This window comes from Barbus barbus (assembly GCF_936440315.1).
Source record: "Barbus barbus genome assembly, chromosome: 7".
Classification (NCBI taxonomy): Eukaryota; Metazoa; Chordata; class Actinopteri; order Cypriniformes; family Cyprinidae; genus Barbus; species Barbus barbus.
In genome coordinates, this window is record NC_136735.1 from 33,274,671 (window position 1) to 33,563,028 (window position 288,358).

The 288,358-nt window shown below is 36.3% G+C and overlaps 1 protein-coding gene across 1 annotated transcript; it reads right to left on the minus strand.

Annotated features, from left to right (window-relative positions):
- Positions 1 to 24,155: 24,155 nt before the first annotated feature.
- LOC306872319 (receptor tyrosine-protein kinase erbB-4-like) lies at positions 24,156 to 174,552 on the minus strand (the record flags this gene model as incomplete). The annotated part of the gene is made up of 27 exons (XM_079420820.1): positions 24,156 to 24,985; positions 25,748 to 26,054; positions 27,204 to 27,374; positions 27,457 to 27,554; positions 28,186 to 28,332; positions 29,058 to 29,133; positions 29,285 to 29,440; positions 43,639 to 43,824; positions 45,140 to 45,238; positions 45,344 to 45,466; positions 46,969 to 47,101; positions 47,632 to 47,676; positions 49,764 to 49,918; positions 50,671 to 50,764; positions 56,398 to 56,530; positions 60,322 to 60,521; positions 60,776 to 60,866; positions 61,397 to 61,470; positions 61,891 to 62,017; positions 62,135 to 62,248; positions 62,459 to 62,600; positions 63,681 to 63,799; positions 64,857 to 64,918; positions 65,739 to 65,877; positions 77,838 to 78,024; positions 93,570 to 93,721; positions 174,474 to 174,552. The coding sequence occupies 27 exons, from the start codon at positions 174,550 to 174,552 to the stop codon at positions 24,156 to 24,158; spliced, it is 4,239 nt and encodes a 1,412-aa protein (XP_079276946.1).
- Positions 174,553 to 288,358: the final 113,806 nt, after the last annotated feature.

The following is a 288,358-nucleotide window of genomic DNA, read 5'->3' on the forward strand; positions in this document are numbered from 1 at the left end:
TAAAAGCTGACAGTGGTTATTTCTCATCATGGCCTGGCAGTTTCATGTGTCACAAGCGCTCAATATGGACATGGTATACAGAAGTATAGAAGACTATTATGAATCCTACTTTATGAAAGCTAAGCACTTCTCTATCTGGGGACCTGCCAATACTGTCATGTTTTATACTCGTCTGGATGGCTCTGGAGTTTATCTGACAGAACATTGATAGATCCGGGTGCATTGTGTTTCTATTCATAGCCAATTTCAATTGTAACTAAAGTTACTTTGATTGTAAATTAAAATGAATATCACAATTAATGAAATAAAACATCAGTTGTCAGTTCACCTTACAGTTTATACCTTTAGATTATAAAGTAACATGAGACACAGTTCTGTGCAATGGTTCGTGTATCAGGAAGCCCAATACGCTTAAAAATGTATCGGTTAAATTTGTACGGAATGTACTCACCCCAAGGAAAACTTTACTGCTCAGAACTCACTCTTTCATCTTGACAAATCTGAGCTCTGTTTGTGACATTTAAAATCTCTTCTGAAACTCTAGAGGAGACAAATGTGAGATTAGGCTCTTTTCCCCAGGAGAAAGTCTAAAGCTAGATCTATTCCTTAAAATGAGATCTACGTATGCTTACATTTCTTGTAGTCATTATATGGAACTCATGCATATGCATTCATAAGGCAAATATGGAGCACGCATTACTTAATACCGCAATGAACCCAAGATGAGTGAGGTTTGCTTTATCCCGGGGGAAGAAGTGACTCTTGAACTAGTCCAACTTTACCCTTGTTCTAAAAAAAGTCAGCCTAGTTCAAACACTGAATTGTTGGCATCAGCTCTGAACGGTGTTTTGATGTGTTACATCACAGCCTGCATACTAAAGCTTTAAAATCTCTCTTATGCGTGTAAAATCAGTCATCGCCTGTCTTCAAGGGGAAACACTTCACATAGATATCTGAATCTCTGCAGTAATTGAAAACTATCAGCATGACAGGTATGACAAATGGTTTAAAAAATGGTTTTAGAATTGTGTTTGTGTTTATGTGTATAATATTCCTATGTAATCAGCATAATCCAAATAAACTAAGGCATGACACATTGTTTTGCTGCTATATATTAGCTTAATATCTTTACATGACAAATACGTAATCAGAATATGATCATATTTCAAATAATAGAGGAAGAATCTTGCATTAGTATTCTTGGACTGTTGTCGAAGTTTTGAAAGAGACGTTTGAAATCGTTTAAAGTCTTGCTGTCTTGGACTGACTTTATTCTCCATACAAGTTAAACACCCAAGACACATGACATGAATATAACTGTAGCATTATTTCCTTGTGAAACCAAGCAGATTTAACTGAAACGCGAGGCTGAGAGGATCTAACGCACAATGTGAAAGATAACTGTTGCTTCTTTTATTGGCTGCAGGTACTTCACACACTGCTTTAAATTCCTATTAGGCGCCTCTCTGTGTTTCCAGCAACAGTGCTTGATTAATAGCAATATAGCACTAGTGGTCGCTTTAAAAACTGATCATTTAACACTGCTTATGCTGGGCTGAACAGGCCCTGGTGCATTGCTCAGGCTGTTTATCTGTCTATAGTTGAAAACTTTTTTGAATTTTAAGCCACTCGAAATCTCTCAGTGGGATTTTTCTAGTTTCATCATGGCACATACAACTTGATTATTCTTATTTAGACATCATGGATCCTATATGTTTCTGTGTTGATACCCCTGTACACAGCATGACATGGTTAAAAGACTCAAGTGTAGAAAGGTAAGCACACAATGTTTAACGATACATCACACGTGCTCCATTCAATCCATTCTGGTAAAGGCTGCAATGCACTGCCAGTTATTATTCAACCTTATTTTGCCTTTCGGTAACACTTTATTTTACGGTATCTATTAGTTGCTTATTAGCATGCATATTACTAGAATATTAGCCATGTATTAGTGCTAATTAAGCACATATTAATGCCTTATTCTACATGACCTTGTTCTACATCCCTAATCTTACCCAATACCTAAACTTAACAACGACCTTACTAAATTAATAAGCAGCAAGATAAGAATTTATTGAGGGAAAAGTCGTAGTTAATAGTTAACAAGTGTTACCTATTCTAAAATGTGACCTGCCTTGCTCACATAACCGAACTTGAAAGAATGAAAGCAATCTATCCCCTTTTTAATAAAACCAGTGCTTTTTCACTGTTGAAGAACCTGCTTTAAGTGGGTGGTGTGCAGGTTTCATACTCTGGGCAATCTGCTGCCTGGGAGATAATTTTTTTTATTAATGGACGACGTTAACAAAGGTGCGTTTCAGAGCTTCCATCTGAGTCTCAGAGAGTGTCAACATAAGAGCAAACCCTGAACTCTAACACTTAATCAGTTCGGGTGAGATCTTGTATTTTATTCTGTAAAACAAATATTGCCTTTAGCTGCTGCTTTTCATTTGTCTTTTAAGGTCAAGAATGCATGTTTAAAAGCCAAGTGAATGTTTAACATTCAGGAAGAGAGAGAAATACTTCTCAAGTCTGAAATTATATTTTAGATGTAATTATCAGAGCTTGCAATGTTAATGGCTTATTGTGTATTTCCAAGCTAGTTAACATTGTTGTGTAATACCCCCCCCCCCCCCCCACCCCACCGCTATTATTATGTGGAAAAGTTGAGGCATGATTCAATAGATTTACAAAAAGTTTGGGGTCAGTAAGATTTTTTTTTCTTTCTTTTTGTAAAAAAAGTAATAATTTTATTCAGAAAGGATAAAATAAATGCTATATAAAAAAATCAATAATAAAGCTTTGGAATAAATAAATAAATTTTAGATAAATAGATAATATTTCGATAATATTTCACAATATTACTGATTTTACAGTATTTTTTCTGATTGGTGAGCATACAGCCTTGGTAAGCATACAATACTTTTATTTTTTAACATAAAAAAAAAAAAATCTTACCAACCCCCAAACATTTGAAAAACATTGCATAAGCTGCCTACCCACTTTATGTAAATCTGTAATTATTATTTTAACATACTTTCAATATCTAATATTCCTGGCTTTCATTATTGATCGTACTTAACTAATTGGCAGCCGTCGCTATGGTAAAAACTGGTCTTTGGTTCTGTCGTCAGCTTGATTTTGATTGACTGGACGTTCTATATTGAAGTGTCTGCTAATAATCAGTAAAACAGCAGGTGGAGAGCTGATGATGGCCGAAAAGCCCGACACTCTTGATTATGAATCTCAGCTCACAGCAAGAGTCGAACTTCACACAGAACACCCCGGGACCCAACGCCTCTGCTGTAGTTCTTTCTGTTAAACCAAGTCCACAAGAACTCGCTGACATAAAGGGAACTCTACTGATTGGTCAGATGGTAACAAGCAGGCACTGGCTCTCAGTTATGTTTAGTTCCTTAATCTCTGTCCCACTCTTCAGTTTACTTCAGCCTTGTAGCTCTTGTTGAAGCCGCCCCTGTGGATGCTGTTGTTATGGACAGAAGCGGCGGTGACTCAGAGTCGAGGTCTCAGCAGTGCTCCTCACTCTCCTGCTGGTCTTCCGTGCCCAGTCAAGGGGTCCCGTCATGATGAGCATTATGGTGACGGAACACAACAGGAGGTGAGATGAAGAGAAGCGAGACGTAAACCAGCATGGCTGTCTAGCTTCTAAGTGCCCCAGCCATGGCTCAAAATCAACTTCTCCTTTTTTCTTCTTCCTTTGATCTCAGCTCTGGGTTCAGGAAATTGAGTTAGACGTATTTAAATGTGCACATTAAGGAAGTTTTAAAGCCAAATATTACTTTAAAATAATGCACACTCACATGAGATTAAGGCTCCAGTCATATCTGAGGTGTTGCCGAACCATTCTGACCTTAAATATTTACTTGAAATAGAATATTTAATTGTGAATTTAAGTTAATAGTTCTATATTTATTTAAAAACACATTTGCATGTTTACAATTCTCTCTTTTTAGTGTTTTATTTTAGAAGTATTTTTGTTCATAATTTTATGAACACTTATTCGTTTTCCGTCACTTCACAAACCCCCCAAACTTTGTCTTGGTAAATTCCTGAACACATTTGATTGTCAATAATGGTGAATTGTCAATAATGTAATTTGCATTTGAACATTGTACTTTTACCAAAACAATTTAGAACTAATTGCATTTCCATTACCCTTCAAAATGAGCAAATTGAAATTGCAAAATTGAAAATACGCCTAATGGAAACAAATTTCACAAAAACTCAAATTTATCGCCAAAAAAAAAAAAACTTGCATAAAGTGGTTTTTCAGCTAATTTGAAAAGGGAATATATTGCAAAACTGCGATGGAAACAGTTTTTCACATTTACACGTCACCTGGCATACATACAGGTCACCTGATCATTCTATAATTTACAATAACATCCACAAAACAACTAATGTGTGGCTGGTCTCAAGTATAAGGGGCTTTCCTTACCATTAATGCTTGCATGGATAACCGCTTATGCATGTAGGAGAACTAGACAGTTTTATTTGATCTTTTAGGCATTCGTTTGGAATTACTGCACTCATAACAACAAGCCATGGGTATTCATTTTGCTTGATTTGTTCCTTTTTTTTACTTTCAAAGTGACAGTAACAAGGACGATGGTTTCAGCTAAAAATCTTCTTTACTCTTCTACTGAAGAAAAAAAAATCACCTGTTGGATGGCCTGACGGTGAGTAAATTCACAGCACATTTTCATTTTAGAGTGAAATATCCATTTAATGCAAACCTTTCAAATTGTAGATTTTAAATAAAAACTGAAAGAGTGGTCAGAAGCTTAATGGTGGTGACGCTGAAATCATGCAGCCGTGTAGTTCAATTATAGCCTAATTGTAGCTCATTTACTTCTAGCAATTCTATTATAGCAATTCAATAAGCTTTAATTCATTATTCATTAATGTTGCGTTTAGTTGCTTAGATTATCTTGATAAACAGGTCACAGAGTTTATACTCTACAATAATCCAAAAGCAAATGGAAAAATCTTTTTTGAAGGAGCCAAGGTGATGTAAACTTTCAAGATGACCTACAAAAATAATCTATCCTGCAGCACTTATTTGGCCTGGCCAATGTCCCTATGCTGGTTAGGATTCTTAGATGAAAAATGATAATTTTGATATAGTATAATGTGTGTAGGACAGCTGGGAGAAGGTATTTTAATATACATACCATTCCTTCTATTAATTTGTTTAGGAGATTACATTGGGTTTCACTTTAATCTTTGTCCATCCTATTTCTTATGGGATTTATCTTGAATTATTTGTTAAATATTTACACACTTAAATAATAAAAGACTAAGTAAAATCATAATACAATAACACATTATGACTCATGTTCTCACCAGTGAAGGAAGGTATAATTTTCACTTTCAAACTTTGGGTTTGTCTGTGTAGGCGACTAATGAACAATTCTCATGCAGACCCTTCCTGAACTACATCTCAGAGCCAATCTGTATAAGTGCTGCAGAATGTGTTGAACAGCCAAGGGGGCTTTGGCCCATTCTGACGTGAGTGTTAGCTTCCCCTCCACCTGTGAGGGGATGTTGACCATGAGCATGCCCGAGGGACACCTCTGAGGGCCTGGCAGATGAGGCGGCCGTCCACCGCTTGCATACTAATAGGCAGCCATTCTTCCCAATAGATGTTTTCAACAGATTTAGCCTGAATACCAACACACAGACTGCTTTACCCTCTCTAAAACAACTGCTGGTAACCTTTACGCAAGCTTTTGAAATGATAAGATTCTGCACTTATCATTTATTAACTGAGCAGTTATGTGAATTGTTCTGTATGGCACAACCCACATGAAAAAAATACTATAGTAAATACTATAGTGTTTTTGAACCATACTATAGTAAAGTGTATTAAAATTGATATTTTATTACAAGATTATATATTATGTTACAAGACATGCAGGTAAACAATTAAAATATTTTTTTCCGTTCATTTTTTTTGTTTTTTTATATAGCAATTAGTTTGATTTGACATTTTTATGATCTATCTATCTATCTATCTATCTATCTATCTATCTATCTATCTATCTATCTATCTATCTATCTATCTATCTATCTATCTATCTATCTATCTATCTATCTATCTATCTATCTATCTATCTATCTATCTATCTGTGTGTGTTGGATATATAAAAAGTTTGACTTTTTCCAAAGAGAACTTGCAAGAACATTCTGTCACAATGCATGTGTTTGTCAAATTCATTTCGTTTCACATCCAGCTCATCTTCTGGGGAAGCACATCTATCCTTATCCACAACTGCAAACGCTACACTACTTGTCTTACAGGTCGGACATGGTAGGATGCCACCACCGTATGTCTACATGACATGCCTTTACCAGCGGCGTTCAACTCTGCTGACCTGACTAAGACTGTAATTGAATGCTTGCCTGTGCGGTTTGGGGTGACTGCTATATATAAGGTGGTTGTCAGCTGGCTCAGGATAGTGGCTGAGTTGCTTCATTGGCTTGTAATAGGAACGCTGCCTGTGCATCTCCAGTGATCTAGCTCTCGGGAATGGCTCATCTACTGCAATATCTCCCTCATAATATGCTGAGCGGGGAGGTATTGATCAGCAACAGCGGCGTACTGATGGCAGTTCTCATGCTGTATGATTAAATGTTTTAATGGATTAGCGATGCAATTAATATGACAAGGGATGCCCTAAAGGCCTGTTTTCAGTTCAAAATCTCTCATTAAACACCCACATTGGCCAATATTTTGACTGTCCTCTCAACCTCTATTCAATAGGGTTAGGTTTTGGCATGGGCCAGTTAGTCCCTGCTGGTAGATAAATACACCGTTCTCCATCGGTATTTCTCTGTGGATTCTCTATTTGATTTACATTAAAAAGTAGTACTGTTATCTGAATGAATGAATAAATGAATAAATAAAGTTATGGAGTACATTTTACAAGAAAATACTATTTCAGCATTTCTATGTTGGTTTTTGTGGTTTATGGGGACTCTCCATAGGCGTAATGGTTTTTATACTGAACAAACTGTGCGTGCTATTGCCCTACACCAACCCTACACCTAAACTTAGCCCTCACAGGAGACTTGCATTTTTAGATTTTCAAAAAAACACCATTTAGTATGTTTTTTAAGCCTTTTGAATTACGGGGACATAGGCAGAGTCCTCATAAACCACCTTCATATTGTAATACCTCTGTCATACCCATGTCATTATACAAATTTGTGTCCTCATAAACCACATAAACATGCACACACACACACACACACACACACATTTATGCATGCAAAACATAAATGTAAATTGCATTTCTTCATATAACAATATAGTCAAGCAACTGCCATGGAAATGAATGGGAATGCCAACCTGAACTTTTCACCAGACCTACTTGCATTCAAAAAGCTAAAAACATAATGTATGCACCAAATGACTCAAGAGACAGATTTACTTACAATTTCACAGAGGTCTGCACCATTTTAATAATCTTCTGAAAGCTCACACTGAAGTCATACCGTTGCTAGATGACACACGGTGGTTTTTGCCCTCAAATCTATTGAAGCAGCATTTTTCAAGCTTGGTGTTTCATGTATAATTTGTGAGACCAATACTGGCATCGAAGAAAGACTCCTTTTAATTATTTCATAGCGGTGTAATTTCCTTGCTGGAGGCTGTGAACGGCTTGCTGAGACTGCATTAACATAATCAACATCCAGTACCAACAAACCTGTGAGTCAAGGCTCTCTGATAGTGGCCCAAACACATCGCCTGAAATGGATTATATTTTATGCTGTGCTGTTTTGTACTTTTGAGCATTTTCCAGCTTAACTTTTAGAGCATCTCACTTCAGCAGCAATGAATGCCAAGGTCAAGGGTTTGAGCCCTGAACTCTTGCAGATAAAATGGATTGCTTGAATGCACTGTTGCTTTGGATTAAAGCAGCTGTCAAATGAATAGTAATTATGTCTCATGCCTTACAATATATATATATTTTTGTTCATTTAAACTGGAAAGTTTAAACAATGTTTAAGCCAAGTAAAATGAATAAGTAAATAAATAAACTTCATCATCATCTGAAAATAAAATTTACAACAATGTTAATATTTTTATTTATAAAACTGAAATATGATAAATAAAAAAATATAAAATATGTTAATGTTTATAAAATGATATAATTACCTAAAATAAAAATAATTATGTATGTATACACAAATAATTCTTAAATAACATCTAAATAATTCTGGATTCTAATATCAAACTATGGTGAGTGGTATTTCTTTTAAATAAAACAAAATGCTTCCCAATTAAAAAAAAATAAGTTTCTTTAAAATGACTCTTAAATTAAAATTTCTCTAAATGACAAAACAGGTATATACATAGAGATAGATAGACAGACAGACAGACAGACAAACTTCAGGAAACTCAAACAAACAGTTTCTATTTAACTGATGCACTCATTTCCTAGACTATTGCTAAACATATTTCCTATTGAATAATCTAAAAGTATTTCATTTTTAAATACAAAACCTCTCTGTAACCCTCAAAAACCTCTCCAGAATAGGAAGTAGATGTTAGTCTGTATTTACAAGCTTGATTTCACAGGTCCTTCTGGCCTGTTTCCTAGGCTGTTCACGCTCCCTGGCCTCTGGCACACTCCGTGTATTCATTAATCCAAACAGACCCAGGGTTGTCACGCTATTAAAGCAAATTACCCTGGCTTCTGTGTGACAGTGACCGTGCTTCTACATGGTTGACGGCTAATCGGAGTGGAACTGATGCAGGATTTCCTTCCAGGGCTTCCCTGTAATCCCTAAGAGTATAGAAACGGAGTAGAATTTCATCCAGCCTACAAGCTGAGCTAACAAACATGGATATCTACAGTTTGTAGTTTTGCATGTTTGTTTAAATGATAAGTTGACTTAAGTAAAAGAAAAATGAGGAGACCCATTGCCTTAAAATTATCAAGTAATAATAATAATAATAAAAAAAAAGTTAAGTGAACTTGACAATTCACTTAACGTATTTTTTTAAAATGATTATTTACTTAAAAATTTACTTAAAAATTTCCTCAATTTTTCAGTCAACTTATCACTTTTTACAGTGAATTTAGTAAAAAATATATCTGCTTTCTTTCATTTCATTTAGCTGACTTTACTGTTGCTCATATTTCAAATAACGTAAAGAAAAAACTTACTTAGAGGGATAGTCACTCATGTCGTTCGAAAGATTTATGACTTACTTTCTTCTGCAGAACTTCAAAATATATCTATTTATTAAAAAAATAAATGTATTTAAGTACTTATTTAGTTAGGTATTTTTTATTATGATCAATTTTTTGTTAACGTGGAAATCAATGGCAACCGAAACTGTTCAGCTAACAATCTTCAAAAAAAAAAAAAAAAAAATAAAATAAATAAATAAATAAATATATATGTGTGTGTGTTTGTTCATATTTTATCCTGACCCCTCAAGTCATGCAGCTTATTGAGGACATGAGTTCTATTACTTTTTCACTTTATCAAAATTCTTTTGGATAATCAATTTGTATGTATACATTATTTTTATTTTGTATAATGATTATTGTAAATTATTTAGTTATATTTATTTTCATTTCTACATGCTTGTTTTCATATTTGAAGCTCATCAATACTTAATCCAACAACTAAATATGATTTAAAATTCATTTAAAAATTTGTTTGCAATTATTATTATTATTATTGTGGAATTTACTAGCAATTTCTGGGTCAAAATTGTTTCAAAATAAATCCTACACCATTTTTTTTATTCAGTGTACTGGCCTAGGCTGCTTGCATGAATTATGTAATACGATGATTAATCAGCAACAAAGGACTGACAAAAAGTGCTTGAAATGCAGTGGAATGATTTAATAGACCCCCTGAGGTCAGCAAAAATGAATCAGAGCCGCTTATCTGATGAGCAAATCATCTGTACAGGTTGGCAGTGCGTCTTTACAGAGACCAGACCTGAGGGGTAAGTGGGATCACTGTCACTTTAATAATGATTCTTTTAGCCTATGGTGCATTCTCAGTGTTTCACTGATGGCAAGAGGTGCGATTCTGATTGCAACAGTTTAATCTGTCATGATACTGTGAACATAATTAATTGTGCCCTTGACGATCTTCTGTGTATTCACGAAGACCCATTTGAACAGCAGGCGTTGATGTTAGACCTCAGCAGAGCTCCTGCAAAACATGGAAAATTGCTATTTTCCATTTTATCATTCACAAATGAAAGCAAAAAGACACATCTGAGCTCTGTTCTAAGTTAGTTTTTGTATTTGAGTTATTCTGTACCATTTGCTCAAAGTGTGTTTGATCAGAGAACATATTATTTTGATAAAAAAAAAAAGAAAAGAGAACGGGAGGAAAACAGGCAATAAACCTAAATGTTACATTACTAAGTTTATAAAACATGAAAAGAAGACTTGCTATGCTAGAGGCACCATAGCTTTTAATTATACATTTATTTGATTTAACTATACATTTATTATTCTGACTTAAAGAAATAAATACTTATATTACTCTTTCCCATAGTTTTCTTTCATGCACTTCTGTTCTGTTTGTTACAGTACATCAAGGTTATTATACAATTAACTAAACTTAAAACCTGAAAGAAAATGAACATTAACGTAAATACAATAAAATATAAACAACACATATTTTGTTACAACTTGTAACAAAAGCTTCACTTCAAGCTTCACTTGATTTAGTAAAACAAGTAAAACTTAAATAATAATAATAAAATAAACTGCATGGACATATCTGTGAAAAACAAAAACTAATAAAACTGACAAAAACCAAACAACAAATTACTAAAACTTAAACTAAATTTAAAATGATATAAGATAAGAAATAGAGCAATAATAAAATATAAGATATAAAATAGAAAAATGAATTCAAAATATTAATAAAAACTAGTTCAGATTATTAGTAAAGATTACCAGTACTGGACTTTTTTTTTATTTTTATAAATAAATCAGTTCCCATATACCAGGCACAGAGAGCTATATTAAATGTTGCATGATAAATACCCACAGCCACGAAGGCCTCTTCAGCAGCATGTCAGACTGTCATACTACAAAGGCAGCATCTGAAAACAGACTGCAAAGCATATTTCTGGGCAGAGCACTTTTGCAAAGAAGTGGTTCAAAAACATGCTTTTAGTGCTCAAAGTGCATACTTTTGGTTTTCACCCTTGACTGATTTACAAAAATGGAAGACAAACATTGTGTTCTTTATAAAATGTGTGCTTCCTTTGCTTTACACTCTTATAAGGGCCATTTTTTGGGTGTATTAGTATGAGACACTGAACTGGCCTACACCAATCCTAATTAATTCAGGGCAACTGTGAGAAGCCAAACAGAGAAAAAGCTTTGAAATTTGGTTAGTGCAATGCACCAAGGTTTTTCTCATTATTACCTTTGCCTTTTCCAAACCAACTCTAAATGAAACAACGTTTTGAGCAGGAAACCTCTGACATTCTTGTGTTTCACGAACAGAATGACATATTGAATTGAATCATGCCCCTGCAACCTGTTAAGAAACAAACACGAGTTGCTTTAAAGTATGAAAAATGCCATTTCTGCCATCAATCTCGGTGTTAAAGAAAGAGACATACAGTACATGGGAACTCAGCATATTTTAAAGATTAAATGTCACCTAAGTAAAAAACTTGCTGCAAGTTTCTATTTCAGCTTGCATTTCTCTGATCAATCAAGAAGGGAGATGTTCTTATGAGAATTCTCATTATAATAAAATCAAATCTTTTGAGTACAAGTGGTGCTTGCAGTGTCTCAGAGAGCAGAACCATCAAACATGCTAATGAATCTCTCCGATAATGAAATGATATCTGAACATGAACTGATAAAACACTCGCACAAGTAGAGGATTAATCAAACAATTTGTTAAACTTTTCTTTTTTAATTCACATCCTAGGTGGGCTTATATTTAAAGGGTAATTGGATATAAAGGACATTCACATTTACCTGTGGTGTGACATGCTAAAATTGCTTACTTTAAACAACATTCTGCTATTTTATCATTATTTTTCATGCTGTTTTATGACCATTTATATAAAAAGGAAGAATATTTCAAATAAATGCAAAGGGGGGTGATTAAAACAGTTGAAAACTTTATTAAATGGTGGCCATTCACAGCCTATTAAAATAGACACTTTTCCTTATACATATATATATATATATAGATATATATATATTAAAAAATCATAACAGAAGTATAATTTAAGCATAAAATGTTTTTACGATCATGAAAAACACCATATTTCTATAACTGCACTTAAATTCTTTACTTCTCGATGAAAATACATTTTATGTGGCAGTACATTGTATCATGAGTGTTATTTGTTTCTAAGCTTCTGATCTTGTACTATTTATCAAATTTCGAAGGACATCTCTCCATTTCAGACTACAGACATAAAGAGCAAGGATTACGTACAAGAATTCCATTATGAAATAGTGTTTTACAAGATTGCAACGACAGAATCAATGAAAACTATTTATGACCCCATTTCTCACATCTGAGCTTGAATTTTATAGGAAAGTGTCAGCATATTTCTCTTTAAGGTTACACAAAACTTTCTCAGGCACGGTCAAAGTTTTAATTTTTCTACTTTTAGGCTTTTACTCTTGACTGAAACTGATTCAGTAAATAGTACATAAATAAAGAGTCTGTGAAAAATGATTGAAAATTATTTGACTTTCACCAATCACTCCACTTAACTGCACCTGAAGATGTATTTTACTCCTGCACAATGCAAAGCTTGCAAAACATGCCAAAACAGGAGGACAATAAAACAAGGATGCACTGTGTTAATGTTTGTGCTGCAGAATTTTGTGTGGTTTACAAGTAAACGTTGGCTGGGAGGATCTGGAATCTAAGGGTGCAAAAAAAATGTAAAGCCTTTAAAGTTGTCCATATTAAGTCCTTAGCAAAGCATATTGCTAATCAAAAATGAAGTTTTGATATATTTACGGTAGGAATTTACAAAATATCTTCATGGAACATGATCTTTACTTAATATCCTAATGATTTTTGGCATAAAAGAAAAATTGATCATTTTGACCCATACAATGTTTGGCTATTGCTACAAATATACTCGTGCTACTAAAGACTGCTTTTGTGCTTCAGGGTCACATACATACTGTATATACAATCATTTTCCAAAAAATGCGATCTCTGCATCCCAGAATATTATATAGCAAAACACATCTCCATAAGCTGTAGTTTGGACAGCAATAGTTTATCAGAGCTGTCAGCTTGACTTTTCTCTGTGCATTCTTGACACCAAACATGTTTTTACATGTAAAAGAACATTACTCACCTGCTCTGGACAGAATCTAGCCTAGAACATATAAGTGAAACTGTTTGTTTGTAGGATATATAAAATGTCTTTTATTAAAAAATGCAGCACTCGAAATGGAAAATCAAGACAGGAAGATCAACTGTCAAATGAGTGACAGTTCACTCTGGATAACAGACGACATCATATTCCATTCACTGTGCATGGTGTCATGGTGTCAAAACAAGGGTAAAGGGCTCTTCAATGGCGCACACACAATGTGCTCTCCGAGGTATATGGGAGGTCATGCTTACATGACAGCGCTCTGACAAAGGCGAAGAAGAGAAAGAAAATTGACATGTGTTTGGGGAAAACCCATTCCTCATTGATGTCTCAAACAGGGCCGACACGGCAGCAACCAATAAGATCCGCTAAGGGAAAAGGTTGAGCCGGGGCGCAAAATGATTGATATTCCTATTTTCCTTCTGACAAGGTGGGGCACGGCCTGTATAATGAATTGTGACACTTTAATTAGCTTGTCCAAGATAAACAAAATCAGATCGGCCTTGTTGTTCTCCTCACTAGCCATTTAACCTATCATGGGCTGGGTGCACTTCGGGAAACGCATGTTTAATTGTACATTTGTGATTGGAAAGGAAACAAGACATTTTGTAGACAGAATCATCCATGCAGAATATAGCAGCTTGGTGTGATGATGTGGTGAATAGTATATTGCATGACTGATACTTGTAGCGCGTTACTGGTCATGTCAGAATTGACCGTCAACATATCATTTGTAATATTGATGGTTCATTCTTACATAGACAAGAATGCATGGATGGATACATGGATGAATCTGTCAAGAATGTCATATTTCACCCCAAAATCAAAAATGATATATATTTTAGAAACATATTAATCTACAAATCTACATCATATACCTCATGGTAATTAAACATTTTGAGGAAAAATGTAAAATTGTTATGAACATAATGAAATAAACAATAACCTATATAAATTATTTTTTTTTCTTCATTCTAAATATAATATAATATAATATAATATAATATAATATAATATAATATAATATAATATAATCCGAATTCCGGAAATGTTATGACATTTTTTTAAATTTGAATAAACTGAAAACTGATTTTCAAATCACATGAGCCAATATTTTATTCACAATAGAACATAAATAATATAACAAATGTTTAAACTGAGAAAATTTACAATTTTATGCACAAAATGAGCTCATTTCAAATTTGATGCCTGCTACAGGTTTTTTTTTTTTTCTTCATGCAAAATATTTAGTTTATATATATAAACCCGGCTTTTGAAATGTGTGCATATATATATATGTGTGTGTGTGTGTGTGTGTGTGTGTGTGTGTGTGTGCGTGTGTGTGTACACTATTTTAGAGTGAATTAATTCTACAGTTTAAATTAATTCTACAGAGCCATGTATATTTTATCTGACAAGATATACACCAACATTTGATACAATTCCCACCATGCAAACTTTATCTCCATTTAAATATATAACTCCACAGTCAAAGCAGATTGCATGGTACTTAGTAGTACTTTTGGAACCTGTTGCACACTTTCTGGAGTTCACATGCTTGTTTTGGTTTGTGTATAATGCGTGCCCATCAAAGTTTTGAACAGTACAGGTATGTGTGTGTTTGGATGCCCCTGCTCTCGTCAGGATGTTAAATGACTAATGCTCATCCCAGTGGAGCTCATTAAAATCCCCCCAAGCGGAGGGTGTCACAACCACCCTAGACAAACAGCTCCGCCACGCTGCATAGTGATGCTTCCTATCTGTCTGTCTGCAGCTGAGAGATAGAGCCGAGGACCCATAGTGACAGCCACAAAGAGTCTTGCGCTCACCCCGTGCAACCCCTGCTCATTCCACCATTATTAGAAATAACGGTGCCTAGAGCTGAAAACCAGGGCCAGGGGTTCACAGATAAGTATTCATTAATTTATAGCCCTTTGAATTTTAAATGGTTGGGGATGCCTGCATGGCATACATATATAGTGTGTTATCAGAATCATGGACAGCACTATGGCAAAAAACAAAGGTGGTAGCACCACGGACAGCTCCATCAGTAACCTATGTGAGGTGAGGCTTGCTGTGGGTGTCAAATGAATGCAACGCAGAAAAAGTAGGTTCATGAAAAAGACATTATAGTGACTTTTTGGGATCCAAGGGTTCGGATGGTGCACGGGTGAATGGAAATGTGGTGTCCCCCGTGTGGATAATGCCTGCATGGTCTGGAGTGTCATGGTATTAATGGGATCTCACACTGAGATACTGAGGAATCAGAGACATGTGGTGAACCAGGGAACTTATTAACTGCTATTCCCTGCAAGTGAAACTGTGTGAACACACACACATTTACCTCATTTAATGGTCATCCAATCTCAAACTATAATCACTACACTGTGGAAACATTATGCCCTGCAGGATGAGGGACTACATTTAATGTTTAATTAATGAGCTAATTAATTAATGCATAAAAGTATTAAAGAGATCACATCACATTTTACTTATCACCCCTTCTGTAGCATTGGCAGACTTTATACAGGAAAAAATATGCAAATGAGTTCATAGGTTCATATAGATGAATATCTTCAGCAGATTTGAACTCATACATACCTCTAAAATGTATTTAATATGTACATAAGTGGTTTTGTTACAGGACCCAGATTTTACATTGGACACTGTTCCTTGTACTAGTAACCAAAACCTTACAATCAAACACAAATTGATCAAATGTTGGTTTCTAAAAATCGTTAAAAAATTCAGATGGTTTCATGCAGCTTGCAGCCAAAAATTGAAGCATTTTTGTTTAACTATACACAGTTTTATAGTATATAATTTTCATTGATATTTATAGTTTATTTATTTTTTTGATCATATTTTGAACATGTATTATGTAATTTATATATACACTTACACACACACACACACACACACACACACACACACACACACACACACACATGCACTCATATTTATTGTTTGGCAGTAAATTGCTTTCTGCTCAGTGAAAAGAAATATGTTTGGTGTGCATCTATATGGGAACAGCTTTACAAAACAGGAAATGGAGAATGCTGTGTCATAACTTGGTGGGATTGTTGTGGAAATTACAACTCTCCATCTCTGTCTCTTATCTAGTGTGACGTCTGAGAGAAAAACTAAAGCCCAAACATGCAACCAGGGGAAAATACTTGAGAATAGCCATGAAGCTTGAGAGCAGGTATTCTACATACTGATTGGGTACTGGCAATATAAAAATAGCATGCATTCAAACTCTAATTTCTGTGTGATGGACTATGACGGTAATACGAGAGCAAACCAAGACTATTTTGTGAAGTATACTTGTATTTCAAATGAGCCAACAGTACAAAGCAACTCTTTGATATCTACACCTTCTGCTGACGGAAAAAAAAGAGAAATACGTGTCATTTGAAAGAGTTGAGAAGGAAATAGATTCCATTAATCCTTGAAGCTGTTGATTTTTTAAAGTACTCTTGGACTCTTAAAAAGCAGAAAAAAAAAATCAAGCAAACTTTCCTTGCTATTTTAAAAGGAACCAGACATAGCAGAATGTGAGTCAAAATGCACACCGGAAATATTAAACATGCATATATATTCTTTTGGGGGAATTTTAATGTAATCGACAGACTTGCAAAAAATATGGGAGCTTTTAGGGAGAATAAGGCGAGTACAACTTTAAAGTGAGTTTTCTTAGTTTTGAGAATAAATTTACTTGAAATGTCTTTTGGGAATTGTTGCGAACGCTTCACCTGAGACATTATTGGCCTACAGATACAGCTCAGACTGAAAGCTTGTCTGTAACAAATGAGACTAGGTGGGATGAACTGATTAGAGCAATATATTGTGTTACTTAAGGCTTTTATTCCTGCAAAAAAGTAACACTGCAAAAAGAATGCATGAGAAACTCAAATACAAGAGTGGAAAAATGGGACAGGTTGGTATGAAAAGATGTCAAGGGATAATTAAGATTTGACAAGCACGTCTTATACAGCTTTAATGACACAGCTACCTGACAGTTAAAGAAGTAACATGCCTGTCAGTGTGACAACACCAATTAAATAGCAATTGTTGTCCAAAAATGCTGTCATCAGAGCAGTTGATACAGACTGATTTTGTATAATTGCATGCCCAGTAGATCTAACGTGGGCCTGTCTCAGTGAGCTGACACTTCTTTCTACAAGATGTTGTTTTACATGTAAAATAAACTATTTTTCTTCCCTATTTTCTATGCACTCACTGTTCCATTTCAACCATAATTTACGAAGCTACGCGAATACTTTTTGTGCGCAAAGAAAACAATCATTTGCAATAATTTAACAATAATTTATTCAACAATGGTTGAATTTTGCCATTTTGGAGAGTTGAGATGCTGATTACGTTGATTACGTTCTGGTGTACTCTCCAAAATGGCAGAAGATGGTAACTCGGGGAGAAGAAATGCTGAATAAATTATGTTATTATTGTTTTCTTTGCGCACAAAAAGTATTCTCGCAGCTTCGAAAAATTACGGTTGAAGCCCTGATGTCACATGGACTATTTTACCGATGTCCTTGCTACGTTTCTGTGCCTTGATATGGTAATATCCTTGTTGTCTATGGAGGGTCAGAGAGCTCTCGGATTTCATCAAAAATATCTTAATTTGTGTTCCGAAGATGAATGAAGGACTTACGGGTTTGGAACAACATGAGGGTGAGTAATTAATGACAGAATCTTCATTTTTGGGTGAACTAACCCTTTAAAGACAGACCTGTTGTGAGCTCCGAGGTTGTTGATCGATTTTCTATGAATTTGTTGAACCTATTTGTATGCATTATTTTAACTTATTTTTAAAATTACCGTGAAAAACTACATTACCCATGATGCTGAACAGAACATTCCACCAATTAGGTATTTAGCGAGCAAAGCTAATTCACTAATGATTGTTAACCTGGGGTTTAGAAATGTGTGGTTTGAAATGGCGTTTTATGAATATCCAGGATTAATTGTTAACTATGGGTAAACTATGTACAGTTTGAAATGTTACACAAGATATCCAAGGATTTCGATAATCCCCCCCCCCCCCCCCAAAAAAGATGGGTTTTACTGCTGGGTTTTACTGCATAAACACATTGAACACACAGCATGCAGTTAGCTGATTAGTATTAATATCAGAAACTTCAGAGAAACATCCCAGCATTGGACAGCTGTGTTTTATTTATGACTCGAGTGAAAGTCTCTGAGTTCAGCAAATGATTTCTGTTGAATAGAAGATAACTTTGTGGATACTCGTACACATGAATTCTTTAAAACTTTGTTGTGGTGGAATCCATGATGTGTACGATCAAAAACATTGATTAAAAGCATCAGCAACAACCTACTTTCAATGCTGCAAAACGGAATATTGCACTGTCAGATATAAATTTTGATGCCTGTTTGATGTGCGTCAGTTTTTGCCCTTTTGATAAAACAAATATGATTTATTTATAGTATATAAAAAATATATTTACAGCTGATTTTTCAGGACTTCATTAGCATTTAACAAACATGCTGCATGCATTATTACGGTAGTAAACCACACACTTTCTTCTTCAAATTCATTTGATCTTTATTCATATTAAATTGAAAATATACTTTGTAACAGGATCATGTAACAAATATGAAGTATTTGTGTTCAGTTGGCATTCAGTTTGGTGGAGGATGGTCACTACCAATTAAAATGGAAACAGAAAGGGGAATGATCTGAACCACTGACCATAATGAGTTTTGTCTCGGGTTATATCATGATATAATATAAAATAAAATAAAATAATCTACTCAACTGACAAAGCTCTAAAACACAGTGGCCCAAAGATAATTTGGCCACACTTACGTCTGAATATCACTGTGTTAAATAACAAAATATCAAACCAAATGGCATTCAAACTAAATATTTCACAAAAATAAGTCTGTTAGGTTTTAAACTATGAAGCAATACACTGCTCAAAATATTAAAATGCATTTTGGGAACTGACAGGAACTGACTTCATACATTTACTTTCAAAAAAAAAAAAACACACAAGCTGGATAAAGTCAATGCAAAAACGTTGATTCTGAGAAAGTTCTAACATGATTGCAAAAGCCACTTGGTTTAATATTTTGTTATAAAATACACCGAAAATAAGTGTGACTTAAAGGGATAGTTCACCCAAAAATGGAAATTCTGTCATTAATTATTCACCCTCATGTTGTTGAACGAAGGTCTTCTGCGTTTGGAAAGACATGAGGGTGAGTAATTAATGACAGAATTTCCATTTTTGGGTGAACTATCCCTTTAATTGTCTGAATACTTTTTTAGGCTACTGTAAATTATTTGACATATTTCTAATTAGCTTTGCACATACCACCATCAGTAATAATGCACTGGCCACCCAGTGATTTTACCACAAGTGCTTCAGTGGAGCAGTTCTCTCATAACTCACCATGTACATATGATCATATCTAACAAAAAGCAATCAAACCAAATGCAGACATACAAAAAATAACATATAATAAATAAAGATAGTTCAATCTAGATTCACTCAGTATTTTGTTTTAAAATTAGGTCGACAGGAGTAGATAATTAATGTTGTGTATTAAACAGTAATATTTACATCTAACAAAAGTAAAGAAATAGAGAAAACGGGCACTTATGGAAAGAAGGAAAGGGCCACAGCTAACCATAAAAGCAGCAAGAGAAGAAATCCACAGAACAGAGCATGACACACAAAGAAAGAAGCCCGAGGAAAACAGAAAATCACTTGAGATCAAATCAAACGTCACAAATACAAAGTTACTGACACAATGTCAGACCATTACTACAGATGGTACATGTTAAACAGAAGTGAACGTTTCATGGCAAAGAAATGACTAAAGTCTTGATGCAACAGTCTCTATATATTTACACTCCCCATAAATCTTTCAACACTCTACAAAAATACTTTTCACTTTTCTTTATAGGAACACACTTGTTACAGAGCAGTCACTCCAAATGCCTGTACTTCATGGCTCAGAAATACAGTACATTTTACTGCACACAAAATGTTGTATGTTTGTAAGTGTGTACAAAATTCTGTACTTCTCACTACATGGCATGCCATATATGTACATATACAGTTTGGTAGATAGTGAATACTGAGTTACTGTAAATTGTGTGAATCTGATACTCTGATTCTCGGCAGTCCACAAAAATGCTAAATTTGTGTAAAAATATGCTTCCCTGCAGTGGTTCCACATGCATCAAGTTAATGATTCAAGTAAAATGATGAAATATGATTAAACTATTTTAAATATGGTTCATTTAAAGAATTTCAGCCAGTTTAACATGATCTCATTAGTATTCATATATGCATTGTTTAGCATGTAAAGTGTGGTTCACTTATCAATGCATTGAGAGAAAATAAACCACAAACCCTTTTACATTACCGTTCAAAAGTTTGGGGTGCATTTCTTTCTTTTTTCCTAGTATTTTTTTTACTTTTATTCAGCAAAGACACATTGTATTGATCAAAAGTGATAGTAAAGACATCTGAATAGTTACAGAAGATTTCTATTTCAAATAATTGTTGTTCTTTTGAACATAATATTCATCAAAAATCCATGCGGTTTCCACAAAATATTAAGCGGCACAATTGTTTTCAAAAATGATAAGAAAACATATTTCTTGAGCAGCAAGTCAGCATATTAGAATGATTTCTGAAAGATCATGTGACACTGAAGACTGGGGTAATGATGCTGAAAATTCAGCTTTTCCATCACAGGAATAAATTACATTTTAAAACATAAATAAATAGAAAACAGTTATTATAAATGGTAATATTATTTCACAGTATTTATTATTATTATTAAAACTATTTTTACAGTATTTTTGATCAAATAAATGAAGTCATGGTGAGCATAAAGCATAAAAAATACCCCAAACTTTTAAATGGTAGTGTACACATACATTTTAGAGAATTTAAAAATTCATAAAATATCAGATATTATTGTATTAATTACAAAAATATTTAAATTCATTCATTCATGAGGGTCTTTCTCACTTTTCACTGATTCTGACCAGACTATGGGATTCGTCTCTAAAGTTACACATGTAAAAGGGTTTACACTTTATAACGTTCTTAACTTGAATCTAAATGTACAAATATGTACACATGCAAACATGTATGAATACCTCCATCTAACACTGAGATCAGATCACACTGGCCAACAATGCAGTACTAACAGCTTAATTCTTACCAAAAATGCCATTTGTAAATCAAAAGTTCATAATGATGCCTCAACATTAGGCTTTGTGATATTTGGCAGTTAAAGACAGTTTAAATGTTCACGCATCTGTTTCAACACAATATCCCTTATTTAATTAATTGTAACAGTAATGTTTATATGCCACAAATTGGACAAAACGTCACCAAAATGATTATTTTTGACCTACAAATTAGTCTTCTGACAATACATCAGTAAAAGCTACACAGAAACATGAAACTACAAGTGACGATAGTTTGGAAACTACAGGGCAACACTTACTGTGTGTGAGCTACACTTTCTATTAGATGTGACAACAGACAGACAACACTGATAGTGAAACAGACTAACGTTCGTTTTCTGAATTATGTTAGCGCTGAAGATTGGCATATTAAAGTCTTTTCGTGTTTGCAATTTTACAAAATACAGCTCAGTCATGTGAAATTGTGATATTTAACCTCCTTAATTCAAGTAAACCTGCTGTTTTAACTAGAAAATTTGTTATGAAATACAATGAAATGCCCCAAATAAAAATGTATAGCAGCCATTGTGAATAAATAGTAATGATTACAAAATAAATGTTGTGCCCAAATTCCGTTTTCCAATTACAGATCTGACAAAGGCTCAGTACTGACACTCTGAATTGCACTCAAAATTACTAGTGATTATGTAAAGCAGCACATTAAAACTAAATGCATTTATTTGATTTGCTAACTTCAGCTGCAATCAGAACGCTGTCTAGACGCAAAAACAAATACTGAAGCAAAATATCATCTACAAAACACTGAAAATGTATGATTGAAAATGAACATAAAACAGCTTTCAGAACCCAATTTACTTTTAACTGTGACTTCTGACAAGGATTTTTGACTGGGACGTGGAGACTGAAGGTCAAGTTCAGTTGGGAAATACGTACTTGTTCAAATTGATCATTATTTTACTTTTATTGCCATAACACCATTATGTTACCATTAGCTAAATTATTGCATTAACAATTAACAATGACAAGAATTTAGAAAGGCTGTAATATCTGCAACAGTAGCTTCAACAATGCCGCAGTAGCTTGTTGTCTACTGGTTAAATCATTTTGATGTCAGCCAAAAAGGAAAGCCATTTCAATGGAACGAGTTACACATTATGATGTACGATTATAAAACATGGGTGCTAAAAAAAAAATGGAATACCAGGAACATTAACAAAGTAAAAAAGGGGTTGATTTCAGGTTGACTAACTAACTTCAACTTTTGATAGCATATTGACTAACTCAGGTTAGGTCTTTTAACCAAGAACTGAAAAGTAACAGTTTTAAATTCTGACAAAGGAGAATCAAAGTTCCCAGACTTTGTCAGGCCTTACTCAATTCAGGTACTGATAAAGTAAGTTAATGTAAACACCCTGTAAATCATTCAGTGCCATTCTTGCTGATATTAATTCTTCATATCGCTCAACAGGTGAGTTCACCGCTCATCAAATGGTAATAACCCCTTTGACTTAATGTATTGTATTCCCAATACGAACAAATGCCTCTCAGTGCCTTTATCAGCCTCCTATTCAACTCATTGTGCTGAAGAACTCGACTGTCCATAATTTCACAATCCTCTCGGGTCTAACAGTAGTCGTCCCAGTAGGGCAGCAGTTTTAGCAGTTTGAAGGATGTGCTAAAAAAGTGCAAGTGTTCCAGTCAGGAAAATATAAAATTCAAGTGCATATTCACACTTATAATCTTTTAAATACACTTCTCTGTCCATTCGGAATCAAATTTTTTATTTGAAACATCCATGTTCTGTTTCAAACTCAAGTGGAACCACCCAGCTGGAACCACATACTGTACACTCTTAAAAATAAACAATAACATAATTACCTCATTGGCATTTATGGATCCATGAAGAACCTTTAACATCCATGGAATCTTTCTATCGCACAAAAGGTGTTATAGTGGAAAAATGTTCTTCACACTAAGGAAAAATGGTACTTTTAAGAACTGTTCACTGAAAGGTTCCATAGTGGGGGCATCCAAACTGTTCCTGGAGGGCCACTGTTCTACAGGATTTTAGTTCCAACCCTAATTAAACTCACCTGAACCACAGTAATCAAGGTCTTCAGACTCACTAGAAATGTGTTGGAGCTAATCTCTGCAAGGTATTGGCCCTCAAGGAGCAGAACTGGACACCCAAGTTCAATGGCATTGCTGCGAAACTTTGGAATTTCTATTTTTAAGAGTGTACTCAATATGTAATTTCACTAAATGAATGATGTTAGTACATCTGATTATGTGCCATCCCATATGAGAGACTTGTATACCTGTAGAGGAGAAAAAAAAAGTTCCTGGACAATTGGCGAGGTCTTTGTGTATGTATGGGTTGCGTTGACCTTTCCCCAATGGTTTTTATGTCATATTTTATGTGACATAATGACAGTTCAGTTCAATGATTCTCGTCCCATTTTTGACCACCAGAGGATCAAGGAAAAACATTTAAGGTGCTGGTAGAAGAACCAGGCTCTACAGCGCATGGAGACCTGGACGTTAGACCACAGTGTTCCTCTGCCGGTACGGAGGAGGAGGCAGGACTGTTCCTGGCTTCATACCAGACAGATATTCAGGGTTTTCAGCAACAGCAGGCTGTATGCGGCCATTCTGCTTGTAAAGGAACTTGTTATTGCAGATCACCGAAGAGTCTTGGGAGTTTTGAGGGGTAACCTTGGGCGGAAGGCTTTGCTGCCAATACTCAGGATTGTCAAAGCTATTCTTGTACATCTTGTCCACTAATGTGGTCCCAATCTGGGTGCCCTGTTGCACCGGATGACCCGGTAGGCCCATTGTGCCACCTTTACCGGACTTTGCCAAGTGAAACTGTTGGGGCGAACGATTAGATTTGCTTGGGTGCCCTGGTTGGACTTGATGGCTCACTAGACAGATCTGGCCTAATGGTGCTGGCGGCCCAGATTTGCTGCCGTGATCATGAACCGACTGAACTGAATGGGTATGATGATCATTTGGGCTCATGGGTCCAGGGTGTATCGGCTGAACTGGCGGTATGGCAAAATGAACGTGCGGTCCGTGGCTGGGATGATGGGGTTTTCCCATTTGTGTGATGTGGGGAACATGGGTGCCTTGAGTGTGGGCTGCTGTGGTCACCTGCAATGGGATGGAGACTCCATTTTTTCTTAACATCTCCTGATTCATGCCGCTGGTGTTGTTGAATGTGTTGAGGTAAAGGGGCTCGTTGATATACTCGTCTTCACACTTGGGCTTCCCATCAGGGGTGCTGTGGTAACCCAGGTTGTCCAGTGCGTGAACGTCTTTATTTTTACGCCTTGTTACAAAAGGATTCTCCTCAACGGGGTTCAGATGATCTGCAAAGATGATAGACAATGACACGGATAAAACATTGTAGACAGTATACTTTACTCATCCTCATATTATGAATTTTCAATGGAGTTTCTTTCTTCTCTGAAACATAAGGCAGCAAATGTGTAATGATGTCTTGGCTACTTTTCTTAAATATAATGAAAGTGATTGAGGACCTGGGCTATCCAGCTCCAAAAAGCAAAAAAAGCACTCTGAAACCCATAAAAATCATACAAATAAATTGGAATAATACACTTGGTTCATACAACTTAAGCGCTGTATTCCACAATTTCTGAATGGATTTGTTCTTTGATACAATTAAATTAGTAGGAAGGAACTTTGTAGTAAGCCCAGCAAACAAAAAAAAAATATAAAGCATAAAGCATTATATGTATATGCATATATATATATATATATATATACAGTATATATATATATATATATATATATATATATATATATATATATATATATATATATATACACACACACACACACACACACACACACACACACACACACAATTTACAGCATGTTTCAAGTAAATATTAATATTAACAGACAATCAAATTAATACTAAAAGCTTCCCCATTCACCATTCATCATATATGCATTAAAAATTACTAGTACATTCTTCAAAATATCTCATTCTAAGTTTCACAGATAAAAGAAAGTCATACAGGTTTGGAACGACACAAGGGTGAGTAAACAATCTTATAATAACGGTCTTATTCATAAATTCTATAATACATGATTTGAGAACATACTTGTGGAAACCTTGTCCTTCATAGGGGACATATAACCATCCTCATCTGTATCTTCCCTCTGTTCTTTCTCTCCCAGTAGGACAGTTGGATCTGCGCTGTAACGCTGTCCGCTGCTGTCCTCTACTGTATGAGCCGTGGACTGTTTCTTTAAGCTTCCATTACAGTGTAGATCATCTACTGGGTCCAGACCTGATCGTTGTATACCTGCCGGGACAGAGGGGCCACTTCCTGTAGCAACTGCCTCATGAAGTCGGGATCCCATCACTTCTTCAGGGCACAAACTTCCATCATGATATGCAAACTGGTTCTGATCACAGAAGTAAAAAAAAAAAGAATAAGTTAAGGTAAAATAAGTTAAAATATGCTTTAGAGATGTCCACAGGAAAAACATTCAGAACAAACACAATATATATATATACATATACAGAGGGGTCCAAAAGTGTGAGACCACTAGTGAAAACATCCTAATGTTTTTTTTTTGCTTTTCATAATTCTCGATGTGGTCTTTTGGACACCATTGTATTGATCATACTGTATATATGAGATTTTTCACACTTGTTTTACACGCTAAATCGATATATCAACGCTATATCAAAGCTCAATTTTAAAGTGGTATTGTATGAGGCAGGAAGTGAATGTCATTTTGCCTGTTCTTATGAAAGGCTGTGACCAACTTGGCAATGGAGAGAGTCTATTCAAACAGTAATAATAAAAGCAAAGTGCAGCGGTGCTCCATATAGTGTTCAGTGACAATTTGACCTCGGTATTTCCAATTGAACTTTTATTATCCTGGAAAGAAATTAATACTTTTATTCAGCATTAAATTGATCAAAAATAAAAGCAAAATCTGAAAGATATTGTTACAAAAACAATATATTGTTACAAAATATTTCAATTTCAAATAAATGCTGTTTGTTTGAACCATCAAAGAATCCTAAAAAAAAAACTTATAATGATTTCTGAATGATAATGTTACACTGAAAACTGGAGTAATGATGCAGAAAATTTGACTTTGCATAATAGGATTAAATTACATTTTAAAATATATTAAAATAGACTTCTTCCAAAACTTTAAAACCACAAATCTTTCTGACCTCAAATTTTTGAATGGGAGTATAAATGTAAAGCATTCATCATAATATAGGTGAATGGATGAACAAACAAACTATATATATATATATATATATAAAAAAAACAGTAGATCAAAAGGTTTGAAACCATGCTGATAAACAATATCTAGGACTACTGTAAATCCTGGAAACAATGGTTATGTTAAAGAAGAATTACAATTTTTATGTAATTATATCCATAAATGTACTAGGAATAAATGTATTAAGTAAAAGGCAGAAAACTTGCAAAATAAAATAAAACAATGAAATAAAATTAAAAACATTTTATTGCTTGTATTTTGATTCCTGCTGTGAAGTGACATAAAAAGTGATACCATGGTGCTTACTTGATTTGAATCTACACGTGGGTGGGGAATATGGGAAGTAGGAAGAGCATTTAAGGAATGAGGAACCAAGTACTCCTCAGCATCCATCAGGTCATCCAGCTCCTCCTCATCTAGAAGACTCTGGAAGAACTTACTGTGGTTGGGGCTGGGCAGCTTCATGCGATCGTCCCCCTGAGATGACATATAGCATTATCCACTGAACTTCAGGAACATTTAAAAATTCCAAGCAGAGAGAAGTTAAGCAATCCCCCACCTGTATGACGAGGTATCTCTGAGGGTCTCGTGCCATGCGGCTGAACTCTGCCGCGAGTTCTTTAAACCGAGGCCGACTATCAGCATCAATCATCCAACCTGGAGGTGAAGACAGGCCAACAGTGTGTCAGAAATTCAACTTTTCAGGTAAAATATACCCGAAGGTATGTCAGTGTAGTTTCATTGTGTTTACATTTACATAAATAAATTCTCTATATAATGCATTTTATATATTTGCATATATTGAGTTTGGCATTTGCTTTATGCTAATTTCTGAATTCCATTTAATTTTCCCTCCGATCTGACACATAGTAAAGCGCTAAAAGTGGATTTCATGCAAGAATATTACACTCTCTGAGATGTTATAATTGTTATGTTGAATCAAATCATAAACGGCGGCTTCCAGTCAAATCTGATTATGACGAACAGATCTAATATTCATCTCTTTTCACTTCTTAGTGGAACTGACTGTGCCAAAAAATATAGAGTGCGAGTGCATAAAAAGAGCTGGATATAAAAGTGACAGCAAATACAAGACGAATGTACCAGATTTGGCTATCGCTTTTTACATTTTACCTCATTAGCAAAATGGCAAAGCATAATTGTATTTCTGTGCCTTCAAATGGAGGTGAAAAATATTAACAGGTTTCTGAAACATTTCCTCTACCGTTGGTCAATAAAAAGGAAAGCATACAATCTGAACTTTAGAAAGTTTCAGAATATGACTTACATTTGACCATCACCATGTAGACGTCTATGGTGCAGATGGGCGGCTGGGGCAAACGCTCACCCTTCTCCAAGATGTCTGGAATCTCACGTGTGGGAATCCCATCATAGGGCTTTCCTCCAAACGTCATCAGCTCCCAGATAGTCACTCCTGAATGAATGTGAAACATAGTCCATCTCCAAAGCTCACTGCTAGCTAGCATGATGGAAATGAAACTACAGGAGTGGATGGGAAACTTATAGAGAATGTGCTGTCTTCACCTACATTTAACTTTCATTACCTTGTAGAAAACAGTATCCCAATTTTGTGTTTTTTAGCAGCTCTTTGCAGTTTTACACTCCCAACTATGCTAATTTGAGTTTAATCCTTAATTTTGCTTATAGAATTCTTTGAGACTTGAGCGCAGCTGCACTTCTGGTGTCCTGAGTTCGAGTCCCAGGTTGCAGACCTTTCCCGACCCCCCCCCCCCCCCCCTCTCTCCCACTTCACTTCCTGTCTAACTACGGTCCTATCCAAATAAATGCATAAAACGCCAAAAATAGATATTAATAAATAAATAAATAAATACAAATAAAAAATTAAATAATATAAAAATTAAATAATTAATATAAAATAAATGTACAAATATTTCTCAATATTAATTATATATAATTATACATTATTATTACTACATACATATATATATATATATATATATATATATATATATATATATATATATATGCATACAAATAAATAAAAAATATATAAATTATAGATTTAACTACTATTAAATAGAATAAAATAAAATATATAAAAATAGTGTAACATTTTATAGAATACTAGTATTTTTATGAATTTGATCAGAAAAAAATTTGCTTCACTGTGTGTCTCACCATAGCTCCATACATCACTCTGATGTGTGAACTTCCTGTAGTGAATGCACTCAAGGGCCATCCACTTAATGGGCATCTAGAGTAAGAAAAACAGGTAATACAAAGAGCATTTCCATATCAATGCAGCATGCATTAACAATTTAGATTTTTATTTGCTTTTACCTTGTAGTGCATTCTGATGCAAAGCATTTCATTAGACAAATATGGATCATGTTTCAAACACTGACCTTGCCTCCATCTGCACTGTACACTTTTTCATCGGTTTCCAGCAGTCGAGCAAGTCCAAAATCAGTGATCTTAATGTGGTTTGGAGATTTCACCAGGACGTTACGGGCCGCGAGGTCCCTGTGCACCAGCCGCCTCTCCTCCAGGTACATCATACCCTGCCAAAGAGGAAACAAAGAGGGCACAGTCCTGGTTCATATCACACAGCAACAAGTAAAACAAATAATACTGTAACAGATTACAGCAAAGCTACTTCACCCTACCTCTCACATAGACCACCACTATACAAATACATCAGGGATTTAAATATGGGCCTGTCAAATTAGATTCCCTTCCTAAAGATAGAGAGTAAAATTGAATAGCATCTCCTTATTTCTCTTTATCCATGTTCACTTCCATTTTGCTGCTTTGGGTCACTGTGCATTAATACTGATCTTAGCGCCTCTACAGAAGTTTGCCTATGATTTATGGCTTTATGTTAATCTTCAATTAAAATGCAACTTCCTGGCCTTTGGGAGGAGAGGGGAGCTGTGCTGGAGGAGCTGCTGAATGCTTGAAGAAAATCACTGATAGCGAGGTTCAAGGAAATGGACCTGTGGGCTTGTTCTGGGAAATGCTAGAGAGCCATGATAGAAATGACTATGGCCGCATGACGGCTCTTTGAAGGACAACAACACAAGAATTGAGCATTCAAGATGAAGTTGAAATGAAACTGCAAGAATACTGGCCACTGGAAACACACTGTACAAATAGTCATTAAAAAGTGTTTGTTTGAGTTCTGCTGTGTAATTGCCAATTTTCAGCACAATTACACAATGACAAAATGGATATCCTGCCAACAAGTCAATGAATGAAAAAAAAGAGAAATGTTGGGCTGCCAGAAACACAAAAAGACTAAATTAAATGCGCGCAAGGAAGAATGATTTTTATTTATTTTCATTTATATGCACCAATGTAACAATGCAACAGCAATATGTACAACACTTTTTAAAAGTGTGAGGCCAGCAAATGATTTATTTTTTTCAGCAAGCATCTATATAAAGCATCTAGATAAATTAGTTAAATTAAAAACAGTTACATAAATGCAGACTTACGATTGTATTGATCTTAAACTTTTGAAAGTAGTGTTTTTTTACTGTTATGTATACACACACACAGACACATATAATATACTATAATATACATAATAAATGCCACACAGAGACTTCTGTGAACATTTTGAGTGATGATGCAAATTATTCATGCAAATAAATCATTGAATCAGAGTTATTAATGGGAACATTTTTGAACTAAAATATATTAATTTAACATATACATTTGCCACATTGAGGTAAAAAAGTCTGTGAAATCTAATAATAAAATAAACAGCATATTAAAATATATGCAATTATAATATGAATATATTATTCAGCACATTATGCAGATGCATTGATGTCCTGACATGCTTATGTTGACTGCAATTCATTCTTTTAAAAGCTCTCTAAAAATCGTCACAAGCAAAACATCTTTTTTTTTTTTGATTAGTAAAAAAAAGTCCTACCAATGAAAAATGATGCTCATAATGGTGCATTTCAAGCCAGCTAAACCCAGACAACCCCCTTGACTAATTCACGGATCTCTGTGAGATGTCATTTGGCGACTTTTTCTTCCAGAGGCAACAGTTATCACTGCTCAGAGCTACTTATGCAGCTGTCTGAGAATTTATGTGAAAATGCATGAGTCAGACAAGAACCGAGTCAGAAACATTGTGTTAAAATACATTTTCTCTGTGATATGGATAGAGACACTGACCCATCCATCACGCAACGGCACTACAGACACTGCTTTGAGAGCCGCACTGCACAATTTCTACACACAGTCTCTCACATTTACTCTTTCCCTCTCTCAAACACAGTCATGCAGAGTGCACACATAAGAAGACACACATTATATAATAGAATATCTTTCCTAAGATATCCATGTATAACATAACATCTGCTTCAAAACCTATTGTGCTGCTTTTTCCTCAATTTAATAACTGCCCTGGTAGCATCTTCAATGAGAGTCTCATGTCAAGATGAGGCTAAATTCATTCTAATACAGTTTGACAGTTTGATGTTTTGTTTGTTGCTTGAATGTACTCCACCATTTTTTCACGAGTTCACACTTACATATAGTTAGCCGGAGTATAGTAATGCATATCTGGTGAGTATAGTAATGCGTAGTTGGCCATCAATGGATAAAGGTAAGTCAGCTGTATTTATACCTATGCGTTGATTAACTTGAGTGAATTCCTCTAGTGTTAATTAAGTATCTGACGTGCTCCTCCCGAACTTTGATAATAAAACATAATAAAGTTTGAGGTCAGTAAGATTTATTTAAGAAATCAACTCATTTATTTAGCAAGGATGCATTAAACTAGGGATGCACGATATTATCGGAATCGGCCGACAATGGCTTTAAATGTAAATATCGGCATCGGCCCGATATGAAAAATTATGCCGATATGTCTTGCCAATAAGAGGAATACATTAACTCGCATGTGCTCAGGGTGTGCTAGTGATTAGATCACGTCAGCAGTGTGGTCATTCTTAAAGCAAAGTTTTGTCTGAATGATGATTAGATTCACTCTTTTGGATCGCTGCATTTAATCTGTGAAAGCACAATTGATTTCTGTGTGATAGAGTAAACAGTAATAGAAGGTGCAGCGGCAGCAGTGACAACCTCCCCCAGTTCCTAATGCTCGTTCGGTATGGAGTTTTGATCTGTTGGCCTACTTCTAATTCAATTAAAAGTAAAATAACCTACACAAGTAACATTTAGACTGTGTTTCTGATTAAATAAAGTAGTAATTGATGTCTTAAAATGAGTGTTTGATTTAAAAATATTTTGCTTATCATTTTTGCACAGGAGAGACTTGGTGTTGTTTCCAAACAAAAAAGGAAATATATTGGTATCGGTATCGGCCAAAATGATTGGAAAAATATCGGCATATCGGATATAGGCAAAAATCTAAAATTGTGCATCCATACATTAAAGTGATCAAAAGTGACTATAAAGATATTTTTAATGTCACAAAAATTTCAGTTCTGTGTACTTTTAAACTTTCTATTCATCAAAGAATCCCGAAAAAAAAAAAAAGACATTCTACAAAAATATTATGCAGCACAACTGCTTTCTGCCTTGGTGATAGGAAATGTTTCTTGAACAGCAAATCAGTATATTAAAAATATTTCTGAAAGATCATGTAACACACACTTTGCATCCCAGGAATAATTATATTTTACAACATATTTAAATAGAATCCAATTATTTTAATATTTATATTAATATTTTTAATAATATTAATGTTTTACTATATTTTTATAAAATATATTCAGCAATATTAAAAAAATTTAATGTTGAAAGATTAAAGTACTGCAGAGTATCAAAAATACAATGCATGCACATATTGAGTGATTTTTTATTTATTTAATTGTATTTTTATCAAAAATGGTCAGTTTTTCAATAAATTTGTATTGTTGATTTCAAGATTTTACAATCTTAGAATCTCACAGTTAATGTAAATGCAGAAATTTAACATGGCAACAGTTCGAAATCAAAGGAACCATTAGCAAGTTAATTAAAAAAAAATATTGTACTCTCTTGTAAAATACCCATTTTTGCCGATTTATTCAAGATACAGAACATACAAGAAATGAAGGATCTATGAAAAGCCTTTTTAGAGCTGTTGAATTAGCATTCCTAAAAATATCGAAATACTTTTGTCAGTAGAAACACTACAGGAGGTGGACGTTCTCATGAACGGTATCCAACTCTGCAATCTCGAATCTTCCAATATGATCTTCATTCTGGGATCAAGGAAGCTGGATCTAGTGGAATTAGCATTCAAATGACGAGCTTTACTGCTGCCGGCCTCTAATGTTTCTTTCCATACAGAAGCTCTCTATTCCACCAAAGAGATGGGCTAGGCAATGAGAAGCAGCTCTTTGTGTGTTCAGTTTGACTGAAGTCAGATTAAAGCAAGAGCAAACCCCATCAAAAGCTACCGGCATTTAGTATTACAGGCTTCTTGCAGGCTAGTGTGAGGAGCAGGTCCAAGCGTTGGCGTGACATGCATGTAAGCAGGGCAGAGCATTCGAGTAGCTAACCTCTGTTCTCTTGTTTTTACATCTGCGCAACTAGAGGTTAAAGTTTCTCTAAACAAAAGAGAAGAGGCTCCCGCAGTACCCTATTACAACACTTTCTAACCCCTGGCATGGGAAATAGCAAATATTAGACGTGCATGACCATTGGGGCTTAATTAAAATCAGAGAGAGAAAGCTGCTTCTAAAAAGACGAGGGCGGGAGAGTGTTTGAATGAAAGAACACAGCGAAAAACATACACTGAAAGATGCATTATGGGTCAGAGGGCAAGGCTGTTGGTAACATAACAATAATGGTAACACTTTTTTTATAAGGTTTAATTTATTAAAGACCCCCTGTGGTGAAAATTAATTTTTTTAACATTGTTTGCATGTCTGTCTGTTCTTTAAAATATGCATTCAAACAATGCATTCAAAATCTGTATACTATTTTCACATTCCAGAAAGGGAAACAAAATCAATAATTAAAGGTGCCATAGAATGCATTAATACAATATTTTAAATTGTTCTCTGATATCTAAGGCATGTGGCTTAGGTAAGGGCAAAAAATGTCCAGAAACGGATTCACATGTCCATTTACAACCCTAGGATTTGTCCCTAGAATGAAATGGTCTGTTATTACCTTATTTGGAAGAGTCATAAATAATAATGTATAGCTCTGCTCTGATTGGCTGTTTCACAGTGCGGCTCATTTCAGTAGCTCACACAGCAGGAAGGAAACACAGGGAGGAATATATATATTTCAATACTTTCTCTCGCAGTTATATCGTTGGGTAATTATGCTGTATATAAAATGTGGGCATCAGGGAGCTGCTATTTATATGCGGGGCATTGAGACTGCTTTCAAATGCACGATCGCTTTTTATTTTCACTTTTGAGATTTGCGATCGCACGTACTCTGTGTAAGCGGCAGTACTCACCACACATTTTACAAGATCAGATGCTTGTCAGTGGTGCTCAGGATCTGTAAATCATTGGCCATCATCCTCATCTCTCCTTACTCTGTTTATGTGGTAAGTGAAATCTTATGTAGCTACTAAAATGTAACAGGCTACCACTAGCAAAGAGCTAACCATGTTCCTTTAGTGGCTCGCGTTATTTTATTAGAACGCGTTATTTGCCAACCCATTCCTGCACTTCACATCCCCTGCACAGCCTGGAACATAACCTTTATTTCCATGATCGGCCATTTTCGCTGTTGTCCTTGCTTGTATCTTCACAATACCTGCAGAACTTCTGATGATTTGGCTGTGCAGGTCCGGCTGGCCTAGAACATGGGCAAGTATATGCAAATGTTGGGGGCGAACATATTAGTGATCCCGACTGTAACGTCACAGTCGGTGTTATGTTCTGATTCGCCAATTTTCAGTGGTCTATTGCATGCACGAGATTTACATAAGAAAGAGGAAACAATGGTGTTTGAGGCTCACGGTATGTCATTTCCATGTACAGAACTGTTATTGTTCAACTATGCCAAGGTAAATACAGTTCTCTGCTCTTCAAACACACAAAAACATTAGCCTTTACAGACACAGTGTTTGAGTAAAGAAAATGCTCTACTATTCAAACATCAGCTTTTTTATTTACCCTTGCATTGCGAAAAAGTGGAGAACTGTCTCCAGGCTGTGCGCAGCCTGTCAATCTGAGGCGGGCTGAAGTTACGAGGTTTCGCTGAGTATGGAAGCATATGTGTAGCTAAATTCAATTTGCAATGCAATATGCAAAATGTCAATGCAATATGTAAAATGGCAATGCATTTTTTTATTTAAATTTACATTTTCCCATTCATATGGGATTTAGAGCAAAATGAAAATGAAAATTCAATTATATCATTTAAATTTGCCATTTTCTACACTAGTTTTAATATGCAAATTAAAAACATATTTTAAAGCTTTATAAGTTGCAAACTTAAAATGAAAATGTATTACCCAAATTGATTAGATTTTACTAGGTTTTTCCTAAATGCATTTAGACTTAGGGGATTGCATTTTCATCGTGAGACCGCGGGATAATTGTAGTAAAATGCAATGAGAGTTTCAAAATGCATTCTGAGCCAAAGGTGCAGCAAAAGGGTAGCAACAAGGCGATTTAAATGTCTTTTATTTTTCTTAAATAAATTGACACTTACATATATGACGTTTCAATTGCCTTTTCATGAAATACCCCGCAATGAATATAGTTTAAGTCATTGTGGATTTGAAAATGCATTCCGAGCCAAGCACGCCCCTTAGCTGTCAATCATTACATCAAGGCGGGGCTCGGGAACAGGATGCACAATAGGTCAATATTCACCATTAACCAAACGCTTTTCACCTGCCTGAACATCTCTCACCATTTACACTCGGATTGATGCACATAAGCAAACACACAGTGCTATTCTGCACTTATTTACTACCTTAACTTATATTTTATTTCTCTTTTATTTTTAATCCATAAAATAGCGCATGTTCCATGGCACCTGACGGGACATGCAGAGAGTTCTTCAGGGGCAGGGACTCTTGGGGGTTCGAGCCCCTGCCCTTTTTTCAAAATTATTCAAAATTCCCCTTTCAGACAAATATCAAGGATATTGTGGTCAGTAAAATGCATTCAAAATGCATTTGAATTCTAATTAACATGACAATGTGTACAAAACGGTAACTAATCGCTCAAGAGTTGGAAAATTCCTGTTTGTATTTACATATCTGCCAAATCTGAGGCGTTGCGTGCGTTTTGCTGACTGATATTCCACAGTCTGTTCAGAAACCATAGCCTCTCAAGCCATTTGGTTCTTTCAGTGAGTGGGTCGACTGAAGGAAAAAAATAAACCAAACAATATTTTAAACTTTTTTTCATCAGTAATCAAAGCTAGTGTGTCGATTTAATAAAAAAATCCATATTTTATATCATTTAGAATATTAGGCTACATAATTCATCAATGCCCCCCAGCAACATAGTTTTGGCCCAGATCCGGCCCACATCTGGCCCATGTGAAATCCATGCGGGCCAGATCTGGGCCGACACTGTTTGTTGTCTGGGGTTTGTCATGTATAATACACCAACCAATCATGATCTGGCTCAAGTTCAAATTTCAGTGTACAATAATGTGAAGCGGAGCAGTCATTTTCCATTATTATTTAGAAATCGGTAGAAAATGACATGGGACAGACAAGCTTATTTGTGGAGCGATCTGGATCTGCGGTTTGTATCATTTTATAAATCAAATTAGCCTACATCGCCGAGAAAATAGATGCTGAATGACTACAAAAGCACCGCACAAAAAAAAGTCGCAATAATGGTAATCAGTAGGCTCTTCAAATCACTTAAATTTATGTATGATATCCTACACCGTTTACTGTTCATGAAACTCTCATAGTTAATGAAGCCCAAGTGCCACCTACAGGCCTATTATGTGAAGTGTAGACTGTTGAAATGGTCACATGAAACGACTTTATTATATTACCATTTTTGATAATTATGCGGCATTATGAAAGTGTCTTATGCTCATCAAGCCTGCATTTATTTGATCAAAAATACAGAAAAACTGTAATATTGTGAAATTTAAAAGAATGTTCAAACCATCAAGTTTCTATCAATTTAACAAATCCTTGCTGAATAAAAACGTACTGACCGGAAGCTTTTGAACGGTAGTGTATATTGTTACAATAGTTATATTTTAAATAAATGCTGTTGTTATTTAACTTTTTATTCAAAGAATCCTGAAAAAAGTATGACTTGTTTCCAACATTGCTAATAAATAAGCATTGCATAAAATGTATTTTAAAGTAGGCCTATATTAAAATTTTGTAACTTATTGCAAAAATATTAAATATTAATGTATCCAAACTTTTGACCTATATATATATATATATATATTTCTATTTTCACATTGCCCCTCCTTTTTTTTTTTTTTACATTTGAGCCCCTGCCCCTGAATAACTCTCTGCGCGTCCCGTCAGGTGCCACGGAACACGCGCTATTTTACGGATTAAAAATAAAAGAGTAATAAATCATAAGGTAAGGTAGCAAAGAAGTGTAGAATAGCACTGTGTGTTTGCTTATGTGCATCAATCCGAGTGTAAACGGTGAGAGATAAATAAACAATGTATTTCTTATAGCATTTATTAATCTTCATTAATGTTAGTTAATTGCATTAATTAATTTTAACAGATACAATTTCTGACTTGAAAAATGTATTAGTAAATGCTGAAATTTCTATAAACTGAGAATAACAAATGCTGTAGAAATACTGTCAATTGTAACTTCATGTTAAAAATAAAGTCTATAGTGAGATAATAATATTGCAGATGTAGTAGTGAAATACTGGATCAATAACAACTTGCACTTTAAATATAGCAAGACATCTGTAAGTAACTACTTCAGCAACAGGAACAATTTCTGTTTGTCAATCAATTTTAGCTTCTCTACCTCAACATCCCAATCCGTCTTCTTTCTGCTTGTAGTACAGTATGGTTTATATCTCAGAGCTGCAATGCTAGCACAGGCATATTTCACTAATACATCTCCATTGTGATCAGAGCAGTCAGTGTTACATGTCTATACTATACAGTAAACCGTAACAGTTTACAATAAGGTTCCATTAGTTAACATGAACTAACAATGAACAATATCTCATCATTAAAAAAAAAAAAAAAGATTAATAAATGCTATAAAATATATATTGCCCATTGTTGGTTCATATTAGCTAATGCAATAAATAATTTTATAATACCTTATTTTGTTACTGGAGGAAGCACAATTATGGATTATAGACTTGAACCGTTGAATTTAGGTTTAATGAAGTATTTGTTTCTTACACACATGCAGCTTTTTGCTTCACAAGACATTAGTAGTTGTGTGGATTATTGTGATTTTTTATCAGCTGTTTGAACTCTCATTCTGACGGCACCCATTTGCTCCAGAGGGTCCAATGGCGAGTAAGTGATGTAATGCTAAATTTCTCCAAATCTATTCCAATGAAAAAAACAAACTTATCTAAATCTTGGATGGCTTGAGGGTGAGTAAATATTCAGCAAAATTATTTTTTGGCTGAACTATTCTTTTAATGCATGACTATGTGATCAGACCTCTTACATCTGGATGCAATCTAGTTTATTCACTGTACTTGCATTACAAGAGGGATTCACACTTACAAACTCTCTTCAGCCCTGCATTGCAAATCTACAAGCACAACAATGTTGTCAGTTTCCTTGATGTGTTATGGAGGAGGAGGATAACATGACTACATACTGTCTGAAAAGCTGTAGTGCGTAGGCAGCACAGGAGGTTCATCAGACAACATGGTATAATTTGTGATAAATACACAGGAGCGGTGTCCATCACACACTGCTGGAACAAAGACAATGATGACTAACTGCGTCACGCTGCACAAAGAAAAATTAAATAAAAATCCTTTTCTGCTAAGCCTCAAACCGATGAAAGTTTGCAGCTAGCTGGCCAAAGAAGATGCGTAAACATAATTAGTTATTTATGAAAACTCAAGACTGAACTTGATGCTGTTTGCTTCGTACACGATCAATCCAGTTTTCAAGCATCAACACAAAATCAACTTCAACCTTCATTCAACATCAACTTTCACGCCATGTCTGCATGCATGTTTTAAGTTTTAATAGTACTTTACCAACATGATTGATGTTTATGCATCTTATAAAAATGCAACCATGGCGATGTAAGAGATGTCTCGCAAAAACAGAAAAAAATAAATAATTTAAAAATTAAATTAATCTTAATTATTCTAAACTTTTGGCAAGCAATATATTCTTTTGTATTGTTATATTCTGTGATGAAAGGCTGAGAGGGTCCTCAGAAGCCTCAGAATGAACCAGAATTATTGCAATAGCAGCAAGTTTCCGCAAAACTAATTTTACATAATTTAAAGCAGAAACCACTGCATGATGTATTCAGATACATGCTTCCATTTGTCGCATCTGTACTGATTTTTCAAATGACAAATTCTGTTATATTTTACACAACCCTTTTTCCTTTAAACTGGAACATGAAAGACAAATTTAATGTAAATGTAATGTATTATCATAAACTGAATGACAGTACATGCAATATATTACAATCAGATTTCAATTTTAGACTGAAAACATGCCCTGCTTTGAACCACATCTGTGAAAAATGTGAAAATGGACAAATTTCAAAGTCAAAGTGTTATGAAAGACAGACAGAAAGAAAGATGTCCACATAAAACTATTTATAGCTGGCTAAAGCACAGTTGGTTAAAGCCCAGGCAATCCTATGAGACAGATGAGTGAATGGAAAAACATCCGCATAAAAATATTAGAATTATTTCAGTACTGGATCAAGATTTCTTCCTTTGCCCACATCTTCAAAAGCAAACATTACTAAATCATTCATGAGCGCAAAGTTCCATCAGCTGCAGGCGGCTTGAATTAGCCCAGTTCACCCTAATCTGTGATGACACCTCAGCTCTTTTCATAGTCAACCATCTTGAAATGAATGATCCAATCAGACTTTCAATCCCCCAAATCCAAACTCCACACATCTATTAGTGAGGCAGATACCTTGTGGTAATTGGAGGGTTTTTGCAGGCTGAATGAAAGCGCTTATTCAGCTTGGATTAGGGATTGTTTGAGAGTTGATGGAAAGAGATGAATGCCAGCTTTTAACAGCATAAACATAAAAAGGTGACTTAAAAGAAATAAATAAATATGCAAACAGAAAGGCTTATTAACAAACAATATCTCTAAATTGAATTGAGGACAGAAAAAGCTGAAAAAAGGGTTGGGAGGCCTGCTGCACCACTAGTGAGAAAACAACATATGCATTAGTGCATGTCTTAAAGGAATAGTTGACCAAAAAAATTACATTTGCTGAAAATGTACTCTCAAAGGCATCTTTTTTTTTTTTTTTCAGCAGAACAGATTTGGATAAATTTATCATCACATCACTGGGATGTATTTTTTATGACATATATGCAGCTTTTCACTTCACAAGACATCAGTTGATTGACTGGAGATGTGTGGATTACTTGTGGATTATTGTGATGTTTTTATCAGCTGTTTGGACTGATTCTGACGGCACCCATTCACCGCAGAGTACACTACATTGGTTAGCAAGTGATGTAATGCTACATTTCTTCAAATCTGTTCTGATGAAGAAACAAACTCATCTGCATCTTCGATAGCCTGAATGTGAGAACATTTTCAGTAATTTTTTATCTTTAGATAAACTGTTCTTTATGATATGAAAGAGACAACTTTGTAATGTCAATCCTACATGAAAGTAAATTACTTCATGAAAGAAAACACTACGCCTCTTAGCGTTGCAATAAACAATACCAAAACTGAAAATCTTCAATGACGGGGCTGGACAAGATATAAGAACTGAACTTGATTAGCTAATAGCCTAAATGGATGCAATGATGATAACTTGCTCTTTTCCAATATATCTCTAATTTTGGCATTGTTTTTTTCCTGGCAGAGAAGTGCTAGATGCTGGGAATTATTCAAATGACACCCATCATCTGATAGAGGGTATCACTTTGGATGCCAACTTAGCTTTGAAATATGCAAATGGATCTACCACAGCCACACACTTTATCCATAGAGAGACAGACGATGTTAGAAACCATATTACAACACTCTTTTATTCATCCTGCAATGCTAAATCAAATTCATAACTGTGATGATTTTTAAATTAGCCAAGATATATGCAAAACGATTATATAATCATTCCAAATATGTTTCCTTTTCAGATTGATCTATTTAAAAAAATAAAGTATTTTGATAAATAAAGCATAGAATAAGAAGAACTAAAGAAATATTAAAGTCAAAATTCCATTTTTTTTCTCTTACCAAAACAGCACTTTTAGAGTTCATCCCACTCATTGATGTGAGCATAAGTATTGGGACAGCTGAACATAAGGCAGATATAAAAGATTAAAAGCTATTATTTAGTTGCAGATCCCTTGCGCACAATCCCAGCAGTGAGTCTGTGACCCATAGACATCACCAGACTCTTGGTCTCATCTTTTGAAATGCTTTTCCCAGCCTTTAATGCAACCAATTCCAATTGTTGCTTGTTTTGGGGAGTTTCTGCCTTTACTCTCCTCTTCAGCTGGTGAAATTCATGTTCAATCAGATTTAAATCTGGAGATTGACTTGGGCAATCCAAGACTTTCTATTTCTTTGCCCTTATAAATTCCTTGACTGAACTGGCAGGGTGTTTTGGGTCATTGTCCTGATGCAATATGAAGCACTTCCCAATGAATCTGGTGGCATTTTCTTGAATATTGGTAGGCAAGATGGTTTTGTACCCTTCCAAATTCATTCTGCTACTGTCATCATACATTAAGTCATCAGTAAAGTTGAGAGGGCCTGTTCTAGAGACAGTCATGCATGCCCATGCCATGACACCACCTCCACCATGCTTTACAGATGAGGCCGTATGCTTGGGATCTTTTGCAGTTCCCTTTTTTTTCTCGACATTTTTGCTTTCCCATCACTTAGATAAAGATTCATCTTTGTCTGATCGGTCCATAAACACAGTTCCAAAACTCTTCTGGCTCACCTTTGTGCTTTTTTTGCAATCTCTAATCTGGTGTCACTGGTGGTTTCCAAACTCTTGATTTCTCCATGCCCTTTGTTTTTGCTATAGCTCTAATTGACTTCCTCTTTTCTTTTAGCATCCAAATTGTTTGCTTTTCTCTCAAAGCCAGCTCCCTCATCCTGGTTTGTGTGTGTCATCATCAAATGCAAGATTCAGAATACAGAAGTAATGGATATAACTGATACGACACATTCCCTGCTTTTAATGTCTGAAGAATTAATGCAACAGGACACAGCTGATCACTTAGAAAGACCTGTGAGGCAACTGTTCCAATACTTATGCTCAAATCAGACAAAAGATGCTAAGTAAATAAGCAATGCTATAAAAGATGACATTTTAGTATAGATGAAAAAGGAATCGGTCTGAAGTAAGTGAGAATCGGAAACAAAAAATACTGTTATCCAACTATTTTCAAATATCAATATCTATCAAATATCTTGCAACGCAGCAGGTGCCAAAATCTAACTCTGTCTTCACCTTAGCTGTCATGTTCTCCAGGTCTAGGCGTGAGAAAGCAACAGGTCTGGAAATTCACTCACAATAAAATAAGTCTCTAGTTTTTCCAAGAACACAGCAGGAGGAGGAGCCCATGCCCTTGCACTACATGCAGGTTCTGTACAACAGAAGAACACAACGCCAAGATCTAAATGGAGTAGGCAGGAATCACAGGTCACTGGGTGAACACAGCAGGGTTTTCTAATGGACGATTGAAGGGATTAATATCCTGAGGACAGCAGCAGGTGAGAAATCAAACACAGATTCAACCTTAAACTCGCTATAGCTACTCTGAGAGATGACATGCTGGTAAACAATCTCAAACTGCTCGGTGATCGTGATTCTTGAATGAGGGCAAGTGGATTGTGTCTGTCTAACACAAAGGGCAATCTATCTATCTATCCATCCATCCATCCATCCATAAGTTTGAGGTCAGTAAGATTTTGCATAAAAAAAACCTTTTGTAACATTATAAATGTCTGTCACTGGTCAATTTTACGCATTCTTGCTTAAAAAAAAGAACCCCCCCACCCCAAAAAAAAATTAAAATTTGAACGGTAGTGTACATGTGGATGAAAACAGGACTTATTCTAGAAAGACAGGGAATGAGTACAGAAGTAAGAAACTGGATTGGAAAATTACACCAACTGAACTTCAACTTCAACACTGACTATCTGAGCACCACAGCTCAACAGGTAGAATAAAATACCGAATCATGCAATGCTGAGTATGAAAATGGCAAGCCTATTGGTAAACAGAAAATATTTTTCCTGAACCCTTTCATAGACCAGTACATTACATAATGTTTCAATCACAGAGCTGAAGAAAGAAGATTTTCTCTTTAAACACAGTTGGGGGCAGTTGCACTCATTTGATGCATGAAACACCAGAGCTTCTTCCTTGGAAATACTTCGAAGAGCATCCTTCTATTTGATGTGGTACCCACTGAGCTAAAGCAACTTAGTGTTTAGTGGTTTAGCAGCCTGCAGATGTGTGCGTTCAGTATAAAAACTCACAAAGAATCAAATATACTGCATTTACTATGAACTCTGAAATATCCCAAAAACAAACATTGTAAAGGGTATAGAGAGATTCATTATTTGAGACAATGTTTTTCAAAGTACATGCTCAAAAAAACACTTGTTCATGGGAACTCCTACCTTTGCGATCTGCACGCACCAGTTGAGCAGCAGCTGGGAACCAATGTTCTCCTGGTGTTCATGTACGTAGTCCAGCAGGCAGCCGTGGGGCATGAGCTGAGTTACCAGCTGAATAGTGGGACTCAAGCAGACCCCCAGAAGACGCACTAGATGAGGATGCTCCATGCTGGCCATGATCAGCGCCTCCTAGAAGACAAAAACAAAAAAGACTGTAAATATGCTGTTTTCATCAAAACTGTAGGGTTGGAGCCAAACTAGGGTTTATCGTCAAGTATCTCAAAACACAACACAATACATATTGGGAAACAAAATTGAAACCATAATTTAAAACCTCTCCAAAACCACAAGAGAGGCCCAGAAATTTTCCAATAAGGCTGTTCTTTTGAAATGTCTATTTATCAAAAAAATCCAGAAAGAGACTTCTTTCAAAATTTTACCAACACTTTTAATAAAGGTGCTTCACGATGCCATAGAAGAACAGTTTTGTCTAAATGGTTCCATAAAGAACCTTTAACATCTGAAGAACCTTTCTGTCTCACAAAAGGTTCTTTGTGGTAAAAGAAGGTTCTTCAGATTATAAAAAGGTAAGGAAGAGATGGTTCTTTAAAGAACCTTTGACTGAATGGTTCTTTTTGGAACCAAAAATGGTTCTTCTATAGCATCGCTTGAAGAACCTTTAGAAGCACCTTTATTTTTAAGAGTGAACCTCACACTTTTTACTTTTACTGTATTGTACGGTGGCCGAGAGAGCTCAATGCGCTGCAACGTCAGAAAACACATGCAAATAGACAAAGCACAAGCAAATCAAGAAAACATCTTCATTGGTTTGACAGCAGGTGGTGCAAATACTCACAACACAAACAAATAAAGAAACGCACTGCAAATGCTCACAACACAACCAAATACATTTTATTTGCAGTGCGTTTCTTTTTTTTGATTGTGTTGCGAGCATTTGCAGTGCGTGTGTTGTCAAATTGACGAAAGTTGTTTTCTTAATTTGCAGGCGTTTTTTTCTATTTGCAGTGCAATTCTTTGTTTGGTTGTGAGCATTTGCAGCATGTGCATTGTAAAATTTATGAAAGTTGTTTTCTTAATTTGCAGGCGTTTTATCTATTTGCAGCGAGTTGAGCTCTCTCAGCCACCATAGTATTGTACTTTATGCAATAATGCAATTGCAGAAAGCAATTTCAAAATAAGCCTGAAAATAAGTGTAACAATTTGTCATTCATGTGAACAGCTCAAATTGTGTTCAGTACAAACGGCTAACTTTAACATTAGCATGATGTTAAGCTATCAACAGCATAGCAGCATAAGCTGGTTAGTTATATTCATCTACCTTTAAACATATACAATAATGCATGTAATTTCCAGAAATGATTGTGTCGGTCATTTGATTTGCACTGTTGGTGAAAAGGACATTTTCAGTAAATCCATTCCCTTGCATTCTTATTTTTCAAATGATGGTAAAAAGTAAAGTAAGGATTAATTGTAAATAACTCACATCCATAAACTCTACATTGGCTTTTGGTCCTGTGCTTTCATTGAGTATCTTTATGGCCACTGGAATCTTCACAGTTTCTCCTTCTGGAACCCAGATTCCCTTATAAAGAAGATGGCAGCGGAAGTCAATTACATGTTAAATTGTAAAAAGTTTATTGTTGAGGAAACACATAAAACACACAAATCATAAACGTTAATGTAGTACCTTGTAAACAGTGCCAAAGGCTCCTGTTCCCAAGATCTTGACCCTCTTAAGCTCTGTCTCTTTCAGTATACGCAACTGTGCCTGGTTGGGCGCAGTTCCGCTTGGCGTTAAAGGCTCCACCAACTGCTCAACAGACATAATCAAGACCAAAATCACTCAACATAATCACAAATTAATACATAACTACAACAGGTTAGCCCTACAATGGACTCATGCTCTGTCTGATTTCAGTATTGTCATAATGTATGAATGTATCTTCTTTGCTTCACGAGTTAGGCCTGTGTTTATACAGAGATTCTTTCAGTGAAATTATTTAATTTGACTCGCCATTTCTTGGCTGATCTTTAGATTCATCAAGAGGTTATTGGAATTGCTTATAATCCTAAACCAATTTCCATGTTCATATGCCTCCAACAGAGATTTCAGGGCCTCAAACTAGATATCAGTATTGAAACGATTCAAAACCACAATGCCTTTTGACATTAGGTTCGACAACTTTCTCACTTTTAAAGACCACTGAAAAATATAAAACATTTATTTTGCTTTATTTACTTTATTTGCAGTTACATTCGTTTTCTGTTTTCATTTGCCTTGCCACAAAACACTTCCAAATTACAATACGTTTAAAAAAAACATGCACAATTTAGCTGATAGAGTTTTCGCAATTACAAAGCGCTATTCATATCACCCCTCAGTGGTTGCCCATCTCATCATGTATTCAGTTCAAAATACTCCTTTAACCTTCAAGGCTTTTCTTAGTCTTGAACCCCATTATCTATGTGAGCTACTGCATCCAAATATTCCCACACGTACGCTGTGGACCTCTGAGTTCAGATCGCTACTTTTCCCTTAATTTCAACCCTTTTATATGGGTGACAGATCTTTACTTGTTAAGGCAATTCACTTCCATTGACACTTTCCAGAATCTTTCCATTTTCACCTTTAAACTTCAACTAAAAACTTTCATAATAGTAACCCTTCAACTCCTAATTTCTCATTCGTTTCTGATGGCTCTAATGAGTTTTTCTCCTCTACTGATTGCAAATACACGTTGAGCTCTAGAAAACCACCATAAAGACCCAATTTCTATATAGCTTATTATTAATCCTGATCTTATTGAGTATATATTTTCTTGACTTCCAAAAGAAAAAAAACAAAAACAAATCAACCTGAAACAATGGATTTATCTGCAAGAAGTAGATACTGAAACAGTAGATCAATTTGGTGCTCTAAACTCTTTAACACCTAACACAACTGCAGATTCCATAATATTGACTTAAACTTTATATCAAATGCACACACTCACACATACTGGCTGCAGAACATTTCAAAGTACTTTCATAAGTTTCCATTTAAGGATCTGAAAATGATCTCCATTATTCCATTTGAGGTTTCCCGCCATTGAAGTGAAAGAGGCACTTTCAAATGGAAAATTGAGACTGGCCATAGACCCCACAGACCAATCCTTGCACCACCACACCAATTTCACTGGCAGGTTTTCTGACTGATTTTCTTTTTTTCTCTCTCTCTTTGCGTCTCATGAGACCAAATGTTTTTCAGATTAATTCACTGCAACCAAATTATTCAAAATCATTTGAAATATTTCGCCGATTTTTAGCTCTCACCTCTGTTTCCAGGAAACGGCGTAAAGCTCTTTTCTTCTTGATGCTCTTCCGTCGGAAAAAGATAGCAAATCCGAGGGCCACGATTACGACCACAAACATCCCCCCAATCACCCCAGCTGCAATCAGAGGAGTCCTGGAAGAAAATGCAAGGATTTTAAACATATACCATAACATACAGTTAGAACAATTCAGAGTATATAAAATACTGTATTGTTTTTAAGGAAAATGTCATTATTGATGCAATCACAACCACAGCTCTACTCACTGTCATATTATTTTTTTCTGTTAATGTTAAAAAAGTTAGAAAAAAAGTGTTAACTCTTAGTAAAAACCTGAACTTTTAAGAAGGCCCACTGCTTTTCCAGAAATAGTGAAATGTTCTTTCAAATCATAACACCTAATTATCACACATTCAAACTAACTTAATACATTAAATGGGCAACAAGGGTATGAAAAGTTTCTAGTTGGGAAAAAAAAAAAAAAAACTACTTGGAAGACTTCTGTAATGTTTTGCCTGTATTTAACTGATTATTAATTTCCTGAAGTGAAGTGTCAGAAATTTAGTTATGAAATACTTTTGACATTCATATAGTATATTATTTATATAAACTTAAAATCAGTGCCTCTAACGGTATGAAAGCAGGGAAAACATCAGGTGTCTACCTGTCCAGCATCCCAATACAATCTTGGATCCGGGGTCCAGTACACCTATGACACAAACAAGATAGAATGTAATAATTAAAATAGCACTACTTTAATAGATTGCTACTAATGATGTTGGTGGTTTATTAGCTCGCATACACTACTTTTCATAAGTTTGGTGTCAGTAAGATTTTTTTTTTAAAGAAAATAAAAATAAAAAAACACTTTTAATTACAAAATAAATGCTGTTCTTTTTTCAAGGCTTCCAGAACAATATTATGCAGCACATCTGTTTTCAACATTATATTAATAATAAATGTTTCTTGAGCAGCGAATCAGCACATTAGAATGATTTCTGAACTGAAGACTGGAGCAACTGGAGCTATATTTTAAAATATATTAAAATAAAAAACAGTCATTTTAAATTGTAATAATATTTCACAGCTTTACTGTAATATTGGTCAATTAATGCAGTATCAAAAACATTTTTCAAAACAATTTAAAATAATCCCAAACTAGTGTATATCACTTACTTATGCTAATAAATGTTCACCATGTTAACTGTTGATCTGTAGCATTATCCACTTTCATGAGCTTAAGTGTAGGCTTAAATGATCTGCAGAGCTCTACATTCAGGAATAAGGCATGTTGGAGTGCTGTGACAGTGGTGACTGGGTTCAATAAACACAGAGAACAGTGCTGAAGAGCGCATGCCTGACAGTAACCAGCGGCAATGACTGTCACCCACGAGATGAAGGGCTCGCGAGCGCTTTGCTACGGTGTCCTAGAGCATTGCAAGAGCTTTGATTTGAGAGCCAAGACAGACCAGAACGAAGCAGAGGTTCATACTGGGTGGATGTCTCTAGTGTGTTCATGTGCTGTATGATCTGCCTCAGATCTACAGGATGTGACACCGAAGGCCTGTGGAACTGTACCCAAATTCACCAACCCACTGGGCAGTTAAAGTTTAGTGACATATTTGAATGAATGCAGAGATTTATGGGACTTATGGATGAGAAATAACTGCCTAGAGCAGGGCTAGTGAACTTTGGAAAGCTCAGGGGTCACAAAGAAGGATCTTTCAGCCTCGAAGGCTGCACTTATATTTTATTTAGCAATTCTTTTATATAAAAGTCAGAAGTATACTGTATGTGTGGCATGTGTTATGATCAAATCATATTATGTGTATTTTTTGATTATTTGTACAGGTATATCAATCAATTATTTTCTTATTTGTAAAGCAAATTATTCAGAACAAATGAATGATAAAAAAAAGCTTCACATTGTTGTAATATCGCATGTAACACTTGAGTTAATAGTTTTAATAGGTAGACAAATTTGAAAAACATATGATCTTATTTTTTTTTACTGTTTTTTGTATCAACATTTTTATGTTTCTTGTATCTTTGCTTTAAAAGGTGATAAGTAAATAAAGCTTCACTCACACTGCTGTTCAAAAATTTGAGGTCATAAGAAATTAAATAAAAAAATAAGGTAACACTTTATTTTACGGTATCTATTAGTTGCTTATTAGCATGCATATTACTAGAATATTAGCCATGTATTAGTGCTAATTAAGCACATATTAATGCCTTATTCTACATCCCTAATCTTACCCAATACCTAAACTTAACAACTACCTTACTAACTATTAATAAGCAGCAAATTAGGAATTTATTGAGGGAAAAGTCGTAGTTAATAGTTAACAAGTGTTACCTATTCTAAAGTGTGACCAAAAATAATATTTTTTTTCAGCAAGTTCACAATAAATTGATCAGATGTGACAGTAAGTATATTGTGAAATAATATTTCACAATATTAATATATATATTTTGACAAATAAATGCAGCTTTGGTGAGCATCAGAGATTACTTTCAAGAACAGTAAAAAATCGACTTCAGTTTTTGAACAGTAGTGTACATTATAAATAGAATTTGGATAATCTATGTTTTATGCTGAGGTAAACACCATCAAACGCATTTACTGCTTTATCCTGCTCCTAATTAACAAGGCAAGAATCTTGGTAAGATGTCTGTAATGTAATTACTGCAGTTGCCATGACAATGATAAAATCACACTGACCTCAATAGGCTCTGTGTGTTGAGTAGCGCTGGCCTGGAGGAAAAGACAAACGCACACATGCAGAAACCTACCCCTGGGTGCAGTTGGGGTGGCAGGGATGGCACTCGTTGTTGGTCTCAGCATATTTGAAGATGAAGCTGTTTGCTCCCTGCAGACCATCAGGGCATTTCTCCACACAGTTGGGTCCATCTTTAAGATGCAAGCACTTCACACAGTGATCTGGACCCTAAACCATACAGACAAAATGCTTGATGATGACCTATAAAATTAAATTTGTCTAGAAGTCGTACTTGAGTATGGATAAATAAAGGAAAACAAACTACTTACAATATTTTATTGATGCTTATTCCAATTATTGTATGCACATGGCACTTTTTGGTACTTTCTTATGAGTTTGAGTAAGTTTCATTAAACTTTTACTTAAACCACATAGCGGTACTGACAACATAAACAAATTCATACATATTTGATCTAAGTAACTGCCCATTTTGAGACGGGTGTCACACGGTTGGACGAGTTCTTACATTCTTTGACAGCTCTGATGTTGCTAATTATGCAACTTGGGAATTGAGATGGACAGGCAGGTTATCATAAGAAGATGACAGCTTTGTTCTTCTGCACTGAAAGTCTAAAACTTCGGCACTTGCATGTTTACATTTTACAGACAAAATAGAAGATTTCTAACTTAATTTACTGAAAAATATCATAATGACATTCCGGATGGGTTGGGCTGGATTAGCAGAGCAGATTTTAATAACTGTCAACATGAAATGGTAGCCTATTCGTATCGCATTTTACTCAATTTGTAAATTATGTAATTTACGCAATTTGATAGGGAAAAGTCAAGGCAAGTTTTATGAAGGAGGGCAAAAAAACTCTTTGGAATAAAGTGCACAAACGAATCACGGACAACCAGGAAAGCTAATCTGATCAATTCTGATGATGTTGACTTTAGATAGCACTGCTTGGTTTACTTACAGGGCCATGACAGGTAAAAGTTGTATCTTCGGCCTTTTCACACTGGCTGTCACACTCCACACACACTGATCCATTGGCAAACTCGCGAACATCTCTAAAATATGCACATGAATAAAAAAAACAAAAAAAAACAAGGTTAATTAAACATTATACTTTAATAAAATAATTACATTAGCAAAATTTTAATAATAATAAAAAAATAATAATAATGGAATATTAGTTAGTTTTATTTACCGTTTTCCAACAACCTATTTTGGCCATATGTGCATGAATAAATATTCATTTCAAAGTAGGTGATGTATTCTTTCAACAACAACACATACAGCAGGTTTTGTTTTGTCTCCGACTCATCCTCCATGTCTTCTTGAACCACAGCCAATTGAACCACAGACACTATATTCACACACTGACGAGGACTTGGCTAATACACCAGTCGGCTGAGTAAGATCCATGAAAAAATAATGGCATTTTAATTAGAAAAATCTTTCTCGGCACTGGTCTGAGAGGAAAGAACAAACAGTCCTCTTTAAATTTTATCTAAGCAGATGGCAGCTCAGATTGCAGGAGATACGGCAGAGGGCCTGCCTAGCAGAGCCATCAATACCCTTTCCTTTGTTCATTCCCATCAGCCCATGTTTCAGAGAGAAATTCTGAGAGCTGGTTCCAAAACAGGGAAAGATAGTGCCTTGTCAATAACAGAGTGGGGATCAAAGAAACCTCCCGGATCTTAAAACATCGGAAATTGAGAGTACGAACACTCACAGTTTGAAGTTTCTCACACTGGAAAAATTTACAGTCAAATTGGGTGCTAAAGTGATGCCCTAAACCAACTAAACTTCCAACTACAAACTACCAAGACATCTACCTACCTGTCTACAACTCTGAATGGGTGTTACTTTAAAGGTGACATATCATGAAAATCTGCGGACACCTGAGATTTATATTTCATATTGTAAAAAGGGGCATAATAGGTCTCCTTTAACATAATTTACTTGATATTTTAAAAGTAAATTCAGCATTATTACATTTTTTATTTTTTTTTTATTTTTTATATTTACTATCTACCCATCTACCTACCCACCTACATACTGTTAATAGCTGTTGTTTTTTTTGTTTTTTTTTTATGACTTTTGTTTTATGACTTTATTTAATGACTTTATTTAATTTTATTTTATGATTTTTTAAATGTTATTTTATGATTTTCATTGCATTATTTTGTATTATTTTTTTTTTCTTTTATGACTTTATTTTATTATTATTTTATTTAAAAATTAAATTAACCAAACACAATTTAAATTGATTCACCAAATAATCAGAATCAGAACTACTAAGGCTTATACTTACCCATTTACCTAAGACTCTTAATGTTTTTAAATTTAATTCAATTTTTATTTATTATTCTATTTTATGACTTAATTTCATTTTATTTTTTGACTTTATTTTATTTCTTTTTAATTTAAAAATTAAATTAACCAACTAATAAGAATCAGAACTACTAAGGCTTCTAATTACCCATCTACATACCTACATCTGTTTGGTTCATCTCATACCGACCTACAGGCAAAAACTCAAATCTTCGAAGCCTGTATTAAGAACCGTTAAGAGATGGACTAATGAAGCAGAGCAAGATTTAAAAGCTTGTTTTGACCTCACTGATTGGACTGTTTTTGAAGCCGCTGCCACCGATCTGGATGAACTCACAGAGACTGTAACATCATATATCAGTTTCTGTGAGGATATATGCATCCCCACCAGGACATTCTTATCATTCAATAATGATAAACCGTGGTTTACTGGGAAACTCAAACAGCTTCGTCAGGCCAAAGAGGACGCTTACAGAAGTGGGGATAAAATCTTGTATAACCAGGCCAGGAACAGACTAACAAAGGAGATCAGAGTGGCTAAAAAGAACTACTCTGAGAAGTTGAAAAAAGAACTTTCAGCCAACGATCCGGCGTCGGTATGGACTGGTCTGAGGAACATCACCATGTACAAGACACCACCCCCACAGTCTGTGGAGAATCAACAACTGGCTGACGATCTCAATGTGTTTTACTGCCGATTTGAAAAGGCCAGATTGACACCCAGCACCCGCTCTGATCTGCACTTCACACATTCACCTTCCCCCCCTGCAACCCCCCTTACTCCCTCCCCCACCATTCTACCTGCGTTTAAAGTCTGTGTAGAGGATGTGAACCGGGTCTTCAGAAAACAGAAATCTAGGAAAGCTTCAGGACCAGACGGTATTTCACCTGCCTGTCTAAAAGTCTGTGCTGACCAACTGGCCCCCATCTTTACACAAATCTTCAACAGATCTCTGGAGCTGTGTGAAGTTCCCCGCTGCTTCAAACGCTCCACCATCATTCCCGTCCCCAAAAAGCCCAAAATCACTGGACTTAATGACTACAGACCTGTCGCACTCACGTCTGTGGTCATGAAGTCACTTGAGAGACTGGTCCTGGCCTACCTGAAGGACATCACTAGACCCTTGCTGGATCCTCTTCAGTTTGCCTATAGAGCAAACAGGTCTGTGGATGACGCTGTCAATATGGGACTGCATTACATCCTGCAACACCTCGACAAACCTGGGAATTATGCAAGGATCTTATTTGTGGACTTCAGCTCGGCCTTCAATACCATCATACCTGACCTTCTCTCAGACAAACTGAGACAGCTCTCTGTGCCCTCCTCCATCTGTCAGTGGATCACCAGCTTCCTGACAGACAGGCAGCAGCTAGTGAGGCTGGGCAAACTCACATCCAGGACTCTCACCATCAGCACTGGCGCCCCTCAGGGTTGCGTTCTCTCCCCACTGCTCTTCTCCCTCTACACGAATGACTGCACATCAAAGGACCCCTCTGTCAAGCTCCTGAAGTTTGCGGACGACACTACAGTCATAGGCCTCATCAAGGATGGTGACGAGTCTGCTTACAGACAGGAAGTTGAGCAGCTGGCTGTCTGGTGCAGCCTTAACAACCTGGAGCTGAACACGCTCAAAACTGTGGAGATGATAGTGGACTTCAGGAGAAACCCCCCTGCTCTCCCCACACTCACCATCATGAACAGCACTGTGACTTCAGTAGAGTCATTCAGATTCCTGGGCACCACCATCTCCCAGGACCTGAAGTGGGACAATCACATTGACTCTATTGCGAAAAAGGCCCAGCAGAGGCTGTATTTCCTCCGCCAGCTAAGGAAGTTCAACCTGCCTCAGGAGCTACTGAAACAGTTCTACTCTGCAATCATCGAGTCTGTCCTATGTTCTTCTATAACTGTTTGGTTTGGTTCAGCTACCAAAACAGACATCAGAAGACTACAACGGACAGTTAGGACTGCTGAGAGAATTATCGGTGCCCCTCTGCCCAGCCTCCAAGAACTTTACACCTCCAGAGTGAGGAAAAGGGCTAAGAAAGTCACTCTGGACCCCTCACACCCAGCTCACTCTCTCTTTGTACTGTTGCCCTCTGGCCGGCGCTACAGATCACTGAGCACCAGAACAGCCAGACACAAGAACAGTTTTTTCCCCCAGGCCGTATCCCACCTGAACAACACATAACACACCCCGGTACTGTACATCTGCAAATAACCCATCAAACCTTCATCTGCACATAGGACACATGCACATTCACAGTTCTGTCTATGGCCAAGTCTCTTTTCTGTATATTTTTATTTTTATTACTATTGTTATTCTTAATTATTGTATATTCTCTTCATTAGTGTTCTTTATCACCTTAATTATATGTTGTCTGCACTATGTTTGTACTTTCTGTACTGGAAGCTTATAACACCAAGACAAATTCCTTGTGTGTGCAAACACACTTGGCAATAAAGCTCTTTCTGATTCTGATTCTGATTCTGATCTCTTAATTGTTTATTTATTTTTTTATTTATTTTATTTAAATTAATTTAATTTTATTTTATTTTCACCAAGTAATCAGAACCTCCTGGAAAAACACATAACGCTGCTCTCAGGTCTGCACTCTTGGTTGAGTGACTGGAGATGTTTGGCACATCCCCATTCATAGACTGGGGCTGCTGATTTAAAGCACAATTAATTGAGTCTAATGAGACCCCCGTTCATTCTCCAAAATATGACACTCCCCCACAGCTGATCATTGTTAGGAACTAAATTACATTTTTCTGCCACGGGACATCCTATTCAGATGTTGGTCAGAGTTGCCATTGTTTAATGACTACAGCAGAAAAGCAGCGCCAACCAAAGAGCTCTTCTCTGACGCTCCCGGTGGACCAGAATGTAAATGTGTTGTCAGATGAGTGTTTCCTCTTTGACATTCACAGATGGCAGTGTGTTCTGAGCCCGCTCGGGACAGGCCGAGGAACAATTAGCTGGATTTTGGTCTGTGTCATAGCACTGGTCAGATGCAGTCCTGCTGCCATCTGCATTCAGACTATAACTTTTAGATGAAATCCATCCCTCTCTCTGATTCTTTTCTCACACATCCCCAAGGCAGAAGTTTGTACACAATTGTGTTTACAAAGTGACTGGGGGCAAACGGCAATCTAAATGATAGATAGTCTTCATAAAATAAACCAAAAAAAAAAACTGCAGTAACCATGGCTGTACCAAATAGTCTAGTGTCAGAACTTGTGGAGTTTCAAACTCTGCCCACACAATGATTTGATTCACGAAACAATAACCGAATTAAATTGTGCAATTGGTATGTAAAATATATAAACTGTCAACTTGACTGCTGTTAGGGGTTTGGTGTGTATACAACAAAGCGCACGACTAAAGAGTCAAAATCAAAGAGTTTCTTTTAATTATCCACTGACTGAGAAGGGCACAACCAAACGTAAATCCAAAATAATAGCAGACAAAGGAACGTGGGAGAACACAGGCTTTAAATACTAAACATAATCAGGGCGGAACAGAAAACAGGTGTGTAACTAACTAATCAAAAACCATGGAAACAAACGAGGCAGGAAGACCAGACATAGAAACTAAACTAAAACAGATCATACATGTAACAACTACTGACAACTGGATTTTTGAATTTATGTTTATTATGGTCTTAATGATATACTGGTCAAAAGACTTATAGCTTACAGCTTCAATTTAGTGATATTAGTGAAATATGTTATGTATTATATGAATTTATAAAAAAAAAAATATATATATATTTAAAAAAAAAAGAAAAAATATATGTTTTCACCAATAATGACATAATGATATTAAAGTATATAAACAATAATATAAAAATTATATTAATTAACAAAGTTAATTTTATGGTCATAATTCAATTTTTCATAATCAACAATTTACTATATTTTAAACCATCCTTTTAAACAATTTAAACAATTTTATGAATATTATTATTTTTTTATTTTTTTATTTTCCTGGCCGTTGATAGTATGTTCTAATTTATGGAGTGATATCCAAAACCTTTAACTCAAATATGTCGGTAAAAAGAAACAAGAATTTGAGCCTGGCTTCAACTAATGTTCACATTTTTGTATGGGGAAATGTATGAATATTCATGCTTATTTAATTAGATATTGTCTCATTTGCATATTTAAATATAATATTTCAGAAAAAAATATATAAAAAACAATGTCTTAAAATCTGTCTGTCTGTCTATCTATCTATCTACATATAATTATAATAATAAATAAGTACCACTTTTCAGCACAAACCTAGATATAGCAGATCATATTTTTCTTGCTCCTTCATTTCTGAAGTCTGGGTGCAAACTGTCTTTTACTCACCCATCATAGAGATTACAGGCTTTCACACATGTCTTTCCCCGGCTGAAGTATTTACAAGACAGACACTGATCTGGACCGGGACCCCAGCATCCTGCCACTGAACACAGTGGATCACACACCATCCTTTTCTGAGCTGCGGAAGACATCCACAGAAATGACTTTACACACATACATTATGGGCATTAGTTTTGTGGCTTTTAGCCCATATCTACACTCTAAAAAATGCTGGGTTAAATACAGTACAACCCAGTGCTGGGTAAATATTGGACAGAACATATGCTGGGTTAAATGTTTAACCCAACCTTCTGGGCAGTAACCCAGCCGCTGGGTTGTATTTAACCCAGCATTTTTTAGAGTGTACAGGCTTTGAGATCAAGCATGTGCTAGTGTACGGCTAAACATCTATACTGTATGTTCCTCTCAAATATCTTTTTTAAAAAGGACATATGTCTACATCACTTTTTAAAAGTTGTTAAAGGGGTGGTTGACTGTTTTGTTTCTAGGCTTGCTTGTGTTTATGGGGTGCGGTCTAACTTGTGTTAATGCTTCGTTTTTTTTTTATGCATTATTTTTCACGTAATTTACCTTTATTCTACACCGCTCTGTCCCTTCTCCTATAAACGAGCTGTTCATTTTCTTCTTTTATGAAGCCCGTCCCTCAGAAATACGCAATGAGCTCATATTGGTTAGGTGATTGGCTAAACCGCCTCTAGCATTCGTCTAAACGTCCCGCCCCTTGCCTCAGCGGCATGTGCTCCGGTTGTATTGTAAACAATTGCGTTGTCTATATTGCTTATCAATTTGAGCCCGATTGAGACCCAGAGGATATTAGTGAAGAGGATTGTGCAGAAACTGTGCAAGCATGGCTCTTAATGCTATGTTTTCTTTTTGTTTGCTGTTGTCTCACACTTTTATATATGCTGTTATTTGTAAATGCTACTGCTTCTGTTAGATTTCAATATACGGTTTTAACTGCATGCTCGTCCATGTATAACGCTTCTCATAGCTATGTGAAAATAAGTATATAAATGGAACAGTTCATTGTTGGAGCTGAGCTGATGATCTGAATGAGAGAGAAAGAGAGAGATGCAGAGCGTGTGCAGAGCAGGGTGACACAAGGAACAGGATCGAGAACCGCTGCTTTAGAACACTGATTTTGAAACTTGTGAATACATTAGAATCGTTAGAAGACAGAATCGTGATTCATATATGAATAGATTTTTACGTGCGCCCCTAGTTTTCTTCCTCTTCTCTAAAGCAGCACAGCATGGCCTCGCCCCCTTTGTTGAGTGTTCCCGGGGGCGGGGTCTGTCTGGGTTTGTGATGTCACGAATCTGGGAAGTAACTCATTGTAGTCCCTACGAGCTGTTTTTGTAGGCATTAAACTGCCAGAATTTTAACAGATATCTCCGTTTGCACTGAACTTTCAGCACCGCCACTTTGCAAATATTGTTTATGCAGCAATATTACACACTAACTAACAATAAAAAAAGTGAAATCGAAATCAACCACCCCGTTAAACTGATATTGCTGAGGTGGTCAGATTTTGCTTCATCAGTTAATTGAAGCATATTCAGATATTTATATACAAATATTATTACTGAATCAATGAATCACAAATAAAAACTCTGTATTGACTGAACCAAAGTCCTGCATATTGTCAACTGGGACCGTTGTGAATGCAAAGCACTGGATGCACTTCATGGCTGTCGGGGGTGTTGGACAATCCAGGGATATCAGTCGACTGTGATTGGCAGCGTGGAAAAGAGGCCAGTTGAATGAGCTGGCTAACAGATCCCACACACCACAGACTTATTATCTCACTAATTACATCAAGCACAGCTTGGCAGTGAGGCACTGTGGGAAGTGTTCTGCAACTGTCAACATCTCCATTATGGATAAGTCTGTGCTTCTCTATTTCATCAGTTCATGGACTTTTTATCGTACATAAGATACTGGCCTGTAAAATGATTGTCTTCTTTATGTCCTATGTGTATCCCAAAGGTGCAGTGTATTGAAATTCAAGAACCGGCAGACCTAACAGACTAGCCTATTATTAATGCTCAAGTACTCTATTATGGTAACTGGGTTGACAATTTTACAGGTCATTTAGCCTATAACTGTGCAAATCTCTCAAAACCTCATAGTTAGCCTAAAATTTAATAGATAAGAAAGTAATTATGTTTTACACCAAAAAAGGCCTACCTTTAAGACTATTTCTAGTTGACATTATTCTCATGACAATTATGCAAATTTACAGTATGCCAAACATAATAACCCATTAATCATAATATTACATATACAATTTCATAAAAAGAAATTGTATAAAATTAAATAATTACTGTATATTGATTATATGAATAATACATAATATAAAATTATATATATATATACAGTACTGTGCAAAAGTCTTAGGCCACAATTATTTTCACCAACAAAAAATGGTTTGAAATCAGTTATTTCTATCTTTTTCTATAGTGTCAGTAGGAAATATCAGTTTACATTTCCAAACATAATTTTTGCCATTAATTGTAATAATCCAGTGAGATTTTTGTTTGCACAAGGAGTGTGAAAACAGCCAGTGCTTCACACAGAGATCTGATCTCACCATTATCCAGTCTGTCTGGAATGATACGAAGAAACAGAACAAACTGAGACAAACTAAATCCAGAAGAACTGTAGCAATGTCTCCAAGATGCTTCAAGAAACCTACCTGCAAAGCTACAGTACTGTGAAAAGTTTTAGGCACTTGGGTAAAAATGCTGTAAAGTGAGGATGCTTTCAGAAATAATGCCATAAATAGATTTTATTTATCAATTAACTTCTATTAACTAAATTAAATCAACATTTGGTATGAGCATACTATGCATTTAAAACAGCTTTTGCCCCATGTACACTTGTGCATAGTTTTTCAGTTAGCTTTACATGTAGGTCTCTTGAAGCATCTTGGAGATGTTACCACGGTTCTTCTGGATTTAGTCTGTCTCAGTTTGTTCTGTTTCTTCATGTCATTCCAGACAGACGGGATGATGGTGAGATCAGATCTCTGTGTGGAGCACTGGCTGTTGTCAGACTCCTTCTTACTACAATCTTGCTGGATTATTAAAATTAATGGCAAAAATAATGTTTGTAAATGTAAACTGTTATTTCCTACTGACACACTACAGCAAAAGACAGAAATAACTGACTTAAAACCATTTGTTTTTTGGTGAAAATATTAGTGGCCTAAGACTTTTGCACAGTAGTTTATTGTTGACCTTGGATTTTAGTAATGAGAATAATAGGTGAAATGTGCCTAATTTTATATGGAAATAGTGACATAATATTAAAAATATAAAAAGTAATTTAGAAATAATATAACAAAATATATTACATTTTACAGTGTATTTTATTTATTTTTAATCTCAAATTTTTTTTTTATAATGAAGTGTTTACTACAATTGAAACAATATTTTAAAACGTTTACATTTTAATTTCACTTAAAAAAATTTTTTTTATATATATATATAAAATAAAATCTGGCTGATGAGAGTATTTTCTGATGGATCAAGTGGAAAACTCAAAAAAATTTATCAAGATTTTTGAAACTGGCTTAATCCAATGTTCAGATTTTTATTCTAGAAATGTATGGAAATTAGTTCATATTTAATTAGATAAACCCTCATTTGAATATTTAAACATAACATTTTAGAAAAAAAATTAATACAAACCAATTTTCTTAATATACTGTGTTTAATCGGCTGGGGAAAATATGGTGATATTTGCTAGTTAAGATTTTAACCCTATATACCCTGTAGTGCTTTGCCTTACAATAGTGACAAATTTGACCATTTTAAATAGTCACAAAGTATAAGTTTATAAAAAAGGAGAAGCACCTGTTGAAATAGAGAACTAATTTAATCTTTTTTGTTTGATAGTACTCACTACACTCTCTGGGGTCCCTGTTGTTCTTGATCAGAGATCTCTGGGTGCTGGTGCGGAACAGACTGGTCCAGTTCACTGTGTTGTAGAAGCAGAGCTGGCTGTTATTGGTCATGTAGACGTTCCCGGCGCTGATCTCTTTCAGAGACTGAAACTTCAGCGAAGAGATCCAGCGCTGCTTCAGGATCAGCAGAGAAATACCACTGAGAAAACAAAGACACACAGAAATTATGATGTTTAAGAAGTCAATAAAAGTGTCCAAACCCATCACTCTTTCATATGATCGAATTATATATATATATATATATATATATATATATATATATACTGCATGCTAGTCATGTAGCATGTAGTTTTACATTGATCCACTGTGATTTTGCAGTGAGTGTTTTTATTGAGCTGAATGATTCCAAATCAGTTCCACGGACAAAATGTGCCTGACAGAAAATAATCTTACCTATAAAGTGTTCTTCCTCCTATGGTGACAAGGTTGGAAAAGACACTAAGGTCAGTCATGTTCTCTGGCCAAGACTGGATGTTCAAGTAGCCTTTGGATGCAGTTAACAAACAAGCAACAAACCTATTATTCAACAGTGGTCTTGATGTGACAGTAAAAAACCATAGCAAAAATAAATCAAATGTAGTCTTGCAAAAGTAATGATGAAATATGGAAATGTAATATCGCACCACAATTTTTCAGTACTATTGGGTGTGATTCCCACGGTTGCACATGTTCTTATGATCAATATTTTGGTGCATCAAGAATCAGAGGTGTGTTTATATGGTGGCGATGGGAACTGCGTTCATGACAACAGCCATAGGTCTTTCTTATTGTGCAGAGTTTCATTACGTTTCACTCCATTAACTGCAATATAATATCTGACTGTGCCACACGCCAGATTTTAATTAAATTAACATGACTAACTGTTCAGTTCTTCTAACATATTACACTCAACAAATAAATACTGGATCCATGAATGCTGAGAGAAATGAACTTGCTCAACATCATGTGTTTTTATTTTATTTTTATATAGCTTTACCAAATCATCTTAAGACTGATAAGAACGCTCTTCTCTACCTGTGATCTCTCTGACGGTCTGGAACACATTCAGTCGCTCAGGATCCAGAGCACCGATACCATGATACATGTCTCTGTTTAACATAGCAAAGCACTTCATGAGTGTAAGGAATAAAAAAAAAACATGCATTTTTATGAGCACTGTAATATAAGTCAAATATTACCATGCAAAAAAAAAAATGAAACCCCTGTTCCTGAAGATATTTTGCTCAATAAACATTTTTTGATAGTGTAATAATGTCCTGGGAACAACAAGGTCAATCTCATTAGGATTTAAACTGACTTTGCATCAAGGTAGTAGCTCGCATGACTACATATTTTTCTTCTGTCAACATGCAGAGTAAGAGTCAGCGTTCTGTACATCAAAACCACCTCGTTGCATAGAAGCTGACATGCACTTATAGTAGCTTTTGGGGGCACATAGCTGTTCAAAGAGAAACACAGATGTAATTTGGGAATATCTGACACTGCTAAAAGACTTCAATGTTCCTCACCCTTTAATGCCTGTGATGAGGAAGATAAGGTTGCCATTGATCTTGGTGCAATTGACAAACATCTCAATGTTGCTGGAATCTACAGTTTGAGCCATTTGAAGCTTGCCTGTACCTATACCATCACACACTGAACACCACAAACAAACATGAGCATACTGTATTGTAAGTAATGTATTCTAATGTAGTGTTGAGGTTATTTGATAAACATAAACATGGTAAATATGGTCAATTTGTTATTCTTTACTTTTCGGACAGATGTCAGTGCATGGGATGCACATCTTGATGTGATTTTCCTCCACCTCCATCTTGTTGCTCGGACAGGCTTTGACACAAGAGCTGTGATCCACCACAAAGTTATCTATGTCAAAGAACAACAGAGCTTCCTTGTGAAAGATGCATCTTAGTTCAAACATATGTTTTAGAGGGACTGTTAAGACAAAAAATAAAATTCAAAAAAGTTTAAAAAGATAAAATTAATATATCTTTAAATGACAAAACATTATGATGCTGTTCTCTTATTTTTTTAATTATTCATTTTAAATTTAATAAATTAATCAGTATAACTTACGTGGGCATTTTTTGACACAGAAAGCTCCATAAGTGTATTTGGCATTGGGATTGTGCTCGAGCTGGAATGTTGTTGGATTGTAGACAAATGGCTGAGGACATTGTGTCACACAGGCCCCGCTGTCATTAAAGTTGGTACAAGCCTGAGAACAAAAAACAGTCATGTAAGTAAGTGGTCAATAAAGAAAACATGACTATAATGAAGAGACGCCTCTGCAGAGCTTTCAGTGTTTTCAACACACCTTAAAGGGGTAGTTCATGTATAAAAAATGAAAATTACCCCGTGATTTACTCACCCTTAAGCCATTCTAGGTGAATATAACTTTCTTTTTTCAGATGAATACAATCAGAGTTATATAAAAAAAACAAATATCCTGGCTCTTCCAAGCTTTATAAAGGCAGTAAATGGGTGTTGATATTCAATAGTCCAATAGACGTCCAATAAAGTGCATCCATCCATCATGAAAAGTGCTCCACATGGCTCCGTGGGGTTATTAAATGCCTCCTGAAGTGAATTGATACGTTTTTGTAAGACAAATAATCCATATTTACAAGTTTATGAACCATAGTCTATAGCTTCCACTAACTGTCACGAAAGAGTGGCATTACAGAGGATGACGTAGGACGTAGGTATAGCTTAATCTCCGGTGAGAAGTGACAAACACTGACGCGTAGAGGAGAGAGCAAAACAAAATACCAGTCATGAATTAGAAGTACAGATCAAGAATTTGTAAAGAAAAATCTGAGGATTTCGATATAAGCCAAGAGGAGACTGGTTTTCCTTTGCTGTAAACAAAACTCGGTTCTCGCGAGACTAGCATATTCTCACCAGAGCTTACGCGACGCCTACGTCCTACGTTATCTGCTCGGACTCCACTCTCTTCTGTGGCACTTTTTATGATGGATGGATGCACTTTATTGGTCTTGTATTGGACTATTGAATGTCAACACCCATTCACTGTCATTATAATGCTTGGAAGAGCCAGGACATTTTTTTTATTTAACTCCGATTGTATTCATCTGAAAGAAAAAACATTATATACACCTAGGATGGCTTGAGAGTGAGTGAATCATGGGGTAATTTTCATTTTTGGGTGAACTATCCCTTTAAAGCGCAACATGAACCTACTTTCAAATTGACCTGAGCAGGCATTTGTCAATACCTCTATTACACTTTAAAATCATGCAGAATGAGGTATAAATACAGGAAGATGTTGACATACGAAGCAGTCTGTGTCTTTGGGTCCGAAACAGCCTCCTGCACATTCACGGTGGCAGCAGTTACTGACGTACGGACCAAAACAGCGTCCATCACACTGCTCTGCACACACCGTCTTTGTCACTGTAACCGCGAGGACAAAAGTGAAGCTCTCTCCACATTGGTGGACTTTTTATGAGTTTACTTTTCTGTAAATATGTCAAAAGTCACCAGGACAAAGCAAAGACCTTAAATCTATTATTTGCCAGACAAACTATGTAACCCCCCCTCCCCCATCAGTGGTGACACTCTACAGAGCAGGCTTGTCTTTAATTATACCTAATTATGTATTGAAAACTGAACCTGCCATCCCCTACTGTCCTTCTCTTTGCATCTGCCACCCACTCATGATTGCATCACCACAGATTGAGCCACGAGCACCAGAAAAGAGCACAGAGTTCCCAAGAGCTTTCACTCGAGGTGCTTCAGAATGTTTTTACGTTACAGAACACATTTAATTTAAATTACTGAAACTCTGTTTTCATTTCTGAAACTTTGATATACAGTAATATTTCTGTCTGCAACATCAGGCAAAAAGTTCACTTTTAACATAATTAACAACATACTGATTGTTCAGCTGACGAAATGTCCTTTTGAAAGAAACTTTCGGTAGTAAATGATTTCTGTTTTGCTCACACTTGCGAAACGTTTTTGCTTTTGACAACCATTTATAAGATGAAGTAGTCTTGTATTATCCCTTAATCATAAGTAAAACTGCCACAAAAATATGACTCCTGTTTTCCTGTGAGCCAGGTTACAACTTTTACAACAATTATTCCAACTATGCTGAAGTAATGTACAGTGTGAGAAAAAAAAATGATGTGCTTTTTAAACTTTAAAGCATATAAATATATTCCAGTAGACCCTACAAATGATGAACTTTTAAATGAGTATAACATGGGCATTTTAATATAAATTTCAAGCTTAATAAGAAAGAACTTCTGGTAATAATGTCATTATATCTAGCAACAAAAATAAGGCATATTCTAACTGAACTATATATATATATACATTCATTTATGAGGTGTATTGATTTTATTCCATTTGAATGCATTATAATGGCAGTAATTCATGATAGAATAAATTGACATGCTACGACAAAATCAATAATATTATAAATCTGAAAATACTAAATACTCACAGCTTTGGCACTGATCCTCCTGAGGGCCCCAACAGCGGCCGTTACAGGAGCGATGACACCTTCTGCCTGTGGAATACATCTTACCGTTAATCCTAAACAACAGCACACTTCAGTGTAATATGGGATTTGTCTCAATGTTCCCACTTAGTTTTCCCACTCATTTTCACCGCTTAGATTTAATTGACTGTTTCGTAATTACTGAATGAGTGTGATTGAGAGGAACTCAACAATATCATTTCAGTTAAGAGTGATTACACTGAAAAAATCCTGCAATTTTCTAGGGGTTGCAAAAAGACCCCAAAACCTTGAAAACTATTTGCAAAAGCATATGGTAAACTTTGTTAGGGTGAACACTGAAATCAATGAAACAATGAATTTGGCAATTTGCCTGTGTTTGCAAGAATATGATTATAAATCATTTAACATATTAATTATGTATATTAAATATGTATATAAATATTATATTACAATATATATTAATAAAGATCTATCTATCTATCTATCTATCTATCTATCTATCTATCTATCTATCTATCTATCTATCTATACAGTATATATATATATATATATATATATATATATATATATATATATATATACAGACAATATTATAATATTACTGTTTTAATGTACTTGAAAGATTTCAAAAACCAACCTGAAGTTTCTGAATAGTAGAATCAAGTTGACTAATATTAACATTATCAGTTTTATCAGTATTGCTGTAAATATTTGACAACATTTTACATAGTTATTGTTTGTTAAAGTTTGAAATTATAGCATGCACATGATTTTTTTTAGAAAGGACACAAAACAATTTCATTCTAATTATGAAAAGCATCAATTATTATAGCCCGGTTTGAATCATTAAACTCATCTAAACACTCACATGTGTTGCCACTGTTGTTTGAGGGCACGACCAGAAGTTCAGAACGTGGGTTCTTGATGATGTCCTGCCAGTGGATGGTGTCAGCGTGACACAGGAACTTATTCTGATCCACATACACACCTCCATTTAGGATTTCTACAACAGTGAGAATTTAAAAAAGAGGGTGAATTAGATATCATGAGCGTTTCTGAATAATTGACAACATTTGAGCCATTTAGCCTATTTCACAGTATAAATCATGTTGAATAAACAATTCATGCGCATATAAAAATTCATTCTGAGGTCATCTTAAGGATATAACTCTGACTGTTCTATGAAACCAGTTTAAACGATTTATAAAAGAAGTGTAATGAAAATAATCTCTCTTTTTAGAACAGGATTTAAGAATGAAATCACCCCAATTCCTAAGTTAAGGAGCTTATAAAAGATCAAGCAAGATTATGAGCATATCAATGTGTCTGTAGAGATTGGGAACATACGCTTTATGTGGAGGTAGTGTACAGTATTTTAGCTGATAGACTCGCTCGAATCCCTCCCTCCTGTTAACCTGTAACAAATATTACTAGCCTAGAAACCTAGAGTTCCAATGAACATTGTATTGAAAATTAAAAAAATTCTAAGACATCACAAACGCCTGGTTCATAGCCTCAAACAGCCATCTGATGAATGAGGCCGTGGCTTGTTATTTAAAATGAGTTAGTATACTTTCTTGAAAGAAAACAAATGTGAAGTTAACGAAGCAATATTATAATTCAGACACTGGCTGCCGCTTCATAATCAACTAATGTAACTTTAGAAGTTACATAGCTGGACAGTTCTGCTAGAATATCTCATATCTGCACAGGCTTCATATACTGAACCTACACAACTGATTATATCTCACCATTAAACCATTCATCTTCAGTAAACATCATCTAGTGCCCATTTGCATTTGTGTGTGTGTGTGTGTGTGTTTTCAATGCTAAACCCACACAGAATGGATGATAAAATGTATTAAAATGAACCTGGACTGCAAAAAAAAGTTTTTCTTAGATTTCAGTCAACATATTTAAGGATTTTCTAGACAAGTAAAAATGTTCTTATTTCAAACAGAAAACAATATTATTTTGCTTACCCCATTGGCAGATTATTTAGCTTGTTTCAAGCAAAAACTCAATTAATTTTGATATGATTTTTCTGAAAACAAGACAATAATGTTTACTTGTCTCGAAAATACTTCTTGATTTAAGAATTTAAAAAAATCTAAGTAAGAAAAGCATTTATTTTTTTGCAGTGTGAGTACTACAATTATTTTGCTAATGGGGAAAAAACAAGATTTTTATTTGATAATGTATTTACAGTATATGCCACAGTTTAAAGTTTTTTTTTTAGAAAGTAATAAACTGATTAAATACGATTTCAAATAAATACTGTACTTTTCACACTTTCTATTTATTAAAAAAAAATCCTGAAGAAAATACCATGTGGTTTACACAAAAATGTTACGCAGCACAACTTTTTCAACATTAATTAATAATAAGAAATGTTTCTTGATCAGCAAATCAGCATATGACACTGAAGACTGGAGTTATTGATGCTGAAAATTCAGCTTTGACGACAGAAATGAATTGCGTTTTAAAATATATTCAAATAAAGTTATTTTAAAAAGTAACAATATTTCACAACATTACAGTGTTTTACTGTATAGCCAGGGAGAGCATTCGATTAACTGTAAGTATTATGCATGTTTTAGGAGTACATATAATGTGCTGATCCATTGACATGGTAAAGGTACATTTTTTGCATTTTTCTGACACTGTATTTTTCAATATCTCAAAAACCCTGACTGACCAGCATTATGAGATTAGCAAGTTCCAGATCCCTCATCCCTGCATTCAAAATGAAGCCAGCCGTGATCAAGGGTTTTTAAACATGACAATTTCACTTCCTTTGAGTGAAAGTTAACTATTTACATTTTCTTTCAGCACTTCCATGATGATGGAAGTGGAGTGTGCGGGGGGAAAGGTTGAGACTGTGAATGGAACAACAGACCATATGAATACATTTTTAAAGAGTTACTTTTGACATTCACAGCTGGAAACCCAGCCTGCATGAGAAACACTTAACGTCATTAACATCTCTTTGATGAATTCATCTGCACACAATTCCTTCGCTAAGAAGGCGGAGAAAAAGCAGGAATCCCTTTAAAAACAAATGTAATAAATCTATATTTAAATGAGAATGCTATAAATTTGAGAGAATAAGAATGATAAAGTGCCTTTGAAGGAAAATTAACAGTGGAAAGAAGTTGAGCTAATCAAAATGTCTAAAAAAAATATATTATGAAGTCATCTGAAGGGCAAGCACTCATCGCACGTACTGCGGCCCTTATCAGCCGGAGAAATTGAGTGACATTATGGCACCGCTCTTAATATTAACTGTCTGCCTCCATCTGTAAACATAACTCAATCAATTCAATGGCACAAATACAATTTGGGTCAAAGCTGAGCACAGTGCACCATTTCTATATCAACTGTAAATCCCAGAAATAATAATAATATAATATAATATTTTACCAGGCATTTAACACAATCAGAAATTAAGAAAAATAAAAATAATAAATTGCATCTACATTTAAATGAATGTTCAGCTGTGCCATAACCATCTAATATTAATAAGACAGAAGACAAGCAAAAATTGTGTTCATTAACTCAGTGCAAATTGAGGAACCCTCATTGACAGACTATTAAGATGCCTTGTTATATGATACAATATGCACCTCATATTGATTTTATTATTTATCTGTTTAGATCTGACACAAAATGCAATCATTTTGCGCACGAGAAGCAGAATTCAATATTAAAGTCAAATTAAAACCACGTCAAAACCACTAACATTTGAGAAATAATCCTCATTTCATTCTGTCTGTGTCCATTTTTACACGGATAAATAGTCTCCAAATGGCAGATTATAATCAGTGAGATGCAAATGAGACTGGAAAATCTGAAGGCTGGGTCACCAGAAAAAAAAAAAACAGGCAATCAATTGAAATTATGCATTAATTTAAAGTATTCACAACACTCCAAGACCTCCTTTTTTAATGTTATGTCAAAAAAAAAAAAAACAGTTATTCATGTTAAAATACCCAGATTTTTTATGTCATATATTTATGATATAGGTTTGTGATATAAACATTAATATTTAGAAATTTTTGAAAACAAACAAATTTAAAAAATGTATATTGTTTTTCTGAAACTTTTAGTTTTACTGAAAGTTTTAGTTGTAATTTCATATTTTTTAAAATATTACTACTAAATGTACTACTTATTGCAGAATATACAGAAAACATTCAAAAATATCATTCCCATAATGTTTGCAAAATTATAAAATTGAATGTCCCCTTAACGGTCACATAACCGGGAAAAATGATTTAAAAACACTGAAGCCAGTTTTATCGATTTAATATAAAAATACGATTCTGCCATTCTACTTTGACAATTAATCAGGTTTTATCCATTTAGAAATTAACATGCAGGAAAAGCGTTTGGATTTGAACCACAATGAATCAAAATCACGTAGAATGATGACATTTTCTGACACCATCTTCCATGAACCATGTTTTATGTGGACAAAGACAAATCAGTGGAATCTCTCACAGAACCATTAACTTCTCCAGCCCAAACTTGACTACCGGATCTTACAGGAGACAAATGATGCACCAATAAAAAACAATAAACTTTCTCAACTTTGTTACTATGTGCCCATATTGCAATGACAAGTCATGATGAAAATGACAGACTTCTGTTCACTTTGTCGCTGTCAGTGAACAGCCCTTAATATCCTTCACTGAGGCTTCAGATCATGATCCACGACCCTCTGCCATTTGGCCACCCGTCCACATTCACGATGCGTCTCATTATTCAGCCACACAGGGAGCAGAGTTTGGCTGGTGGAGATAGCAGAGCGTCCCAGAAATCACAGCCAGCAGCAGGGTCTCGGGAGGCTAAGCTGGGAGGGTTGGTGGAGCCACGATACAACCTCACAGAGGGGAAGAGCACCATTTCAAATGTGAACTTGACATAGCAATTTTCATTTTATAGCATAAAATGGTGTGGCAAGTCTTCATGGAACCTGAAGAAATGGCTAAAACCTGTTGCCTCAAACTTCCCATTAGGAAAAAGAAAAGAGAAAAAGTTAAACAGTAGAGCATAGAGTTAGAAGTGCCAAAGTCATGGGTTCATCTCCCAGGGAATTTTACATAAAAGTGTCTGACAGATGCATATACAAATGTAATGTAATTGTATTGTATTTTTGTATCGTTTTCTACAACAAATATTTATTCTTACATCAATACACTTTTAATTGAGAAGGAAAATGACAAGATATTAAGTCATGTTTTCTGAAAAAAAGTATTAAAAATAAGTGAGTTCATGCCTAAAACAACTAGAAATATATTGTAAATATATTAGTTTTAAGCAAAAAATCACTACATTTTAAGCGAGACTTAATAACTTATGTCATTTTGCATGTTCATCTTGATTTAAGAATGTTCATATATTTGTACTGGAAAACAAGATAAAAGTAGTAAGAAATTTATTCAAATTTCATTCAAAATTCCCATGGAAATGAATCCATGACATTGGCTTTTCCTATATGCTTAGTATTTCTTGTTTTCCAGAAAAATAATTAAATGTCCTAAAAAAAAATAAGTTCATGTGAGAAACTAAATTGTAATTTTAATTTATATTTGTATTCCTTTTGAACATTATTTTACCTGTTTTGAGCATATACCTCATTAAATGTGTTATTTTTATTTTCTAGCAGCCTGTTTTGCAGTGTAGGCAATAAAAAAATTACATTATTTAGGGCACATTCTTGATTTCCTCCTTTTTTTTGTATCCATCCTATTAAATTGCTGATTTTGCACATGCAGTTTTTTTTTTTTGTACCATGAAAAAAAAATGCAAAGTAGGCTGCTACATTAGAAACATCCACATTATACATAAATGTCACATCATGGCACATTATGGAGTTTTTTAATACACTTATTCAATGAAGCTGCTGTATGCAAAACAACATTGAAGATATGCCTTTTATATTTATTTTATTATTTGTAAATATTTACTTTAAGTAAATAAATGACCACCTCCCTCAAACATTCACCGGTTATCTGCTTCGAGATTTGCTGACATGAGCTGAGTTTCATGGGGGAATGGTTTTAAAAAGTAAAGCTGTGTTTGAAGCTGTGAGATTCTGTGTAGTTTAAACATTTTGCTGCATAATGATGATACTGGATTCATTATTAATGGAGCTGTTCCCCTCTCAACCTTCTGAGCAACAGACCGGTGAGATGGCATTAGCTCTGCTTTCTTCACTTCATTTCAGCCTTTTCACACAAAAGTTATAAATTCCCGGAATAACATGGTCAGCATGAGTTTTTATTGTGGCATTATAATGTTGTATGATATATTAAAGCATAATTACTCAAATATATTACATAATTGCAATTGCATGTAAAGGTACCACATATAAGGTACTACAAATTCTCATATGTTATAATAATGAAGCTAAAATTCCTTTAAAATATTACAAAAATTGCTTTATGCTGTTAAATCAAGATGTCAATTAGCTTTCTGACGGTCTCTTTATTTCTTCATATTTATTTTCATAACATGAAATGAGACTTCAAATGATGACAATATGCCAAACCTCAATTTTTGTGGTGCTATTTTACCATCCTTTATATACTATTTTAAGTAATATAGTATTTACTATTTTAAGTAATTTTTTTTTAAATGAGATTTTATGCTTTCTGTTTTCAGTTTAATTTTGTAATTTTTGTTGAGTTTTGTCATTTATTTATTTGACCAAATATATTTGTATAGTTTTTATTATTTTATTAATTATTTATTTCGTTTTAGTTGTTTTAGTAATAACTAAAATGATAAATGCTTTTTTATATACGTTTTATTATTTTATTTTATTTTAATTTATTTTTAGCACCATTAAATATATCAAGCTAAATATGTTCTATCTAGATAAACATATTTTGTTTGTATAGCAATGCACTAAAGAGGTCCCAAACCAAATCAAACAAAAGAGAAATATCAAAAACAAGATCATCAACAGGACACTTTGTTATGCCATCATGATAATCTAATTTTATACTTAACATGAATGCCGAAAATGTAGTAATCTCTAAATATCAGCCTTTTTCCGCGTTACATTTTAAGATTTACTCTTTAAGATCTAACCAATATCTGACTTTCTGAAGCAATGGAGATGTATCTATTTTGTGGTCAATTCAGCCATTGGCATAAATCTCGTCCGGATAACAATAGCTGAATCCGTCCAAAGACGAGTTTAGTGAAATGTTCCCCAGTGCCAAAAAACTGTCCAGATTTCTAATACCACACGTCACGTCCTTATTGATCCAGGAGCTGCCAGGAACTTCACAGACTGAGAGTATATTAAAATATTGAATATTTGCTGCAACCCCTGCCAACCTCTCGTACATGTCAAGATGTTAGATGACAAACTGCCAAGATGTTACCAGGCTTGCCTTGGCTGACTTGCAAATTGTAAAATTCAGATCAGAGTTTTAAAATTAATGTCTACCTGTTCTGGGTGCCCGGACACAGTCTGAAGGGCCTTGAAAGTGAGATGTTTCTACTTCATATGTATATAAACCTTTAGGAACATCCCAGCTGCCAGTATGCTGTCTATAGAATCTGGGCTTGTGCCAATGATCTGCTATCAGGAATGACACCACTGAGACAATATTAAACTATATTCTCTGTGACGACAGACACAGATATATGTGCACTTGTCAGCATCACCTTGGCTAAATGAACACATGGCCATTTAGGTAAAGTAAAGGCAAAAAGTAAATAACATATCAGTAAAAAGGCAAAATTAAATATCAGTGTTGGTTTTAACTGATATGCAAGTGGAGAGGGACAGCTAAATAATATCTGAATCAGTCTGGTTAAACCTTTCTTTAAATTGTTATATTATTATTCTTTCAAAAAGTGAGATTTAAACCAGTATTTTTGTAGAAACTATAAAAACTTTAAAAACAGACAAAATGCATGACAAAATAAGCTTCATTAAATGTATAATAATACATTTAAATAACATATAAATAAAATAAAAGTGCAGGTCAAATAATAATAATAATAATAATGTTTTTTTCTTGATTTTGTGCAAGTCATTTTTTTATAACTTCACTGTGCATTATGTTATAACTATAACTTAATTATATGTTAAAATTAATTGGACAAAATAAGCATAATTAAATGATACTTAAATAGATTTGAACAACACATAAAAATAAATAAAATAAAATGTATTTTTATTTTCTTAATTTTGTGTAATTATTATTGTTTGTTTTAATTAACTGTTAATTCAGATGTATTAAATAATATATAATGAAAAACAAAACAAAACAAAACACAATTAAATTAAATTAAATTAAATTAAATTAAATTAAATTAAATTAAATTAAATTAAATTAAATTAAATTAAATTAAATTAAATTAAATTAAATTAAATTAAATTATCATTAAGTATCATTGTATTTGCACGGCAAATACAACACAATCCAGACCAAAACACTAAAATGACTGTAATAAAAATAGGACCAGAATGACCTCCACCTTGAACTGAGGGGTTTGTACCCATGAACAGCCAGCGTTACCTGGTAGAAATATGAAACCTGAAAACATAAGCCTCTCTGATGTTTAGAAGTGTGTGGGGGGAATTTACATAAAGACCGCTCATTTAATCAGACATATGTGAACACGGATGTAGATGAGGATTCAAACTGAGAGATGAGACTTGTAAACCATCAAGAATCTGTAATGGCTTACAGTAGCGTTAAGAATAAAAAGGGCTTAACAATCACGGAGGCAGTAAAGATGTGTCTAGGCACACTGTCTTGTAAACAAACACATTCACTATTACGTACGCAGGCTTTCATTTAAATGAATGTTGACTGCTGCTACTACAAACAGCAATAAATACATGAAAATAAATATTCACCTGTTGGATGATGAAGATCGCATAGATCTACAATAAAGAAGGAACCAGAGCCTTTCTAAAATGTCTAGTTTTGAAGACTGAAATACAGTTGTTCTCAACCACCGGCCTCAGGGTGACTTATTCAAATATATTTAAAATACATTAACTGTAACCAACAATTAATATTATTAATACCAGTGTCATAAAAAAAAAAACAATCGTTTTTGAGGTGGAAAATTAAAAAGAGTTTTATTTTATTTATAATTTTAAGAAATTATTAGTAATACATTTAATGAATTCTCTTAATATTTATTACTATTAGTGTTTTTGTGTGTTAACAGAGCTGAAATGAAAATGCAATTCAATCATATGTCATAAATTGTTGCATTTGAGAAGAGATTTAATGTGACGAGGTCTTTTTTTGTATCCCTGCAAAACTTTAGCTTTGGTAAACATGCAAATTGTACTTTACACAACTTTCTCTATGAAAATGTTTCTATGTCTATTGTTTCACGATAATCAGATACTAGTGAGGCTCAGACTACATCCATTTCAAATTCAGCTTGTGATATTCTTTAATTATAAAATACAGGAGAAAGGCAATTGCTCTATAAGTTCTGCTGTTTTGCTCAAATATGGGGATTTTATCACCGTTATTCAGGCTGGATCAGCTGATCTGATATGGACTCTAATCTGTATGCATTAACAGTTCTGGCCTAATTGCTTTTCATGGTACATACTGAGACCTACTGGCATGAGAGTTGTGTGTGGTCAGACCTCTCTATTCATCAGATGGTCTGCAAATACTGGCATGGAGGAATAGAATGTATCCTCTTTATTTATTGTTTTCTAGCATAAATGTCATAAATTATTACACAGACCTCTAGAATACTTAATACTTGACTTTATTCCAGGGTCAAATATTTCTGAATCGTGAACACAAACCTTGAAAACGCCATAAATATGATCACAACATACACTATATTGCCAAAAGTATTGGGTCACCCCCTTCTAATGAACACGTTTGACTACTTTAGTAAGTTCTATGAGTACAAATCTTGCATTCTAAATAATAGCTTTTAATCTTTTATATCTGCCTTATGCTCAACTGTCCCAATACTTATGCTCACATCAATGAGTGGGATGAACTCTAAAAGTGCTGTTCTATTTATTTGGTAAAACATGCGTTGAAACGGCTAATAATAAAATGTGACATTCGGTAGTTTTGTCTCATATTCATCTTTTAATCATATTTGCAAATGTCTTGACTCCACAGCCAACAGAGCAAGTATTGGAGTCTTTACTGTTCCAATACTTATGGAGGGCAATGTATATGAAAGCTACTTGCCAACAGTGAAGGAGAGTAAGAACATGGGAGAGACGTACATGACAACAACTGCATTTTATATTAAAGGATCCATTAAGCATCAGGGTGCTCTGTCTTAGAAAGCAAGATGCACACTTTCATCTCTACCTGGAACACTGGAATAATGGAATAATTCCAAGCACATTCATATTAGAAGGTTATAGCTAATCATGTAATCATAAGAAGTACACAGGGAATTACAGATGTTATTGTTGTCAGATCATTAAAAATGGACTCTCAGCCCAATAATAAATCCAATTTTAACAAAGTAAGTAAACCTCAAATGTATAGAGTATATAAAAAATTCATCATGGCTGGGCAGCAGTCGTTTCTGGTGGGCATACTGATGGCTGTCTGTCTCTATTTCTCTCTCATCCTTAACCCCTTTGGGTCAACAAAAGGGCCTTGGGCATGGGAAAACATACTTAGAAGTACTCTCTTTCTCTGTGTGTGTGTATGTGTGTGTGCACAAGGGGAGGGAGTTTAAAAAAATCAGTTTGCCTACAGCATTATTCTCACACACAGCACCTATTAGTGAGTTTAACCATCAAATAAAGCTTGTCCTTTATGAAGGGGTCAAAGGGTTATGTAGCCTCCCCTCCATAATATGTTTCTGCTGACTCTCAAGAAACCTTGAAGTTCCACTCTAAAATATGACAAACAACCTTATTTGGAAATTAATGTAGATTTAATTCCAGAGATAATTACAACTCGTGGTTAAATTTGCATTATTCAGTGACGTGCCAGGGTGAAGTGGAGGAGACAAATTGTTGAATAAAGTTGTTATTTTTGTTTTCTTTGTGCACAAAAAGTATTCTTGTAGCTTCTTAAAATTATGATTGAATACTGATAACACTATTTTACCGATGTCCTTACTATGTTTCTAGACCTTGATCGTGTAAGCATCCTTGCTGTCTATGGGAGGGTCAGAGAGATCTTGGAATTCATCAAAAATAATAATCTTTGTTCCGAAGATGAACTAAGGTCTTACAGATTTGGAACGACATGAGGGTGAGTAATTAATGACAGAATTTTAATTTTTGGGTGAACTATCCCTTTAAGAGGTTCCAGAAAAATATGGCATTTACCATTTAGGAGTTACAGCCATTTTAAGTAAAGTATATCCATTTTCAGAGGCTCAATATTATTTGGACAAAGTGACATAATTGTAAATATGAGCACAATTTTAATGCTTGGATGAAAATCCTTTGCAGTCAATGACTGCCTGTAGTCTGGAGTTTCCTCCCTCGAGATGCTTTGCCAGGTCTTCACTGCAGCCATCATGCGCTTCTGCTTGTTTGTGGGTCTTTCTGCCTTCAGTATTGACTTCAGTAACGGAAAAGCAAGCTTTATTGGATTGAGATCAGGCGACTGACTTTCTTTGCCTTCAAAAATTCTTGAGTTGCTTTCGCAGTATGTTTAGGGTCATTTTCCATCTGTACTGTGAAGCTGTGTCCTAACAGTTTTGTGGCATTTGGCTGAATGTGAGCAGAAAGTATAGCCTTAAAGACCTCAGAATTCATCCTGCTACTTCTGTCAGCAATTACATCATCAATAAACAGCAGTGAGCCCATTCCATTGGCAGCCATTGACATGACCATGCCATAACACTGCCCCCACCATGTTTGACACTTGTTGTGGTGTGATTTGGATCGTGAGCTGTTCCTTACTTTCGACATACTTTTCTCTTCTCATCAGTTTGGTACAAGTTAATCTTGGTTTCATCAGTCCAAAGAATCTTATTCCAGAACATGGGAGGCTTTTTTTAGATATTTTCTGGGAAAGTCTAATCTTGCTTTCCTGTTCTTGAATGTTACCAGTGGTTTGCACCTTGTTGTAAACCCTCTGTATTTACATTCATGAAGGTGTCTCTTGATTGTAGATTTTGACAATGGAGTGCCTACCTCCTCCAGAGTATTCTTGATTTCTGTTGATGCTATGAAGGGGTTTTTCTTCGCCAAGGAAAGGTTGTCTTCCGTGGTCTTCCAGGCCTTGTTTGTTGAGCTCAGCGGTGCTTTCTTTCTTCTGAAGAATTGTAGCCATTCATCTGACCACACCTAAGGTTTTTGCTATCTCTCTTATAGATTTTTGTTGTTTTTCAGCTTAATGATGGCCTCCTTCACTTTCATCGAGATCTCCTTGGACTGACTTCATATTGGTAGCACAAGTCAAACAGCTTTCAAATGCCAATTTAATACCTCATATCAACTCCAGATCTGCTTAATTTGTCTTGAAGTAACTAGAGAATGGACAGCTCAATTAACCTCTTCTTAATCAACTGTCCCAATGCTATTGAGCCCCTGAAAATGGAAGTATTTTGCTTAAAATGGCTGTAACTCCTAAATGGTAAATGTCATACAGTATGTTTTTGGAACCTCTTAAAATTAAGCTAAAAGTCTGCACTTTTTTATTAAAGATAGTATAACAGTTATAGTAATAACAATTATTTTACTGAATTGAGAAAAAACAAACAAAAAAAAACATTATTTTTAAAATGCCCAATGCACATATATTTATGTATAACATATAATTACTTTACATATAATTAGCTGATAAATATGTTTTATTAAAAAAATGCTTCTACCTGATCCATCCTTTCTGCTGATAATATCTGCTGTGAGCCCACATGCTCTTTCCTGTGTATTTCTATAGACATATACTACGCAAAACCAAGTGTGATGGGAATTTGTTTGGTGAGAAACAGAGGCACACATACAGACAGAGATACCTGTCAGGTTCTTGAGGCCGAGTTGTCTAAGGCCGAAGTAGCCATCTCGTCTGTAGTTGAGAAAGATGGCCAGGGCGTATCGTCCTTCATACAGTTTAGTGCCTCGGATGATCCGCAGGTTCTCCAGAGGAAGATAGTCGAACTGATTCAGAGCCACCAACACGTAACCCGTCACCTCACGGATGGACTGTGGGGATACATATTTTCTGTTAGACACGATTCACAATTTAAACAAAGTACACAGAATTTAATTTGTCCTTTTCGTGAAATGTAGCCAAAACTCTGAATTTATTATACAGAATTTATTCTCAAAGAAATCACTTTAAAGCTCTTTCGGCAGAGATTTGTCCTCTGCTTTTGGACTCGATGCCCTCGGTCATCACGGCAATTGAGCAGCACCAAAAGAACGACTAACGAGACAGCAATGATATAATTTGAAGACATAATGGCCCAAGAGAGAGCTGGACCCTCCCTCTCCACAGCCACATCAATCATGTTGACATCCAATCACGGTTTCATACTGTGTATCATTAGCAGGCACAGGGTCTATTTCATGCAGAAGAAGTGAATGTGATCAGTTGTACTGATCAGACACACACACACTGGAACTATAGTCACGGCAATCCATCTGAAGAGCTGACCAAGCACTTGCCGACAGCTGTCACCTGCCAGTCAGGATCACTATTAGTCCACACAGGGACGCCTGCTAGATATCATTATTATACTGCACTCTTGGACACTGGATTCTGATTGATCAATATTAAAGTAACTGCTAAATATTTACAATTAAAAAGATAGTCAGCCCAAAATCATTTACTCACTCTCATGTCTTGTATGACTTTCTTTCTTCAGTGGAACATAAAATAAGATATTTTGAAGAATGTTGGTAACCACACTTCCATATATGACCCTGGAGCACAAAACCAATCTTAAGTCGCTGGGGTATATTTGTAGCAATAGCCAAAAATACATTGTATGGATCAAAATTATTGATTTTTCTTTTATTCCAAAAATCATAAGGACATGAAGTACAGATCATGTTCCATGAAGATATTTTGTAAATTTCTTACTTTAAAGGTATCAAAACTTAATTTTTGATTAGTAAAATGCATTGCTAAGAACTTAATTTGGACAAATTTAAAAGCGATTTTCTCAATATTTTGTTTTTTTGCACCCTCAGATTCCAGATTTTCAAACAGTTGTATATCGGCCAAATATTGTCCGATCATAACAAACCTTACATCAATGGAAAGTTTGTTTATTCAGCTTTCATGTGATGTATAAATCTCAATTTCGAAAAATGGACCCTTATGACTGGTTTTGTGGTCCAGGGTCACATATGGACAAGAAACACAATGGAAGTCAATGGGAACTGAACCGTCACAAATATAAAATACAATAAAATATCTTCTTGTACTATATGTTCTATGGATGGATGGACGGACGTGTGGAAGGAAGGCAGGAAGGAAGGAAGGAAGGAAGGAAGGAAGGAAGGAAGGAAGGAAGGAAGGAAGACTATCTCTTTAATTCTATAGTAGAAATATTTTTTGGACATAGAGCATGGTATTACCTTTGTAAACAAGCAGTACTGTGGGATTTCTCAAAGTAAAGTAATTTCCATCTGATACAATCATTGTACTAAAATAATACTGTAGTAGTTTCTGTCTTTTTGTGAGTCAGTCAAGTCTTAGGATAATATTATGGAGGAGTCCATTCAATACAATCCATCTGTGTTTCAAGTAGTTGTTAGTAGATAGAGTAGTCTTAAATCCAGCATATCCCATAGTGTGGGCAGAAACGTCTCAGGTTACGTATGTAACCCTGGTTCCCTGAAGGGAACGAGATGCTGCGTCGAAAACGCTAGGGGAACGCCTTCAGTGTGACCGTGCTCTGAACTAGAGTGTAATCTGTCCAATGGAAGAGCGAGACGTCATAGTCGGGTGACGTCACCGACCTGGAAGCATAAAAGCACGTGCGGCGGAGCTGGCGTTTGCTTCTTGGAATGAAGCAACCGCTCGCAGGGATGCCGGAAGTATAACCTCGAGACGCAGTGTCTCGTTCCCTTCAGGGAACCAGGATTACATACGTAACCTGAGACGTTCCCTTCCAAGAACTCGAGCTGCGTCGAAAACGCTAGGGGAACGAGATGCCCACGCCACCAGACTTCCAAGTCCCTGCCCTGTGTGTATCCCTCAGGAGCACGACGAGGGCGAGAGAATGGAAGAGTCTGGAGTGGCCCGCAAATCAAGGCCATAGAAACGGATGAAAGTTAGGGGCGTGGACCAACCCGCAGCATTGCAGATGTCCTGCATAGGAACACCTGCCAGGAAGGCCTTGGAGGCCACCATACCTCGGGTGGAGTGAGCCTTGATCCCCATAGGCGAGGGGAGACCAGAGGACTCATAAGCAAGAGAAATATCATCCACGATCCACCGACTAAGGGTCTGCTTAGAGGCAGGCAGACCCCACTTAGGAGGACCAAAGCACACCAGAAGTTGGTCCGTCCTTCTCCACAGGGCAGCTCTGTGGACGTATGCATCCAGTGCTTGCACTGAACACATACAGTTAAGCTTCCGCTGGTCGGGCTCCCGCCTATGACGTCTCGCCCTTCCATTGGACAGATTACACTCTAGTTCAGAGCGCGGTCACGCTGAAGACGTTCCCCTAGTGTTTTCGACGCAGCTTGAGTTCCTGGAAGGGAACTACAATTCCCATTGTCCTCACATGACATGAGAGACAATAAAAAAAGGAAGAAGTCTGTAGCTTGATTATACCTTTCAAATGGGCTGACTGATGAGCAACAAATAATAAATCAAAGTGGCACACTATGGAAAAACTAATTCAATGACTCGAGTAGAGAAAAGAAAAATATTATAATTGGTGTGCCAGATGTTTTGCTCTAATATTTATCTTATATTCTATTTGACTGTTTCAAAATATACTACTGTTAAAAAAAACTGAGATTAATAAGAAATTATTACTTTAATTCAGCCAGGATGCATTCAAAATGCATTCATTGATCAAAATAACAGTAAAATATTGTTACAAAAGATTTATGTTTCAAATAAGTGCTCTTTTGAACTTTGTATTTTTTTAAAGAATCCTAAAAAATGCATCATGGCTAAATGGCTAAAATATTAAGCTGCACAACTCTTTTCAAAATTGATAAGAAATATTTCTTGAGAACAACTCAGCATATTAGAATGATCTCTGAAGGATCATGTGACACTGAAGCCTGGAGTAATGACGCTGAACATTCAGCTTTACCATCAATGAAAAAAAAAATATTTGAAATATTAAAATGGAATACAATTATTTTACATTTTAATAATATTTCCACAATTTTACATTATTTTTAAATCAAATAAATGGAGCCTTTGAGAGACTTATTTAAAAAAAAAACTAAAAAAAAACAGACTTACAGAACTAAAACCTAGAACAGTAGATATATAAAGTGCATATTTAGAACTCATTTAGAGCATATTTTTATATTACTTTCAAAATATCACTGATGGTCACTTTTTCACTTAGAAATATACTATTAAAACCCTGGGGTTTTATAACACTGCTTCAACATACTTTAAAGTACAAACACCTCTCGGCCTAAGCTGCTGTCACACGGCAAAGACACAGTAGGTCACCATCTCACCTCACACAGAGAAAAACTGCCTCCCTCTGAATACTTTTAGCTCAAATTGCAGTAATATACCAAATGGACTCACAGAACCAAACACACCCACGTCCCAAAATGCTCGCTCACATTATACACCTGTATTCTTCCTGCAGGCATCATTAGAATTTTAGAATTTGTTTTTAAATTTTTCAGTGGGTATTCATGAGGTTGGGAAACAAACCACGTCATGGAGTCCAGTTTTATATATTCATCCTCACACTAATCACTCTGACGTTCATGTGTTGCCTGAAAAAAATACAAATAAAATAATGCCAGCATGACTCAGTCTCTCTCCGCCTGGACTTGTCTGTACATCAGGCAGTGGGAAACAAGTTGAACAAACCAAGCAATGTTTTTAAAGTCAAGTTCAAATGGGCAGACGATTTTGCCACTTTAACGGTGCCGTATTCTGCACTTTCGTAGCATTTTATGCTCTTTTCTTTTTTCCCCTGCAGTCCACTTCTAAATGTTAGCCAAGGTTTCGTACACCAAAAACATTCAAGATGAAGCAAAAAAGTTTCTTATGATCACCAAGGCTGTAATTATTTGATCAATATTCCATTAATATTGTGAAATATTATTAAAATTCTAAATATCTGTTTTCTATTTTATTATATTTTAAAATGTAATTTATTTCTGTCATGGGAAGCTGAATTTTCAGCATCATTCTTTACTCCAGTCTTCAGTGGCACATGATCCATCAGAAATCATTCTGTTATACAAAAGATAAAATGGCACACACACACACACACACACACTTACTGGAGAGGAGCTAGCAATGCTGACTTGTTACTATCACCACTGAGCGAATGTGGTAATGATAAAGCTGAGAGGGCAGCAATCACCCGTTTTGCAATCCAGCCCAAGAGCAAAAGATATAAATGTCAATGTTACATGCAATCTATTTGTTCCACTTTAGCAGCAGGTGACATAACAACACATGTGCTTGATCAAAACCAGCCGTGACAGGGTACATATTAAAAATGCATGGCGTGAAGCAATTCAGTGCAACAGCTGAATACTTATATCAGGAACACAGGAGGTTTCACCAAACTCTCATTATAGGACTTTGTCAGAGGATTTGTGAGTGTCAGTCATTATGCTGATTTTGGATCATCTTTCTTTTAGAGATTCTCCCTCAAAAGGAGGAGCTTAAATCGTTTATTCAAGCTATGGATGGATTAACAGAAACTATATTAAATTAATGGGGTCGGAACATCCTTTGCGAGGCGTGTTTTACATTCAATTTACAGACATACTTCAAATCCTTTTTTCAGTCTTTTAATGGGATTAAAATCAGGAAAATTGGTATTCATTTAAAGTCAGCACAAAATAGAAATTCACCCTATCTACTTTCTAAATGCATTTTAAAGAATAGTGAGCTCAAAAATTTAATTCTGTCGTCATATACTCATTCTCATGTCGTTCTAAACCTGTACTGTATGTAAGGTATTTTGAAAAATGTTGGTAACCAAACAGTTTTGGGTCCTTCTCCAATCACTCTTGGGTACTTCTCCAATCAGTTAGTCTGTGTAAACCCCACCCATTTTGTACATTCCACTTGCATTCAAATCTGCCTCCATCCAATCAAAAACAGAGGAATTAGCTCCGCCCACACTTGTTTTCTCTTCCAATGTGGATGTAGATCACAGTACAGATTTTTAATTTTATATATATATATATACATATTTTTTTTTTGCTACTTCCATTACATTACAACTTTAAAGCCTTCAAGATCCTATGTCTCCTTTAAGATGGAAGAAAAAAAAATAACTGGATTCAGTAATATACTTAGTGTTTGTGGACATGCGCAAAGAAGTCTGAAGCTGCTTCAAACAATTATGAACGTACACTAAATTGATAGCTTAAATGGTCAGCATTTCCCCTTGTGATGCAGGGTAAGATCGAGCCTTATTCTTATAAATGGTGATCGTTCAATTATAATTCGCTTTTATAGTCATACCTTTTAATATAATAGCAATTATGGGAATTCCTGGTGCCTGTAATTGCTCTCAGGAAATTATTTCACCTCTGAGACCTTGCCACAGTGCTGTGTCGGATCTAATAAGAAACTGTGAGGCTAGAATGGGAAACAACAGTGGCTTTCTAAAAAAGGGCAGAAGTTATTACTAACGTCTCGGTTACGTACGTAACCCTTGTTCCCGGATGGAGGGAACAGAGACGTTATGTCGTGACAACATTAGGGGATTTACCTGGGAGCCCCGATCACCTCTGATAAGAGAAAACGCCAATGAAATTGGCTAGTGAATTTTGCATACCTGAGCCACTCCCCGTGCATACGGGTATAAAAGGGCGACAGGTGCATCCGTCTGCCAAAGAGGCGCCGTGCGCCAACGCATAGGACAAGGCAACACTCCGTGTGGCTCGCCTTGGGATTGGTACGCCAAGGCAATGGTATCCACTATCCAGTGGGCCAACCTCTGCTTGGAGACGGCCTTCCCTTTTTGCTGACCTCCATGGCAGACAAAAGCTGCTCAGAGCTTCTGAAGCTCTGGGTGTGGTCCACGTATATGAGCAGCGCTCTAACGGGACACAGCAACGCCAAGGCTGGGCCTGCCTCCTCCGAGGGCAGTGCTTGCAGGTTCACCACCTGATCACGGAAGGGTGGGAACCTTAGGCACGTATCCAGGCCGGGGTCTCAGGACAACGTGAGAGTAGGCCGGCCCGAACACAAGGCACTCTTCGTTTACTGAAAATGCTTGGAGGTCCCCGACTCTCTTGATGGAAGTGAACGCGGTCAGGAGCGCTGTCTTCACTTGTTCTAAGGGCACCCCGGCCCGTAGAAATGCAAAGTCCGTCCAGGGGCTGAAAGAACGGCGACATGATTGCATGATGGTCACACGATGTGTACCGCGGCGCCATGCCCATCTCGGGACTCGTGAGTGTAACCAGTGCTGAAGTGGTTTCATATGAAGCAACCCGAGCGGCGTGACTGCGGCTACGGATGCCATAAGCCCCAGGAGCCTCTGAAACTGTTTCAGCGGGAAACCCCTGTCCTGCCTCTGAAGGAATTCAGGCAGTTCAGCACTGATTGGACGCGCTCGTCCGTGAGACATGCCGTCATACTCACAGAGTCTAACTCCACATCGAGAAAAGAGATTCTCTGCACAGAGGAGAGCTTGCTCTTTTCCCAGTTGACCCGAAGACCCAACTGGCTGAGGTGCCGGAGCACCAGGTCCCTGTGACCACACAACTGTTCTCGCGACCGGGCCAGGATGAGCCAGTCATCGAGATAGTTGAGGATCCTGACTCCTACTCCCCGTAACGGGGCAAGGGCACCCTCCGCAACCTTCATGAAGACATGGGGGGACAAGGAAAGCCCGAAGGGGAAGACCCTGTACTGCCATGCCCGCCCCTCGAACGCGAACCGTAGGAACGGTCTGTGTTGAGGAAGGATCGAGACATGAAAGTAAGCGTCCTTCAGGTCGATCGCTGCAAACCAATCCCGGGACTGGATGCACTTGATAATGCGCTTCTACGTCAACATCTTGAATGGGAGCTTGTGCAGGGCCGATTCAAGACTCGCAGATCGGTCGAAGGCCACCGCCTTTCTTGGGCACGATGAAGTAAGGGCTGTAAAACCCCTGCCTCATCTCGGCTGGAGGGACCGGCTCGATTGCATCCTTTGCCAGGAGGACAGCAATCTCCTCGCGCAAGACAGGTGCATCTCGGACTGCCACCGAAGTCTTGAGAATGCCACTGAACTTGGGAGGTCGCCTGGCGTTCAGCATGGGGCGGAGCAGCTGTGGAGGACGCAGGAGGGCGCCTATGGCGACGAGCAGACTGAGGCCTGGCCCTCGGGCCAGCGGTGGCAGCTGGAGCATCCCACCGGGGCAGGATGTGCTGGATTGCCTCGGTGTGCTTTTGCACTGCCGAGAACTGCTGGGCAAAGCCCTCAACAGTGTCCATGAACAGCCCAGCCTGGGAAATGGGAGCGTCGAGAAAGCGTACTTGGTCGACGTCCTTCATCTCTGCCAGGTTGAGCCAGAGATGGCTCTCTTGGGCCACGAGAGTGGACATCGCCTTCCCGAGGGACCGCGCCGTGACTTTCATCACCCGGAGGTCGGTACTACCCTCGTACATTTGTTTCAGGGCCTTGGCTTGGTGTACCTGCAGGATAGCCATGGCATGCAAGGCAGAGGCGGCCTGGCCCGCAGCACTGTAAGCCTTGGCCGCAAGAGCGGCCGTCAACTTACAGGCTTTAGACGGGAAACGCGGACGATTCATCCAAGTGGCGGCGTTTTGCGGGCACAGGTGCACCGCAACCGCTCTCTCCACCTGGGGAATGTCCACGTACCCCCTAGCCGCCCCGCCATCGAGGGTAGTGAGGACGGAGGAGGGAGACGAGCGTCTTCTGGCTATGAAAGGGGCCGTCCACGACTTCATCAGCTTCTCATGCACCTCCGGGAAGAAAGGCACCTGGGCAGAGCGCGGTTGTGAGCCGTGTCCTGCCCCGATAAACCAATCATTCAGCCACGAGGGCTCGGGACTGGGCGGGCTTTTGACCTCCAGCCCAATACTTGCGGCTGCCCGGGCAAGCATGGCCGTCAACTTCGGGTCCTGCCTGAGGTGGGCCGTCCCGCCGAACCTTCATCCTCGGAGGACGAAAGCCCATCCCCCGATGCTGCGATCAACATCTGATCCTCGGGTGGCGCACCGAATGAAATGCTGGCAGCCCTGTGGGACGAACCAGCGAGATCACTCGGGAATCGGACGGGACGATCGCTGCGTGAGGAGTAAGAGGTCCCTGGGTACGTGCCCGGCGGAGAAGCTCTTACTGTCACCCTCAGATCTCCCAGAGCGCCAGCTGGCGGTCCTCTGCTCAAGCCAGAGAGACCGGGACGGGTGGCGGTAGAGGGTGCCAATCTTTTCAGAAAAGAAAGGCGAGATCTGAGCGTCGTCATGTTCATACGCCCACAACAGGCGCATGAATCATCCACGAACGCATCTTCAGCGTGTTGGATGCCCAGACACTAAAGACAACGATCGTGTCCGTCATCCGCGGACAGGTAAGGACCGCAACCAAGAGAACAAGGACGGAACGAAAAAAAGACGCGAACTGTCCGCGATTTGCTCTTTTAGAATTTGCTCTTTTAGTTGAAGTGCCCAGGGGAATCGCTGCTGGCGGGACACCGCTGACTGCACCATAACGCCAACCGGGAACAAATATAGGTAGAAAAGGCTTCGTGGAGATCAGCAAACTTCTCATCCACTCGGCTCCGAAGCAAAAATCTGATGAGTGGATGCACCTGTCACCCTTTTATACCCGTATGTACGGGGAGTGGCTCAGGTATGCACAATCCACTAGCCAATTTCATTGGCGTTTTCTCTTATCAGAGGTAATTGGGGCTCCCAGGTAAATCCCCTAATGTTGTCACGACATAACTCGTAGTGACCGGCATAGTTTTGCCCTTTACTTTCAGAAGGGTTGGGATTAAGTGCAATCAGGTCAGAGACTGGCACTATAACATCCCTCAGAGCCAGGATAAAATTAAGGCCTATGTTTTATTTCCATATTAGCTAATGCATGTTATCAGGACTACACATGGGTTGTGTTCAAAACTGCCTCACTGTCTACTATCTAGGCAGTTACGGACAACACAGTTCAAAAGATTTTGGAAAAAGTCTCTTAACAAGGCTACAATTATTTATTTATTAAAAAATATTATTACAATTTCAATTAACTGTTTTCTATTTTAATACATTTTAAAATGTTTATATATTCCTGTGATGCAAAGCTGAATTTTCAGCAATATTACTTGAGTCTTCAGTGTCACATGGTCCTTCAGAAATCTTTCTAATAAGCTCCAAAAAAAAAAATAGTTATGTTATAGTTATGTAAAAACTGTGATAAATTTTTTTCCAGGATTCTTTGATAAATAGAAAATTCAAAAGAACGTTTTTACTGTCACTTTGAGCTCTTCACTGCATCCTTGCTGATTAAATGTATTAATTTCCTTTAAAAAAAAATTGCTTTTTAAAGCAAAAATTATTACAAAGATTCGCGTGCTAAGACTCAACACTCACAGTTAATTAAATAATTTAAAAAAGATTGTAATTTTAATGGTAAAACACTGTAAAAATACTACGGTAAAAACCTGTTATGTTAATAGTAAGTTTCTTTAACAGTACAGTAAATGTAACAGTAAGTCTACCTTACATTTAATGTAATTTTACAGTATAATACTGTTATATTTACAGAATTTGGAAGACTTTGAAAGACACTTTACAGCGAATATTTTTTCGTTCAGTTTCTTTTCTTTTTTTTCTTATCATTTATATACAATCAGAGTTGTATGTTACATCTTTATGTTATTAAATTAATGTTTATTGCATGATTTTAGCATCTAACTGGATAAAAATATTGCTGCACGTTCTCGGATGGCGTAATATGTGAAGAATATACTGTATGCAATGCTGCTTAATAGTGACATTATCTTACCGTTTAGAGCAGCACACAATATTAGAAAAACACTTGTGATGTCTAAAAATGCTTACTAGGTAGGTAGCTTACTAGAGTTTATAACCAAGCCAATGTACAGTATGGCTGTGCCGCCACGCATGAACTCTAATAGGACAGGACAAGCTGTTGGGCTGCAGTTTCCAGCAGCATCTCAAACATCAGCTCACCTTAGCCATCCTCCCATCTGTTTACCCACTAATAAGGACACAACTCCACACCGCTGCAGGGCATTGGACACAGAACTATCCATCATACAGTCGGGTTCATCCTGACCCTATATATATGGCCTGTGCATTATCACAAACTGAAGAGTTTAACAAGCCCTGGCCTGTGCTCGAATATTTTCTGTAAGAAACACATCCTCGAAATGATACAAATATTACCCAGTCTTGCATCTATCATAATATTTCCCATTTTAGAAGTGCTGTAGATAAAAAAGCAGGAAAGTAATAATGATCTACTAGGAAATTCCAGGCTAGATAGCAATAATGGTCCACCCAATGGCCTGTTTTTTTTTGTCTGAACATAACTTTTAAAGAATGGAATTGTTCGAGAAACAGCTTTTTACTGCCTGTTCAACTGTGAAATATTAGCTCTGTTCCAATAGTTAGTGAGCTGCCTAGTTAGACAACACAGGCACACTGCCTGCTCCAAATTTTTTATTTTATTTTTTTTGGCAAAGGCAGCAGCATCCTATGCATCCACACACATTCTTTGCATACAAGGAAATCCCATAATGCACTGTGATGAGCTGGGTTAAAAAAAAAAAAAAAAGTACAACAAAGGAATCAAGATTACATAGTACATATACACTGCTGATAAGATGTTTTGAAAAACTTCTCTAATGTTCATGGAGGCTGCATTCACTTGATCGAAAATACAGTAAAAACTGTAAAATATTATTATAATTCAAAATATCTATCTTCTATTTCAATATATTTCTAAATGTAATTTATTCCTTTGATGTAAAGAAAAAAAAAAACAGGAACAAGAAAAAAAGACTGTACTGACCTAAAAACCTTTTGGACAGTAGTATACCTAACAGAAATAAATATATAATAATAATATTTATGATAATAACAAAAACAACAATAATACTAATAAACATTTAAATGTATAAATACAGAAAACTAAATGAAAACATAATAAAATAAAATAATTTAAAATAAAGTAATATGAAATATCTTTTGAGTGTGCAATAAAGTTAGGATAATTGTTTACTTAGCAATATGTCAAAATCTGTCAAAAACCATCAATTAACATCTTGTGAAGTATGGTCACTAAATTTTCAACAATTTTCATTTTTGGGTGAACTATTATTTTAAAAAGTCCTATCAAGCATGGAAGTAACAAATGCTAAACATTTGTCACAATGCAACATTCTTTTTCTAACATTAACTGCCTGTGAATCATTAAGCATTTAAATCAGCAAACGACAAACAAACATACAAAATCTTGCATGCATATTCAAGAAGTTACTATATAATTATCAAAACAAATACATATCAGACACGCTTAAATGGCTAATGCTGTAGCTATGAGTTAGCGAAGTGCACGCCTTAACAAATGACTCACTTAAAGCTCGAAGTAACACTCGGCTCTGTACTGAAACTTCCTGAACCTCTCACAGTGACAGCGTGATAATGAGGCAGAGCTGTTAACACATCACAGTGATTGATACTTCCTCCAACAGTCCTACTCTTACTCTGGACATTATATCACTGAAAACCGTTCTTCTACATTATATTTCTGTGTGAAAATGCAGGATGTCTAAAACCGAAGAGCAGAAATCCAGGAGTCAAGTGGCTTTTCGTCTCACTCACCAGCTAAATTACAGGCCCCGTTTAAATTCACTTGTAAGTGTGCAAGTGGCCCTTACTGAGTCACACAGAAAGCTATAGATAGGAAGGGTAAATACATGTTTTGATAATTAAATGCAAAAAACAGAGACCACATGAAAATACATTCCTGCATGGAGCATCAACTATTATATACATTTACATTTATTTAAATATAATCAAATTTACTTCAAATTAAAGTACATTAAACTGAATCGACATGGACTTGACTTTAACAATTGAATCAAAATTAGTTGATTTATTTTAATGAGTTAAAGTAATGGAAAATATATATGTTGCCAAGACATGGTTCATATCATGATTTACAGTGTGATGCATGAATGACATGAATGTGTACATTGAACGCAATGCAAGCAGCATCAAATTAAATCATCTGTCAAAGGCATAAATCACTTGGCATCTAGCACTGTTTTCCTTCCTTGTTATATGTATTTCCTGTTGATGCAGGAAGTTCAGGCGGAAAACATTTTTCTATAAAATAGCAAATAGATTTGCATCACAGTCATGAACCATATTTTCTTCTCGCTTTTGTTGGTCAGGGGCAGAAAGGGCATTCTCATTCTAGAGTGCATTTGACTGGGCAAAAACTTTTCTTTTCCAGGTAGAGAAAGACTGTAAATTTAAAATGTGCATACAAGTTATCTCGGCTCTCAAAGGCACATGGACTAGAAGCAATAATACTTTGCTATATGATTCTATGAGGCCCTTAAAAGCATAATTTGGTCATTTGAGTTCAAATGATACAATAATAGAAAAGAATCAGAATCAGCAGCATAAATAAAATAACTCTCAGGAAGCTGAATTTGACTCTCAAATAGAAATGTGAACATCCCTGAGCAAACCAGTGAACAGAACAATCAGCTCTCATATGGGTGAGTTTGATTAATGGCCAATCACAGTCCTGCCTACGTTCTGTACAGGAAGGCAATTTTATTCGAAAGGATTTTAATTTCTGTAAAACTGTTAAATCTTAAAGAGAATGGAGATAAAAATGCAGTAAAGTCAACATTTAATGATGTTTCCAACCCATTTGTAATGGGTTCAAAAGTCAAAAGTGATTTTGGATGTCAAATTAATGTCCTTTTTGTGAAAAATATTTATTGAAATAAATAAATAAAATATTACACAGATGAAATAACACCAATAATAAGTATTAATAAAGTAAATAGGTCAATTTGTATTTCATGTTGACTTTAAATATGTTTAATATAAGCAAGCTAACATAATATTAATGCAGACAGAAAAAACAAAACAAAAAAACAAAACAAAGATGGTATATGTTTCGACTTAACCTTTAAAATTACATCTCTCATCATGATTATCTTCACAGAAGCTTCATTTCCAGAAAGATTATGATGTTTCTGTTGATGTGACAACAGGAAAAAATCTATAAAAAGAAAATGATATCCTACAGATCACTTCAATCAATATTCTAAGCACATATACACAAAAACACTCCTAATTTCACTGTGCACTGAAATTCTCAGCAAATCTAATTCAATTTCATGTTTCAACAGTTTTTGGGCAGTGATTCTACAAATCGAGGAGACAATCTGTGAAAGTATAATCAAATTATTTCTTATTCTCAAGTCACTCATAAACAGATCCCCAAAAAAGTACCCTTTCACTGCTAGGGCAAAGCTGAAAGAAAAAAAATTTGAATATTTCAAGATGACAACAAGTTTCAATTAAAAACAGACCGAAAATAATCAAAGGGCTGGATATTGATTACTTGATGAATTTCGTTTAGGTTTCCACTAATAACATAACATGTGAAACAAATGTATAAATCTCTCTAAACCCTCCTAGCCCATTCTTCTGAGACTGTGGAGCAGTAGATTGTTGTATGCGTGTAATACCAATATTCAAGACAATTTCAACTTCCTCACTACTGCCCGAAACCACTTCACTCTTCACAACGACCGTAGAGACTGGAGTGAATGACCCGTGTAACAGAACAAGAGCCAGACAGAACAACTGAAGCATTATTACACCGGAGTAAAGCCCCATTGTGCTGCAAATCCTGCTTGGTCTGCAAAAAATGACACGACTGAATAACATCAACCCACAAGGTTTACATTTTTCAAATATTTCAGTTGCAGACAAAGTGTCCGCGCTTACAGGCACATTGAGTTTGATTTTTCCACTCAGCTGGCATGTAACAATCAGGTGGCTTGATGAGACTTTAATGAGCTGTCAATCAAAGTCTCCAGCATTCTAACCTACCACAGGATGCCATGATTCTATTTCAACATTTCTTATTATCATATAATAAGAAGAAATGATTATTGAGGAGCAAATCAGCATATTAGAATGATTTCTGGAGGATCATGTGACTCTGAAGACTGGAGTAATGATGCTGAAAAGTCAGCTTTAACACATCAGGAATAAATTATATTTTAAAATTTTGTAAAATAGTAATAATAACCTTTTGAACAGTAATCTATGTACGTCTTTACACCACTGTAAAGCAAGACACATCTCAACAGCACCATCCATGTATTTGAGACAAACGGACAAGGCAATACCAGAAAAAGTGCATTAATATTATATATTATGTACATTTTTGATCAAGGTTGTGTGTCATCTAAATATATTGCACTTTTCTCAAAACAGCTTCTCGGAAACAACAAAATTACCCAACTTTATTTTCTTAAAACTTAAAACTTGTTTTTTTTTCATCCTCTTTTCACTGATTATGAATTTATTAAGAAAGATACAGAAATTTGAGAGGGGTTTGATTAATTTCCCCCATCCCCAATCACTACACTACAGTACTTTTGAGATAATCAAAGGAAATGAGCCCCTACTCTGTGCAGGACCCAAAATTACCCTGATATGTAAGAGCAACATGAAAAGAGAAGAAAGATTGTAATGTCCCCCAAAAATCTAGACCAAATGATATTTAAACATATTAATAATAATTTAATAATTCAAGTACATTTAAAGGAATATTTCACCCATGTTTTTTTTTTTTATAATGTTTTCACCCTCATGTTGCTCCAAATGAGTGTGAATATGGGTTTCTTTCTTCTGTTGAGCACAAACGAATATATTTTTAAGAATGCTGGTAACCAAACAGTTGATGGTAGCCATTGGCTTCCATGGTGTGTAAAAAATACAATGGAAGTCAATGGCTATGACCAACTGTCTGGTTACCAACATTCATCAAAATGTCTTCTTTATCAACAGTAGAAAGTAACTTATTGGCTCTCAGGTTAGAAACAACTTGAGAGTAAGTAAATGATGACAGAATTTTCATTTTTGGGTGAACTATCACTTTAAGTCATCCTGTGGCTCGCTTGAAACCACTGGCTTACCATCTTACGGACCGGTAAGTAAATAAACAAACAAATAAATAAGCTTTTTTTCCAGCAGAGACAACCTTATTTTATAGCAAAAGAGCTTCTTTTATAGAATCCTTTGTGAAATTTTGTATTCAGTGGACAAAACATAAAAAAAATGGTTTTAAAATTTTCTATGGAGAAAAAATATGTTGTGAAATGACACATGACTGAAAGATTTTGCAACATAGTGAGCAGACTGCACCACTAATCCTACAACCTCATTTTCATATGCATCAAATTAAATATGCCATTTACTCTGACAAAAATCTATAATTTGCCCATTGGAGAAGCCCTTCATCAAGCCCTTCCTTGATTGTACCTATAATGACATCCATAAAAGGCTGTTAAAAACTGCAATGATAATCTCACCTTGAGGAAAGACAGGTTGCGGTTTCTTTCAATACTGGTAATCTCCAGATTACCCATGACCACCTCGCAGTTCTCGTAGAACTTGCGAAGAGTTTTGTACTGCTGGTCCAAATCCGACAGCGTGCTGAGCTTGTTATCAGTGCCAGGACACACTATAGAGGAGAAAAAGAGAGAGAAAACAGGTAAGGATCATAAAAATAAAAGATGGATCAAAGCAAATAATTCCTTAATAATTTATAGTCTTGCATAAATAGTAGCATTTAATAACTGCAGCCATGCAAGCCAAAAAAAATTAGGCAGATGGGTGAGAAGTACAGAATAAAAATAAAAAAGGTAAGTCACTGGAAACCTTCCAAAGCAACATTAGCTTCTCTAAACAATGTGTGCAGTGTCCTTAGGCCACAATCATAAATCTTTTTCTCCATATGGACGCTCCAGCATCGCACATATTGTGTTGAAAAGACACAGGTCATTACTTCAAGAAAGTAATTAGCCAAATTACTGAGTGAAGGTTCATGTGCGTTACACTTCTACTGACCTGCTTTTGCAACACTAAACACCTGCCATCCACAACAACCAGATAAAAGAGGCATTTTACGCTTTTTCAATTAAAAAAGTCTGTGTGCCTGGCAACAGTGTTAACATCGGTGTCTCTTTATTTTCGCCCAGCTGAGCACTGAGGGCTGTACGGCAGGTTTTAATGAAGTATTTGATGAGTGATTGTTCCACTGATCCTGGAGAATAATCCTGGCTTGGAATCTCAGTGACGCCAGGCTTCATTCGGGCATCTCAACTAAGGTTGAAGTGACCCAGTAAGATTCACTCTTAATGAAGGATATTGCATGAGGTTTCATGTGCCTTTATGAAAGGTAAAGAACAGTGTAAAACTGCAAGATACAACATGCTTTGAATGATGCAAAAACAGTTTACAACCAACATGTTCTCTGAAGCTATGCAATGTATTTATTATATAATTTCATGCCCAAAGGCAACATGAAATGGTAAATCATGTAACTTCCATATTCCCAAGTAAAGCAGAATATTCTTACAGTAACTGTGGAAATTTCTCACATTTAATAAAACATTAAAAAGCAGTAACACTCATTATTTGTGCAGAGTAGGAACAAGGGGATTTGTTTGTTTATTTATTTAGTTAATTTATGATTCAATATTTTCCCCATTGAATTATTTTCAAAACGGTCTTGGAGTGTAAGAAAATACCCCAATAATTACCTGCAGATCTGTTGGGCAGCAGTCATAAATTGAATAATAAAATGCAATAACAAGAAAAAAAAAAAAAAAAAAAAATATATATACATATATATATATATATATATATATATATATATATATATATATATATATATATATATATATATATATAAATTAAATAAAAACAATTGGAGAAATGTGAGAAAACCTGACTGGAAAGTTTGAAATAGTTTTAAAGGCTTGGCATTTGAAGGTTTTTCAGCTTGAAATAGATTGAAGTATTAAAAGTTTGCAGCGTGAAGGTTTTGAATGTTGAATTGGTCAGACAACAAACAAACAAACAAACAAACAAACAAACAAACAGACAGACAGACAGACAGACAGACATATAGATGAGGTATAACAGTACACAGAAGTCACAGTTCAATACACACCTAAGTTTTGGGGGTTTTCATTTATTTTGAATATACAGCAGGGCTACTTTGAATTAGATTGTATAATTCAAGATTTAAAGCAAAAACAGAATGGGCTGACTTAAGATTTGTGAAATTATGCTACATAACACACAAATTAAAAAATAAAAAAAAGAAAGAAAAGCAGACTGACTGAATGAAAATTTAAATTTAGTCTCTGACAGCAGATGGCGTTAATGGAACAGCAGCGATATAGCGTGTACACAAAGTAGCTCCGCTTTTAAATACTATATTAATATGCATTATATGAAGGTAAGAGGAAAAGAACATGTCTTAAAAAAAAACATTTCTGAAGAAGTCAGTTCCTCTCAAAAATATTTTTTGTATAAAGCCCCACATATTTGTCTTCGAACAGTGAGCTTAATATGCCTGGTTGGTTTTCTCCTCTTTACAGACTTCATAAAAATTCCACACAAATTACATTTTGGAAAATTATTGAAAATAAAAATGAAACTAAAAGCCGGGTCTGATTTAAAGCCAGTGGACCGGTGCATTTCTAGAACCCCAAACTTTCCCAAACTGCTGATTTAAACCAAGCAGGCAGTTCTTCGAGCTCTTGAGTGCATCTGAACTCACCGTTCTTGTTTTAGGTTGGTGTGTACTAGATCATCTCTTCTTCTGCCCTCTCCTGTTGCATTACAATGCGAGCCTGCTTTTGGATTGATTACCTATGACTGACTGTATTCGTCTGACTGCATGAATCGAACCATGACGGTTCCAGACGAACACGTATACCGTTACACCCCTAATAGATTGATAGATTGAACTATTATGGATGCACAAAATCTGTCATTTGGTAAAAGGTAACTCGAAATAAAATTTTTTCCTACTTGTTAATTGTGTGTTAATTGCATGTTAATTGTGATGTTTTGAGATGTCCAGTGTACATTTTCAGGCTCTGTGTAGAACCAGTGGAGATCTATTGTTTTCATGTGCGTGTGTGTGTGTGCTATTAGCGATGCTTTCCAGGGACAGTGATGCGTCTTGGCTGAAGGAGCTGTGAGGGCTGACAGGCACAGGAACAGACAGGCCGCTTTAACCCCGGCAGAGGTGTCAGACTTGACATGCAATTAAATACACCTATTTCCACCCATCAAACACCTTCCTGAGTCCAGCCTGAACCATCTGCTACATCAGCTGGCCCATGCCTGCCGAGCACCACAAAGCCGATTATTGAGTGTGTGAGTAGAAAGTACATGTCCAATGATTCATGTGAGAATGCTTAGTGCCTGTGTGAAACACATGGCCATTAGTTTCCTTTGGCAGGAAATACTCACTATGTCACTTCTGCATCAGTATTCATGATTCTCATGAATCAGTATTCAAGTCTCTCTTAACCACTTTTACATTTCATGTTTTTGAGGTTGATGACCACAGTATAAGAATATACATACACTGTATATAATATAAAATATTAATTGTAATTTTAGCATTATTTTTTATTTTATAATAAATGATTTAATAAAATAATTTAATAATTTATATATGATTAATATTAATTGATATAGCAATTAATTTTATATAAGCAATATAAGCAATTTTATAAAATAAACACATTTTTAATTAAAACAATACTAAAAAAATATGAAATTATGTTGACAGCAATAATGAAAATCAATTTAATGAAAGTCAGCTAGTGTACTGCTTATATTTATAAAATTCAATGTAATTGTGTCATAATTATATTATTATTGTTCTTGATGTTGTTGTTATTCATGCTATTATTTATATAACAATATATGTAAAAAAATATTATAGTATAGTAAATAATATATTACTAATCATTAATAAAATACCAAAACATATATAATATTTAAAAATACAGTAATATTTAAATTAAAAAGTGATTCAAAAAAACATACAAAATTATGTTGATAGGAATAATGAAGATGAACTGATGTGTACTGAGGCAAACCAAGAAAAACTTGCTCAAGTAGTGGGAAGAAATATGAAAAAAATGTGATTCTGTAAGTCAAGGCAATAGAAATAAGGAAAAATTTAACCCTGGAGGGAAACTTCAGAAGAAAATCTGGTAAATAAACAGAACACTCCTAATATGAATCATGCTATTTTAAGACAGTCCACAATTTTCAAAGAGAGTCATTCACAGCATTAAACTACAATAGCATTTAGATAATAAACAAGCAAACAAAAAAGGAACAAACAGATAATAAATCCATTCATGATAGTTATCATTAATTTGAACATGTACTGTATCCCTCTCATAACTTATAATGTTACACAAATGCCTCTAAATGTATGAATATGCAGAGATGTGTGTATGCATAGATACCTACATACAAAACTGCCATTTGTGATAAAACACACACACACACACACACACACACACACACACACAGTCATCCCCTGCTGTGTGCAAGTATTTTGCCTATTGTATTTAATGTTGTGGGCATGTCTGTCTCATTGACTCCTGGAATTTCTGCATGCAGTTGCTGCCAAGAGGAACAATATTAATACAGCCTACTGCTGTGCTGCTCACGGAGGTCTCAACTAATTTATTTCACAGAAAGCAGAATGACGGGCAAATGAGGACACATTTTCTTTCATTTATTGTCATTTCAGTAATGACAATGTTAGACCGTGTAGATCAGGACCACAGGGGGGTAGAGGTTTTGCCTCATATTTTTGGTGAATCCATATGCTCAGTGTGAGATAGAAAAACTCAAGATGTAGACAATTCAAGTTGACAATTGTCTTTAAAAAAAGAAGAAACATTTGTCTTACTCATCTTATTGTGGGCATGTACCTATGAATGTACACTTTTAAGAGCTGTTTTGTTTCTTTACTCTGAACTATGTTCAGAAATAAGCCCTAAAAGTTTTGGTTTGTTTGTTACGAAAGTAGTCATGTTGATGTAGCTGTCTAAAACTGGAATGTAAAAACTTGTTCTCTTTCTTATTTATCTTTTTAACCCTGCAACCCATCAGAAATGAAAGTGACATTCAGAATCCCTGATGTCTGAGAGATGCGTGAGTAAGGATGTGCATGACATTATTAAAAAGCTAACTGAGCACCACACCAGGATTGATGGGCTGACAGATGAAAACATTACTGCTGATTTCATTATAATGCCCCTCATCATCTATAGCTCAAACCTGATGGTACAACAAATCTTCTCTTATTTTCACACCAATGGCAAGCCTTTACTGAGCACCACACAAATGTCTGTGTCACCTTTGCAGTCGGCACAAGTATTAACCATTACGCGCTTTCACTGTGTGATCGGAAAGCATATGCACATATTTAGTGACTTGATATGAATCCCATTTAACATAACAAAAAAGGTCTATAATTGCTATACTGCGGGTATCAGAACAAAGCCTCCGTGCGAGAGAACATGCACTCCTAGTCGTGCTTAGCTTCTGCTAATATAACTTGCATACGTCAAAATACGTCATTCTCTTCCACGTCTTCACTGACCGTTTTGGTCAGTGAAGACGAAGAAGAGAATGACGTATTTTCCTGGTGCCCCTTTATACTGTGGCCACGCAGGTACGTCATAGGCTGTCACCGGCCAATGTTATTGTCGTGATTAGATATATGCTACACCGATATAGACACCGGTCACGCTGAGGCGTTCCCCATAGCGACCCCTAGAGGACGCAGTGTCTCGTTCCCTACTCTCAGGGAACCATGGTTACATTAGTAACCTGAGACATTACACTGTAAAAATTATTTTTTGACATTGTAGATAATTGGAGAATGTTTTACAAGAAACTACTATTTCTTCTTCACAATTTCACTTGACATTTCTTTGTAATTATTTGTGAAATTAAATAGTATCAGAGTAGCCACTATACAATATTTAAAGGAATGTGGTTTAATTAAAGGAATTAAAGGAGTAGCTCACTGAAAGCTGAAAATTGGATGAACTATCAGGCCATCCAAGATGTAGATGAGTTTGTTTCTTCATCTGAATGTCTTTCGGATGAGACGTTAAATCGAGGTCCTGACTCTCTGTGGTCATTAAAAATCCCAGGCATCCTGGCCAAATTTGCCCATTGGCCTCTGACCATCATGGCCTCCTAATCATCCCCATACACTGATTGGCTGCATCACTCTGTCTCCTCTCCACCAGTAAACTGGTGTGTGGTGGGCGTTCTGGCGCAATATGGCTGCCGTCGCATCATCCAGGTGGATGCTGCACATTGGTGGTGGATGAGGAGATTCCCCCCCTTCCATGTAAAGCACTTTGAGTACCCAGAAAAGCGCTATATAAATGTAACAGATGATGATGATGAATAGATTTGGAGAAATTTAGCTTTACATCACTTGCTCAGCAATGGATCCTCTGCAGTGAGTGAGAGAAATATGAAGAGAACGATTATTACAAACACGCAGCACTTCACAAGATTGATGGACTGGAGTGGTGTGGATTTTTGTGATGCTTTTATCAGCTGTTTGGACTCTCGTTCTGATGGCACCCATTCACTGCAGAGGATCCATTGATGAGCAAGTCATGTAATGATTTCTCTGAATTGATGAAGAAACAAACTCATCTACAATTTGGATGGCTTCAGTTGCTTTCCATTTCCTTTCTATACCAAATTGTAAAAACGAAACACTTAGTGTGAAAATGTGTCAAACTTTCAAAACAGTAAAATATTTTTTAACATTTATTTGATTCAAATGAGGCTGCATGCTTGCAATATTGTCGTTTAGAGATATTTCACCACACAATTAAATTAAACTGCACAATTAATTAGGTATGTCATAAAAAACCCTTCTGCAGGAGTGCTATTTAGAGGAGCATTATTGTAAGTGAAGATATTCCGATTCTTGATAAACACTCAGCTTCTGTGTGGTTTTGATGAATTTTGAGTGTTATAGCATTTAATGAACAGTGTCTCGGAGCCTTTGCATTGACTGTGTTCTGAAATCAGACACAGATGTTCACAGAACTCACACTGTGATGCCTCGCAGTCATTGAAATTATCATTCATTCCATGCCGATCATCTTCGTAAAGGAATAATATGTGCTTAGATTTTCAATGCATCCCTCATACATGGTATTCATTGTTTTGGAAGACTAAATATAGCCAACCACATATGAAACTGGTAGATAATGAAATTCCGCTTTAAGAAAAAAAAAAAAAAAAAATATCACAACAACATTTCAATACCAACTTTATTGTCTTCTACGTTATAAGAGCTGAGCTGAACAACAGTGAGTGCATGACAAACTTACTTTTAATTAGTCTTTATTTAATCTAAAATGCCTTAAAATAATATATTTACTTAATAACCTACTATAACTTACTGGCCCGGCTTCACAAACGGGGCTTAGCTTAAACCAGGACTAGGCCTTAATTAAATTAAGATATTCAAGCAATTTATACAAAAATGCCTTGGAAGAAAAAACTTGTTACAGAGGAGGCTCCCGTACCGCCTCCTCCAGTCCACCAGAGGAAACCTTCACCTGAGTATTAGTCAGCTGCTATTCAGACTCCAATTCCCATCATCCCTCATACCTGGGACTGAACGCGCCACACACCTGCTTCTCATTTACACACACCTGCACCTCATTAACACACACACATATAAGCCACACGTTCACTCAGAATCTTTGCGACGTCTTGATTTGCCCCGGCCATCATTTCTGCGCGTTCTACCCATGTTTGTTTTCTTGGTTTTGATCTTGGACTGTTCTGCCGTTATTCTGATTGTTTGCCACCTGCCCCTACCCGGATTGTTTATACTGGACTGTAATTGTTTGCCGCCTGCCATGATTCCCCGCCTGTTATTCGACCCTGTCTCTGTTTTGACTCTACTGTTCGATCTGCTGGTGTTTGACCCTGTACTGCCTGATTACTCTTAATAAAAGCTGCAAATGGATCCAAACCTCTCTGTCGTTTTGCAACACACTACAGGTGTGCATCTTGACAGAGAATAATAACACTGACATATTTTAAGATATGTCAGAGCAAGATATTTTCAGTTGAGAGAGCTCAAACATGCATTTTAGTCTGGGACCTAGCTTAAGCCTCGTCTGTGAAACCGGGGGACTATGTTTACTTAAAGGGATAGTTCACCCAAAAATGAAAATTCTGTCATTTACTCACCCTCAAGTAGTTCCAAACCTGTACGAATGTCTTTGAACACAAAGGAAGAAAGTTTGTAACCAGGCTGTTTTGGGGCACCATTGACTTCCATAGTAGGGGAAAAAAAATACTATGGAAGTCAATGGTGCCCCAGAACTGCTCTGTTTCTCACATTCTCCAGAATATCTTCATAAGACAAGGTTTGGAACTACTTGAGGGTGAGTAAATGATGGCAGAATTTTCATTTTTGGGTGAACTATCCCTTTAACTCTGCATACAATATTAAGACTTGTTTTGTATTTTGAATTGTCTCTTGAAGATTTTTATCAGTTTTTAATTTTTCAGTAAGACAAAAATACGCTTGTACTAAAGATTTATTCTCTGAAAGTCTTATTAACTTCGATATTAACTTCAATTCAGTGTCAATGTTGATTGTTAATTAATCATGAATAACTCAATTAAACTATAAAACAGCTCTACAGAAGACAATTGTGTCTTGTATGGTTTTCTTCATTATGAAATAATGCTATTGTTTACTGAAATACTTCTGAGAGCTGGTTTCCTATGTTTCCTCTCACTGAGAACAGATGAGCTACCTAAACATCCAATTACTGTGAGGTGATATAAAGCACTTTTAGATAATCCTTTGAACATCAGTCTCCTGCTTTGATTTCCAAATCCATTATGTCATTTACTAGAAGATTAAGGCCATTGAGAACACAAGATGAAAACAAAGCAGCAAACATAATGCTTTACTTACATGGCTGCTGCCTTCTAAAAGATGTAATTTATCTGCAAATCACACATTATAGGTTTTAAGGGGGAAAACAGTTTACTACAAAATATTCCATAACTATCATCAGGGGATACATCAGCATAACATAACTGCACAATGTGATGCCATTAAAGAGTGGATTATATTAGGAAAATGAACCGAAATAAACCTACGGTAATACAGCCCGGTGAAAAGAGCTACAAAGCATCCTGCACTTACAGTTCAGTGTATTCTGAGTCTTTCATATCTTGTGGATCCTATAGAAAATGCCCTAAGAGTCAGTCAGCTGCTGCTCTTTGCCTCTGATCTCTGAAAGCCGTCCTGAAAAAAGCAGCACAACAAAAAGCATGATGCTGACTCCTGCTTTGCAGAGCAGATTCTGCAAGCCATTTGTTTTGTATTATACTGGCCATATTAAACAGTCCACTAATCTCGTCTCCAGTCTGAGAGTGTGACTCAAAAGGGGCATATCATCACCAGGCTGTCCTCCAACAGTATTACAATATACAGAACAACAAATGTAGGCCAAATTCAGACAAACAATGGAGACTGTTCAAAATGGCTTATCCAACTTTTAGGAGACCCTCAAACAGCAGGCTCAGGCAATGCGACCCAAACTATCTAACCTGCCTCAAAGTTCATCGCCAGGTTTTGCAACAGAGACTGCCATTCACAAATTGGACTTTTGAGTCACAGCCGATACTGTACTGCTGATCTTTATCCGGTGTGATCCATGGTCTTTGAGACTGATGGATACCTACATGGGCCAAATCCCAAGTCAGAACCGTAAATGACCCGTGAGCTGAAATAACGTTCTGAGGGTAATCCCTATACCACAGAAACCTTAAAGCAAAGTTTGTTATTCTGTATACTTTTATGTCTCAAATTTCACATTATACAACTAAATAGACTTGTATATACATGCAAAAGGCAAGTAAAGAAAATTAAAGCAAATAAATTAAACTAAAAATTATCCAACAGTGGCAGAAACTGCTTATTATAATTTCTGTTCTGTTAAAACTTATATACTTATTTGCAACCCAGTAAGGATATATATATGTACTTCTTTGATATTGCATTATGAAGTGCTACAAAGGAAAACCGTTGAAGGTTTTCTGATCAGCAATTATCCCTTAACATGGTTTTAGATTTGGGATGACACCAGCATCATTGAATAAATTGATTTTCTCCTGCATGCGCAAGGTTTCATACTAATAAAACATTATGAGCTTTATGACTTGACCTGGACGTCTGACCTTACACCATGAATCAATAAATACAGAACGGGAGCGAATGAGTGGCGGAGCTCCAAACTACAGAGTCTCTGATATATGGTTATTACAGCGAGAGGCAATAATGAACTCAATGGACTGAGAGTAATGACTCTTTTTACTATCACTCATTGACTGACATTAAAACTTTGACACTGCCTTCACTTCTATTACCACAAGTTCAGCACGTTACAGAGAGAGAGGGTAAAATAATCAAAAGTTTGTCACAGGAGGCAATGTGAACACCTAGATTCGAAATCAATCCGTAGCTTAACCGATAAAGCTTTAAAATTTGTTAATTGGATCGCACAGTCAGAAGTATGACATCATAATCATGTTCCTAAAAGTAGATTAATACATCACTGAAAATAAATGTTATTTGGTCCAGAAAAATGTAGTTTGGAATATTTCTTAGACAAATACTCTATGAAGTCCACTTTGCAGGATGCTCTTAGTCGACTGGAATGTATCCTGTCAGTTCAGAACAGCAGGAAGTTCAATAACAAGAAGACCTTCTCAGCAAATCAGAACCTGAGACTGCTGTGACTTAAGATTACTAATCAGCACACCTGGGTTAGAGGACAACTCCAACTACTTGTTCTAATCAAGTTTTCCTACAAGGAAAACGTTGTAAATGTGCAGTTGTCAGGCAGTTTGTATTGATTAAAAATCAATCAGTAGGAGCACCACAGATTTAACCAGGTTTGACACTGCTATATACTCTGTATGAAACAGGATGATGGATAAAATACACACATAGCAATTGAATATATTAAACTCTCGGTCCAGCCAAAATCTACAATAGAATGAAATATCCTCATTTTTGCCCTATAGGTGAAGCTGTTGCAGAGAACTAATGAGATGCCACCTACAGAAATAATGTATTCAAATCATAAATGTGAGAGGCTGATAGATTCTCAACATCCATATGTTGCAGTGACCTCTACTAGATTGAAAGGCAATTTCATTGAGACGGTTTGCAAATGTAGCTCAGTCTCCTGCCTACTAATGACTGCAAAAACAGTACATTCACAAAGAAGATGTGTATTCACATACATTTAGATGGGAAAAATAAAAATGCTCTTTGGAATTTGAAAAAAAAAGAGGCTATGATGAAGTCAAGAGATAAAAAAAAAAAAATGCTTAAGAAAGAGTTGACCAAATTGAGATATTATATCAATTTGCTCATGTTAAAAGAAAAAAGGATATTATCTAGATTTTTCCTCCTCCACAAGATAGTACAATCACAACTGGGATCTAAACTGTTTCTCCACGAAGCAGACTTTTGCTCCAGTCTCTCATGAGAAAAAGCCTGTCAAGTTTTAGGGGAGATCTCAACAAACTATGCTCACATTTGCTAAAATCAGAAATTCTGTATAAACTCAAACATGCCTCATCAAATTCTCCCAAGGCAAAATGGTCTGAGCTATGCTATCCACATTTAAATTACAACTCTACATTTGGTGCACTTTTATCCACCACAAGACCTCAAATGTGTGTGTGTGTTTTACAATTTGTCTTATGAAAAAAGCAAACATTTCTTTTTCTTAAACTTTTTCGTGAATCTGGCCACAAATTTGATTGATCACTCTTGGAGTAAACAGGGAAAAAATCTGTTAAAAACATATGTGCAGGAGTGAAACATCTACTATAATGACTTGAGCTATTTATATGTTGTCTGTAAAAACTTATTCCCGCTTCGTTTGATTGCCATAAATCAAAAACCATCCTTTCTGCCCTACGCTATTATAGTGTAGTTACAGGGACTTGTCCTGCTGAAACTACCCAGTAGGTAATGGCATCTGGTTACCATCTGGTAACGACAATCAGACAAAGTCTAAAAAAAACAGTTTCACAACCAGATATCTGACAGAACACCTTACAACTCTTAGCTATTAACAAATAAGCACTAAGTCTTTAGCTATGTATATTACTCATAGATTTTGAGCTTGCTCTAAGCACAGTCGAGTGTGACTGTGTACTATTCTCCCAAACAGTTAATATTCTATGTGATGTCTTTGGAGTTTGTCGTGTCCATGGTTCAGCGAGCTGCTTATGCCTCTCATTAGGGGAGCGCAGAAGACAGGTAGATTAAAATTCATTGGTGTATGTTGTGGCAATCTCCACACATTCACAAAACCTGGAGAAAGTGGGAGGCTGCTGTCAAAACACATACAGACCAACACTGAGCCTGTGCCATTTATCAGCCTGCTACTACAGCCTAATCGGCTGAACCCAAGGGGCCTGACTCTGACTAGCGAACAGCAAGTCAAAAGCTGGGTTAGTCAGTGAGCAGTGTGAACTGTGAAACATACAAGAAATTATGGAAGTGAATGGATGACATTTAAGGCTGTAATTAATAATCTTTTTTTAACTTTAGCTAAGACTTTCAAGAGTCTTAACAGTTCTTCTTTTTATATGAGCTGATTCCAACTTCTTTGGCCTACAACCATAGTCGTTGTCTTTGTAAAATGAGCCTATTTCCAAAAAAAGTGGAGTGTTCCTTTAAGTTAGTTTTTTATTCAGACCAGGGGCCTGTTTAATAAAACAAGTTTACCAAATAAGCCAGGTTTATTTCAGTTAGTCGAATTTAGTCAGAATAACTGAAATAAGCCTGGCTTGTTTGGTAAACTTGTTTTATGAAACAGCCCCAAGGACTCACATCCAACCATTACAAACATAAAGATAACGTGCTAGCCGGTAAATCAATCTAAATGTTAAGGGTAAACCAATTTTAAATATCTGTCTGAAACCAGCAAGCCAATAATAAGTTTTCATGTTATTTTCATTAAAAGATTAATGGTCAATACTAAATTGATTAAATTAGTGTTTTTAAAGATTAACATTTGAGTGTTAGAAAATAGGAAATCTTAATGAAATATGTCCAATGGAATATCCAATATCAATAACGATTACATAACAAATAACAAAAAAAAATAAAATAAATAAATAAATATATATATATATATATATATATATATATATATATATATATATATATATATATATATATATATATATATATATATATATATATATATATATACATACACACACACAGTGGTGTGAAAAAGTGTTGGCCCCCTTCCTGATTTTTTTTTTTTTTGCATGTTGGTCACACTTTAATGTTTCAGATCATCAAACAAATTTAAATATTAATCAAAGATAACACAAGTAAAAAGAAACATGCAGTTTTTGAATGAAGTTTTTTATTATGAAGGGAAAACAAAATCCAAACCCACATGGCCCTGTATGAAAAAGTGCTTGCCCCCTAAACCTAATAACTGGTTGGGCCACCCTAGCAGCAACAACTGCAATCAAGCGTTTGCGATAACATGCAATGAGTCTGTTGCAGCGCTGTGGAGGAATTTTGGCCCACTCATCTTGGCAGAATTGTTGTAATTCAGCCACATTGAAGGGTTTTCGAGCATGAACCGCCTTTTTAAGGTCATGCCACAACATCTCAATAGGATTCAGGTCAGGACTTTGACTAGGCCACTCCAAAGTCTTCATTTTGTTTTTCTTCAGCCATTCAGAGGTGGATTTGCTGGTGTGTTTTGGATCATTGTCCTGCTGCAGAACCCAAGTTCGCTTCAGCTTGAGGTCACGAACAGATGGCCGGACATTGTCCTTCAGGATTTTTTGGTAGACAGCTGAATTCATGGTTCCATTTATCACAGCAAGTCTTTCAGGTCCTGAAGCAGCAAAACAGCCCCAGACCATCACACTACCACCACCATATTTTACTGCTGGTATGATGTTCTTTTTCTGAAATGCTGTGTTACTTTTACGCCAGATGTAATGGGACACACACCTTCCAAAAAGTTCAACTTTTGTCTCGTCAGTCCACAGAGTATTTTCTCAATAGTCTTGGGGATCATCAAGATGTTTTCTGGCAAAACTGAGACGAGCCTTTATGTTCTTTTTTCTCAGCAGCGGTTTTCGTCTTGGAACTCTGCCATGCAGGCCATTTTTGCCCAGTCTCTTTCTTATGGTGGAGTCATGAACACTGACCTTAACTGAGGCAAGTGAGGCCTGCAGTTCTTTAGATGTTGTTGTGGGGTCTTTTGTGACCTCTTGGATGAGTCGTCGCTGCACTCTTGGGGTAATTTTGGTCAGCCACTCCAGGGAAGGTTCACCACTGTTCCATGTTTTCGCCATTTGTGGATAATGGCTCTCACTGTGGTTCGCTAGAGTCCCAAAGCTTTAGAAATGGCTTTATCACCTTGTCCAGACTGATAGATCTCAATTACTTTCTTTCTCATTTGTTACTGAATTTCTTTGGATCTCAACACGGTGTGTAGCTTTTGAGAATCTTCTGTCTATCTTCACTTTGTCAGGCATGTCCTATTTAAATTATTTCTTGATTGCGAACAGGTGTGGGCCATGTGGGTTTGGATTTTGTTTTCCCTTCATTTAAAAACTGCATGTTGTGTTTACTTGTGTTATCTTTGATTAATATTTAAATTTGTTTGATGATCTGAAACATTAAAGTGTGACAAACATGCAATAAAATAAAAAATCAGGAAGGGGCCAACACTTTTTCACACCACTGTATATATATATATATATATATATATATATATATATATATATATATATATATATATATATATATATATATATATATATATATATATATATATATATATATATATATATATATATAGTGTTAGTTGGCTGTATTTTTTAGTTGTTGTTTTTTTTTTTTTTTTTATAAATATCCCAACTGCAGTTTGTTTGAGATTAATTGGAGTGCACAATGAAAAAAAACAACATAAGCTCATTGGAAATACGTACCTTTACCTTCATTTCTGCAAAACTCAAAAAACGTACTACATACGAATCGCTGCAGTTTCCAGTTGAAATGAACACTAGAGGCAGTAAAACTCCCACAACTTTTATACCTTTTTGTTTTTTCGTTGATTTGCAGGTCCACAGTTTTAATTAATAAAGCCTAACTTTTGCATAATTACTTGAGGAATATTATGTTATGAATTCAAATCAATTTTAACATGCTGCGAGATTTGAATTTTGATGCATTTGAAGGTTAGCATCACATATCCAGCTTCATGCGCATGAGTTTTCTAACTCAGTAGGTTTAACCAGTAGCTCACGCAATACGGCATTGCACTTAGGTGACGAAGAGCTTTGGTATAAACCCCCGTGAAACTACGGTTCAACAAAACAGCTTAAATCCTCATAAGGAAGTTAAAATAGCACAGCTGCATCAAGAAATGTATTTTAATATCACTTTTGCATTTGTTAACACTATCGGGTAGGTTTAGGTTTGGGTTTGGTGTAGTGTTTAATTCCAACACAATACAGCATTACATTTTAGTGACTCTTCTCGGATATTTGAATTATGAACCACCATAATACGTACCTGAAGCAACTGACACGTTTTACAATAAATTCAAATTGAAAACACCCATTTTAAATTTAAATAATATTTACATCACACTTTTTACTGTATTTTTGATCAAATGAATGCAGCCTTGGTGAGAATATGAAACTTCTTTCAAAAACATAAATTCTTTCTGACCCCAAACTAGTGTGTGCTGTCAACAACCATTTCATTTCTTTTAGATGAATCATAAAAACAAAACAAAAAAAAAACAAAGTTCAAACTCTTCTCTCCTTAGCTATGAAAGCATAACTCTGGAGCAATTACAGTTTCCTCTGTAACCTGTCTTCGCAAGTGGGTCTGGTTTTGAGAGAAAGAACAGAACTGCAAGCATTATTCAATATTTCACTCATGGATTCATCTGAAACCATCTGAAAACCCGGAGAGGCTATAAAACAGTGGAGAGTCCTTATGACCATATTAGACTCTATATCAAAGAGCAGTTTAAAAGTTTAAAAGCAGTACAAAAAGAATGAAAGAAAGAAAAACTAAATAAAAAGGTTAAAAAGTCAAGTACGGACATTTCGTACATCAGTTTGTGTAGATAAATAAGACAATTTTCACTGCATTGCTCCGTACCTTGAGAAAATAACTGAAATATTTATGGGATGGCCATGGATGAATTTACCTTTTATGCCAATCGCCAAGGTTGATGTTGGCTGATGAACAGTTTTCATAGCCACTCAATAACAAGTAAATCCCAACCTTCAACCAAAGTTCCCTAAGACATCTGAATTTACTACTCTCTTAATCACAATTTTGGTGACCTTTTTGTTGTAGGATGGTTACGTCACTCATCACATGCTGTGTTTGTTAGTACATAACCTCATGAAAATATGCAATAAAAATGCCTCTGTGTTTTTTTTCTTTTTTCTAATTTAATCCAATCCAACTGACCCCAAACCAAATAAATGCAGTTATCTTATTACACATACAGTAAACTCCCATACGTTTTACCTTGATAACAAGGACTTCTCACAAGACACAAGAATAATTGTATTGGGAGTTTGGAGTCCAATAAATGTATTGTGCTCTATGCCCCATGTTTGGCTGGGGTGCTTTCATGTTTGTGCGCTTTGACAGATGATTAAATCCCAGACAGCTGTCTATAGCCAGTGTTTTGTGAGAAAATCGCAGGATATCGCTGATCCACATTAACCTTGGTCACTGACTTCCCCATTGTAAACCTGTCCAGATTTGGAGCACTTAGTGCTTTAGGGCGTTAGTGTGTTGAAGAGAGATGTTGGAAGGAGGTCATGGTCCTACTTCACACATTCGTAAGACAACAACAGCATCGATTTCTTCAAAGTTTCATTTTTGAAGATGTACAACAAATGAGAGCTTTCATATTTTCTGTGGAATAGAATATATATCTTATAAAACAGTCTATTGTATTTTCTGGTTTATTTTCTGCATTTTACTGGTCGTCTTTTGACAGTGTTCTATGCATAATGCATGAAGATTGAAGGATGTCGCATGGATTGCGTCACCTTTGTCGCCATTCGCTCTTTGATAATCCTGTGGTTAAAGCAGTGCCGTTGTACAAAACTAAATGAGTTAGCGTTCAAGGGCATAAGACGAAAAGCAAGATCACATCAGCGGACTGTCTGAATGAACGGTTTTAAATCTTTTAAAGCTTGGCTGATTTAGGAGCAGGGTTATAGTTTTTAAGCATACATTCAAAATTAATTAAAGAGCATCTTGTAAAAGCCTACATCATGTTCTGATCCCCCAGAGGACAAGAGAATTAATGGAGCTCACGGTTATGTTTCATTGACCAGCTTTGTCTCAGGTATTCTCCAAATGTTTGGGAAATAAAGATAGGATATACATGAGAGAACTATGTACAGATCGAATACAATAAATGTGGACAACATAGCTCAGATAAACTGATCTTGAGAGAATTTGATGCAAATATGAGTTAATATTGAAACTTTTGATTAACATCTTGGCAATCTGAGCAATATTGATATCTCTTGACATCTCAGCTTCAGAAGTCACAGCCATGGACCATTGGCTGAATGGCTGATGCATATGGCACAGAAAATTGGAAACACTTTAGGAGTTTTGAAATCATCTGATTTCAGAAGATGTGTGTCATGTTATTTTTAATGGTCAAAACCCCCACAAAACACCAAACCCCCTCATTGGAAGAAGAAGCCATCACATTTATACGACAATAAGCACTAATCAGTATCAACTAAATGCTGGATTTTCAAAATATTAAGTATTTGAGTTATCAGACTTCACATTTTCACACTCTTAAACATAATATAGAACCAAATGAATTTTGATTGGTTACTTTATGTGTCAGTCAGAAAAATCTAAGATGGGTATGTGGGTGGATAGATAGATAGATAGATAGATAGATAGATAGATAGATAGATAGATAGATAGATAGATAGATAGATAGATAGATAGATAGATAGATAGATAGATAGATAGATAGATAGATAGATAGATAGATAGATAGATAGATAGATAGATAGATAGATAGATAGATAGATAGATAGATAGATAGATAGATAGATAGATAGATAGATAGATAGATTACCTTTAAACAGTCTTTGAATTCCACCTAAAATTATTGCATGAAAAGCTAAAAATAATGTGAAAGCGATATTAATAATTTAGAAGTCTGCGTTTAGATAATCAAGTGAGACCTAGAAAAAAAGAAGCATTTAAAAGAAAAGTTCTGCACAAGTTAGAAAGGAAAATCACTGCCCCAAATACAGTTCAGCTCTGTCCACTTGAATACTTCTCAATTAGCTCATAGCTCACAGAAAGACCAGAAAGTAATGTTTCCCAAAGTCAAGCAGGGACACTCTTTCCTTAGTTTTAATATCAGAAGCACTGAAAGGAACTTTGTCTCGGGCGATGGCACCTGCCCCATATGTGATGCTGACAGATGTGTGTAGTAATTAAGCTGCCAGAGGTGTCTTCTCATTATTCTGCTGCTTTCCCAGGAGACCTGGGAGTGTTGTATGTGCATGATGTGTGTGTGGCTCTCGGTGCCACATGTGCATTATAATAATTATTTGGCAGTACTCAACTATTAACTGTAAAAGCAAAGTCAAGAAGATTTATTATAAATCAAGTAAGATAAATTCATCCTAAGCTTCATGAAGCATCACTGTTTACAATTGCAAACAGAGAAAAACATGCTGCAACCGCAAGGTGGTTTACATGCTATTTGAAAGTCAGATGTGTCGACACAGATTTAGAAAAGGTATGACCAGCAAACCTTTTATCAAAGCAATATCACACAAGCAAGAGTGACAATCATCAATCATTCAAAAATGTACTGTTAAAACTAAGTAAGACATGTCTTATGCTATTGGTCCAACAACTGGAAGTACTATATGTTGGATATTGCTTTTATACAATAGCTCAGGAAGTTAATATTAAGTGTTCGAGACAAAATGTTGCCAGCTTTTGCATAAAACTGTTATTTGCAGAAAGGGTAACTAATCAAGAATAAAGCATGCTTATATATACATACATACATACATATATATATATATATATATATATATATATATATATATATATATATATATATATATATATATATATATATATATATACAGTACATACGGTCTTGGTTTGATTTAAAAAATGTAACAAGGATTTAGCAGACGCTTTTATTAAAACCACTTACAAGTGAAGAGGTGCTACAGCATAAGTGATAAAAAAGTAATCTTATTGTCCACTCTCACTCTTGCGTAGGTGTATTACCTCAATTACTGCAGTGCAGGACAGAGGACTCTAATTATGGACTCTAGTCCTGCTGATGCATTAGTTCTGCAGGTCGACTGTTGCTAATCAATTAAAAGAACAGGATTCAATTCATTACACCTAACCCAACTGTGTGGCTCAGGAAAGAAAATAATAATAATACTTTCAATCTTTCTAAGGCTGCCAAAAAAAAAAAAAAAATCACAGTTTCCACAAAAATATTAAGCAGCACAGCCATTTTCAACATTGATAATAATAAGAAATGTTTTGTGAACAAAGTAAAAATTAAGTAAAATTCTCCATATGCTCTCCATTTAACGTATATATATATATATATATATATATATATATATATATATATATATATATATATAAAAATGTCTATGATTTCTATGATTGAGACATACTCACTTATATCAGCATGGGTGTATTCTGGTGTGTCATTAAGTGCTTTTGTTTGTCTGAATCATATAGTTTGCTTCAAGCATTTGTGGTTATGAATACAATATCATGCAGTATGAAAGAAAATAAACACATGCGTAGTTGTGTAGCTGTGTATTTATAGGCCTTCCCCAAAAATCCGTTCTTGGATTCTGAACATAATGTAGGCCTGTTTACTACCATTCAAAAGTCTGAATAACTGAATAAGTTTGATTTAAGATTTGAAAGACTCTCAGACCTACCAAGACTGCATTTATTTGATAAAACAAAACACAGCAAAAACAATACCTTTGTGAAATATTATGATGATAATATTATAATAACTGTTTCCCATTTAATGTTTTTAAAATTTAAAATGTATTTTATTCCTGCGATGCAAAGCTGAATTTTCAGCATCATTACTCCAGTCTTCAGTAAATCCACATTCTTCAGAAATCATGCTGATCTGATGCTCCAGAAATATTTATGATTATTATTTTTTATGTTGAAAACTATTTTGTTGCTTAATAATAGTTAGTTCTGGCAGGTCACGTTAGTCAAGCTTGCGTCAGCTGACTCTCAGCCTATCCCCATCTACCTATAGGAATACGATAGCTATCTAAGCATCCATATATAAGGTTGTCAGTTTTATCATCAGTTTTCGCATTGCTCAATAGCAAATTACCCTCCTCCATCCCCAACTCCTCCTTTGTCAGTCAGGATCCTGCCTTCTGATTCTCTTTTGAATCAGACAAATTCAAAAATGTGTACATACAATTACTGAACATTTGAACAAATCTGCAATACTTTTGTTGGTTCTGTTCTGTTTACCCTGGGGGGGTTATCACTGCTCTCCCTGCTCTAATCCATGCTAGGCTGCATGGATGCGCAGGCAGTTCTTGCCCAGAACAGAACCATTTCGCCAATCCAAACTATATGATAATTGTCAATCACAATTTTCATACAACCTGTGATAGTTTTTGATACTATATATAGTAAATTCAGGGTTCTTTGGTGAATAAGAAATTAAACAGACTATTCTTTTATAACGTTATAAAAGTCTTTACTGCCTGTTTTCATTAAATTAATGAATACTTATTGTATAAAAGTATTAAAAAAAAAAAAAAAAAAAAAAAAATCTCACTCCAAACCTACATATTATACTTTAAAATATTAATGAATGTAAAATGCTAAATTAAGACGTGCCCACTTTTTGTTCTGTGCATAATGACAAATTAAAACAGTAAATCAAAAAGTAATTTTAATACCATATAAGCTATTTAAGAAGCTATTCAAAACTTAAAAAAATACAAAGTTTGCCAACAAACAACTTGTGTTTCAACCTTTCGTTCTGCAGTGAGGTCTTTTACAACGTGAGGTACCTGCTGTTTTCAAAAGTAGAAATCCAGTCATGTAAAAAGATCCTTTGTGACACTAAACACTCAAGAAAAAAAAGTGGCAGTACAGATGCGAGAAAGGTAAATCAGTTCTCCAGGGCTGAAAGTAGTGAAAAGAATCATCTAACCTTCCCGTTCGCCCACTCAAACCTGTCAAGCAAGTGTCCTGTTCAAAAGGGGCAGCCATTCTTGCTCACCTCATGTCTGTTTTTCTCCGTATCCCTCCCCTTTTCAAGGATGAAGAAGAACATGGGGGTGGCTTTCAAAAGAAACACTCACTTCACACCTCAAAGATATGTAACAGCTCACTTAAAGACTTTCTTTTCCCTTTTGCTCTCTCCCTCCAACGCTTTTGCTTGTGCATATTTGATGCTATTCCCTGCAGAAAAGTCAAGGATGCAAAACATTTGGCTGCAGGTGACGGTGAGTAGATTCATCTCATTTCACCTCTGTATTTTTCCTAGAAAATGAAACGGCAACAGCCTAAATCGGAATAAACCCCAAAATGCTAAAGATTGCACACATATGGAACCGAAATAGGTGCCGGACTGGGAACGCAGCAAACGGCGTGGTGAGGTAAACGATGGGAGGGGGAGTTTAAAGAGCAGAGAGATATGCGTTGATAGACACAGATGAGCACTGATAGAGAAGGCCTTGATGTGGCGGTGATGAAGGCGAGGCTGAGTACACTGAGCGCAGCTCCATTCATCTTGCCCCCATAGCAGACAGGCTGCAGTAATGACTCCCCAGAGAACACGGCTCTGCCTCTGACCTTGGAATTCTCCGCACAGCTTGGGGGCTGTTGACAGTAACCCCGGAGAATGCCCGAGGGGTTTTTAAAACATGATATTTCTTAATAGGAAAGAACCCAACCGCCCCTCTGCTACAGCAACCTTAACAACAACAATACCAGCACACGTTCACTCAAAGCGATGAGGTCCTCTGTTTTGGAAAAAGCATTTCCCTGCTGAAATGATTTTGCCAAACAGGACATACTCCTGGACCAGCAGGCCAAAAAAAACCCCTCAAAAAAAAAACAAAAAAAAAACACTTACAATGATGATGTCTTCTGTTTTGGACATCTATGTTTAAATTAAAGCATTTTCCTGCTGAAAAGACCTATATGTATTGCATGACAGTAATTTTGCCAAATATGTTCCTGGATCAAGAGGTACTATAACAATTATTTAAGATGTAAAAAAATCTAATTCAAATAATGAAATTTATAATAAATCAAATAATGATGTCCAGCACTGAAGAATAAATAAATAATCCTGTAATTATGATCAAATTTATTTTGATTCAGTGACATTAAATAATATTTTTTGATTAAAATCAATTGATTCAGGTTAATGTTTTGTTTCTTGTTAAGCTAGTTTTTAATTACTAACTAATGGAATTTTAACCTGCCTTTAGTGTATTCTTATAAACAACTTTATTTGACATTTACTAAGAAGTGAATTTGAGTCTGGGTTTTTTTAATACACATTTTACATGCACAATTATTAATAATTTAATAATTAATTTATTTAATAATTTAATATGTACCTCAATAGTTATCACCCAAACCTCAATAATAAATATTAATAATGATAATAATAATAATAATAAAATTAAAAAAATCTTAAAATAAAAACAATCTAAAAAAAAAAATATATATATACACACACTCATTATATATATATATGTATAAAATATATTTTTTTATTCAAAGTCAAGGGCATGATTAAATGTGTTAATATTTTTTTGATACTATTATTTTCTTTATAATGAATTGCACCAAATGAATGCATTAAATTGACATTGAAATGTGTGGATGTGTAATGGATGCTTGAATGCAAACAGACTCATAGAGACATGCACTCACAGGCCTTTTCAGGCCAAGAATTCAAGCTTATAAAGAAGATAATACTTATTTTGATGGGTGCTTCAAAAGGCATTATAGCTCATTTAAAAGCTAAAAATGAGAGAAATATGCTGGATAATTTACTAGCAGCTAGAGGCTGATGTTGAAGCACAACCCCTGCCAACCAAACCTCATCCTCATACTATCAATCCTCATCTCTGACAGCATACTAAACAAACAAGATTGAGGCTTGATACTGAGCAGCTATCTAGCACATCCTGTGCCTGCTTACAAGAGCAACAAACATCTGTCCTCTAACATATAACCTGTACACACATGAAGTTGTGTGCTATCTGCTGTTAAAGCCTTATAGGAAACAGCATATATAGTTTATCATATTAAACATGTAACTGATGGATACGAATGTGACATTTACTCAGTGCAAACAAATGGGAAGATATTAATAAAACAGTCATTAGACACAATAAAAACAAAAGAAATGGGGGAAAAAAGTTTGCTAAATATGTTTGTTAAAAATGTCTCAAACCCGGATTTCAATGACTTTGCATAAATACGTCATTTTGAAATGCTCATTCTAAATATAGTTTAAAACCTTACAAAGTGTCTTTAACCCTATAAAGCCTATCATATTTGACACACTGCATTTAGTTTTATTTTCTTAATGGTATATATTAGTGGTTCAATAAACAGCTCCAATGAACGAATGAATGAATGAAAGAAATCAATATTATTTTATCTGAAATGTTTTTATGGTACCGTTGATTTACTATTATATGTTTTGTTAAAGGGGTCATCGGATGCAAAATTCACTTTACAAGTTGTTTGAACATAAATGTGTGTTGGAAGTGTGTGTACACACACATCCTACAATGATAAAAATCCATCCAGTGTTTTAAAAATTCCCATTTTAAAATTCCCTTTCTCAAATCAGGCTGTTCTGAGATTCCTGTCAGAGTGACTTAGTTCTGCACAGACCGCTCCCACAAAAGTTGATTGACAAGGCCGTCTTACCTTAGACTTGCCCTGAGTGAGCTGAGAGCTGTCCGCCATTGTGTCGACTCCGGTGCAGGGGAAGACCGATTAATGTCTCCGATCAAGCGATTGAGGTGTTCTGTTGTTGGATGTAATAATGAATATAGCAGTCGTCATTTACTCTCGACATCTGAGCCACTGAAGACGCAGAGGATTAACGTTACTTTCGCTTTGAAATGAATGCTGCCTAAATGAGTCTATGTTCGTGCCAATCATTTGTGATCCAGTCTCACCTACAGATGAAGTGAGTATAAGGGTTTTTTATGAATCTTTGCAAATCACCTTTCCTAATATTGTGCTAGTTAGCCAGTTTCGCGGCTGAAGTTTACAGTCTCCTCCTCACCCCACGGAAGAGCGGGGCGGGGAGAGCAGACCTCATTAGCATTTTAAAGCAACATGGACTAAAAAACAGCTTGCTGAAAACAGAGCTGATTTTGACAAGGTAAAAAGGTGTTTTTTACACTACCATTGAGAAATTAGTAAAAAGGTATGTTAAAGACTTTTCATTAAGTCCCTAAAGAATTATATCAACTTGTGGAAAATGGGCATCTGATGACCCCTTTACAATTTTAATACAATTTTTTATATTTTCTGTTTTCACTTTAATTTTACTTGTTTTAGTGATTTGTTGTTTTTTGGCATTTTACTAATTGTATTTTTATATATCTATATACTGTATAGCTTTCATTAGTTTTAGTACTTGAAAAGTACTACAATTAAATGAATATAAGAAATGTTGCAACTAGCTGAAATAAAATACCCCCCCCCCAATATTTTGTTAAACAATAACAATAGTAACCCATTATTTCAGGCATTACAGTATTGCTTTTTCTCTTTCTTTCTTTCTTTCTTTCTTTCTTTCTTTCTTTCTTTCTTTCTTTCTTTCTTTCTTTCATTCATTTCGAAAGTTGAGAAATGCTCCATTTTGAGCTTCCGTCTCAAACTCTTACACATCCCATTTATATATAAAAATTGAAATGTTTTATGGACCATTATCAAACAAGAGTTTACGAAGTTTGAGATCAACCTCTAGTTACTTATAAGCATGCCCCTCTCCTGTTGAATCAATCAGATTGATCTAGTAATTATTGACAGCAGCTGTTGGTGTGGAGGGAAGATATACAATTCAGTGTTCTATAGAAGTTGCTTCTATGCAGGCATCAAGTTGGTAGCTGAATTTGATTTCTTATGAGCTTTAGCTTTGAGTATTTTGGGGTATGGTGTATTGCAAATTTGACAAGAGCATCAGTGTGACCTTGAGCTGCTTCCTTTTGCACCTAAAAAGCCCACCCTTTCTTTATTATTGTAGACTATTTTATGTATACTGTCTTTTGGCTTGTGGTTTGAGGCATACAATGTCTTTATGACGGCAATCAACCAAATTCCTCCCAATGTAATTACAACATTAATGTAACAACCGAAACCTCTGCAATCCCCTCAAGAGAATGGCATTGTGAATGAGAAGCTAAGCACAGTGATTATCCTAATGGAAAAAGAAGAGCTAATACTATTATTGCGCAAGTACACAAGAGAAACCCAGAGGCAATCAAAGTGAAACGTTCTTGAACATCCTTCGCAGTCATGTTAACTATGTATGTGCAAAAGCAGCCAGCGTTACACCAAAAGGGACAAAGCGGTCAAAGAGTCTTTATCCCTGCATCAGCAGTCTGATGATGTTTAGCTTCTAATTACATCATTAAAAGTCCATAGTGTATATGGGCACTTCAGTAAAAAAAAATAAAAAATAATTTCAGTTATCAGGAGGGCCTGATATATTATATACTGTATTATATACAGTATATAACTTATAATATTTTAACAAAGGTTTGCTTATTTATTTTGATTAAACTATCCCGTAAAATTAAATTTTAATTCTATATAATACAGGCAATATACAGCTTATAATAGTTTAACACTGGCTAATACAATTACTTTACCACTATGTTGTGATGGTGAAGCACAAACCTGGAAGTAAACTGGAAGAAGAGAAGTACCATCAACGGTGGTCTTTAGATGCAGAGAGACATACAGCATTTTCAGCAAGCAACGTTTAAAGATGTATTCAATATTTTAACAAAACTAGTTATCCAAACTCTGCTTTTCATGTATGTCAGTGGGACGATGCTGCTGGAGTAACTCTGGGAGAGTCGCTTTATCGCCTTGTTTTCCTTTCAGGCTTCTTTTGTTCTGTAAAATTTTAAATTCTTCTCCACAAGTTGCATAGCACTATGCATGCACAAATCTCTGATTAGCACAGAGCTTAAGGCAGGAAGATACCAGGACTACATTTTGCTAGCCAATCACCACAGGTCATGATTAGCACATCACTGATAGAAACCGCATTGCTAATGCTAACTTCAGCCCTGAATGTGCTACAGACTTTCAGTTGCCCAAGAAGAAAGGTTGGACATGCACTACATGGGGCTTTTCATCTAGACTTTTTTATATAAAGAAATCATGGGTTCCAGTTGCATGCTTTTTGTTTTTTACAATAAATAAAAATGATAAAAAACTAGACAGAAAAGAGAAAATAAATAGAGCTAGTGTTAGAGGGTCAAGTGTAGATGGAAGAGATGTGTCTTTAGACATTTCTTGAAGATGGCTAAAGACTCAGCTGGTCAGATCGAGTTGGGCAGTTCATTTCACCTGCAGGGAAATTTTAAGGTAAAAATCTGTACGCAAACATCAATGCCTTGAATTTTATGCAAGTGGCAATTGGTATCCAGTGCAAATTGATGAACAGAGGGTGTGACGTGCTTTTTTTGGGTTTCTGGATTATCTGCAGAGGTTTTATAGATCTGGCTGGAAGACCTGCCAAGACAGAATTGCAATAGTCCAGCCTGGACAGAACAAGAGCTTGAACAAGGAGTTGTGTAGCATGCTCTGATCAAAAGACCCTGATCTTCCTAATGTTGTATAAAGCAAATCTGCAGCACCTGGCAGGTTACTGCTGTGCACTGCTGTTTGAGCTGGCATGAAGTCTTCTACTTTAAGAAAATTGAACCTTCTGGTAAATATCCCCATGTTGACAGTGAGACAAATTTATCATAACAAATGTGAGTTTGCAACATAGTCATAGTTTTAGAAGATCTGTACAAATTTTGTTAAAACTTTTCTGTTTGGGTCCCAATAGTTTCCACGTAATTTGCCAAAAATAAACACTTAAGGGAAAAAGCCTTTAAAGTATGAAGTAAATTATATTGAATATGAAATTTAAGACTCAAAGTTTACTAAATTTTTTTCTGATTTTTACAAGAATGTTCCATGTTTTCATAGTGTCGTTTTTTTTGCAAATTGCACGCAACCAATGAGACCTAAACTTAAAAGTTATAACAAAAGATTGTACAGACCTTCTATGTCAAATCTCTGCATGCATTGCCCTCAATTTAAAAAAAACAAACAAACAAAAAAACATTATTTCAAGAAGAAATTGTATTTTACCAGTAACAAAAACATTTTTTTATAATAAAAGGAGAATAAAAAGCTCACCTACAGGTGCTGCTGAGGCACTATTGAGCCTTCAGCTCGTCTGGATTGTTGGATTGACTGTTTCTCATCTTTCTCTTGAAAATATCCCATATATTCTATATGGGGTTCAGGTCAGGCATGCTGGCTGACCAATAAAGCACAGTAATATCATGGTCAGCAAAGCACTTGGAAGTGGTTTTGGCACTGTGGGCAGGTGCTAAAGTCCTGCTGGAAAAGGAAATCAGCATCTCCATAAAGCTTGTCAGCAGATGGAAGCATAAAGTGTTCTAAAATCTCCTGGTAGACGTCTGCATTGACTTTGGACTTGATAAAACTCAATGGACTAACACCAGCAGACGTCACGGCAGCCCAAATCATCACTGACTTCGGAAACCTGGACTTCAAGCAGCTTGGATTACGTGCCTCTCCAGGCTTCCTACAGACTCCAGACTTTGATTTCCAAATGAAAAGCAAAATTTAGTTTTATCTGAAATGAGGACTTTGGACGACTGAGCAACAGTCCAGTTCTATTTCTCTGTAGCAGATGCTTCTGACGATGTTTCTGTTTCAGATGTGGCTTGGTAGCCCTTTTCCTGAAGATGTTTGAGCATGGTGACTCTTGATGCACTGACTCCAGCTTCAGTTCACTCCTTGTGAAGCTCTCACAAGTGTTTGAATCAGCTTTGCTTGACAGTATTCTCAAGCTTGCTGTCATCCCTGTTGCTTGTGCACATTTTCCTACCCAATTTCTTCCTTCCAGTCAACTTTCCATTTAATATGCTTTGATACAGCACTCCTTGAACAGCCACCCCTTTCAGTAATGACCCTCTGTGACTTACACTCTTTGTGGAGGGTGTCAATGATCGTCTTCTGGACCATTGCAAAGTCAGCAGTGTTCACCATTATTGTGGTTTCAAAGAAAAATAGATACCCAGAATTTATACTGTATGGATGGTCATTTATTGAAACTCAAATATACATATTCTAATATTTTGAGATACTGATTTTTGACTTTCATTAGCTAGCTTATTGAAATAAGTTACAAGAAAAAAAACCTTTTTCACCCTATTCTAATTTTCTGAGATGCACCTGTATTGCATTCTGTCCAGCCCACTACTGCCAATGATAGCCTAAAAACAAACAAAACAAAGACAGACCTTCTCCATATCAGTCCAAACCCTTCCATTCTTACTGTATCTGTCTTCCCTGCATAACAAGGCATTGTTTTGCTCATTATATTGATAACTAAAACCTTTGTGAAAAATGTGATATCTGGTACTCACTTAATTTCAGCCAGAGGATTATGAAATTCTCATTCACTCAGAGCCAAATCTGAATGATAAAAGACAACAAAAAAAAAACATTTGACAGAACGGACACCAGACCTGTGATTCTAACAGCAATATGTCCACAGAATCTAAACAGGTTCCTCATGCACCACAGTCTGTGAAGCACAGAGTATAGCAAGGGGGAACACTTCCCTGACAAACAGGCAGAAAAAACATTGGAGATTAGCATTCAACCATGGCAAAGCAGCAGGAGCAGTTTGGAAAACAGTAGGATTTCTGTTTGCTTTGTACCAGCTACAGGTTTATTGGGAGGGAACTGTTCCCATCAGCCATTTATTTCTCTTCCAATTTTTTTCTCTTCTCATTTCAACTGCAGTGAAATAATAATAATAATAATCTACAGCTAGAAATGTTCAATTTTTACTGCATGCATTTTTGGAAAGATAGTAATAATTTTACATGATCAAAAGTAACAATAAAGACTACAAAAACAGACAAATTTTTTATATATATATATATATATATATATATATATATATATATTTTTTTTTACTTTCTATCATCAAAGAATGGCAAAAAAAATTTATCACATAATGAGAAATGTTTCTTAATCACCAAGTTAACATATTATAATGATTTCTGAAGGATCATGCAGCACTGAAGACTGGAGTAATGCTGCTGAAAATTCGGCTTTCCATCACATGAATAAATTACATTTTTCAATATATTTAAAAAGAAAACCGCTATTTTAAATTGTAATAATATTTCACAATATTGATGTTTTTACTGCTGTGCAGTGCAATATAGACACTACGAAAATGGCTTTAGAAGCCAGTATGTTGTTTTTTCGGTGCCATAGCGAACTGACAGTTCAGTTTGAATGTGATTCTGATGTTTCCCTTTGAGGTGAAAAAAGGAAGTATTAAAAATTGGCATGGAAAAAGAACCCTTGGCAATACTTGAGAGTTGAGAAAGATAAAGAGGTGTCATCCTGCAGGAAGTAGCAAGTACTAGGAGGGGGCAAGTCTCACACATAGAAGAAACCCGGTTTGATATTTCTTACCTTACTGCCACATTCTACAGCCTGTGGCAAGATCCTTCAGCTTTAAAGGAAAGATCTGGGTTAAACTAAGCTTTATTGTCAGCATTTGTGTCATAATGTTGATTACCACAAAAAACAAAATAATATTGACACATTCTATTCCCCTTCTGTCTTTGTGAAGCAAAAAAAGCAGTTACAGTAAGGTATGTAAAGTAGAAGCACTTTGAGGTTTTTAAAGCAGAAGTTTTATTTTTGTATTAGCACCTGAATTCTGTATTAGAATGAATTCTTCTTTCAAAAATATGCTTGAGCTATAAAAATGGCCAAATCATCAGTTTAGTTTCAAAGGTCTAGGCAGATGAACTAGTAATTTGTCATTTACTCCATGCAAATAGTCTTTTTCTAACGTGTTGCGTGTTCCAGTTACAGGGATTACCAGATTTGTTGGAAAATTTAGCATGCACAGTAACATTGCCAAAAAACAAATAAATAAAATAAAAAAAGTTAAAAAGCAATTAAAGGAATACCCCAAAAATGAAAATTTACTGAAAATGTACTCATCCTCAGACCATCCAGGATGTACAGTAGATGAGTTTGTTTCTTCAAAGATTTGGAGAAATTCAGCTTTACATCACTGGCTCACCAATGTATACTCTGTAGTGAATGGGTGCCGTCAAAATGGGAGTCCAAACGGCTGATAAAAACATCACAATAATCCACAAGTAATCCACACCACTCCAGTCCATCAATTAACATCTTGTCAAGCGAAAAGCTGCTGCTTGCAAGAAACAAATCCATCATTAATGCATTTTTAACTTCAAACTTCCAGCTAAAATGAGTGTTCTTTCCAATAATATTTCTTTCTCAAATGAAAAAACTTGTCTCGTCTGAATCAGGAGAGAAATATGCACAGATAAAGCACAGTTTACAAGTAAAAACAGGTACAAACAAATATGTTGGTGGATTTTGATGTGAGAGGACAACATGGACTTTTATTTTACTGGAGGAAGTATTATATTGCATTATGGACTTGTATTTTGGCCAGAAGCAATAGTTTATAGTTAAAATATGCCTTAATGATGGGTTTCTTTCTTACAAACAGGCCACTTTTCACATCACAAGGAGTTGTGTGGATTACTTATTGTGATGTTTTCATCAGCTGTTAGGACTCTCATTCTGACGGCACCCATTTACTGCAGAGGATGCGTTGGTGAGCAAGTCATGTAATGCTAATTTTCTCCAAATTTGTTCTGATGAAGAAACAAACTCATCTACATCGTTGATGGCCTGAGAGTGAGTAAATATTGAGCAAATTTTCATTTTGGGGTGCACTATTCCTTTAAATAATTGTGGGTCTCACACATAATGAATATATGTCTTATGGCTTAACTCTCAAATATTTTGTATGTTTTGCATCACCCCATTAGTAAGTGTTTTACTATAAACTGGGATATGAGTTGAAACTATTTTCTTCAGTAATTAACATTGTGCTAAAAATGCTGTCGATTGCTCTAAACTTCAACACTGCTTTAAGACACATACTGTGTGAGAGTCTTTATCTTGATATACCCTTCAATATTTTGCAAACAAAAGAAATATGAGGTGCTGTTCAAGAACAGATTACAGATTTTGCAGACACACTATTCCAACAGCATGTGGACATAATCCTGGCTCTCGCTGGATGCCTGGCCATCTGCAGGCACACTGAGTTTCTAAATTGTTACCATCTCTGCCAGCACTAGTTACGTTATGAGAAGCTGCTGCCTCATTATTGCTCCCAGGCACCCACGTTTAGGAACATACTGTTTAGCAGGACACGTGCACCTCATAATAACACTGATCATTTGCTGTGCTCCACTCTTGTTAAAGTTAAGACAGTGCACTAATTGCTCTAATGTTGCAATTATCAAGAGAGCTATTCCAACTGTAAAGCCACTATTAAAGATAATTAACGCTCATAACATTGCAACTATAAGAATGCAATTTATATCAAACACTAAAATTACTATTTTGTACAGATGCTGAGCGCTATTCATCAAAATATTTATTGCAAAAATTGATAAAATACTTAAACATACACATTTTGTAGAGCACAAACTTTATGCTTGTTATGCTTAATGTTGACTGTGCTTTCTTTCTGTACAATACCCCTAATTTGATTTGTATATGATTCATATCTGGGTGAAAAAAAAGTATAATAATAGACATCTATATTGTATAAGCAATGTTTTCCTTAGTTCAGTATAAAAATGAATATATCTGCTTATATTTTTAACATTGTGACATGCAGCTAAATAAATGGGTTATTGGCTTGTATCTGAAATATCATATATTATTTCCATTTACCTACCATTACAAGCAAATCCACATTATACAAGTGCTGCAACAGGAAGCCATCTTTCCAAACACACCAAGCTACACACCTGCCTATGGAGAGATGCATGTAACAAATGCTGATTACAATCAAATTGTGCATGCTATTAAGATGCAACAGAGTGATGCAGATAAATTACCATCAGTTTCCTTCAGCATAAACAGTCTGACAGCCAACCCCATCAGCGATGTGGCACACATATACACACACCACCTGTCATTCATTCTTTGCAAACAGCCTGATACCGTGCATGTTACCCAAAAAAGCCAGATAATGTCCAGATTTAACATACGTTATTTGGGATGTTTTATTTAAAACAGACATTAAAGCGCGCTTTGCTTGCACTTTGCCAGCAGGGATGAATCAATGAGCACATACTGACACTCGGCCAGATAAAGACTGAATATTACAACAGTTCATTTGGATTAGTCTCATGGATGCTTCGAAAGGTAAGAGTCCATCGGTGGGGTGGGTGGGGTGTGTGTGTGTGTGTGGGGGGGTAAGAGGAGAAAAAAAACATAGGGAATTAGACAAAGGTTTTGTGCACTCCAAACCTCTTCACAATAAAATTAATGTAATGCACAATATCTCCATTGTTTTATTCTCATAAAATTATGCATATGAATTCTCAAATTTATAAATTTAATCTTGTAGTATTATGACTTAATACTCATAAAATTATGCTTTTTTTCTTAAAATATGACATGTAAACACTGTTCAAATCAAATTAAATTAAATTAAATTAAATTAAATTAAATTAAATTAAATTAAATTAAATTAAATTAAATTAAATTAAATTAAATTAAAAATTATATAAAATGTAAGGAAATCAATAAATTAAAATAAAATTATAAAATTAAATTAATTAAAGGAAATCTTCAGATTTAAAAACCTACTGACTGTGTTAGATGGCAATGGAAACTATATGGGCAAAATAACTGGGAAGGAAAGTCACTATGCTTGGAGGGTTCAGCAGGCTAATGCTGTTCAAATGGCCCTCGAGATTAACTTCATCCAGATGCTCCAGTGACACAGTGTGACAATGTGAAACTCCTCCAAGCTTATTTAACATTCTAGCCATGTCATCCCGAGCCTAGAGAAGTCATCCTTTAGAGGACAATGTGAGGGTTGTAAAAGATTTCCACACAAATCATGTTCATCTCACTTTGCTGCCATATTTTATCATCTTGATGTCCATTTTCTTCATTCTATATCCTTCACTTCCTTAACACATGGTCTTCTGTTATAGTTTTTACAAACAAGCAGCTCTAAATGTGATCATTTTCAGTCTAAACTGCCCTTCGCTGCTGGGGCCAACTGAAATAGTCATTGTGACCTTTGATGATTTGAGAATATATGATTGGTAGCAATTGATCTGGAAAGTTAATCTAAGCACTGTCGACGATTCAAAACTAAATATGTTTTTGTTGTTTGTTTTAATGTATTATAATGTTATGTAATGTAATAATGTATTAATAAATAAGTAAAACAACAGACTTGCATTTTCTCTGTTAAATCGCTTATATATACATTAGTTTAATTTGCAGGTTATTTTTAAATAATTGAGAATTTTTAATGGTTTTGAAAGACGTCTCTTATGCTGGCTAAATCTGCATTTGTCAAAAACACAGTATGAGCAGAGCGACATTATTATACAACAGAGAAAAAAAAATATTTAAAAAAAAATGTTTTTATTTATATGTGACCCTGGACCACAAAACCAGTCTTAAGTGTCAATTTTTCGAAATTGAGATTTATACATTAACTGAAAGCTGAATAAATAAGCTTTCCATTGATGTATGGTTTGTGAGGATAGGACAATATTTGGCTGGAATACAACTATTTGAAAATCTAGAATGTGAGGGAGCAAAAAAAAAAAAAAATCTAAATATTGAGAAAATCGCCTTTAAAATTGTCCAAATGAAGTTCTTAGCAAAGCATATTACTAATCAAAAGTTTTTATATATTTACGGTATGAAATTAGCAAAATATCTTTACTTAATATCCTAATGATTTTTGGCATAAAAGAAAAATGTATCATTTTGACCCATACAGTGTATTTTTGGCTTTTGCTACAAATATACCCCAGTGACTTAAGACTGCTTTTGTGGTTCAGGGTCACATATTTATTTAAAATATAGAATTTATTCCTGTGATGCAAAGCTGAATTTTCAGTAGCCATTATTCCAGTTTCCAGTGTCACATGATCCTTCACAAATTATTATCAATCAGAATCAGAATGAGCTTTATTGGCCAAGTATGTTTACACACATACGAGGAATTTGTTTTAGTGACAGAAGCTCCACAGTGCAACAGAGAGACAGCAACAGGACACAGATAATAAAGAATAATACAAATATCCAAATAGGCAATGTACAAAACAGCAAAAATACAATATATAATATAGACAATTATGTGTGTACAGGTCTCATATGTGCAAATTTGAAATTAAAAAATTAGATAAATAAAAAAAGTAAGCAAGTGTGGTGAATAAATAATAGATTTGTGTGTTCCGCGTTTTATTGTCAAGTGTTCATGAGATGGATTGCCTGAGGGAAGAATTATTAACGGTGGTCAATTATTAGCAATGATTTTCATTATTATCAATGTTGAAAAGTGCTTAAAATTGTAAACTGTAATACTTTTTTTTGTTTTTGTTTTTTTTACTTTTTTGTAAAAATACAATAATTAAAAAAAAAAAAAAAAAGGAAAAATAACACTGGTTGGAAAAAATTGTAATCACTGTGGTCTACAGTAAGTAGCTATAGAGTAATTGTCACATGACAACATTCCAGCGTGTCCTTGAAGGAAAGATTGCAGCATCTAGACTGAATATATCAAGTGCGTGCATGCCAACCCAGAAAGTGCCATTGAGAACAATCCGAATGCTAAATGGACCAATCTATCCAGGGAGGTCTATTTTAAAACTCACTTAGGCTGTGGTAAACTGAATAGCCACATGATCACATAATCAAGGAACTGTAAACATATATATCTAAGATTGGGGTCAATTCGTTTTCAACTCTTAGCCAAGAGGAAAAGCCTTCATTCGGCAGAAGGGATTGATTTAATATATTCAGAAGCATTCAGTGGTCACTGGAAATGATCCATGCATGAAATAATATCAATAAATGTCAGACAACAGTGTTTCATGTGAAGCTTCAAATAACCCTTCAAAACAGTTGATAAAAGGATTATTTTTTTATGCATCCCCACCATATTTTTAATCCACATGTTTGCAAGTATGACCTTGTCCTGAGGCGCAATGGATTCATTTGCATCACTTTGTTTAGCGTGTTTGTATCTGAGCTTGACAGGAAGGTTAACTGCTCTCATTTTGCACTGGGTCACTTGGCACTGACAGTAATCTGAGAAAGTTCAGTATCAGGTCAGAGCCCCCATATGTCTTTAATAGTTCAGAACAGTAGGAAATCCATCCACACGGTGCGAAAATAAGCCTTTAATTACCTAATGACCATTCTCGCAAGTCACTTTCATGAGAGCACGTTTAAAAACGAGCCAAACTAAAACCCACCAGTGTTTCGCTGCAACTTCGGTGATTTCATAATTAGTCAATTAAGCTGTAAAAAGAGAGGCAAGATAACAGCGCCTCAACCGCTAATTAATTTCAGATATGAGTGTAAGGGGAAGGAGAGGTCAGCGCACAGGGCTTTTCCTGTGAAGAAGCAACTTAGCCGTGCACTGAATGAGATGAAAAGGACTACTAAATGCTGTGTTCACAGCTTAAATACTGTGACATGAGCCACACATAAACACTGTAATTTGCTTAGGAAAGTGAAGACCCCGCAAAACGGCTGGACAAGTCAGTAAAGGACCGTGAATAATGAATAAAGTGATGTTGCAGTCATTTAAACAAAGTTAGAAACAACATTGCTCAGTGTTAATGTGGATCACTCCAATTACACTTAGACAAAAGCAGTAGAAATGCACAGCTTGTGGCATAACAAATTAATATATGAAAAATAACAGATGTTTTCCGCAGCTTTGCTATTCCACACATTTGTCGTAGGTTTTGAGCATTAAAACCAGTCGTAATTTAGTTTTCCATGTCTGTCTTCTTACTACATCTACAGGAGAAGCGACTTGTGAGAATGGACATTAAAGCCTTGTTTTCACACTGTGTGGATTAATTTCTTCTAATGCAACTTAAAAAATTCATTTCAATGATTCAAATCAAAACATTTTAATTTTTATGAAGCATTTAAATTAATAGTCCACCGAAAATTTCATATTTGCTGTCAGGGCATCCAAGATGTTCTTCAGCATAGATTCAGGGAAATTTAGCTAGATCCTCTGCAGTGAATGGGTGCCGTCAGAATGAGTCCAAACAGTTGATAAAAACATCACAATAAATTCAAACAAGTCCTTTTCCATAATATTCTTTTATGCAGTGAAAAAGTCATATCTCAATCAGAAGAGAAATATTAACAGATCAAGCACCATTTACAAGTGAAAACAGGCCAAATCAGTTCTAAACAAATATGTCTGTGGATTTTGAAGTGAGAGGACAACAGCGGTTGTCACAGGAACACACACTTCAAAAGATGTTTTACTGATGGACTGGAGTTTGGTTTATTGTGATGTTTTAATGAGCTATTTGGACTCTCATTTTGACGGCACCCATTCATTGCAGAGTGTGAGCAAGTGATATAATGTTAACATTTTTTTTATTTTTTAATAATTTGTCTCCAAGATGTGGTGATTCCATTACTGCGCTTCAAATTAAAATATTATCTATGGCTGCATATTTGAACAATTCTATTTGAATTCTGAACATTTTTAAATGTTAATAAAAATGTCCTTTAATCTGATTTAAATATAAGAGGTCATTTTATTAAAAATGGTTTCAAATAACTGCACCATTTTGTTCAAGTTGGTTATTATTGCACTTCTAGCCTTGAGTACATACATACAGTTCCACCTCTCCCTTTATATAAAATGTTGCATAATTTTTTTCACAATTTGTCTTGCAAATAATAGAGAGCATGAATATAGAATTAAATTCTGTCCATAATTTTTTCCTTGCATAAATTATCTTATAAATGTATTGTGAATATTAAAATAGTTTTGTATTGTGAATATTAGAATAGTTGATCATGCTTTTATTTAAGCAAGATAAATCCAAAAATGCCTCCTTTTAAAAGATTTTACAAGCTATGTTTAATTCACTAAATTCAAAAGTAAATGTAAAACTTTAACAGCTTTTGATCTTGCCCTGCTGTGACTAACATCAGCTTAGTTCATGGGTAACTCTTCTCTACGGATGACGGTGACCTCTGCTGATTTCTCCACAGGCCAGTGTTGCTTGGCCTTGCTGACCGTGCCTGGAGGTCTGACATGAGGAGGCAGACAGTATCATTTACCATCATATGTGGCTCAAAGGCCAGACTGGCTTTTTGTTCAAAACATCCCACAAAGATCTGGGCTAGACAAGCACACACAAACATCTTCAATATTACAGCGCCGTTTATGGTTTTCATTTAGACATAAAAAAAAAAATTTAAAAAAACTTTTCATTGATAAGTAAATCCCTGAACATATAAAGCAGAAGCCTGTATATTCTTAAATATCACTACAGATCATAGTTTCTTCAAACATATTAAGCAGCACAACTGTTTTCAACATTAATAATAATAAATGTTTGTTGAACAGCAAATCAGCATAATAGAGAGATTTCTGAAGGAAATGATTCATGCATAATGATGCTGAAAATACAGCTTTGCTATCATTTAACAATGTGCATGTCTTTACTATAAATTAAATCAATTTAATATATCTTTGCTGAGTAAATGTTAATTTCTTACAAACAAAAAAATCCTATTGAACCCTCTCTGCCACTGATTTAATGTTTTTTAATTTAATTTATTTATTTTTTTTAAATAAGGTAATTGCGACTTTTTGTCATAACTGACTTTTTTTCTTGGAATTGCAAGTTCTGCCTTTTTCCTCAGAATTGTGACATGTAAACTAGCATCTGCATATTATAAATTTAAAATTGTGAGATATAAACTCATAATTCTGAGAAAAAGGTCACAATTACGAGGCATAAACTCGCAATTCTGACTTTATTTCTTAAAATTGTGCCTTTATTTCTCAGAATTACAAGTTTAAATCTCACATCTCACTTTTTCTCACAATTTTTCTTACAGTTAATTTCTCAGAATTGTGAGTTTATATCATGCAATTCTTACTTTGTAACTCGTGATTGCAAGATTATCTCACACAATTGTCAGAATTGCAAGAAAAAAAGTCACAATTACCCTTTTTATTTTATTTTTTTTATTATTATTTTTCAGTGGCGGAAACAGGTGTTCTTAAATATACTGCAGAAATAATAAGGTTTGTATTTTATTCTGAACATGGTCAATAACTGTCAGTACCACCAAAAAAAATAAATATATATATATTTCTTTTCATGCTAAATGCTTCACTTCTGAATCTTAAATGACTCTGCTTCTCTGTGGACAGCTTTTATGAAGACCTTTAAAACATAACTTTATATAACTTTGTAATGATAATGTGAAAAACAGTGGCCTACTCTTTCTTGTGGAAATGACCAATGCAAAGGTGACAAGATGAAATGGCAACCTTACCTATTGTAGAAAAATAAAACAATAAGAAAGATAAACATTTTAGAAAGCAGTTTTGCATGCAAACTAAATATTTTCCAATCACTGAAAAAGTACATAAAGCATAACCACACACAGGAAAGAGAATTTGCAAATTGGATCTCCTTAATAGCCAGCCATGACCTTAAGTGGAGAACAAACGGATTCTCATTTTCCACAGAAAACAAGTCAAATAATGTCCTATAGACTATTTCATAGATTTTCTTGAGGAAGTTTAAGAAAAAAAAACATCTGACTTAATATAAACTGATACTTAAATGAACAATAAGTCTGATGAAGCAACCTCTGAGCAAATAAATGTCCTCTGGGATAGTTGCTAAGTAGAATTTAGAGTAATAAAAGCATGCAATACTATTCTGTTGTAAATACGTTTTCAAACTCCAGTAGTCTATATTATATGAGCACTTTACTTAATAGTAAATATATTTTGCTATCTTTATGCAACCAGCCATTTTCCAAATCTACTGTAACTGAATCTTTCCTCTAGCTGAGCACTGGCATTAGCAATTGATATTTTCTAATCAACCGTTTTGTAATAAATCTAATAAATAATTTTATAAATACACTCCAACTCCAAGTTTTTTTTTTTCTTGTAACAAAGTGCAGTTTCAGAACAAACTGAAAAGAGTTCATTGCAAACCACTGAAAATAAACATCTGCTGAATTTGTAATGGACCGTGATCAGTGACGCTGGTGGCGATTTTTTCCCTTCTCTGACAGAAAAAATATAGCTTGGTGCAGTTGTTTGTGGAATTAGACTTTCTATACAACCAGTACACTTTCCTCAGATGCTATTTTACTCATGTTCTGTGTTCTTTTGTATGATAAACATAATAGATAAGTAAAACAGGATATCAAGACTCGAGTTTATTGATGATTTCTTTGAAAAAGGTTTTCCCCCTTTTTACATTCTTGAAAGATCCTCAAAATTTACTATTACAGAGAACAGCATTTCCAAGGTCCAATAAGACGAAACACAGGCAATAATTAACTCCTTTTTCCAAACAAATTACTACGCAGGAGTGACTACATCCGGTATCTGTTTGAAATGTGATGGGACCACAGCGCAAAGTGGCACGACAACCTGCCAGGGAATTATGGATGCAAATTTGAGTGTTACACAGCTGCCAAAATACCCCCCCCCCCCCCCCCCCCCCCCCAAACTCAAACTCACAAATAAGACAATAAACAGAGATGTTGCTTTTTTTGATGAGATGTTGCTGGTGGACTGGCATTGCATTGCTATTTACTACCAAAATATGATCAACAAAGTCACTCAACCATTATGGTATTTATAGTGAAATGGGTTCTCCAAAACAAAATACTGGTGGTTAAGCTAGTGAAGACCAACTAGCTTCCAAAAAATTGTTTGTGACCTGCAATGCTGCTCTTTTCATTAGGGTTGCAACTCAACTTGGGCATTGACAGCTTGTCTTTAATTATAAACAATTGGTTCATTCTGCATAGACACCAAGGAAATTCAAAAATTGGTTGGAGGAGCAATGGATAAGGATGCAGAGCTGAGTGTGCCCTCGGTGTGCCTGTGCATTAAGAGAGTGAATGGAAGTGCAAGGCCCTGGACACACAGAAAGCGGCATGTGCTCACATCCTTCACCGCAGCAGTGACAGCGCATACGTAATGCCGCTGAACAGATGGAGATGAGTTCGGGCATATTAAGAGATTCAATGTTTTGAAAACAGACAGGAGGAAATGTCAGGTCATAATGAATTAACTGAGAAGGTGAGATGTCACATCTCAGATAAACACAGATTTGCTTTCATTGCACTGATGATATATGATCTCACACTGATATCAAGTAATACAATGATGCTTTGAATATATATTCTGAAATGTAAGCATAAATAGTCCAACACTACATGGTAGGCTACTACATTTTTTCAACTATGCTAGGTTAATTATAAAGTGCCCCATTATGGATTTTTGAAAATATTTATAGTAGTGATTTTCATAAAAAAATGTGCATCAAGAGATATATTTTTTAATAAACAAAGAAAAAATGAAAGAAAGAGAAATGCAATTGAAAGCTGATATTTTGCCTTTTAATTTAACATAATATTAATATCACTACTGTTAAATTAATTTAAAAGCACTGACATTTTCTTTAGGAAATGTAAAAATCTACTTGTCATTTTGCATTTCATTTTATGTTGATGGCATTCATTTGAGAGCAGCAATTATACCCGTGCTCCCAGGACAAATCTTTCAAAAGCAGTGACCTTGCCCTCTTACCCTTCCATGGATTTCCTCACATGAACCAGGAAGTCTTTTCTATGCTGCCTCCGGTAGAGTGAATCCTTAGAGTAGCGCGATTAGCAAAAGCGTGAGGAAAGCTGCCCTCCAGACATGATTAATATGGATCTCTGCAGTGAGTCTTATTGCTGAACTAGTCACCATAATCAGCACAAATAACAAGAGGTTAAGCAGAAAGGGAATTCAAGCTCAGTTCGAGGTATTTCATATTAATTAGATGCCAGAAAAAAACAGAATGAGTTGAGGAAACCTTCAAGGTAAATTTTTATTTCACAAAATACTAAAAAGTATATATACACTAATGGAAATGGAAAGTGTGATTGCATGGAACAAGCTGATTGATTAATTTGCCAGAGAACTACAATGCATCAGCCAATAATTGTTTAAAGTATGCACATGCATCACATCTGAAGAGCATTTTTACTGTCTGTATTTATTCATGCATTGCTACCAACGCTAAGCAAATTGCAGCAATTAGCTATTGTCTTTTTAAGGGCTCTCCAATTAATGAGTTAACATTTGACTTCCTTTCAAAACTGAATGAAAGAGTGAGTAATTTGTTTTGAAATAACCATAATTGTGCACACATTAACGTGCCTGAGACAAATCACCTATTTAAAAATACAAATGATCAGAATCATTAAGTTGGCTGCTGAAGGTAATTTTGTTTAAATAGGAGACAATATGAGAATTCGGGAGACTGTCTGGCTTTCACAGTCTGCTTTAGTTACAGATTTTGGCCTGCAACCACTTATGAGATCATCCTTTTCAAAAAATTATTTTTTTATGTTCGCTGTGAAAATAGTCATTTTGTATACAACTATATCACAAAGATCTTCACAGACACTCATGAGAACTCATGCAGACATCAAAATTCTGGCTGAGATTCGAAAATAGCCTGCACGCTTCCAGCAGAAACACATTTGCTGTTCTGTCGTCTCATATCTGAGTAAGAATTTTTTTTTTTTTTTCTATCTGTGGCTGACTGCTATCCTCCCGTCTCTTCTCTTCTTGAGCCCCTGGTGCAGTTGGCAGATCCATGAGACCCCTAAAAGTCTAAATTATTTAAGCACACCTCATCAATCACTTCCACAGCTGAAGTCTTTAGGTATGAAGAGAAATATGCAATTGAATAATTTATCTGAAGCCGAACACAAGCTATTTCAAGATTGGGTTTTATTTGGATGTAGCAAGTGAACATTGGGTTAAACGAGATAAGAGTTCACATGTTTGTTTTTCGATAAAATGGACAGTTTGGTACTGTAGATAACTGTGGTTGTTGGCTTTAGTTGTGTGAAAACAAGTTAAATAAACTGAATATTGCACTCAATAGGCTGAAACTCTTCAATGACGAAAAATTTGACGAGTGCAAATGTGTTGGGTCACTGTAATACTCTTCTCCTGTAAATTTAGGGAAACTCCTACAAATGCATTTCCAATAAGGTCAGGCACAAAAATAACTGTGTCCTCACCTTTTTCTTCACCACGCATCTTTAGTAAATCCTGATAGTACTATTTTAAAAGACGATTTGCGCTGGGGCAAGTTGTAAGTAAATCTGGCCCCAACGCCTCAAAATGCATATAACTAATACAAGACAGAAAGAAAGAAGAAAAGACTATATATACATGATATAAAACTATACATATACATTATAAATAAATTTAGTCAACATTAGCATCGCTAATTGTTGACTGGATTTGAAAATAACCATTCATTCAATGTTTTTCAAATATATTTGTGTAGACTTAATATAATATGTCCTCTCAACTAAGACCAAGCAATAAAATTAGCTCAGCTTAACTTCTGCCCTTCCAACATTTTGTTAATTAGATTTTTTACAGTGCATCTTATTTTTTTAAAATGTATTTCTTTTTTATGTAGTTATTAGATGATTGACTGAATCTTACTCCCCCCAAAATAACATGATAATTGAAGTGCATTCACTTATTAGTGGCTTTATGCTTCTCAAGTTACAGTTTCAAACTACACTGAAAAAGAGTTGGTCATGCGAGAAAAACTAAAGCAGTTACAAACTCTGAATTGCAAAGACCTGACACTTGGTCTAAAAGAAGCTTTGGCATTAGTTGAGCTCAATGTCACCCTCATTTGTCCCACTCGAGGCACCAGAGCATGAAAAGATGCCATTGGCTGTGATGTGGCCGCTGAATCCCTCTCGAGAGCTTTGTCACACTGAATAGGGTCACCATGAGGATCACTGCTGGCCGTTCTCAAACCCACTACAGTACTTCCACAGATCCTGCAGGGTTATACGATGCAGTCAGACTCAGAGAACAAATCCTATCACTCTTTATGACACAAAGCAAACATGAGCTTGACAGCCTCTGGTTATAAAACGCTTTCATTGTATGGAAAAAAGAAGCTCATACAGCATCCTTTGATTTGCCTTGATATCAGTTTTGTTGAGTGGTTGATGTCAAGAAAAGAGTACATCAGTCGCTGTCACCCAACTAAGAAGTCCACCACCAACACCCTCTTAAAATGTACAAAAATAGTCCTGTCTAACACCTACAAGTGCCTCCATGTCCCGAAGACAGACACAAAACCCTTTCTGAGAACTCCTCAGACAGCCATCAGCCAAGTCTGAGTAATGAAAACAATTAACAGCTCTAATTACCTCTCTAAATCACATTCAAACATGCTGCTTATTGATTTGATAGACTGAGCTTGAGTTATGAGGAGCTCCAGTTAAACAGGCCCTTGTTAAAAAAAAAAAAAAAAGATTGCCAGGGCAACAGAAGCTGGCAGCCGTTCAGTGAGTAAATAAATCTTCAGAAGATGTGGCAGTCATCTTTCGGCTCCCAGAGTACAAGTCCCTAAGGCCTCATTCCACTGCCAGAGTTTCATATCTGTTCAATAATGCTGAAGTATCTCATTAATAGTCCATAGATCTTTATTTATCATACATGGAGTTTTTGCTCACAAGTTCACTGAACCAATGGGTGCCAGTAGCAAAAATAAAGCATCTTTTTATGACTACTTCATTTGACCTGGAACAAACAAACAAACATACATACATATACGGTGTTAGATGTTTCAAAAGTTTGGGGTCGGCATTAATTATTTTTCTTTGTTTTATTTTTTATGTTTTTGAATTGTTTTTTGTGAAAACCAAGGCTGAATTTAAAAAGTCCAATTTTTTAAATTATTATTATTTTTTAAAATATTATTGATTTAAAATAACTTTTCTATTTTAATACATTTTAAAACGTATTCCTGTGATGCAAAGCTGGATTTTTAGCATCATTTCTCCAGTCATCAGGGTCACACGATCCTTCAGAAATCATTGTAATAGGCTGATTTGTTGCTCTAAAAACATGTCTTATTATTGATATTGAAAACAGGTGCGGTGTTTAATACTTTTTTGTAAACTGTGACATTTTTTGTTTTTTAAGGATTCTTTAGTGAGTATAGAGTACAATAGAAAAGCATTTATTTAAAATAGAGATATTTTGTAACATAACTATCTTTATACTCACAGTATATTATATTATACATATGTAGTATATATTATTATAATGATTTATAATGAGTTTGTAATTAATAATACATATAATATAGCAATTTAAAGATATCTTCAGAAGGGTGCAACTTCACTAGCATGTCAAACATTTTAAATATGGGTCTGAATTCTCTCCTTACAGGATTTAGTGTTGGAAATCTTTGGTTTATATTCAAATCAGTGAATCCTCTGTGGGTACAAATACTGTGTTCATGCAAATAATCCATTTGTTCAGATTACAAAACCTGTAAGAGGGCATGCATGAGTAAAGCTAAGTCTTCTTAAACTGCTTCATTAGATTAAATACAAATACAGATACTGCTGTGCAGTTATGAAGGAAGTATTCACCATAACTGTTTACTCAACTCATTTAGTGGCACTAAACAGATACTCGTGGCACATGGAGGGTATTTGCTAAATCAGGTAGCACCTCTATGGTTCTCCAGTTCTGTTTTCATAAGGCCCAGTTAGATATAAGCAACATACAGACAGAGCAATATAGAGTTTAGCTACACATTCACTATTTATAATTAATCTTAAACTAAAGACCTTTTAAATAGGTAATGAGCTAATAAATAAATATGTATTAGCATTTGTGTTAGGTAAGGTTTTCTCTAATATTCTCATATGGGTGACTTGCACATATAAATACTTGTTGTAATATGCCTTCTCAATTTTAGGGTGAACTATGACCCTGGAATTCCTTGATTTTTGAGATTCAACCATGAAACACTTTTGTACATTCTGTACAGTTTAAATGAACTCTGAAAGGATCATCATAACTACAGATGAAGTATTCCAAACCACACTCCAGATGAAAAAAAGAAAATAAAAAAGATTTTAGTGCATATCCAGTTATCTGAATTGAAAACACAGCCATGAGCTGTTAGCCCATCATCATATGAACACAGCTGTGCTTACACAAAGCTGCCCGACATGCTTGTGTGCTTTGCCAGTATCAGAGTTCCCGAGTGCCAGAGACAGCTCGCTGGCAGCCGGGCGGTGGGTGAGGCGGGTGTCACTGATACACATAACCCAGTAGTGAGAGATTTTCTGCCCTTATCCTTCTCTGCTGTTCCTCCTATTAATAACCCCTCACAAACACTGTGCCCAACCTATACTGACCCCTCCACATACCCAGAGTGTCTGTCCGTTTTTAACTCTCAGAGTTATGTCTTTAACTTTAGTAAGGGTTAGAATAGCAACATTTTTTTTTCCATCTGGCCTCACCAAAGAAAAAGAAACGGGAAGACCTTGTCCTAGAAAACTACCTATATATTTTTTTGTAACTATATTATTGTCAAAATTGCATGTTAAAAAACATGAATTCACATTGTGATTTAGCTTGATTCACAAATTAAAATCCAGTTCTTTTAATGACTCCATCGAAGAAGCTCTCATTTCAATGTTAAACCCATTGCTCATTAGTTTATTGTGAAACTAAAATCACTGACCATCTGTTATGAATGGCAGCAAATTTATTACATTGAATGCACATTCAAAAAATAAAATAAACAATAAAAATAAACAACAATTAAAAACAATACACACAAACACACACACTAGTAGTATAATATTTACAATATTTAAAATTGGAGAAATGGATGAGAAATACTAGCAATAATAATAATAATAATATACATGATTACTATGTGTGCACATTATTATTATTATTATTCTTAAGTTTTTAAATTTGTAAAAACTTGAATTTATTTTTTTTATTTAAATCATGAAGGAACTAGAATCGTAACCGTAATCATTACATTTCTTCTGATTCCTGTCATTTCTATTCAGCTATCATCCCTTCTAGCCTAAAACTGTATCCGGGCTTTAAAAGGAATCATTTTCTCTCCATGCAATTCACTAGTGATTCACCGCACATCATCTTGCATCAACTATTTTCGTTTTCTTTTCATTCTCCACCATTTGAGGTTGATCGAGTCCCAGAGCTCCCGCTGCAAGGCTGTCTGCTACGGTTCAAAACATCTTCAGGGTCGACAGAGGAAGCAAACGCCCAACAGGCTGCGACTCTGTTACATGAAGAAGTGATTCATTTTAGGGATGCCCAAACAATGAACCATCATCTGTCATTTAACGTTTAAAGGTTTGAAGATCTCCTGTTAGTAGGTTTAAAGGGTTTAAAAAGATATGAGACATATAAATCCAAAATAGGATTAATGAAATTGGAAAATAGAGTATTGTAAGGCATTAAATCTGTCTCTCTTTTTTTTTTTTTTTTTTGCTCTTCCCATCTCTGGGACTATATTTGAAACAGCATACTCCTCAACGGTGTAAAATGTAAACTCATCTATTTGTTTTATTATTTTGCTGTGTGTAATTCTGCTCCTTAAAGCTACTGTACTTCCCAAACTACCTCTAAACTGTAAAATTAACCACTCTCAAAACTGAATATTTACAATATAACAAGAAACAAGATTATGAATGATAATCTACTTGTAGACTGAGTCTATTGCCAAATACACCACATACAATTGTGTTTTATATTTCAAATTATGTTAGCCACATATATTGCTGTTTCAACTATTACATCCAAGCCTCCAGGCAGAGCAAAAATACAGTAATAGAAAGCCAATGAACATCAGATGTTTTTTCCCAATGCAAATAGTGCTCATAATTATCAGTTACTCCCAGTAAAGCCTAACATCCAGCAAGATGTATTTTAGAGCCTCCATTAAAATCAGTAAGGGCTAAAAGCTATGAATAAATAATAAATGTATTATTATAAATACTATTTTTAAAATACGTACTATAAATTTAAAGTATTTAAGAAAATAATGAGTTATTAAAATTCCCAAAATGATGATATATAATGATATAATAATGATTTATAGGTGAAACTGGTGCCTATCGTTTCAGAAGTGTTTTCAGTCACTGAGATGACTATCAGGTGTCAGTTCCTGCACTGCTTTATTTAGACAACAGGGATCTATCAAAGTTTGATCATGTTTGTGGAAGTGAATCATGGCACAAACAAAGGAGATCTCTTTTGAGGACCTCAGAAAAAGAGTTGTTGTTGCTCATCAGGCTGGCAAAGGTTACAAAACCATTTCAAAACCACTGGACTCCACAAATCCACAGTCAGACAGATTATGTACAAAAGGAGGAAATTCAAGACCACTGTTACCTTCCCCAGGAGTGGTCCAACCAACAAAGATCACGTTGAAAGCTATAAACTCCAAGAAACTGCAAAGGACGGTGAGCGTGATTTCACCAAGTACAACATGTTCCTGGATCAACATCCTTGTTTATACTGGAGCAACATTCCAATCAACCAATCAGAATTGAGGGATAACTTTTCAGGAAATATCTGTTTTAGGCTTATAATTAGGGTTAGGTGCTTCTACACCCTTGTTAATCAGCTATCATTTCACACTGATTTTAGGAATAAATTATGGGTAGGGTTAGGTTTAGGGGTAGGGATTGAGTTAAATCTATATTTTTTGACAGTAATGTTGATAAAGGAACAACAAAAGATGTCGATGCCAGGAACATATCGTATGTTTGCCACAAAAATCACGGCAATCTGCAAAAGACTTCAGGGTAACTTTTAAGCAGAGTTGGGCAGTAACAGTAGTAATATTACTTTTTGAAGTAACTAGTGTAACTACTTACTAATAAGAATTCCGTAATAATAGTACAGTTACTATCCATAAAACGGCTAGTTACTTAGTTACTTTGGATGCCTCAACCCCTACTGATTTAAAGTCCAACAATCCAATAATTCCTAGATTTATTTTCATAATTTTCCCATCTTGCACAGGCACATGAAGTCACCAGTGCAGCAAGCATATGGACTATGAAAAATCTTACATTCAGCGGATGGAAATATTGCCATTACATTGATTTTGTCAGGAGAAAAGATGATCTGAACACTGATGTTTAAGTTGGGGCATTATGGAAGTTGTGGCGTTACTTTACTCAGGCATTACATGGCTTGCCTGCCCACATCACTCTGATCCTGATATAAATTGTCTAAAATCTTTTTAGAGAATGACACATTTTCTTATGAACTTATATGATTGCTTTTGAAAATGGAATATAATCGTATATGGGTATAACAGAGAAATTATAGCTACAATTTTTACAAACTTTTACTTAAACGTTACTATTAATCACCTGAGTGTCTGTAATAACTTCTGACTGCAATCCAATGTGGATTTTGGTCAAACGATGAGGCAGAAATATATTGTTAGTAACATTTTATGCAACTTATGTGGGGCATGAAAGAAAAAGTAATGTGGTAAGTAAAGTGGTAAGTAAAGCAATAATATTACTTTTTGAAAGGAGTAACTGAGTAATATATTGCATTTTTTGAGTAACTAGTCCGGCACTGCTTCGAAGCAACTAAATACCTTTCTCACATTGGCTAATGTTAATGTTCATGAGTCCACCATCAGTGTGCATGGCAGAGCTGCAAGAAGAAAGCCACTGCTCTTCAAAAAGAAAATTGCTGCCCATGCATCTTCAGTTTGCTAAAGATCACGTGGACAAACAAGAGGACTATCGGAAAAAGGTTTAATGGACGGATGAGACCAAAATAGAAATTGTGGGTTTAAATGATAAGCGTTATGTTTGGAGAAAGGAAAACACTGCATTCCAGCATAAGAACCTTATCCCATCTGTGAAACGTGGTGGTATTATCATGGGTTGGGCCTGTTTAACTGCATTTGGGCTAGGACAGTTTTCCAATATTGACAGAACAATGAATTTTGAATTATACCAGCAAATTCTAAACGAAAATGTCAGGACATCTGTCCGAGAACTGAATCTCAAGAGAAAGTGGGCCATACAGCAATAAAACGACCCCAAGCACACAAGGTCATTCTTCCAAAAATCGGTTAAAGAAGAACAAAGGTCAAGTATGGAATGGCCAAGTAAAGTCCAGACTTTGAATCCAACTGAAATGTTGTGGAAGGACCTGAAGCAAGCAGTTCATAGGAGGAAACCCACCAACATTACAGAGTTGAAGTGGTTCTGTACTGAGGAATGGGCTCAAACTCCTGCAGTTATTGCTGCAAAAGGGGGTCACACCAAATATCGAGAGCAAAGGTTCACATACTTTTGCCACTCATAGATGTGTAGCACTGGATCATTTTTCTCAATAAATAAATGACAAACTATATATTTTTGGCTCTATCATTAAAAAGAAAATATTGACAAAAAAGTGCAAACTGTTTAAAGTATTCATACCATATACTAGAGTAATAGTAAGTGTAGTATGGTAGGGAGCTATTCTGAACATAGCCTGTAATCTCAGGCTTGGGTTGGGCTTCTGATACAGTCCAGCAGGTGTTGTGTGGCACTCAAACTAAAAATATCTGACCCTGAACTCCAGACCTCAGCGAGCCGCCAACTGTGTTCTTCTTGCCTCCCGCTATCCATCGAGTTTTGTGAAATGACAGATTAATCCTCCATCTGATTGAAGACATTATGGATTTACCACCTCTATCGATGTTCTACGACAAAAGAAGTTTGAAAAATAAAGGTTCCTACAAATTCACTCTTTTCATTTTTTTCTTTCCTGGATGGATAGATCTGTGCTCAGCTGTGATGTGTGGAGTATTTCTGTCAAAGTACCAGACCAATATATCCAGTGATCGCCCATGATATGAGCCTATGCCTCCAGCCATCACCAAGATTGGAGCTGACATCACAAGTCATATCTATCTCCAACTTATCATCATGCTTGGTGACAGAATACACACACACGTGTTCAACGGTTCTTTCCCTCCATATCATGCATCCCTCTGCCTCATGCAGTTTCCAAGGCACCATTGCATCACATCTGACAATCTAAAACCAATTCAAGTGAGCTTTAGAGACAACAAAGTCATGAATGTTGATTAATTACCATAGACTTCCATTAAATTAACTGTCTCTTGAGCATCAAATCAACATATTAGATTGATTTCTGAAGGATCATGTGATACTGAAGAATGTAGCAATGATGCAGAAAATTCAAGCTTTGCATCACAGGAATAATTTACATTTTAAAATATATTCAAACAGAAAACAGTTATTTTAAATTGTAAAAAAAAAAAAAAAATTGAATATTACTGTTTTTTTTTTTTTATTAAATACATACAGCCCTGGTGAGCATATGAGACTCACCAACCCGGTCTCATCCCAAGTCGTCACATATTGACGCTTTGGTTTTTGCGTCGCTTTTTGACGCTCAAGGTACCCCTTTAGCGTCAGTTTTCGGTGTGAAGGGAAGCGTAACTTTTCGGCGTCGATATGCTAACGTGCTATTGGGAATTTTATCGTCATAATAAGGTTGCCATTATTGCATATATGTAGGGGTGTGATTTTTGAATGTAAACAGTCAAAATAGTGACTTACCCAACCCCTGCCCCTAAACCTACCATCTGTGAAGAAAACGCAAGATATAGGAGGCAGATGCAAGTACTGGCATAATTTATTTAAAAATGATTAATATACGCTAAGTGTTTCCTATTTAAAAAAATTACCTTCCCTTCACTTCGAAAAGTGACGCTAAAGGGGTACCTTGCGCGTCAAAAAACGACGCAAAAACCAAGCGTCAATATGTGACGAGTTGGGATGAGACTGTGTTAGACTCACCTACATACATTTATAAATTAACTCTCTTTCATCCACTCAGTAAGATTGGGTAGTATTGTGGATCCAATCATATGGATGCATCTCTAGAGAGCATGTCACACAAACCTTGATGCTTTTCTATCTCTGAATGCTGCCTGACAAGACACAAGTAAAGAAAGCAAGCACTGGAAACGTGCAGCAAGAAAGATAAAGGTCTAGACAACATCCATTGAAAATCTAGGGTGAAACTGGGATTTTGTGGACGTAAAAGGTTCAGTATATCAAACTGTGTGGCCCTTAATACCATCTGAGATCAATAGATCTGAAGAATCTCTGCTGGGTCTCAAGAGCCGTGAAAGAGCCGAATCAAAGGAAGCTGCAGGAGGGAATTCTGGGAGAGCAGGATTAAACGCACTCCCACTGAACAAATGGACAAGATCACTGCTGTTTGACCAACCAAAAGAGACACACAACTTGTAGTAGCACAAACATCACAAAATATTAGCAGTGGATCTAAGCAATTTGGTGATGTTTTGTACAGTTTGATGGTTTGTTGCACAGTAAAATGTTCTATTTTGCAAAATTACATAACACTATAGAAATTTGTAGGATATTTTCAAAATTGCTGCATACCTACTACTTAACCCTAAAACAGGCAAGTGTGGAAAATGATCAGCAAATCATGTCATGTCACTTTTTATATCATCTGGACTTAAGTAAAACATATTCAAAATAATATTTGATATATTGAGGATTTTATGAGTTGTATCTCCCAGGTCACGTTGCCTGTTTAGGGTATAAAAACAGCCCAAGTCATCAATAATTCTACGATTTATTTAATGCAAACAAATATGGATTATTCAAAATATGCTGCATATATGACATGTCTAAGTGTCATAAAATTGAGGCATAGACATTTTTGGTATTTTTACATTTTTTAACTGTCTCATCTTTATCCTCAGGGGTGGGCAATTCCAACCATTGAGGTCCATTGTCCTGCACAGCTTAGTGCCATCCCTAAACAATCATATAATGTAATTTATTTAACAAAATATAATTTTTATGTAATCCTGAAGATTTTTGTCAGATTTTTCAGATGTATTTGATCAGGGTTGGAGCTAGGATGGTGACCCTCTAGGATCAGGGTTGAACACCCCTGTTCTACAATAAAATTAGCTGTGTGAAACCCTGCAAGAGAAAAATGTGACCCTGGACAACAAAACTAGTCATTTAGTGTAATTTTTTCAAAATTGAGATTAATTGAGCGGTTCATGCTCGAAAACCCTTCAGTGAGGCTGAATTAAGATGAGTGGGTCAAAATTCCTCCACAGCACTGCAACATACTCATTGCAAGTTATCGCAAACGCTTGATTGCAGTTGTTGCTGCTAAGGGTGGCCCAACCAGTTATTAGGTTTAGGGGGCAAGCACTTTTTTCACACAGGGCCATGTGGGTTTGGATTTTGTTTTCCCTTCATAATAAAAAACTTCATTCAAAAACTGCATGTTGTGTTTACTTGTGTTATCTTTGATTAATATTTAAATTTGTTTGATGATCTGAAACATTAAAGTTTGACAAACAAGCAAAAAAATAAAAAATCAGGAAGGGGGCCAACACTTTTTCACACCACTGTATATGTTTTCCAATTACCAGATGATTTTTTTTTTACTTACAATAACATAATTGCAGCTAAATGTAGCTCTTTATTACCATCCTGATGCAAATCTAATGCATAAATCATTATGTCAATAATCCAGGTATACTGTTATTAACAAATCATTTTAAAAAAGTGTCTGAGCTTGAACAAAGCATATGGCAGCATTAGTCTAGCATACTTGAGTAAAAAAAAAAAAAAAAATCTTCTTAAGCGCAAGTTTTTGAGTGCAAGCAAGCATTAACATTTTATTCAACTGGCAGATTCCGAGAGTACAGTTTTTGCCTTTCCAAAACCATGGCAACTGATGGAGACATTTGGGCTCCTTTCTACACACCAGGTGCCACAGGGAGGGTGTACCAACAATTAGAGCTCTGACACCTCTTCTCTGACTAAAAGTGAGCACGACTGAAACTCCGTTTAATGGAGATTTGTAGTGTGAGACAGATGAGACATGGCTCATAGTTGGACATACAGGACAAAAATCACAGCTGTGGTGAAGTGCACAATGGCAGCTGGAGACAGAGCAGTGAAGAAGGATCTGTTCGTTCTTTTCCAGCAAAATTGTGCCTCAGCCTTTGTGAATCCATGCTGAATGATGATACAGCTGACTATGATACTGCTTCACCTGCCCAATAACATATTTATAAATCTCTCTCCTAGTGCAAAGTACATATTTAACATCTAAAGCAATCAAAATGTATTTTTATGCCATCAACTGATTTTCACTCAATATAAAACTCATTTTAGGACTATTGACACGTTATTAGTATTTATTAATGTTTTGAATTAGCTTTTATTTTAATTTTTTTTTACATTCACCATTTTAATTTTAATAGTAGTTAAATATTTTGTAATTTTGTTGTGCTTTTGTCGTTTTTATGGATTTTTTTGGACTCATTTCAATTAGTTGCTTATATATACATGATTTTTGTTCCCCCATCTTTTATTTCATTTTAAGTTTTAGTGATTTTAGGACTTTACCTTTAACGTATTTATTTCAGTTAGTTGCCTAAAAATTGTAAAGTTATGTATTTACAGTATTTATTCATTCATTCCAGTTAGTTGCTAATAAATATATTTTTTGATGGTTTATTTCAGTTACCAAAAAGTTTTTAATCATTTTAGTTTCAGTTAACATTGGACACTAGACATTGTTGCCACTGGACAGGGCAAATAAATTGGCTAGATGACTACGCATGTGCTTATTTTCAAAAATACTGTTCACAGATTGTCCACTTCAATATTGGCCATTATCTTCTCAAAACAATTATGTCTTGCTTAAATCAAGGGAATCATGCTGTTAAATCTTACATTAGCAAATATAAATCACTTCCATACTGTAAGACGTTTATCAATAATGAGATTAGAATTATATGACCTATGGTTTCATCAGTAAAAATGCAACTATGACGCCCTCATGCTGAGCTATATGACATAAACATCTACAATTAGCTGTGGGTTTCAGCTCAGTCCATTTCCAGCTCTCTGTGTCGAGGAGTGTGAAGATTCTTTCCCGAGGCACTGCTACAGTCATATTAAAGGCCTTGTCAGTTCATCTGTCCAGTGGATTGTGTCAGAGTACATAATGAAAGTCCCAGGAAGCCTTGTAAATGGGCGGGAGGTGAGGATAAAGACGTTGCTCGGCTGACAGGCAGCACTAAAGCAGCTACTGTATCTTGATGAGCTGCTTCAGGCACCGGCAGCCTTTTGTGTCGCAGCATATATGGAGGAGTCTGCATCACTGTGTATAAGCTCAGGGAAAATAGCTCCCACGGCACAAGAAAAAAATATTGTTCTCTGAGGGTTCAGCGCCTTAATCTGGACATTGATACAGCCAGAGGCGTTTGTGGCCTCTAGCAGCCCATAATAGAGAGCTTCTAAAACATATATTATGGTGGCTCTTGATTTCGGTGTTGTTTTGGTGTGACATTAATTGTATAAACTGGATTGTTTTTTTTTTTATAGAAATTGTTTTCCAATTAAAATAACTAGAGGTGGACAGTAACTGTGTAATTTTAGCATTACAGTATACATTTATTATTATAAAAAAATATGTTTTTATTACAATTTTTGTTATTTTAGTAATATTTTTATTTTTAGTAATAACCAACACTATCAGTAGGCGCTATTCATTCTTATTGCATTACCCCTAGACTCTATCATTATTACTCCAGAGGACAAATACATCCTTTCTGCATAGCCATGAGTATCATTAATATTTTAGCTAGCTTAGAGGTCACCAGGAAGTAAAAGACACCACTTACCATGATTTATGTTCAGCTATCTGGAGGCTTCCCTCATCGGTGAGCTCTTATGTCATGATAATCATGAGAAAAGTTTACTATATGTTTACTATCCACGATCATGATGGAAAACCAGAGCAAATTACCCTTAACCTTTGCGTAATGACTGCAATAGTGTTGTTGAACTGTTAAGTGGTGGGGAATTCATGTCCAGAGCATTAAATGCTCCTGTTTCAACATACGAGATGGAAAACACATAACACAGTTAATCTGTTTAGTCTATAGTTAAGACATAACCAATGTTTTGTTGATTCATATTGAGGGAACCTCTCACGAATGCCTCTTTAAATGGGCAAACTGGATAGTCATGACATTACAATGTTTAAATAAGTGAGAGCATTGCAGCAAAACTACTAAATTATCCAGTACCCCAACTTCAACTTGTAGCTGCTTCCACCACCAACCACCAGTGCATAGAGTAGATGTTAAAGCAGAAAATAAAAGGGTTACGTATTGCTTTTATGTCAATACTTAGTTTTACTGATGGTACTTTTACTCTCGTCTCTGCAGTTATCATTTATCTGCAGAATATTCTGGAGATATTCATCAGTAACAAAATTGGTTTCCACAAAAACATGAATGGGCACAACTGTTCTCAACATTGATGATAATAATAATTTTAAATAAATATTTTGTGAGCAGCAAGTCAGCATATTAGAATGATTTCTGAAGGATCATGGGACTCTGAAGACTGAAGTAATGGCTGCTGAAAATACAACTTTGCATCACATGAATAAATTACATTTTAAAATAATGTATACGAAAACAGAAAACAGTTATTTTAAACTGTAATAATATTTCACAATATCACTATTTTTAACTTTTTTTTTTTTAAAGTGCCGCTTTTGTGAGTATGAGACATGCATTTTCAAAAGCTTTCAAAAAAATCTTATCGAACTCAAGCTTTTGAATGACATATTTCAAATTTATTTCAAAGGTGATCTAAATTATATATCAGAAGAGTCACTTTATTTACTGCCATTCTTGGACAAGACACTTCACCTTTGACACTAACAGCATGCATTCTTCACTAAAATTAAACCAAATGAGCAATGGATACTCCCTTGGGGAACGAGTGTTAAATTTTATGATTTCTTCACATAGAACCACAGCACAGCATGATAGTGTGATGAATGAAGTACATAAATACTGATGCTATATTTATATCACATGTGTATAACCCACATGCCTATAAAACTGTCAATCACGCTAATTCAGCTCTAGATCCTCCCGTTCCAAGCGAAGGAATTTTCCAGTCCAGATGTTAAGACGTTAACCTCTGTCCTTGCTGGTGACCTTGGATGCCGGGGGGGGGGGGGGGGGGGGGGGGGGGGGGGGGTTGTTGCTTTGTGATGTAAAGGGCAGGTGGTGTAATAAGATCTGCCCATGTTCCAGATCCATCATTCCTGCAATTCTGCCATACACAAGTCACAAAACTTAATCACATCTCACATCGAGAGCCCCTCCTTGGCCAAGCCTGACCACCGGAGCATAAATCCCAGGCTCACGGGTCAATAATCCTGTCCTGGGATCATCCATATACAGTAGGCCAGCTAGTGTTCCGAGTAAAACAAACCCTGCAATGTGAAGAAGTAATCCACAATCTATGTGTCTTTTTTTAAATAGTGAATGGAAGTTGCTTTCAAAAATGACCTATTTGACATAGATATACTATAATAATAATTTTTTTATGTTAATATTTTGAATTCTATTTTATATTTATAATATCTTTTTTTTCCCTTGAATTTTTAAGATTTAGTATTTTTGTCATTTTTATTAATTAGTTTTAGTTTTTATTATTTTAGTACTTTAAGTTAAAATAAACAATCAAACAAAAATATATAAATTATGTCTTGCCAACTAGCTGAAAGTAAATAAGTTTACATTTATTTTATTTTATTTCAAGTAATTTATTTCCAAGTGTAAGTTCACTATAACAGCTTGGCTGACATGCATAAAACATTTATTTTTTACCTGCCAGGTAAATTGTTCAGAGTTCAGATAAACATTGTGGAAACAGTTTGTGCTTGTTTCATGGGTATCGTGTACCGAGAACACGTGAGTCCTCTTTCAATGTGAGCACATATGTGCCATTGATTAAATATCAATTTATCTTAAAAATCCAAAAGACACTATTTAAACTGAACTGAGCTGGATGATGACATCACTGAATTCAATAATGAAATGCCCTTAACTGAAAATCTTTTTTAATCTTTTCATTTTACATTATTGACACACTATTTTCCTTGTTTGATATTGTGCAGTTGCTTTGACACAATTTACTTTGTGAAAAGCGCTATATAAATAAAGGTGACTTGACAAAAATAAAATATTTCAATATTAATCAAAAAGAAGGAAACTCAAACTGCTACTCTGGGAATTTGGTTTCCCAACTTGAGTCTCCAGATTTCTGAAGAGCAATCAGCAGAGAATTTCCTCTGAGTGAATCACTATTGAGTGACTATTACAAGTGTTGACTCTACCCGCTACAGTCACTTGAAAGATGTTATTTAAAGTGCATGCCTAGATTCCAAGCATGCTTAGATAGAACAGTGAATAACTGGATCACATGGCTCACAGTTTAGGATGTACAGAGAGCTCACATAAGAGTTCACACACAAGTGAGTCATTTGTTCAGGCACATGTTTTTCAAGTATCTTTTCTCTCAATTCTTTTAAACACTACTGGGCTTAGGCTGAAAATGAAAAAAAAAAATTCAATTTACAATTTTCACTCAGAAATTCCTAGTAAGTTTCACAAATGATCACAAATAAATGGCAAGTAATGCACTGAGAACTTTTTTTGAGTATTTTCATGGAAAAATGCACTCCAATAGTCATTGCTTTAAAGTATGTACAACCAAAAATAAACATTTACAGTGTACATTTAGATTTAAGAGTTTTGTAACTCGAGTTATAATTTGATTTTTTTATATTTTTTAATTTGATTAAAATGAAAGACACAAAAGCACAAGAATGCTGAAAGAAGCTATTAAAACAATTTTCATTCATAAATTGCCAGTAAATGTAAAACATTTAAATTTTAAAGTAGAAAGGCTGAAATAGTTATAAAAAATAACACTTTTTTAATACAGTAAATTCAATATATCTGAAAAATCTACAAAATGCAGTAACAAAGTTTAGAAATCACACATTCAAGTCTAAATCTAAATCAAAGTCTAAGTTTGGTCAGTCTCCACCTCTTACATTGCTTTGATCATTCATTCATCCAAAAAAAACGTCTCAGGTTACGTATGTAACCCTGGTTCCCTGAAGGGAATGAGACGCTGCGTCAAAAACGCTAGGGGGCAGTCTTCAGCGTGACCGCGCTCTGAATCACATGTGCAATCTGTCCAATGGAAGGGCGAGACGTAACGGGCGGGTGACGTAATTGACCAGGAAGCATAAAAGCACGTGCGGTGGAACCGGCATCAGCTTCTAGGAATGAAGCAACCGCCGGCAGGGATGCTGGAAGTATAGCCTAGAGACGCAGCATCTTGTTTCCTTCAGGGAACCAGGGTTACATACGTAACCTGAGACATTCCCTTCCAGGAACTCGAGATGCGTCGAAAACGCTAGGGGAACGAGAAACCTTCAGGGTGGAGTGGGTTACCCCTGCGGAGAAACGGGCCTGCAGGAACTCCAGCACTGTACTAATCAGGCAGTTAACTGGGTCGAGGTGGCGGTCTCCGTACCATGAATGGAAAAGTTTCCACTTCAGGGAGTACAGTTTCCTCGTAGAGGGAGCTCTGGATTGGAGGATTGTCTCAGCAACCTCGGTTGAGAGACCGGAAGCTATGAGCTGTGCCTCCTCAGAGGCCACACCCATAGCTTCCATAACTCCAAGGGGGGGTGAAAGATCCCTGCGTGTGAGAGGAGATCTCTCCTGATGGGAATCTCCCATGGAGAGCCGCCGAGAAGAGAAATCAGGTCAGAAAACCATACTCGGCCCGGCCAGAACAGTGCTCCCAGTAGTAGACTGACCTCATCCCGGGCAAACTCTTGCCAGAACTCCCAGGAGCAGAGCGATCGGGGAAAAGCGTACAGACGAAGCCTCGGCCAAGTCTGTACCATAGCATCCAGCCCCAGTGGAGCTGGATGAGTCAGAGAGAACCAGAGGGGACATTGCGATGTGAGTTGCAAAGAGGTCCACCTGTGCCTGGCCAAACACTCTCCATATCTTCCAAAAGGAAGGACCCGAAATTGGTATGCTTTGCCCCCAAAAGCAAACCTCAGGAACTTCCTGTGAGAGGGAAGGATGGAGACGTGGAAGTATGCGTCTTTTAGATCTATCGTGACAAACCAGTCCTCTTGATCTTGACTTGATCTGAGAAACGACCTGATTGAGAGTGAGCATCCTGAACTTCAGTCGCATTACTGAGCGGTTCAACTGACGCAGATCTAAAATGGGATGCAACCCTCCATCCTTCTTTGGAACAATGAAGTACCGGCTGTAGAACCCGGACTCTCTTTCATGAGGAGGGACCACCTCAATGGCCTCCTTCCTCAAGAGAGTATCTACTTCCTGTTCCATGACCAGAGCCTGCTCGGGACCCACCAACGTGGGAATCACCCCGTTGAAAGGGAGCGGCGGAGTGCCGAACTGAATACGATAGCCTTTCTCTACAGTATGCAGGACCCATTGAGACACATTGGCAGTAGTTTCCACGCTGCCAGATGGTCTACTAAGGGAACCAGTCTCTCGAGACTGGCCTCTGATGTACCAGCTGCTAGCTTGGTGCCCTGAAGCGGAGGACCGGCAGGAGACGGCCGAACCAGGAGCTCTAGAGACCCCCGCAGGGGTGGCAAGCTTCTCAGCTCCACTACGTTTCTGGGCGGAAGTGACTGAGAGATGCGCCCTGGAACTCTGGCAGGGTTGGCAGACTGATCTCCTGAGGGCACTGAGGAGAGACAGACACTGTGTAATGCGGTGTAACCCGCTCTTCCTCAGAGGGGCCTGCCCTCATAAGCCCTGGGCTATAGCATCAGGACTGCCCCAGCTGAAGCTTCCTATTGAAATTATGGTCCTCAGACCCGCATCATTTCTAGGAAGACCAGGCTGATAGATCCAGAGCCTGCTCAGGCAAGACCCAATGAGACACGCTTGGCATGGGCTCCCACATCGCCAAGTGCCTACTGAGGGAACCAGTCTCTCGAGACTGGCCTTTGGTGTACCTAGAGCTGCTAGCTCGGTGCCCTGAAGCGGAGGACCAGCAGCAGACGGCCGAACTAGCCACTCTAGAGACCCCCTGGCAGGGTTGGCAGACTGGTCTCCCGAGGGCACTGGGGGGAGACGGACACCGTATAATGAGGTGTAACCCGCTCTTCCCCAGAGGGGCCTGCCCTCGTAAGCCCTGGGCCACGCTCGTCAGGGCTTCTTGGCCGAGGACCTCTTAGACTAAAGTACGGTCCGCAGATCCGGCTTAGTCTTAGAGGTCCCTGACCCAGAGTGTTTTGTGCTTCTCTATATGAGGAGCTGGCACACGGCGAGGGCTGCTCCCGCCCAGCAGCCCCCAGAGCAAGAGATCGGCGAGGGAGGAACCGCTGGAACGCCGCCGCTTGTATACTGGCCTCCTGGTACCTGTCGACGACGGAATTGACGGCGTCACCGAACAGGCCAGAAGGCACAAGCGAGGCGTCTCCTTCATGTCAAACAGAGGCGAGAGATTCTACGGAGCTCAGAAATAGCAGATTTGAGCTTCTATCCCTCATCTAGCTCTTTAAGCAGGTACGTCGGCTTGGTACACCTGCAACACCGCCATGGCTGACCTGCAGCCGCATACCTCTTGCCCACCAGCGCTGAAGTTGTGCGCAGCGTCTTGGTGGGCAAGGTCGGAGCCTTCAGAGATGACGCAGCGCCAGGGGACAGATAGCTCGCGAGCGTCTGTTCCACCTAGGGCATCGCTTCTGATATGAATGAGAATGGCGTAATGCACGCGTCGCCTCGGCAACACGCTGAAACAGCGAGCTCTCACTCAAAGGGGGAAAAACCGAGTGAGAGCGCTAGATCTGGGGAATGCAGGAGGAGATAGGGTGAGCCCGTCTCCAACCCGTCCGCCAGATCCAAGTTGCGATCCCCGCGATCTCACTCGCCGCCATACCTCAGCAGAGGCGGGACCGCGAGATCGTACGGTGGGGAGAAGCACAATCAGCCCCATTTCTTAAAGCTGACGGTGCGAATGTAATGATGTCGTCATTCATAATATGCTTGTGCAAACACTGCAGCTTTGCAAAGCTCATCGACGTCCTTCACATCCACCTCCTCAGAGGAAGACAGGAGGAGCGTCGAGCCCTCTCTCTGGGGGGAAGAACCGCGGGACGGGCTTTGGATCTGATGGGAAAGGAAGAAGATAGGGGCTCGCCCGTCTTCATTCCCTCCACCTGATCCATGTGCGATTCCCACGAGCGCAGCTGCCGCTCTGCCTTTTTTCTTTTTCTTCGGCAGAAGCGGGACCGGCACCGCAAGGAACGCTAGTGATAGCTCACTCCTCAAAGAGAGCCTTCCGAGAGCAAGCATACGCAGTGAAAAACGCTCACAAAGAGGGTAGTCAGCTCCCTTGAGAACTGACTCTGCGTGTTCTGCTCTCAAGCAGACCACACACGGACTGTGTATCCCCAGCAGTGATTTAACGTTTGCAGGGAGGAACATACAGCCTGTAATGCGATCTGCTCTCGCCCAAGTGCTTGCACACATTGTGGAGCTTATTTCAAGTGATTGTGTAGGGACAAACAACACTAAATAAGACTCACAACACAGATTGACAGACACACACACACACACAGAGTAGCGGTTGCTGAATGACAAAAAGCTGATGCCGGTTCCACCGCACATGCTTTTATGCTTCCTGGTCGATTACGTCACCCGCCCGTGACGTCTCGCCCTTCCATTGGACAGATTACACATATGATTCAGAGCGCGGTCACGCTGAAGACGTTCCCCTAGCGTTTTCGACGCAGCTCGAGTTCCTGGAAGGGAACTTTATATGGTGTTCGTTTGCTGTCAAGTTCAGCAACAACTCTAGTAACATAATTTACATGTTGGAGCACATTTCACCCCCAGAAAATGAGAATGAAAAAGAATTTGCATGCCATTTTGTAATTAGCATGTATATCAAATTTGTTGACATGTTTGTAGACAAGCTAAGTTATTGGTAACTGTGCTTTGAATAGTTAAACTAACTGGTGAAAAGTGTGCATGCTGCACCATGCCAAAGCAAAAAAAAACATGCTTGGACAACAGGGGTTAGCAGGTCATTAATAAATATCAACATTAATGCTGCATCTGTAAACCCTGACATCAGGCAGAATGTTCTCGGTTTAAGAGATTTTATAGGGACCAGGAGGACGTACTAACAAAGATTCAGTTAGCTTGGATCACACTGAGTATGGTCTGTTCACTGCAGATAAGTGTTATGAGACCATAAACCAATAATATTAGATCCCATAAAGGGGTTATTCTTTCACTCATAACTTTATACTCTCATGCAACTCAGAAACATTTGTTTTATTAATGATCAAATAAGTGTTTGCGAAGGACCCAAAATGTCATTCCTCACTACATAGAAAAGTTATCATAATCCGCTTTTATATTCTTTTATTATATATATTCCAGTGTTCTAAGTTAAGGAATTTTGTAAAAAAGAGGCACAAATGCACAACACTAACTCTAAATGCAAACATAACAGCATTTTCTACAGCATTAAAAGCAGCAGATGTTTTACACTGACTAGATTGTTCAACACTACAGAGTATACAAAAGAAGAAATACTTACTTGCTTTAGTAAAGTTTGGCCATGTGTCCACCAAAGCAATTTTTTCCCAAGGCAAGCATATTTTTTTCAATTGTTTTTAATGGAAGCTCCACATTTTTTAAAATGCCAGGAGTGTGACAAGGTGCTGTGTCAGCATCATTCTGAAGTCAGTCAGTTTGAAATCACATAAATCTGCTATATAGTTCTATCGCTATAGTAAGCGAAAAACAGTATGTACATTTTTCAAATATATAGTGAATTTTGTGTAAATATTTTACGTAATATTTTATTTTTATGTAATAATTTAACTTTAACAATCTCAGTTAGGGTGTGAACAGATTGAGTGTTGTTGTTAACTAAGACTATTTAAAATCAGAAGTTGAAATAAAATAAAATATACATATTAGATGAAAAACTTAAACTTAAAAAAAATCCCTTGGCAGCTAACTGAAAAAATTTAGTAATAGTTATAAAAATTACTAAGCACTTAAGTAATTAGAAAACTGAAATAATATATAAATAAATGATAAACAGGGATATTACAAAACTAAAACAAACTAAAATGACAAAATGCAAAAAAAACAAAACACTAAATATTTAAAGAAAAAAATTAACTATAGACTCTTTCGACTCAGTTATTAGTGAAACATCTATTAGTAAAAGCAGTAACATTAAACAGATACATATTCTACTATAGAAAAAGTATGTTGTGTTTGCTCATTTATTGAGAATGTAGCTTGGTATCATAAGGTCTTTTTTTACATCACTTAAAAATGGAGTAGCATTAGTATTGATTGAAACATGTCTTTAATAAGCAATGCTCCTCTCTCTAAACTGACTGAAGGAAAAATCAGAAGTGGAAGAAAGACTGAGGAATTGATTTGAAATTGATATGATTGAAATGTAGTTGAGGAAGGCAGATGCGGAGACATAGCGAGACTGCGGATAGCTGAGTAACAGAAATGAATTTCTTGTTTACTACAAACTCAGCGTGAACGGAACCGTTTATCACCAGCTGAATGAAACGGGGAAGAGATGAAAAGCAGAAATGACAAAGAATGAGAAAACAATAGGGAACGAATAAGACGGGGGTTGATACAACCAGTGCCGAGCAGAGATAAAAGCGGTAGCGGCAGTTTGAGACCAAACAAATGTGTAACAAAAACCTACTGAACAAGACGTAAACGTCTGAGAAATCACCTGCAAAGATGCATTTCTTAAAGGTGCATTTTCGTAACACTGGAGTAAGCTTGCTTTGTTGTCTGAGATAAGAAATTAGACTGTGCTTGGATGCCCTGATGTTTATGAGGACTGGATGATGAAGGATTGGGTCACGGTGGGGGCGTGCAGATTGCAGCATCGCTTTTATCTTTGACCCACGAGGTGCATGTTTGCACAAAAACAGCCTTCACTTGCCCATTAGATACTGCTTAGACAGATAAATGTGTAGGATGACAGAGAAAGCGTGTCGGTGTGTTTCAATGAAGCCACTGAGCTTCCATTATTACGACCATAAATCCTGATTGCGAACAGCACGGCAAACACGCGCATGGAAGCGCTCGACACACACCAACCCACATATCAGCGTTCCATCTATAGAGCACAGCTGTACGATAACTTCCAAATATGATGTGGTACCTTACAGTGCATTATGACGATTGCTCCAAACATATGTGACTGCCCGTGAGTAATGTTTTTTAATATATAGCATTTGTACCCATGGCAATTGTGCCCATTCATCTTCTAAAACTTAGTTGGCAATGGAAAAACGTTTGAGTTTATAGCAAAAGTAATACTTCACCAGAAATTTATTTTGGGGAAAAAAATAAAAAGTCATATTGCTGTTGGATGAGCACTGTATCAACAAGATTGTTAGACAAATTGACCATGGTATAGCCATATGCTGAAAAAAAAAAGATAAGAATCTTTAAGTATGCTATATCCTATTATTTGCATGTTTTACTTTCCTAATATGGTGTATTTCTGAGAGAAACAAGGTATTTAATAAGAGAGTAGGTAGATTCCACAGTTAGATTCTAATATATTCTCATCAGAGCTGAAGGTGTGTCCTAACAGTTAGTATACTGAGAAATTGAGAAACATTTAGAAAGCAGTCAGTTTAAATGTTGACAAGCAAATTATGTTGCCAACATAAAACAGAGCTTTAGTACTACAGTATATCTTAAACAACAGAGTGAGGGAAGAGATTAAAAGTATTTCAAAGTAAGTGCTGAGGAGAGATTTAAGAGCTCCTGGGTAACATGCAGGTTAATGGGCGACTCAGCTGCTGCCAGGTGGGAGGAGGAAGAAACTAGTAGAGAATAATAAGAAATATCTCCCTCTCACACACTCTAACTAACCTTTAAACATGACCGTCGATGCTGAAGAGGAGTATCTTAACATAAGAAAGAGAAAGAAGCAAAAACAAGTAGTGTAAAGGTACCACTGAGTGAGGTTATCACATGATAAAACCACAGTATTTTAATATTATACAATACCATTCAAGAATTTGGAATACGTAACATAAAACAAACAAGAACAACAAAAAAAAAAAAAATCAATCAATCATTTTACTCAGAAAACACCCATGAAATAATCAAAAGTGACAGTAGCATATTAGAATGATTTCTGAAGGATCATGTGACACTGAAGACTGAAGTAATGGTGCTGAAATTCAGTTTTGCATCAATAGAATGAATTACATTTTAAAATATATATATAAAAAAAGCATTTTTTAAATTAATTGTAATGATATTTCACAGGATTATTTATTTTTTTACTTTTTTTGGATCAAGTAATTGTAGCCAAGGTGAACGTAAGAGACAGCACTGTATACTACGGTACTGCCTGACAACCATATGCATAAAAATGGCACTTTAGGATAAATTAATTTAAAAAAAAAAAAAAACCTTCAAAGAAAATTGATATTTTTAAAATGAGTTAGTTTTTAATATTGTGTAAATTAAATAATATTTAATGAAATTAATAATATTTCAGGTATTTCATCAGCATTTCATCACTTTAGTTAATTTTGAATATTGTGTAAATTAAATTTTCAGGAATTTTGCCTAATTTGATTCAATTCGGATAAAACTACATACATTTATTTTATTAATGTATTGTGAGTCGAAAAACCCATATTGATTATCCACCATTATCAGCAAGGTATTACCATGGCATATTTTTATGGTAATATTTTTCAGAGTGACTCATAAACTCTCAGAGGAACTAACACTATCTCATGACCAATTCGTATGTATTTTACGAGGTGGCTAATTCATACAAATTCGTACGACTTCACTCGTACGATTTTGTACAATTTGTCGAAACCCCAGTGACGGGTAGGTTAAGGGGCGGGGTTAGGTGTAGGTCATTCGTACAAATTCATACGAATTGGCAACTCGTAAAATACGTACGATTTAGCAAAAATCATGAATTAGTACGAGTGAGGTTGTATGAATTCGTACGAATTAGCCACCTCGTAAAATATGTACGAATTACCGTGAGATCAGGCTGGAGGAACTTAATTTGATCAAGCTAACAAACCAGACAAATTGTGATATGAATGGTGTGATGTTTGCATGCAAACCCTACCAGTAATAATGTGCTAATGCGCACAGAGTGGGCTGGCCTTCAGAGATAGCCGTGTTCGTTGGCCTTTTGATTCACTCTTTGTTTTGCTGTCCCTCTCTACCATGCTCTGTCAGCACATGTGTTGGACTTTCCTCTAATTAAAACATGACCGTTAGAGGAATGCTAGAGCTTGTTTACCCTTATTGAAATAAGCAGCTCTGCCTCCCAGTGGAGTGCGCAATTAGCCGAAGCCGAGCCAATTAGGAGCTAGAGCTAATGCTCGTGGCATTCAGCACAGTCAGTGGCCATCCGATTAGAGTTAACAAACAGACAGAGATGGTACTTTAGCACCATAGAGTCCTATTTGTGTCAACTTTCAAACTGTGTTTAGATGCATGCTAATATCAAAGTTTGTCTGGTTAGCACAGTACCTCTTACGCCTCTGCTGGTAGATGTCAAAACTACACCAAAAAACTACTTTCTCCTTTGATGACTATTCAAATACAATGTTTTGCCAGCACAATATCAAAAGTCCCTCATTTTAAACCTTCTACTTGATATACTGATGCATATCAAAACAGTTTTTGAATGCATATGAGCTTGACATAGTGAAATTAAATTAAATAAAATAGTCGTGGCTGTGTGATTTCGCACTCAAAACAACATAAGGCATGAAAGCACTATATCAAAGCATAAATGGGCTACTTGGGATTTTACGGTTCAAATGTGGAAAAGGCAAGAAAAATGTGTTTGTTTTGATTGTATGATGTGCATGTTATATCTGACGAGTTCATAAGACTCGCACTGCCTTATCAATGTTGACAAAGTGTGGCTGCTGCTTTCATGATAACAGCTACATTTTCAAGGATTTAACTTGAAACACTAATAAAGAGAACTTGTCACTGAAAGAAATCAATAATGTCTTTTATGCTAATAGAGTAAAAGTGAAGAGTAAAATAATACGGACAAAACAGTAATGTATACAAGAGCACAAAGCAGAGCCCAAATGATAAAAAAATAATAAAACTAAGATAAACCTTTATGTGTGAGTGGTAATACTGATTAATAATCACACACAAAGCACAAGCTAAAAACAAGCTAGCATTTATTGGAGGAATATTTAAACAACAACAAAATTTAAAGCTCTAAATTTATTTACAAAGCAGTAAATTCATTATAATTGCTGAGAAAAGCCCACCCAAAATATTGTGACCGTTAGCAGTAGTAGTAGTAATAATAATAATAATAATAATGATAACAATTATTATTATTATTAATTTATTTATTTATTTACAACCCATTATTTTCACAATTCCTTTTGGAGCTTTTCTCAGCATATACTGGCATTTGCAATTAATTTACATAACAACAATAATAACTATTATTATTTGTATTATTCTTTTTAACAAATTTAACACAATACATTATTACCCTGTGTATTATTGCTCTTCTTAACTTATTGTAAAAAGAAGCCTATACAGATAGCTTATAACTATATCTGTATAGCATGTTTGTTTTATGAAAAATTATGTTATTGGATTTGAAGTCATGATGGACTTTTAGGCAGTGATTTTAACTCTGACTTATGAAGCCTGTGGAAAGGCAGCGATACCGAAATAGCACATTGTCAGTTTGTTCAGAGGTCAAGGGTAACTTTCTATCTGTGGGATGGTTAAAGAGTCTGCCTCACCTCACACACACCTCCCTCTGCCTGAAAACCAAGAGCTGAGGTTAACACCATTACAAGGTGAAGACAAAACCAAGGGAGCACTGGTTACTTGTCTCGAGACTATGGATAGCAGAAGTAATACACTGTGATACTGCCAACACTGAATGCTTCTTGCCAACAGAGAGTTATTCATTTAGTTTCTTACTGTTCCTTCAGAGTCATCTGAAGCACAATATTTAATTCTTCAGAATAAATTTCACAACATGAAATTAATAATGTCTAATACTCCACTGACAAATTGTGAAGCATTCTATCAGCAAATTCAATCATTTAAACAACCAAACCAAAGTTATCCAAATCATGGATGGACAATTTCCATGAATCTTGAGAGCATATAACATTCATTCATTCATTAATTCATTTATATTCAGCAAAGTGACAATGAACAAATTTCAAAAACATTCTATTATTATAAAAATCATGAATAGTATGCATCACAATTTTCACAAACAAACATTAAGTAGCACAACCATTTTCAACACTGATAATTAATGTCTCCAGAGCACCAAATCAGCATATCAGAATGATTTCTGAAGGATTGTAGAGTATGTGATTGACAATATCTGACTATAGATGCTTGACTAGTGCTGTAACATTACTCTCGATAATAGCAACTGAACTTTTCTTTGCAACTGAAAGATGACTTCAAAAACTTTTGTAATATCTGAGAATTTGCTATTAAAGAATGGCAGATACATCATAAGGTCTGACTTTAGTTAGATTTCCCAAAGTGCCCAGGAAGATGCATGACTCCATGAATGATATGAAACTCAGAATTGCTGAAATACTTTTTATGTTGAATGATTAAACTGCTCTAAAAGTGTATCTCCATGGGATGAGAACTTTTCCCTAAATGTCAAAGCTATAAGAAAGAGCACGTGATATCATATTGCACAAAATATGTGTTAATGTAATAAGTGGTTATAGCAATAATTGTACTTTTTCGTCATCTTCTATGTATTACTGTTGTTTTTTTTTACATTGAATATATAAAACAAAGCTTAAACCAAAGCTAAATGACAGTTTATTTCAATGCCTTTGTGGCCTAAAAATGTCTTAGTTCATATAATTGTACGGTTGGCACAGGAGAACAATTGTGGCTTAGACTGTGTCACTTTGTGTGCGCATGCATTGGAGGAGAGCATCCATGTCATTTATCAAACCAGCCTGGGCTGGAGCTGATGAATTGAACATCACATCCAGCTGGACACTTTCATTTCACAAAGAACAGCTCTTTTGCCAGCCAGAGTGACAGACAGCCCAGAGTAAGACTCGACTGAGCTCACAGCGGGCAGATCACAGGCCACATATGGCAGAAAGCAGCATGTAAGACATCAGCGTGCCTTTGAGACCATTAATCGCTTTAGTATTAATTGTAAAATTGTGATTTAGTGTTAATTGACTGGCACTGGAAAAATATAGACTATAAAAGAGCACTGTGGCTCAGAACTGTGTGTGATGACAGAAACACTGGCCTGCCATGGCACAATAGAGCATAATGGTGACCACACATTTGCCAGCGGCCTTGGTTCCGGAAGTGTTTTTCCCATTCATTTTCTTCACAATGGCTTTAAAAATATTCTATAGTGAAGATTTAAGCCACAGACTAAACCAACCAGAGATAAATCACAATGTTACAACCTTTGATTGGAAGATAAAACAAAAATTAAAATTGGACAAGAGACATGAATGAATGAAACACTACAAATGACAATCAAAAAAAACATTTTATAGCAATAATATTATAAGATGATATTATAAATATTATAGTAATTGGCTACAGTACACAATAAGTATACAATATACTGTATATACAATATATATATATATATATATATATATATATATATATATATATTAGTCCCCTCCATAAGTATTGGAACAGTAAAGACAAAATTGCTCTGTTGGCTGTGGAGTATAGGTCTTCACGGGTCCAAACATTCATACCCGAACCCAAAGAGACCCGTAAATTTGCTGCACGGAACCGACCCGGACACGTATTTTATTTGAAAGTGGGACCTGAACCCGTGCAGACCCGAGAAATGCCTTTAATGAACTACCCGGACCCGACGCGGACCCGACCATTACTCAAAAGTTGGACCCGAACCCGGCTGGGAAGACACAGACCCGACACCCGATCGCACCGCAAACTGCTATTAAGTCAGTAAACAATTTGCCAAAAAAATCCCTTAACCGTTAACCTTCTCCCTGACTGTGATGGATACAATCCTCCTTGCCAATAAGTTTCCATCCATGTTAGGTTGTTTATCTCTCGTCGACGGAAAGAGCCTTCTTAATCCACTCATTATTCCAGCTTTAAAAATCTACTTGCTGTTACGGTCGGTGACGGATGACTAATGCAACTTTGCAGTTTTTTTTGTCAAGACTCGGAGCAATTATTTTTTGCAAAAAAAAACCGCACAGAACAAGTAGTGCTTTACTGCATGCGTATTCGATAACAGGTGCGTCTCTTCAGTTTTGTTTCAGCTTTCTTTTCATCACATCACTCATGAAGGAGTTCATGATCATCGTCCTCTTGCAGGCTACTACATTAATTCCGCCAGCGCTCTGCTTCTGGCGGCTGAGGTAACACGTTTTTTTTTTTTTTTTTTTTCACCTTATTTCCTGCTCACACTTTTCTCATCCTAATTTTACAAACTTTAAGTTACGCATGCTGACTGACACTGATCACTGGCGGGTGCGGTATTCTCAGATCGACTCGGTTATTACATACAATGTTAAACAGACCCGGGAACCGACCCGGACCCGCCTGACCATTTAAAATATAGACCCGAACCCGTGCGGATCCCGGGTTGAGTTCCGGGTCCTCGGGTCTCGGGTCCTCCGGACCTCTACTCTCTACACAAAACTACAGAATGCCACATTTCATTATTAGCCGTTTCAACACATACATGTTTTACCAAATAAAAAGAACAGCACTTTTAGAGTTCATCCCACTCATTGATGTGAGCATAAGTATTGGGACAGTTGAGCATAAGGCAGATGTAAAAGATTAAAAGCTATTATTTAGTTACAGATCCCTTGCGCACAATCACAGCAGTGAGTCTGTGACCCATAGACATCCCCAGACTCTTGGTCTCATCCTTTGAAATACTTTTCCCAGCCTTTAATGCAGCCAATTCCAATTGTTGCTTGTTTTGGGGAGTTTCTGCCTTTACTCTCCTCTTCAGCTGGTGAAATTCATGTTCAATCGGATTTAAATCTGGAGATTGACTTGGGCAATCTAAGACTTTATATCTCTTTGCCCTTATAAATTCCTTGACTGAACTGGCAGGGTGTTTTGGGTCATTGTCCTGATGCAATATGAGGCACTTCCCAATGAATCTGCTGGCATTTTCTTGAATATTGGTAGGCAAGATGGATTTGTACCCTTCCAAATTCATTCTACTACTGTCATCATACATTAAGTCATCAGTAAAGTTGAGAGGGCCTGTTCCAGAGACAGCCATGCATGCCCATGCCATGACACCACCTCCACCATGCCTTACAGATGAGGCTGTATACTTGGGATCTTTTGCAGTTCCCTTTTTTTTCTCCACATTTTTGCTTTCCCATCACTTAGATAAAGGTTCATCTTTGTCTCATCGGTCCATAAACAGCTCCAAAACTCTTCTGGCTCACCTTTGTGCTTTTTTGCCTTTCTATTTTTGGTGCTGGTCAGAGGTTTGCATCTTGCTGTGTAGCATCTGTAATTCTGTGTCAAAGTCTCCTGAGGACAGTAGATTGTCAGAGCATCACCCCAGCTTTCTGGAAGTTGTTGGTTGCTGGTGTCGCTTGTGGTTTCCAAACTCTTGATTTCTCCATGCCCTTTGTTTTTGCTATAGCTCTAATTGACTTCCTCTTTTCTTTTAGCATCCAAATTGCTTGCTTTTCTCTCAAAGTCAGCTCCCTCATCTTCATCCTGGTTTGTGTGTGTCATCATCGATTGCAGGATTCAGAATACAGAAGTAATGGATATAACTGATACAACGCATTCCCTGCTTTTAATATCTGAAGAATTAATGCAACAGGACACAGCTGATCACTTAGAAAGACCTGTGAGGCAACTGCTCCAATACTTATGTTCACATTAGATAGTGGGATGAAACTGTAAAAGTGCTGAACTTCTTAGCTGGTAAAACATCTATGTGTTGAATCACCCAATATGAAAATGTGACATTCTGTAGTTTTGTCTCATATTCATCTTTTAATCATGTTTGTAAATGTCTCGACTCCACAGCCAACAGAGCAATTTTGTCTTTACTGTTCCAATACTTTTGGAGGGCACTGTATACACACACACACGCACACACAACTACTACTACTACTACTACTACTAAAGCACTGCTTCATGAGAATGCGCGATCACAGCAGAGTTGGTGGATTTCTTTATTGGATTCATAGGGGATGTAGTTCTTCACTGGGATAGCATCATTGGCCACTTAACACAACTGACTAGAGGCTTCTACAGAAGCTTATGCCAATAATGTGTCACATCAGAGAACAAAATAAGTTGATATATCATTTATTTGGATAAAATGAATGTGATTTTTACTTTTGAATCACTGCTGTTGCACTGTACAAAGAAATATATAATTTTAACTTAATAAAGGCTCGATCCAGCCAGCACAAAGAGCTGTGTTTGTGTATTCACACTAAAGGTCATTCTATATCTGTTTGCATTTCTTATCAACCTCAAACGTATACTTATGAGGATTTGCATGATTGTGCAAATGTGTTTAAGATTACAGAACGTATGCGTTTACTTCCTGAATGCTGAAAGGCATCGTTAAAATGCTACTGGGTCCCAGGTGGGCTAGCAAGACCTGGATTCTCCTGATGAGCAATCTGTCCAATCAGGCAACATATTGTCAGGGCTGACCATAATGAGCAGCCAACATGTGCTGTCATGCAAATGAGCACAGGCTACTTCGGCACAAAACATGTGGCGCTGCGCTACTAATTTTCCTTTTTGATCTCTGGCTAATTTGCCTAATTACGAAGGCAGTTTCAGTATGGACTATTCTGTAAGGGTGTTTACACTCCATTCTAATATACCAACAATATATCATGTTTAAAAAATATAATTGCAGCAAACTGAATCCAAACGTGGACACTCATACACACACCCCCGTAAAGTTTTACTAAAGTGGAGATAAATGCAGAAAGCTATTAGGGTGAATTTCACAAAAAAATCACATCACTTGGAAATTAAAGGCAAATTTAAGAAATTATGTTTTCATAAAGACAATAAGGCCTATTTCTAGGACATTAACATTTTACATTGTGATATTATTTTTATGATAATTAAGTAAGGTACATTGTTTTACTAAATTCTAATTACCTTAATGTGTTTGGATAATTTTTGTCCTTTATTTTTCATTAATTCCAAGGGTGAAAACCAAGGGTGATTCTCATTTTACAATATAATGTTTTTGCTTGAATTTTAATAATAAATAATAAATTTATAATACTGCTCCGGGTGTGTGTTCACGGTGTGTGTGTGTGTTCACTGCTGTGTGTGTGCACGTTGGATGGGTTAAATGCAGAGCACGAATTCCGAGTATGGGTCACCATACTTGGCAGTATGTCACTTCACTTTGCACTTTGTAAATGAATAGGTGGTGTGTGTGTGTGTGTGTGTGTGTGTGTATGTATGTGTGTATATATATATATATATATATATATATATATATATATATATATATATATATATAAAGCGTTCATTAAAATTAGCACAAATACTACAATTATAAATAAATTCCTCAAAATCCGTACTCAGTCGTTATGAAAAAATTAATTGCAAAAAAAACCAAAAAAACTTAAAAATACTTTCTAAAAATATTTTACAACAACCTTACTTTTAATTTCTATTAAATGTAATATCTATAATCTATAGACTAATATTTTGGAATATCCCCAAAACCAGTAAACAATGAACTTTATAAAAAAGCTAGCATTTAACTACAGCGGCAAATCTATTTTTAATTAATCTCAAAAGTAAATGCATTAATTTACCCAGTCTACAACCATGAAATGCTGTAATATTGAATCTTAACACTGTTACCTTTATTATATCAATTAAACATCATTATCAGACGTCAATAACCATAATGCTATATATCTCCCAATGACATCTCAAGCCCAAATATTGTTTTTCTTCCCTCAGCCACCTTCAGGGCTGCACAAATCCATTCTAACAGCTGGAATCGTCAGTCACACCACATCCACAAAGGACAGAATAATAACTATCATCATCACCATTATCATAATTAGCATTGTCATATGAAGATTGCGTTGCCCAGGGTATCAGTGTTGGACTATAACCAATACTCTTACTAAAATTTGACGAGTGAAGACACTACAATTTTCTGCCATTTGCTGTGTCCATGGGTGGTTGTAGGGGTGTTGTTATGCTGTTATTAAGGTGTTCTGATGGTTTGCAAAGTCAAAAGTGGCCACCAAAATTCAAAAGGTTATTTGTTCCCTACATCTGGCCCAAGTCATTCTGATGACTTCACCACTTCTCAGTAAATCGTGAGTTCAAATTGTACATTGCACTTCTGCTTATTCGCTACGTTTTCTCTTCTTGCCCTCTTCTGTAGAAACCCTCACTAAAGAATCCTTAGGACTTGCTCCAATTCTTAAAGTGAGGCAGACACAGATGGCGGTTGAAAGATGTTATTAACCAAACACCCTAAACCTCTCTATCCTAAAAGCCCTGCAGGTCTTCGTGTCTGAACCCTCCTTCTGTTAATACCAACAGGAGGAGTAATCCAAATTAAAATAAGTAAATCAAAAGAGACAAAAGTGTGCTGTTATTATTTTTTACTTTTTAAACAAATAAAATACCTTTTTTTCCACAATGAAAGCCTTTTCATAATTTCCCCCAACAAATCCAAAAAGAAATAGAAAGAAAGAGAAAGACAATTAAGTATAAACCAACAAAGATATATTACTTTCTATTTATTTTTGGATTTGAAGATTGCGTTGCCCAGGGTATCAGTGTTGGACTATAACCAATACTCTTACTAAAATTGATATATATATATATATATATATATATATATATATATATATATATATATAAACATGTTTCAAGAAACCAGTGCATTAACTAAAATTTCTCAACACAGAAAACAGCTAGACACAAGTGCAGCACATTTTAAGATGTTCCGGTAAATCACAAATGCCATCTTTCACAGAAATTGATGCCATTAGGGACATCATTTTGTGACAGCACTCAAGTATGTCTTGCACACTGAGATGTGATGTTTTTATACAGTTATGATGAAGATACTTTTCCATGACACATAAAAGATCATGCAAAGAGGTTTTCAGAGCTCCGGGTTATTTCTATGCTATCAGTGATGCTCAAGTTCAAGGAAAGGTTCACTTCCAGAATAAAACAAATTCCTGATAATTTACTCACCCCCTTGTGATCCAAGATGCTCATGTCTTTCTGTCTTCAGTCGCAAATAACTTAAGGTTTTTGAGGAAAACATTCCAGGATTTTTATCCATACAGTGGACTTCAATGGTGGTCAACGGATTGAAGGTCTAAATTTCAGTTTGAATGCAGCTTCAAATGGCTCTACATGATCCCAGCCAAGGAATAAGGATTGTATCTAGCAAAACGATCAGTCATTTTCTTAAACAATAAAAATTTATATACTTTTTAACCACAAATCTAAAGCATTTATTAATCTCAGTTAATGTTAATTCCAACAGTGTTAAATAATGGGACCTTACTGTAAAGTGTTACCAACACTTATTTATGTGGTCATGATAACTTTGGATAATCCAACGAATGAAAAACGCTTCATCTAATTTTAATTTTACCAAACCAAAAGATAATGTGGGACTTATTTTGTTATGAATTATGTAACACTTGAATTTAAAGGTCACATATACTTTGGTATAAACTGTATACCAGCACTCTATTATACTATAAATACAATCATATCATCCAGCCTTGGTTCAGACAGTGCCCTCAGTCAGGTTATTGTAGTTCTGTGAAACAATAATTTGTTCATGTGTGTGTGAAATTACATTCTTGCAATGCAGAGTCCATTCCCATTAGCTACATGTAATTCCCATCATTCCAAGTGTTGGATATCACAGAGAGATAAAATAAGAAATGTATTCAAATAGTAAGGGGGTGTCCAATATCTCACTGCCCAACCCTAAGACTTTACCAGTGGCCAGCTATATATAGGTAGTAAAACCATATGGTAGACCCCAGTATTAAAGAGACTGAACTGAATGCAGAATGATTTGAAAGAGCATGAGAACAATGATTAATCTGTTCATTTAGAGACTTAAAGCAAGTGAGCCAGTAAAAGTGTTATGCTCTGCATTTAGATTTTTCTTAATTCTGCATCCCTGTCTTGTTCTAAACAAACAAACAAATAAATAAATAGTAGTATTACTTCTACTGAAATTATTATTATTATTATTATCGTCGTTGTTGTTGTTGTTATATACAGCTAAATTTTGTCTAATATAGCATCTACTCATCTGCACAATAACATTAAACCTTGCCATTCAGCACACACAAAAAAATAAATACTAATACTAATAATAGCTTTTGTAAATATAGTATATACTTTAATTCAAGTCTGCATTATAAGTTAAACCTCTCATTCCATGGTAAAGTTTAGCTGGCCTCTTTTCATCTAAAACTTTCACTGCATTGAGGGAAATAAGTGATGAGCTCTCCACTGTGGACAAAAAGCAACGATTATAGATTCTCACAAGGTCTTTTTAAACCAGTAATCCAAGGTGACACACTATCACCCCACCTTCACAGAAGGAGTTTTATGAACCTTTAAAACTGAGAGAAACTGCAGTGATATTTCTATAGGATTGCAACGTGACATCTCCCCTCTATCTCACCTAAACAGAACAACAGAAAAGAGGCCATGAGGCTTGATGGACACAAGAAGACACAGATGTTGGAGTACAATCGCTTATCGCTCTCTCCCATTTGCTCTCTCTCTCTTTCAGTCCCTCTTTACCTTTCTTTCACATCCACTACCATAGCTGGCATTTTTGAGCACATGCTCATTTATTACAGGTCACTTGGAACACAAGGAAGAGTTTAAGGGGACAAAGTGACCAGTGTTTCCAACCTGCACAGCAGCACGCTATTCCACAATAAACACAAAATAAAATAAAATAAATATATTATCTGCTCTTTAACTCGAGGCTTAAGACTAAAAATAAAAAATCATAACAGAAGTTAAGTTATTCAGGCAAATTGGAAGAGAGGGACTTATTCTGAAATTTCAGGTGTCAAACTCAAAAAGAACATTCTGAATATTGCCAAATTAACTGCTAGTTGCTAGGCAACCATTCCATCTATCCCATAATTACACAAAATATAATTAGTCACAGATCTTTCATGCATGCAAAGGCTAGTAAGTGTTTTCAGTTATTGTTATAACTGTTCAAAATATGGAGGAAGAATAATAATAAAAGGCCAGAGCAACAGCATGCCAAGGAGGTTGTGCTACATCAGAAATAACTAATAACATAAATCCAGGCTAAAACTTGCATGAGCTGTCTTTAGATGCAGTTTGTTGCTTCAGTTTCAGATGTTCAGATGTATGCCTGTATAAATGATCACATTAGTATGGGAAGTAACGGATCACAGCTGACGAAGAGGCATCGAGCCAAACAGTTCTGACAGGATTGAGAAAGACTGAGAGACAGTGAAGAGAGGATGAAGGAGGGGGACGATGTCTTAGAGGCAAACAGACAGAAGCCATGCCACAACCACAGAAAGAGAGCAGCAGGGGGTTATTTTCAGAGAAGAATGTCAAGTGGTGGAAAAAACAAACACTTACGCTAGTGAAAAGGATATATATTTTTTTAACTACTCTGAAGTTCCCTGAAAAAAGGGCAATCCCATAGATTATAATTAGCTTTACTGGGTTACTCTATAATAAAGAACTGACATGTCCATGTTGTTTGAGGCAGAAAAAAAAAGCTACTTGGTAACTCTACTGAAGAAAAACAAAATCTTTAAAATCATTGAAAATTCTAATACATGACAATTAATATTTTTAACTATGCGGGTGATTCTCACAAGGGTGTGTCCAGGTCACAAATGAAACCAAAAAATCTAAAGTAAATAATAAAAAGTTGCAAGCCAGTAAATATAACTGGGCAATTATCTGTTTTGTGTGTGTGTGTGTTTTGGCAGGTTTCGTGATATTCTGAAATTTACACAATTTGCAGTTCTGAAAATGTTGAATATAATAATTATTAATGTTATTATAAAAGATTACGGTTGAAACATTATTAATCATTAAATGTCCACAAAAATGCAATAGGTGTCCTTCTACTGTAAGACATGGACAACGAGTGTATTTTAATGTCTCCATGACAAACAAATTCCTAATAAGAGGATTAAGCTTGGCTGAAATTGCAAACAACATTTCCTGCCCATAAAAAAATATTCATGTCTAGACACCATATCAGTGACAAGCTTAATTACTGGGAGACTCATTGGGACTCTCAAATGGGGCTTAATCCAAGTTGACGCTGAGTAATAATTTGACTGCATTCCCAAGTCAATATCCTTTAGAACTTAAATGTCACATCTCAGCCTGGGTCAGATGTTGTGCCATTTATCTGCAGACTGAGTGAGCTGAAGCAGAAATTAGATCCAAAAGAAAATGTATGAAAAAAAAAAAACATGAACTGCAAAAATATGAAACCTGATGACCCTGAAATCATTTGTGAAGAGTTTTCTGCACAGGGAATTTTAAAAATATCTTCAACAAACAGCCTCCAGTAAATGAAAAATGTTTCGGTACTATAGCAATCTTACAATACTCAAATTGACCTTCACCTTATCAATTCAGTAATAAATACAAGATCCGACTCCGAACAGAGATGCATTCAATTGTTCAGTTGAAGTAATTTGACAATTATACAAATAATCATTCATGTACAATGATTTATCATCTTAAATTATAGATAATCAATTAGGATGTTGTTTTTGACCGTGATTGAAATGCAATGTGACCATGAGCCTTGTTCATTTAATCGATCACTCATAAAATTCAGTCATGTTATTCATTTGAACTACAAACTTTAGAGTAAAGATTATATTAGAGTCTCAGAACATTGCATCCATATTTGTGCAAATCTCACTAAACCTGTGTGTCTAGTATGTCTAGAAATTAATTAATGATTGAATAAATCAATTTAAATACATTTTAAATATATTTGTTAATGTGCAAAATATCTGTACATCATGAAAGTATGTTTAGATTTAAAGAAATAAAAAATAAAGTAATAATATTTTACTGAAGTACACTGAATGAGAATAACGATTGAGAACAGCAATTAAAAACAACAACTTTTAATCACTATAATCACGATTTCCTTTTGAGGTAAACTGTGAACATGTTTCCATGAGATTTGCCGATTCAGTCAACAGTTATATTCATAATAAAAACTAAAACACATGAATCAACAGTAAAGGTCTGCCTCCCTGCATACAGGCGTCACAATGCTCATTTATATGATAAACCCCTTCCACATTTCTCCTTGTTCATACACTGCACAACAAAACTTAATTCATGCACCGCCAACGCTGAGTTCGCTTCTCACAGTAGGGATGCAGAAATATGCTGAGCAGCTATTTGAACACAGCGGAGGGGTCCGCAGCGCGACGCCAAGCGCGCGTTCTGCTGAGCGCGCTCTCGCGCGGCGTTCCACTAAGCGCCTTTACGCGCATCGACACATTAAAATAGACTCTCCCCTGACTGTAAGTCTATGACAGCACATAGAACCACATGCTATAAAATTGTGAAATTTATCACTGAGACTGGGAAGAGTCTCAACATTCCCGATGGCCATTCTGGCGTTTCCATCTAATTCTCTCAAGCGCCACCAACAGGTCAAAGTTGCACTTCCGTTTATTCTTTTAAGCCTTCAACACTGGTATAAATTTTTTATTTTTTTTTTGGAACATGCTAAGTCATGTAATTTCCACCATTTTCAATTTCATAAAAAGCATGCTATCAAAGTACACCTACAGTGCTTCTTCATCAAATTTCGTTCAGGTCACCGTCAAACTATTCTTGTCAAAACTGAATAAAATCAATCTGATTAACCAAACCGTTCACATGTCACACAACAACAATTTTTGTGGCAAGGTTGCCAAACAGGAAGTGGGAAATATTTGTAATGTATTTGCCTATTGAAACAAAACTTGTCAGATATCACTGGCATGTGATCCGTTTGTGGACTGAAGCAACTACTGGTTTTGCTTAGAACTTTTCAATTGTTTGGCCTAAAGTCGTGACTCAAGGTCAGCCATATTGGGCACCAGCCATTTTGAAATGAATTGAAAAAACTTTTTTTTTTTCTAACTCCTTCTCAGAGTTCATGGGATGTTCACCAAATTAAGGTCAGATCATCTTCAGACCATGCTGGACTGGCATATCAAATGTTTTATTTTACATTCCCAAGTTCTCATGTAACATGTCAACAAGTTTGACAGCACGCATGCCAGACTAAGGCTGTATCTCAGCAATGCTTTGGTGTATTGATTCGAAACTTTCTGCATGACATTTTTACAATGTCCTGACAATACCTGACGAATTTCGTGACAGTGCCAACTATAGGACAAAAGTTATAAGCATGTGTATTAATCACCATCATCCCCAATATTAAATATACTCTGCTGCTATACTTATATGGGCCACTCAATTTCAGGAAATTATAAATATCAATGAAATCAGATTGCCTGGCGTTCCACATCCTGACTACTGATTGGCTAATATTACAAAATAGACACTGGACAAAATGTATAAACAAACAGAGATGGTATACGCTGCACTGAGTCCTCAAATGCGTGTGTGATTCCAATTAATTACTCCTCTGGTCGTCATAAAGCATACACTTCACAATCTTTCAATCTCCGGTCGTTTAAGTGCAGCAAAGTAGTCGATAACAACAGCGCACACCGGACAAGTGCGCAGCTTGCCAAGACCCTTTACGCACCGGTACCATCACTCACCTGACTGCCCGCTGCTCCTCTGAACCACCACAGTTATGAAGACGAGGCAGAACAAGAGAAGAAAACGAGGCGACCACATTTCTGCTTATTTTAAGAAGTTATATCTCCATACATTAGCATGATCAATAGAGAATCCGGGCATTGACAGTCCAGCGTCTGCGTCTCCAGCGCGCACACTCACGTCTTCGTTCCAAAGCACATTCTGTTACAATAAACACAGCTGGAATGGTTTGCTTTTGCGCTGTTTTTGTTTTTTGAAAAGTAATTGTGTCTGATTATCCGGAATGAACGACTTGTAACCATTTCATTACCTCGATGGATTCGGAACTTCGGCTTGAGCGTCAAGACACGCCCCTCCTTGTGCTGAACACCGCCTATCTGAATTATGAATGGTCAAAAGAGGCGCTTTAACAGACAAGGCCACGCCCACCCGCGACTGATTTGCATATACACCTGCTTTCATTGCTGTTATGTCAGCGGCTTTTAAACACTTTCATGCCAAGGATGATCCTCCTGCGAGGGACTCCCTTCATAAAATATAGTTTAATCTGTAAAGTAGTGTGATTTTGTAAAGACAATAGATCAAAATTAAATGTGATATTAAATAAATGATATATAATTATTAGCTACAGCCAAAATAAATGATTAAAATATTATCTTAATAATCAATTAATAATCTATCTATCTATCTATCTATCTATCTATCTATCTATCTATCTATCTATCTATCTATCTATCTATCTATCTATTAGAAAATGTATGTGCTCGATAAATATGATGACGTACAAAAGGCAAGGCACATCTATATAACAATTTTTAGGTCAAATTTATTATTAAATGTATTTATTCAAATGAATTATGCCACAGAAGTTAAAATAAAACCTGTAAATTAATAACTGAAAAATACATACAGTTACATCCGAATAAGTTCTAATATTAATATCTAAATAGGTTCTAATACTAGTTCTAATATAATATAAAGTAACACATTTTCCTCTTACAGCCTTACCATGCTCTAGTGACACTATGAACAGAGGAGTACAGTACTTTAGTTATTCCTATTGACTATGCTATTAAAATGATAGCATTTAATTGAGTTATGACCTCTCGATATACAATGGTTATGGTATATAATGTGGTATTGTGACACTGATACTTCATAAGTGTCTGCATCTGTGTCAGGATGAACTCTATTAACCTGTTCAGTCCCTAACCACTAGAGGCCCTCACATTACAATCAAGAATGCATTCTTAATGGTGACTCAGCATGATCAAAACCAGTTTTCTCTGTAAGCCATAATCTCCTTCAGAGCAGGTATTTGACAGTAGGTGGTTAGACTTTAACACACAATATACGTATTATAAATAGACATGAATTTACAGTAGGTTTTTATGATTCTTGAGTTCAGTTCAGTGTAGCATTGCCATAATGAAACAAATGCTGAAAAAAACCAATAAGAGGAATTTTCACTCAAAAATTTGATGTATTCCAAATCAAAACTATTCTGACGTTATTCCTTCTGTGGAAAGACAGCAATGGGAATAATGAAAACCTGTCAAATAAAAAGGGTAAATTTTAAGGGTATTGTGACATTTTCTCTCTCTCGGCAAATTGCAAGATATAAACTCAGAATTAAAAGAAAAAATTTAATTTATATTTTGCCATTCTGATTTTTTTTTTTTTTTTTTTCTTAGAAGAAACTAAGCCCAAAATGTTAGACAAAATGTATACAGTGGAGTGGAAACAGGTTCCCATAATTCCCATTGCTGTCCTTTTTTTGCCCTTTTTGAATTAAATGGGTTTCCATAGGGAATGTCTATTTTTGTGGTTAGCACGGAACTATAGATAACGTAACTACACCATCTGGCATCAAAAACACATTTTTTCAATGACGGCGATTCAAAAAAAAAAAAAAATAAAAAAAAAAATAATAAAAATAAAAAATTATATATATATATATATATATATATATGTTCGCAAGCAACAAATATATCTCTTCAATTATATTATTTCAGACAGCCAAACACAATTGTGTCCACACTCTACTGTAAATCACTCTGGAAACTCTAATAGCAGCTCCATGATGAACTGCAGAAGGCCACTGTGGGTTTTTGTGCAGTTCTATAAGATCAATATGTTCCAATGTTCCTTTTAGGACAGAACAGGGGGCATTCACACAAGGAAGAATGGCTGTGAGCTAATAATTCCTTGGCATTTTCTGCTCTTAAGACTCAGAGGTGAAGGTCATGAGAAATCCACATTTACTGGAAAGGCTTGTAAAGACAACCAGAGCCTATTTATTGATCTTCTTCACCCTTGACTTTAGATTTCCTTTACTTTTGGTAACATTTTGTATTCAAAATGCTCTCAAAGCAAAGTTTTATGAATTTAATTCTGCTCAAAGCAAAATAATGTTTGTGTTACTCTTGCAAGACAGATTTGTTATTCTGTATTTATAGTTTGTGTCTGAAGGACATTTAAATAAGTAATTCATTTTCATTCTCTGTTATTGGGTTTTGTTCTCCATATGCACTTATATTTACTGCCTATAGTGTTTGAAGTAGTACTGAATATTGCTGCAGGAGAATTTGTCTTCAGTTTTCTACTATCATACTATTTTTATAGAATCTAGACCTATTCCATCTATTAGAACACCCTCATGATGATTCTATACAATATTTCTTAGAAGGCACAGTCTCAATTATTGTTTGAAAGAAATGTCAAACAGTTTGGAATTGAGTCTTCATAGACAGTCTATGTCTATGAAAGTCTAGAAAGTCTTATTCTAATTTCAGAAATTTTGCTTATTTAGACTTGGCCTGTCACAAAATTTGGTTACATAAGCCAATGGCATTTGATGTTATTTATTTAATGTTACAAAAATATATAAATTAACGCTGTTGCTTTGAACGTTCTATCTTTCAATATGAAGCAACACAACTTTTTTCAACATTAATAATAAGATGTAATATGTTTAATGAACACAAAATAAGCATATTTACACAGATTTCTGAAGGTTCGAAGAATGGTGTAATGATGCTGAAAATGTAGCTGTACAATCACAGGAATAAATTACAATTTAAAATGTCTTAAAATGTAAAACAGTTATTTCAAATTGTACTAAAATCTCACTATTTGACTTTTTTTGTTGTTGTTGATCAAATAAACACAGCCTTGCTGAGTATAAAAGATTTTGTATTATGATTATTTTTGGAAGAAATAATCTTTTAACTGAATCCAAACCAAAATGTTTTAGCCTGGATATCCAAGAATATCCAATAAATCTGGTCTCAGCTGTTTGAGCCAGGCCTGCTATTGATGTTAAAACTATATGATAAAAAATTAAAACACATCAAGGAACCTGGGGCTGTGAGTCTGATATGAGTATGGCATATATAAAAGATGCACAGTCATGAACCGAACAAGTACAGTGCTGGGCAGAGTAAATAACCAGTCTGGCTTTTTGTCACTAAGCAAACATCAAACCTGTCTTGGTGGAGAACTTGCTATTTGCACACAGAGGCAGTTGTAATGGAAATCAGAGCCTTGAGAACCTCCCTCACCAGGACCCCACACATCGTCATCTCCATCCCCTAAAAAAAGGACCCCAGGTCCCTTTGTGTTACTTTGTTATACACTGAACGCAAATATGTCTGTGAAGATACTCAGTCATCCAGGTCAACAAAGAACATTTTGTTTAATTTATTCTGGATTATCATGGGGTATGTACCAACAGATGAATTATCATGGAAGGAAAAAACATATTAATTTTCGCTATAGAGAATACATTTTTCATGATAAAATAAGCAATAATATAAGCTGTAGAAACCCTAGGTCAATGATTTCAAATATTTTGTTTAATTGCCAGAAATAAACAAATAAATAAATAAAAACTACACTACCCATAATCTTAAAGAAAGCTTTAGGAAAAGAGAAGTACCTGTTACCATGGAAACAGGAATCACCAAAAGTTCAGCAGTAACCGCCCACTCACATAAAGCGTTCTGCGTGATGTAATCAATGCGGAAATCATAATTACAGCGTGATGTGCGAAGTGATTTACATCCAAATAAAATGGATGCACTAAGCAATTTACATATTTTTTCCTCACATTTCCCTTCCTGACAAAAACAAGGGGCTTTTTATCACTAATGCAACAAAATGAATTTTTTTTTTTTTTTGTATTTTCTCATTATCATGCTGCCCCAGAGAATGATGGGAACTGTGCTGTAATTGCATGAGCCTAAATGCGTCTAGTAGTGTTTCCAGTAAATATCTTGATTATTCAATAGCATACAAAAGGTGCGCCATCAACATAAAAAAAATAAATAAATAAAAAATTGTAAGAAAAAAGAAAGCCTTAATATGATCAATACAAATTTCCAACAGCTATGATTCTTTCACTGACATGCTTGGAAAGTTTTTAACGAAAATCCCCATTTTCCCCACAGGGTAAATATGACTCTGTGACTTGAACTCAGTTTAGGCACAAGAAGCATTGACAATAAAATTAGATATTAGATATTTATTTAGTCATAACTTCTGATTAGATGTCATGCATTTTTTTTTTTTTGGAGAGAAAGGAAAAAAAAATAGTGAAGAAACAATTTTTATAAATTCAGCAATGACAAGTAACAAATTGGATTGAATATGACATTTTTAAGTAGAAAAACTGAACTAGTATATTCTTGCAAAATGTAGTCCATAAATCTTAGTTTTATTTACAATTTCAGAAAATCAGATAGGGCCCCAGCATGTATCCCTGATGCACACCCCTACAGGAATGCCTTTGAGAAAAGAGAATTTGTGCATATAAAATGTGTATGATGGATAGGTGATATGCCTATTTTTTTATGACACATAGTATGGATCAATAAACTAATACCAAAGTAAATCAGATAAATCATAAATCAATTTTGTCACTTTCAAGACAATTAAACAATGACATAATTGAACATTTGCTTGTGTTAAAGTTAATAAGCATTCATGGGGGGGGGGTTATGTATAAGGGTATTTTAATGTCACCTCAGAAAAAAAAAATATATAAATAATTTAAACAGGGCATATTTTAATATATGTAGAAAAAAAATGAAGCTGTATGAAAGTTTTATTATTTTGATGCTTGAAAATCCCTTTTCATCTTTGACCCATAATCATTTAATTTAATGATTTAAAAATAATAATAATAATAATTAATTTAAATATAGTTAATAGACTGTACAATACAAAAATATATACATCAGGGGTCAGATGAAGTTCTTTTACCTTCAAATACTGAACAATTTCTACCCATACTCTTATGGTTTCAGTATAAGTTTACTGACAGCTCTAATATATGCACATACTGTAAGTGATAAACATATATATTACATATGCAACATACACATTGTATATGCCCACTTCCTATTTCCTCAAGGGCATTTCTGTAGGGGTGCATCAGGGATACGTGTTGGGCCCTGTCTAGTTACATTCCCTCCCAGTCTTTTAAATGTGTGTGACATCTAATCAGAATTTGAAGTGTTAGGAAGGGTAAAGGTAAGGGCATCACCAATTTACCTTCCATCTTTTCTGCATCCTCTCATCTTGCTCACTACCTTCACAGCATCTCTAGGTCACTGTGTCATAATACTTAGTTGGCCTCCTCTTCAATGATTTATGGCTTTATGCTAATCATGAATTAAAATGTGACTGTGAGTCGTTTAGAGGAGGGTAGATGGATATAAAGGTGTACAAGGGCACTCACTGAAATTGTGACAGCTCTTTAGAATGCATCACCAGATATTCATTTATGATATTGGGGTCAACTTTTTCGACCAATTATGGCAACTGAATATGCTTTTGTGGGTGTGTGTGTATGTGTGTGTGTTAATTTCCAATACTCACAGACATTTCTAATCAGGTTTGTGTGCCATTTTGCCTCCTCTGAAAGAAAAAAAAAAGAAGATTTTTAACAAAGATCATACTTAATGGAGGGAACTGAGTAGTGGTAAGTACATGAGAACTGGAATATGAAATTTTAATTAGAATTCTACCTTGCAATTTTGCCATTTTCAAAACAATTAAGCAATGAGATAATTGATCATTTGCTCATGCTAAATGTAATCATAAGCATCCATGAGCAAAAAATACTTTAAACATAGTTCATACGTATATTGTACAATACAGTAAAATCTACACTTCCAGAAAGTTTGGAATTATGATTGTGATGTTTTCAACACTGATAATAAGCGAATCAGCATATTAGAATGATTTCTGAAGGATCACGTGAGACTGAAGACTGAAGTAATGGCTGCTGAAAATTCAACTTTGCATCACACAAATAAATTAATTTTATAAAATATTCAAATAGGAAACTGATTTTAAATTGTAATACTATTTCACAATATTACAGTTTTTGTTTTCAGGTGGTAGTATAATACTTAAAGATGGTATCTGCAAAATATGTGTAACAAATAAGGTCTAATGCGCATGAGTATTTCCTCATCCTCATACTGTATTTATAGTCTTGACAGTTCAACAGTATTCAATAGATACCTCAGACAAGGGGCTTTCAAATCAGCAGCTATCTCTCTCCCCCAAAGCTTTTCAAACTGACAAGTGACTGACAGCACAGTTGTCACTCATTCACAGCCACCATAGATGACAAAATGCACACTGGGAAAACATTGTTGTTGAAATACGCTGTACACAATTAGTGTGAGAGGAGGGTGATATAATTCAAGCGGTCACTTTGTCATTGTGCTGTTAAAAATGTGCAAAATTCAGATATTCCCATTATAGTTGATATACACACACACACACACATTTATTCATTTACATTTATTCATTTTAGCTGACGCTTTTATCCAAAGCGACTTACAATTGCTATATATGTCAGAGGTCGCACGCCTCTGGAGCAACTAGGGGTTAAGTGTCTTGCTCAGGGACACATTGGTGTCTCACAGTGGATTCGAACCCGGGTCTCTCACACCAAAGGCATGTGTCTTATCCACTGTGCCATCACCACCCCACACACACATATATATATATATATATATATATATATATATATACAGTGCCCTCCAAAAGTATTGGAACAGTAAAGACACAATTTCTCTGTTGGCTGTGGAGTAAATATGATTAAAAGATGAATATGAGACAAAACTACAGAATGTCACATTTTATTATTGGGTGATTCAACACATAGATGTTTTACCAGTTAAGAAGATCAGCACTTTTAGAGTTTCATCCCCCTATCTGATGTGAGCATAAGTATTGAAAAAGTTGCCTCACAGGTCTTTCTAAGGGGGCTTTTCCACTGGGTACAGTACCTGGTACTTTTTTTAGTACCATCTCGGCCGAGGTTCCAAGCAAGCCGTACTGTTACCAAAGCGTGACGTGTAAACTCTGCTGATCACTAATTGGCCGGAAAGAATCGTCTCTGCCTGCGTCATTGAACTTGCGGCACGAGACACAACAGATTCGCTAGATTTAAATCAGCACAGTCAGCAAACTTTTTTAAACAACCAAAAATGGCTGTTTCGTTGTCTGTTGAGGAAGTACAGACGTCCCTCTCTTTGATAGTCGAGGAGCGGATCCAGCGAGAGCTTGATGCAGCAACGCGGAATTAAAAAGTTTTTCAGGAGTCACAGCAGTAGAGGCAGCCCAACTATAACGACACGTGAATAATCCCGCCCACTCTAAGAGCAGTACTAAACTGCAGTGGAAACACAAAATGAGCCGAACTGAGCCGTGCCATGCCATTCTGAACCGAGCCGAGTCGTACCACGCAGTGGAAAAACGCCATAAGTGATCAGCTGTGTCCTGTTGTGTGTCAGGGAATGTGTCATATCAGTTATATCCATTACTTCTGTATTCTGAATCTTGCATTCGATGATGACACAAACCAGGATGAAGATGAGGGAGCTGACTTTGAGAGAAAAGCAAGGAATCTGGATACTAAAAGAAAAGAGGAAGTCAATTAGAGCTATAGCAAAAACAAAGGGCATGGAGAAATCAAGAGTTTGGAAACCACCAGCGACACCAGCAACCAACAACTCCCTGATCGGCTGAGAAAACAACAGTAGTTGATGACAGACAAATCATAAAAGCTGTGAAAATGAACCATAAAAGACGTGTCTGTAAAATCACCAACAACTTCCAGAAAGCTGGGGTGATGCTCTGACAATCTACTGTCCTCAGGAGACTTTGACACAGAATTACAGATGCTACACAGCAAGATGCAAACCTCTGACCAGCACCAAAAATAGAAAGGCAAGATTAAAGTTTGCAAAAAAGCACAAAGGTGAGCCAGAAGAGTTTTGGAACAGTGTTTATGGACCGATGAGACAAAGATGAACCTTTATCTAAGTGATGGGAAAGCAAAAATGTGGAGAAAAAAAAGAGAACTGCAAATGAGAAAACTGCAAATCTAAGTCATTGGTCTCAAACTCATTTCCTGGAGGGCCACAGCTCTGCACAGTTTAGCTCCAATCCTAATCAAACACACCTGATCCAGCTAATCAAGGTCTTCAGGATCACTAGAAACTTCCAAGCAAGTGTGATTTGGAGCTGGTTGGAGTTGGAGTTGAGTTTGAGACTAGTGATCTAAGTGATGGGAAAGCAAAAATGTGTAGAAAAAAAGGAAACTGCAAATGATCCCAAGCATACAGCCTCATCTGTACAGCATAGTGGAGGTGGTGTCATGGCATGGGTATGCATGGCTGGGAACCGGCCCTCTCAACTGTACTGATGACTTAATGGATGACAGTATCAGAATGAATTTGGAAGGATACAAAACCATCTTGCCTACCAATATTCAAGAAAATGCCACCAGATTCATTGGGAAGTGCTTCATATTGCATCAGGACAATGACCAAAAACACCCTGCCAGTCCAGTCAAGAAATTTATAAGGGCAAAGAAATGGAGGTCACTGTTTATATTAGGTGGCCTTAACTACTATGTACTTACATCAAAAAATAAGTACAATGTACTTATTGTGTTCATACTGTATTACAAAACACTTCTGCTGCTATTTAGGTGGGATATGGGTAAGGTTAGGGACAGGTTTGGTGGTATGGGTAGGTTTAAGGGTGGGTTAAACGAGTAATTATAAATGTACTTACAGAAATTAATTACAGATGTAATTACATATAGGTATTTTTTTAAAATATAAGTACAATGTAAAAGCATGTATTGACACAATACGTGCATTGTACCAAGTGATTAATTTAAATGTAAGTACATAGTAGTTAAGGCCACCTAATATAAAGTGGGACCGAAATGGAAAGTCTTGGATTGCCCAAGTCAATCTCCAGATTTAAATCCGATTGAACATGAATTTCACCAGCTGGAGAGGAGAATAAAGGCAGAAACTCCCCAAAACAAGCAACAATTGGAATTGGCTGCATTAAAGGCTGGGAAAAGTATTTCAAAGGATGAGAGCAAGAGTCTGGTGATGTATATGGGTCACAGATTCACTGCTGTGATTGTGCGCAAGGGATCTGCAACTAAATAATAGCTTTCAGTCTTTTATATCTGCCTTATGCTCGACTGTCCCAATACATATGCTCACATCAATGAGTGGGATGAACTCTAAAAGTGCTGTTCTTTTTATTTGGTAAAACATGTGTGTTGAAACGGCTAATAATAAAATGTGACATTCTGTAGTTTTGTCTCATATTCATCTTTTAATCATATTTGCAAATGTCTTGACTCTCCAGCCAACAGAGCAATTTTGTCTTTACTGTTCCAATAATTATGGAGGGCACTGCATATATATATATATATACAGAAATATTTAGACTTGGAAATCATATATATATATATATATATATATATATATATTTTTTTTTTTTTTTTAATTATGTGGCTTGACATTTACCGTAGGCTTTCCCAAGTTAACGCTGACCAACTTTTGACCTGGGAGTCAAAATATCCCACACCTGGAGAACAGAAAAAGACTCATCTATTCTCTCTGCTGTTTCATAAAGCAATTTCACAACATCCTCAGAAATGTCACCACTCAGGCATAAAACATTACCTTTCACAAAATTTACATGAGTAAATGTCAATAATCCCACCTGCTTTCACCAGAGATCCACACAAAGGACAAAGATTAGGATGAAATGGAGAATGTTTGCAACAGAGAGCAAAGATTAACCCGTTTATAAATAAAATAAAAAACTCACTATGGCCATTTAGAATCATATTTGTATATTTCCTAATTATTTCTTAATCCGCAACAAATAAGAATAAGGATGAGTGAATGCTGGATACCTGACAGAAGCTAAACATTCGATAAGTTATAATGTAGCTGATTAAACATATAGTTTCCTTAAAATGAATGTGTTGTTCAATTATTGGCTCCTTAGGTAACATTGACCTTGATATTATTAGACATTAGAGTCAAATATTATCGACAATATTCTTAAACCTAGGAGTCAATGCAAACAGAATCAATTGTTTTAAATGTTGTTAATTGAAAATTGATTTCAAAGGTTAGAATTGATTACTCTAATTACTACACATCCCAGAAGAGCCTTTACAGCTACTGTGGCAGGTGGGAAGAATCACACAACAAGGAGAGCTCAAAATAAATACCCCGGAGGGTGGATTTATTTAACAAGGTGAGGGTGTCGGTTGAAAAGGTGTGGCTGAGGTGCGGCGGTGCTCTTCGTGGTGTGATTTCCTCCCTAGTGCGGTGCGTCGGTGCGGTGCTCGGGGCAGGGCAGGATCGGTCACTCGCTGGGCTCTGAAATCAAGAAGAGTAGCGTGGATTAGTTTCAGCTTCTTCGGAGATGTCTCTCCCTGTTGTGCAGCCTCGCACGGCTTATCTGGCCGCGGGCAAACGAGCCCCAGGTGTGGCCGATCCGCCGTGATGAGGAGGTGCAGGTGTTTCCTCTTCGTCTCCAGGGCAACGCTGATGAGCAATCGGGACGCTCGTCACACTCTCCCCCCCCTAAGCGTTGTCCTGGTCCTGGTGGAAACATAAGATGACAGTAAGGGGGAAATAAGGGGTGGGTGGGGAGTGACCCCTGACAGACCTGTACTGGCTGACCAGATCCAAGAGAGTCCGTCGGCGTTCGCGTTGGCGGCTCCGGCTCGACGGACGACAAAGCAAAAGTCCTGGAGCGCGAGGAACCACCGCGTCACCCGGGCGTTGGTGTCTTTCGCCTTGGCCATCCACTGGAGGGGCGCGTGGTCCGTCAGGAGGGTAAATTTCCGGCCCAACAGGTAATAACGCAGCTCCAGGACTGCCCACTTTATCGCCAGAGCCTCTCTCTCCACGGTGGCGTAGTTTCTCTCGGCCTTGGTCAGCTTCCTGCTGATATACAAGACAGGGTGTTCCTCACCTTCCTGGACCTGGGACAGGACGGCTCCCAACCCTGTCTCGGACGCATCCGTTTGGAGCAGGAAGGGGCAGCTGAAGTCCGGGGCCCGCAGGACTGGTTCTTCGGTTAACGCCTGCTTAATCCTCTGGAACGCCTCCTCCGCCTCTGGATTCCAGATGATGCGTTCCGGCTGCCCCTTCCTGGTAAGGTCTGTCAGAGGGGCGGCTAAGGAGGAAAAGTTAGGGATGAAGCAGCGATAATAACCCGCCAACCCTAAGAACGCTCGTACCTGAGTCTTTGAGGCCGGTCTAGGGGCAGCACGGACGGCCTCCACCTTCTTCTGCTGCGGCTTGATGAGGCCCCGACCGACCTGGAACCCCAGGTACTTGGCCTCGAAGAGCGCTAGGTGGCATTTACGAGGGTTGGCGGTGAGTCCAGCCTGTCGAAGATCCATGAGCACCCTCCGCAGACGGTCCAGGTGATCCTCCCAACGCTCCGAGTGGATGACGACATCATCCAGATATGCGGCAGCATACTGTTGGTGAGGGCGAAGAATAATGTCCATCAGTCGCTGGAATGTGGCCGGTGCCCCGTGAAGGCCAAAGGGAAGGGTCCGGTACTGCCAGTGGCCACTAGGTGTTGAAAAGGCAGTTTTGGGCTTGGCACTATCAGTGAGGGGTACCTGCCAGTACCCCTTGGTCAAATCCAGCGTTGAAATATACCGGGCCCTTCCCAATCGATCCAGGAGTTCATCCACTCGGGGCATTGGGTAGCCGTCGAATTCTGAGACTTCGTTGAGGCGCCGAAAATCATTACAGAAGCGGAGGGTGCCATCCGGCTTCGGGACCAGGACAATTGGGCTGGACCACGGGCTGCGTGATGGTTCAATCACCCCTAACTTAAGCATCTGCTGAACTTCCTCCTCAATAGCCTGCCGACGAGCCTCTGGGATGCGGTAGGGCCGTTGCTTAACGATGACCCCTGGCGGCGTTTTGATGTCGTGCTGAAGTATCTGGGTCTTCCCGGGGACAGCGGAGAACACATCCGAGAACTGACCGATCAGGTGTTGCAGCTCAGCCTTCTGCGCCGCCGACAGATCGGGGTTGGTATCCACCAAGACGGGCTCGCTGATGGTCAGGGCGACGGTTTGCTCCTGGGTCCCTACCCACTTCTTCAACAGGTTGACATGATACAATTGCTGCGGGCTCCGTCTTCCGGGTTGCCGCACACGGTAGGTCACCGGTCCCACTTTTTCCACCACCGTGTACGGCCCGCGCTAGGTGGCCAAGAATTTACAGGCAGAGGTGGGTACCAAGACCATAACTTGATCGCCCGTCTGGAACTCCCGGGGCTGAGCTGCACGGTTATAGTGGCGTTGTTGGGCCTGCTGGGCTTTGGCCAGGTGTTCCCGGACTAATGGCATGACACGGTCGATCCGTTGCCTCATCTCGGAGACATGCTCGACGAGGGACCGATGTGGGGTGGGCTGTTGTTGCTCCCAGGCTTCCTTTGCAACATCGAGCAGTCCCCGAGGCTGTCGTCCGAAGAGGAGCTCGAACGGTGTAAAGCCAGTTGAGGCCTGCGGAACCTCCCGTATACCGAAGAGGACATAGGGAAGCATCTGGTCCCAGTCCCGCCGGTCTTCTGCTGCCACCCTCCGCAGCATTTGTTTGAGGGTCTGGTTGAACCTCTCCACGAGCCCGTCTGTCTGGGGATGGTATACGGTGGTCCGCAGGTGCTTTACCCGGAGCAGCCGGCAGAGGTCAGCCATTAGCCGGGACATAAACGGTGTTCCCTGATCGGTCAAGATCTCCGTCGGAATGCCGACCCGGCTGAACAGCAGGAAGAGCTCGTGGGCGATGGACTTGGCCGTGGCTTTTCTGAGTGGGATTGCTTCGGGGTACCGGGTGGCGTAATCAACAACGACCAGGATGTGTTCATGTCCCCGGGCTGATTTTGGCAACGGCCCCACCAGATCCATCCCGATGCGCTCGAAGGGCACCTCGATGATTGGCAGTGGAATGAGTGGCGAGGTGACGTCTTCTGGCACGTGGGGCATGCTTGGCAGAAGCGCTTTACCTCGGCCTCCAGGCCAATGAAATCGGTCCCGGATGCGCTGGGTGGTGTTCATCGCACCGAGGTGTCCTGCCAACGGGTGAGCGTGCGCCAAGTGCAGGACCGTCTCTGTCTTCGTGCGAGGAACCACCAGCAGTTTCTTTACCTCCCCCCTTCGCTGGGCGACACAATAGAGCAGGCCGTTCTCTACGACAAAGTGGGGAAGAGGATGGGGCTTTGGCCGGGCGTCTTTCCCCTCTAAGACACACACTTGAGCCCAACAGTGTTTCAGCCGGTCGTCTTCACGCTGAGCCCGGCCGAATGAGCCCCCTCCCGCCACCTGCTGATACACATCATAAAAGAGGTTAGGATTTTGAGAGGGGGACTCACCTTCTCTCCCACTGTCGGAGGCCAAGAGAACGGGGCGGCGGTTGGGCCTCTTCGCTGGCTGCCGTCCACGGCGGCCCCCACTTGGGCTGGCAGGCTGTGTGACGGTGCTCACCAGGGCATCAAAGCCCGGCCAGTCTCGTCCCAGGAGTACGTTCACGGGTAGGCCCTTCACGAGGCCTACTTCGATGGGCCAGGTACCGGAGGATGCGGAGATGGAGACGCGCCGTACGGGGACTTCCCGCGTCTCTCCGTGGGCGCAGGTAACGGGGATCACCCCTTTGGTCTCGTGGCGGGGAGGGAGGATCCCCGCCCTGACGAGACTGACGGCGCTGCCCGTATCGAGCACCGCTTTAAAGGGCCGGCCGTTGATCTTGATCTCCGCGGTTGGGGCTCCCTTGGGCGGGTCTCGCTGCAACACACAGCCTGCCAACCAAGGCCGAGCTTTAGGCGACGAGGGTGCTGTGGGCATAGACTCATCCAGGGGTTCGGGGGCCGCCGTCCTGTCTATTGGCCGCGAGATGCCCTCCGGCGCGCGTTGCTCTGGAGCCACCCTCCGGGCAAAAGGCGGCACTCGCTCCCCCGCTTCGCGTCGTTGGGCCGCCTCGGCCAGCTCGATCGCCTCCACTACTTCGAGGACGGGGGTGGGGTTCCTCATACCGACGGCCTGTCGATATGCGCGGGGCAGGGCGCGAAGGAGGCGATCGATGACGACGCGTTCCGTTACCAGAGCTGCCGTGGGAGAGCCCACCATCAACCAATGCTGAGCGAGCCTGGTAAGTTCAGCGGCTTGGGTACGCGCGGTACGCGCGGGCCGCCGGGGCTGGTACGTCCAATCATTGAATTGTTGGGCCGCGCACATGGGAGATAGTCCCACACGAGCCAGGATCTCCCTCTTCACATCAGCGTAGTTCTCCGCGGCGGACGTGGGCAAGCTGAAGAAGGCCCGTTGGGGCTCGCCGGTGAGGAGTGGGGCTAGTGCGCGTGCCCAATCTTCGGGATCCCAGCCCTCGGCGGTGGCGGTGTTTTCGAACATTTGCAGATATGACTCAACATCGTCATGCGCCGTCATCTTGGGCAGCAGCTGCGCGGCTTGCACCCGGGGATCCGGTAACGGAACGCGCTGGCGGGCGGCCGTGCGAAGCGCGGCAATTTCCTGGTCAGCCTTGCCCTGTTGGGCAGCCAGGTGTTCAACTATCTGTTGTTGGCGCAGGCTGACCTCGGTAAGCTGGCGAAGTAGCTCTTCCATCGCTGGGGGGAGGAGTACGCGCCTTTCTGGGGAAAACTGGAGAGAAAAAAAAAAAGATGGTGAGAACCGGTGGAGATCGCTTGTTGGTGAAAACTTCCTTAATCTGCCCACATTCTCCACCACTGTGGCAGGTGGGAAGAATCACACAACAAGGAGAGCTCAAAATAAATACCCCGGAGGGTGGATTTATTTAACAAGGTGAGGGTGTCGGTTGAAAAGGTGTGGCTGAGGTGCGGCGGTGCTCTTCGTGGTGTGATTTCCTCCCTAGTGCGGTGCGTCGGTGCGGTGCTCGGGGCAGGGCAGGATCGGTCACTCGCTGTGCTCTGAAATCAAGAAGAGTAGCGTGCATTAGTTTCAGCTTCTTTGGAGATGTCTCTCCCTGTTGTGCAGCCTCGCACGGCTTATCTGGCCGCGGGCAAACGAGCCCCAGGTGTGGCCGATCCGCCGTGATGAGGAGGTGCAGGTGTTTCCTCTTCGTCTCCAGGGCAACGCTGATGAGCAATCGGGACGCTCGTCACACTACATAAGGGCTTTTGATTAAGCCTAGTTCACAAATACGACTCAGATTGGCTTGATGGTTAATTTTAGTGAATCGCACATGCACAGCATACAACAAACCATACGATTTAAATCAGTGTAGTTGCTGAATGCTTGTTCATAGATAAAGCTATGGACAAATGTATGGACATTTGTCCATAGCTTACAGTTTTGTTTACGTAAATTCTTTTTTTATTATTATTATTATTATTCTTTCCAGTCCCTTCTAAGGGGTTAAGCAAGAACCATTCATAAATATTCTAACAACAAAAAAAATATGGACAAAATATGGACCGAATAGTAATCTCATTAAGAATATTGCTGCCAAAAACTCTTTTTTTATATGTGCTTTTAATTGCAAAATGGTAAACAGATGGACAAAACAACAAAACAAAACAGGCAAGATGACTCACTATGAGGAAAACATCAGCTGATTAAATTAAATTGAATAATTTCAGATGAATGTACCATCGAAATTTAATAGAAAACATTGAAACAAAAATATGCATCACACTGCAGATCTCCTTTTGCTTCCTTCATTAAAAACAAAGATTAAATATTTCACCCCCCACACAGTGAATGTTTTTGGCTGTTTTCTGTGGCTTGTTGGACTCGAATCTACCAGCATAACACCTCAGCTCTTTTCATAATGGACCATCCAGGGGTGACCAATCCAATCAGTCTGTTTAATCCACCAAATCTAGTCCCTGGATCCCGACCTTATGCATCTATTAGTAGAGCTGATCCCACTAGGTAATTGGAAGACTGCAGTACTCATCTACATACATCTACATAGCCTGTTTTTGATCAAGTCAGCACTGTAGTGTTTTATTCCAATAAGTTATAAAGGGACATTCCATGGTTCTGATGTGAATTTTTTTTATCCTAAAAAAATATCCTAATAACTTTTTTTTTTTTTTTCTAACATTAATGAATAAATGCTGGTACAGTGGCTAAAGCTCCACATTTAAACGAATAAGCTGCTGGTTCAAAGGGGGTGATTCTATGGAAGCTTATTTCTGCCACAGAATACAAAATATAAAAAAGTAATTTTGACTTTTTTCTTGCAATTCTGAGGAGAAAAGTTGTGAGATATAAACTCACAATTGTGAGAAACAGTCTGAAATGACAGTCTGAAATAAAATGGCACAATTACTTTTTATTTAATTTTTTTTATTCTCCCAATTCTGACTTTTTTCCCTCACAAGTACAAATTTATATCTCACAATTCTAACTTTTTTCCTGCAATCCTAAGAACAATCTGAATTCTGAGCGATGAACTCATTTCAATTTTTCATTGTTTATATTGCAAATCTGAGAGAAAACTCTGAATTGGGAGATATAAACAATCAAAATATCTGAATTGTATGTCTGAATTGTATATCTGAATTGATATAAACTGTGAATTATGAGATAAAAAGTCACTATTACTATTTTTCCCCATATGTTTCAGTGACAGTGATTTGCAGCATCTAATAGACCGGTATCCAGCAGCCTACGCAAGTGTTTAAATCGGTGATAATGAATGGGGCTTAGGATTTATTTGATCATAAAGCTCATATTTATTTCCTCTACTCATATTCTTTATTCATTTATTTATGTTTTTACATTAAACTATAATGTATGCATGTATGAGTGCATCTATTATAGGAACATGCGTCACTACTGGGAACAGATGATCAGATAGAATGTCTGATTAGGACTTCAAGTGAGACCAATCATGTATTTTTCTAGAAACAAATTTCTGCATGATGATCCAGCATTCACCAGCCAACTTCTGGTTGAGCTGACACACCCACTTTAAAGGACTGGGATGTCCTGGAATTGAAGCATTCAATGCTGTCGCTAAAATCACAGAAATACATTTTCATTCATCCTCAGGGTTGTAAAAACATGCAAAAATAGTAATGCACTTACAATGCAAGTCAATGGGGCAAGGTATTACACTGAGAGCAGTGTTAAACATTGTTTTGAAAATCTATTAATAAAACTGAAATAAAATCCTCTGTAAATGTACAGTACAGCATTTTTCATGATCATGTACATCTGGTAAACCCTGTCACTTTTAAGTGATATGCTCAAGGATAATAGAAAGCAAGCTATTTCTTTTTCAAGGTTTGTTTCTTCTTAGGAACAGATTTGGAGAAATTTAGCATTAGATCACTTGCTCACCAGTGCATCCTCTGCAGTGAATGGGTGCCGTCAGAATGAGAGTCCAAAAAGCTGATAAAAACATCACAATAATGGATCTATTGGTGAGAAAGTGATTTAATTATATTTTTCACATCTGTCTGGAGGGACCCGGGCCTCCCATAGGCATTAAGGGACCCCCCATAACGCCCCAAAAATATACTTGGGGGGTTGGGGGTCCCCTGGCTTTTCAGTAAAACTATAATACTTGAAACATGAAACTAGTAAGAATGAAAATTAAAAAAGATTTTATTGCTGTATTAAATTTAGACCTGCTCATGTTACATCGTATTTTATTTTTACGCGTATGTACAGCGTTGCTCATCATAACCAATTACACACGATTCTGTTGAGCTTAGGAATGCAGTGGCCAACCAGAGGCAGTCAGATTAGTCATCGCTGAATTTTGTTTAGACTGAAACTTGCGAATTCCCTCATCATAAGCAACAAAAATGCAGATGTACCAACGATAAAAGTAAGAGATGAATTTATCATACAGATTATAAGAGGAGTTATGAGTGCTTAAGCACTAGCTAGACTGACTGCTCATTTAGAGTGCGTTCTTTCACTGCATGAATTCTGCATGAATTCCTTTAGAATGCTCCCAGAAATCAAGACACGGGGGCAGAAAATGTGTATATTTATATAATTTCATATAGTTAATCAATATCACACGAAGAGTGCCATTTTTTTCCACAAAAATCACAAATGTGATATTGATTTTATTCAACAGTTCAATCACATGACGGTGTTTTGTTCCTATGATTCGGTTCAATCGAAATGACTCAATTACTAAAAATGCTGCCACCTACTGTGACTTGCTTTAATTTCACATTTAAAGTACCTTTTTATTTTTTTAATAATGTAAAATATCATGGGGTTAGGGGGGGGACCCCCCAAGAGCTTTGACACCATTTGAACACTGCATATATCACAGATGCTGTTGATAATGTGTTTTGGACCTAGAGCATTGCTTTATTTTACAAAAACAAATTATTTTATATGTAGTTATATATTTGCATTGCTCCAGAAGATCTACACAAGAAGTGCACATAGAATAAAAATAGTTACTTGGCTTTCTAACAAGCATAACTAGACAGCTATTCTTATTGTTAGCTATGCAATGCCAATTTGGTTCAGTATAGGTCCTTCATTTGATGCTAAAAACTTAGTTATCATGAAGCTGGTTTCTCTCAACAAGCTTAAACGAAGTAGCGAGCAACACATTTACCAAAGATTTATTCAATCGAAAAGACAAACCACCCTTGATGAATTTAAACATCCTCCTCTCTCCTTCAACAAATAACATCAATCATCCTCGTGATGTTTTCCATTGCAGCATAATATGTAATTTTCCCAGCAGTTCCCTAGTCATGTTGCACACGCTCACCTGTGTGAGTACAAGACCTTTGGAAATTGATTCCTCTTAAAACGAAACAGCTGTGGCCTCTCTAAACATGCTAAGAGAGACCCTAGACTCTATTTCAAATGTCCAGTCCTCAATAGAGCGCAATAGAGGAGACCGGAGAGGTGACGCCTCAGCGGGTGAACACAGTAGGATCATCTCACGGATGATTTAAAGAACCAATAACCTCTGGAACACGGCACTCGGTGAATAAAGTCCAGATACGGCCTCCACCTGCAAGCTAAACTGTGGGAGATGCCGCTAGCTGGTAAACAATATCTCCAGCACAGCATCCACATCAGGCTTTCTGTGATTTCACCTCCTGCTTGAAGAACCTCTCATTATGTGCTTTGTGTTGCAAGAGCTTTCTTTATGGATCTGTGGGTGTTCTGCTCTGGAGATCTCGGCTTGTATTTAATAACAGCGTTTGACAGAGACAGAGAATTCAATTGAAGCTAGAATCTTTGAGACCCAAACCAAGGTTGGCAAGTCCAAGAATACCCTTTTCCACACTTTATTCTGCTCTCCATACTTAAATAATTTATATGATTCCCTGAAAGCATCAAATTAGGTTTAAAAAGGTGCATCAATGCTATATTCAGTCAGAGATGACACACACACTTGTTTTGCTATCCTTGTGGGGACTCTCATAGGCGTAATGGTTTTTCTACTGTACAGACCGTATATTCTATTGCCCTACACCAACCCTACACCTAAACTTAACCCTCACAGGAAACGTTTTGCAGTTTTAGATTTTCAAAAAACTTAATTCTGTGTGATTTATAAGCTTGTTCACCTGTGGGGACCTGAATTTAGGTCCCCACCGTGACACAAGTCCCCATGAGTCTGTGTGTATTCAGGTTTAAGTCCCCACTGGTATATAAAAACAGGTACACACACACACATGTTGGTTTTTGTGGTTTATGGGGACTCTCCATAGGCGTAATGGTTTTTATACTGAACAAACTGTGTGTGCTATTGCCCTACACCAACCCTACACCTAAACTTAGCCCTCACAGGAGACTTTGTGCATTTTTAGATTTTCAAAAAAACACCATTTAGTATGTTTTTTAAGCCTTTTGAATTACGGGGACATAGGCAGTGTCCTCATAAACCACCTTCATATTGTAATACCTCTGTCATACCCATGTCATTATACAAATTTGTGTCCTCATAAACCACATAAACATGCACACACACACACACACACACACATATATATATATATATATATATATATATATATATATATATATATATATATATATATATATATATATATATTCACAAATATGTCAACTCTAAATCACAAAGCACCGCAGACCTTGAGCTTTCTAGTTTGGGCTAGTCGTGGCCTAATGGATAGAGAGTCAGACATGCAACCCGAAGGCTGCGGATTCGAGTCTCAGTCCCGGCAGGAATTGTTGGTAGGGGGAGTGAATAACCAGCTCTCTCCACCTTCAACACCATGACTTAGGTGAGACCCTTGAGCAATGCACCGAACCTCCAACTGCTCCCCAGGCGCCGCAGCATTGGCTGCTCACTGCTCCGGGTGTGTGTTCACAATGTGTTTGTGTGCACTTGGATGGGTTAAATGAAGAGCACAAACTCCGAGTATGGGTCACCATACTTGGCCATACGTCACTTTTGACTTTTCTTTTTAGCTTGTGCTATGAGTGATAAGCAAAAATTATTTGTGTTGTTATGTATATAGTTAGTTATGAACCAACACTGACAATGTAATTGCATTGAGAACATGTGAGTTTGACATCTCAGAGTAAATCTGCCCAACTTGAGCAGACACAATATATAATTTTCCAAAACTGCATGAGACTTTTGAATCTCAGTGTGATCCAGATCATGACAGATTCTTTACTGAACACAAGTGAAGGAGAGTATTTTTAAAAGAAGCTCTGTCTTTTTACAATAAACTACAATCTCTATCTTCTTACATCTTTGCAACAAACAAAGGTTTTAGATGGATAAACTGTTTAAAAGTTTGTGCGCTACAAGATTTGTTTTATTAAAAAAAAAATACATTTCCATATAAATAGTTCTTGTTTTCTCCACATAATTAAACAATTTAATTCAATTTCTTGAGCTGTGCTATGTCGTGTCAGGGCAACTATAAAAGCATTCTTCATAAAACAGGACAGAAAAATAATAATGCATGGCCTCTGTGGACTTCCATAGGACTTCCATACTTAGGCAATTCCATTATTTTTACAATTCCATCTGGTGTAGCTAATATGACATACATTATACACTTCACCTTCAACTTTAGTGACATACATCAGTTTGTCAGACATTATGTGCACATTCACATAAATAACCTAGAAACCTAGAAAAATAGTTATTTGGTCTTCTGAAGTTACCACAAAATGAACAAGGTTGAAAATACACAACCAAATCGCACACATACTTGCCGAGCTGCTCAACAGACGCGTTTCCAGATCAGTCGATCAAGCCATTAACCTGCACATAGAGTGCATCCGTACACAGAGCAGATTCTAGATCAATTCACTCGTCCACCAATAAATATGTTCATGAACGATACACCCAGTCAACCTCACACTGAAAAATAAATCATACAGTGATACATCAGTGAGCAAGTAAATGAGTTCATATATCAATCATTCAACCAGAGCTGCCCATTCAATTGAGTACAGCCAACAAATTCATTTAGTGGAAACAGATGCAATTTGGAAGTCAGAGTGATAAGGACAATCAAACAGAATTGCTTGTTGTGACTTTGTAAACATGTAAATGTTTAAACCTGTAACTGGAAACTGTGAGCATAGCACATAGGCCTGAAAAATACAAAGAGGAGGCTGACAGATGTGAGTTTACTCTGTTTGGGGGTACAATATGTCATTCTATATATTAAATACAGCATTCAATCCAGTAGATGTGAGGTTACAGGATGCAAATTTACATATGTGTTCTTTGAATGTGCGCATCCGATAAAGTTTTAAAGACTGAACTGTTTAATGTCTATTTTAATTGATTATATGAGGCATTCTGCGAGTATATGTTTGGACTATTGATTCACAGCAGAATTTTTAAAAAAAGTTGGAATTTACTTAATGAAAAACAGTAATGAAATGCACCTGTATGCTATGAATTTCAAAAGAGCTACTGGAAGGATGGATGGGAAGAGGATAAAAAAAGAGTATGGTCAGTGTGTAACCTATATGGTCATATAAATAAGCACATGTTGATGATGTTTATTGAGAGTGGAGATTGTTTAAGTAAGCATCACTATTAGTGCTCATACTTAGGGTTTGTTTTGATGTAAATCTTATGTAGAGTCCAAAATATCACAGGGATTTGAGGGTGGGTTCTTTTGACCTAACCTTAAAACCACCCACAATACCCTAGCATCGTGACAGAGGGTTTTGCATTGGTAATCATTACTCACTCAAAGCATTAATACTTGCGTAGTATAAAGTTTAACACAGAAGGAAACCTGGACCTCATTGCAAACAAGATGTTAGGATAGTTTGGAAAATTCCGTCATTATTCACAGACAGACAGACAGACAGACAGACAGACAGACAGACAGACAGACAGACAGACAGACAGACAGAACTGACAGAACTGACAGAACTGTTTTTTAAACTGATGTAATAACTCTTTCAAATACACCACAGCTCTGCTCAGGTTGCTGCTTGGTTGTGCAGATAAGGCTGGTCTGATCGATAGTGTGGAAAAGAGGCTAATGAACGAGCTGACTAAAGGAGCCATTGATCCCACACACCACAGACTTATTATCTCACTAATTACATCAAGCGCAGCTTGCCAGTGCGGCACTGTGGGAAGGAAATGGCTCTCGTCCTGTCAACATCTCCATCAGCTCTCACAGGTACATGTGTATTGCGGTGGAACACGCTGGATAGGTTTATTGTGTTGAGTGTTGTCAGTAATACAGACATTATCAGTGTTGTTCATCTCCCATAATGCTTCTGTAGCAACAGTTACCCTCCCACGTTATGATCACTATAAAATGAGTAAAGAAAAAAAAAATGCCCTAAAGGTCTTCCATGCAAAGACTATAATTTAGTAAGCTAAATATGTAATCTAAGACACATTTACAAAAGCTTTTATGGAATACATTTTTTCAAAATATACCATAACTGATTAAATGTTTAGAATTGAAATTTTAAGGAGAGTGTGGAAAAAAAACTGCAATACTAAGATAAACCACTTTGGTTTTGTATAAAACATCAGTAGTTGAGACTGACCTAAAAAAATAAATAAAAAGCTTTAAAAGCTTTCATTTACATCTGGTAAGTTCAATGAATGTTAAATAGCTATAAAACAGCAAATTAGTCAAAGTTTTTTTTTTTTTTTCTCTGTTCATCAAAAGAGCCCTTTGAAAGGTTTGTTTGGAGCCAAATAGGGCAAACTAATTCATTTTCATGAAGAACATCAGAAAGGTGAGTGTTGATCTTTGCTCAACATGGTGTTGTGGAGAGCGGCACGAAAGGGTCTGGAGGTTTGAGATTGTACAAATATGAGAAGCTGATTACCCTAAAGGAATAGTTCACCCAAACTGAAAACTTGCTGACCTTCAGCCCATTCAAGATGTAGTTGTGTTTGTTTCTTCATTGCAACAGATTTGGAGAAATTTAGCATTACATCAGTTGTTTACCATTGGATCCTCTGCAATGAATGGGTGCCTTCATAATGCCGTCCAATATTAAGTTCGTCATTTAACGTCTTGTGAAGTGAAAAGCTGTGTGTTTGTAATAATTAAATCCATCAAGGTGTTTGTAACTAAAAAAAATTGGTTCCTGATAAAATAAGAGTCCTCTATCTGTAATATTGCTTCCTCCAGGAAAGAAGTCATCTTGTCTAAATCAGGAGTGAAATATGCACAGATCAAGCACCGTTTACTAGTGAAAACAGTCGAAAGCAGTTCTAAACAAACATGTTGGTAGGTTTTATTGTGAGAGGACAACAGGAGAAGGACGTTTTCACTGGAGGAAACATTATTAAATATTATGACCAGAAGCAATGGTTTTAAGTAAAAAATAAAAATTATTTCACTTTCAAATACATAATACTTAAAAAATATAACTAGGTGAAAACTGAAAGTAATGTTTTGAGACACTTAATTACATGTTAATTACAATTAAATGAAACTGGATAATACCTGACCTATATTAAATGCAATTAGCTGAACCTGCACATTAGCTGAAAGTGCTTTTTGGCCTTTATAAGTCCATAAGTATATTGTCTTTAAAATAAGGTTAAAGTGTATTGCCGGATATACTATCAAGCAGCTCACTGCCTGCAGAGTTCAGCGCCAACCCTAATCAAACACACCTCGACCAGCTAATCAAACTTTTCAGGATCACTTGAAAATACACAGACAGGAGTGCTGAAACATTTTGGAAATAAACTTTGCAAGATGGTGGTGCCCAGGTGCAGGGTTTAAGGCAGGTTAACTATAAATGCAGGTTTTTAAAAATGCACTTTTAATATTTGAAGTGCACAACAAGTGTCTGATTTCAGAAGTTGCCATATGTAATATTGACTGTCTATGCCAATGTCTATCCAAAAAAAAAAAAAATTGTGATATAACCCCAGTTTACATAGAAACACCAATGGATACTAATCGGAGATCATGTTGGCATTTTATTGTAGTTAAAGAATCATAGACTGTGAAGGTGCGGTCATATCAGTATGACGTTGTTTTTCATTTCCTCTTGTGAGCATTTTAACAGTTGCATATTTCCCTTACATAGCAGACAATATTTATTTGTTTGATAAAGTCTAATAGGATATTAAAAGAGTAAATTATGACTCACAATCAAAGTTTGTTGTCAGTTTTACTTGGGTCATGATTGTGCCAAATGACTAATGGAGTGTAGAAGCGTTTCTCAAATGAAAACCAAAGCAATAAGGAAGAGTAATGGCTGTCCTTGTGTACCATTCCTGTGGTAACCATTTAAATGGGTCTCACACACATCAGTATTGCTTATCGAAACAATGTGCACACAGACAAATAACATTCTATGATATCGAAATAAATTCATTTAAAACAGTGCTTTTTGTTTTACACTTTTTTTTTTCTCAGAAACATGAGAAATGTGAAAAATGAAGCCTGTCGGTTTTACAAAGGTATTTCAAGGCTATTTGATGATATACTGCTAAAATAATTGTTATTATTTAGAACAGAAAATGACTGTAAGTCAAAAATCTATAAGACACTGTACACTGATACTGATTTTCATTCATCTGTGTTACTATTCCTGAAATCACAGCATCAATAGAACTGCTGTGATATCTCCACCAGTGTGGATGAATAAATTCAGGAGGAAAAAAAAAATATATATATTATATAACGTTACGCTCGCAAAAATATCTAGAATATGAACTTGTTTCATTTCATTGCAACATTAGCAGATGTGATGTGCATGAACATTATGCACTTCATTACAATAAAAGGCAAAAAGGAATGTTTAATTTACATAAGCAATAGCTCTATGCAAACTAGTGAGCTGACTTGTTGTCTTCTGTCTGCGTATACTGTTGCACACAAAACAGTGCTACTCACGAGTTTGCTTTTAGCAGGACGCTAAGCTAATGGCACAATTCTCAATATGAATGTGGCAAAAACAAGGTCAAACTAAATCTTAAAAGGCCACACAATGTTGCCTCCTACTGTTTAGAACATCCTTTTTGTTGAAAGTACATATGCACGATGCCTTAAAATGCTTGTGAATGTAGGCAACTCACTAGGTTTTGGAACAGAACTCAAAGCTTTTTAAATTTAAAGAAATGCAATGAAAAAAAAGCACATCATCTCACATAGCAACTCTGTTCTGTAACAGAGTTGTGTAACATAGCACTTAAACTTGAGCACTAAAAATGAGAAAGCTGCTGGTTTGAGTCCAGTAAGGAACAAGGATTCGATTTGAGCAAAGGCCTTGTTAGAAGTGTCTTTGGATAAAACCATCTGCAAAATGAATACTTACTGTACTCATCATGCCACCTTATACTTTTAATAAAGACACATTAAGGGACACAGAACAAACTATTTTCTTGTTCACTGACAGGCAGAGTTCATCCTACCAATCTATATTCTTTACGCAGTTAGTGGCCTGTAATTACATCGCAAAGTTTAAATACGGTCCTCCAACAATGCAAATGGAAGAGTGGGGGAGCTCTCGCTCAATCTCTTTGTGTTTTTCTCCAAACATGCTTTCTGACTTCCTCTGTAATTACCGCCCACACTGTGAACTATATTAGCAGGTGCAAGTTGTGGAATGGCTGCCTGATACAAATGCACTTTTGCCGAACAAGCGTCAGACCTACAGTCTCAGGGCATGGAGGATGACAATATCAAACAGATCTTGTATGAGTGAGAGGAAAGACATAAAACTATGGATGATCAATTATGTAAGTTATGCATGTGGTATCACTGCAAAATCATAATGTCTGTCAATGCAAATATGAGTTAAAGCAAGAAAAACAGTAGCTTTGAAGGAATGTTCTGGGTTCACAAGAAAAGCTTAATCGACAACACATATGGCATAATGCTGATTGCCACACAAAAAAAAAATCACTTGTTTTCACGGTGAGGAACTTACAAAAGAAGTGAATGGGGCCAATCGGTAAACATTAAAATACTGTTTCAATATTATAGCTACAAGATATGTATGTTATCATGATATTAGTGTGATAAAATTGGTGTAGGATTTTCTTTAATAGCACAAATTTCACAAATCATTACAAAGAAATTGCAAGTAACACATTGAATTAAACATTACATTTTTAATTGATCCAATGTATTTTCAATTTTGAAAAATGATTTGTGTGTAATCAGTATACTTACTCAATTATATCTGTTCATTACAACATGACACTATAATTTTTAAAAGTATAAAGTTATAAAAGTGTGAATTTTTCAGGTCCCCAAAATGCCATTGTGCAAATGAACAGCAAAACAAATTATAAAAAAAATCTGTTTTAGTTGAACATGGTGTTGTGTAAACACCCCATATGTAACACAGCATTTCATCATGAGTGATTACTTTTAAAACCCTAAAACAAATATGTATGCACTTCCATAGTCATGAAGCAGCATTAACTGCATTGAGATAATTTGTAGTTTAACAGTTCAACAGCACAGTCACCTTGAGCACACTTTAACTGCATTCATAAATTACCATGTTGATAATACACCACAGGCCTAAGCAAAAAGTCATCATCAGCTATAAAATCCAATTATGCAATGCATTGTACCATCTTTGCCTCAAGCAATCAAGCACTCTTTTGCATGAGAGGCATCATCATCACAATTTAAATGGAATAAAAATGATTTAATTATGATCAGTGTTCCCTGTGATCATAATTGAACCACCTCCATGTTCCCACATTTATCGTCACGGTTGTTAGACGACGCAAGAATTCGATAAACAGGACTGATGCCTTGCTACTTAGAAAAAAGTGTTCTGATTAATATACATTAACATACAATATTTGTATTTTTTATATGAAAACAAATAAATAAATAAAAATTAGAAACTGTATAATATGTACATGAACTTGTGAAGGAAGAAAGAAAAACATAATAAGTATCTATAGTCTAGATACATTTTAATAACAATCCATGCTGTTGTATTGAAAGAAAAAAAAATCTGTCATGTATTTATAAGATATATAAGCAACATTAATGCTTTACAGTGGCTTCAAACATGGAACTCGCAAGATACAATCTGTTTTATAATTCCATAGATCCGACAGGATGAGTGTTTTTGTCTAACATCTGGTTATCTATTATCCCGCCAGGGATCTCTAGATCTGTAAAAGACCAAAAGGCTTTCGGCTCATATCAAGATCATCTGTTGTCCATGTCTCTCTCTGCAGTGACTGAGAACAGCCTGTATAGGGGTGAAGAGACTTGTTATTGAGGAGCAGATACAATCTGTCCAGCACCTGTATGCCTGGGTGATTCTGCTCTACTGTGCTGCACATACATAATGACGTTTGGGAGCCGACACACACCAGCTGGACCTACAGTAGCAAAACAAACTCACAGGGACTTGCTTACATCTTAGTTTTAGAATTATCTTCAGATATGTTTCTCCAATATAAATGAGATTCTTTGCAGGCTCTTTAAATGTACAAAAATGGGATCATTGCTATGATGCAGACAAAAAAAAGTCTTTCCAGAACAGCTCGTAATTATATATTTTTGAGATGACCAGTACTGAGACATATTAATATAAGGTAACACTTTAGAATAGGGAACACATATTCACTACTAAATGTTTTCCCTTGATAAACTCCTACTTTGCTGTAGTCCAGGTGATATGTGAAAGTAATGTTCACTTTTTCATAAAAGCATGAAACTTGGTACACTTTTATAGTTTGCAGGCCAACCCGGTCTCATCCCAAGTCGTCACATATTGACGCTGTGGTTTTGGCGTCGCTTTTTGACGCTCAATGTACCCCTTTAGCGTCACTTTTCATCGTGAAGGGAAGCGTAATTTTTCGGTGTCGATATGCTAACGCGCTATTGGGAATTTTATCGTCATAATAAGGTTGCCATTATTGCATATATGTAGAGGTGTGATTTTTGAATGTAAACAGTCAAAATAGTGACTTACCCAACCCCTGCCCCTAAACCTACCATCTGTGAAGAAAACGCAAGATATAGGAGGCAGATGCAAGTACTGGTATAATTTATTTAAAAATGATTAAGTGTTTCCTATTTAAAAAAATTACCTTCCCTTCACGTCGAAAAGTGACGCGAAAGGGATACCTTGAGCGTCAAAAAGCGACGCAAAAACCAAGCGTCAATATGTGACGAGTTGGGATGGGACTGTGTTATGCAGCCCTAAACAATTTCAGAAATGGAGCCACCGCAAAAACACCTTATGGTTGCCATGGCAATCAGTTTACTTTCCGCCATACCCAAATTATGTATTTTGTGTCATATCTCCTGAACTAAACATGATAACACAGAAAAGGTGACAAATGCATACAACAACATTTCAATACTAAACATTTAAATGAAAACAAAAAATAAGCTAAAAACTATTCAAAATATTAAAACAACAAAAGATATAATAAAATGAGTATAATAATGCTTCTAACATAACACTAAGCCAAACACCAAAAATCAACTACATGTATGTACAACCACACACATATACATACATATAAAAAATAAAATCTGTATATATATATTTTTTTTTTTTTTTTTTTTTTTTTCATTTCCATATAGTATGAAGTACTAAAATAAATACAATTAAATAAAACTAAAACTGAATAAACAACCTGTACACACATCAACACACGTTTTAAAACAACAACGACTTATATATTATTAGATATTAAGGCTATTATTTTTTTCTTTCTTTGATAATTATCTAATATTTTATTCAATAATACATTAAAATATTGTTTTCAAGAATACACAGCTTTATCATTCATTTCAACCAGACAATCCAATAGATAAAGCTGTGTGTCATCAGCATAGCAATGGTAGGAGAAACCAAGTGCTTGTATAATGGGTCCCAGTGATGAAGTGTATATAGTGAAGAGGAGGGGTCCCAGAACTGATCCCTGAGAAAACCCTATGACCGGTTGATGTTCATTGGATACCTCTTCTGAAAGATCTACTTTTTAGATAAGATTCAAACCAGTGGAGTGCCGATCCGGTGATGGTAGACATAATCTGGTGATTCACAGTGCCAAAAGTGGCAGATAGATCCAGCAGAATAAGATCTGATGATTTGGAATCAGCTTTCGCTATCTGCAGGACTGCAGTGACCAACAACAAAGCTGTCTCAGTTGAATGGCCACTGCTGAAACCTTATTGGTTAAAGTTCAGTTGGTCATTCTGTGAAAGAAATAATGTAACTGTGTCTATAAAGGTGTGAACCAAATGGTCCATTTCATTAGAATAACAAAGGAACAGCATTCCTCAGGAACGTTGGGTACATTGCAGGATCTCCAGCGGGAAGGTCCTAACAGTATCTGTTGTTTCTAGCCCTTTTGTCTCCAGGTATAAAAGTCCATCCCACAGACAGAACTTTGGGAGAAGCTAGGATTCATACTAATAATTGTTTGAAGGAAGACATGCTAACTTCGCTATTGAAGAACTGCTGCACTACCATCTTCAATAAATTCTTCTCCCCACAAACATTTTGGTCAAGCCTACTTATTTTTTGTATTTTTTTTTTTGTATTAGAGAAATCTAGTACATTGGTGAGCCACCCAAAAATACACTAAAGATGATGATACATGGGACAACTTTTTAGGTTAGAAGGGGTAGTATGCACTGGCTTACCTAGACAGATATTGTCTTGACAAGAAGTTAAAGTGGATCATAAAGTGTCACTTGCTGTATTTACATCCAGAAATGAGAAATGAGTGGGTGAGGGAAGAGAGGATGACACTACAGGGGAAAGATGGAAGGGTGAAAGGGAGAGTAGGTTTTGCCTAAAAGTAACTGGTATTGGTGGCACACAGGTAGTAAGATGTAGGTTAAATGTAATAAAGAAATGAGCAGAGATGTCTAGAGGTTTTACCAAATGTTGTCTGTGATACAATTACATGTGTCAATTAAGTCAACCTGGTTGCCTAATTGTTTAGTGCTTGTGGTGGTAAGCCATTTGAGATTGAATAAAGCCAGGAGTGGAAGTGGAAGTCTGCAGTGTAAGGCTTCTCCAGATGGATTTTGATGTCACCAAAGACTACAAGTGGACTGCCATCCACAGAGAATGAGGACAGCGGCCCATATAGCTCCTCTATAAAGGTGCCTAGTTGACCAGGAAGGTGATAAATCATTACAATATGGAGTTTGTAATGGGGGGTGTGAGAGAAAGGGAAGTTGTTAGAGAGAACAGCAGGGGTTGCGGAGTCTTCTGGACGAATGCAGGTCTCAGTCAAGCCCAAGATACTAAGAGTAGACTGAGAAGCAATGGCCAGAATGAAGTTTGTTGACAGCTGACTGACAATTCCAGAGACCCACAGAAAAGGATGCAGACAGAATGCAGCTCAGCAAGATTTAATTGCCGGCTGTGTGTGATGTTAGAGCATTGTTGAACAAGAATGTATTGGAAACATACTACTGCCTACCAGACTCTTCCTGAGAGGTAAGGAAACATACACTTACTTCAGATGATATTTTTATACCTCTGAAATATATGACTGTATTCTTGAAAACAATATTTTATTTTGTACTATTAAATTAAATATTAGTTAAGCTGGTGTGTGGTGGGCGTTCTGGCGCAATATGTCTGCTGTCGCATCATCCAGGTGGATGCTGCACATTGGTGGTGATTGAGGAGATTCTCTTCCATGTAAAGCATTTTGAGTACCCAGGAAAGCGATATATAAATGTACCAAATTAAAATTCAATGAATTAAAATAATCTTTTATTTGTATTATTGAATAAAATATTAGTTAATTATCAAAGAAAGAAAAAAAAAATAGCCATAATATGGACTTTTGTAAATGCTGTGATACTGTGATTTCCTTCTCACATTTCTTTTTTTATGCTTTTGTATATGGTATCATTGTAATCCTTGACCATCAAAACATAGGGGTAGACATCACCTTGTCTGTGTTATCATGTTTAGTTCAAGAGATATGACACAAAATACATAATTTGGTTATGGCGGAAAGTAAATGGTCACCATGGCAACCACAAGGTGAAAATGTTCAGGGCCTTAACCTGTACAACTGTACCAAGTTTCATACTTTTATGAAAAAGTGAACATATCACCTGGACTACTGCTTATTAGTTATTGAGCTTGGCTTGGGTTAAGGGATCTAGAACATTATCATGCAGAATAAGGTGTTGATATGTGCTTTATAAGCACTAATGAACAGCCAATATGCTAGTAATATTCATGATAATAAGCAACTAGTTAATAGTGAGAATTGGACCTCACCATAAAGTGTTACCAAATAGAGTTTAAATAATACCAAAACCACATTTGAAAACTGTCAAATTGACAGACTTAATTGCACAGGTAGGCTGATTTTAGTGCTGTTCTGACATAAGGATTTTATAGAAGTCATACATAAATCAGAGAAAAATTATGTATCTGAATATATCTCAATAAATAATAACAAATTATCTACTGATGCTGAAAGTTAAACGGGGAGGGGGGAGATATGTTCTTGTAAAGTGACCAGAACTTTGAGAAAAAAGCACAATATAAATGTATTATTATTATTATTATTAATCATCATGACCATCATTGCATGTTTTCTGTTCCAAAAATGATCTTCAATGATCTCTGAGAAATCATAAGTATTTTATAAAGTGGTCACAGAATATTTTAATATAATAATAATGATGGTCCACCCCTAAACTTACACAGGGGGAAAAAAAACAAAAACAGAATTTCTTAATTTTACAACTTTGAAAAATATTTTTTTACAGTGTTAATGGTAAACATAAGCAGATTGTAGGAAAATATACAAATGAGATTGTACAAACTCATATGACTTTGCCATTTGGCAAACTGTAAATTGTATATTCGGCAAACTATAAATGCCATGAAGTTGTTTTGATTTCTCAAAAAAAAAAAAAAAAAACTTGATCAACACACAAATGATTGCAATGGCCACATGACACAAAATAATGTCTAACAACAAAAATATGATCCGAGGAAACCAAAGGATGGTGTTGTTGCTGCTGAAAGATTGTAGCTAAATCTGGATATTTAATTTTCTGAAGTTCTTCACTTAAGTGAAAGCAAGACAGCAAAATAGCACTAGAGAAAGTGACGAGAAGAAACAAAATGGCCATAATGCCACTATCCAGGAAGAGGCATTTTTCCCACATTTTCAGTAAACAATTCAATTGTGTACCTCCACGGTCCATGCATCAAGATGCCACCTCTAAATCGCTAGGTAATGGAGGCACTCTTTTCTTTTTTTAATAAAATCCCCCTGATACTATTTAGAGGTGACACGAAAATGCAATCAGCTTTAATGGAAGAGTAGTAAATTCAATAAGACAGGCAAATGAAAGTGATGTTAAAGTCACATGCATTAGCACGCGAGAGACCCTCACTTAAGGGATACTGGAAACAAATTAGAAAGAAAAATAAGTTTCAACTTTAGAAGTTTCAATAAGCTTTTTTATTTAATAAATAAATACCAAAACAAAAAGCCCTTTGCATTGAAATTACATAATAATACCAGTACACGTGGTCAGCCAACAGAAAATACTCTAACATCTGTTCCTATCCCATACTATGAGATGCATTGATTCTCAGCCCTGCAGAAAACATTCAAAGTTGCATTTTTAGTCTTTACTAAATGGGCTGGGCGTACCTGAAAACCCGTCCTCCTCTAAATGTATTTTCATTCTTCTGGGACATACATTTTACTCATGCATTGTTGCATTCATTTAGATTAACGTTTGAGGATTTGTAGCACAGTACATGAATGAATAACTAGCAGCAGCTCTTTCATGAGCCGCACATGCCTCCTGTATTTCAGATCTGACTTCCGCTCAGAGCCCCCGATGGTCTCGTGCACATAAATAAATCATCTCAGCATTCGGCTGTATAGAGAACAGAGCTTCACAGCACTAGATAGTCCAGAGTTCATCTGGCAGCAGAAGATCATGGGGTTGGTGGAAAATTGAGTAGCACCACACGGGACTGCCTTACACACTTATACAAATATAAAGCATGGATATTTATTTTTGAAATAATTTTATTTAGAAAAATAATGATAGAGCCCTTGGGGCATGGGTGGATGCATAGCAGTTTTTCCTGTTCTTGGTACAAATGATGGCTAGCTAAGCAATTGTAATGTTAGCTAACATTAATGTTACAACTATCCGTCAGGGAAAATTTAATGTAAGATATACACTACCATTCAAAATGTTTTCGAAAGAAATCTTTTTACTGACCAAAATGTTTTTAATCAAAAACAGAGTAAAACAGTATTATTGTAAAATATTATATCTAAATATCTATCTCTATCTATGTCTATATGTCTGTCTGTCTGTCTATCTACCTAGCAAGCTATCTATCATACAATATTGTGTAATTATATTATAATTACCATATTATCATTGTATAATTACAATGTAATTACACAACCACTGTATAATTATATATACATGCAGATTATTATTATCATCATATCGTATCATATCATATAGCATCTATAGAAATCCATAGATATCAATTTTAAAACTAAAGTACTATATGATTTAGAAACATACACACATACATACATGCATACATACATTAAAATTCCTTAGAGTTAGAGTTTATGAGCTGATGGTGAGCATGATAAAACCGAGAGAAGATAAAAAACAGAGACTCTAACAGTTCACTGGCTATGGATCCTACTATCAGAGACAAATACAAAGTCCAGACATACCAATCAGGACTCCATCAGATGCCACTCACTGACTCTTTCAGAGGTATTTGGCCTGTAATTGAGGCAAATGGTTCAGCTGCTCTAAGTCATGTTCATCAGAGGTCTCAAGTAAAGCAGACACTACATCACTTAAGGAAAAAAGAGTTCTAGACAAATGAACACTAGAAAAGCATATAGGGATCCATTTGAAAGCAGAAAGCAGTGAAGAAAGGTATTTTTGCACACCCCTAGCAAATACGTAATTTGTTGAAGCATGTTTAGTTTTGAGTTTTGAGTCTTTTTATACTTTATATCTCAGTTGATTACTGGCCAGTGTGTAGGCATCTGTGTTGATTCTGAACGTTATATAACATTGAAATATTTCGGGCATTCGGGTTTTTCATGAGAGCAGCAGAAGATGCTGGCATGTTGTTTGTTTATTTTCATCTTCACTGCATTTTGCTACAAGAGTTTTTTTTTTATTTTGTTTTATTTAGACTAGTTTTCAGAGGACGCCTTTTTAAAAGTAAAGCGGCGTTTGAAGCTGGTTTTAAATATTCTGCCGCCTACTAATGTAACTAATTCATTATTAATGGGCTGTTTCCTATATTGGGATAATATCAGTTTGAAATGCAAGTCACATCAGTCCATCCCAACACCATTAAGCAGATTTACAGATATGAAATATGAACCTGGAGATATGAAAGAGATGGGCAAAAGTGTATTAAAAGTCCTTCGTTATTAATCTCAAAGAGAACATTCATGTTTTTTGTAGAATTCCGTTTTCCCAAGATCTTGATATCCATATTCTCAAATTCTCCATGTTTATAATCAATATTTAATTACCCTGCAATTTTGTTTGCTTGATCCCCACTAGAGATTATTATGTACATTCAGCCAACATGGCAGTTTTCCACAGGGGAGACAAAACAAACAACCATGCAAATAACATGTACGATCGGTCAAACAGAAAAACCCCAATCCTTAATGTCATTAATCACCTCAAAGTCATCAATCAGTTTTGTTATCCCTCATTTTTGGTAAGCCAGCTATGTTGGATGCATTTGCCATACCAGTATTTTACCAGTTCTTTCCTTGGGAATTGAATCTATGACCTTCCTTTTATTTATTTTGTAAAAGAATACCTTATGCAATGTCTTCTAGAGGATCAATAAATTATACATTCGTATAATTCCAAGAACTAACCTGCTTGTTGAAGATTCAATGGAAAATGAATCCTGCAGGATCATCAATCAAGCAACCAAGACTGTGTAATTGATGCTACATATCAAGGTCTCTGAATTAATATACAAATCGGGTGTGTGAATGTGCATACGTATGAGGACACACAAGGCAAAGCCTAAGAAACATATTGGCTTACAAGACCATGGAGTTAACATAAGATTATGCAGACTAGATAAGAATTCGTTTTTTCCACTCCCAGCTTTCAATCGTTTTTTTATTTATTTTTTTTCTTAATGAACATGACTATTTTCATTAATGCTAAGGGATTATGAGAGACACAGTGAATAGATTGTGTCTGTGTTTGCTATTTATTCAACACACATGGGTCTTTAGACAGCCAGCAGATGGGAAGTGGATGGAAAAGTTTAATTGTTTGTGTTTTGTTCAGATTGGCTCTATTCCAAATGGGCAGGAGCAACATACAGGAAGACTGCATTACATTACTAAGTAAACAAACCCAAAGATAAGGAAATGAGTGTTTATAAAAATGTGTGCTATCAACAAACTCACCCCAGCATTGTGGTGGTTATTACACAATTTGGGAATTACCTGCCATTTGCATGCATATTTGACCTTATATGTGGTAAAACAAAAGTAGCATGGAATTTACTGTATGTGATAATGTATATCTGGTTGATTATATGTATTCCTACGTAAAATGTAGTTCTCGAGGAGGAAGATCTCTGGACGGGACCGGAGCTTCTAACAGACCAGACGGGACCGGCGAAGAAGACAAAGGTTTGAGGGTGGGTACTTGGGTGGGAACTGGATCCGCTGACCACAGATCTATGAGGTTCATGTCCGCTCCTAGCTCTAGGATGGAGTGATCAGCGCTCTTAGCCTCCGGGGCTTTGGTGGTAATATCTGGTTCCTGGACGAGCCCTGTTGGTGTCTCTGGCTCACTGATTGTGAGGGAGAGCCCACCGTTCTGGAGCATCCAGCCTAAATACCACAACCACCTTCAGCTTTCTGGTCTGAGGAGGAGACATAAAGCTGGTGAGTCCATTCTCTCGATTTGTTTTTCTTCTTTGCAGTCGGTGATTCTGTCACGGGTAGTCAAGGAAGGAGGACAGCAAACGAAGAAGCATACTTCCAAACAGACTTTACTGAGAATACTGAATCGGTACAACACATAACATAAGCTAATCACCGACAATGGAGAGACTCAAAAACGGAGTATAAATACACACATGGTAAATGAGGGAGCTAAACAGGAACAGCTGGTCAAGGATTAACTAATCAGGAACCATGGTAACTAATTAGAGCTCATAACAGACATGACAGGAACTGAACTAAACCAAACATAATCATGACAATACTTCTTAGAAACTGTATTTTTTGTGTATGTGTGTGTATGATTTATAATATATAATAAATTACTAGTATAGTTTTTTATAATTATATAGTTATATATGGTTTCACGAGAACTTGATCTAGGTCCACATGTTCTCTGTTGGAGAAATGTGTGATGGAGGGCAATGATGGAGAGCATATGATGTCTGAATGGTGTGCAATTAAAGTTATGGGGTTTATTATCTTATTAGCTGCTTATGAAGGCTATGAGTCAAGGCAGTGCAGAGAGAATGCTGTAGAGAAATGGTAGCAGTAGGTAGACATTACATTGCCATCAAAGAAGCCATTAAACACCCGTGTGCCAATAATCTCAGGAGGGCAGAGAAACGCTTTCATCTCTTTACGTGATACACAATTAGATTAGGAGAAGCGCTGTACCGAAATGAGAGAGAGAACGTCTGGGTGTTGTTGATGCTTCACAAAATCTTATGGAAATATAACAAATAATATGTCACGGACACTCAAAATAAAATAAAATAAATCTCTTGTTTGGGATTTTATCTTGTTTTAACTGAGCTTTTTATTTTTTTGCACCTGCTATTTTATATACTAAAGGTGTGCTCGACTACACAGCACATCTGGTTACAGTTTAAACACTCGAAACCATCATTTGATCATTTAATAATGCTGCAAAATTACTGTAATTATGAGACAGCAATGCAGAGATTCTGCTCAGTGCTTTTCACGTCTACAGAAATTATTTGTTTATATGTCGCTCATAATGGCAAAGAGGATCTACGAGCAGCTTTATTGTTATTGACAACAAAATACTTATTTCATTATTTCTTCACATTTTTTAACATGGCTGCAGGAATTCCTTAACGTTTTAAAACTGAACTACATACATGCTGGTAGATATATTGCAGTTGTTCCTGCAAACGAGTTTCCCCCGAGACATTAATTGTTCTTAACTAGCCCATATAAGAACATGTTTTAAGATAAATGGATGTGCTGTTGTGTGAAACCATCTGGCCGTTCATACAGTTATTTTTCTACATTAATTATGACCTGTCAACATGTCATGTGCTGATTGGTTGGGCAGGTTGGCTGTTAAACCAGTTGCTGTTGGTTGGAACAAAGTGAATGTGAAACTCTTTAAAAAATAAGAAAAAGAGGGCTTGCCACCAAAAGAAAAATAAATTGCATTGAAAATGGTGGAAATAGTCAAGTCACTGAGGCAGTAACTAAAGCTGTGTGTAAAAGACCTGCCATTATATATCTCATAAATGGTGTTCGATTAATCAATTAACCCTTTATGTGACTACTATTTCTAACTCTAGATCCAACAAAACAAGAAAGAGACAAATATTTCTGTCAGGATGTTGAGGCCCAGTTGTTTCAGGTCTTAGCAATCATCATACCTGCCCTTTAGAGTGATACAGAAGCTGTTTCATAGTTCAGGAGGCTTAATGGAGTTGTTTCATTTAAATATAATTTCTTTCCTCAGGTATTTCCCCTAAGAGATACAGACTACAGTATCAACCTTATTTTTAATGTAAGAGCTGGTGCGGCCATTTCACTTAATGTGTGAGGCTTCCAATTATTGTTATTTGTACAAAACAGCTAGTTATTATGCTTGATATTGCAAACTGGTATTTCTTATATTAGTTTAATGTATTATTATAATTATATACAAGTTTGTAGTGCAAATACTTGGTTTACTGCACTTTGTTATTCTTTTAGTTATGTATATAGCAGCCAAGGAATTGTAAATCTCGTATATTATATTATATTATATTATATTATATTATATTATATTATAAGGTAGATACAACTGACATGCAGTAAAGTACGATGCTACAAAATTAATGTGAATAGCATAAATAATTTGGTCACACATCAATGTAAATGTGGAAATGGTGTAATTTAAAAAAACAATTTTACGCATCAATAATTTCAATGCTATATATATTTCATTCTACCAATTACACTGTTCATTTAACAAATCAATCAATCAATCAATCAATCAATCAATCAATCAATCAATCAATCAATCAATCAATCAATCAATCAATCAATCAATCAATCAATCAGTCAATCAGTCTTTTTGATTGTATAATAACAGGTAAACATGAACTTAAAATTATTATTATTATTTATGTAATGTTTATGTAATTAGTTTACTTATTTTGTCAAAATAAAGCATGGATAAGTATTTGGATAAGGTTCCATTTGGTCTACAATTGTTCTGCAAGTCTACATTCACTCTCTAATTTAATCTCATTGTTGCCTATTAAACGAGAGATAATAAAGATTTTCTTTTCTTTCAGACTAAAGTCTTCAAAAAGTCTATCCCTCTGGTCCATAGTATCAGTAAACCCTTCCACCCTACTTTATCATTCACATTGACCAAAAACCCTTCAGTCAAACTTCTGTATCAATATCATCTGAGAACAGATTCACTCCATGGCAGTTTCATCATGCTGAACGCTGACAACTTCTCCAGTCATGAAAAATTCATCTGAGTGGCTCAAAAACGTGGCACTCATGTCAACAAATAGAACCACACAGGGACTGATGATGCAACTCCTTATTGTCCATGTAGGAGATGTCGTCTAGCTGAGGTTTATTGCAGAGGGCTGTCTGTTAGAAGAAATCCTACCGATACGAATCCATTAAAACATATTTACCAGAGACTATAATAGAAGCATGCCACAGTCGACAGATGATCGAAATGTGTCATGCAACTCCAATCATCTAGTATTCAGCACACACTGCTTTAGCCCAGTGGGTGTTTAACAATTCTCGGAACTTACATCAATTGCACAGCATACTAGAGTAACCAACCACAGGATTATTAAAAAAACAAAACAAATGCTCATTATTGCTATTACATATTACTGCACTATTTATAGGTTCTTAAAGGCATATTTTGTGACAGTAAACATGTAAACTAAAAATGGTTCCATTGACTCTCTTTGAAACGGCTCCAGCATCCCTGTGGTTCATTGGAGAATGGAAGGATAAACAAACCAAAGCATAGTCACTAGTAGTCTCAGCATTTGAATGTTTTAGGGTTGCATGATGTCCTGGTACAAAAACAATTACTAGTGCATAATTTTGCACACTTCGGGGCACAACATTTACCAAATGTGACACTTTTTTATCCTGTAATTTTCTTGTTAATTTAATCCAAATAGACTTTCACTAAAATTTGGAATCTTTAAGATTTATTATTGTTTTGAAACAAGTCTCTTATGCTCACCAGGTCTGCATTTACTTGATCCAAAATACAGTTAAAACAATAATATTCTGAAAATATGTAACAATTTAAAACATTTTCCTCCTATTTTTTTCCAAGTTGAATTGTCAGCATCATTACTCCAGCCTTCAGAAATCATTCGAATATGCGGATTTGCTGCTCAAGAAACAGTTCATAGTTTTGTCAATATTGAAAACTGCTTGATATTTTTTTTTTGTGGAAACCATTCAGAAACACTGATGATAATAAGATTTTTTTTTTCTTGAGCAAATAAGCACATTGACATTAGGTTATTAATTAATTAATTAATTGCATTTCAAATAAAAGCAACTTCATTCAAAAACATTAACTTTTTTTTTTTTTTTTTTACATATTTCATATATTTATATATATATATATATATATATATATATATATATATATATATATACACAATGGTGGGCAAAATTATTAGAAAACTAGTATTTTCACCAGCTAAAAAAGTTGTTTTAAGTCAGTTATTTATACATTTTTCTGTATTGTGTCAGTAGGAAGTATCAGTTAATTTCCAAACATTTAGCTATTAATTGTAATAATACAGTGAGATTTTTGTTTGCACAAGGAGTGTGACAGCAGCCAGTGCTCCACACAGAGATCTGATCTGATCATTATCCAGTCTGTCTGGAATGACATGAAGAAACAGAACAAACTGAGACAGACTAAATCCATAAAACTGTGGTGCCGTCTCCAAGATGCTTCAAGAAACCTACCTGCAAATCTACAGTACTGTTAAAAGTTTTAGGCACGTAAAATGAGGATGCTGTCAAAAATAATGACATAAATATATTTTCTTTATCAAAAAACTAAATTAAATCAACATTTGGTGTGAGCACACTATGCATTTAAAACAGCTTTTGGCCTAGGTGCGCATAGTTTTTCAGGCAGCTTTGCAGGTAGGTCTCACTGGATTATTTCAACTAATGGCAAAATTTATGTTTTCGGTAGTTTTTGGCCACCACTTTATAAATTAATTTGTCATTTGTATTTTTTAACATAATCGTACATATCCCCTGTAGTTCCACTGTAAACCCCTAGGTGTTTTGCAAACTCTTAGTTGGGAACCCTGCAGTCTCCTGCATTTATTTTTATCAGCACGCCCAGACGTTTGCTAATTAAAGCTTCTAACTGAGACTAGAATTTGACAAATATCTATTTCCAGATTAATTATACACCTGATCTTGTTTACAGCTATGATGAACTGGCAGCCACATTTGGATACTCATATGTCAACATCTTGGCACACATCGACTGGCCAAACAAGAACATGGTTCCCATGAAACCTTGCAACTAAAACAACTGGCCTTCCTAGACAAGACCAGTGCCAATAAAGGTAATTTAAAAGCCTTCATCTAAATTGAATTTGGAATTAACTGTGGTCTTTGTTTCAACAGATTACTTTGTATCATTTCCCTTCCCTTAATATAAACTGTTTTAAAAGGATCAACATTTTATAAAAATAACCTGTCAACAACATTTTTTGCAGACTAGGCCTTGCAAGTGAAACATTTCTATGTATAGTGACCTAGCAAACAATTCTATAAAAAAGTCAGCTAAATATTCCCACATTAACAGCTCAATTGTGCTGATATTATGGCTGTTCACCTGACAAGAGTTTTTGCAGAAACACAAATGGAGCTGTGATTAGCACGTAGTGACCAAAATGCTCATGACGAACTATGACTAAGTTATTATGCTATTACACAGATTGTGCTTAATACCAGAGATACACGATGGCACCAGTACAAAGAGGATGTTCTTCATCATTGTGATTATCCATAACTACATAAATAAGCCTATTTCTGCTCATCATTTGCACAGTTAACAAACAACTCTGCACATATTTGCCAGAATGCATAAATACAAGATGCTTAAACACGAAATTAATCAAGTTTTCCACTAAGATGACTATGCAGGTTGGCATAATGCTCAAACTATTTTCTTGATAAAGCAGCCCATCTGCACCACTGTAATTGCACTAAGTGCAATCTGGACAACATTATCACTTAATATAGTAAGACATCCATCACACTCTTAGATGCAGTAGACATTCTGCATTATTGACTTTGAAAACTTCGGCGTTCTTGTTGATTTTTATGTAGCTTAAAGTCTTCTAAATCTTTTGGGTTCTGTCTGGGGCAACTGCTGGAAAGACCTTTTGATATCCTGAGCTGTGAAACTTGAGGAGCAGCAAGCAGTCAAAACAACTCACTCTGCATTTCAATCAAAGCCAAAACAATATAAATGTCATTGTGACTGTTTAATGCAATCTGTTTGTTCTGCTCCTGTGGTGGGCGATATGACGCTGTGCATATTTGCCCAAAACCATCTGTCACAGGCAGATATTAAAAATCCATAAAGGGAAACAATTTGAAAAGCCTCATAAATTAAACACTACTGAATAGCCATTTTAATACAGGCATGAACTGGAGGCAAGCTTTGATCTGCTACACAAATCTATCATAATGGACTTATTTAAACCTGAGCTTTTAATTGTCGCTCATAAAGACCTGACTGGAAAGGTAGAGGATAAATAAGTGCAATTTGTGCGCATTATTTATTTGTTGGGTTCTCCTTTTCTTTTTTTTCTGCTCCAAAGTAAAATACGGCTGAACACATTAACTCCCACATTTTTCCCAGAAATGCCTTATTGGTAATTAATTATTTGCATATATATTATACAAAAATCCTGCACAGTTCTTTTACCCTTTTTTAAAGACATTCATATGTTTAAAAAAAAGCTGATTCCTTTTTTTTTTTTTTTAAGAACCAAAAGGGAGTATCATATTTTAATTATATAAAATGTGTATACATATATATATGTATACAATAAATAAATATATTATAATATAATATAAGTGATATATTGCCTGTTGATATATTTACCTAGTAGGGGCCTTGTACAAATTTAGTTGGATCAGTACATTCTGTATGGGTTAACTAGATTTACAAACCTACAGTATGTGTACATCACATCAATCAATCAGTCACTTCAATCACTCCATTAATCCACTAAACATACAAACTCTTATGTAAAGAGCAAACAAACAATATTCTTCTGCAGCCAGACTGAGGAAACTCCTGCGTCTTTCTTGAAGGCTTATGCTTTTGAACAGAATCTTTCTAATGTTCTCATTGATCTTCTCAGAAGGTGTTGGATGTCAGTGATGTCTAAAATCATGCCATAATTCAAAGGTTTGGAGAAAAGCTGATGATCTACAATTTACATCATGATTTTGAGTCAGGGCAGCACAAGGTAAAACCTTCTTACTTTTCAAAGTCTTAATAGTATTTTATACGCTAGGAATCAAGTTTATCTCTTGCAACAACTCAGCCACACTCCCATTTATGTGACTGCTGATAAGAACAAATGCCGGCTCTGCTGTGGGGCATCGAAAGCAGACACCTTCCATCATATATGACGTTTTAAAATCACCTCATGCGTAAATATAATGAGATTCACTAAATGGAGGAAAAAAACGCATTTGGGTGTTTCTTCAGCTATAGGCACTTATATGTTCCAGGGGTTGATTGTTATTAAAACTAACAAATTTTTACTTATGACGTTTAAAGAATAGTTCACCCAAAACTTGCTGAAAATCGACTCACCCTCAGGCCATCCATTATGTAGATGAGTTTGTTCTTCATCGTAAAAGATTTGGAGAAATGTAGCATTCCATCACTTGCTGACCAATGGATCCTCTGCAGCAAATGGGTGCCGTCAAAATGAGAGTTCCAACAGCTGATAAAACATCACAATATATATATATATATATATATATATATATATATATATATATAATATTATGGATAGAGGCCTTGTTTCAAGTTAAAATGTCTGTATTTGCTTCACAAGATGTTAATTGATGGACTAGAATCGTTTGGATTAGTTGTGGATTGTGATGTTTTTATCAGCTGTTTGGACTCTCATTCTGACGGCACCCATTCGCTGCAGATGTCATGTCTGTTTTTGTCATAGTCATAGTTCCTGGTTCCCTTGCCCTCATGTGATCCAGTTATTGGTTCCTATGTTCAATAGGCTTGTTCGAGATGAGTCGGACACTTTCTGCTCCCGGTAGTGACGCTGCAGCGCCTGCAGCGCCTATTGTTTGTGTAATCTGCTGTTACGGGGCTGACGAGACGTGAGACATGCGGATCCATATGCAAGGCTTTATTATAGAACATGGTCAGAAACAGGCAGGGTCAGACAGAGGCAAACAGGTATGGCAAGGGCAAGACAGAGCAATCCGTGGAGCAAGCGTGGGTCAACGATCGGTGAACAGTATCCAAAGGGGCAGGGCAGAGAGATAATCCAGAGTCGACAGCAATAATCCAAACGGGGAGCAAACACAGTCCAAACGGCAAGGCAAAGGGGTAAATCCAGTAAATATGGGCAGGGTCAGACACGGCAGGAAAACAAGGCAAGACTAAGACTAGAACAATGGCTATGGCTCTGTAAAGTTGCTATCGCTTGGTGAGTGATAAATGCTAACAATACTCGGCCCTGATGCTGAGGAAGTCCATGGTTTAAATAGTGTGTGTGATTGTGAAATGAGCATCAGGTGCGTGTGATGAGTGAATAGTGACAGCTGTGATCTGTGCAATGCATAGTGGGAAATGGAGTCCAGTGTGCTGTGTAGTGTGAGAGTCAATGTGGTGAACGGGTGACCTCTGGTGGTGGTAAAACAGGAGAGCATGGACCAGATTCGTGACATCTGCTGTGTTGGTGAGTTTATTCATGCCTGGATTCTTGTTTTGTCAAGTCAAGCTACGCCAACCCAAGCCATGTCATATCTTTGTGTTTTGTACCTGCTTGCTTTTGGGACTAAATAAAAGCTGCACTTGGGTTCTTCAACTAGCCTTCCAGTGGTAATTCATTACAGCAGAGGATCCATTGGTGAGACTCTCCAGACTCTCGATCTTGAAATATGATTTAATTACTACATTTATGATAATTTAAATAAACAAGCCATTCATTTTCATATCATTTTGTAAAAATGTCAAAAACAATTGTTCACAAATTATGTCCCTCAGCTTTGCCATCATTTCCATCACATTTTTTTCCAAATAAAATGTTATCAGATTTAGTGTACTTGGTTACCAACAAGACAACAGTGTCAATAGATCGCTTGAGATGAAATCGTAGAAGTAAACTAAGATCATGTTTTGCCATTTAATCAAGCTAATTTGTTAATTTGGCAAATTATGCCAAAAGTGTGAAAATATGATTAATTATGTTTACATTGGATACCTAAAATGCTTGCTAAAATTAGAAAAGGGTCAGCCATGTAATTTCAAAAATCCTTAATGTTATTTTCAGCATGTTTTCCTTTACATAATGTAATACAAATAACAGTTGTCCAGTGATGCATGTGCATACACGTTTGGATGCTGCCAGTAGAAAAATTCAAGAGTGTAAGAAGTGTGTTTCAGAAGTTATTTTCTAAAAGTCCACAGGGCAAAAAGCACCCACAGTTCAAGGAACACCCAATTATGCTTACACCCATTAAAGGATGGATTCTCGTTGTGTCATGAGTTTCTGCGTAACATCCCCTCAAGTCCTGGTAAAAGTGACAAAGTGTTGCATTGTAATTTAATCCACCATAAACCATTTCCAAAGGCCCTTTCGAATGGCATCTTGAATCACAGCAGATTTGATCAATGGAAAAAGTATTGCATCTCAGGTCTGAAATTGAATATCAGATGGTTATGATGCAATAAATGGCATCTGTGTCATGAAAGTCATAATTGACTGTCTAACTTGCGAGTGGGAAGAGTGTGACACTACACTGCTCATCCTTCTCTTTGTGTTCATTCAATATTACACACGGCTAGCCGCAGCCAGACGTTAATAACAGTAGCAGGAGTGTTGGAGAAAATCCTCTGTCACAAACACACTGTAGGGCTGCTGTGGTAACACTATCTGGTAACCTCTTTTTCTTGCCGACACAGTGTTGACAGGTGGTATTTGGGTAGGCTGCACATTTGCAACGGAAGCGTGAATATACTGTAGAGGTCAAAAGACTAGTTCAACCAAAAATGAAAATCATTTACTCATTTACTCACCCTCATGTCATTCCAAACTGTTCAAATACATAAGTAGAAGTTTTGAAGAATATATTGCTCCTCAGTGACCACAGCTGCCAAGCTCTAAAAAAGACAATACACTTTCACTACTGTTTAAAAGTTTGGGGTAAGTTAGATTGTAGATAGTATTGTGCTCCCCAAGATTACAATGATTTAATTAAAAAATCAATAACAACAGTAATATTATGCAATATTGCTACAATTTTAAATATTTTTTTTCTATTAAAATATAATTTAAAATGTAATCAATTATTTTGATGCAAAGTTGAATTTTCAGCATAATTAGCCCAGTCTTAATTGTCGCATGATCCTTTAGAAATTATTCTAACATGCTGATTTGAAACATTGCTTATCATTATCATGTGTAAATATGTAAATATTGTACACAAATCAAGACACAAAGAGTAAGATTGCTGCACTGTGTACATGTTATCTGGTTAAAAATACAAATTGGATTAATAATTTTGTGGGTTTCAGTGTGTTTTCATCATTTTTTTTCTTTCATTAATAGAAAAATTGATAACATTATATAGTTGTGTGTCGCATAGTCAATTTAATTTACAAGGAGCAAGTCACACACATGGGTTGTGGTTGTTTTGGGAATTCTTATATTATTGGGAACTTGCACTCATGGAATAAATTAATAATGTTTAATGACAAATATTAAATTTCTACAATGTCATCTATAATGAAAACCTTTGCTACATGCTACTTTTGAGATGCTAGGTGGCAACAACATATGTTTACGAGAATAGCCAGCACAAATGACTTTTATTTGTGCAATTTTAACCTGGATTTCGTTAAAAAGACAATAAGAACAAAAGCACTTCCTTCTTGATTGCAGTTCAATTCTGAAATTAGGCAAAATGTACATAATCAGCAAAATCTTAATTCCTTTTGTAGCTAATGATCTCACACCAGCACTGTAATGAAGTGAAAGCCAGCATGTGCTAACTGTGTGCTAATTTTCTCATAAAAAGCTGTAATTATGCTAATGTTAGTACATTCGCGTCTAAACTGACACTCCATGTCGCAGGGATAATGAAATGGTGGCATTTTTACCCTCAAAAGCCCTCTTGAGCCTCTGTTCTCTCTCACTGGGTGCGCTGCCTCTCACTGAAACGATTGTCAGACTAGTTTACGGCTAGAAAGGACCGAGTATCCACTGCTAAAGTGGAGAAGTAGAGGAGTCAAGAGGTTTCAGCCCTCTTCTCAGTGAAAGTATAGCTAATTTTTGTGGACATGTGGCCCTAAATGTACTTCACTGAGACACAATGAGAGCTGTGGAGAGAAAGAGCTGGCACATCATGTGTTTTCAGCAAAACAATAATGTCAGCCAGCAAACAAAGACTGTGTGCGTGTGTGTGTGTGCATACTGAGAATGGCTCTAGGTTTTGTTAAAGACATAGAGGTCAATAGCCATACTTGAGTGAGTGTATATAGCAGAGACTGGGGCATTTTTTGATGTTGTTTTTTATTTTATGTGAGTGAATATTTGCCAGAGTAGGCTAAGTTTTTTTTTTTTTTTAATATTCAAATTCAAATAAAAAGTCAAATATTCAGTCAAATTCTGTGTACACACTGTGAAATCTTGGCTACAAAAAAAGCAATTGAATAGCTCATCTATTATTACACAGGAATCATCAGGAATTCATCTTACGACAACTTTTTCGGTTAGATTTGATCAGTGATCTCCTTTGATCAATGAATGCCAGTGTGACTTTATTGCATTGACTTGTTTTCACAGAAGCAGTTACAAAACATACAACAACATTAGGCTGTCTTGTAGTACACAATAAAAAAATAAATAAAAAAAAAGTGTATGCATTTATGCAATTTTTGCATCAAAACAAATTATTCTCCCTATGACAGCTAGCCCCAGTTTTCCATTTTTTTCCAAGTTACAAATATTACAAATAATGTTGTGGCGTACTATGAAATGCAATATTGAAAATTCTGGGTCATGTATCCACAATATCACATGCAGTCCACAGTTTTAAATCTGTAGCTTTAAAAAAAAAAAAAAACAAGGAAGTGAGCAACAGAATATGCAAGCATATGCAATATATGATCAAAGGAAATATACATTAAGTTCAAGAGAGATCACAATTAAGAGGAGTCTCATTCATATTATATATGAATCAGTACAGAGGCATATTCTGCATATAAATTGTTTATGTTGAATTAATAATACAACTTTAGCAGGTCAAATAGCTTGTTATAGATAGAGTAGCTATTAAGTGTGATAATTTAATTACAACTAAATATTTGCGCTTCCATTACCCCTAAAAAACAATAACCGATGTTCATATTATTTATTTATATATATTGTTTGTTGGAATAAATAATATTAAGTAAATAAATAAATATTTAAAACAACATTAACAACAAAAATGTACAAACAAAGTATAAATAGTACAAGTACAAATAACAGAGTGAGTGTGCATGTCCAAACCTTTGGACATCTGATTCTGTATAACAGTGTATTGGCTGAACAACTCAAAATAACAGTCAAGAAATGTCAAACTAAATTGGATGCATGAAAAGTATTTTAGGATTTAATTAATGTATCCATATACAGGAATGCACATAGGCCCTCTGACATCAGTGCAATGTGTACAAAAGTCAAAAAGTAAAAGCAGGCTAAGAATACTTAAAGCTGCAGTCTGTAACTTTTTTTTTTTGGTTAAAAATGATCCGAAATCAATATTTGAGTACATAACCAGCCAGTGTTCAAAACTATTGCCTTACTTTAGCCCGATTCACAATGCTTAGCTTATAGTAATGTTTTCTAATTTGAGTGGTACGGGTAGATTTTCGCAAGAAATTTGAGCATGGCATGGCGTCATTACGTCACGTCTGTAAACTTAAAGAAGTTGTCCCGGCTAGTAGGCTATCCCATGTGAGGATCCTGCAGGTGGCGGATCATTTATCCTTTTCTCACAGCAGCTAGAATAATTAAATTTATAATTTTGATGGCAAATTGTAATACAGGAATGATTATGTGTTTATGAAACACATGTGAATAAAATAAAATTCTATTCCAGTTTTAAATGTGCTTCTGATTACAGATACCCTGGGATTACACAAGATTTGTATTATAAAGAAAACCAGTTAGAATGGAGCATAATTTGCTTTTTGGGTTAGAATAATTTCTTAATATGAAATTCGAATGGCATGACAATTAAAAATCTACTCGTTAATACACACTAGGCCTTATACTCATAGTCACGTAATGCTTATGTCTATAACATTAATAATTTGAGAATAAAGTATAACAATAATAATTGGCACGTTTGATGTGATATGAGCTAACCGTTAGATTAAATCGTTATTAATCATTAGATTAAATCACCATTGGTAGCACGATTTATTGTAATGCTTTTTTCCTCAGTTGGTCAGAACAAACGTGGCAGACTTGTTACTTACTTGTTCAGATGGCAATATACGGTGAAAATTCTTATTTGGGTCATATATTCCAAGACGTAGGCTAGAATCTGTGATTGCGAAGTACAGTAAACATCCACACCGGTGCGGTGACTGACTGCCACACATACTCCTCAAAACATTAGATTCATCCGCGCTGGAGCCGTGCCAGAGGACATCCCACACAAGCAAGATAATTCCACAAAACATACGGACTGCAGCTTTAAATATATATGTCTATAATGCACTGTGTTTCAAATAACACACAAGAGAAAGATGTACCGGTATTAGAAAACATGTTGTTTTCAGTTTCTCTTTGTAATGTGCTCTGGTTTTCTCACCCTGCAGGTATATAAAGGTCTGATTAAACAGACTTAAAAAAAAAAGCTGGTCAAATCCTGTAACATCATTAGCTACTGATGAAGTACTCAGGCCATGGGCAAACTGCTCTCTTGACTATAGACTGTGAGTCTGTAGGACAGGCCGTGGTGACACCATAAAACCAGAGGCAGTGACATAAAACCATGGCGATAAATGAGGTACAAGCAGGTATTAAGAGATTAGCAACTGATGCTCTCAACATGCTGCCACTGACTCAGGTTCTTAATCAATAACACTTAACACTGATGCAATGAAAGCAAAGCAGGCCTGATAAACCCTCTCTACGATATGACTTAATTACTTCAGAAATATCCATTTTAAAGGTGCTTTGCGAGCATTATCTTGTTTTGCCCAGAACCTGAACTAAATAATTCCACTTACAATGGAGTACCATGTACTGTAAATACCATGATAACTGAATATGGTAACCATTCTGTACCATAGTATATAAAAACTATACTGACTGATTGAATTCTCAGAACAATGTTGCTGACTAGTGTTGTTATATGTGCATTATACAATATATATATAATGCACGCACGCACACACACGCACACACACACACACACACACACTACTACAATTCAACATTTTGGTGTAAGATTGATGTATTTGTATTTATTTATTTTATTATTTATTTATTTTTATTTTATTTAATTTTTTGAAAATGTAATACTTATATTCAATGCGGAGGTGTCACGTTTATCGAAAGTGACAGTAAAGACATTTATAATGTTACAAAAGATTTCTGCTTAAAATATATGTTGTTATTTTGAATTTTCTATGTGAATCAAACTAAAATCTTTGAACATTTATAATAATAAGAAGAAATGTTTCCTGTGCAGCAAAATAATATGACTTCATGATTTCTGAAGGATCATGTGACACTGAAGACTGGAGTACAGGCTGAAAAATTCAGGTTTGCAAAAACAATAAAATATCTTACCAACTCCAAACATTTGAAGTATCTTCAAAGAAAAATAATAAGCAATAACATAACTTTTTTTTCATAGAGAGACTGGCAATGTAACTTAAGTCCATAAGGAAATAACGTCCTTAAGCAGACGAGACATTTAAAAGGATATTTCATCTAAATATCAATGAGTCAGCGTTTCCCCAGTGAGAAGACAATCTACAAAGTTCTTTTTTTTTAAATTAGATCAAAGAATAAAATAACATCAAGGGCCAGTTTTCCAAGATTAAACCCCATAGTCCAACACAGAATACAGCATCAGTCATACAACATTTCCCTCAAAAATACTTCCAGTGAGTGCTCAACCTATTGGCCTGTCCTGAACATCATCATCATCATCATCATCATCTGCTCAATGGTCTTATTATACCTTTACATTCGTGTCGCATAACCAGGGTTTAAAATAATGGCCAATGAAAATGGATCGGTCGTCATTGGGCTGATTCAGATGTTCAGGAAGGGATAGTTTAGCAGGTGTGGTCTGTGACAGCTTCCATCAGCGACTGTAGAACCTCTCCTGGTGCCTCCATATAGCAGTTTCTCCCTCCAGCAGGCAAATTAGCATCTGCCCCATATCCTGAGGGACTGCAGCAGATGCACACGCCGGAGTGCCCGGAGATTAGCCATGCGTGCGGATATTGATATACAGAGGTATGTGTGTGGCTCGATAGTAGCTTGGTACATCGTACTGAGTGATATCCTTTATCAATCCCCCAGATGCCTAATTGTTGTGGTAATGATGCCGGGGCTAATGGAAATGTTTATAGTTTCCATTTTGAAATGATAGCGCGGTAATTAGCCACACTTCAGTTCATTAAGCACTGCGAGAGCCAGACAGGAAGTAACACTCAGATGAGGGGGCTTGGAGAGCTTGAGAGGGAGGAATGGTCTACCGCATTCGTCATCTGATGTCATTTATGGGTTTAACTTTTATTTGATTAAGAAAGGGAATATTACATGTCTGTGAAAAATTCTGAACTCAGTGTTCATTAGATACAAAAGTGGTGCTACTAAAAAGTACCCCAAAAAAAGGGGTTTTACAATGTTGGATATGCACAATTTTATTATCATGATATTCTTAGAAGTACCACATAAATGGCATGTTACCTGGTCAGTAGTCTCGCGTAGCCAGACCTTCAGACTGACAGCAGAAGGTCTGGACTATATGTCCGCTTTCATTGGCCAAGGCCCGCCCATGAGGCTGTTTGACCAACATGTCAAACAACCAATTACAGTTCGTTTCGTTTAGCGTCACGTTTCGGGACGTGGAAATGTCACCACAATAACAAACTGGTGTGTGAAACTCTCGGATGTATTTTAAAGATTCTATGCTGCGAACTTTAAATATTTCACATATTTTTGAAAATCCAGTGTTTAGTTGACCCTGATAAGCATTCGTCGTCACATTTGTAAACTCGACGGCTTTCTTCTTTCGTGAGGGGGTTTGGCGCCACGGCATCTTTGTTTCCCAGTGGACCGAAAATAAACGCAACACTCGCGTCTCCCGGAAATCCGGTTTAATTTAACCAGTCAGTTTACGACTTCGACATTCCTGAAGTGTTTCCAGAAAAGTGTGCCATATGCATCAGACGTTTAGCCAACGGTCCGTGGGCGTGACGTCTGAGGCTGAGACTACCTGGTCAGAGGCGGACAGTAGTGAAGTATTTTTACTCTGCTTTAAAAGTACATTTCAAGTGTCTGTGCTTTATCGGAGTGTTTTTCTTTAGAAAACGTTTACGTCACAATATTCCAAAGCATAATATTGTACTTCTTACTGTAAACCACAAAACCAGTCTTAAATCGATGGGGAATATTTGTAGCAAAAGCCAAAAATACATTGTATGGGTCAAAATTATAGATTTTTCCTTTATGCCAAAAATCATTAGAACATTAAGTAAAGATCATGTTCCATGAATATATTTTGTAAATTTCCTACTGTAAATATATCAAAACATAATTTTTGATTAGTAATATGCATTGCTGAGAACTTCATTTTGACAACTTAGACTATTTAGATTTCTTTGCACCCTTAGGTTCCAGATTTTCAAATATTTTTCTCAGCCAAATATTGTCATATCCTAACAAACCACACATCAATGGAAAGCGTATTTATTCAGCTGATGTATAAATCTCAATTTAAAAAAAAGCCCTTATTAACTTTTATTTATGAAATGTAGTGCAGTAAAAAGTATGACATTATACTTTTGAATGCAGTAAAGTAAAAGTTTTCCAAAGAAAAACACAACACTATTAAATTTACTTGAGTAAAGTAAAAATACTTCACTACTGTTCACCTCTGTACCTGGTTCGTAATAGGGTCATTACTGAGTACCATGGTATACACACACACACACACACACACACATATATACACTATATTGCCGAAAGTATTGGGTCACCCCATTCTAATGAATTTGTTTGACTACTTTAGTAATTTCTATGAGTACAAATCTTAATGTTTAAGCATATAATGATATTCTACGGAATTGTGTGCTTCTAATTGTATAGCAACAGTTTGGACAGAACCCTTTTCTATTCTAACATGACAGTGCCTCTGTGTATAAGGCACGGTTCAAACAGACATGATTGATTCAGTCAGTGTGGAAGAACTTGACTGGTCTGCAGAAAGCCAAGTCCTGATCCCAGCTGAACACCTCTGGTGTGACTTTATATGCAGACCTTGAGCCAAAAACTCATCACCAAACACCAATGACTTGTACATAAGGGTGCTGTTAGCCCGCATTAGTCTGTACTGGGGTGGCAGATTTGACATGTAATTAAATATACTTATTTCCACCCATCAAACACCTTCCGCAGTCAGGCCTGGGCCATCAGCTGGTCTAAACAAACAGCAAAAAAGCGGCAGGACCGCAGATAAAGCAAGTAAGAAGAGTGTTTGCGCTCTCTCGTGGTGTGTAACATTAGATGCCAACTCTTTTGGCTCCTTTTCTAGCTCTCCCGCTGTTATGATACAAGTCGACTAAAAAGTTTGCGACTAGTATAATTTATTTCTGTTTCCATGACCCCTTCCTCATAATAACACAACTCAGTTTGTGTCAGGATGACAGAGTAAATCAGGTGCAATTTAGCCTCTTTTTAGGGCAAGAAGGGCAAAGGAACAAAAATAACAAACTCTACACCACATCCATCAACCACCCTGAGGATCATGGCAAAAAAAAGGAAAGTGGAAAAAACATATTTATTCGCAATAGTGAGAAATCGAGAACCCAACTGGCAAAATCCTGGCAAAAACTCATTTATTATCATGCTGTGCCAAAGGACATGGAAAATTTCCTCGATTTCAGCTGTTACCAGGCCTATATACCGCATCCTACTTATCTAAGTATAAAACAGTGGCTTTGCCAAGATCACACCAAGCCAAATTTACTGTGTCGGGCATCACACGGCGAGAAGTGATGCATCATCTAAATACATCCCACAACTTGTGCTCCAACAAACACATTTAATATAACATTTAAATGTTCCAGGAGTCTTTCGTAATCCAGAAGATACAAACCAGTGCTGCGGAAAATACATCAGAAATGAAAGAAATCAATCAAATCTGATGCTCGAAAAGGTAAATCAACTTAGTAGTACAATTTCAATCAAAGGAAAATAATTGGTTTTTCTAATTAAATGAACCTCAATAGTAATCTTACTTTCTATTGAATAATAATTGAAATAGAATAGTGTTAATGGTATACATATGGCACCAAATTAATCAAGAAAAAAGCAAAGCAAGGCGCATAAATTGTGCTTTCAAGTAATGTCAGAAAGATCATATTTACAAGTTGAATGCACATGAACAGCACTTCAAAGTCGAGTAGGAAACTAAACTTTATTTAGCAAGATTGTCTGAGTTCAGAGGCATTTTAGTGAGAAAACATGTTGGATGCAATGGACAAAGTGTCTGTACTGATGGTAAATTTAAATTAATGTTCTTTTCATTTCTTTTGAAATGGTCTTTTTCATTTACAATGCAACTAAGTTGCATGTACAAAATATGATAGTATTGTAAAAGTACAACAAAATATATAAATCAATTAACAGCACTATCATAAATTAAAACATAGAAAAAGCTAAAGCATACGGATGTACATTATTCATTATTTTGTAGAAGCAGTTTAAAAATATATTTTTATTATTTTATTTATTTATTTATTTATTTATTGTAGAAAAGGTTAATTGCCATGTTGCTCGGCCCAGGGTTATTAGAATGCACATGATGTCATAATTACTACTTCCCAACTCATAATTATAATTATGTATATTATATAAATTAAAAAAAAAAATTATTCTTGCAGTGTGAAAGAACATTGAGGTATACAAATAACTGAAAGGAACTCTTCATATGTGGTATCTAAAATAGAAATGATAATTATAATGCAAGGAAATCATTTTCAATTAAATAACCCTATAGTTGAGAAATGGCCTCTATACTGATGTTATTGCAATTGACATCATAGTTGCAGCATCCATATTGCAACCTGTGCAGTATATATACATTCAACGGTGAGTGTTTTGGAGAACCTGAAAGATATAAACATGAGGAATTTTGTCCTGTGACATGCTTTACAGAATAATTTTACATCACCACAATGTATGGAGAATAGCTAAAGCATGCAAATGTCAAAAATGATTTCATATGTGATGTTGACTAAACCAGACCTTATTTTTCTGTTCACATCACACGACGTAAACAGGACTTGATGAAAGACACTGCAGCTCTTTTAAAGCTTTATTAATAATTAAAGTATACTGATATGCTAAAATGTAGCAACAGACAACAAAAGGAATCATACACTACATTGTGTTGCCCTCAGCATGCCTTGCTTCTCTTTTTTCCCCCTGCATTTGTTCTTAAAAGTCAACAGCACATCTGTGTCAGTGTGGAGTAATTGCTTTGGGAGCTAAAGCTCTAGGCATCAAAAGTGAAGGACATGCAGTACAATTTATGCAGTGCTAAGTATGTGCAAAATAGCAAGCAACTTAGAAAAAATATGTAGTAAAATAGATTTAAAATTCAATATTTTAATGTTTTAATATTTTTGAAAAGAGCCTCTTATGCTCACCAAGGTGTGTTAATTCAACTATAAATACAATAAAATTTTAAAATGTCCATTTTCTATTTTAAAATATATTAAAATGTAATTTATTCCTGATACAAAGCTGAATTTTCAGCATCATTACTCCAGTCTTCAGCATTACATAATCCTTCAGAAATCATTCTAAAATGCTAATTTGCTGCTCATGAAACATTTCTTATTATTATCAATGATGAAAACAGTTGTGTTTGTGGAAACCATGGTACTTTTTTAGGATTTTTGATGAATAGAAAGTTTAACATTTATTTAAAATATAATTTTATAAATACTATCAAGCATTAGATCAGTCGAACGAAAGGAAGTAATGGAATGAGTGAGTGAGTGAGTGAGTGAGTGAGTGAGTGAATGAATGAATGAATGCACGGAGGAAGTGAGTGAGTAAGTGAATGAATGAATGAATGAATGAATGAATGAATGAATGAAACAAAGAAATGAATGGAATGCACGGAGTGAGTGAGTGAGTGAGTGAGTGAGTGAGTGAGTGAGTGAGTGAGTGAGTGAATTAATGAATGAATGAATGAGTGCAAGGAGTGAGTGAGTGAATGAATGAATGAATGAATGCACTGAGTGAGTGAGTGAGTGAGTGAATGAATGAATGGATGAATGAAACAAAGGAATGAATGGAATGCACAGAGTGAGTGAGTGAGTGAGTGAATTAATGAATGAATGAATGCACAGAGTGAGTGAGTGAGAGAGTGAATGAATAAATGAATGAATGAATGAATGGATTAATGAAACAAAGGAATGAATGGAATGCACAGAGTGAGTGAGTGAGTGAGTGAGTGAATGAATGAATGCACTGAGTGATTGAGTGAGTGAATGAATGAATGGATGAATGAAACAAAGGAATGAATGGAATGCACAGAGTGAGTGAGTGAGTGAGTGAGAGTGTATGAATGAATGAATGAATGCACAGAGTGAGTGAGAGAGTGAATGAATAAATGAATGAATGAATGAATGAATGGATTAATGAAACAAAGGAATGAATGGAATGCACAGAGTGAGTGAGTGAGTGAATGAATGAATGAATGAATGCACTGACTGAGTGAGTGAGTGAGTGAGTGAGTGAGTGAGTGAGTGAGTGAGTGAGTGAGTGAGTGAGTGAGTGAATGAATGAATGAATGGATGAATGAAACAAAGGAATGAATGGAATGCACAGAGTGAGTGAGTGAGTGAGTGAATTAATAAATGAATGAATGAATGAATGAATGAATGAATGAATGAATGGATTAATGAAACAAAAGAATGAATTGAATGCACAGAGTGAGTGAATGAATGATTGAATGAATGAAAATAAGGCCTTTGTTTCTGGAGTTTACTCTTCCTTTCAATGCCACCCTTTTGCCACAGTTCATTGTGCTATTTATGCATACTAGTCTGCCTTTCATTAGCCAATAGCCAGAGACAGGTGCAGTTAAATTTGTTGATTTTCACTGCAGTTATCTCTACACACTCACCCTGCTTGGCAAGAGTGGGCAGATACTTTCAGAGCAGACCTTCAGCTCAGATTAGGCTATTCATCAGCCTGCTGCTATTGCCCTGTGTACCAGCCTAATAGCCCCACTCACTGAGCCCGACTCAGAGATTCACTGGAAAACTGGCAAAGCCAATAAGAACACACTTTCACATAAAAAAACAGATGGACTAACATTGCTGCATGCTGGACTATTATTCGTAAGCATTACATAAAACAATACAAACTAGGGTTGGACACTTTACATGCCAGTCAGATGATCATTTCCTCTCTGCATTAGACAGGAGGTAACCACATTTATGACAACAATCAAAGGTCTGACACTGCAAGAGTGTTTTTCCTGAAAATATTACTCTACACTAATGTTCTAATTGATTAGTCATAATTAATGTTAATTCCATTATGTACTAACTACACCATAATGCATTTTACAGATGTAAATACTCATAAATTTATATAATGGTGCCTTTTATTGGGAGGGGGGGGAGGGGGGTTAAACTCATCCTTTCCAGTCATCCTACTACCTGTCCGCTTGATCCTATTCCATCTCATCTCCTTCAAGCCATTTCTCCTGCAGTTGTACCTGCACTCACTCACGTCATTAACACATGCTTTCACACTGAAATTTTTCCCTCAGCATTTAAACAGGCTCGTATAACTCCACTTCTTAAAAAAAAAACACTCTTAACCCAACTCTTTTAGGGAACTATAGACCGGTTTCTCTTCTTCCTTTCATTGCAAAAACACTTTAACGAGTTGTGTTCAACCAAGTCTCTGTCTTTCTCACACAGAACAACCTCCTGGACAGTAACCAATCTGGCTTCAGAAGTGGACATTCGACCGAAACTGCCTTGCTTTCTGTTGTTGAAGCCCTAAGACTTGCAAGAGCGGCTTCCAAATCTTCATTATTAATCTTGATGGATCTGTCTGCTGCTTTTGATACGGTCAACCATCAGATCCTCTTGTCAACTCTATTGAGAAAGGGCATCTCAGGAACCGCCCTCCAGTGGTTTGAGTCTTACCTCTCTGATATCTTGGAGAGGTGAGGTATCCAAGTCGCAACATCTAGCTACTGGGGTGCCTCAGGGCTCAGTTCTTGGACCACTTCTCTTTTCTGTCTACATGGCATCACTAGGTTCTGTCATTCAGAAACATGGCTTTTCATATCACTGCTATGCTGATGACACTCAACTCTACCTCTCATTCCATCCTGATGATCCGATGATAGCTGCTCGCATCTCAGCATGTCTAACTAACATTTCTTGCTGGATGATGGACCATCACCTTCAACTCAACCTAGCTAAGACAGAACTGCTTGTAGTTTCAGCTAACCCATCGCTTCATCACAATCTCACCTTCCAGTTAGGCTCATCTGCCATAACTCCTTCAAAAACAGCCAGAAACCTTGGAGTTGTGATTGATGATAAGATGAATTTCTCAGACCACATTGCTAAAACTGCCCGGTCCTGCAGATTTGCATTATACAATTTTAAGAAGATCAGGCCCTTTCTCTCGGAACATGCAACACAACTCCTTGTTCAGGCTCTTGTTCTGTCCAGACTTGACTATTGCAATGCTCTCTTGGTAGGTCTTCCAGCCAATTCTATTAAACCTCTACAATTAATCCAAAATTATTAATCTGCTGCAAGATTAATCTTTAATGAGCCGAAATGAACGCACGTCACGCCTCTGTTCATCAATTTGCACCTGGCTACCAATAGCTGCTCGCATTAAATTCAAGGCATTAATGTTTGCCTACAGAACCACCACTGGCTCTGCACCCCTTTACCTAAATTCATTACTTCAGACTTATGTGCCCTCTAGAAGCTTGCATTCTTCAAGTGAACGACGAATTATTGTGCCATCCCAAAGACCCACAAAAACACTTTCACAGACTTTTTCATTAACTGTTCCCATCTGGTGGAATGACCTGCCCAACTCAATCCGAGCAGCCGAATCCAGCCGAAACCACAAATGATAACCATGCAACATATTTTGGACATTTTCCTCTTTGATATATCCTTTTCACCCCTTTGAAATCGATTGAGAAAGGCCAGAATCCGTTTGACCCAGTACATCACAGATCTCACCTCAGTAAGACAACAGAGAAGTTTGAGGCGTTTGCATAGACTAGCACTGTCACACTACGACAAGAGGAATAAGACAACCAGTTGAGAGCAGGAACGGCACAATACCCAGCTCACAGCGGCCCTTTGAAGAGCACCAATGCACCACAGATCAATAACTGAAACAGAAGAAAGAGACTAACAGGATGGAAAGCAGGAAGTGCAGCTGGATGGCAAAGAAGAAATGCTGTTGAAAATGATAAAGAAGTGGAACATTACATGATATGGAGGGGTTTTTACTAACATAATATGTTGTATTATGGGGAGAAATATCTATTAAAGTAATTATCTTGAAAGAGAGTCTTTGCCATCTAAGCATCTCTTTTTCAAATGTTAAACCTTCTAATGTCTATGGAAGCTTGCAACTTCAATTGCACAATTCTGACTTCTTTCTCTCACATTTCAGTTTACATCTCAAAATTCAGATTTTTTAAAGAAATTTGAGTTTACATCTTGTAAATCTGACTTTTCTCAGAATTTTGAGATTATCTCGCAAAACACACATTTTTAAACCACAGAATAAAGCTTAAAAATATGTGCATTTTCGTACAGTTCTGTCTTTTTTCTTTGCAATTAAGTTAAAATGCAAGTTAATATCTAGAAAGTCTGAGAATGTATTTCACAAATATGATTTAGTTCTCTCAGAATTGCAAAAAAAAAAAAAAAAAGTTGCAAAAAAAATATCACAATGACCTGACATAAATGTCTTACAAAACATACTTAATATCTCCAGTGAAGGAAAATATTCTTTAAAAGTTTATATTATTTAAGGGTGGGTAAATACATACATAGGTACATAAATCATTGCACAGAAACCTAAATTAAGAGATTGTTTGATGCTTCATCACACATTAGGCCACACTAAAGTATATGAAAATGGTACAGGGCTCAGAGGCCAGATACCAAAATCATTACTTGTCCATTATCATATATAACACACTGCAATTATAGGCTGCATTTCAATGAAATATACATCTGAGTATTTGTGTGAAAATAAAAAGCATCATCAGTTGATCTCACTTGGGGTTAAAGCACTGCTCTGTGGATCAACTGACTGATCCGTTTATAATTTGCATGGACAAAAATGCGTGAGGGCAAACAAATGATGACTAATTACAGTCTTTACAGACCCCCATTACAGTCATGCATGATAATGACATCTTAAACCGCTGCAGTGTGGAACAGTGGTTTGACAACAGTGTTAAAGAAAAAAGTACAATCTTCAACATAAAAAAAGAAGATCATGATGAATAGTGTTACGGCATCCATTAGCAGGAATTCCCACTCCCATTGTGGATCACAGAACGCCACTCTTACTATTTTAATTTGTCTGGTTTTATATAGAATATCTGAAATCTGAATATATTTTTATGACTTATATTATTTGAATGTGTAAGTATAAGCATATATAAATCCATGGTCTGTCTGTCTCTATCTCTCGCTCGCAACAGCTTTTTTTATTTTTTTAAATCGATAAAGATTTTAAAGGTATAAGTCTGTACAGAAACTGACTTTCCAAAATAATTTTACCCTGAAAAATATTCACTAGAGTAAATATGTGACATATTGCCCCAGTCTCGTCTACAGTATACAGTTGATAATATGAAGGCCAGTAGACTCATTAATTGGAAAAGAGTGGACCGTGGCCTTCAACAACATCTGCGTCCACATCACCGATTACACATCCATCTCTTTGAAACTAAAATAAAGCAAATATTTCTTCTCAGACAGGAGAGCATCATCCTCATGTGACTCACAGCAAAAGCCGCTAGAGTAAAATATATGTGGACCTTCTGAGAGCATGTCATGAACACCATATGCCATATTTCCCTGCTTGCTGTATTGCATAGATTTGTGGTCCACATGAGTGCTACTTGCTTGCCATATCACAATAGGCTGCATTTTGTCTAAGTGGATGTTGGAGCCATACATATATCACCTCAGTTAGTAAACAGTAGTGTTTAGAGAGTCAAGCCTCATTCAGGCATTTATATCTAGTTAAACTCCAGTAATTGAGCTACTGCTTGTCTACGAACACACTGGGCTGGGACGTGACAAACCATAATCCATAACACACAAATGTTTTGCATTTGTGGTGTTTTGCACACTGCAGAATTAAAGGTTACAATTCTGTCCACTTTAGCAATTTAGATTCAAGTGGGCCAGGAAAAAAAGAGAAAGAAAAAAAAAAGAAGGAAAAATGCCACAGAAGTGACCCAGTTCTCTCTGCCGTTAGTGGTTAATATCAGAACACACATTGTTCCAGGCGATGGCAACCGCACCAGATGTGATGCTGGCAGATGTGTGCAGTAATTAAGGCGCTAAGAGGCTTTCTATTAATTATTCTATTCTCCCATAGGGAAAAATCATACCACTTTCACATGAGAGGCATGCACACTATTACTATACAATTTAGATTCAATGGTCTCAAAGAGGCACATCATTTGAAAGATAATATGACTGGTTGCGTAACTTGAACATATGACACTTTTGGTGAGGGTGTTTAGTTTAAAGGAATAGTTCACCAAACATTGGAAATTGTGTCATCATTTACTCACCCTCATGTCGTTCCAAACCTGTATAAGTTTCTTTCTAACGTTGAACACAAAAGAAGAATTTTTGAAGAATTTTGAAGAACCAAACAGTTGTTGGTCACCATTGTCTTCCATAGGGTCAATGGGGATGATCAGCTGTTTGATTACAAGCATTCCTTAAAAAATATATATACATACACACACACACACACATACGCAGTCATGGCCAAAAATATCGGCACCCTTGGTAAATATGATCAAATAAGGCTGTGAAAATGAATCTGCATTGTTAATCCTTCTGATCTTTTATTTTAAAAAATTATAGAAATCTAACCTTTCATTGGATAATAAGAATTTAAAATGGCTGTAAATATCATTATGAAATAAATGTTTTTCTCAAATACAAGTTGGAAACAATTATTGGCACCCTTAGAAATTCTTATGAGTAAAATATCTCTGAAGTATATTCCCATTCATGTTCACAATTTTGAGCACTCCAGGGTGATTATGAACATGAAATTATCCAACCATGGCTTCCTGTTTCACAGAAATATAAAGAGGAGGGAAAACAAAGCCCAAATTCCCTTAATCATCCATCACAATGAGAAAAACCAAAGAATATATTTCTGATGTGCAGCAAAAGGCTTTAAGAAAAGAGCTAGAGCAGTGAAAATTCCTGTTTCCACCATCAATGCAATAATAAAGAATTTCTTATCAACTTTAAATGTTACGAATCTGCCTGGAGGAGGACGTGTGTCTATACCGTCCTAGTGTGCGGTGAGAAGGAGAGTTTGAGTGGCTAAAGACTCTCCAAGGAACACAGCTGGAGAATTGCAGAACATTGTTGAGTCTCGGGGTCAGAAAATCTTTAAAAAATTGTCAAACAGCACCTACATCACCCCATATTGTTTGGGAGGTTTTCAAGAAAAATTATCCTAGCTCATCCAAAAACAAACTCCAGCATATTCAGTTATCAGACACGACTGGAACTTCAAATGGGACTGGCTTCTATGGTCAGATGAAACTAAAGAAATGAGCTTTTTAGCAGCAAACACTCAAGATGGGTTTGGTGAACACCAGGATAAAAAGTACCCCATGTGTACAATGAAATATACTGCTGTATTTTTTATGTTGTGGGCCTATATTTCTGCTGGAGGTCCTGGACATATTGTTTAGACACATGGCATCACGGATTCATCAAATACCAACAGATAAAAACATCAATACGTGACTGACTCTGTTAGAAATCTTATAATGGGCCATGTTTGGATCTTCCAACTGTACAATTATCCAAACACAAACTTCAAAAACAACACAAAAATGGGCCACTGAGCACAAATCTTCTGCTATGGCCGTTCCAGTCCTCTGACCTGAACCCTGTAGAAAATGAATGAGGTGAACTGAAGAGAAGAAGCACCAACATGGAGCTGGGAATCTAAAGGGTCTGGAGTGATTCTGGATGAAGGACCTCATCAGTCATTATAGGAGAAAATTAATAGAGCTGTTAAACTGACAAATGGAGGTTTCAAAAAGTATTGAATGAAATTATTTTATGTTCAACATAAGAAAAACAAACAAAAAAAACATACAGGTTTGGAATGACATGAGGGTGAGTAAAAAAAATAAAAAATCATTTTTGGGTGAACCATCCTTTTAAGTTCACTTGAGTTTATACGAAACAAAGTTAATAAAGCAACAGTAATTGTTTTCTTCTTCAAGCATTTCATGCTGTTACAGCCTCAATTATTTGCTTGGATGGCAAGAATTAAAGCCAGTGAAAAGTGTAAAGTGCAGGTGGAAAAAGTAAATTCATTTATCAAAATCACTTCCAAGAATGAAAATCATTTCCACATATCAAAGTCATTTCCAAGAAAAAAACTAAAAATAAACAAATAAATATTATTGGTGATATTTTTTTAAATCTTTATATACAACTTTACCATACTTATGTATATTATATTGTGTATAGTATATTTTCCGTTTTTATTTGAATTGTATTTATTTTACATCTAATACTTTTATTTCAGCTTTACTTCATTACTAAATGACAACTCACAAAAACTCAATCGTCTATCTCATCATTCCTGATGTGGACATTTCTGCTGGACCTTTGCAGGTAAATATTTATGCAAAAAAAAATAAAAAATTATATATTATATATATATATATATATACACTTCTTTAGCCAAGCTCAATTCCTCTCTGCAGACCTGACAAAGGTCAGTCAGAATCAATTACTTTACATGCTAACATGCCTCTCTTCCTCAGGGCTTCATTCAGACTGTGTCAGAGTTCCCCTCCGGGCTCTGAGACAAGCAGAGATTGTAATGAGCCTTTGTAAGAGGAAAAGAGATAAACAATAGCTTATTTGAGTGGATAAATAGTATAGATAATGGCCAATGTCAACACGCTCTTGCATTCAAAATCAACTTGATGGAGCTGCACAGAATGCTAAATCTCAAGACACCTTTTTAAAAATAAGAACTGCTTTTAATTTTAATTTTAAAAGACACTGCAAAGTGTCCATCATGTCATGTTCTCCGATGCCTATTCAAAGCTTTCATCTGCCACAATAATGTCTTTGAACTATTTTCATTTTTTTTTTTTTTTTATACTGATTGTTGTGCATATCATTGTATTAGTTGAATCTTTTATCGACTGACAGCCCTAAAATTTAGACATCTTTAAAAAGGCAGGCATGTTAGCAATCAATGTAATTTAGTTATAATAAACATTACAATGTAATTATTTTAATGCAAGTATGAAAAATAAAGACATGATCAAATAGGAAAGGATAATGTATATTAACTTGGTCATTATAACAAAATAAACCCTGACATGGTGTTCAGAAACAGTTGCAACTTGCATTGACATGACTGATACTGATAACTGCCTTTATAAGCCTTGTCCAACCCAATTTTCCACCAAAATAGTGTCAGTGGTGCTGTCATCTGTTTTAGGCCTGGAATTTGTCCTCTCTCAGAACTTACACACATTTTCAATGGTTTAAGAGCTGAAAGACATAACTGCTTAGATTTCATAACTTGTACACAAACGTACTTGGGGCATCACAACCTTTGCTTACAGGGGCTCTTAAGTTTTAGGAGCATATTTTGTCATTTTTAAGCAAAACGCACCCAAAAGGGTGAATAAATGATAACAGAACTACAGTATTTTATTTTTTGGGGGTAAGCTGTCCTTTTAAGCGGATGGTGCCAAGTCAGTTTCCCTGTCCCAGAAAAGCTGTTTCTTTCAGCACCAGCACATTGAAATCATCTATCAGATTGCCAACATCAAAACTGCATCTCTGTCTTGCATAAGTTGTGGGTTGTAGGCTTTTAATGTGTTCTTTGAACCTGAGCAAAACCATATCACTGTATTACTGATGCACTTTTGCAGAACCGCAGCATCTCTTATTTTGCTCCGCTGCCCTGCATTTGCACTATGAGCAAGAGCTTTCTAAATCCAGCAGCATTGCTTGTTATTTTTGCGGCACACAGCAAAGCATAAAATACTCCTTTACAACTGTGACAAAAGGGTTTGTAACACAATGCTCTCTGAGGAAAGGCTTAAAAGAGAAATCAATTACATGGCCCTACACAAGTAAAGAAACAGCTGTCTTGAATCCTCTTCCATAAAATTCACCTGCTGAATGTTCTATTCAAAAGACTATTGAGATTGTCTCACCTCTTGCCTCTGCTCCTCCACATTTCTCCTCTGCAAAAGAATGAAAGAGCCAGCAAGCTTTCGAAAGACATGATCACTTCTCACAGGAAAGTAATTCAAACTCACGGATACTTACACATTCACACACCAGTGACCAGCACATGGTGCGTGGACCCAAGCAATGGAAACGGGAAGCAATCTTGGCAGAAAACATTATTTGCAATGAGAACAGAAAGCGGATCAAGAGGGTGAAATATTGCCCTCTGGCTATCAGCCTGCTGTGTGTTTGTATTTACAAGCGATTCTCTTGAAACATATTGCCAGAGCTAACACCAATGGAATCTTTGGACTCTTAAGTCCAGAATTGTTTTTATTGATTGATTTTCTGAAATTGAAAGACCCTGATCAAACTGTAAAAGTGAACCTCTTAAATATTTAAGCTCTCCAATAATAATAATAATAATAATAATATTATATATAATAAAATAATAAATAATAATCATAATAAAAAATACATTTTTTAAATGTTTTTAATTACACCAGCATACACATTGTCCAAAAATACCACCATAATGTATAAATACATTATAATTCAATAATTTACAACATTAAATTATCAGATTTTATATATGAATTTAACACATATTAAATTATATATAGTATAAGTATGATACTTAAATTAACTTAATTGTTATGAAAATAATATTAAAATGGAACAAAAAAATCTTTCTTTATGATTTTTGGGTGACTATAAACAAGGCAAGGTCTTCACAATTTTTGTGAAACTTGCCCATTGATACCATCATAAAAGTCATTTTTCTAATATAAAAATCAATGATTTACAATCTTATTTATTTGCAATCATGTCCCTGAAGTGCTAAAAATATTGCTTTGATATTATCTGATGGCAAATTGCCCTCAGTGGTGTACTGAATGTAATTTATTTACTTCAATAACTGATCTATTATCACACTTATCTATGAACAGCTCTTGAACAAATAGCACTAACTATACACTTGGAGAAGAACAACTAAATGTGAAGAGGAAGCAAGCAGGCTCCAGGCTTTGATCTGGGTTGAGAGCAGTTCAATTATGGCACAGTGACAAACCTGGCACAGTTGACACTCCATATGCAGCTTGTGGCAGCCACGGGTGTGAGGCTGGCACACATAATCCGGCACAGACACCACTCGTGCCCAATTCAACACACCTGTCAACAGAGATCAGGATTAACACACAGATCCATGCTGGATTGCATCTCTAGAGGCCTGACCTTTACTGCTGACAGAGCTGCTAGTGATTTAAAAAAAATCAGTTTGAAATAAATGAAATAAATCTCTTTGTTTTCATACATTAGTAACAGCACTCCCATAGTGAACTTATGAGCCTAAACTGCAGCTGACTGTGCAATAGAAACCTGAATGATACGTCAAATCAATGGGCTCTATAATTTCCGTTATGTGGAAAATGTGGACAGAATTCAGTTATAAAACTTTATTGAAATTTATTGTATAATGCAGAATGTCACAAAACTGTGTCGAATTGTGGCTGGATAAATCAAGGTAGCGCTATCACAACATGGACTGATATCTGTGAATATTAGACCGCAAAACAACAAAAAGAAAAGTGCAGCTTGCATGTTCTGCGAGTCTATGTGAATGACCAGCACAGTTTCATCTGAAGCACACATGATGCTCACAGTATTTTCATCATCTGCTGTCTCACTATACAGTACGTGGATATGAACACATGAACTTCATCTTCAGAGCTGCTCCAGAGTCGCTTCACTTCTCCACTTCATTTAATAAAACCATCATTAGATACACACAGAAACTCGATGGTCTTCACTACAACCCACCAGAATAAACGTTTGGTTTAACTTGAAGAAATTATGACAGCACTATATCACTATTGTAGAGCAGAATGTACTTACAACGTAATAATAATAATTATAATTTTTTTAAGCAATATCACACAATTTTTCATCAGTAAATCTCTGTTGTGCATTAAATGTTTTACCAAAAACTAAAATTAATTGTTAAATTAGATTGCATACTTAAATAATAATAATAATAATAATAATAATAATTATTTATTTGTTAAAGTGTTATGCATTAATTTTATTTCCACTGTTTTTGATAATAAATGCGTATTAAATCATAAAAAACTGAATAAAAAAATTCTGGAAAAGAAAAGAAGAGAAAAGATTGGATTGTTGAAATTATAATAAATTATTTACTTGTTAAAGACTTATAAACTCTATTAAGCTTTTGATTATTGAAATTTATCTGAACCATTAAAACAATATTCCAGAAAAATGTTAATTTAAATAATAATACTAATAATCATAATAATAATAATAATAATAATACAGAAACACTCGCCGACTGTAATGATAGAGCTTAGTGCCACAATTTTTAATATAACTCCAATTGGATTCATCTGAAAGAAGAAAGTCATATACACCTAGGATGGCTTGAGGGTGAGTAAATAACAGGCTAATTTTAATTTTTGGGTGAACTAACACTTTAAAAGCAGGCTACTCTAGCTTGCCTCTAGATGCCACTCGTGGATCTGAAAGCAACTACAACTTCTCACCTTTTTAATTTTCAAATTCAATATTTACATTAAAACCAATTAATATATTTGAAGAAGTGTCAGTGATGTACCACCTGAGGGTGTTCCATACCTCTGAAATAAACTAGTTCAATGGCTCATTGGCCAGTAAAACAAAAACAACTAGCAACTCAGCAATGCTCTAACCCTAGCAACCATCCAAAACTAGTCGAGTTTTGTACTTGGAAGCTCCAGTCACATGTTCTACAGAAGAAAAATAAATGAATAAATTAAGCTCATTTTGAAATGCTAAACCGAAAACCTGTTTATTTCTAAATGGATTACAATAGTGGTGAGGGTAAAAAAGACACGGATGCAATCCAGCAGACCTCAGTGTTTGCGAGTGTGTGCGTGTAATATTTCTCTGGTGGGATGCCCTTTAAAGACAGACCTCTCTCTCGCACAGAGGTGATGAAACTCACAAGCACTGAAGGGAATACAATACGTCCCGTAAAGTTGCCGGTTACGCTGTGCTCCCTCTGTTTACAGTTAACCACTCTGTCAGAACAACCTTTGAAGAATCGGAATGTGTTGAGACTGCCAATGCAATTTTATTTTTCCCAAAGAATTCCAAATCCTCCATATTCCTGTATGTTTATATAATGCTGGTCTATGGCTGTATATATAGTCTCAGCTTCAACAACACACCATCCATTCAATCTCATCTGCCCTACAGTATATTGTAGGTTTATGTTCCAGAGGACAATGCAACAGAGTATCAAGGTGAATAAAGATGTCTATAGTTTGTATGTGTTATCTATATTTAGAGCTAATAATTTTGTTAATATAAATATATATATATATATATATATATATAATTAATTGCAGAACAAACTGACATTGTATTCATGATATTCTCAGTACTGGCACTTAATGACTACTATTAAGATACACAGCCAAACTGATGATGATGATGATGATGATGATGATGATGATATAAAGCAAATTTCCAACAGTCAATAATAATTATTGTAAACCGCTGTAATAAAAACAAATATAGTAAAACATTTAAAACATAAAAAATTAATTGTTAGTATTTTATATTTATAACTAATTTTGAATAATAATAATAAATGTTCATATTTTTATTTATAATTGATAATAAAATAAAAAAAAATATTAATAAAATATTAATAATAATAGATAATAAAATATCTTTTAATCCCCACAGTTCAGGAATTAAAAGTTCCTAGTTGTGTGATAACCTAATTAACTTCAGAAGGCGACTTCATTGTCTAACAAACATTGCAACCCTGTTTTTATTCCGATTTGACAATAAAAGAGCAAAAAGTACCACAATTATTATCCCTGCTCTCCCCTACACAAAGTCAAATCAATCTGAAAAACACCAAACATCAAACAGTCAAAACTCAACATACGATTCAAGGTAAGATTCATGTCGTTATTGAACACGGGTCATGCCGTTTTTGAGAAATTAGCAGAACACAAGGGTTAAATGCCCTAATATGTTTTATTTGTCTAGTAATTACACTGATTAATGAGAGATCCTGGACTAGAGAAAGAGAGAAGGGGAGGGTAGAGAAAAGTGTGCCTACCATCTGCATGAGTGTCCCTGCCAAAGAGCTAATCAGGCTATTCATTACATCTCTACCTGACACTGCCAACTGCACCCTGATTCTACTCACTGCCGCCATGCCAAGCAAACTCAAAGAGAATTTACACATTATCTAAATCCTTCACACCTCATTTTATCACTTTTTTGTGCTCTGTAAGACTGTGTAATGCACCAAATAAAGCACTGTTATATTAAACCAACACAAAGCCGGCTACAACACAAAAACGTCACAAACAAACTTGCATGTCGGCAAACTTGCATGTCACGTCTGGCTCGATTCTGGTATGTAACGGATCCAACCTGCATGAGATCGATTTTACGCCTAACCCGCCCCAGCCACAAACATTAACTTCACTACAACTATAAGCTCCACCATAACAAAACCCCACCCAACTACTATAAACCAACCTTAATGATGCTATGAACTCCACCCAAACCTCCAGTCTGAGACCGCTGGTCTGGTGCTGCTATCTTGAACCTGCTTCATCATATGGCTCTACACGCCTGCTGTTGGTTGTTATTGCTGCTTCCCGCATGCATATTCCCTCCCATATCTGTATTTAGAAACTCAAAACTTGTCCCGCGCCATGCTATGTTGCGGTGGGTCCTGTGAATCCCGATGAAAGACCTCTAAATGAAGTCTCATGCAGTTAATACATCACATTGAATTTTTAGCATCCAATTTGCACTCTTTTGAAATAGGGAGACCTGTCCCACAGTCTGCAGGACAATCCCACAATTGGGAGCTTTGTCCCACCTCCTGCAAGACATAAGCAGTGTCCCACAATTTAATTATGTCTATATAATGTCTGTAATATTTATTATTTGCAAAGCCATCATGTTAGAGCTATAGCGAGGAAAATAACCAACCAATAGTTTTTTGGATTTTTGGTAGTTTCTTTTTCTTTTTTTCTGGATGAACGACTGGATGGAGCAAAGTCATCAGTGTAGAAGTCATTAAATGCAGCTACACCAACCAGGACTTCATCTAGACACATCCTGGATAAAAACATTCTGCTCAAAGCTGCTAGATCAAAAAAAAAAAAAAAAAAGAATAAATAAATAAATTAAGTTGAAGATGCACTGAATCCAAATGCATTTAATGTTTGCAAACTAGTTGATACTTAAGGAAATTTATTTTAGTATAAAATGTGATTTTTACCAACTAGCCTGTTAATCATTATTTATCAGACTGAAGGTCCTGCATTGTATCACTCTAACCTGGGCAAACTGGGTGCCAGTCACCGAGCCGGTCACAACTAACTGAGCTTATTGGTGATTTAAAACTTTATCCTCCAACATAATGGCATGTAGACTTTCCAACTCACTATTTGCATAATAGTAGTAAATTTAATTCCCAAATCCAATATGCATCTCATATCTGGTCATTTGAAATACTACGCTTGCATTCGAAGTGAAAAGCAGAGTCAACGTGAAGACAACCATCAGCCATGACAATATCACAGCCATTGTTTCTGAAGTGGAGGCCCATCTGTTTGGACCGGCAATTAGAAGAGCCCTGGCTTTGACAGAGCCAAATTCATGATGAAATTTTAAGCACAGCAATCATTTATCCACAGCTGACCCCAGGCCAACAGCAGGGACCCCCTTATCCCAATCAAACCGTCCAAATCAATGGACCATCACTGTAAAACTGCAACTGAAACTGAAACGATTGGAAAATATCACTGAATTGGTAGGTTCAATGATAAAATGTGATAATGAAAACATAATGACCATAATTAATATGATATTATTTTCCACAAGTCACTGAAAACAATATCCAGGTGGGAAATTATAGTAGTATTATGGCTTTAGTTTTTAATTGTAGAATTGTACATTTGTAGTGGTTGACTGAAACTGTGGTTTGTTTCCGCAGACAAGAGACAAACTGAAGAGATTAGTGAAACATTTCATATTACTCATGGGCCTGTCTGAGTGCTTTAGTTGCCGGCGAACAGAGTTGAGCTTTACAGAGGGAACTTGAGCATGGCTAGTCATTACTCAGGCTAATCAGTCACAAAGGGTAGCGATAGCTTTGTGCTAATTAAAGGAGGATTGTGTGTGCTGGTGGTTTCTCTCAAAGAACTGAGCTAATGAAGCAACAGCACAAAGGGTCTGCAGCTTTAGACTCTCAATGTTAACTCTATAGTAGCCACCAGTCCTCATTTTGGAGCAGGAGAACATCCTAATTACTTCACAAGAAGTTTGAGCATAGCGGTGTCAACTCTCTGCTGGATAACACACTAAAGGTAACATGTCCTGGGTTCAATACAAGTTAAGCTCAATCGACAGCACTTGTTGATTACCACAAAGGTAAATTTAAATTGTTCCTCCCAAAAAATAAATAAATAAAAAGGGTAATTGTGACTTGTGAATTGTCACAATTGACCCTTTGCAAAGACCCACCCCCCTTAGTTACTATTACTATGTCAGACAAGCCATGCCATTCTCACGCCACACATCGTATTTTCACACAATGAAAAATAAGACACAAAGCAAAGAGGGCACTGACAACGTGCCAACAAACGTGCCCAAAAAGACAGAGCAAAGTTGTGGTATGAAACAAAGTCTCAGCTTTCTAATTTTGTCATTTTGTTCTTAAATTCAAACAATAAATACCATTTTGTTGGTCTTTAATGTGTCATGACAGATCGCTGTAGCTTTAATTTACTCTCCTGTCTGGTTTGTTTGTTGGACAAAATGGCAGATCCACCATTATGATTGCTCAGATGGCTTTGTCAATCAAACTCCCAGCAAAGGGTCAATTCTGACTTTTTTCTGGCAATTGAGAGTTTACATCTCACTTCTGATATAAACTTGCAATTATGATGTTTTTTTGTTTCTTACAATTGCAGGTTATCTCACAATTTGTCCCTTTTTTCTTGCAATTTGGACTTCTTTTGTCAGAACTGTGAGATATAAACATGCATATATATATATATATATATATATATATATATATATATATATATATATATATATATACTAGGGCTGTCAATGTTAACACGTTAACGCATGCGATTAATCAAACAATTTTAACGCGCTAATATTTTTTATTATGATCATATAATCCAAAAGGAAGTTATTACAAACACTCGATGGTGGTTTAAAGTGAGTTCTGAGTAAAAGTGTACTATTAATCTCATCAATTGTCTTATGTAGCATGACGCTAATGTTAGCTCTAATGCACCTGCAGAACAGGTCCAATTATTCTTCATAATGCATTTTATCATAATACTTCATGTAAGGTCGCAAGAAAATGTTTTGTTGTATTTATTTAAATACTTTTGATAATAGTTGGGTAAATGTGTACTGGGATTGAAGCGATGTGGCTTGGTAAACTTTTTATTGTCAGTATAAAGGCTGATAATAGCTGAATTAAAACAAAAGCACCCCAGGTTGGAGCTGATACGCCAGCTTGGCAATGCTGGTGGCAAACCAATTGAACTGTGTTACCATGTTTCAAGAGCAACGCAAGAACTGCTTGACCAGCCAACTCTGTCTCATGAAAATAAATCCATGCAATTATATAAATTCATGCAATCGTACAATGCAACTTATATGGAAAGTATGTTTTTTTTAGAACAAAAAGGACAAAAGGATGAAAGTCCACCCTGAAAAATGAGATTGCATCGCAAGTGGTGTGAGAGAGGACGGAAGCATGGTAAGCACGGAGGTATACGAGCTAGGATAAGGGCTAACCCCACAAGACCGGCTCTTCCAACACTCATGCTCTCAAACGTTCGCTCTCTGGAAAACAACTGGACTTAATTCAACTCGGTCTACACAGCACGAGGCAAGGGATTGTTGTGTGTTTATCTTCACTGAAACATGGCTAAACGACAACATCCCGGACTCCGCCATTCAGCAGCACGGGCTAACCTGCTACCGAGCGGATAGAGATTCATCACTGTCTGGTAAGACTCGCGGAGGAGGCTTGTGCGTGTACGTCAACAAAGAATGGTGTAACAATGCTGTGGTAGTGACAAAACACTGTTCATCACTGGTGGAGTTTATGTTTGTGAAGTGTCGACCGTTCTAGCTGCTGCAGGAGTTCACGGCCATTGTTATTGTCGCAGTTTACATTCCCCCGTGTGCAAATGCTAAGGATGTGCTTCGTGAACTGTACAGCGCCATCAGCGAACAAAAAAAAAAAATAATAATAATAATTTGATAAAAAAATAATAATTGCTTTAATGCAATGTACATGACTCTTGATGTTCCCATAAACTGTCTGACAATTGTTGCCCTCTGCTTAGCAATATCTGCACAGTATATTAATAAGCATTGATGACGATTGCTATTTGATGAGGAATCGATTGTTTCTTTAACAAAAAGTGTGTAGACAAAACAGCAATCTATTAATGATCGTCAGATGCTCCTCGAGACTCATCTCAGATTTAACAAACATTCCCAAGATTCCACAAAACTCACCAAGCTCATTTGGTATTCAGTCCGTGGTGCCTCATTGGCTGAGGAAGTCATCCATTAGAGGAGAATGGGAGAGTTGTAAAGGGTTTCCTCACAAATCACTTTATTTTCATCTTTTCATCCCGTCTGCTCTCTCTCTCTCTCTCTCCTGCAACACTTCATTATTCTTAGGGCCATTTTGTTAATGCTTCATCCTCTTTCTATCTTTTTTTTTCTCCTCTGACTCCCTTTAAATTAACAAGAATCTTTGAACTTTTGAACAAAAGTACAGAATTACTGTAGAGTAGAATCTCTCTGTCTTTACCAGTGTACTGTCGACACACACATGCACCCTGTATCTGTTACTAATCTACTTAGCTGGCTCACTGCAGTCAATAGGCAGAATCCTGACTAAAATGGAACCTAATAAGAGATCGCACTTTCCACAAAAAATGAATTGATTAAATTAGGTTGCTTAAAACTGTCACCGTCCTGCTAGTGGGGCACCTAAGTTTACTTCAATATATTACAATTAAATCCTAATCTAATCATGACAAATTGCATATCAATGGAAAGGTCTACGACTCCTAAATAGATATTTTACCACTATTGTTAAAAATTATGTAGGAACAGTAATAGATTAATTTATGACAAGAGTGCACCTCAAAACATATACATTGTAACAGAAGCTCTGACCTTTGTCACAAACATTCTATTTGTTTCCTTTTTTCCTATCACAAGTTTTAGTAATCATCATATATTATATATCATTTGAAAGCTTAAAACCTCAAAATTCACCCTGTGAAAACCATTTTGAAAGAGGACATTGCATTACCATAGAAATTGTACTTTAAAATCTTTTAGTGGGCTCCTCCCCCTTAGTGGGAGGTGTTATAATACAAAATGTATTACGGTATTTTGGAATCAAAACTTTTTAGAATCTTGGCAAAGTACATATCGTCGGAAAGGTCTGTGTCACGGATCTGTCTGTCCTGCTCCCTCACCAATCACAGCACACACCCTCTCCTGGTTTCACTTGAGCATTGATTGAACACACTTGCACGTCATTTGGATTCTCATCACCACGCACCATAAAAGCCACACATCTCACATCACTCAGATGTCCGGTCTCGTTTACACGTTCCTATGAAGGGGACTCCTGCATGCTATCCCAGTGACTTACCTGTTACTTACCTGCCTGTCTACTTACCTCCTGTGTTCCCTCCAGCGCCTTGACCATCTGTCTCCTGGTTCCAGTTTCTTCTAACGATATCCTTCTAGCCCAGTCTCCGTCTCACAGTGAGGTGTGTGGTTCTCCCAACGTCTGTGAGTTCCTGTCAAGACAATTCAGTTCAGTTATCTACTCATCTCTTCCTACAACGTATATTTGCACTTAATACCTACTATCTCATCATCCATTGAATACTCTGCTGTCAATAAACACCACTGCGTTGAAATAATCCTTTGTGTGAAGTCTGCTTCCCGTAACAGTCCGAGTCTCAAGATTCCATATTTGGTGGTTGAGTAATTATGTGACAATTATGTACTACTCCTATCACATATGTAGCAATTATGTGATGAGAGTAATACTGAGAGAGAAATGTATACATTTGTGACAGAAAAATTCATTAAAAAAAATTCAGTGGGGTTTGGATGGCACCTGGTGGCTGTACAAAACACAACACATTTTATTATTACAAACCGAATTCCGGAAAAGTTGTGGTCGTCTTTGACATATTTTTCATTTAATGATGTGCCAAATGTTCTCTATGGGTGAAAGATCTGGACTGCAGGCAGGCCAATTCACCACCTGGACTCTTCTACAAAGCTGTTGCTGTTGTAATAGCTGCATTATATGGTTTTGCATTGTCCTGCTGAAATAAACATCATCTGGAGGGGAGCATATGTTGCTCTAAAACCGCTTCTGGACCATGTTAACTTCCTTTTTGCATGATAGAGCTTTAGCTGGCATCTGCAGATGGCACGGCAGATTGTGTTTACTGACAGTGGTTTCTGGAAGCCTTTGCAATCTGAACTTGAGGAACATTATTTTTTAAGTATTCAACAATCTTTTTACGCACTCTTTCACAGATTGGAGAGCCTCTGCCCATCTTTACTTCTGAGAGACTCCGCCTCTCTAAGACATCCTTTTTATAGCTAATCATGATACAGACTGGATGTCAATGAACTTAATTAGTTGCTAGATGTTCTCCCAGCTGATTCTTTTCAAAATTGATTGCTTTTTCAGCCCTTTGTTGCCCCCGTGCCAACCTTTTTGAGACCTGTAGCAGGCATTTAGTGGATAAAAGTGTAAAATTTCCCTGTTTAAACATTTATGTTCTCTGTTATATTGTGAATAAAATATTGGCTCGTGATTTGAAAGTCTTTTAGTTTTCATTTTATTAAAAATAAACAAACAAAAAAGATGTCCCAACATTTCCGGAATTCAGGTTGTATTATTATTATTATTGCCCATGCTTATGTCAAGGATGCTCCTCTCTGACACTATATAAACTTATATTTGACATTATGGCACATAATAGGCAAAACTACAAAGTCTATGCTGTATATAAAATAGGCTATTTTAAAATAGTGATAATAAAAGATGGAGGTATGGTTAAAACATTAAATTAAACACAACTATAAATTATATAAACCATGTGATTATATACTGGTATAAAATATAACATACCTGCACAACACAAATAAAATGCTAAAAATATATAGATATATTTATAGATGTAGATTTTACACAACATCTACCCCCTAAAAATATTATTTCTAAATTTACTGTATATATTTTCATGTCAGAATTTATTATTAAAAACATAATGAAATAGTTTGGTGTACTTTGTTTTAAGACCGCTAAAATCATGAAATGGAAGTAGCAACAAATCCTTTTCTTTTCTTTTCTTTTTTTCAAAATTGTGACGTACATACAAGTTACTGAAAAAGAAAAAAAAGCATAGTGGGGACTTTGTTGATTATTGAGATGTAGCATTGCACTAAAAAATGGAAGCAGATGAATGAGATAAATCTGTTAGTTTCACCAGAAGAACTTTTTGATGAACATTACATGGTCAAAATATAAAATTAAATTAAAATTAAATTAAGTTAAAACACATACATGGATTAATCATTCACAATGATATCTATAATATGCATTCAGAAAATAGGCATTTTCATGCCAACTTCAAACCCCACATTACATATCACTTTTCCAACGTGTCCATCTACACCGAGGGATGATCTAGGTAATTTTCATAGCCATCACATCACACACTTGACATTCTAGTATAAAAGTTCAAACAGTGGTGTAGAGGGAAGAATTTAAGCTATTTAATACACCTCCATTCATTCAACAACAGCAGTCTAAATCCACATCACAAGAGAAAAAGCGAGACAGCAATTACTGAGCTTAATACTTTTTACCCCCTCAGGGGTGAGAGAACTCACTCGAAACCACATCAAGAATTATGCATACATAAGTGCCTACCCATTTATAAAAAGAAAAAGAAATCCTTTAGATATCTCAAGGGATGTTACAACTTAATGAGATAATTCTAAACAAAATGTGAAAAAAATTAACACAGAGTATCTCTGAAAGCTTTAAAGGTGCCTTTGCCCCATCTCACACAGCTAATCTTGTCTTGACCTCAGGTACTCTGGACTGAAAGTATAAAATCGCCAACTCAGAATTTAATGCTACAGAGCAGAAAGAGTATTGAAAATACCAGAAAGCATCTAACCTCCCTCCAGTAGAACCAATGGGCAACCGACCTAGAAAATGCAGATCCATCATGTATATTATTCAATTAATTCACAGTGAGATTCTATAAACTAGATTTCAGTGTTTCAGTGAATTAACTTTAGATTGTGCTAGCAGATCAGTGTAAAGCACATTTCTTGTGAAAAGGGAGCTTGTAGTGTCCAACTCTGAAATGAAATGACCTACAAAATGTTTTCTTGCTATTTGAAAGTAACTAATAATTTTTCTTTTTATTTTATTTATTTATTTATTTTTTACTTTGCTGGTTTATTATGCTATTTTATAAAAACAAATAGCACAGACTCTTTTAAATGTTTTCTTCTTCTACACTACTTATCCACATTAAATTATCTTTAGTTAACTATTTATCTTGGAATTAACAGATACAATGCACGTTTTCTTAAAAAAATTATGATTTTTTTTTTGTTTTATCTAAATTCCCATTTCATCACATTTCCCTCCTTCATTTAACTAAATTACTTCAATTAATTTATAAACTGCAACAATACACATGACAATATGTATCTTTGAGGGTAAAATACACATATGGAGCCAAAAAGTCATCTGATTTTACCCAAAATTTCCCAATTGAAATCATATTCCTAATTTTCCATACCATAATAGGCCTAGTGGTATACACCTGGGGCACGTTCAGGCTCACACGTTGACAGGCCCAACATTTTGCTATGGTTTCTGGATTGAACAACATGTTTCCTGGAAACGGTGTGCAATGGGGTTTGAGATACCTTTTCTCTTGTTTGGTGGGTGTGTCAATCAGCAGCAATGTGTATAAAAACCACAAGGTATTAAAGAGACAGATTGCACAATGGGTCCAAGTGAAATCATTTAATATGTGTCCGCTGCAGCTCAGTATATGCAACAATTGAAGATATTAGAAGACATGTTTGTCGTAAAAGTTTTATAGTAATATAGCATATCAACATGATGATGATGAATTTGTAAGTAAATGTAATTAACATCAAAATAAATTCACAAGAGCAAGTATATTGTTTGCACGTTTATTTACATTAAAAGGCAAAATAACTGAAATGATAAGAGCAGAAGTATAGATATGGAACTTCTTTAAGTCTGTCTAAATATGTAGTAATTGCAATGTCTTCTGGTCCATATCACCATGTGCTAGACACTGATTAATGTAACATAAAAATACTATACATATTTATATATTTTCCTATTGTATTGTGGAGTGACACTTTCAACTTTACAACTTTTATATGCTCCTCTGATTATATAATGGTAAATATTACAATATCATAGCGCAACAACAGTGATCAGCAATAATGATAAGCCTAATACTCACAATAAAAATAATAAGGTCAATATACATCATAACACAGTCTCGGAGGTAAGGAAAAGGTTGGAACACTATAATTAGGAACCACAGTTTCCACAAATCCCTTCACTTGATTGGGATGTTCTCTTTTATTCTGGACGGCAAGGGCAGTGATTGTAACATCGAGCATATTTTGCACTATTAAACACGTATTTATACCGATTTCATCAGGCTCCGAAAATTCTTCAAAAAGAACATTAAGAATGGCCTTCTCAGCTGCCATAGTTGCAACTCTTGCGTCATCAGAACAGGGTGTTCAACGCATCACCGTTGCTGAACGCAGCCCTGTATTTTACAAGGCATTGGGTACAACATCACGTGACTGGAAAAATAAAAATAAAATAAAATACCACATAAAAATACATTAAATCTGTGATTGTATCTCGAGCCAAAGCTTTGGGAGTAAAAGGAAACTGACCGGATTTGTATTATTATCACACTAAAAACTGTTTTTGAAAACTTCAACATTTGTACGATATTAAGTCATATTTTTAAGTTTTGTAGAATATCTTTTTTGTATTTCATACCTGTAAACAGTTAGTAAAAAGACATGCGCAGTAACACTGCTTTACCCGCGATCTCCCGAAAAAACGCTCAACACGACAACACATTTCAAAATAAAAGCTCCTTACTATGACATCAGAAATCTTTGTGAGGTGTTTACACTATCATATTATAATATCATATGTATTGAATGTGTACAGTCCGTTGGATGCTGTTTGAGCTGTGGATAAATTATTCAGAGTAGACTTTAAGACAGAAGAATGCTAACTGCACATGGATCTCAATCAAGGGGAAAAAACTAAGAAAAAAGGAATGTGTGAGTGATTGTGTAAAATATTAACCCACTACAAACTGGCAAGTTTATTTCGGGTGGTTTTACATTTATACTAATTAGGAATGTATGTAGAAATAAAAAGTTGTAGGCTACACTTTTAAACCACGTAATGTGTACTGTAAATATGCAGGACTGGATTCCATATTAATTTATGCATTTATCCCAGTCATGCCATATTCCATGTAAATTATCCATTAAGCCGAAACTGCTCTCATTACAAACCACCAAAGACTCATTGTCTTACACTGGGTTTTTAAAACCTAATGTGTCTGGACAGAAAATGTGTTCTACAATTTCAGTAATTAATTATTAAACAAATTAATGGCTCTCCACAGCATGCGAATATGTTTTTCTCTGGACAGCTATTGTCTTCAAAGGCATACGACAAATATATAGTTGAAAATTAGTGTATTGCTTGCTGTGGGGGGGGGGGGGGGGGGCATTGTTGTTATGTAGTGATGCAATTTTTTTTGAGGCCAGCAATGTTTCTTATGTTTTAAATATGTAAACACATGTCTTTCCCAATACTCAATGAATTTTCATTTTGTAAGTAACTATTCCTACACCTGTAAACTGCACTGATGAATCATGCGTAATTAGACCAGGGATAATTATTTAGAAACTTAAAGGTCCATACAGGTCTTGGTTCATTACAGCTTAAAATAAAATCTGCAAGAGGAACAAAATCATAATTTGACTCGTCCATCAGTTTGTAAAAACTAACAAAAATACTGTTTGCACTATTGTACTTACAGTAGAGGTTTATGGGGCAAGACATTGTTTGTTCATGTTAAAATACACACTTTTTTAAAGTATAGCCACAAGACCTACATATTATACATGTAAAAATAAGACTGGTGTGATGTAATCTCTTACTAATCTTTATAACTTGAGGCCTTTTGTAAAATAATATTTTTCAAAGATGGTGTTGTACAGCAATGAAACCCACATCTATACAGACTGAATATTCACACATCTAATATTCTATAAATATGACAGCAGTCTCTGTATTTATTCACTATGTCTTGACATTCCATCTGTCTGTTTTCGAAACACTGATTCTGTCACTGAGCTTATGCTTGTCTCCATCTGCTCAGCACTTCAGCAGTCTTGTATTTTCAGCGTACATATCCTCTTCATCTCTGAGTCTAAAGGTTATGGCAATAATAGCAAATAACGATTTTAAAAAGAAGTGTGGCCATTGGGATATTCTGAAAAGCTCGAGGGTGAACTTGACCTTCACCTGCCACATTCTGGACAAAAAGACATACATGGGTGTTGGGTGTTTAAAAAGGGGAATAGTCCATCACAAGCTAATGCAAACCCAGTTCAGGGTATGGCTTCATTCTGGTAACACCCACTTTACAATCAATTCATGATCCAATCAATTCCTGATGAATGAAATCAAGCCCCACCTTGTTTTGTTTTTGTTTAATATCAATAAAAAATGCATCACATTATGAAAGAAACATTAGTTTTGAATGCTGTATCATATTAAATGTTCAAATTTAATACAACCCAAATTCTGGAACTGTTGGGGCGCTTTTTTAAATTTGAATAAAATGAAAACTAAAATCATTTCAAATCACATGAGCCAATGTTTTATTCACAATAGAACATAGATAACATACATGTTTAAACTGAGAAATTTTAAAATTTTATGCATAAAATGAGCTCATTTCAAATTTGATGCCTGCTACAGGTCTCAAAATAGTTGGGACGGAGGCATGTTTACCATGGTGTAGCATCTCCTCTTCTTTTCAAAATAGTTTGAAGATGTCTGGGCATCGCGGTTATGAGTTTCTGGAGATTTGATGTTGGAATTTGATCCCATTCTTGCCTGATATGGGATTCCAGCTTCTGAAGAGTTTGTGATCGTCTTTGACATATTTTTTTTTCGTTTAATGATGCACCAAATGTTCTCTATAGTTGAAAGATCTGGACTGCAGGCAGGCCAGTTCAGCACCCAGACTCTTCTACTACAAAGCCATGCTGTTGTAATAGCTGCAGTATGTGGTTTTGCCTTGTCCTGCTGAAATACACAAGGCCTTGCCTGAAATAGACATCGTCTGGAGGGGAGCATATTGCTCTAAAACCTTTATATACCTTTCAGCATAGAACACTTTTCCACTTTGAAACAATCCATTTTAAATGAGCCTTGGCCCAGAGGACACAATGGCACTTCTGGACCATGTTCACATATGGCTTCATTTTGCATGATAGAGCTTTAGTTGGTATCTGCAGATGGCACTGCGGATTGTGTTTACCGACAGTGGTTTCTGGAAGTATTCCTGGGCCCAATTAGTAATGTCAATGACAGAATCATACCGATGAGTGATGCAGTGTCGCCTGAGGGCCCGAAGACCACGCGCATCCAACAAAGGTCTTCGGCCTTGTCCCTTACGCACAGAGATTTCTCCAGTTTTTCTGAACATTTTGATGATGTTATGCACTGTAGATGATGAGATTTTTTGCAATTTGATGTTGAGGAACGTTGTTTTTAAAATATTCCACAATCTTTTTACACACAGATTGGAAAGCCTCTGCCCATCTTTACTTCTGAGAGACTCTGCCTCTCTAAGACATCCTTTTTATAGCTAATCAGTTACAGACCTGATGTCAATTAACTTAATTATTTGCTGGATGTTCTCCCAGCTGAATCTTTTCAAATTGTCTTGCTTTTTCAGCCCTTTGTTGCCCCGTGTTCATTAAGCAAAGACAGTTTCTCTTTTTGCTCATGTTCTCTCAAGTTGGTACAAATTTCTAAAAGAGATATTAGAATAATATATTCAGAATAAACAAATAATAAACAAGAAGAAGATGAGGGATGTCATATCTGTAGTGATGCTGAGAAGAATTGATTCTCACAGATTTGGCCTCTACAAACCGTAACTCGCACCTTATCTTCGAATGAGTGAGATTTTGCGGACAATTCGGTTCAATGTCACCCTCATTTGTCTCACCTATAAGGCACTGGAGCATGAAATGCTGCTGCTGGCTCAGACAGCCATGGGCCATTGCTGCCAGACTACTGTCCTGTGCATCTGAGTACAACCACCAGCAATGTGGAAGTATCCCTCTCACATCCTGTAAAAAAAACACATTTAGATTATTCCATTACATTTAGAACTCTATCCTTAAAAATGAGTAAAGTGGCAGTGCCATGGTGCAGTGATGGAATCTGATGGTTATAGTACTGAATGATATTTATATTCCATATTATTTTCTTAATATTTAGTATAAGTATTTCATATAGGACCAAATTAGCTATAGGTAAACATAAACATATATTTTAATACTGGTTGATATTCAGTCATTTGCAAATTTTAATGCATTTGCATTTATTCATTTAGCAGATGGTCTTATCATAGAGCAAGTGAGGCAAAGCAAACGCACACCTGTAGAGGTGCAAGTTGAACATAAAAATATACCTTGAAAAAGACTACTAGCAGAAACGTTGGTTAATAAATAGCCTATGCTTAAGTGAGTGTGCAGTTGTTCTCTTTCAATTAGGTCTTATCTAAAGCAACTCACAAATAAGAAATACAACAGGCAATTAATTTTATAAGCAAAAATACAAGTGATACAAATACAAACTTTTAAACATCAAGCTAAAACAGGAAGGAATTAAAAGGATAGTTCACCCAAAAATGAACGTTCTGTTCAGCAGAAAATATATTTTGAAGAAAGTTGGTAACCAAACAGTTAAATTGTAGATTTGGCTGTATATGGCTGTATATAGAAACATGGCTTTTCATATCACTGCTATGCTGATGACACTCAACTCTACCTCTCATTCCATCCTGATGATCCGACGATACCTGCTCGCATCTCAGCGTGTCTATCAGACATTTCTTGCTGGATGATGGACCATCACCTTCAACTCAACCTAGCTAAGACAGAACTGCTTGTAATTTCAGCTAACCCATCGCTTCATCACAATCTCAGCTTCCAGTTAGGCTCATCTACCATAACTCCTTCAAAAACAGCCAGAAACCTTGGAGTTGTGATTGATGATAAGCTGAATTTCTCAGACCACATTGTTAAAACTGCCCGGTCCTGCAGATTTGCATTATATAATATTAAGAAGATCAGGCCCTTTCTCTCGGAACATGCAACGCAACTCCTTGTTCAGGCTCTTGTTCTGTCCAGACTTGACTATTGCAATGCTCTCTTGGCAGGTCTTCCAGCCAATTCTATTAAACCTCTACAATTAATCCAAAATGCCGCTGCAAGATTAATCTTTAATGAGCCGAAAAGAACGCACGTCACGCCTCTGTTCATCAATTTGCACTGGCTACCAATAGCTGCTCGCATTAAATTCAAGGCATTAATGTTTGCCTACAGAACCACCACTGGCTCTGCACCCCTTTACCTAAATTCTTTACTTCAGACTTATGTGCCCTCTAGAAGCTTGCGTTCTTCAAGTGAACAACGAATTATTGTACCATCCCAAAAACACAGAAAAATACTTTCAAGGACTTTTTCATTAACTGTTCCCATCTGGTGGAATGACCTGCCCAACTCGATCCGAGCAGCCGAATCCTTACCCATCTTCAAGAAACGGCTAAAAACTCATCTGTTCCATCTTTACTTGACCCTCTAACTCTAGCACTATCTATTCTAATTGTATTTTATCTATGTCTTTTTATTAAAAAATAACAATAATAATAATAATTATCTGTACTGCGTTAGGCTAACCAAGACTTGTAATAGCACTTGCACGTTGTTGCTCTTTTGTTGGTTTTGATTGCTTCTTATGTCCTCATTTGTAAGTCGCTTTGGATAAAAGCGTCTGCTAAATGACTAAATAAATAAATAAATAAATAAATATGAAGTACATGAAGGTCACGCGTTTTCACAGAAATTACGTAAACTAAAAAAAAAAAAACTATGACCTCAATTTAATATTAATATTATGACTTAGACATCTGTGCAATTAATAGAAATGATGCGAAATGAATTATGCCCTTTTAATGTTTTCCTCCTCAGCCATGCTTTAACACTTCAGTGCTAAAGTTGTCTGTCTGTACTAGAAAGCATGTGTGTCATGTATTTCATACAGTAAAGCAGGATGCTCTGCAGGGGAAAATCCAGTCCCCCTTTCCTGTTAAACAAAGTGTTATTTAGAGAAAGAGGAGGCAAATGTAGTTGTTTGCTCTCTATATCTCTGCAGACATTAATAATTCTCAGGCAGAGTATAAAGTTTTCCATTATCCACAGTCAAGGCTGATTTTCACACATTAGGAAGACAAAATTATTAAGTGCAGCTGGGATGTGGAATTTTTTTCCAGGCTGCACACTAATGCATTTTCAGACATGATGCATGAGCAAATTCCAAGGATCACTGACCCAAAAAGTACAGTTCTGATGAGAACAAGTGTTTTTTGTGGTTTGATAGTGATTAGTATTGTGTCTTTGGGATTGTGTAGCAGTGTGATTTTCCTTTAGTTTCTCTGCCTGTAACATTAGGCACAGAACAGCAAGACGTAATATACGTATATATGAACATTTTTTTCCCTCCTTTATTTGATGTTAAGTAAAAGGCTTTTGGTGAGTCTTTAATAGTTTAATGTTGCTATAGGGGCACTGTGAAACAGAGGAAGTCAATTATCTAAATTATAAAATAAAATATAACATCTAGTCATTATATCTGGTTGTCATTAGGGTTGTGGAATTAAAATGAGAATGAGATTTCAAAAGTCGATCTGCATTTTTTTCTGAAATATTTTGGTCACTTTATTTTAAGGTCCAGTTCTCGTTATTAAGAATAAATAAATAAATAAATACATAAATAACTACGACATTTCTTCAATAAACTCCTAATTTGGTGCTTAGTTAGTTGTTAAGGCAGTTGTTAAGTTTAGGTATTGGGTAGTGGGGTAGGATTAGGGATGTAGAATATGGTCATGCAGAATAATTTCTCTATATATTGATAAAGCCAGTGTTGATAATATGCTAATAAACAACTAGTTATATTGTAATATTGTAATGTAAACATTCTAAGTTGTGTTAAAGCAGTGTAGAAGCATATTTTTTCCTTTGTCAAATTTAAATTAAATGTGTCTTTCAAGTATTAAATTACACTAAGACACATTCAAAGTAATAATTTTAACACTTTACAGACCTGTTAAGCTAATGTTTGACTCAACTGAACCAATTCACACCTAGCAGTCTGATTCACAAGAGCACATGTGAACCTGTCTTTGAACATGGCAAATCAAAGTCAACCACTGAAGCTGAATCATGAATCCTGCATTTGCCTTGAAGTCTCACCTGCACATCCTCCAGAGAGAGAAATATGTAATATATGAAGACTTCATGTTATTTATTCTTTCAATCAAGACCCTTTTCTGCCACTGTTTCCTTCAACTGTTCCTTGTAATCGAAATAGATGCTAAAGTGTTTAATTCCTATACCAGAAGGAATCAACAGGTGCTGCACAGTTCAAACTAATCATAAAATAACTTTTTTAAATTACTATATCATAAGCAAGTCCGATCTGGCATGCACCCATTATTTTCCTAACAACCTGTAGGCATTTCATTTCTGAAGGATTCATTTAAGGTTTTAGACAAGCGCTGTAACAGGAAGGTGTCTGAAATGACCCCATCCGCTTTGTTTTCTGGCAGCGTTGCTGAAAAGTGTAAATTTGTTATTCTGATAAAGCCAAGTGATTAATTAGCCTCACGCTGCTGAAACAATGAAGTCTTCAGCACACTGCTAAACAAAAACCTTTTCAACACATCACTAAACAATAAACTCCAACATGGAGTGAACGTTTAAGCATAAAATTAAAAACACGTTGTTGTAAACAGGATTGCTAAGACTAAATGAAAAAACCCTCAAGCATGTGTGATATAAGAAACATTTTTCTTGCTTCTTTATGCAAAAGGTTATAAGATAATTCGAAGGATCTGTGATGTATGTCAAATAAAAGGTTATTTTGCTGTGCATTCTGTATAACATCATAAAAGATAAAACTGGTGTGCATATAAAGCATTACTGTATATTTGCAACTGTTTTTATAAAATAAGAGCCGACTAGCAATACAAGGTTGTTATGTACACCTGGATTCCTACAATCACAGTTAAAGAGCTCCTGTTAACACATGTCTGCTCAGATTTGCATGTTCTGATAGCAGTGGTTCGGGGCTGTGACCTTTGACCTGTCTCGCTGGTTGTTATATTCAGCAGTTGTTATTCTGAACAGCAGAGTGTTTTTCTGGAGTCAAAGGCGATTCTCTGGCGAGCTTTCTGCAGGGTTTTAACGAAGTAGGTGCTTCCAACCTGAGCCATATGTGTACCTAAGCGCTTTATAAGTGCCATTTTGACTTGATTGTGAATGCAACTCAGCATCTTTCTTTCCTATATTTACTGTCTCTTTCACTATTATAGAAGCTTCAGACTACTTTATGGCTTGCAGGTATCCCAACCTCTTCTAGTTACAGTATCTATAAATCTCACAGGAAATATCACTGTGCAAAAGACATTCTTTTCCATTCTTTGCCCATAAGACTCTCATCATTTTTTAAATACATCCATATACACTTTATGCCGTTTTGAAGCTTGAAAATGTTGATTATATAGACCTTCAATGGACGGACAAAAATGATGAGAGAAATATACACTCACCTAAAGGATTATTAGGAACACCTGTTCAATTTCTCATTAATGCAATTATCTAATCAACCAATCACATGGCAGTTGCTTCAATGCATTTAGGGGTGTGGTCCTGGTCAAGACAATCTCCTGAACTCCAAACTGAATGTCAGAATGGGAAAGAAAGGTGATTTAAGCAATTTTGAGCGTGGCATGGTTGTTGGTGCCAGACGGGCCGGTCTGAGTATGGTGTGAAAAGGGAAAAACATCCAGTATGCGGCAGTCCTGTGGGCGAAAATGCCTTGTTGATGCTAGAGGTCAGAGGAGAATGGGCCGACTGATTCAAGCTGATAGAAGAGCAACTTTGACTGAAATAACCACTCGTTACAACCGAGGTATGCAGCAAAGCATTTGTGAAGCCACAACACGCACAACCTTGAGGCGGATGGGCTACAACAGCAGAAGACCCCACCAGGTACCACTCATCTCCACTACAAATAGGAAAAAGAGGCTACAATTTGCACAAGCTCACCAAAATTGGACGGTTGAAGACTGGAAAAATGTTGCCTGGTCTGATGAGTCTCGATTTCTGTTGAGACATTCAGATTGTAGAGTCAGAATTTGGCGTAAACAGAATGAGAACATGGATCCATCATGCCTTGTTACCACTGTGCAGGCTGGTGGTGGTGGTGTAATGGTGTGGGGGATGTTTTCTTGGCACACTTTAGGCCCCTTAGTGCCAAATGGGCATCGTTTAAATGCCACGGTCTACCTGAGCATTGTTTCTGACCATGTCCATCCCTTTATGACCACCATGTACCCATCCTCTGATGGCTACTTCCAGCAGGGTAATGCACCATGTCACAAAGCTCGAATCATTTCAAATTGGTTTCTTGAACATGACAATGAGTTCACTGTACTAAAATGGCCCCCACAGTCACCAGATCTCAACCCAATAGAGCATCTTTGGGATGTGGTGGAACGGGAGCTTCGTGCCCTGGATGTGCATCCCACAAATCTCCATCAACTGCAAGATGCTATCCTATCAATATGGGCCAACATTTCTAAAGAATGCTTTCAGCACCTTGTTGAATCAATGCCACGTAGAATTAAGGCAGTTCTGAAGGCGAAAGGGGGTCAAACACAGTATTAGTATGGTGTTCCTAATAATCCTTTAGGTGAGTGTATCTTCATTTGTGTTCTAAAAATGAGTTAAAGTCATAGGGGTTTTGAATGGATATTTATTTTTGGGTTAATATTTTTAAGACGTAATGCATACATTATATTTACAGCTTATAATTATAATGTTAAAAAAAAAAGTTTATTGGAGTAGGCTATGTTTTACAATTGCAGTTTTTTAACGTCAAAATTTGAACTTTTAAGTTAGATTTTTATTTCAGCGTATAGGCGAAACTGATCTGGTAAGTTCTCACAATTTCAAAAAAATGAAAAAAAAAACAAAGCCTGAAGATACTAAACATTTAGAAGATTCAGTGACTTCATAGCACACTAATGGAAAATAACCTAAAGGATTTTTACATGCCCTGTTGAGTTATTCCTGTCTCACGGAGAGAATTAAGATTTAATGGGGCGTGAGATGCGCAACCCTTTCATTTTTTACTCTACAGTCACACTGACAGAGCACTGGAGAGGCATCTATTGCAGACACTTCCTTATAAGATCTCTAGTGCCCTTGCTTACTGAAGAGACGCATTATTTGACATTCTGTTTTTAGTGAGGTGAAGAGAAATGCACCCGTAATGCACCAACACTTCTCTGATTATGTCTCTCCATCTTTAAGTCAAAGAGTGAGGGGTCACTAACACAGTCACAGAAGGCCTTCTTAAAAAGGAAAGTTCTCTGTCCAGATGACTGTTAGGCAGGACACAGATGAGGGGAGGATTTGTTTAAATCCCTTCATACACAACAAATTACCATGGTAACTATGAACTTTGGCAGATGTATATCTTGGCATCTATATAAAGCAGTGGTGCCCAATCCTATTCCTAGAGATCTATCTCTCAGCAAAGTTCAGCTCCAACCCTAATCAAACATACCAGAACCAGCTCATTGAGATCTTCAAAAGCAATCGATAATTACATGTGTGATTGAACAGGGTTGGAACTGCGCTGGAAATTAACTCTGAATCTGATATGTGGAGATAGGAGAAACCTACAGAAGGACAAACATCACTGCAACACTCCACGATCTGAGCTTTATGGTGATGTAGCACAACTCAGTCCTTTCCTCAGTGAAGACACACACACGAAAACACACTTGGAATTTAAAAAAAAAAAAGCACCTAAAGGACCTTCAGACTGTGAGAAACAAGATTCTCTGGTCTGATGAGCCTCAATTCCAAGCTTCATGTTTGAAGGAAACCAGCTCATCACATCCCAATAGGGATCCCAATACATCTTTCCTGTAGCTCAAATAGTAGAGCATGGCACTAGCAACGCCAAGGTCATGGGTTCGATTCCCAGGGAAAGCAAGAGCTGGTAAAATGTAAAAAAAAACTGTAACTTGAATGTAATGTAAGTCGCTTTGGATAAAAGCGTCTGCTAAATGTAAAAGTAAAGTGTGCTAGTACACTGTAAAAAAATTAAAAATAAAAAACCTTGAAAAGTTTAAGGCAACCAAATTATTGAGTTTTCTCAACTTTTTGTTCTTCTTTTTGAAACTTCTCTGTTTCATAAAAGAAGAAATGCATTTGTTTTTCTTTAATAACAACATGAGAAAGGATGAATAGTTGTAGTGAGTTAATAGTTATTTGCAGTGAAAAAGAATAATTTGATCAGTTGTATTTGTTTCAGTATTTCTGAGGGCAGTGTGAGATTATTGTCTGCTTATCCCTCAGACTTCTGCTTTGTTCTAAAACATAGTGAGCTCCCTTGGAAAGTTTTCTCAAGTAAGAGTGAGGAAAGTCATTGCTGAGTACCACACAGTACCTCTGTAAAACATAACATTCATAGGTGTAGATGTTTGAAGGTGCCTGTTGAAAAAGACAGTGTTTGTGGAGTCATACTGGTATAAACGAGCAGATGAACTCAGGATGAAAGGTGATGGGCAAGGAGAGATGTGGACACACACTATTGCAAAGATAGAAAACTGTGGCAGGAGGTGTTGAGACAACACATGGAAAAAAATAAGGAGGTATGAACAGGTTTCTCAATGTTATCAGGTTTGTTCCTCTTGATGTACAGAGAATTGAAGTGGCAGAAGGAAAAGATGCTTCCCTGAGGAAATGGAACCCCCCCTCTCTCTCTCTCACACACACACACACACCAGAAAAAAATCCCAATTTTTGAACTTCTCATGGAAAACACACACACACACAAAAAAAAAACCAACAAAAAAAACATTGGTGTGGTAAAAGACTAGACTGTCAGCCTTAACAGAGAGGACTCTTTTTCACAGACATATGTTCATATATACAATATTTCAGTGAGACTCTGTAGCCTATATTATTATTACAACAGTAAATCTCATATGATACTTTGATGCACTGCTGGAATTGTTAGATCAAATCAGCTGAACACAGTGGTTTAAAATAATTTAAAGTTATCTTGATGCTCTCTTGGAAGTCTTCCGAGGCCCCCAAGTTGAGAAACACTTGCTTAAGACGTCCAAGATGTCATAATGACACCATATGGACCCAAAAACATCTTTTACCATTGACAGCCATTCATAAGTCATTTACATTTATGTTGGTTTGTTTGTGTGTGTGTGTTTGTGTTGTAGATCATATTCACGTAAATACAGTTGCTTGTCAAACATGTCACTTTAGAGTATCATTTTTTTGCCAGTGAGCATTTTTGAGGGCCCTGAAAAACATGGCATGAGCTTATATTTTTGTTTCTCAACTCAGGATCGTTGCTATGAAGGGCTTGGACTTTAAGAAGGACAAGAAGGACCAGAGGCTGTCATAACCTTATTTGGTAACACTTTAGATTACAGTTTATATGCTTATTTGGTAACACTTTAGATTATAGCCCGCAATGTACCACGTAATTAAACAGAATTTACAGTGTACCTATCTGTAACTATAGAGTACCTCCACAGTACCTACTCATAGGTATAAGTGAACAATATGCAACGTTTGGGGAATAAGGGGGTAATAACCTGCGGAATTATAAAGCATTTATACTGTAAGTATTTTATTACTAAAGGGTACCTATTTTGAAATTACGTGTATGAAGAGTCCGTGATTTTCCACGTCAGCATAACTTAAAGCTGAACGTACATGTAGGTAAACGGAAACAATTGGGGAATAAGGGGGTAATGACTTGGAAAATTAAGAGTATTTATACTGTTAGTATTTCATAAATAATGCGTAACTATTCTAAGATTATGTGGTATGCATGACATACTGTGTTTGGCAACAATATTATGATTTAGAACAAGTGGCCTTATTGTAATAACATAAAATATATGATGCAGTATATTTTATACTACATACTGGGTACTTATTGTATTATTACAACATATCTTACATGACATTGATACAAATAGTAAGCCTGTACTATAGTATAATTTAGTAATTATAGCAAAGTTAAAAACCACATTAGAAGAGATTACTAAAGTATGGTGAAATTTGAGTTTCTGCTATGATTTGGTTTAAAAATTGATATGAAAATGTACCTGATAGAAGAGCATTGCATATGGTCATCTCAGCAGCGAATCATGTCCGTTGAGGTGCAGTAGTGGAAAACTAGATTACCTGTTTCCAGCTGCCCCGAGGATATAGTATATAAATATACCATCATAATACACATTTACCAAATTGATGTTTTTTTGATAGCTGTGGTGCACTTGAGCTTCCGTATGCGGTTTGAGGCAAGTAGAATAAAATGTACTACAACATTTTTCTCAACTACTGTGCAAACATACACACTTGTTACATGTAGTTACTGTGTAAGTGTAACATCCGCGGGCTGTAATCTAAAGTGATGCCTTGTAATCCTACATCGCTGCAGAAGTACTGACCCAGTTTTTACAAAGTGAATATACAAAGAAGGTCAAATGCCCTATATAAAAACGGTGCGATGTAGGACGATTTAAGACAATTTTGAAGTTGGAGGAGAAAATGAGATGGGAGTTTTTTGACATATCCTAACTGTCATGAACCGGGAAAAAACAGAGTTAACTCAGAGCTAGACAAGAGGAGTTTGAGATTAAAAAGCATATTGTAACTTTTTTAGGAAATAACCGTTCGTTTCGCTAGATAAGACCCTTCCTAGGCTGGGATCGTGTAGAGCCCTTTGAAGCTTCATTGAAACTACGTTTTTAATCTTCAATCCACTGGGCTGGCCACCATAAAAGTTCACTGTACTTTCAAAAAAAATTGAAGAAAGAAAGACATGAACATCTTGGATGACATACTGGTGAGTAACTTGTCAGGAATATTTTTCATTTGTGTTTGTCATAAAATTCTGAACAAATACATTAAAACAACACCATGGTTTAAAATTTTGAGGGTTTTCAGTCCCTCTTTATATTGACTGGCCTTAACATTTAAATTAATCATTTGGTACTATACATATATTGTGTAATTTTTTTTTTTACGTTGTACTTACGTATATTTAAAAAAAAAACCTGCATATAATTACATCTGTAATTAATTTCTGTAATTGCATTTATAATTACACTGTTGAACCACCCCTTGCTCCGTAACCCACCCTTAAACCTACCCACACCACCAAACCTGTCCCTAACCTTACCCGTATCCCACCTCAATACCAGAAAAAGTGATTTGCAATACAATATAAACGCAATAAGTACATTATACTTATTTTCTGATGCAAGTACATATAGCTAAGGCCAGTTAATATAAAGTGGGACTGGGTTTTCAGTACATAGAAACTATTTTTTATAAATGTTCTTTAATGTTTGTCAGTAGGGCACTTTTTTTTTTTTTTTTTTTTTAAATGCTAAAATATGCAACAGGGCTGAAGAGGTTTTAACCACAGTTTTTGTAGCACAATCATGGCTGTTTTGTGGTACCCATGGTTTAACTATAGTAACAATGTTTCTTTTTTTAACTATGGTATAAACATATTTAAAAAAAATTGTAAGGTACAGGGTATACCCAGGGGTTAAGGTGAGTTGTAGCCCATCAGAGTGGAGTGTCACCTACTGACTGTCGCATATTCTCTATTTTGTTATACTATTAAGTTCTTGTTTTTATTTTCCAGTTACTTGTGCACTTTTGTAGTCCTTTGCTATTTTATTATGTATTGTTTCACCGTATTGCAGTGTTGGCAACTCTTAAAGATTTTCCTTGAATCATTGCTGTGACACAGAGTCCTCACAGAAGTCCTTATTTTATATATTTGGTTAAATATAAGCTTTGTGCAACACTTCTTTACATTATGCAAACTTCACATGTATTAACATTTTTTTTTGCAATGTATTTTTCTCTAATTGTGATCACAGGTGAAAATTGCATCAGAGGGGGAGGACTTTTCTGCTCCCTCTTATACTGCAGGGACAGCTTTGCAAGCATATGCAAAAGATCTCCAGAAATTTGTCGACTCCTGCCCACAGCTGAAAGGAAAAATTGATAATATGCCTATTAAAAATAATTTTGTATTTTGTTTAAGTGGTTGCAAGTTTGTTTTTTCTGCATTCTTTTCTTGGAAAATATCTGTTAAAATGTATTTAACTTAAGGTCCTTAAGGTCTTTGTACCTTGCATTTAACTATGTAATACCTTGTAATACCTATGTAATGCATCGTTAATAACTAAAATTGTTTAATGTCACACTTACACAGTATCTACATGTAACAAGAAGGTAACAAGGCTTCACTTTAGATTACAGCCCGTGGATGTTACACTTGCACAGTAACTACATGTAACAAGAAGGTAACAAGGCTTCACTTTAGATTACAGCCCGTGGATGTTACACTTACACAGTAACTACATGTAACAAGAAGGTAACAAGGCTTCACTTTAGATTACAGCCCGTGGATGTTACACTTGCACAGTAACTACAGTAACTACATGTAACAAGAGGGTAACAAGGCTTCACTTTAGATTACAGCCTGCGGATGTTACACTTACACAGTAACTACACGTAAAAAGAGGGTAACAAGGCATCACTTTAGATTACAGCCTGCCGATGTTACGCTTACACAGTAACTCCATGTAACAGGAGGGTAACAAGGCATCACGTTAGATTACAGCCTGCGGATGTCACACTTACACAGTAACTACACGTAAAAAGAGGGTAACAAGGCAACACTTTAGATTACAGCCTGCCGATGTTACACTTACACAGTAACTACACGTAACAAGAGGGTAACAAGGCATCACTTTAAATTACAGCCCGCCGATGTCACACTTACACAGTAACTACACGTAACAAGGGTGTATGTTTGCACAGTAGTTGAGAAAAATGTTGTAGTACATTTTGTTCTACTTGCCTCAAACCACATACGGAAGTTCAAGTGCACCAACAGCACCACAGCTATCAAAAAAACAAATTCTGTAAATGTGTATTACTGAAACTGAGGAGCTGTGTATTTGGATACTGATTAAACAATGTGTCAACCTTTCTAATGAATATGACATCAGTAAGAAGTGTTTGCTTCGAGTTGTTATTGTATTTCCTCCCTTTATTTATGTATTGATTCAGGTCATAGTAACTAAAAAGTTTAATATTGTAGCGAGTATGCTAGTGCAAAATTCACTTAATGTTTTCAGTTGTACAATAATTGGGTTCAAATGAGGCTTCTCTTATCAGTTGACTCTGATAAGCCTTTTACAGCTATTCTGATTTGTAGCCTTCACAGTTTTTATTCATACAGCTTTGTGGCTTAACAAATAAGCCTATATGGCAGATAAAAGCTGCTTTGTAATCAAAACCATACAGAGCAACCAGTCTAGTCTAACCGATTCCCGAACAAATGACTCTTAAATTAGTTCTGTTTAGTGAATCAAAAATATACGGATGGCGGGACCAGTGTCTTTTAAAAGACTGCAAAACGATCAAAGTTTATTAATCGTGAATCTTAGTCAATTCAAAATATTCAGCTTGTTCATTGTATAATCTAGGCTAATTGATTTCTGAACGAATTACTCCTGTTTTGGTTATTTTTTGTGAATTAAAAAAATACAGCAGGAACAGATTGATGCTTATGACTTAGTTACTTAATCTATCCAAACATTTCTGTGCTTTCATTGTAGTCAATTCCCAAACAAATGACTCCTGTGAAATGGTTATGATTTGAAACCAAAAACAAAGCCTTGTCTAGTCCAAGCGATTCTTAAACAAATTATTTTTATGAATGTTTTTTTTTTTTTTTTTGTGGATCAAAAACCTGCTTCACAAACTATAGACTCTTTTGAGTTTCTTCTTTTTAAAGAATCAAAACACATACAGCTTACTAAAACTTTACAACTTAAAGTTAAAATACACATTAGCCTTTATCAATTAATTAAGTTTGTATATTTGCTAAAATGGCTTTCTGAGGTGACGGCATCTAAACAAACTGAACATCAGTTACACGATAGTGGAAATGTCTGAAAGAAAGATGGGGGGATGCTTGTGTATGTGTGTGTGTGGCCAGTTGGCAGTCACAGATTGCTTCGTACAAGTCTTTGATTTTCTGTCCCTCTCTCAGGCACGCGGTGTAGGACTTGCTTCTAATTAAAATATTACCATCAGAGGGAAGCTAGTACTTGTTGAGCCTTATTGAAATTAGCAAGCCTGCCTCCCAGGAGACCCCACGTCAGAGGTATAATTAGCTGACACAGGTCCAATTAGGAGCAAGAGCTACTGCTAATTGGTTGGAGCTCATGGCAATGCTAACAGATACACCCCCTCCCAAAAAAATTATTTGCAAAAGCTTCGACTAGAGAATATGTTGACGTGAATTACACTCAGAGAGGCTCTTCTAGCATCTCTGATTGTGTTTGAGAAGTAAATGTGCCAAGAATATCTGCTTAGTGAGTGGCACTAAAAATTACCACCTACATCAAATCCTACTACCAATAGTTATCAAAAGCAAATACGAGATAAAAAATAAACCAGCCATGATTTTGCTTGTTTCTACAAGTCTTTAAGATATTTTATTTTAACTCATGTTTAACAAAACTCATTACCTGAGAGTTCCACATCACAAGTGTATTGCTGTACTAGGTGGGCTACCAAGCAAGTTTACTGTGTCAGAAAAGTCATACATATGCTGCTGGTTATATGATGCAAACATTAAAATATATTAGTTTACAAATCATGCACTATGGTAAGCAAGTTTTGAGGTCATAATTGCACAAGGAACTATTCATATAATTAAGTCTTTATTAATTGATAATTTGCCCCTGTAATCACAATTTGAGCAAAAAAAGAATTTTTAGCACCATAGTGGCAATGTCACCTGAAAATGGCAGTGAATTGTTTGAATGTATACGCTTTGAGTTTTGGAACAAAAATGAAGGTAGATGCACATTTTCAATGAGCCTAGATGGGTATTTTTCTGCATAATCTACCAACAGGGTCTAACTGTTGACGCAAACCAGACCCCTGACTGTTGTGTTTGGTGCATCTTCATTGTACAGTACCTGTTTATAAGACCTTGCACAAAGAAACAATGGCGACAGTTCATGGATCATCTCAGATGTACTGGTATTTGCGATAGAAAGATATTTGTGAACTTTGTTGGTACATAAACTTACCTTACCCTTTAATACATCCGGTATGTAAGTTCAAATATCACGCAAACCAAGGTCAGTGGCAGTGGACGATGATGGTATTTAAGGCAAAGTTCAAATGTGTCACATCAAGCTCCACTCACTGGCGAAAGCAAAATGCTGCCTTCAAAAAAAAAAACAACAACCTTATATTAGATAAATCTTGATTTTTGAGGATCTAGATGTTATTACAGTTTTTATACTAACCTGCCATTAAAAGACTTTTATTCATAGCAAATGCCTTTCTATGTATGTATTACAAAATATAGCACAGAAGACATGCTGAAAAACTTATTGTGACCACATACATACGGTCACGGTGCACACACGAGAAGGATACAGGAACACGCAGACGAGGAGTAAACTCAAGATAACAGTCTTTAATGACTCCAAACAAGGCAGGGAAAGACAAACCAAGGCTGACACAGACAGGAACTCCGGGGAGTAACGAGTAGACCAGACGACACGAAACAGAACAGGCAGGAACTTAAATACACAGGTTAACACAAACTCAGCTGGACAAGAATGAACTAATAATCACATTAAACAAGGACAGGAAACAAACCAAATACGGACACAAGAAGTGGGAACACATGACACAAACGACAGACACATACTTAAATAACGCCCTTTTGTACCGCATGAACCTTTTCATAGTACCCAAACTAATTGTGGAACTACCAACTTTTTGGCGTGTTCGCACCGCGGGAACTATAAACTGTTTTAGTTGCTGAAACTCCGTTTGGAGGAACTAAATTAGCTTCTACTTAAGAGTAGTGTCTAAAACAGTTCCATAGGAACTATCGTACGCTGATTGGCTAAACACGTACGAAAACGCCCTCACCCGCTATGATTTAAAACGCTATGTAAACACATACTGTGTAAACATTCCATGTCCATTATTGTGAAACCCACGAGACACAACAAAAACACAGCTCCGATCACAGCGTCTTCCATCCTCCTGTTGTTAACATCGTTGTTCTTTGTTTTCGTTGTTGAGCGCCGCACACAAATGACGACGCTGTCGACCGGCTTACGTCACTTCCTAGTACCCACTGTCGGTGCGAATGCAACCCTTTCCCTGCGTTCCATTCAGAAGGGCTCATCCCTATGCCCTAATCCCTTCAAAGGGTTTACCCTCCGGAGTGAGAGCTTCAAAGGGTTGAAGGGTGTAGGGGACCTGTTTCTTGAAGTGCTGTTCTGCATCATTATATGGCGGTGGCGTCATCATGCAAAGAATCAGCGCAAAGGATCATGGGAGCCCAAAGTGTCCATCAGCTGTACCCTTCGAAATCCTTTATTCCGAAGGGCCCTTTGAAGTGGCTAATTTTGAGTACTTCGTTTGGAACGACAATTCAATATGGTGGCCATGATCGTTTTCACTCCGAAGTGCCCTTCGGAGGGCAATGTATCCCATTTGGAATGCACCGTTTAAATGGTACTAGGAAATCGTCTCAGTACTTTATTACTGTAGTTTTAGTTCTGGAACTAAAGTGTTGCGAAAGGGTCTAAACATATATAAATGGAAAATATTAGAACCAACAGAATTCCCCCAAAAAAGTTGTCATAGCTAGTCAAGTTGTCTGAATTTTCTTTTTAATCTCACGCAGTTGTTTTGTCATTAATGTTAGTTATTTGCTGTGTTGTGATGTTAAGACCTCTCATTTTTACATTTGCTGAATGTTATTGTTCTTGACGTTTGTTTGTCCAATAATCCTCATGTTTGTACCAAAAAAAAATTAAGGGTTTTTAATTTGGGACGTCTGAAACTAGCACTAGAAGACTCTTACTCTGGGCTGTTCACATGTGTTTGAGTCAGAAAGCCTCAGGTCATTTATCAAACCTGGCTCGGCTGGGGCTGATGAATGGGACATCACATCCAGCTGGACACCTCCATTTAACAAAGAGGGAGGTCTGCTGCCAGACACTGTAAAGGACAGCACAGCGAGCACCAGCCGTCACTGGCCAGGACATTTAAGATTCAGAGATGATACCCTTTAAGAACCTTGTGAGCAAGGTGCTACCAAATAGCTGTTACTTTTATTTTGTTTTTGGGTACAGACAATCAGATAAGTCAATGAAAACCTGACAACTCAGCCAGAAGAACCTAATCGTGTACATGTGTTCGTAGGGGCCGACAACATGGTGTGAATTTGCTACCGGGTCAACCTCCCATTGTGTGGATTGGCCGCTCTGGGCCAGTCGGGCAGGGCACTGTCACAACACATTATAATGAGCTGCCAACATCTGCTGCAATGCAAATGAGAGGAGGCCACCACAGTTCAAAACACAACAATCCATTAATTTCCCCTTGAGTTTGTGAGGTAATTCATCCATTTAGGAAGCTTTAAGTGAAATCTTGTTTTTTAAGTGCCTTTATATGTTCTTTTAATCGCACACATATAGTATGTACACACAATGTTCATGATTTTTCATGTTGGAATTAATATTTTAGTTTAAAGGGATAGTTCACACAAAAAATAAAGTTTTCATCATTTACTCACTTCAAGTTGTTCCAAACATGTACACTTTAATTTCATTGTTTTCAGTATATTTCCATTCATTCATTCATTCATTATTTTTGTAGTCTTTGTATTTAATGGAGAAAACAAATAACAGATGTGTAAAATAAACAAGAATGACATAATGACGTGCTATTTTAAATCATTATGACCCTTAAAGGGTTCATATGACATTGCTAAAAAGAACATTATTTTGTGTATTTGGTGTAATGCAATGTGTTTATGTGGTTTAAGGTTAAAAAAACACATTATTTTCCACATACTGTACATTATGGTTGCTCCTCCATGCTCCGCCTTTCTGAAACTTGTTGATTTTTACAAAGCTCATCATTCTGAGAAGCGAGGTGTGCTCTGATTGGCCAGCTATCCAGTGAGTTGTGATTGGCCGAATACCGTATTGTGATGCCGTGTCCCGGCGCGACGAGACAAAAACAATAAAACCCATTATAATCATTTGTTGCATTTGTTGCATCCGGTAGCGACATAATTACTGATTAAAAAGGCTTATACTGTCTTTTAAACATTACCATGTCTGCATATGTGAGAAATGACAAACAACAAGTGCTACTCTACACTGCTCAAAACTCGCGTTTGAATAGTCAGTGGCAAATACTTTAAATATGAAAACATACTTAAAAGCTGTGATTCAGAAGTGTCAGACCATCCTTGCAAAATTAGAATTGCCCCATTTTATAGAAACAGCCTTTGTGCACAGCTAGCATTGTAGGCTACTCTCCCAGGTTCAGGAAATAGTCCTCCGTAAAATGCACTGCACACACTCTAATATTTGGGTTGAACTGTTCTGGAACGGTGTTGTAAATACAACTTAACCACTGATTTCTAGTTGTGTCCTCTTTTGGAAGCCCAAACAAAGTACTTCGCTTTCACAATGACACAGCGTCTCCAGAACATAGCACCAGCGGCAGCAACAATGTTGCAGTGAGAATAAAAATCACGCCCTCTTTCTTTGCGTATACATTTGGGCGGTGTTATGCAAATACCCACACAGTGACGTAAACATGTGGGGGCGTGTTTAAATGAGCCATTTTAGGAGGGTGTGGACAGGTCTTAACTTTTATAAAGAATATCTCTTTGGTTTTGAGACTTTAGTCTTTGCAACTTTAGGGATCGTATCTATGCATGAACAGCTTACACTCCAAAGACAAAGGAAAACTTGAAATCGCATCATATGACCCCTTTATCTTTGTGTAAGGTAGACCAACTGATTTTTATTGTCCATGTACTATAATCATAGGTAGGTATTTGAGACTAGAAATTCATACACATGAAACCATGTTATATAATGCGATGTGGTTGTGTGGCTTTGTGAAAGTTTTTTGATTTTTAATTTTATGAAAATTATATATACAGTATACACTAAAAATTATACATATACATATACACATTCATATATATGAATTTTTGGGGGGGGCACAAGATTAATGCACATTGTGACTTAATTTTAAACCAATTTGCTGGATGATTTTAATTGTTCAAACCCTCAGATGCTCAAGTTTAAGCTCCCGTTTATGCCGTTAGCTGCTTTGTTGCTGTTCAAGAATGTCTACCAACTAATAACCAATTTAGACCCCAGAAACCAAATGAGTTCCAAAACATATACCAGCTTCAACTGGATTTTCCATCACTGGTTTTATAGGAAATTCTGTCGTCCTCTGTTTACTTAAAACTGATGTACTTCTCAACAATAATTGAACAACAGGTGCTTTGACTTTCTGACAAGCCCACAGAACCCAAACAAAGAGGTATGCATCAGATATGAAAGGCTGTAGTGACACAAATCTGTGCATGGGAACAGAATGTTAGTGCCTGGACATGTCCAAGACTCTGAAGTCTCCCTGAGACATGAGCCGCCGTCATGACTGTACACCCCCACACAACATGCTCTGCTGTAACTGTCGACACCCTGACAGGTGAAATCATCCATTCATGTACCTGGCTACTACTTCCTTGTCACCAGAGTTGGTGTGATAAATCAGTACAGTGATGTCACGAGCTGCACTCAATAGTTGAGAAGGTTCATCAAGCGAAGTGAAAATGAAAGCCTCAGATCAAATGATTTTATGAAAGATTATTGATTTCTATTTTATGGAGAGGGATGACATCAGACAGCTGAATATTAATACAGTGATGTAAAATTACCACAATGGCTCTGTGAGCTGCCTTGCCATCTACTGCCTACAGGGATAAGTGCCTAATTTGGATTGCACTACATAGTCAGCAAAACAAATAGCTCTCATAGCGCAAACTGATTTAGATTTGGCATTAGCATATTTTAGTTAAAGAAAGTGTATCATCCACTAATATTAGGTAAAATTGTAAACTTTTAATTATCTAACTAGCTTTATGAAACATTTTTAGTATTGAAACGTTGTATATTGTTTCAGTTGTAATTGTCTATTATAATTTACATCTACAGTATGATTTCGTAGTGGTAGCTTTGTCCACCAACTTGGATTTTTTATTTTTTTTTATGCATTATGGCATTGTTTTCTGTGTGAAGCATATACGCTATTGTTTTATGTATACATGCACATGTGTACGGACGTATTTGACCATTGTACTCGCATTTTGCATCTTTTGCAAAATTTCGTAAATGGCACGCAAATTGCATGTGCATTGCAATTGCATTTTAAATTCAAAATGCAAACACATTTAATTCACAACAACATAAAAGCATAAAAGGCAGATAAATAATTTTAGATTTTATATAAAATCTAATACTGTACTGGTTTTTGCCCACAGCTGTGTCGCCTACACTATGATCCCTTAAAATGCTGCCTTTATTTTCAAATGATGAAACTAAAATATGACTTTTTTAGTGACAGAATGATGAAACTCGATGCAAATGGTGTCAAAAATGTTCATTCAATGGTACAGCTCATTAACCTGAAGATAGCATTACTAGAAATGGGGAAAAAAAGAGCTGTTGGTCAAAAAGATAGAGAACATGACATGCGGTAATACAAGTCATTTTTCAGAGAATATCAGCACATGATTGAGAGCCTGGCTGTGGTTTATGGTTTTCAGAAACACATATTTTTTTGTGATTAGATGGGCCTGTCTGCATCTAGCGAATGTTGTGATGGAACCCACAGGATCCTGGGGTGCTCAGGAAGTGTCCTGTCAAATTAGTCACACACATCACACATACAGACAGGTGTAGTTGAACACTAGACTTCAGCATGCTCCTAGAGCAGCTCTATTACCACAGCCTAATAGCCTGATTCTCTTTCTGTCTCTCTCTCTCGTTCTCTCCCTCTGTCTCTCTCCTTTGGAAAATGATCCAGCAGCACTATCAGCATAACTTCACCTTGCCAGGAGGAAAAGAGTTTCATCATTCTAGACTGAAGCTCTCAAGTAACACACAGAAAAATCTATAAGCTTGTGTGTGTGGAATCAAAATATACTGTACTTGTGTGTGTGTTTTGCTCAAATATATCTGCTCCTTTAATGATTTTGCTAACCATCTTACATATATATATATATATATATATATATATATAAATAATTATACAAATATTTTTCATGGCTAATACAATTTAAGTAACGTCTTGGTTACGTATAACCTTCGTTCCCTGAAGGAGGGAACGGAGACATCATGTCCCAATTCGTTGGTCTCCAATGTGATTTGGAGTGACCGACTGGAAGGGAACTAATATTATGAAATATTGTTACATTTTGAAAAAAAAAAAACAATGGTTTTCTATTTTATTAGTATTTTTAAAGAGTAATTCATTCCTTGCTTTGATTTGAGCTTAAAGTCAGTTTTAGATTACAACTGTGTGCTTTCTGTTGACAGGATCTCACAGTGCAGCTGTATATTTCTAAATATGACTGTTTCTTATTTTAAAACCATATTAAAGGCAGCCAACCAGATCTTTGCAGTTTTCTCTGCAATATGCATTAGATGGTAACTGAATATCTGTGAGCACTGCCTCTTGTGGCTACTTGCTTTTATAAAATATAGTAGCTGCAGCTGCAATATACGATAACATACACAAATGTTCATATTCCAAGAAATATAGTTCTTTAGCATATGTAGTTATTTTATAGGTATGTAGGCTTGGTGCAGTAACATAAAATTCAATTGGTGTGAATGGTGCTATTTTAAAACAGCTTTCATTTCAGAGTCTGAACTATCCATTTTAGAAAAACACTCTTGGATTATCTGCTCGTAAAATGCTTCTTTTTTTTTTCTGGGGATGTACTGGCCCATTTACAAACCATAAAGGGGGGTCCCATTGTAATTCACCTCACATCCACCCCTTCTGCGTGTAGCCACAGCGTCCCGGAACAGAGCGTGTTGTAAGAGCAAGAGATAAATAAAAGATGCAGAGCCATGAGCAGGCCTAGCGTCACTCAGAACAGAGTAAATAGCCAGTCTGACTCTTTGTCTTTAAACTAACGGCAACATTTTCTTGGTGGAGAACCTGCTATTTGCGCTCTGAGGCAGCTGTAATGAGACCAGGGCCAAGGGCAAAACTGTATACAGTGTTCAGAACCTTCATTTTTCAATTCTCTTCGCACAAGTTACTGAGGAGTCTGTTTTTGACATTGCTTCTGTGATCAAATAATGAAAGGTGGATGTTTGCAGTCAAGATAAACAGTCAACACCAACTGTCGATTGTTCAAAAGTGAATCCACAAGTGAGATGAATAAAAGTAGTTCTGTTCATAAATATAATTATACCTTTCTCTGAATAGCATAGGCAGCTACTTTGTAAGGCAGCATCCTAACATAAAAGAAACATTACAAGCAGTTGATGTAGAATTTTCATATAGGCAGCAAATGTATTGCAGCTCATTAAAGGGGAATCGACTAAGTAATGCCAGTAAGAGTTTGATGTTACATGTTGCTTATAGAGATACACATTAGGAGAAAAAAAATGAATGAATAAATAAATAAATAAATAAAAAAAAAATAGCAAACCAAAAATACATTAAAAACAAACAAACAAACAAACATATATTTGGTAAAAACTAAACTTTTGTTAAATGTTTATTATTATTTTAAACTATTTTATTAATACAATTCAGTGTTGAATGGAATCTATCTATCTATCTATCTATCTATATATATATATATATATATATATATATATATCTGTATATATCTATATATATACAGTATATCTATATATATATTGTGTAAGCTGAATGTTCAGCATCATTACTCCAGTCTTCAGGGTCTTATTATCCTTCAGAAATCATTATGATATAAAGATTTGGTGCTCAAGAAACATTTATTATTATTATTATTATTATTATTCTTTTAATCATCTTTTTTTCTGCATTGTTTCAGGAATAGAAAGATCTGAAAGAAATGCATTTATTTTAAATTGTAATTTATTGTAACAATATATATTTACTGCCATTTTTTATTTATAAATAAATAACATTGTTTAAAATATATATATTTCACAATAAAATAAAATATTAGGACAATGTATAGCCTTAAATAATGTTTAACTTATTTGAAAAGCCTTATTGTCAGAAGTCTGTATAAGATTCCTTAAAACTCAGTTACTGTAATGTGACAATACAATCATCAGAAATGGTCATAGGAGTCAATCAAGTATGAGCAATGTATGATATTATCCATTTTATGATCTTGAAGGTACTTTTCAGGAGCAATATTTGAATGTGATTTTAAGAAGTCCTTAACATGTTCATTATATTATATTATATTATATATATTATATATATATATATATATATATATTCATGACGAATGATTGTTGCAGAAATAATTTTAGAAACAAGAAAATGTTTTTTTAAACTTTCGTGTGTAATGTTTCTTCCAATTAAAAGCCAATTTACAAACAAACAAACTAGGGAACAATGCCTGAATGTCGAAATCTAAATATTCTGTTAAGTTTTATGTATTATGACAACTTGGGCAGATTAAAGAAATATTTGAAGTTTGAAGGTTATATGAAGGTTATTAAATTTTGGCAGGTTAAGGAGATATTTTGAAGTTTGTAAGCCCGTTTGAATACTTGGACTTTTTCCAAGGACTGTGCCAAGTATAATGGATGTAATTTTAAAATTCTAGGAGGAGATACAATTGACAAATTTGGACAAATTTGGATTTAGAAACTAAAAACAACTTAAGAACAATAAAATTATGTTTGGTGCATCAAAACATTGTACTTAATTTCAGAATATCTCCTTTTCTGGTTTACTACTGAAAATATAAAGTACTGAGGCACTGATGTTAGTGTTGCCACATTTAAAATAAATATGTTTTCCTCATTTGTATGTCACGTTGAAAGAAAATATCTGAAATAAATAAATGTGAAGGAATGTAACGTAGTGAATTACTTTGGGGTCTGGTAATTACTTTATGCTAAACCTACACAACTTATATCATAATGTTTGTGTTTACCTAGTCAAAACTTATTATAATTATTATAATTATAATTAACAGAGAAAAGAATGATAAAATGTGTTGGCCTCCAGCTCTTGAGACAGTTTAACATGAATCACTGACCTTGTGACAGCATAGTGGAAATGTCCTGATGTTCTGGACAGGCATTTTGTTGGCTTGGCCTCACTTTGCTTCGTGTCTCATTTCCACACAACTAATTTTCACCCTTTGTTCACACTACAATGCATCATCCAAACGACTCATAATTACACATGCAATCAAAGTGCATTTCATCTCGACTGATATTTCACTATTTATAGGATGCTAATATTTCAAAGATCTGAATCACAAACAGCTCAGAGTCCACATGCAATTAGAATTAATGTGGCTGATCTAAATCGGCTGTCATTTACTCTGACTGAGATACATTTGTCAACGATGCAACAGAATACTTGACCCATCTGTTCGTTTGCAGAGCTCTCATGAAGAGATTTGGGTCCACTTATGTTTTAGTATTATTTATGTCTACAGAGTAGACGAAATGTAAGTTTCAATGACCTTGCAGATGCTTTGCATTCTCATTCAATGTATATTTATTACCATGTTTTCTTTGAAAACTGAACCCATCATGGTGTTTCTCGTTCTACTAGCTGAGCTACAGGATCTCATAATATAATAGTATATACATAGACACAGTGGAGATGGATAATAGTGCATCAACCAAAAACATGGATTTGGTTGATGCACAGACTGAAGGAAAAAAAACACATTTATTCTGAAAGTTTAGTTCCGTAAAACATGTTTCTACATTGTATTACTTAGATCTATTTAAGCGGTTAAGACTCATTGCACTTTGGAGACTTTTATAGAAACTTGGGCAACAAAATAATTGGACGGCTTGGGGTTCCAATCACCTGCTGTTATTGGCTCCGATTCAGTAGCTAGAGGAGCTATTAGTGAGAGTTAGGAGACCAAGTAACACAACACAAACTGAATTGTGCCACTTTATCTCAAGCACGCTTTCAAGTTACTCCATGAGCCATGATCCAGTCAAGACTACTTGAGACAGTCAAGCTATAGCACTCACTTAATGCAACCCATTTCACAGGTCAAAATCCATATTACTTAAATCAACTATGTGGTGCAGACACTGCAACAATTTCCTGGGGTCTTGCTAGAAATGGAGAAATGAAGACCAACACTGTTTATTATTTATTGTTTATGTGGATCCCCGTTAGCTTCCACAGAATGGTTGCTAGTCTTCCTGGGGTCTCAACTCAATCCAAAACAGACAATCATACAAATAGATAAAAAAAAAACAAAAAAAAAACAGTGAAGAAAACTGAAGATTTAGTCCTAGCTCACATCGGATAAGCAAATTCAATGCTTTTATAGGTACTCCAGCTTTTAGCATCAATTTAGAATGAGATATAATTCTGTTGATCGAGGGAACCTGTTAGTAGAGGCTTCAGAGACAAAGCATTTTCACAAAATGCTGAAAAAGCAATTCTGCCACAACAATTGATCCTGCCAGATAGCCACAACAAAGGTATCTGCAGTCCAACGCAATCTTTATTCATCCCCAGAACCACCTGATTATCTGTGAAAATGTCACTGCACTATTTGATGTATAAATGCTGGAATTTGGGTGATTTATTTTACTTAGCAAAGCCCATTCCCATTCATACAAACTGATGCTCACAGTCAAATTACAGTAAGAAGGATCAGTTAAAAAAATAATAATTCTCAGAGCTTCACATACATTGAGAGTCATGAATGATTTGGTGTGGGTTTATTTTTGGATGACTGAAAATGTAAATCTTCGAGTTTCGTTTCAGTCATTTATTTAATTAGGTTTCACTGGACAACTATAAATCGTCTAATGCTGTTTTTACAGATGATTTCTGACATTTCTACAGAAAGTATCTGAATAATGATCTACAGTTGGAATTGTGAGTGTTTTGAAATGGTTAGTTCACCCAAAAATGAATATTCTGTCATTAATTACTCACCCTCATGTCATTCCAAACCCGTAAAACCTTTGTTTATCTTCGGAACACAAATTAAGATATTTTTGATGAAATCCAAGAGTTTTCTGACCCTCATAGACAGCAATGCAACTACCACGGTCAAGGCACAGAAAGGTAGTAAGGATGTTGTTAAAATAGTACATATGACATCAGTGGTTCGACCGTAATTTTATGAAACTACAAAAACACTTTTTGTGCACAAAGAAAACAAAAATCATGGCCCAGAAGAGAATAAATAATTGAATAAAGTTATTTTTGTTTTCTTTGCACACAAAAAAATATTCTTGTAGAGTAAAATTACAGATGAACCACTGAAGTCACATAGACTGTTTTACAGATGTCCTCACTACGTTTCTGGGCCTTGAATGTGGTAGTTGCATTGCTGTCTATGGAGGGTCAGAAAGCTCTCAGATTTCATTAAAATATCTTAAATTGTGTTCCAAAGATGAACAAAGGTCTTATGGGTTTGGAACAACATGAGGGTGAGTAATTAACAGAATTTTAATATTTGGATGAACTAACCCTTTAATCTAAATACTGAAACTTTGCAGTTGTGATATGACACCTTTGCTCTTGGATCTCTGTTGATTCAAATTAAAAATCTCCTTTGGTTGGTTTAATTTGAAATACTTGCTTCAACTCGTTTTTCAAGTCTGAAACTGGACAAGGGATGCTTTACATGGGAATGAATGGAGAGAGTAAATGTCAAAAATGTGTGATTTCATGTATTTTTGACAATGACATTTTAGAGCTTAATGTTTTGTTATATTGTTATTTTGAAGAATTTCTGTTGCTGTTTGCGTTTTTGGGGTGACCATTGAATCCAGTGGTGAAGAGGAGAAACGCACTGCTATTTTTTCCTCCTCCTTTCTCCTAATTTTTCACTAGATCTAAAATTATTGGTATTTTATTTTATAGCTCCTGCAAAAGGAAATATTTTGCTGCCAGAGTGCTGACATTTCAGACGATGTGTAGAAAAGAGATTATAAGGAAGCAGAGGAATAATGGGAAAGTCTATCTTATTCCCTAGAACTAAGATATTTTGACATTTGGGTCAAAAGTTGGTCAGCCTTAACTCTGAAAGCTGTAGATAAATGTCAGGTCATTAAATAAAACGTAGAGCTGTGAAGTCTTCTGCTCATTGAATTTACAATTATTCCTGTTTGACTTTCTCTCTAGGTGTGTGATTGTTCACTGAGAGGAAAATTGATAATAGGAGCTGTTGATAAAAACATGTACAAGCTAACTATTTCAAGCTGTGGTTTGAACTGCAGCCCAACAGGTCCTTGCCAGCTCTTACCAGGTTGACCAATAGCTGATTTTTGACACAGCTGATTTTTAGTTTGTTTGTTTTTGTTTAATCCATCCATTCATTCATTCATTCATTCAAATTTCATTTTCCTAGTGAAAATATTATAATACTGGTCATCTGCCAATTTTTTTGGTACTGTTAATGGATAGTGCATGATCATTTCCATTTTTAATGATCTAATGCTTGTTCAAAACACTAATAATTTAATAACACTGTTAAAAGTAATTATTATCAAATCTCTAAATGAAAATCCATTTCTCACACAGCACCTGTTGTGTTGCCTACAAAAAAGTATATTTTACATATTTACCATTTATTGGTTATTTGCTATAATATAAAATAATAATAATTGGCTTATCTGTATCTGCCAGAATTGTAATATTGTGCATCCTTAATTTTGTTAAATTTTGGTTCAAGCTTTTGACCAAGTCATGTTCCTTAGCAGTCTCAATATTCCTAATATTTATCTATTATTAAGATATATTGACTGTATATTTATTCCTGAACTCCCACATGCTAAATTGTTCTACATCTCGTTCATGTTGATAAATGAACTTCATAGGAGGTCCTAATTATTGCATTGCATGTAGTCTTTTAATACCCATCAAACGAATATTAATTCGCTCAAAAGCTCAGACAGGATTTCTCGTTTTATGCTGCTCTCTATTTTCACAAAAGGATAAGATGCATTAATGGGCTGTATGCACCAAAGATTTTTAATTCTTTTTAAGCAGACACAGAGGATAAATAATGTGTGCTCTGAGTGTCTGGAGGCTTATTGTAATCAACATCCCTATTGATCGACTGCCCAGGCTCCCAAAGTAATCTATTTTAAGTACACTCTCAGTAGCGCCCACATCAGGTCTTCCCTTATTCTATTGTAATTGCGTTGGCTGGACTCCATACAGGGTTGCATGAAGACAAGATAGGGAAGAGTGGCGAATTTTGATTCTTACTGTCTATTCTCAAATTAATGCGTTTCCTAATATGTTCTTTTTCCCCCCTCAAATCTTGCATCCTGCATTGTGTGGTGCATTTGTGCACCAGCAGATTTAAAAGCAGATGAAAGATGACTGTGTGACTACCAGTTTTTTTTTTTTTTTTTTTCATTAAAACTACATTTGTGTGTAGCATGAGAAAAAGAAAGAAAAAGCTTAGCACATAATGGCTTTACTGCAATCTCGTTTTCTTTGCCGTTGTCTTCATGCCTTATTAATCTTTGCATATTTCTACCTGCAGTGCAAAATGGCTGTTAGTGTATGCCTATAGTGGAAATATGGAACAACATAAAATACACTTATGTGTATTCAACAAGATCAATAGTTTGAGATTTTGGTCTAAATGTGGCTCCTCAGAGGGAAAGAATAAAAAATAAAAAACATAAAATAACATTACAGTGAAATCAGAGTCATGCAATGCATTTTTGTATTAACTGACTTTGTGACTGTGTTTTACGTTTCAGTCTTGTATAAAAATTAGGGACAAGTAAAGATGATCAACTAGTGTTCCTACTACCAATTCGATCGTTAGTTAGATATTTATTATTAAGAACTTTAAAATAAAGATGCAATGTTTTATCATGCTGGAAGTCTGCTGTGCTTGCAATGCTGAAAGGCAGCTCTCTAAGTTTAGTCTGTTAAAGGGGTCATCGGATGCAAAATTCACTTTTCAAGTTGCTTGAACATAAATGTGTTTTGGAAAAGTGTGTACACATCCATGCTATAATGATAAAAATCCACCCAGTGTTTTTTTTTTTTTTTTAAATCCCTATTTTAATATCCTCTCTCAAATCAGGCTGCTCTGAGATTCCTGTCAGAATGACGTAGTTCTGCACAGACTGCTCCCACGATAGTTGATTGACAAGGCTGTCTTACCTTAGACCTTACCTGAGTGAGCTGAGAGCTGTCCGCCATTGTGACGACTCTGGTGCAGCGGAAGACAAGAATGTCTCTGACTGAGTGATTGAGGTGTTCTGTTGTTGGATGTAATAATGAATATAGCAGTCGTCATTTACTCTCAACATCTGAGCTGCTGAAGACGCAGAGGATTAGCGTTACTTTCGCTTTGAAGGGAATGTGCCAATTCAGATCTGCCTAAATGCGTCTATGGTCACGCGAATCATTCGTGACCAAGCCTCACTTACAGAAGTAGTGAGTATAAGGGTTTTTTTCATGAATATTTGCAAATCGCTTTTCCAAATAATAAGCTAGTTAGCCAGTTTTGAGGCTGAAAATTCAGTCTGCTCATCACACCACGGAAGAGAGGGGTGGGGTCAGCAGAGCTCATTATAATTTAAAGCAACATGGACTAAAAAATGGCTTGCTGAAAACAGAGCTGATTTTGACAGCTTTAAAAAAGGTGTTTTTTACACTACCATTGAGAAAATTTAAAGTATGTTGTAGACTTTTAATTAAGACCCTAAAGCAGGGGTGCACAACCCTGTTCCTGGCGATCGACTGTCCTGCAAAGTTTAGCTCCAACTCTAATCAAACACACCTGAAGCAACTAATTAAGGTCTTCAGGATTGCGTGAAAATTAAAGGCAGATGTGTTTGATTAGAGTTGGAGCTAAACTTTGCAGGACAGTTGATCGCCAGGAACAGGGTTGGGCACCCCTGCCCTAAAGAATCATATCAACTTGTGCAAAATGGGCATCCGATGACCCCTTTAATTGTCTGGCCTCTTTTTAAAAGGCACCTTTTTAAAGCACCGTTTTATAAGTTATTCAGCAATGCATTTCACAGGGTCCATTGTCAAACTTAAAATCACCATTATTGTTTTTTTTTTTTTTTCCTGTTATTATGCTGAATCCACAGGTTTGTGAGGTTTTGTGGAGAGATTAAAGGATCGTATTTGAAATATCTCAGAACACTGAAGGCTGTATAAAAATAGTTGCAGTACAAGAATGCTCAACAAAGTGTTGGATGACCAGAACTAAATGTTTTGCATTCACCATATTTTAATCAACAAATTCTTGATTGTGTCCATGAGTCTGTGCGCACAGGAAACATTGAAACTGACAACCATTACTTGTCCACAATGCACGTTTGTGCCACTCTGTATGGATTTATATATATATATATATAATGACTTTGCAGTTTGGTACATATTTTATTGAGTTTATGCCAACTAGCGTTTATGTGCTATATTGACAATCATTTGTCTCTTGATTCAGTGGCATACTAAGCTGTTTTCAATGTTGTTTAAATAAGAAGCCAGGTACATGATTGGGTTGAGTAATTCACTTCCCTCTAACTTTATTCTCCTTTAACTAATTTACTTTAGATAACATTTCTGTTCTGTGTCGAGTGCTGAATGTAAACCAAATGAGAGATTTAGCCAGTGTGATAAATCTCTCTCTCTCTCTCTCTTTATTCTCTATGGGTTTTCATTTGTGTCTTTGCTCAGTGATGTATATAATTAACATTAACATGCTGGCTGGACATCAATTTTCTCACTGCCTAATTATCTTGAAAATAGACAAAATTACACCCTAGAACTCAAATAATTTTTGTAACTAGCTTTGGAACAATACACCATCACAGCCAGACAGCAGCATTCACAAAGTTTTATGAATATTATGCTCAATACAATGAAATAATAGTACTCATAATCTTACAGTGCTGGACTGGAAAAAGTTTTGGCATTACTAATTTGTAGCTGTCTGTCT